The sequence below is a fragment of the Schistocerca nitens genome, chromosome 8, assembly GCF_023898315.1.
Source record: "Schistocerca nitens isolate TAMUIC-IGC-003100 chromosome 8, iqSchNite1.1, whole genome shotgun sequence".
Taxonomy (NCBI): Eukaryota; Metazoa; Arthropoda; class Insecta; order Orthoptera; family Acrididae; genus Schistocerca; species Schistocerca nitens.
This window is the reverse complement of record NC_064621.1, coordinates 157,343,599-157,631,956: the sequence shown is the minus strand read 5'-3', so window position 1 is coordinate 157,631,956 and position 288,358 is coordinate 157,343,599. Positions and strand designations below refer to the sequence as shown.

Below are 288,358 nucleotides of genomic sequence, written 5' to 3'. Positions count from 1 at the left end.
CCTTTTTCAGTCAAATAAAGTTTGTTTATTGTTTAAACTTTTTTTGGATGTAAATCATTTTAAAAGTTAAATGAAAGGTTTATGATAAAATATCCGGAGAGGGCTACTCCTGCAAAAAGGGTTGTGCAGATACTGATCACTAAATTTAAAGCAACGGGTTCAGTCACTACGCCAAACTTAACAGCTTCAAGAAAGTTTTTTCACCGGAAAATACTGATCGTTTCCGTGAGATTACGGTAAGGAGCCTAAGGAAATCAACTAGACGTCCATCTTCCCAACTAAACATCAAACGAACGTCATGCCAAAACATGTTGAAGTTCTTACATATGCGAGCATACAAAGTAAGACTGATGCACGCACTGAAAAAAAATGGCTCTGAGCACTATGGGACTCAACATCTTAGGTCATAAGTCCCCTAGAACTTAGAACTACTTAAACCTAACTAACCTAAGGACATCACACACACCCATGCCCGAGGCAGGATTCGAACCTGCGACCGTAGCAGTCCCGCGGTTCCGGACTGCAGCGCCAGAACCGCTAGACCACCGCGGCCGGCTGCACGCACTGAAACCTGCAATATCAACGTTATTGCGAAAGGTTACTCACGCATGTCGTTAATGACTACCTGGATCCAAATCTTTACTCCAACTCAGGCAAAGCATGGTTTCACCTTAGCAGGTACATGAACTCCCAAAATACACGATATTGGTCAAAAAACAATTCCATCCCACTTTGGGGTTGCCTCTGCATGATCTGAAAGTAGGCTTTTGGTGTGCAGTTTCAGGGCAATGGATTGTAGACCCCATTTTTTTTAACACCACCGTGAACTCTCAAATGTACGTAACGCACCTGTTGCAACCATTCACAGCACAGCTAACGGAGGAAGAACGAGAACATGCTTTTTTCCATCAAGGTGGTGTCACGGCGCATACTTCATGGATTTAAATGTCATACGTCCATAAAGCTTTCGGTTTCCGCTGGTTTATGGCCTCTCAGATCGCCCGATCTGTCTATCTGTGATTTTTATTTGTGGGGTAATTTAATGGGGAAAGCCTACAGCAACAACTCACATACAATTGATTAATAGAAAACAGACATTCACAACGCGACTGCGGAAATCACACCAAATGTACTGGGAAAAGTTTCCAGGAACATGTTGAGACATGTTGAGTTGTATATCGAAGTTTATGGCGAACATTTTCAGCCTCTCCTGTTAACTATTAACCTACTGAATGTTTAGTACATTGCTTTTCATAATAATAATTTACTACTCTGTACTCTGTATTGTCTATAAGACATGGGGCCTCCTTTTACTTTGACCATCCGGTAGATCCTTATCGTGTGATGTCCCTGTGACACCACCAGGTGACTGACATATTAACAGTGGGCAATGGTCATCATGCTTTGGCTCGTCAATATATGTATATGGGATTTTCGGAGGCGATGCAACCCCGACACCACAAAGGCCGCCTGTTTGACATCACCTCGCAACCGGCCGCTGTGGCGGAGCGGTTCTAGGCGCTCCAGTCTGGAACCGCCTGACCGCTACGGTCGCAGGTTCGAATCCTCCCTCGGGCATGGATGTGTGTGATGTCCTTAGGTTAGTTGGGTTTAAATGGTTCTAATTTCTAGGGGACTGATGACCACAGACGTTAAGTCCCATAGTACTCAGAGCCATTTGATCACCTCGCATTATACTCAAGCGGAGGAAGCCCGAGGCTCTGGCTGAAACGGCGCGACAGCTCCACTTCCGTAAATGCCGCTGCGTGTCCAGCGTTAGTCACTAGTTTACGTCGTGTAGCTGTCGAAAGACGACCTACTCTGCCAAATACGAGGGTCACTCCAAAAGAAATGCACACTATTTTTGTAAAAATACAGTTTTCACTCTGCATGTGTGCAAATTTTACAGTGTGTAGATACATCCTTCCTGCTTGTTTTCAAACTTAGTTCAACCTGTTCCCGTGAGTGGCGCCGTCACAGCATGTCTTCAAGATGGCTGCTACACTTGACGTTCGTCAGAAGCAACGTGCTGTCATAGAATTCCTGTGCTGTGAAAACGACACAATGGGAAACATCAACAAGAGGTTGAAAATGGTGTATGGAGATGCTGCTGTCGATCGCTGTACAGTTAGTCGGTGGGCAAGCAGGTTACGTGATGAAAGCGGGAAAGGCAATATTGAGGATTGTCCTCGCAGCGGCAGGCCTCGTACTGCACATACTCCAGATAATGTGCAGAGAGTTAACGAATTGGTGACTGCTGACAGACGCATCACAGTGAACGAATTGTCACACTACGTTGGCACAGGGGAAGGAAGTGTTTGCAGTATACCGAAAGTGTTGGCGTTAAAAAATGTTTGTGCCAGGTGGATTCCCAGGATGTTAACAGTGGCTCACAAAGAAACAAGAAAAACGGTATGCAGCGAACTTTTGGAACAGTGCGCGAATGGTGGAGATGAATTTCTTGGAAGAACTGTGACAGGTGATGAAACATTGCTCCATCATTTTTCACCAGAGACGAAGAGGCAATCAATGGAGTGGCACCATGCAAATTCATCCAAGAAAAGAAACTTCAAAACCACACCTTCTGCTGGAAAAATTATGGCTACGGTGTTTTTCGATTGCGAAGGACTCTTGGCTGTGGAAATCATGCGAAGTGGAACCACCATAAATTCTGATGCATACGTGACGACACTGAAGAAACTTCAAGCTCGACTGAGTCGTGTTCGATCACATCGCCAAAGCAGAATGTTTTGTTGTTGCGCGACAATGCACGGCCACATGTCAGTCAAAAAATTATGGAAGCGGTCACATAACTCGGATGGACAACACTGAAACACCTGCCTTACAGTCCCGACCTGGCTCCATGTGACTATCATCTCTTTGGGAAACTGAAAGACTCTCTTCTTGGCACAAGGTTTGAAGATGATGACTCCCTTGTGCACGCTGCCAAACAGTGGCTCCAACAGGTTGGTGTAGAATTTTACCGTGCGGGTATACAGGCGCTGGTACCAAGATGGCGTAAGGCAGTTGAGAGGGATGGAAATTATGTGGAGAAATGAAAATATTGTTCCTAAAGGATGTATCTACACACTGTAAAACTTTCAAACATGTAGAATAGAAAATGGATTTTAAAAAAATAGTATGCATTTCTTTTGGAGTGACCCTCGTACTTAGCGATTGTCCTCCAAGCTATCGTTTAGCTATCCTTTTCGCTTCCACAATATCTACGACTTCTCTTCGGAACAGGTTTTGACCTAAAATGCTCCTAACGTCACTCCTGCGCCACCGGCTGGAACCATGACTGCAAAGCCAGCCCTCCGTGTAGCAGCAGCAGCAGCAGTAGCAGCGCAGGCACTGTGCAGAAAGTTGCGCCTGCTATCAGCGCGAACGGTAACGGCGTGGCACCGTGTGGAGCGGCCTGGCTGTTAAGCTGTCAGCCGCGCGCGATATCGCGGCAGCCGCGACGGCATCTGCATAATGGCCGCCACACTCCCCGCCGAATCACGGCTACCAGGCTGCGAAACTTCCACCAGCGCATCAAAGCACTCGCTTCTCTTCTCTCACGCGGCGCATCTGCGAGAGTTGTTCAAAAAGTCAGCAAACAATTGCACAGCAATCACAGGAAGCGATGTCATTCGTTAACCACCTGGGAGTACATGTGTGCGGAACTACTTAAAGTGGAACGACTACATAAAACCAATAGTATGAAAGGCAAATTCGTAAGAAAAGCCCTCAGGACGCTTAGTCCATCAACGAAGGGACGCAGTCTACAAAACTATCCTTCGAGCAATACGTAAGCATTACTTGTCAACCAAGGACCCTAGTGGTTGTTGTTGTCTTTAGTCCTGAGACTGGTTTGATGCAGCTCTCCATGCTACTCAATCCTGTGCAAGCTTCTTCATCTCCCAGTACTTACTGCAGCCTACATCCTTCTGAATCTGCTTAGTGTACTCATCTCTTGGTCTCCCTCTACGATTTTTACCCTCCACGCTGTCTTCCAATGCTAAATTTGTGATCCCTTGATGCCTCAGAACATGCCCTACCAACCGGTACCTCCTTCTTGTCAAGTTGTGCCACGAACTTCTCTTCTCCCCAATTCTATTCAATACCTCCTCATTAGTTACGTGATCTACCCATCCAATCTTCAGCATTCTTCTGTAGCACAACATTTCGAAAGCTTCTATTATCTTCTTGTCCAAACTATTTATCGTCCGTGTTTCACTTCCATACATGGCTACACTCCATACATATACTTTCAGAAACGACTTCCTCACACTTAAATCTATACTCGATGTTAACAAATTTCTCTTCTTCAGAAACGCTTTCCTTGCCATTGCCAGTCTACATTTTATATCCTCTCTACTTCGACCATCATCAGTTATTTTGCTCCCCAAATAGCAAAACTCCTGTACTAATTTAAGTGTCTCATTTTCTAATCTAATTCCCTCAGCATCACCCGACTTAATTCGACTACATTCCATTATCCTCGTTTTGCTTTTGTTGATGTTCATCTTATATCCTCCTTTCAAGACACTGTCTATTCCGTTCAACTGCTCTTCCAAGTCCTTTGCTGTCTCTGACAGAATTACAATGTCATCGGCGAACCTCAAAGTTTTTATTTCTTCTCCATGGATTTTAATACCTACTCCGAACTTTTCTTTTGTTTCCTTTATTGCTTGCTCAATATACAGATTGAATAACATCGGGGACAGGCTACAACCCTGTCTCACTCCCTTCCCAACCGCTGCTTCCCTTTCATGCCCCTCGACTCTTATAACTGCCATCTGGTTTCTGTACAAATTGTAAATAGCCTTTCGCTCCCTGTATTTAACCCCTGCCACCTTTAGAAATTGAAAGAGAGTATTCCAGTCAACATTGTCAAAAGTTTCCTCTAAGTCTACAAATGCTAGAAACATAGGTTTGCCTTTCCTTAATCTTTCTTCTAAGATAAGTCACAGGGTCAGTATTACCTCACGTGTTCCAACATTTCTGCGGAATCCAAACTGATCTTCCCCGAGGTCAGCTTCTACCAGTTTTTCCATTCATCTGTAAAGGACCCTTACTACATAAAAATGATGGGGCAAAATAGAGAAGGCCCAAAGAACAGCACGTTCATCAGTTTATTAGATAGACCAGGGTAGAAATTTTTGTAGCCAAATATTTTTATTGGGATAAAATGTTCCTAAGAGTTTATGCTTATCCATTACTGATATTTTAGAACCGTGACTGTATACCGAATGTAAATAAGTTATACAAAACTGCAACCACTCACTTTTTTGAATAATTATGTTTTATTACATGAACCGGTTTTCGAACCTTTTCAGGTGCATCTTCAGATGGTTTCAGGAAGTTACATCATTATTGCTAGCATAATGCTGGCTGCTGGCTTACGACAGTATAGGCGGTTTTTTTTCGGTTAGTGTCCATCTGTCTGCCTCCATTTTGATGTCCAGTTGTTGTATCACTACACACACTTCCACACAAACTACGAGGGCAGTTCAATAAGTAATGCAACACATTTTTTTTCTGAAACAGGGGTTGTTTTATTCAGCATTGAAATACACCAGGTTATTCCCCAATCTTTTAGCTACACAACACTATTTTTCAACATAATCTCCATTCAATGCTACGGCCTTACGCCACCTTTAAATGAGGGCCTGTATGCCTGCACGGTACCATTCCACTGGTCGATGTCGGAGCCAACGTCGTACTGCATCAATAACTTCTTCATCATCCGCGTAGTGCCTCCCACGGATTGCGTCCTTCATTGGGCCAAACATATGGAAATCCGACGGTGCGAGATCGGGGCTGTAGGGTGCATGAGGAAGAACAGTCCACTGAAGTTTTGTGAGCTCCTCTCGGGTGCGAAGACTTGTGTGAGGTCTTGCGTTGTCATGAAGAAGGAGAAGTTCGTTCAGATTTTTGTGCCTACGAACACGCTGGAGTCGTTTCTTCAATTTCTGAAGAGTAGCACAATACACTTCAGAGTTGATCGTTTGACCACGGGGAAGGACATCGAACAGAATAACCTCTTCAGCGTCCCAGAAGACTGTAACCGTGACTTTACCGGCTGAGGGTATGGCTTTAAACTTTTTCTTGGTAGGGGAGTGGGTGTGGCGCCACTCCATTGATTGCCGTTTTGTTTCAGGTTAGAAGTGATGAACCCATGTTTCATCGCCTGTAACAATCTTTGACAAGAAATTGTCACCCTCAGCCACATGACGAGCAAGCAATTCCGCACAGATGGTTCTCCTTTGCTCTTTATGGTGTTCGGTTAGACGACGAGGGACCCAGCGGGAACAAACCTTTGAATATCCCAACTGGTGAACAATTGTGACAGCACTACCAACAGAGATGTCAAGTTGAGCACTGAGTTGTTTGATGGTGATCCGTCGATCATCTCGAACGAGTGTGTTCGCACGCTCCGCCATTGCAGGAGTCACAGCTGTGCACGGCCGGCCCGCACGCGGGAGATCAGACAGTCTTGCTTGACCTTGCGGCGATGATGACACACGCTTTGCCCAACGACTCACCGTGCTTTTGTCCACTGCCAGATCACCGTAGACATTCTGCAAGCGCCTATGAATATCTGAGATGCCCCGGTTTTCCGCCAAAAGAAACTCGATCACTGCCCGTTGTTTGCAACGCACATCCGTTACAGACGCCATTTTAACAGCTCCGTACAGCGCTGCCACCTGTCGGAAGTCAATGAAACTATACGAGTCGAAGCGGGAATGTTTGAAAATATTCCACAAGAAATTTCCGGTTTTTTCAACCAAAATTGGCCGAGAAAAAAAAATGTGTTGCATTACTTATTGAACTGCCCTCATATATACTAATTGCACTCTGACAGCGAGACTTTTCCAGCATCCAGCATGCCCTTTACAACTGTTGCTTGTTTATTTTTAACATTCATTCATATAAAGTGTGCCATAAATGTTAAAATCGCGATTCACTGCATGGGGATCTGGCACATCCGAGAGCTCGAATGCAACCGATGTAATACTGTGATAGTTACCGATGGAATTCAGGTTGTGCTGGTTTCGGATAATATCACAGCGGGCGTTAGTATCAACTGAGAAGAATGAGGATGGAGATATAAATGAAGGAATGATCAAAAGTCGAACAGGCGATGAAGAAAATGAAAAATGGGAAGTCCCTAGGGGCAGACCAAATCCCAGTAGAAGCATGGAAAAGTCTGGGAGAACAGGGAACCGATATTCTCTGGAATCTAATGCAGAAGATCTGGAAAGGAGAAAGAATGCCGCATGCATGGAGAAGCAGTATACTGGTTCCCATATATAGGGGGAAAGGTGATATCCAAAACTGTGACAATTATAGAGAGACAAAACTGATGTCCCACACAATGAAGATCTGGGAAAGGATAACTGAGAAAAGGTTGCGTCTGGAAACTGAAGTGTGTGAAGAATAGTTTGGATTTATGCCGGGAAGAGGAACAACCGACGCAATATTTGCACTAAGGCAGCTGATGGAGAGGCACAGAGAAGTACAAGCCGAACTGCATATGGCCTTTATCGAGCTTGAGAAGGCATGTGATAGAGTGCAGAGGCAAGAGATATGGAGATATCGCAGAAGTAAATGCCTGCCAGAAAAATATATCAGGGTGGTCGAAGACTTGTATGAAAGTGCAATGACAAAGTCAGGAGCAGTGCAGGTGCAACGAAGGCATTTCCAGTGAAAGTAGGACAACATCAGGGATCTGCTCTCAGCCCATATGTCTTTGACCTTGTCATGAATGTACTAGTCAACGATGTGTAAAAAGAGGCACCTTGGAGCATGATGTTTGCCGATGATGTTGTAATCTGTGAACCCGCACAGGAGGCACTTCAAGACAAGGTTGAACAGAGGAGAGTAACTCTAGAGGAAAGGGGAATGAGAATCAGCAGCGTGAAAACAGAGTATATGTGTACAAAGGATGCCAAAGATCTGTATATTAACCTGCAAGGAGAACAACTGATGGTTAAGAAATTTAAATACCTAGGCTCTTAAAGGCAAAGTGATGAAGGACTGGAGGCCGAAATAAATGGTTCAAATGGCTCTGAGCACTATGCGACTTAACTTCTGAGGTCATCAGTCGCCTAGAACTTAGAAGTAATTAAACCTAACTAACCTAAGGACATCACACACATCCATGCCTGAGGCAGGATTCGAACCTACGACCGTAGAGGTCGCTCGGCTCCAGACTGTAGCGCCTAGAACCGCACGGCCACTCCGGCCGGCGGAGGCCGAAATACAACACAGGATAAATAGTGGATGGATGAACTGGAGGAAACTAAGCGGAGTACTGCGTGATAAAAAGGTTAGCTGCAGAATGAAAGGAAAGTTTTACAAGTCTGTGGTGAGGCCTGCGATGCTGCATAGCGCAGAAACTTGGCCAATTACAAAAGGCCAAGAGAAAACCCAAGAGAAAAAGATGGAAGTCTCAGAAATGAGAATGTTAAGGTGGATGAGTGAGGTGACACGGAAGGACAGGCTAAGGAAGTAGATCAGGGGAACAGTGAAAGTGGTGCCCATAGGGAAGAAGACCCAAGAAAGTAGGCTAAGATGGTATGGACATGTGCAAAGAAGATGGGAGTACTACGTCGGTAGAAGTGTTGAAGACCTAGAAATCGAAGGATCAAGGAGAAGAGGAAGACCGAAACTGAGATGGAAAGACAAGGTAGCATGGGACCTATGGGAGAAAGGATGGTTCAGAGAAGAAACACTGGATAGGCATTTGTGGAATAGAAGGATCCACCAAAGCAACGCCGACCCAACATGACGTGGGAAAATGCTAAGATGATGATGATGATGATGATGATGATGATAGTATCAACTGAAATACTGTTCTCAACAAGATTTCTCTTTGTGTCATGATTCGTCTATGGTAAACAGTCTGTAAACACATGTTTGTCTCGCGTCTGCTCAACTTGTCATGTCGCTTGACCTCTTTTTTTGTACAAAGTTAAACGTGGAAGCTTGAAAATGACAAAGGTATTTATAAGGATAGAAAAGGTTCGAAAAGTAATCCCAGTCGTGCAAAAAACCTTTCGATCGGTAAGTAAAAGCCAGTTAATCGTCAAAATGAGAGGGTTTCGACATTGGCGGGGAAAAAAGCCAACTGTGCTGTGCTAGGATTGCCGATTAAATGTGTGTTGAATATCAGCATTAAAAAAAAAAAAAACAAGCTGAAACTTTTAAAAAAATCAAGTTGGCAGGAGCTATAATTCATGAAATTGCTCAAATGGCCCTGAGCACTATGGGACTTAACATCTGAGGTCATCAGTCCCCTAGAACGTAGAACTACTTAAACCTAACTAACCTAAGGACATCACACACATCCATGCCCGAGGCAGGATTCGAACCTGCGACCGTAGCAGCCGCGCGATTCCGGACTGCAGCGCCTAGAACCGCGTGGCCAACGCGGTCGGCGCCATGAAATATACATGCAATTACATTCTATCTTTTTTTAGCGTCTGAGTTGGCGTCTTTTCTACCGTAGTACGTAGGATTTTTGCGAATTTTAATTTCGATTTTTGGTACACGTATTTCTAACCAGTTTTTTGTCGAAACAATTGATTTTTTTTTCAAAGTGCCGCCTTTTTTTAAATGCCCCTATATACTATATTAGACAATATCGTCACTTTGAAACCACTTTTCGAAATTTTGTTCTAGATTGAAAACTGTGGAGTTCAGAGCTCCCACCAACCGTTCTCTATGTCAAGTAGTGTACTCTGGGTGCAAGTTCTTTACTTAAAATATACGTAACACAATCTTAAGGGTGTACAATAAAAGCCTAATATCACTTTTGTAAATTTGTGTATTATTTTATTGAAAAAATCATTAATATCGGTTTCAAAATCGAGCGTCAGCTTGGTCTACCCTTTTAAACGCGTAAAGCTATAAGAGGGCATGGTGTTTCACGGAGTGGTATAATGTCAAAATTACTATAGCGTTACGTTCCTGGAACAGTCAACAAACATACACTATCTCATCGAAAGTACAACGGATGTCACTATCGCATTTTGTAGACGTCTCCCAAATACGAACAACATATGTACTAGGTTCTTTTTGCTAGCAAACGTTTAGTCAAACTACACTCCTGTTCCGATAGTCGACAAGCGTGTACTTTGTTTACTAGACGACTTTGCGAAACTCTGCCGACGAGTTTCCATAAATGTAGAAATACATCAACCGCAGCTCTGCTGCCTACAAAATAAGTTCGTTGCTTTTACTTTCATTTCGTACGAATCCGTAACAATACAAACACGACGAAAAATATTACAGTACTTAACGCTGTCACCCGCATGACAGACGAATACATGACACTGCACAGACGGGTCACAGTATTGCAACGGCAAGCCATCTCCACCAAGCCTTACACAAGGACTGCAGTGCAGTATTCCCGCACTGCTCCATGCGCCCACTGAATTGTTTTTTTTTACTAATGCCGTAGTTTTATGAAATATAGTGTCTTTATTTCTAATTGGAGTTTACCTGATAAGCACACCAGACGGAATATTTGCCACCCCCTTAGGAGAAACCAGTTGTCACTTTCTAGTGGGTGTGGGTCTCATACAGGGCTGTCATGTGGCTCTCGGCCACTGGCGTAAATCATGGCTGTGAAGTGATGGTTGTATGGAATTAGTGAAGATGGGCCAACGACACAGAATTGCAGAAAGCAGCTGTCGTGTTTGGAAGTGTCCATGACCACATCGTGAATGAGTTTTCCCGACAGTGGGTAGTTTGTTAGTTAGCTACATGTTCCTTAGATAATTTGAACGATTCTTTTATCGAAATGATGTGAAACAAGTCAGTAAACAGGATTTTTATACATAATTAGTGTTAACCTTAAAGAACACGCTGTTATTTTTAGTCCTACTCACGCAATTACACTTTTTTTATACTAGTACCAGTTTTAAGTAGAAATTTGTCAATGGAATAGGAGTTTTCCACGAGAAATGATTTTAAATTAGATTTAAAACTCGCTTCGCTCCCTGTCAGTGTGTTTATGTTACTGGACAAACGATCAAAAATGTTTGTTGCTGCGTGCTGAACTTCTTTCTAAGCGTTTGACGAACTTCTTTCTAAGCTAATGACAGCTTTAAAAATGGGTAATAAAGATCATTTTCCCTCTAGAGTTGTACATAAGGACATCAACGTTCTTCTCAAATTGTTGAATATTTATGACAAACTTCACTAGCGAATATATGTATTTTGACGCCGTAGTTAAAATTCCTAGCTCCTTGAAGAGGTACCTACATGATGTTAGTGGGTGAAACTGAAGGCACTGAAATAGAAGAGGCGAGATCAGTGGAACGTGATGCCCATCTGCACCAATTCTCTTCGTACTCTACAGAGCCTCCAATAAATTTATTCACAAAACAAAACCATACAGTCTACACAAGAATACCTTCTCTTTCTGCACCGAAAGGAGGTGACTTAGGCTATATACGCGGATACAGGGACGTGAAGTGAAACGATCAAGATGGCCTGGCAGCTACGGAATGCAATAGGAGCAGCAAGGTTTCCCGATTTCCCCTTTTCTTTCTGGCTGTAAATTCACTGTCAAGCCAGAAAATCGTATATAAATTGGAGGAACTTTAGCTCGAAATAAAGAAGCATAAACTGCGGACCGTGGTTCCAACTATCTGTTAGTGGCATTCCACTTGTCAGTTCCACTGTCGGAATGAAGTCTCAGTCACCTGTCCCCGCATAGAGCACGTATTTTTAAAAAGTGTATTTTATATTCTGATGAGAAAGTGGCAGTAAATTAGTTATGAACTGTCCCTGACGACGTGTCGAGTGTGATAGGTGTTTTAAAATTTTGTGAATTGCTCAGATTCCACCCTAAACTCTTGGGCTGAAGGTTTTAGTGTGTTGGAGAGTGGCTAGCTCTTCCATTTTTAGTCCACGTACGAGGGCTGGAACTTAAATAGTGGCAACTATTTATTCACAGGCGATACAAAAGAGTTACATGTTTACACCTGTTACTGTCCTTCAAAGTGGTCACCAGCGATGTGTAAGGCGTAGTATACCGTTAGCATATCCTGTTCTGTTGATGTTGCGAATGGAGCGGTCTACTGCCTGTCGAATCTCTGGAACAGTTCTGAAGCGAATGCCACGAAGTGGTTCCTTTATCAAACCAAAGTCACAAGGACTTAAGTCCGGGGAGTAGGGTGGATGGTACAAAACTTCCCAGTCCCATCGACCGAACAGAGCAGCCACAGCTTGCGCTGTATGTGCCCGCGCATTGTCGTGCAAAATGATGAGTGGGTTGCGCAGAAAGTGTCGCCGCTTCTTTCGCAAAACTGGCCGCAGGTGATGCTCCAAAAACGAACATTAATACTTTGCATTGACGGTCTACCGTGGAGAAACGTAACGTGTTAGGATAACGCCATCACAGTGGTACACGAGAACCACAATAACTTTCACTATACTGGGGCTCTGACGCACTTTCGACATCCGCGGCAACCCAGAAAAGGACGCTATTCGTTGGATTGGCGTTTCAGTTTTGGCTCGTGCGATGTGGCCCATGTCACATCCAGTGTTACGAGTCTCCTTCGCGCTCATAGTGCTCCAGGTTCCTGTGAGCAGCGTCGTAACGCATCCATTTCTGCATTTCCGTCAAGTTATGCGGAACCCATCGTGATGCAATTTTTCGCATGCCCAGGCGTTCCTTCAGGATGCGAAGTACAGCCGTATTCGCTAATTCGGTTTCGTGGGCGAGCTCACGAATCGTATGGCATCGATCACTGTCCACTAACGCGGCAACAGCATGCACTTCTTCTTCAGAGGCGCTAGGACGACCTGCCCGACGCATGTCTGCCACAGTTTGCCGACCTTCGTTGAAGGATTTTACCCAACGTGCCACTGTTCCGTACAGCAATGCCGATTCCTCACAGGCCTCTTGAAGACCTTGATGACACTGTCGTGCTGTACGACCTCTGGCGCATTCAATCTTGATCCAGCTGCGTTGTTCCTGTTTTGAAAACATAGTGACACCGTTACGTTTGACCGCTCGCTCACAAGTGACTGTGTTTCCCTCGATTGTGCGCACGCCGGTGACGTGGGACGGGCGAGTCCATTTCCTCGGAGGTAGGGTAGGTATGTCAACAATACGTGCTATCAGCGACAATAGTATATTCCATTGCATAGTGTCTCCACAGCAGTGTTGCCACTATTTAAGTTCGAACCTACGTATCATGGTCACAATTTTGTGTGTGTGTGTGTGTGTGAGAGAGAGAGAGAGAGAGAGAGAGAGAGAGAGAGGGAGAGAGAGAGAGAGACAATGGTTCAAATGGCTCTGAGCACTATGGGAGACTCAACATCTGAGGTCATCAGTCCCCTAGAACTACTTAAACCTAACTAACCTAAGGACATCACACACATCCATGCCCGAGGCAGGATTCGAACCTGCGACCGGAGTGGTCGCGCGGTTCCAGACTGAAGCGCCTAGAACCGCTCGGCTACACCGGCCGGCAAAGAGAGAGAGAGAGAGAGAGAGAGAGAGAGGTTTATGGTTTTCTTTTAATCAACGACATTCGTCTCGTTTACGTTTTCCTCTATACCCCGCAAGCCACGTTATGGCGTGTGGTGGACGGTACTTTGTGTACCAGTGTCATTTCGTCCGCTTCCTGCTACAGTTGCGAATGGTGCGCGGTAACAGATTGTTGGTAAGCATCTGAGTGAGCCCCAGTCTCCATGGTCATCTCGCGAGATACAAAGAAGGATGCAATATATTGGTTGACAGTTCTAGAAACATAAGCTGTCGGAATTTTAACAGTATACTATAGCGTGATGCGCAGCGTCTCTCTTGTAGCATATGCCAATCTGCCACTGGAGTTGGCTGGGCACTCCAGGATGCTTTCGCGCTTACTTAAAGAACCTGTGACCGAACGAGCGGCTCTTCTTTGGATCTTTATATTCCTTCTACCAATCCTATCTCGTAAAGATCCCACAGTGCTCCTTTATTGCAATTAATTTCACGTGGTCGCTCCAGTTGAAATCACTCCGTACCCATGCATAACAGGTTTTAATTTAGCACAGGTACTACAGAGCAGGATGTTGTACGCCCAAAGATATAGACTGCCCGGGAAAAAGAAAGTGAAGCACCCAGAAGACATGGGCAGGTGCCAATGTGACTTTGTACACGCACACTCTATTGATTGCTATGGAAATGATTACAAAGTTTCAATTCTCTGTGGCAAGTAGGACTGCCACCAGAGAGCATTAGTATTATTCGTGTGTAATGTTATCAGGTCTGGTATGGTATATAAGGTATGTTGATTTATCGCTGTGAAGAACACGGACCTGCCGCATACTCCTGTGAGATTGGCGTTATCAGCAAGTGACAGGTTTGGAAGGGGTCCTCATTGTTGGTCTCTATTTGTCCAGCTGGTCAGACAGTGCAAAATCCATTTTTGTGGGGCAACTGGATGCAGCAGTGGCCCAAACTTCGACAGGATAGGAGCATGAGGGTAAGTAGACTCGTCATCAAGTATCTCGTGGACCACAAGGGAGACGGACATGGTAATCCCCTTCACACCTGCACTTGCCACCCGAGAACAAGTTCTGGTCTATCTGCACCACCGTGTCTGATTCACAGCATTGGTCAGAGACTAGCAGCAGCTGAAACAGAAATTACCGTGCCATGAATAAGCTGACGTTAACACCACGACAAAAACGACCGCGTTTGGAAGGTGCCGTGATCAGGAATCAAAAACTGCTTATTGATGGCATCGTATTGTGTCCAGCGATGGATCACGTTTTTGCACTCCCCGGTCGACCATTGTGGCGAGTACGGCGGAGAGCTGGGGGAAAGTTCCCGTCTTCCAATGCTTTGGAGAGGCATAACGGTGTTACTCCTCGCAGATCGTGGTGTGAGGATCTTTCGATTATGACTTCATGTCACGGCTGGTAGTGACTGAGATAACTCCCACGGCGCAAAGCTACGCCATGTACATCCTGCATCCTCACGTATTATCTATCATACGACAGTATCGTGCTGCCGGTTTTCGGCAGAGCAATGCTCGTCCACACGTGGCACACAATCCACGAAGCTGCGTGATGCTGAGGTACTACCGTGGTGAGCAGATTTGTCCCTCACACATAATGCGTGCAACCTGCTCAGACGTCGAACCGAAGGAGGTGGTGCAGCGGTAAGCACATTGCACTCGCAATCGGGAGGTCTACTGTTCAGATCCACGTCCAGCCATCCAGTTGAGGATTTCCGTAATTTCCCTAAATCGCTCCATGCAAATGCCGAAAAGGTTCGTTTGAAAACAGCACGGCCAAGTTTGTGCTCCGTCTCTAATGACCTCTCCGCCGACATGCCACTGAACTCGAACCTCCCGTCCCTTTTTCTTTTTTCGGACATCACTTCCGTCCCTGCGTCAATATCCAGAGCATCCATGATCATTTACAACAGTTACGGGACAGCTTGCCTCGGGAGACGTTACGACGGCTTTATGGTACCCTTCACACAACGGAATCAGTGAATGTGTCCAGGACAGAAGGGATGCAACTGATGAGTGGGCTCATTCTGACAAGTTCCTTGCAAATTTGAATCGATATCGAAATCACTAGCAAACACTCTAAGATAAAGAAAACTACACACCACCAAGGAATTATCCGGATGAGATGGAAGTGGTAGATGTGATGTACGTGTACAAACAAACAAATTATTACAATCGCAGAAAAATTGGATGATTTATTCAATAGAAAGAGATTCACAAATTGAGTCAGTCAGTAACATGTTGGTCCTCGTCTGACCCTTACCCAAGCAATTATTCAACTTGGAACTGATTGACAGCGTTTCTGGATATCTTCCTGTGGGATATCGTACCAAATTCTGTCAAACTGGTGCGTTGGATGGTCAAATCCCCCAAGCTGGTTGGAAGGCCCTGCCGATAATTCAGGGCTGATCCAGCGATCTTGCGGGCTAGGGTAGGGTTTGGTAAGCACGAAGACAACCTGTAGGAACTTTCGCCGTATGTGGGAGGGCATTATATTGCTGAAATGTAAGCTTGCTATGAAGGGCAACAAAATGGGTCGCAGAATATCGTCGACGTACCGCTGTGTTGAAAGGGTGGCCCAGATGACAATTAAAAGGATACTGCTATGAAAAGAAACGGCACCCAGTACCATCAGTTTCGGTGGTCGCACCGTATGGTGGGCGACAGTGAAGGTGGTATACCACTGTTGTCTGGACGTCTTAAGACACGCCTCCGACCAGAAATCTCATTGACTGGAGAAGAATTGTCTTCAGTGATGATACCGCTTTGAACTCAGACCCGATGACCAGAGAAGAAGTGTGTGAAGACGCTCCAGAAAGACGTGGGACACCAACCAGACTGTCGCCCAGCATACGGCTCGGCAGCCAAGAGTTACGATCTGCGGTGTCATTTATTTTCATAGCAGTGCGATTGGTTGTCATCAGCAGCACCCTTACCGCACGGCAGTACGTCAACGACATTCTACGCCCCGTTTTGTTGCGCTGCATAGCAAGCCATCATGGGCTTACATTTCAGCAAGACAATGCTCACCCGAATACGGCGAGAGTTTCTACTGCTTGTCTTCGTGGTTACCAAATCCTACTTTTGCCAGCAACGTCGCCGGATCTCTCCGCAATCGAGAACGTTTGGAGCATTATTGGCAGGACCCTCAAACCACTACGGGATTTTCACGATCCGATGTGCCAATTGGACAGAATTTGGCACGATCTGCCTCAGGAGGACATCCAAATCTCAATCAATCGACGCCAATAATTGCTTACATAAACGCCATAGGTGGACCAACGAGTAACTACACTACTGGCCATTAAAATTGCTACACCACGAAGATGACGTGCTACAGACGCGAAATTTAATCGACAGGAATTAGATGCAGTGATATGCAAATGATTAGCTTCTCAGAGCATTCGCACAAGGTTGGCGCCGCTGGCGACACCTACAACTTGCTGACATGAGGAAAGTTTCCAACCGATTTCTCATACACAAACACCAATTGACCAGCGTTGCCTGGTGAAACGTTGTTGTGATGCCTCGTGTAAGGAGGAGAAATGCGTACCATCACGTTTCCGACTTTGATAAAAGTCGGATTGTAGGCTATCGCGATTGCGGTTTATCGTATTGCGACATTGCTGCTCAAGTTGGTCGAGATCCAATAACTGTTAGCAGAATATGAAATCGGTGGGTTCAGGAGGGTAATACGGAACGCCGAGCTGGATCCCAACGGCCTCGTATCACTAGCAGTCAAGATGGCAGGCATCTTATCCGCATGGCTGTAACGGACCGTGCAGCCACGTCTAGATCCCTGAGTCAACAGATGGGGACAACAACCATCTCCACGAACAGTTCGACGACGTTTGCAGCAGCATGGACTATCAGCTCGGAGACCATGGCTGCAGTTACCCTTGACGCTGCATCACAGACAGGAGCGCCTGCGATGGTGTAGTCAAAGACGAACCTGGGTGCACGAATGGCAAAACGTCATTTTTTCGCATGAATCCAGGTTCTGTTTACATCATCGTGATGGTCGCGTCCGTGTTTGGCGACATCGCGGTGAGCGCACATTGGAAGCGTGTATTCGTCATCGCCATACTGGCCTATCACCCGGCGTGATGGTATGGGGTGCCATTGGTTACACGTCTCGGTCACTTCTTGTACGCATTGACGGCACTTTGAACAGTGGACGTTACATTCAAGATGTGTTACGACTCGTGGTTCTACCCTTCATTCGATCCCTGCGAAACCCTACATTTCAGCAGCATAGTGCACGACCGCATGTTGCAGGTCCTGTACGAGCCTTTCGGGATACAGAAAATGTTCGAATGCTGCCCTGGCCAGCACATTCTCCAGATCTCTCCCCTAAGTGAAAACCCCTGGTCAGTGGTGGCCGAGCAACTGACACGTCACAATACGCCAGTCACTACTCTCGATGAACTGTGGTATCGTGTTGAAGCTGCATGGGCAGCTGTACCTGTACTCGCCATCCAAGCTCTGTTTGACTCAATGCCTCAGGCGTATCACGGCCGTTAGTACGGCCAGAGGTGGTTGGTGTGGGTACTGATTTCTCTGGATCTATGTACCCAAATTGCGTGAAAATGTAATCACATGTCAGTTCTAGTACAATATATTTGTCCAATAAATACCCGTTTATCATCTGCATTTCTTCTTGGTGTAGCAATTTCAATGGCCAGTAGTGTAAAATACTCAAATTGCGAAGGTCTTTCTCTTGAATAAATCACAATTTTTCTGAAGCTGAAATCATTTGTTTGTCTGTACATGTACATCATATCTTCCGATTTCCGTCACATTCTGATAATTGCTTGATGGTGAGGTTTTTTTTTTTTTATTTTTATTTTTCTTTCAGCGTAACATCACATATACCAACACTTTAAATTTAATTTCTTTTGCTCCTGTTCTTCCGCGTGCTTCAGTTTCTTTGTCAGGCAATGTGTCATCAAAACACGAGCCGAAGGAAGCGTTTCCATGAGAAATATGTATAGGTGAAAGCAGAGGTAAGAAAGGGAAGTGAGACGGCAGCAGAGGCCCTCTTTGCCTTTCGCTTCCTGCTCCTTTGGTCACTGATTAGGAATGCAGGTGCTTCTTTCGCGGCAGAAAGGAGGTACGGCGCCGCGGGGCTGCGTATAATTAGCATAGGCAAGCAGGTGCTCCCGAGAGTAGGATAGGGTAGGGTAGAGTAGAGCGGAGCAGGCGATGCGCCGATCGGTAGCGGGGCGAGGTGGCAACGTGCCCGCCATGCCGATGGCCGAGCCGTCTGCCGGCGTGCGCCGGGAATTTTTAAGAGGCGCCCGGCTAATCTCCATCCGTGATTGGAGCGTCCGTCCGACTGTAATCACAGTAATTTGAGAGCAGCGGGCTGGGCGAAGACAGGGGAGGCCGCCCCGGTCCGCATTAATAGTGGCCAGAGGTCAGATCGATACCTTCACTTACCTGAGGGTGGCGGTGCTGGAAGGAGGGGGGAGGGCGCACGGTGCAGTCGAGGCGTGGGGCGAAAACCGTGCCATTCAAAAGCGATCACATCGCTTCTGCGAGCTAGAAAAGGAAAGTTCCTGGAGTCCATGTGGCACAATTGGTAGCCGCACGAATCACTACGGGAAGTCTGTTTACGCTCTAGAGCTGTGAAGAGTACGAAATTTTCTCTTATAGACTGGATGCATACAGCTGTCAACACACGAGACGAGTTAGCTACCGTTGACGTGGCGCCCTACGAGTTTTGTGACTTCATTTCCCGCCATTTCGTCACGTGAAATACAAAATAAGTTCTGCGGCAATGGGCCACGTAAAGTAGAACCAATAGGAAGCAAGAACGCTCGCTACGTCACAAGCAGAAGGCACGTTCCATGCTGTATTTGTCGTGTTCAGCAGAAGCCCATGTTCAGTGGGTTTTATGTTATAAAATCACAATGAAATGAACACCCTTAGCTGCTCACAGGCGTTGACATACGTCAACGGGGACAGATGAAAATGTGTGCCCCGACCGAGACTCGAACTCGGGATCTCGTGCTTACATGGCAGACGCTCTATCCATCTTTTTTTTTTTTTCGTGGCTGATCGTTGTATTGGTCGTTGCGGACATCACATGACATCGGTTTAAGTTCGTTGTCGATCCTTTCATTCAGTTTTTTATTGCAGAGGCCAAGCAGCTCTCTGACCGAACACGCTGAGCTACCGTTCCGGCTAACCCATCTGAGAAACCGAGGACACACAGGATAGCGCGACTGCAGGGATTTATCTGTGGCACGCCTCCCGCGAAACCCACATTCTCAACGTATTGTCCCGCACTACATTCGTAGTGCCCCTGCCCATTATACTCATTAATCGCGGCGCGTTGCCGATTCCCGTAAGAGTTCGGACACTGTTTGTGCGTTCGCACAGAAGAAGAAGATGGTCAAGTGGCCGGTGAACCTTAACTATATATTTACTAAGATGGTATCTGTTCCTTCGGACATGTCCGAAAGAACAGATACCATCTTCGTATATATTTATAAGTTACACAATATGAATATGTACTGAGCACCAGCACATCGAATCCTTCGAGAATGAATCTTCATTGATACGATCTTTTGTAAGAAAATGACGGGAGACATCGTACTGGTGGTTAAAATTGTTTCAGTATTTGTTATTTTTCGCGTTATAACTCACGTGTTACGACAGTAAGACGTTTTAAGGCAAGAACCATTTGAAGAGTCGTCAAAACGTGTCATTTTTGTTAAGATTTGTTACAATTAAATGTCAATTAATAACATTTCGGCGATTAAAGCCTTTAGAAGACTGTAACATAAAATTAAAAGTCGCTAGTCGCAGCATTTCAGCATAGCGTAGTTTCTTTAGGCGCCATGTTGTTAAATCGAGGGGACTGGTAGAGGATTTGCTTCCTGCTTTGCACAATTTTTTTTTCTTTCACCACTGCATTTTCTAATAGGTTGTGCGACTTTCTTATGAAACTGATAGAAATAATTTCTGTAATACGTCAATATAATTTCACTCTATAACCAGAGTGATTTTGTTCGATTTGGTGAATTTTTACAAGCAGATGTCCTTACTGAGTGGACACGTTCAAAAAAAGAAAGGTTCAAATGGCTCTGAGCACTATGGGACTTAACTTCTGAGGTCATCAGTCTCCTAGAACTTAGAACTACTTAAACCTAAGTAACCTAAGGACATCACACACATCCATGCCCGAGGCAGGATTCGAACCTGCGACCGTAGCGGTCGCGCGGTTCCAGACTGTAGCGCCTAGAACCGCTCGGCCACACCGGCCGGCGAGTGGACATGTTATCTTTCATTTTTGTCTTATCACACGTTCACAGATATTGAAGTATATATATATATATATATATATATATATATATATATATATATATATATATAGAGAGAGAGAGAGAGAGAGAGAGAGAGAGAACACAGTATGTGGGCAAGTGAAGCAATGTGCATTTTAAGAGAGCTAACGTGGGAACTTCACGTGTGTCCATTTTCGTGAGCAAACTCTATGTTTGCGAGCCAAATAAAGCCAACAAATGCCGCTAGAGAGCGCTGAGAGCGCAAAATCACGTTAACCAGCTTGTCCCATTTGCCGACGACGCCTTATCTTGTGCGCTGGATAGCCCGTCTGCATGCACGTCAACGTTGGTCGCCTAGTCCCGTGTGCCGACAACATACGACGGCGACATCGCAACTATTATAGCGCTGGAGTGATAGACTGGAAAGCAATCACTATGAACGTAGGCTGAAGAAAGCAGGAAGTGCGGTTGCTGTACAATAATATAGTGATTACGCTGAACCAACTGAAATACTGTACAGGGTCTAAACGATAACCGCTTACAATGTTCCACCGTGGTGTAGGGGCAGGCGTTTGATAAAGGACACTTGCTGTTCACAGGCGTTGTAATGTGCAGCGCTATCTTTGATGTTTTAACATATCGATATTGTACTTCTTACTTAACGCTGGCTTCTGGTACTTTCTGATTTTTAATTTTCAGTATCAAGCTAATATTATTCATATATGAATAAACATATTTTCCAAATAATGTCGATCTCCATTTCGTAACTTGGATTTAATAACATTTTTTAAAAACTTATAAATAATAACATGCTCTCACCCTCTTACGTCACCGACTTTGTCGTGCACTTGCAAACTGTAAAATTGAAGTTTGTGTGTTACTTCACAATTTTGTGAATTTTGACGCGTAAAATAAAAAATTACATCGTTTCGTTTCCCCGGCCTTCTTATTACCAGACTTTTGTGCTTCTAAGGGGTAATTTAGATCGAATTGTAAAGGTACTTAATTTCCGCATATATTCAAAAGTCTTCCTCTCATTACCCTCACAGGAAAGGTTAACATAGTAATACATGTGGCGTGCATGCGCTGCAACTTAGGTGGTCTCTGTAGACCAGCTTGAAGTTGATTTCCCGTTTGATAGACCACAACATGGGCCTCCGCAGAAATTTATTCAAGAGGAGGCAAGATTCTAAAATTGCATGATTCAGGGAGATCGAGCACCTCTTGTGCTCTAAGAACTGAATTTGACAGTAAGTACCCAATTTGTTATTGCGTCTCAAACATTCGACAGTTATAAACTCAGGAACTCCTGTAAGGATTATGCCAATAATCTAATAAATAGACTGACGCACAAATAAGGTTTATCGTAATAATCAGTGTGTAGTATACGTTTTGTTATCTGTTTCAAGTTTAAGTGGCGTTTGGAGTGTTTTGTTCCAAGTTTAAGTGGCGATTGGAGTGACATCTCTTGGCAATAGTGGGAGCTACGAATTTGTCAGCTAAGGAGGAGGCGGTATGTGGCGGAAAATACAGTAAACAGCCGCCGCAACTCCAGAGATCAGCGTAGCTTGACGCAATCTTTACCAGTCTGTCACCTGTCGCTAATTTCTGTCTTTATGTGAACGCCAATCTCAGGAACTACTGTACAGATTTTGATACAGTTTTCACTAATAGACTGACTCACGAGGTTTCAACTAAAACCGCCAAGAACGTGCAATACCTCCTCTGCGAATTTCTATATTATGCAGTAAGCTAATGTATTTAACGATTTCGTCTGCTATATCTACAGAAGTTATTTTTCTGTGGCTAATATTTTCCATTTAGAATACTTTATTCTTCTTTTCTTTTAGTTTTCAACCCTGAGGTTGGTTTGCAGCAGAGCACCATTCCTCCCTTCTGTCTGCCTTCCGCTTCATCATTCACGATCTGTTGCATGCATGATATCCTTGGTCGCCCCCGCTGATTCCTTCCCTCAGTACCTCCTTCTGCTATTGTTTCAATGATGTTGTTATATCTTAGGATGTGACCTAAAAGTTTGTCTCTTCTTGTTTGGATGTGCCTCCACTCTGTGGAGAAATACTTTATACCAAATGCATATTTAACAGTTCTGCGACCTCATGGTAACATAATATTGAAGTACTTGTTGTCAACACCTAACTAACGTCTTCATTTAGGTTTTAATAAACCGAGTAAGAACTGCATAAGCTTCACACCATAGAATAACAGAAGCTATAATTATATCACAACCTGTCAAAGAAATGTTACACCACCACATTGTTTTTCGGAATTATTTATCAACTAAAAATTAGTATAAATCTCGTCTGAACTGTTTATCGTCCAGGTTTTAGTTCTGTACAAGGCTATACGCCACATAAATACCTTTACAAAAGGTTTTCTAACAAATAAGTTTATATTCCATGTTGACCTATTTCTCTTTTCCAGAGAAGAATTTCTTGCTGTTCTCAATCTGCATTTTACATCCTCTCTACTTCATGCACCGACAGTTATTTTTCTGCCCAAATAACTAAACTCGACTACCACTTTTAGTGTCTTATCCTAATGTAATTCTCTCGACATCGCCTGATTTAATTCGACCACGTTCCATTACCATTGTTTTACTTTTGTTGACGTTTATCTAATTTCATTCATCCATTTCGCTCAACTCTTCTTCCAAGTCCTTTGTCGTCTCTGAAAGAGTTATAATGTCATCTGCCAATGACAAAGTGCCAGTTTTTCTTCCTGAACATTAATTACCTTCCCACAGTCAGCCTTGATTTCCTTCTTACTTACCTTCCCACAGTCAGCCTTGATTTCCTTCACAGCTTGCTCGACGCACAGACTGAATAACTGGGGGATGGGCTACAACCCTGCTCACTCCCTTCTCAACTGTGGGTTCCCTTTCATGTCTTACTCTTATAACTGCGGTTTGGTTTCCGTACAATTGGGCCGGCCGAAGTGGCCGTGCGGTTAAAGGCGCTGCAGTCTGGAACCGCAAGACCGCTGCGGTCGCAGGTTCGAATCCTGCCTCGGGCATGGATGTTTGTGATGTCCTTAGGTTAGTTAGGTTTAACTAGTTCTAAGTTCTAGGGGACTAATGACCTCAGCAGTTGAGTCCCATAGTGCTCAGAGCCATTTGAACCATTTTTCCGTACAATTTATAGATAACATTGCGCTTCCTGTATTTTATTGCTGCTACCTTCGCAGTTTCAAGGAGTGCATTCCAGGCAATACTGTCAAATATTTCTCGATATCTACAATTGTTATAACTGTAGGATTACCTTCCTTCAACCTATCTTCTAAGATGGGGCGAGCTTCATAATTGCCTAGCGCGTTCCTTATTCTTGTGGAACCCAAACCGCTCTTCCCCGAGCTCGTCTGATCTTTAACAGTCGTGCGCACTTTCTTGATGTTTCCATTTGTGCTACAGAAAGGTGGGTGATGCCCTTCAAGTTAGTCATCTTGAAGAGGTCTAAAACATGTGTGAATGCATTCTGAAATTCATTAAGTATTGAAAATAAAGGAGCAGACACCTGAAAAACCTTCAACAAGTTTTGGTGTAGGGCTAACAGCGTTGGCGATTAAGCAGCCGAAACAAAACCTCCATGACGGCTCGGTATTCTAGCGTACCTGTTTAAAGAAATATGTATTATAGTTACTTTAAATACCCAAAAAAAACTACTACACTCATGATGTTCACAGTTTTTTATCGTCTACTGCAACATGTACAAGGATTGCCTACTAAGATCATGGAAACAAGCGCTAGATGGCGCATTTTCGGGTGAGGCATTAGTATTGCTTTAAAATGGCATTCGTTATTGATGACTTTTTTACGCTTTTCGTAAAGACTAAACAACAATGCCTCGAATCGCTTTCGTAAGACTGTTTACAATTGATTTGGAGAATTTAGTAGTAGTCGTGCTTCCGTCAACGACGAATTTCGTGAAGGACGACTGTTGTTCCAGACATGATGAAGAGAATCGCCATATTACTTACCGTGACATGCAGGCATCGACAGGTATATTGAAGAAGGCAGGATATTCAATTTTGCATGAACATTTAGCTTTGGAAATGATCTGTTCCCTTCTGAGTACACATATACTGACGAAGAAAGTGAGGCGCCCACAAACGGAGGAGGAAACGAAATGAAACCTCACGGGTTGAAAGCACATTATTTCAGTGATTACGAAATCGGGTAAAATTTACTAAGATTTGGCAGAATAAGCCCACTTATCAGTATGACGTATTTCTCATTTCTATTATCTCCTCTGCCTTCTGCTTCCACTGCTTCTATCTCCATCCCTCTCTCTCTCCTGTTTTACTGTCGTCTCTGACGATCAATATCTCCTCTCTCTTTGCTTCCCACTGCTATTGTCTTCGTCCGTCTCTCTCTCTCTTTCACTGCCACTTTCTCTCTGCCACGATCACCGTTTCTTCTCAGTTCCACCGTCACTATTTCCTTGTTAATCTCTTCAGCACAAAAAAGCTCGAACATGATGGCGTCCCAAGGGCGGAATGAGGGTTGAGGCAGCTGTTTCCCCACTATCTATCAGGGTCTTTTAAAGAGGGACATTGTCGTCTGATGGAAGCATTTTTCCGCTGGTTCCCTTCTTTTATTTGCTATAGCAGGATGTGCTGCTTATACAAAGTGAATCCTATAGGTCAGTAAAGTTTTGACAGTTTACTTATATGCATCGACACATTTAAATAGTCTGACACATATAAACAATAAATAAGTACACATACTATAAAAAGCACTCCGTCTTCAGGCCACAAGTGGCCCGTTATCGGGACCATCCGGCCGCCGTGTCATCCTCAGCTGAGGATGCGGATAGGAGGGCGTGGTCAGCACACCGCTCTCCCAGTTGTTATGATGATTTTCTTTGACCGGAGCCACTACTATTCGACACATACTATAAAGATTAACACAAAATCGTTTGTTTCACATTCTTTCTAGGTGCTTCGCTCATCGATCGCATTCATCGAAAACGCCTAGCTTATGGCTTACATTTAAAAGAGTAAAAAAGTTGTTAGAAATATTTTAATGAATTTGCAATCTTTCCAGTTTTACATAATTTCTGGTAGTCATTTTGCATTATGTCCACGCATGTTAAAACTCTTTTCAGTCGACTTTTTGTTACTGCAGTACCACCTTAAACGCGTGAAATGGCAATTATATGGGAACAGTGCGTAATAAAGTTTTATTGGTGAAAAATGCTGTTAAAATCGTAGTTTGGTGGCTTCAGAATGCTGGCGATGATTGTAGAACTCTTGCCATGTGTTCACTCCGTCAGTTAAACTATATTTACGTCTCGTACTGGACTTACATCCATGTTTTGCGTGCCTAAGAACGGTAACTTTGAACATCTGAAACTCAGATAATGATATGGGGAAAAATTCGAAGTTCCTGGGAATAGCTTCTTAAGAACATATGGTAATGATTTGGAAGACCTGCCATTATTAGAAATTATAGAAGTGGCCATCGCCACAATTGGTACTTTTCGTGCCCAAAAATCATGGTTTATTGGCGGTTCTCTTAGGAACCGCCCAAGATAAATTCTGCTTTTACAAACGGCCTAAAGTTCGCCCTAGACCACAAGTAATGCCAAAGAACTAACCGATTTGCTCAATTTGACTGAGCTGGAGGAACTGTGCAATGTTTAAATTTTGACCCTGTACTGCAAGATAGCTTCAACATGCCCATTCTTACGGCAGGTCTACAAATGGTCAGTAGGCCAAGGACTTTCCATACACTTGACCCCTTATCTCCGTGATCAATAGAACCTGGAATTATGACCTCCTGAAAAGTCGCATTTTCGTGCGGTGCTGTTTACAACAATATTGGAGTCAAGCACTGCCACGCACGGATCAATAACAACAACATTAAGTATCAGATAGGACAGAAAATACGTATGCCCTTACGAGTGTAAAGTTGATAACATTAAATTTATAATGGTTACGTAACAAAATAATAATATAGCTTTACGAAATAAATCATATTATTACTTTGATGTAGTTTGTTCAGTACATTTTGGATGTTTTTGATTCTATTAGATTAGAAATGTATGCAAAACTTTAGATTATAAAATATTGAAACATTATCTGTTCATAGGTAGAGGTCACATCTAGTGTACAAATTTGACCGATAAAGCTAATTTCATCCTTGACTAAGAACACAATAAGGAATTTAAATAATCAGTCATTATATGACAGTAAAAAAGCAAAGTGGAACAGTAGAACAGTAAGACGCGCATGGTTCTCTCTGCGTGAACCAAAATATTTCAGTATTTTAAAATATTAACTTCCGAATACATTCGAAATCTAATAGAATCAATAACGAATAATATAGGTTGAACACACAATACCAAAGTAACATGGTAATTCGTGACATTCAGCTGTGACCATTATCCATTTATACATTTGTGTTCGAAAGGTATACATAATTTCTGGCCTATTACAAGCTTATTGCGTAGTTCTTTTGTGTATTGCTGTGATCACTTGAAAATGGTTTAACGCCGAAATTAGTCAATAAATGACTCAGTCATTTTAGCGAATATGATATCTTTCATACAATTCTATACGACTTTGTCCCTAACAAAGAAATGATTTGCAATTGTTAACATATTTTCTCGGAGACCAGCCTTTTGTGCCGAAATCACGTGTTACTCGCATGAAGAAACAGAGTACCGATACCGAAAGGTAAGCATGTAAAGGGAAAAATCTTTGTCAAAGTGATCAAGTGCAGGAACGTATTTCACTGCCCGGCCTGCCCAACAGCTGAAGCGTATCTCTGAAAGAAATCGCTGACAAAGAACTCTGCCGGTTGCTCTGCAACAGCGTTCAATAGCAGCCACGTTTGATTGATGGAAGAGAGAGAGGAGAGGGAGAATATAAGAATAGTGCGCTTTCTGGCCAGTCTGGCAAGAGGTCATACACGTGGCCAATAATCCAATTCCTGCTAACAAGACTATATGTCACACCAATGAGATGGTGGAAAGAACTAAAATGCGTTTTATTTTAATTCTCTATGTACTTAACATACTATGTTCTTTTATAATATGAGAATCTTCGCTACGATACTATATATTCTTCATACCAATGATACATAATTTCGCTTATGTATTTCCCATTACAATTTCCAATTAAATCTTTCACTCTGCTTCTGTATCACCTTCCATATGTAATACACTACTAGCCATTAAAATTGCTACACCACGAAGATGACGTGCTACAGACGCGAAATTTAACCGACAGGAAGAAGATGCTGTGATATGCAAATGATTAGCTTTTCAGAGCATTCACACAAGGTTGACGCCGGTAGCGACACCTACAACGTGCCGACATGAGGAAAGTTTCCAACCGATTTCTCATACACAAACAGCAGTTGACCGGCGTTGCCTGGTGAAACGTTGTTGTGATGCCTCGTGTAAGGAGGAGAAACGCGTACCATCACCTTTCCGACTTTGATAAAGGTCGGATTGTAGCCTATCGCGATTGCGGTTTATCGTATTGCGACATTGCTGCTCGCGTTGGTCGAGATCCAATGACTGTTAGCAGAATATGGAATCGGTGGGTTCAGGACGGTAATTCGGAACGCCGTGCTGGATGCGAACGGCCTCGTATCACCAGCAGTCGAGAAGACAGGCATCTTATCCGCATGGCTGTAACGGATCGTGCAGCCACGTATCGATCCCTGAGTCAACAGATGGGGACGTATGCAAGACAACAACCATCTGCACGAACAGTTCGACGGCGTTTGCAGCAGCATGGACTATCAGCTCGGAGAACGTGGCTGCAGTTACCCTTAACGCTGCATCACAGACAGGAGCGCCTGCGATGGTGTACTCAACGTAGAACCTGGGTGCACGAATGGCTACACGTCATTTTTTCAGATGAATCCAGGTTCTGTTTACAGCATCGTGATGGTCGCATCCGTGTTTGGCAACATCGCGGTGAACGCACATTGGAAGCGTGTATTCGTCATCGCCACACTGGCGTATCACCTGGCGTGATGGTATGGGGTGCCATTGGTTACACGTCTCGGTCTCCTCTTGTTCGCAATGATGGCACTTTCAACAGTGGACGTTACAGTTCAGATGTGTTTCGACCTGTGGCTCTACTCTTCATTCGATCCCTGTGAAACCCCAAATTTCAGCAGGATAATGCACGACCGCATGTTGCAGGTCCTGTACGGGCCTTTCTGGATACAGACAATGTTCGACTGCTGCCCTGGCCAGCACATTCTCCAGGTCTCTCACCAATTGAAAACGTCTGGTCAATGGTGGCCGGGCAACTGGCTCGTCACAATACGTCAGTCACTACTCTTGATGAACTGTGGTATCTCTTTGAAGTTGTATGGGCAGTTGTACCTGTACACGCCAACCAAGCTCTGTTTGACTCAATGCCCAGACGTATCAAGACCGTTATTACGGCCAGAGGTGGTTGTTGTGGGTACTGATTTCTCATGATTTATGCACCCAAATTGCGTGAAAACGTAATCACATGTCTGTTGTGGTATAATATATTTGTCCAATGAATACCCGTTTATCATCTGCATTTCTTCTTGGTGTAGCAATTTTAATGGCCAGTAGTGTACCTCTTCAAGTTATTCATCAGTGCTATTGCCTCGCATTAATTTTATTTTATCTTATAAATGTGAAGAACATTTTGGCAATGGTCTTTACAAGGCAAGCAAGGAAGGTAAACGTGAAAATTCAGGATGAGTGGACACATTCATAGATTGTAAAATAATCAGAAGTGTGAGACGTCATCCTAAATAATAATACGGGTAGCTGCAGCAAAAGAAACATATTACAGATGGAAACGTATTTTCTGTGGAGCATTACATAAACGATAAAGGAAAAGAATGGCGAAGTGTGTTGTAGAGTGTGTTGGCCTGTAGTGTGTCGAAACATAGACAGCGTTGCAGAGAGATGCTCAGATGAAGATGCTGTTTGGTTCGTCCTAATTTCTACACATTCCCTTTTTTTTCACAGTCCAATCTAGACAATGTCACGAATGATGATGATGATGAAATGATGAGGACAACACAAACACAGAGTCCCGGGCGGAGAAAATCCCCAACCCGGAAATGCTTAGAGGTTTCTGAGGTGTGGATTGGGAGAATAAGAAAATGTGAACAGGCAGATCAAATAACAAATAAAGATTGTTTTAAACTGGGTGAACGAGAAAGGAAAAATATTGGGAACAATTAAGGAGAGACGAAAGTTGCTACAACTCTGGATGAGAAAAGAGAACATAAGAAAGGCTACACTAGAAGGAATATAATGAGGAAGAGGACCAGAGGAAGAATAAGATATATAGTTAATTGGTGACATCAAGGTAAATGTAGCATACGAGGTTCGTAAAGGATGGCGGCGAAACAGACAGGAACGGAGAATTCTGAACTTGCAGCGATGAACCTTCCAAATGGGCAGGGCACATCATCACATTATCAACAGCACCATCGTCATTAGAAAACATGCTAATTGCCATAACTGTTTTATTAGACTAACCAAGACTTCTATACTAAGACGTTTTACCAGACTTACCAAGACCTCTATACTCACTTGTAAAGGAACAATGACTGCTCGCGTCTGTGACATTCCGTAAGTCACACGTGGTCTCTGGGTGGTAGTAAAGAACAGTCACTTCAACGCAAATATCTAAAGCCAAGATGCAAAGGCAGCCAGATAATCTCAAGGTCTCCTGGCTAAAACGAATTTGTCACAAGAAATGGATTCACACGGTTTTTCTCAGTACACAAACTTTGGACCTGTTATGTCAAATAGACATTAATCGAAACGCCAAGTCGTAGAGTAGATGTTACCAAAACACAACATCGATGTTGTTGCTGTTCAGGAAACATACAGAAAACGAAGATCAAATGAATCCGAGAGAAAAAATTCCTGGCTTTGCCTTACTAGGAGCAACAAAGCATAGTGTTTATGGAGTGCAAACATACGTATGATCTTTAATCAAGAATGCACATCTATGCTCTCAATGGCGTCCACGAAGTTACAATAAATATTGAGGAACTAACAGTAATGAATACACAAATCTTCAACTATCTCTTGGCCTCAAAAGGCCATCTCCGCATCACAACACCCCGGCATATACCTCGGAGATTTTAACAGTCACCATACTCAATGAAAGTATAAGGAAAATGATGAAAGTAGTGAAGCCGTTGAAAATTCGACAGAAGCCAATAGCTTATATTTGGTGTTTGATGCAAAGGATAAAGGAACATTTGTAGCAGCAGCTTGGAGACATGAGTATAATATCGATATGTGCTTTGTAATAACTAATGAGAACTTCATCTCTGAAGTTCACGGTTGGTATTACAAGACTTCCCACACAGCCATCACCCTCAAATCTTGATTGAAGTAGGGACAAGTATCCAACTCGTATCGTCCTTTCCACGACCTAGATGCAACATTCGAAAATCAAAGTGAGATGTATTTGCTAAAAATCTGGACAAATGTTCGGTCGGATTCCCCCCAAAAGCAAAAGCCTACGAGAGGGTTGTTGCAGCTACGATAAGTGCAGAAAGAAGGCAACATCTAGGGGCTATCCAAAGCAAAATATTTAGTGCTGGAATTAAACTAATGAGAAACAATATGATGATTTTTTTAAAAAGCGATGACCCGGAAACAGGGAATAACCTAATTCATAACCTCGATACAGACAGAAGTACTAGGTGGATAGAAACTGTTGAATCATTCTGTTTTCAAACTTTAAATAGAGAAGCTTGGTCATTGCTAACGAAGTTGGGTCGAAACAAAATTAAAGTAAGGGGCAACACTCATGCATCAGCTGACAGGATTGCGTCACATTTACTGTCCGCTTCAAGAGCACCAATAGATAAAACTCATACAAGATAAGTCAGACGCCAACTTATATTGCTCAAAAAGAACACTAATGAACAATCTGAATTCTGACGAACTTGCTCTGTACCTGGAATTTTTGCTGCTCTTAAAACTCTGTAAAGCCTGTAAAGGACTGGGGAATGAAGGAATCCGTCTAGAATTTCTTCTGCATAGTGGAAACTATGCAAAAATATGGCTGCGGATTTATTCTCTGCCATTATGATATTTGGCTCAATCTCACAAAAAATGAAGCAATCGAAAATCTTAGTCCAGTGATCTTCCAGAACCTTCCTATTGAGTAATTGGATTCCGACCAAGACGGAGCTGCGCTGATCAATTTCTTATGTTTAACAGCATTTATTGAAGCAGGCTGCCAAATGAAGCAGAAATACCAGTTGCTTTCGTTGAGCTAACTGAAGCTGACACGGTTTGAAGGCATGGAACACTTTATAAATTATTACAATTTGCCCCAAGCAGACGGGCAACAATACTAACTATTATATTCCTCCAACACAGTCTAGAAAGTTTGAGTACGACTGGGCAACAACCACCAAACACAAAACCTTTACAACTGAAGAAATCATTACTTCTGATCTAGATATCTTAAGCCATATCTTGGGATCACCTCGGAGAGAACACGTCCTTTTAAGGAAAACTTGACGCGAACATCTGCTAAGCTCAAAAGCAGAAACGACGTCCTCCATAAACTTCGTGGTACTCGCAGATCGTCAGCAGACACATTTCGAGTATCAGCTCTCGGATTGCTATGCTCAACAGCAGAGTATGTCTAGACAACAGTCCACATCTAAAAAACATAGACGTACAATTTAACGAAGCCGTGTGCATGATTAATGGGTCAATACGATATATTCCCACATACTTGTTGTCTATCTTGAGCCACATTCCAACTCCTGATATCAGACGGAAGAGCGCGCTACAGCATGAAAACCAGAAGATCGCTAATAACACTGATCTTCCAATGCCGAACGATGTATTCCCTGTGGAGTGAAAAAGACTAACATCAAGACATACCATTCTTATCACATCCACGACTCTCCCGAATTGAATTCAATACCATCGATGAATGGAAACGCTGCTGGAAACCAAATTGTCGTCCACAATACCTGCACAATACCTGAAACTGCCCTACATCCAAAAGAAACCCCCTGGATTTGACCAGCCACAGGCAATTCGGTCTACCACGAACTGCATCCGTACTGACCATGGACGATGTGCAGACACTCTCCACAAATGGGGCAAATCTTCATCACCACCACGCGAATGTGGTGCAGAGCGACAGACAGTTGCCCATGTATCAACATGTCCCACACGTGCCTACATGCATCCCTTTCGAAGATTTCCTGACAGCAAAGAGCGGCATGATACAATACATAAAATACGTTGACATATGTCTCGTGCCGTAGTTGGCACGCCAGTTGAGGTTGGCATTACTTCCTCCCGCGAGTCACAGTACATCGCTTGTGCGCGAGATGTCCATCCAGCGAGTGAGAAGCAGGAGGTGAGGAGTGACAGTTACCGATCGCAGTCGGCGGACATCTGGCTATTGCATCAGATCGCGCCCGATCTGACGCGTGGCTTTGGAGCCCTGGCTGGCTTATTGTATGCTAAGGCGACTACGATATCATCAGGTTTCCTGGCGGAAGATGGTTCTATGGATACACTATGGAAATGGCTGTTCTCTGGTGGTGCCCTGTAGTAATATTATTTTACAGCTTGTGGAACAAGCGTAAAGTAGAAGCTGTTTTGATGATTGTGCTCAGAGGTGTTGCAAAATTGTGTTTCTCGGAAGCGTCAAACTCCAGTAAAGCTGATGCTTTGGGCTCTCCATGATGTGTTTCAGTTCACATATTTTTCTGTGGTTTGGAATGTATCAAAAGGTCATGCTGGAACCGATGTAATGTGATGTGGTGACATTTAGCTAAACAGGCCATTTTATCAGCGACGACATTCGAAAAGACAATTACTAAAGATACTGTCTTGATGTCCTCAGCTCGTGGTCTCGCAGTAGCGTTCTCCCTTCCCGAGCACGGGGTTCAGGGTTCGATTCCCAGCGGGGCCAGAGATTTTCGCCTGGCCCGAGATGACTGGGTGTTGTTGTGTTGTCTTCATCATCATCATTCATCCCCATTACGGTCGAGGAAGGTAACGGCAAACCACCTCCATTAGGACCTTGCCTAGTACGGCGGTGCGGGTCTCCCACATCGTTCCCCTACGCTCTGCCAAGACGCACTGTCTTCATAAACTTCGTCTAATCCTGCTTGAACTTCTGCATTGCTACAGTTGTTGGCTATTTTAACGATGTTCATATAAATATATATTTGGACATCGATCAGCTCTAAGAACTGAAACTAGTGAGCTATCAAAAACTTTACTCTTAGGCAACATCTAATTGCATTATTCGATTGCTACGCTACCCACTGTTTTCTATCCCTGAAGTGCTAAAGTAAACTACGGCTGAGGATTAGAAAAAAAATATTTTGCTTCACTTACGCGATCATTTTCATTTGAAATGTATGTGCTTCCGTGGAGAACGGAGTAGCTTGTGATTGTGAGTTGTGTCATTGAGTACACAGCGATTTCATGAAAGTGACGCCATAATACATATGGGGCCATAGAGAATAGTTACGCCTCTCTTTTATGGCTTTCAAACTGTGAACGTTGACCATATATTCCGAGTCCACACCCAGTTATGATTAAATAATAAGTGCAACAGTATTTCTTTTACTGGTCAAATTTGAAATTTTCATATTTATTTGTTTACAATAAATATGTTGTGTTTAAACTGGCACTTAAGCTCAATCAATCGCTCCACCCCTTCCTAAGTTCCTGTATCTTGCTACAGTGTATAGTTGTTTTAATTTGTGTTATTTTATGCCAGAGAGTAGTGTTCAAGTGTTGACATGTAGTTGTTTTGTTATCTTCGTGTATGTATTGCCACAAGGTGAATAAATAAGTAACTGTGTCGTACTAAGTGTTACAGCATTATACACTGTCTGAGGAAAAAAGTGAAGCACGCAGAAAACATGGTCGCATGTCAAACTAATTTCGTACTCGTACACGCTACCGACTGATGTGTAAATGACTGGAGTTGCATTTCTCTGACAATGAGGCAGGTGCAACGATCACCAGAGTAGATTAGAGATTAGGTACGACAGCCACCAGAGCACTTCAGTGTTATTAGTGTTTATTGTTGTCACCTGGCTCGATAGAATATTGAGGGGTGTGAAAAGCGTCACACGTCGAGTGATCACAGTGAAGGAGTCTGTTATGCCGTGTACTCGTGTGACACAGCATTATCAGCAGCTGACCGAGTTTGAAACGGGCCTCGCTGTGGGTCTCCATTTGGCCAGCTGGTCAAATCATGCAATATTCAGATATGTGGGGCATTCGGATGTGACAGTGGCCAGATGCTGGAATGTATGGGAACGTGAGGGCAGACATACTCGCCATTAAGCTTCCGGTCGACGATGCCTGGGAGGATCGCCGTACTGTGCACAACGGACGTCGCAACCCCTTCACATATACGAGAGTAGGTAATCGACACCCTGCAACAGTGTGTGCCCTCCCAAGCCACTAATCTGAGACTAGCAGCACCTGGAATAGGGAATTACCACCGTATATGTAGGATGCCGTTAACGCCACAATACAAACGTCTGCGTTTCAAGTGCTGCCGTGACCAGGAAGCATAGACAGCGCATTGTGTTCAGCAATGAATTGCGCTTCTGCACTACCATGGATGATCACCCTCAGCGGCCGGTCGGTGTGGCCGTGCGGTTCTAGGCGCTTCAGTCTGGAACCACGTGACCGCTACGGTCACAGGTTCGAATCCTGCCTCGGGCATGGATGTGTGTGATGTCCTTAGGAAAGGTTTAAGTAGTTCTAAGTTCTAGGGGACTGATGACCACAGATGTTAAGTCCCATAGTGCTCAGAGCCATTTGAACCATCACCCTCAGTGAGTATGGCATATTCCTGTGGAGGGTTCCTATTCTTTCAACGTCTCGAAGAGGCCCAGTCGTCTTACCCTTGGCATTGCGGCCTGGGGAGCAAACGGATATGACTTCAAGTCACTCCTGGTAGTGGTTTGGGACTCCGACAGAACAGAGGTACGTTACGGACATCCTACGTTCTCACTTGTTACTTCTCATGCGAAAGCATCGTGTGCCATTTTTCAGTAGGACATTGATCTTCCACGTATGGAACGTGTCTTTACGAACTGCCTGCACACAGTGATGTACTACTGTGGCCAGCAAGGTATCCAGATCTGCCCCCGATACAACCCTGGGGCCAGCTTGGACGTCAATTCCGTCTCAATGCCTGTATCAGGGATCAGGGTCCAGGTACAATAGTTGTGGGTGAGCTCGCCTCAGGAGAGGATACAACGCGTCATGACAGCCATCCCAACCGAAGAGGTACATGCATCCAGGTAGACGGAGGCAACGTCATACTGGTAAGGTAGGTAATACTGTCAAGTTCTTCGTCAAATTTACGATTTTGTAACATCGTATATTGACCCAGTATGTGAAGATCCATTTCGTTTCCTCCTCCACATCTGGGTGATGAACTTTTTTTGTCAGGCATTGTAACTGACCCGCCAGGATAGCGCTGCTTCCTGGACTCTGGTAGGCGCGCCGGCCCCGCATCGACTCCGCCCGGCGGATTAACGACGACGGCCGGTGTGCCGGCCAGCCTGGATGTGGTTTTTAGGCGGTTTTCCACATCCTACAAGGTGAATACCGGGCTGGTCAACACGCCCCGCCTCAGTTACACGACTCGCAGACATTTGAAACACATTCACACTATTTCACGATTTACACTAGACGCAGACAGCTGGGGTACACTACTTCCGTCCCGGGGGTATGGGGTGGCGGCAGGAAGCGCATCTGGCCACCCCTTAACATTAACCATGCCAATTCCGTCCTTGACCCTGCACACAATGCAGGATGAAGGCAGTAGCGAAAGAAGAAGAGGAAGAAGATTGTAACTGACATCATTGTCATGTTGAACAAAATATTGTATCCACTTTCGAAAATGGTTCAAATGGCTCTGAGCACTATGGGACTCAACATCTTAGGTCATAAGTCCCCTAGAACTTAGAACTACTTAAACCTAACTAACCTAAGGACATCACACACACCCATGCCGAGGCAGGATCCGAACCTGCGACCGTAGCAGTCCCGCGGTTCCGGACTGCAGCGCCAGAACCGCTAGACCACCGCGACCGGCTATCCACTTTCGACGTAACTATGTTCTACCGAGAGAGATAGAGCAGTGGTTATAGCTCTGGATTCACATTTGGCAAGTGTGGGGTTCAAACACCTGTCCGGCTTCTCAGACTCAGGTTTCCTATAGTTTGCCTACATCATTTCAGGCGAACCTCGGGACGATTCCTTTGAAAAAGTCAGGGCCGAACTTTGCCTTGCTCTCAGTTTCCGACGATCTCACCATCGACGGGACATTCGAATCTAATCTTCTTTTCGTTTACGGATTTGATCAACATGCTGTGTTCCCTAAGACAGAAAGCACAAAAACGTTGTTATCTAATAGAAAAATTATTCCTACACAATCACATTCAGATTAGTTGACGACAGACGTAAGGTGTTTCTTACTTGCTGAAAATGCCTGACAGCCTTTATTGTTCAGCACAATCCTTTTAGAAGTTTTCTCGGGGTCGTAATTGAGTATTCTTCTGAAACCGTAGCTCAGACTGCAAATGCGAGGGTTGGACTTTAATAGTGGCAACTATTTATTTACAGCTCATACAAAACAGATACTCGTTTCAAAGTTTTACTGACCTTCAAAGTAGTTACCAGCATTACATATAACCGGTTGCCAGCGATGTGGAAGTCGTAGGATACTCTTAGCAGTGCCAGTTGTGTTGACAGTTCGAGCGGCGCGGTCTACTGCCCGACGAATTTGTAGCAGTTCTGAAGCGAATGCCGTGAAGTGTTTCCTTCAGTTTAGAAATCGATTTGAACCCACAAGAGCTTAAGTCAGGGGAGTGAGGTAGGTGGTATAGCACTTACCAGCCCCATGAGTCAAACAAATCAGTAACAGCTTGCACTGTACGTGCTTGAGCACTGTCCTGCAAAATGATGGTCAGGTCCTGCAGAAAGTGCCATCACTCCTGTCTCTGATGACACTTTCTGCAGGACCTGACATCTGGAGGTTTGGGAATAAGCGACTGTCGGCGTTCCCGCACCCTCACATGTCGGCAGCGCGGACCGTCTGCTCTCGGAGAAAGTACACAATGTGCGAGGAACCGAGTTTACAAAACTACTGAGAATCGTCTACTCCTCCTCATTTCGTGGCAGTGCAGTGCTTGGTAGTGTCACTTCGTGGTAGCACGGTGCAGGCTTTATTTCGTGACCAGGAGTCGGCGCGGTGGTGTCTGCTACTTTGCGCACCATGTGCTTGTTTCCACCACCATGAGTCCGCACCGTCACGCTCAATTTTTATCAAGTCATCCGCGGAGAGCAAAGCCGACAGTGTTTGAAACGCAGATTTTCGGTTTGCACCGCGAGAGATCAGCCCCAAGGTGTTATCACTGTTAATTCGGTATTGTTCTTCGTGCCGCCCCTGTCCGTGTGCCCGCAACATGTTTCCACCCATTGCACTTTACCGAAGCTTGTGAATACTGGAGTCCTTCCTCGTCAAGCTGCATCAGACTCTCTCCAGGGACTGGAACAGTTATGGTTATCATTTTTCGTATTTTATGTCTTTCCATATACTTGTGGCTTGACTCACAGCAAACTTGTGCATCTCCTGTGTAGTCCGAAATTGTGGACTGGCTAGTTACATAGTATTTGTTTCTAGACTGTCCGCCTACGTAGAGTAGCAGTAGCGTTTCCACTTATCACGCAGGTGGCCCGGGTTCGATTCCCGGCATGGAACTGGGTGTTGTGTGTCCATCATCATTTTCATCATCATTGACCCGCAATTCACCGAAGTGGCGTAGACTGAGAAGATCCGGCGGCCGAACTCCCCGCATGGGGCCTCCCGGCCAACAATGCCATACACTCATTTCATTTCATTGTTTCAGACATCTCATTTCAGTGAGTTTACAAGAATGTATCTGCTTTTCTTTTAGTTGTCTGTAGTCTGCGCATGTACGCTTCATTAACCAATTAATTTCAATCAGCAATCGAAATCCCTGCAGCAGAGGCGAAGAATGCGACGCCATCACGGTCCAGAGAGCAGCGTATCATTAGGTGAGGTTTTGTAATCCCTTGGTAGGTCGGTGACAGGCAGAACTCATTTAGAATGAGATTTTCACTCTGCAGCGGAATGTGCGCTGATATGAAACTTCCTGGCAGATTAAAACTGTATGCCGAACCGAGACTCGAACTCGGGACCTGCTGTGAGGACAGGGCGTGAGTCGTGCTTGGGTAGCTCAGATAGTAGAGCACTTGCCCGCGAAAGGCAAAGGTCCCGAGTTCGAGTCTCGTTCCGGCATACAGTTTTAATCTGCCAGGAAGTTTCTGAACTCATTTACTTTTTTCATTTCGATCCCTTCGAAGTCAAAAGAAACGAGCAAATTACAACGGGGGCACTTGGTGACTTGTGGTGACTTGCAACAAATGAAACAAAAATTTCAAGCCTTTACGAAACTTTTTCTCGTTGACACACCTCACAAAATAATGAAAGGAAAAAAGTTTATAGCTTACGACATTTTTTTTTTGTTTTCATGCAGTAAATCCTCAGCATCAGGCATGACGTTTCATGTTATTACTTATTTACTACTAACACTGTTCTCAACGTATTTTGCGGATTATATCCACGTGAACGTACCTGCAATATTATATTAATGTACGACATGCAGTTCAGGAATAAACAATGTGACGCATGAAAAACTACCTTCACTTAAAATGGAACGCAATCAACCCAGAGTATAATCAGACAGTGTTTAATAGTGAGAGCACTTAACGACTTCTAACAAACCTTCCAACAAACTTCAAACATAATTTCAAACCTTTCCTAAGCTTTTCCTCAATTACAGTTTTGGTTTTGGCTTTTTCACTACTCTATGGGTGAATAATCCAAAACTAATAAAGGATTGCGTCTTCAACCATGAAGGTCTTACACGCTTAACATCAAATATTTAAAACTGTACCTCATTTGTTATGTGCGACCAACAACGACATCCGTACCACCTCCAAAGGATGCAATCACTAATGCCACTCGATTTCACACCAAGCGTTGGTTTCTGTAGGCAGCTTCTGCGCCGCTACATCAACGAGCCCCTATTATTTCCATTGCGCAATCTCTTCACAAACGAATGTAAATTTACTAGGGATTGTATTCTCCACTCTCGAAACAGCGAGTTTGGGCAGCTGAAAACACACATGCCAAGCATGTCCAGATTTGGTATCAATGTGTGGGCAGGTATTCTGGATGGTCATGAGATTGGATCGTACATGCTTCCACCCAAGCTGACGGGTCCCACCTACTTGACCTACCTACAGCAAGTATTGGGCATGTTTTTGGATGCTGTGCTACTGAACGTCCGTCAGGACAAGAGGTTTCAGCATGACGCCGCATCGGCCCACTTTTCACGCCACGTTCGGGAACATCTGAACCAACGATTCGAACAGAGATGGACGGGCAGTGATGATCCAATTGCATGGCCTCCTCACTGGGTTTGATTCCATTGGATTTTTTCCTTTGGGCTCGAATGAAGAGTTTGGTTTATGAGACTCCTGTCGAGACAGAGAAAGATCTGGTGGTATGAGTTGTGGTCGCTGCAGGACAAATTGCAGAGATACCTGGTGTGATAGAGCGTGTGTGCTACATCATTCGTAGGTACATTGTGTGGACCGAACTTGGTGGTCGTCACATCGGACCTCGCCTGTAGTGGATCATAATGCTAAATCTCCTTTGAAAAGGACAAAAACTGTTTAGCTGTAAACATCAGTATTTGTGAAAACTGGTTAGGTTTACTTTTTGTTTCTTTCGTTATTAATTAGCGGAAGTGTAAAACAAGTGATGTACTGGGTCATGCCTAATAAATTATTTGTAGAAGTGGTCGCTTACCGCCGGCCGCGGTGGCCGTGCGGTTCTGGCGCTGCAGTCCGGAACCGCGAGGCTGCTACGGTCGCAGGTTCGAATCCTGCCTCGGGCATGGGTGTGTGTGATGTCCTTAGGTTAGTTAGGTTTAAGTAGTTCTAAGTTCTAGGGGACTTATGACCTAAGATGTTGAGTCCCATAGTGCTCAGAGCCATTTGAACCATTTATTTTTGGTCGCTTACCAACACGTTTTCAAATGGTTGTAGCACGGAAACGGTGAGTTTTCGGACATGGGTTCCAATTAAAAATATTGTCTAGTCAGTACCCTCTACAAGTCTTAGAAGTTTCCAAGGGGAGTTTTAGAGCACCCCGTATACATTGTAAATAGCAACAATCCTATCACGCTACCTTGGGGTACTCTTGAAATTACATTTGCACCTGTCGAAATTGTTCCGTAAAGATCAACTTACGGTGAGATCTGTCTGCAAGAGTCTTGAATCCAGTCACAAATATGATTTTGCTTTTCTTGAAAAATGTACGAAAGAAGAGAAAGCGTGACAGATAGATTGTGTGTGTGTGTGTGTGTGTGTGTGTGTGTGTGTGTGTGTGTGTGTGCGTGTGTGTGTGTGTGTGTGGTGAGAGAGGGAGGGAGAGGGGGAGAGAGAGAGAGAGAGAGACTGTATCGGCAACGGCTGCGCAGATACTCGGAGCGTGGAAGCCTTTGTAGCCCTCCTTCCACCAGGAACACAAAACGCCTGGGATTCGCGTGTACACTGCGTGAGACAGGGAATTACGCGCCAGAACAATGGCTCGTCAGACGTGGGGCTGTGCGAGCTTAGACGTCCCAGGCAGGAGGGAGCAGCATAACTGGCAAGGCAGATCCTGAGTGGATTCTGTCTAGAGATGTTCCAGTATCAGACGTAATACGATATTTAGCAAAGATGCTCGTACTACAGTTGTATCTATTCCTCGGAAATACAGTATCGTAAGGTTTGAATGCATACGTGTCTTTTTGTGTCTCTTCAACGAAATGAACTTATCAATGATAATAGCGTAGTTATGCTGTTTTTTCATTAACCATCTTCAACATCTACAATTATATTCTGTAATACACCTTCCGTTGTGTGGCGGAGGAGACTTCGCGTACCACGGCCGGTTTATTCTTTACGAGGGGTTTATATACTACACTTTCTGAGGTTTATTCCAGTTAATCTCACTCTGGGATTTTACATGGTCGTAACATTTTAAACATGTCCATATGCAAAATCCCAGATATTTAATGGTAGTGACTGCTTTTAGAGATTGTTCGGCAGTGGCGTTATCAGACACTAAAGGATTTCTCTGCTATTTATGGGCAATACGTTACATTCAGGTACATCGGCGGTCAATTGTCAATCGCTACACCAAGCGTCAATCCCCTGCAAGTGATCCTTCATGTCGTTACGATTTTGTGCACCAGCATCATCCGCGAACACCTTCATGGAGCTTTCTACGTAATCCATTAGGTAGTTCAAATGTGTGTGAATTTCTAAGGGAGCAAACTGCTCAGGTCATCGGACCCTCCACTAACACATTACTTAAACTAACCTATGCTAAGAACAACACACACACCCATGCCCGAGGGAGGACTCGAACCTCAGACGGGAGGGGCCACGCAGTCAGCGACATGGCGCCTCAAACCACGCGGAGATTAGGTCGTTTATACAGAGTGTTTCATAGTTCCTATTACTGGTATCTGCGTGTTATGAAGAGGACTTGGTAGATAAAGTTATGGTAGGAACCCATGTTCAGAAATGTACATTCTGGATACAAAGTAAGTTTGAAGTTTTGATGAAAAAATGGTTCAAATGGCTCTGAGCACTATGGGACTTAACTTCTGAGGTCATCAGTCCCCTAGAACTTAGAACTACTTAAACCTAACTGACTAAGGACATCACACACATCCATGCCCGAGGCAGGATTCGAACCTGCGACCGTAGCGGTCGCGCTGTTCCAGACTGAAGCGCCTAGAACCACTCGGCCACTCTGCCCGGCGAAGTTTTGGTCACCTTAGTAAGCCCCGCAAAAGGCGCCGTCATCAATCCCTGATGTTATTTTGACATCACACACCATTTTCGTCTGACTACGACGAATGCGAGAAACTGGTACGTTCGCAGCTAACAAGAGCCAATCCGACATTTCGAAACCTACCCTGAAATTTTTCACACAGAAATAATACACCGAATGAAATGCACTGTCAGAATTTTAGCTGCTAAGGCGTGCAGCAAGTTTTTCTAAAAAAATGTTACAGTTACCCATTTTTGCCGCACGAAGGACAGCTTATAACAGCGGTTTGTACAGCCCTCCTGCCTGGTGCAAGAATCGGCGATCACCAGCGTAGCGCCAAGTTCAAAGTGCACACACGTGAATTTTAAGCACTTAAACCATACCTAAAGTGCCTCAAATCATTAATATTCGAATAACTTGCAGTTCATCTCAACAAAACTGTTGCAGATGTGACAGTTAAGTGACTAGCAGAGGAAAGAAAAGGCAGCGTATCATGTTTCATTACAAACGACTTCCATCAATCGGGACTTTAATTTGTTGACACAAAATATTTCTTAACAGTTCCCCTAACAAAGTTATCACGATAATTTTTCAATACTGTATACAGGGTGTACATAAAGTCCGGGAACACTTTCAATTATTTATTGCACAAGAACTAAACGTTGTACAGATGTCATACATATTGCATTTTGAAGAGAAATTCTGAAAGTTTTTTTTTCTTATATACAAACATTAGATATGTGAACCATGAGTGACCCGACAGACGCACAATAATCGAATTCTTGCCGTACCCCTCCCAGCATGGCATCGTCGATTGTGGCAGTCGCTTCCCGTATTCTCCCTCGGTTTAATAGACAGCTCCTGTCGCAAAACTTCCCACACTATCATTGGAGCTATTTCGAGTTCACGGGATGCACGACGCAACGATTTCTTTGGACTCCTTATGAATGTCTCTCGTACGCGCTCCACATTCACTTAACTCACACTGGGACGTCCGCGTCTCTTTGCCAGGCACAAGCAACCCGTCGTAACGAATTTGTTGTGTCAGTGGTAAATGGCCTTCCTTGTTGGTGGCTTCTTACCGTACTTGGTTCTAAACATCCGTTGAACAGCTGCAGCACACTTGTTTTTGTCGAACTCAGACAGAAAAGCTCGCTCCGCACCTGAACTCGCCATGTTTACGACTAGCGCTATCGGCAAATTACCAAACTACGCTGTGGCGGTATACATGAAAGAAAACTTTCAGGGTTTCTCGTCAAAATGACGTATGTATGATATCTGTATAATGTTTGGTTCTTGTGCAGCAAATAATTGAAAGTGTTCCCGGAAATTATGTACACCCTGTATTTTGCTAACAACGAAACAGTTCCTTGTACATTCCCTGTAGTCGTCACAAAAATACGAAGTGTCTACTGGACGCGAAAACAAACATTTTACTTACACCAGTGACACTTGATAAAAGAAAAATTAAATCATTCTGGCACTTAAAAGTAACTGCTAGTATTATTTAGACATAACTGGAATGGGGTATGAAGTGGTCGTGGCTATTGCTCTGCGTATTGTGCTGCGTACCACGCGTACAAATTCGTAAAATGTGGTTTGTGCAAACTGACAAAGCAGAACTGACTGAAGTTTAACAACAATGCTTCGCTGATAACCCTGAAATGACATTTTTCTGAAAAATGCTTTAGACTGTTGAGTAATTTTTTTTATCGTGATGCTGAATCACACTATAAGTTTCGGGTGGAATCCGAATTATAACAACAGCCTTTTTTCGTCGTCCTCCTAAAGAGAGTGGTGTGGTCATGTCAGGCCAAAAGTCCAATTATTTTCCGCAAATGGTAAAGAGACGTTTCGGATGTAACATTGCAAACTAGTCTCCCATTTTTCCAGATTCTGCTACGTCAATTACAAATTTTTTTTTTGAATTTTTGGTTTAATTCGCTTTGGCGTTCCAGAAGACAGATTTAACGTTGCGGAAACTAATCCACTGACATTTAGTACTGGTGTTGTTATTCGACGACAGCTCAAGCGACTATGTCTTTATTTCACCCGAAATGATAAAGTGAGATTTGCGCGATACCTGACTGACTGGCCTTGGACGCAACATTTTAGTGCATAATAAAAAGCTGCATCTTCACATCAGCTACGAATTTCTCTATGTATATTACCTGTTAATGACACATTCTCCACATGTTTATACGAGGTAACCTTCGTAATTTGCGACTTCCTTTTCCGTATAATTTCATGAATCTGTTAAACCAGGTCGAAAAAGCCTGGATATTAATAATGTTAGACTCAACTGCAATTCAGAAAGACCAGTCTCCTAGAACTCTCTCGGTAACGGGGCGTTGACTCTCACAAGAAGTTCTAAATTTTTCGAATATTTTTTTCTTTCAAGCTTTCACGAGTTTCACTTTCGCGCATATTTCGTACTTCGTGTAAATCTTCTCTCCATTTGTACAATTAATGTTCAGATTTTATGAAACGAAACAGCCTTAGACGCTTCTTATGTGTGTTTTCTCCCTTTCATTCAGCTACAGGTTTGTAGCCTTTTCTTTCTCGCTGCGAGTTATTACTGTATATATTTTCTTTGGGCTTGTAAGGTACTCTGGTTTTTATGTACTTTAATTAGCACAACAATCATCGTCTGAACCACAATTCATTGAATCTACCGAGTTATTGCTCGTTTCCACTAACGTTTCCAAAATGTCGACATCATTCGAAAGTATATCCAAGAAATTAATTAATAAATAACACTTCAGGAGAAGTAGGTAAATTCGATAGCACACTACGTTCTTCATACACTGAACAGCCAAACAAACTGATACACCTGCCTAAGATCGTGTGAGCACCTGCGAGCCACGCAGAAGTGCCGCAACACGACGTGCTATGGTCTAGACTAATGTCTGAAGTAGTGCTGGAGGGAATTGACACTATGAATACTGCCGGGCTGTCCAGAAATTCATAAGAGTACGAGGGGTGGAGATCTCTTCTGAACAGCACGTCGCAAGGCATCCCAGATATGCTCAATAATGTTCATGTCTGGAGAGTCTGGACACCAGCGGAAGTAAACACAGGAGAGTGTTCCTGGAGCTACTATGTATCAATTCGGGACTTGTGGGGTGTCGCATTGTCCTGCTGGAATTACCCAAGGCCAAGTCCATCGGAATGCACAATGAATATGAATGGATGCAGGTGATCAGATAGGATGCTTACGTACGTATCACCTGTCAGAGTCGTATCTACACGTAGCAGGGGTCCCACGTCACTCCAGCTGCACACGTCCCACACCGTTACAGATCCTCCACCAGCTTGAACAGTCCCCTGCTGACATGCAGGGACCATGGATTCAGAAAGCTGTCTCCATACCCCTACACGTCCATCCGCTCGATACAATTTGAAACAAGACTCGACTGACCAGGAAACATGTTTCCAGTCATCAGTACTCCAATGTCGGTGTCGACGAGCCCAGGCGAGGCGTAAAGCTTTGTGTCGTGCAGTCATCAAGGGTACACGAGTGGGCCTTCGGCTCCGAAAGCCCATATCGATGATGTTTTGTAAAATGGTTTGCACGCTGACACTTGTTAATGGTCCAACACTGAAATCTGCAGCTATTTGCGAAGGGTTGCACTTCTGTCACGTTGAACGATTCTCTTCAGTCTTCGTTGGTCCCGTTCTCTCAGGTTCTTTTCCCGGCCGCAGCAATGTCGGAGATTTGATGTTTTACCGGCTTCGTGATATTCACGGTACACTCGTGAAATGGTCGTACGGGAAAATCCTCACTTCATCACTACCTCGGAGATGCTGTGCCCCATGGCTCGTGCGCAGACTATAACACCACATTCAAACTCACTTAAATCTTGATAACCTGCCATTGTAGCAGCAGTAACTGCGCCAGACACTTGTTGTCTTATATAGGCGTTGCCGACCGCAGTGCCTTACTCTGCCTGTTTACATGTCTCTGTATTTCAATACGCATGCCTATACCAGTTCCTTTGGCGGTGCAGTGTATATTATCTTTGCAAGGTTGGAAAAATTAATTGTATTCCACATTACTGTGAAATTTTGGAACCAGCACAAAGACAGATGCTATTAGCAAGCATATATTCAATGAACAATATAGAATAAAATGAAATAAAAAAAATGGTCAGCGCGACTGATTGTCAATCCTAAGGACCCGGGTTCGATCCCCGTCTGGGTCGGAGATTTTCTCCACTCAAGGACTGGGTGTTGTGTTGTCCTAATCATCATCATTTCATCCCCATCGACGCGCAAGTCACCGAAGTGGCGTCAAATCGAAAGACTTGCACCCAGCGAACGGTCTACCCGACGGGAGGCCCTAGTCATACGACATTTATTTTATTTTCTGTGGTAAATTTCAAGTTTAGTTATATTCACCTGAGTCAACCAATATATTGCTTCCTCCAACACATATCCCATGGAAAGACCGCGCAGGTAGCGCCTAGAAGCGCTCGGCCACGCCGGCCGGCACAGTTGTTGGACAAATTATCACGTGCACGTCAAGGCCACCATAAACGACCGACAATTTGTCAAACTTTACTAGTTTTGTCAAATATTTGACAGTGAGCATCCGTGTTTGACGTGTACGTGTATTGTGAGTTTCCACAACTATGGAAACTAAGCTCAAGGATAAAAGCAAGGTAGCAGTGGCAATTGCCAAAATGGTAGAAGTGTTGTCTCTTTCCCAGCCATATATTACGCACGAAAACGTTAAGAAAAAAAAAACAATATTCTACGTACAATATACAAGCTGAAGTGCATTAAAATAAAAAAATCGAATCTCAGCGATTTTTCCACGGATGATGTGTATGTTCCCAGGTTGTGGTATTTGAGGTGAATTGTAATTAGAGGACCCTAACAAGTTCTTAAAAGCTTGACTGTGAATTCGGATAAAGTTCATGTAATCTTCAGATTTTGAGTATAATATTTACTTTAGCAGTTGTCCATGGGTAAATTTCTCTCTCAATTTCAGCCATTCCTTGGACCAGCGTCTTGTTTTCTTTTTTTTCTTTACACAACGTGCCCAAACCAACTCAAGAAATACTTTGTGTGGATTGGTAGCCATTCCCAATAATGTCAAACCAATTGACTTGAGCCATCTGTGATCGGTGAAAGTTCGGCTAACTGCGTCCCGTTCCGGAATGTTTACGATCGTTGCCATCCTTAGCAACGAAACAGTCTATGCCATAGCAACAAGTAGCCATTGTTAATATAATGTTGATTCGTGTGCGTCGTTTTGCGTAGTAATTGTTGTTATTATTTCCAAAAATTAATGAAGAACCTGTACCTTGTCCTTCTAGTGAGTCGCCATCGCAGCAGTTTGTTTCCGAAGCCGTATCTCAGAGCGATATGTAACAAAATGACTCAGGAAATTTCTTTCCATTAACGAACAGTTCGGCTCCCTCTAGTCCCTCAGGGTTCCCAGAATTTATTGCATTCCCATGAGATTTTCTTAAGTTTACCCGTAAATGCAACTTCCTTGATATAAAAACAATTCCAGATATTCCTCTGATTTTATACCTTATTTGTAAAACTTCCGATCTGAGGGCAAAACCTGTTGCTGTGTTACGATGTATAGTACAGAAGATAGTCTAAGTATCACGATGCTATGTGATGTGGTGAGCGGCAGCTTCCTCTAACTGTAGAAACATGTGTATACGTTAAAGCGAAGAACAATCCTGTAATGTTCGAATACACTATTAGTGTTGCGCTGCTTGATAGAGCCACATCGATTAAACATGTAGTAACGTTGAAAATGGAAGGAGCACATCAGATCGGTAGCAGGGAAGGCGAATGGTCGACTGAGGTTTATTTGTAGATTTTTAGGAAAGTTATAGTCCATCTGAAAAGAGGATCGCTTACGGAAAAATATTGGAACCCATTCTTGAGAACTGTTCGAATGATTTGGATGCCCATAAGGTCGGATTAAAGGAAGACGTCGAAAATATTTAGTGGCGTGCTGCTAGATTTGTAACCAGTAGGTACGCTCAACACGGGAGTATTACGAGAATGCTTCGTGAACTCAAATGGGAATCCCCCGAGGGAAGACGACGTTCTTTTCGAGAAAAATTACTGAGAACATTTTGAGAAACGGCGTTTGCAGCTGACTGCAGAACGATTCTGCTGCCGCCAACACGCATTTCACGAGAGGATCGCGAAAACATGACAAGAGAAAATTAGGGCCCGTACCGTGGCATTCAGAGTGTCGTTTTTCCCTTGCTCCGCTTGCGAGTGGAACAGGAAATGGAATTAGTGGCGGTATCCTGTACATTCCGCCATGGATAGTGTTGTGGTTTGTGGATTATTTATGTAGATTTGTAGATGCAAAAACTGGGCGGCATCAAATGTATCATACTTGTCGTAACAATGTTTTAAACTCTACCAGTAGTGTTAAGTGATGGAAGTAACAACTTCGAAACCGTATGTAGGGATTAACTGCACACAGCGTGCTATTGCAGTATGGCAGCAACAGGCGTTCGCTACACTGTTGGACTTGCACGGAGTAAGGATAAAACTCCTAAGCCACAGACGGTGCAATACGTCGTTTGCAATTTCTAGAAATTCGAGATATTCTTAAACGACAAACTGTATGCTTTTGATACTTACTGCTCTAACTTCTTTGATTTTCTCCTCGTTGTCATGTCGCGAGTTGAATACAGAATGAAGTAATGCACCGCCCAACTTTTCTTGTAACTAACTCTCGCAATTTTAACAATAAACTCCTCCGCAACGCACGACGGCTCTCTTGCAGTGACTGCCACTGGAGTTTGTTGAACATCTCTGTAATTCTCTCAGACTTGATAAACGATCCCGTCACGAAAAGCGCCTGTCATCGTTGGGTCTTCTCTCTCTCATTTATTATTCCTATCTGGCAGGGAAATTTATAATGCAGCAGGAATAAAATAGAGGAAGCAACGTGCATAGAAACAAGGCTGCAGGTACAAAAGTCGAAGGACATAAAAATAGTGGTACTAGTTGAGAATGGAGTAAGACAGGATTGCAGTCTATCCCTGATGTTATTCAATCTGTACATCGTGCAATAACTTAAGGAAACCAAAGAGAAAATTGGAAGAGGAACTAAAATTCAGGGAGATGACATAAAAACTTGGAGATTTGCCGGTGACTAGGTCTGTTTCTGAAGGATGAAAAAAGACTTGGAACACCAGTTGAATGAAATACACTCCTGGAAATGGAAAAAAGAACACATTGACACCGGTGTGTCAGACCCACCATACTTGCTCCGGACACTGCGAGAGGGCTGTACAAGCAATGATCACACGCACGGCACAGCGGACACACCAGGAACCGCGGTGTTGGCCGTCGAATGGCGCTAGCTGCGCAGCATTTGTGCACCGCCGCCGTCAGTGTCAGCCAGTTTGCCGTGGCATACGGAGCTCCATCGCAGTCTTTAACACTGGTAGCATGCCGCGACAGCGTGGACGTGAACCGTATGTGCAGTTGACGGACTTTGAGCGAGGGCGTATAGTGGGCATGCGGGAGGCCTGGTGGACGTACCGCCGAATTGCTCAACACGTGGGGCGTGAGGTCTCCACAGTACATCGATGTTGTCGCCAGTGGTCGGCGGAAGGTGCACATGCCCGTCGACCTGGGACCGGACCGCAGCGACGCACGGATGCACGCCAAGACCGTAGGATCCTACGCAGTGCCGTAGGGGACCGCACCGCCACTTCCCAGCAAATTAGGGACACTGTTGCTCCTGGGGTATCGGCGAGGACCATTCGCAACCGTCTCCATGAAGCTGGGCTACGGTCCCGCACACCGTTAAGCCGTCTTCCGCTCACGCCCCAACATCGTGCAGCCCGCCTCCAGTGGTGTCGCGACAGGCGTGAATGGAGGGACGAATGGAGACGTGTCGTCTTCAGCGATGAGAGTCGCTTCTGCCTTGGTGCCAATGATGGTCGTATGCGTGTTTGGCGCCGTGCAGGTGAGCGCCACAATCAGGACTGCATACGACCGAGGCACACAGGGCCAACACCCGGCATCATGGTGTGGGGAGCGATCTCCTACACTGGCCGTACACCACTGGTGATCGTCGAGGGGACACTGAATAGTGCACGGTACATCCAAACCGTCATCGAACCCATCGTTCTACCATTCCTAGACCGGCAAGGGAACTTGCTGCTCCATCAGGACAATGCACGTCCGCATGTATCCCTTGCCACCCAACGTGCTCTAGAAGGTGTAAGTCAACTACCCTGGCCAGCAAGATCTCCGGATCTGTCCCCCATTGAGCATGTTTGGGACTGGATGAAGCGTCGTCTCACGCGGTCTGCACGTCCAGCACGAACGCTGGTCCAACTGAGGCGCCAGGTGGAAATGGCATGGCAAGCCGTTCCACAGGACTACATCCAGCATCTCTACTATCGTCTCCATGGGAGAATAGCAGCCTGCATTGCTGCGAAAGGTGGATATACACTGTACTAGTGCCGATATTGTGCATGCTCTGTTGCCTGTGTCTATGTGCCTGTGGTTCTGTCAGTGTGATCATGTGATGTATCTGACCCCAGGAATGTGTCAATAAAGTTTCCCCTTCCTGGGACAATGAATTCACGGTGTTCTTATTTCAATTTCCAGGAGTGTACACTCCTGGAAATGGAAAAAAGAACACATTGACACCGGTGTGTCAGACCCACCATACTTGCTCCGGACACTGCGGGAGGGCTGTGCAAGCAATGATCACACACACGGCACAGCGGACACACCAGGAACCGCGGTGTTGGCCGTCGAATGGCGCTAGCTGCGCAGCATTTGTGCACCGCCGCCGTCAGTGTCAGCCAGTTTGCCGTGGCATACGGAGCTCCATCGCAGTCTTTAACACTGGTAGCATGCCGCGACAGCGTGGACGTGAACCGTATGTGCAGTTGACGGACTTTGAGCGAGGGCGTATAGTGGGCATGCGGGAGGCCGGGTGGACGTACCGCCGAATTGCTCAACACGTGGGGCGTGAGGTCTCCACAGTACATCGATGTTGTCGCCAGTGGTCGGCGGAAGGTGCACGTGCCCGTCGACCTGGGACCGGACCGCAGCGACGCACGGATGCACGCCAAGACCGTAGGATCCTACGCAGTGCCGTAGGGGACCGCACCGCCACTTCCCAGCAAATTAGGGACACTGTTGCTCCTGGGGTATCGGCGAGGACCATTCGCAACCGTCTCCATGAAGCTGGGCTACGGTCCCGCACACCGTTAGGCCGTCTTCCGCTCACGCCCCAACATCGTGCAGCCCGCCTCCAGTGGTGTCGCGACAGGCGTGAATGGAGGGACGAATGGAGACGTGTCGTCTTCAGCGATGAGAGTCGCTTCTGCCTTGGTGCCAATGATGGTCGTATGCGTGTTTGGCGCCGTGCAGGTGAGCGCCACAATCAGGACTGCATACGACCGAGGCACACAGGGCCAACACCCGGCATCATGGTGTGGGGAGCGATCTCCTACACTGGCCGTACACCACTGGTGATCGTCGAGGGGACACTGAATAGTCCACGGTACATCCAAACCGTCATCGAACCCATCGTTCTACCATTCCTAGACCGGCAAGGGAACTTGCTGTTCCAACAGGACAATGCACGTCCGCATGTATCCCGTGCCACCCAACGTGCTCTAGAAGGTGTAAGTCAACTACCCTGGCCAGCAAGATCTCCGGATCTGTCCCCCATTGAGCATGTTTGGGACTGGATGAAGCGTCGTCTCACGCGGTCTGCACGTCCAGCACGAACGCTGGTCCAACTGAGGCGCCAGGTGGAAATGGCATGGCAAGCCGTTCCACAGGACTACATCCAGCATCTCTACGATCGTCTCCATGGGAGAATAGCAGCCTGCATTGCTGCGAAAGGTGGATATACACTGTACTAGTGCCGACATTGTGCATGCTCTGTTGCCTGTGTCTATGTGCCTGTGGTTCTGTCTGTGTGATCATGTGATGTATCTGACCCCAGGAATGTGTCAATAAAGTTTCCCCTTCCTGGGACAATGAATTCACGGTGTTCTTATTTCAATTTCCAGGAGTGTAGATAGCATCTTGAAATGAGGTCGTAATATGTACAGTCGTGGACAAAACGAGCGAGACCCCTCGCCTTTTCGTTATGCTGATCCGCACGGCTTTAATGTCTGCTACACAGCATAACAGGCAAGGCGACGAAGTGCTACCAACATACTATGCGCAGGCGTGAAATTGACAAACTATCTGAACTTTTTTAGACTGTATTCCATTATTTGTAAGACTATATTAATGCTGATTAGTGTGTTAAATACAACACGTAAACATAGGACAGAACTGAAAGAAGAAACGCTAATTTGTATGAAACGGACGAATAAAAATGAATTTCAGCTTATCCAGATAACAGACAAAGAACCCCAGACCGTTACGAATTAGCAAAATATTATCCGCATTCGCCCGCGAAACGGTCTGTGTCAACGTTCAGACCAGTCATACTGGATTACCATTGCTGACCTACCATGAAAGTGTGCAAATTTAGCAATGCGTGAAGATTCATAACGAAATTCACTTAAACATCATTCAGTGCCACACTTAAGTCAATTCCATTATTGACAGAAGCGGAAAAAGGAGGCAGTATCATGTATGAAATTCTACAAGAGTGTCATATTGACATGCACAGGGCGCCAGTACAGAATAAAGGTAGCGATAAATCGTATTGGGTGCGCGAGAATTTCTTAAAATTGCTTTACTGATATTCTACCTGCCTCCATAGAGATTAGAACCGAAAACAAACCAGACCTTCCTTTCACTATGCTAGCAGACAACCTAGGCAAACAGCCCTCTATTATTACCCCAGACATGAACAAGCAGGCAATTTCGAAATGAAAATCTGCAGTTTCTGTTGCATAGAGGTTTCTGGACTCAAAAACATGAATTTTCTTCCTTTATGTCACCGCTTATGTGACAATCATTCGGGATGTTTATCGAAATAACAAATTACTGTTATTAGAGAGTAAATTTTGTAGGATAATTCTGCACCACCCCAGGAAATAAACGGCTACATAGCTGCCAAACGTATTCTGCATTGTTTCGAATTCTCCACTAGACTCGCCACAGCCAGAAAACGTTCATTAGCAGAAGTGTTTCTTAAGCTAGCTAGCAATGAGAATGTTCGTACTTCTAAAACGCGGTGGCATTAATACTGGGATGTGAATTACCACGTGTATAGGCAAATACATTCTATTTGCATTCCTGTAAACGTGATTTGGATCGAAAACGTACCTACGACTAATATGCTTATGTATCGACAGCAACTAGAACATTTCGAATAAAGAGTAGCGGGTGTTATTTATGCGGCCCTCATCTTCAGTGTTTTCGTTGTTAGGATTTCGTCACCTAAACCGGTAAAAACGGAACCCTACTAGTCTCACTTTCTTGACCGTCTATCAGTCTACCCAACCCTTAAAACCCGTTTACCTCCAGAACGGGTGGACATAATAAGCGGAAATGTATCGCACTTCTTGCTGTAACCGGTCCCATGCTGGTGTAAAAAAGTGAGCTTCTATATCAACGCAATCAAAAGATACGACGGTTTATGTAAAGAAAATTTACGCGAAAGGTCAAAAAATGGCTTCAAGAACTATGCGACCTAACTGCTTAGGTCATCAGCCCCTAGACCTAGAACTACTTAAACCTAGCTAGCCTAAGGGCATCACAGACATCTATGCCCGAGGTAGAATTCCAACCTGCGACTGAAGCAGCCGTGCGGTTCGTCACTGAAGCGCCTGGAACCGCTCGGCCACCGCAACGCGGCGAAACCCTACTCACCTCATGTATAATGATAATATATACTGTCTAGTGAGGATAAACTGTATTCGCCAGCAACTCAGATCGTTTGCTCACGGAACTTTTACGAAGCTACATTCAAACTTTGTCGAAGTCGTCTGCAATATCCATTACAAACACCCTAGGAACTTCGTATGCGATATCCACTTCTGAAGACGCTGGCAGATACTGCAGTACTATAACAAGTAGGTGGGAATTTATTGTTATTGGTCCACGCATGACACTTTATTTCAATATCAATTTAACGCGCCTAGGTGTTTGTATATGCCTGAAACTATTGAACAAAACGTAAATAAACAACAAACGAGCCGGCCGCGGTGGTCTCGCGGTTCTAGGCGCGCAGTCCGGAACCGTGCGACTGCTACGGTCGCTGGTTCGAATCCTGCCTGGGGCATGGATGTGTGTGATGTCCTTAGGTTAGTTAGGTTTAAGTAGTTCTAAGTTCTAGGGGACTTATGACCACAGCAGTTGAGTCCCATAGTGCTCAGAGGCATTTGAACCATTTTGAAACAGCAAACAACTTCGATGTTTAAATCAAATGAAAGTCACATGTCGTAATTAAAACATAATTTCGTCGTTACATCTACATGACTACATCAACAGGATTTCTTGGCAATCCGGACTTACGTGCCTGGCAGAAGGTTAGGGTTATTTCTCTACCGTCCCACTCATTAACAGTGTGCGGGAAAAAGGACCACTTAAATCTTTTCTTGCGAGCCTTGAATTACATTATTACTATGGTTTCTTCCTGTGTTCCCGAGGAAATACCCCGATCTTGCTGAAACTTCGCTCAGTGAAAGCGGGAACAAAATAAGCGAACACGTGTCTCGGCTTATCTGCTTACACTCTACCGCTTCTGAGAAAACGACGGTCAAAGTTTTCAATGCGCTGTTACTATAGTGTAGACACCTCTTAGCGGGTAAGCATTCAACTGGAGCGGTGGCTCTGCGGCTACCATAGCGATTTCTGAACTTTGCGCTGCGAGTTCGAAACCCGGTTTTTCCTTTTTTTTCCCCTCACTCTCTGAATTATCTACGAATGTTTATTCCAATTTATGTTGAAACACTGTTGTCGTTATTCGTCAGTTAATTTACTGTGTAAAGAAATAAGTTAAAAAGGGAACACACAGTGCGTAGTGGGGCGATCACTCTGTTGTAGAAATAATTCAGAAGCCAAGATCGCTTAAATATTGTTTACTGGATAACCGGTTTCAACACACTAAAGGTGCCATCATCGGATCTGAATGTAGATTAACATTTATAAAATATTTGGTTATAACGATACATGAGGCAGCCCAGATGATGTTAGATCAGCTTGTCTCATTCGTTTATTACTTTTTAATTCATTAATTACACATAAAGTTAATTGGCGAATAATGACAACATTATTTCAACATAACTTAGAAAAAAACATTCGTAGATAATTCTGATAGAGAGGCAAGAAAATAAAATAATTAAAAAACCCAATATGGTATCGAACACGGGAATCAGTGTTAAGAAGGAACGACGGTAGCCACCGCTTCAATTGCGTTCTCGGCTGCAGAAGGTATCTACACTAGAGCAACAGCGCGTTGATAACTTTGACCGTCGTTTTCTCGGAAACGGTCGAGTGTCTGCAGATAAGCCGAAACACATGTTCGCTTATTTTGTCCTCTCCTTCACTGAGCAAAGTTTCGGGACAATCAGCCTATGACATTTGGCGAGTTCCCCTCGCTCGTCGAGTCGCTTCTTACGCCCGGCGAGAATTATGTATGCCTCCGAGTAAACTGCGCCACCTGGAAACACGGCGAGCGGGGATAAACACGTTTTCCTTCTTATAAGGCAACCTTCTACAGATAATATTCACGAAGTGTTCTTCAGGTTGCCTCAGATATTTCAGAAATGTTTCTTGCCTCAGGCCTGCCGCATATGCAAAACGTAAACATTTCATTTCATGTAATATTTATCAGGATAAGACATGACAAGAGTGGACCAGTCACTTCTGAGAAAAATTAGAGATTCTAAGTTGCTCCACTATGTAATGACACGGGCACGGGCTTGCGATCTGTCTTTTATGCCATCGATTTCCGTGTTACACATACTTGGCCACTGCGTTGCGGCTGCCATCTTGGAGGAGGCAGTCTGTTTCCTGCCAGCGCTGTTTCCGCAGCCAATATTAACCGCGACGAATCATTCAGTCAACGCTAAATGGCCCATCTGGCTGAGGCAGACAAGGGCGCTATAATAGAACTCCATGCAGAGGGATCTTCAAATGCCGACATAGCGAGAACTATGGGTCTTCACAAGTCGACGGTAGCCAGGTGGATCAGACGAAAGGAAGAGAGTGGTAACTTGAATGGGAGGCCTCATGGCCGTCGCCGCAAAACAACGCAAGCTCAGGATCAGCAGATACGCCGTTTCAGTGAGAACCACCCATTTGTCAACGCACGACAAATCAGCAAATTCATGAAGCTTGGAATGAGTTACTTGAATCTCCTAGTTCTGTGGCTCGAGTTGTGGGCTCAATGCCCAACAGACTTCCAGCTGTTGTGGAAGCCAAAGGAGGCTATACGCGATTTTTTTTTACAGACTTATGTTTTATATAATTTCAAGGAAACGCAATAAGTGGAATGGGGACAAACAAATTAATTCACAGCAAGATATGTAATATTTAATTTGATAAGAGAAGAAATACTCACCTTATATATTCATTCAGTCTCTATAAAATACGTGACACACGTGTGTATGCAAGAAGGGTACAAAACAGTTCAGCACAAAATAAAAATGTTGAGGAGAAGCTCCACGATGAAGACGTAATTGCAGAACAAAGGTTGGGCTAGAAGGAGAGGTAAGGAGGCCCGAAAAAGCAGAACAAAATCAAATACCCAATAGACTTTGAGTAGTTGTCGCAGCAAAGGGCGGTTGGTATATGCGATTCGGAGCAACTGTACAAGAATAGTTTTATTTACTGATTTTTGAGGCTTTATTTTGTGACGGCTAAACAGTGCTGCATCATGAGACCCGCTATTTTTCCACATGTGGCTAAACATCAGAGCTGAAAAAATTTTGAGAGGTACCGAAGTTCTCTGGAAGAGTAAAGTGTTTTAGACAAGAAGATGATTTTTAGTTCATTTCATTTTAACCATTCACCTATGCTTCGACATTCTAATCTTTGATTTCATTTTATGATTACGTATCTTTCCTTCAGTGAAAGTCAACGGTAGTAAGTTTCAAGATATGAAGAATAACTGGAAGTTTTTAATTTGTGGAATAGCGTATTTAACAGTTCATATTTTCAACAAATCTGTAGTTATAGGACATATTAAGAAGCAAGTAAAAATGGCACTGTGGAAAGATCAGGTTGGCCTCTAAAGGGTAACGACGGTAAAATAGCAAATACTAAACAATGGGTAACAACTATTGTTGATGGTGAGTAGCCGTAATCGATATGTCACTTTTCCGTAATTGTATTTCTGAAGTTTATCGTCAATCCTAGGACTGACATCGATACTCTGTTTTACGTAAAGAATACAACCTTCAAAATTTATTTAGCAGCGCAGAATATTAAATCACAGTTTATAGATCAGGAACCTAATCCAACTGCCTTTAATTTTATTCTCACGGATGACTTTGGGACAGTAAATAACAAGAGAAATAACAAAACTCTCAGAATCAATATATAGAATTCAAGTGTCCAGTGGATTCAAAAGTTTGCTATAATAGCGATTAATTGCTTTTACAGACTCCTTCATGCCTACATTTTCTATCAGACAATGTTTGAAACTAGGACTAAGAAGGTAAACAATTTTTCCACAAATTGTCAAATTGGAAGTCGGAGAGACAGTTACACAAATTACGATGAAAACAAACGTTTTTCAAGTAAACTGATCACAGGAGGAATCCAACGCATTTATTGTGAGTTACATGCACAGTATGTAAACTGGCAACGCCACCAACACACAATACCACTAACAAGGGAACATCCCCATCGCACCGCCCTCAGATTTAGTTATAAGTTGATACAGGGGATAGGCCTTGAAAAACTGAACACAGATCAATCGAGAAAACAGGAAGAAGTTGTGTGGAAGTATGAAAAAAATAAGCAAAATATACAAACTGAGTAGTCCATGCGCAAGATAGGCAACATCAAGGATAGGGTGAGCTCAGGAGCGCCGTGATCCCGTGGTTAGCGCACGCAGCTGCGGAACGAGAGGTCCTTCCGTCAAATTTTCCCAGGAGTGAAAAGTTTAATTTTTATTTTCAGACAATTATTATCTGTCCGTCCGTCCGTCCGATGCGAGGTAACCGCGCCGTAGTATGATGACGCTACACCTAAAAAACATCGAAAGACATGACGTCAGTCGACTATAGCGCACGGAAGAGAGAGTATTCCTGCTAATGAGGCTCCCTGGCTGGCAGTTAACTGTTCGCTACTTTGGACGAGAGTGCATTAAATACGTGCGATGCATTGCGTGGGCAATATGAATCCAGCAAATATAGCTCGTGACTCCAATAACAATGTCAATGAATATTTTCCGAACTGTAAGGCATCGGAAAGTTCCTTAAGGGATCGAACGATTGTCGAACATTTGTATGATTATTTCCTACATTTGTTGAATAACAGTACGTGTGGTGATGATTGTCTGAAAATAAAAAAAATCAAACAACTAACCCGAGGGAAGACTTAAACCAACGACCTCTCGTTCTGCAGCTCCTCACGCTAACCACGCGACCACTGCGCTCCCGTGCTCAAGCTATCCTTGATGTTGCTTATCATGCACACGGACTACTCAGTTTGTTTGGTTTGAATATTTTTTTCATAGGTCCACACAACTTCTTCCTGTTTTTCGAATGATCTGTGTTCAGTTTTCAAGGCCTATCCACTGTGTCAACTTATAACTAAATCTGAGGAGGGTGCGATGGGAAGGTTCCCTTGTTAGCTATGAAACAACTGTAGCAAAACGGAGCATCCTCGTTATCCATGTGATGGATAAGACGACTAATTCGCAACATAAATGTCAATGTAAGCATCAGTTTCTGTTGGAACGTGCTTCCCGGACCAAATAACATACATTTCCTACGTCTTCAATGCGAATCATGTAGCAAATGTAATTTAAAGGACATAAAAATATCGAGTGAATTTACTAAAATAATTATGAACCACTTGAATTTGCATTCAACAGGCAATGTTCAGAAGTCTGGTGTAGGAGTACTGCATGCTCTAATTCGAAACAACAAAAATCAACAGAGTAACTATTATTGAACGTCATCAGGTCACTCATCGAGCATTCCTATGCAGTACTGTTACTGGTGACGTGTTATGATGCCTTTATCGTTAACTTCCTAAGAAGAAATGAAAGGCTGAGCCCCACCAAAAGACGTAAACTCGAGGAGAGAGTTGCGTGAACATATTATTTTACATCTGATAAATCCAAAAGTGTGTTTTGGGCTACGAATTCTGCCCCCAGGGTGTGTGCAACACAGCTGGAATTTGTTGCCAACAACTGAGTCACCTTTCGGTCACAGTGTAAGAAAATCGAGCAACAAAACTACATCACCTGTGCTACTGCATGATAACGCACTATGTTGATTTGAGAAACAAAACTATCCAGGAGATTGATAGGAAAGTCGTCTCTCAGGCACATTTGTATTGATAGGGAAGTCCTCTCTCAAGCACTTGTCCCTCTCGTCATATATTTGTAAAATTTTACCTTTCCCACTCTAGATCGATCAACCGTCAAGGCAATTCATTTCTAGACGAAAATACTTTTAAAACTACTCTGGTTTATTGACATCGTTAGAACAAGTAGGTTTCTACAGGCGTAGAATTTGTAAACAACTTTACCATTGTCATATCGTTTTAGATATCGTGAAAGAAAATTCTGCTGCTAATTAATTTCTCTTTGATAATTACTGTTGCGTTTAGTAAACTAATGGAAAATGCAATTAAAATATTCACTGTACTAATACAAACTAAAGTCAGCTTAATACAGAAACATCACGACGGCAGTCTATCTTAATAAAGCATTAAGTTTCTGTGAGACAATTGGGCTTATTTTAACACGAATTAGTAGGATATTACAGACTTTACACTTAGAAAAGATCTGTATTTATTTCATTTCCTGTACCATTCGTAAGTGTTATGAAAATGGGGCTTTTCATAGATAAAATTATGTAATCACAACAACAAAAAAATGTCGGCAGAAAACAAAAGTGGCATTATGAATCTGGCAGTACCGTAAGGTTTTCACTCTGACACTAAGAGTTACTGAAAGTAGCAAGAAGAATTTTGCTCGAGCGTTGTCTTACGATTCCCTTATTAAGTTTTTATCTGCCTGCTTGTAGCTGTGCTACAAAAGAATTAAAAATCTGGCTTTCAGCAAGTCTCGAAAGGCGAACAAAAGCAGCTTGCACCTGGTTACTAAGCATGTTACCTGGGGACTGGTTTTTTCTTAAAGCGGGAAGACATCCTTTTGTGGTTCAATTGGCAAATGTCAGTCAGACGTGTGACGTTAGTCTAAGCGTTTCGGTGTGTTGAATTTGTACCAATGATTTTTCTACACGTTTTTTCTGTCCCAAATAGAGTTGAAGTCTCCCATTAGTATTTTCACGTCATCTTGGTGAATTTTGCTCATGGTATTTTCGAGTGTGTTCCAGAATTTTTCAACATTGTCGGTGTTTTTCATATTTTCGATGTTGGTGGGTTCAAATGGTTCAAATGGCTCTGAGCACTATGGGACTTAACTGCTGTGGTCATCAGTCCCCTAGAACTTAGAACTAGTTAAACCTAACTAACCTAAGGACATCGCACACATCCATGCCCGAGGCAGGATGCGAACCTGCGACCGTAGCGGTCGCGCGGTTCCAGACTGTAGCGCCTAGAACCTCTCGAACACTCCGGCCGTCGATGTTGGTGGGGACACGTGCATTGATGAGTGTATATGTTTTACTGGGGCTCTGAATGACCATAGTCATAAGTCGCTTGTTGACGGGCCAGCCGCGGTGGCCGAGCGGTTCTTGGCTCTTCAGTCTGGAACCGCGCGACTGCTACGGTCGCAGGTTCGAATCCAGCCTTGGGCATGAATTTGTGTGATGTCCTTAGATTAGCTAGGTATAAGTAGTTCTAAGTTCTAGGAGACTGATGACCTCCACTGTTAAGTTCCATAGTGCTCAGAGCCATTGGAACCTTTTGATTGTCGATCGGTGTGATTTCTTTGACAGAGTTGATAGATCGGTGTTCGAGAAATGCAATGCCGAAGATTGGTACGCCTTTCGTTACCTTTTGTTGTATTCTGCTCTTGAAGATGCAATGGTTTCCCTAATGCACGGTTTCATTGTCAGTTAGTCGTGGTTCTTGAAGTGCAAGGATGAGAATTTTTTGTCGGTCCATTTCTTTTGTGAGATTATTTAGTTTTCGTGTTTGGATCAAGGTATCGATGTTTACTTTTAAATGCATGTTTTTTGCTTGTAGGGAAATTTACCAGAGATCTTCGATATTCTCTGTCGTGCTAACCTGGACTCCCCAGAATCCGAAAATCCAACTGCCGCCTGTCGACAGCCGGGTTGTGTACCACCTGGGATAAAGTTGACTTTGCTTGCATAGTTTACGTTTGCTTGTGTTTCATTGGTTGTGCTTGGGTGATACCAGGACCGGACAGGACCAGAGGGTGTTGAAGCCTTTGAAAGCAAATATTTTCAGCCAAGCTCATTGAGCTAACACGGTGACCAGAGTAACGGTGATTTTCACTCAGACGTGTCTGGATTTTGCGTTCAACGGATTGAGTAGCCGTTCAGGATTGTGTTAGTATTTGGTTCACCCCTAGTATTTGATTTCCTCGGTACCACCCATATGGGGGAGGGTTTCCACTATCCGCCACACGCGATTATTATTATTATTATTATTATTATTATTATTGTCATTATGTCTCAGCAAATCCCATATGGTGTATCTTCCCACCACTGAAATAGATGTGTATTGTTCGATTCAGTATTTCCATCACATAAATGTGGTTTATAATTACGTTACATTGCTACTAGTAGACATATTTCTCACTTTTTCTTAGACAGTTGCTACCTGTTACTCCATCATAGGAATTTATGTGCGAAGCATTGTTGAAATACAGACGTTCAAATTATCCGATTTCTGTAATTTCATTTCGATACCAGATCGTTCTAATCGGATTCAGCCAGGTAGTCTTAATGTGGATATCCGACCACGACTGTCATCATATGATAGACTGTGTAAACCACATTCTTTATCGGACTGTTGAATATAGATCACTTATCTATGACAGGACCTGAATTCTTAAACACTGTGGAAAATAATAATCCGATGTGCTTATTACAAATACGTTATTCCAATATAAATATGTGAACTAACGAGATAACAGTTTATTTACAGGAGCAGAACTAATGTTCAAATGTTCAAATGTGTGTGAAATCGTATGGGACTTAACTGCTAAGGTCATCAGTACCTAAGCTTACACACTACTTAACCTAAATCATCCTAAGGACAAACACACACACCCATGCCCCAGGGAGGACTCGAACCTCCGCCGGGATCAGCCACGCAGCTCATGACTGCAGCGCCCCTGACCGCTCGGCTAATCCCGCGCGGCTACTAAAAGTATACTCGTCCACAAAACCCATGTTTGACCGATTATCAGATAATTGTCCACATGGGTTTTGTGGACGAGTATACTTTTAGTAGCCGCGCGGGATTAGCCGAGCGGTCAGGGGCGCTGCAGTCATGAGCTGCGTGGCTGATCCCGGCGGAGGTTCGAGTCCTCCCTGGGGCATGGGTGTGTGTGTTTGTCCTTAGGATGATTTAGGTTAAGTAGTGTGTAAGCTTAGGTACTGATGACCTTAGCAGTTAAGTCCCATACGATTTCACACACATTTGAACATTTGAACATTAGTTCTGCTCCTGTAAATAAACTGTTATCTCGTTAGTTCACATATTTATATTGGAATAACGTATTTGTAATAAGCACATCGGATTATTATTTTCCACAGTGTTTAAGAATTCAGGTCCTGTCATAGATAAGTGATCTATATTCAACAGTCCGATAAAGAATGTGGTTTACACAGTCTATCATATGATGACAGTCGTGGTCGGATATCCACATTAAGACTACCTGGCTGAATCCGATTAGAACGATCTGGTATCGAAATGAAATTACAGAAATCGGATAATTTGAACGTCTGTATTTCAACAATGCTTCGCACATAAATTCCTATGATGGAGTAACAGGTAGCAACTGTCTAAGAAAAAGTGAGAAATATGTCTACTAGTAGCAATGTAACGTAATTATAAACCACATTTATGTGATGGAAATACTGAATCGAACAATACACATCTATTTCAGTGGTGGGAAGATACACCATATGGGATTTGCTGAGACATAATGACAATAATAATAATAATAATAATAATAATAATAATCGCGTGTGGCGGATAGTGGAAACCCTCCCCCATATGGGTGGTACCGAGGAAATCAAATACTAGGGGTGAACCAAATACTAACACAATCCTGAACGGCTACTCAATCCGTTGAACGCAAAATCCAGACACGTCTGAGTGAAAATCACCGTTACTCTGGTCACCGTGTTAGCTCAATGAGCTTGGCTGAAAATATTTGCTTTCAAAGGCTTCAACACCCTCTGGTCCTGTCCGGTCCTGGTATCACCCAAGCACAACCAATGAAACACAAGCAAACGTAAACTATGCAAGCAAAGTCAACTTTATCCCAGGTGGTACACAACCCGGCTGTCGACAGGCGGCAGTTGGATTTTCGGATTCTGGGGAGTCCAGGTTAGCACGACAGAGAATATCGAAGATCTCTGGTAAATTTCCCTACAAGCAAAAAACATGCATTTAAAAGTAAACATCGATACCTTGATCCAAACACGAAAACTAAATAATCTCACAAAAGAAATGGACCGACAAAAAATTCTCATCCTTGCACTTCAAGAACCACGACTAACTGACAATGAAACCGTGCATTAGGGAAACCATTGCATCTTCAAGAGCAGAATACAACAAAAGGTAACGAAAGGCGTACCAATCTTCGGCATTGCATTTCTCGAACACCGATCTATCAACTCTGTCAAAGAAATCACACCGATCGACAATCAAAAGGTTCCAATGGCTCTGAGCACTATGGAACTTAACAGTGGAGGTCATCAGTCTCCTAGAACTTAGAACTACTTATACCTAGCTAATCTAAGGACATCACACAAATTCATGCCCAAGGCTGGATTCGAACCTGCGACCGTAGCAGTCGCGCGGTTCCAGACTGAAGAGCCAAGAACCGCTCGGCCACCGCGGCTGGCCCGTCAACAAGCGACTTATGACTATGGTCATTCAGAGCCCCAGTAAAACATATACACTCATCAATGCACGTGTCCCCACCAACATCGACGGCCGGAGTGTTCGAGAGGTTCTAGGCGCTACAGTCTGGAACCGCGCGACCGCTACGGTCGCAGGTTCGCATCCTGCCTCGGGCATGGATGTGTGCGATGTCCTTAGGTTAGTTAGGTTTAACTAGTTCTAAGTTCTAGGGGACTGATGACCACAGCAGTTAAGTCCCATAGTGCTCAGAGCCATTTGAACCATTTGAACCCACCAACATCGAAAATATGAAAAACACCGACAATGTTGAAAAATTCTGGAACACACTCGAAAATACCATGAGCAAAATTCACCAAGATGACGTGAAAATACTAATGGGAGACTTCAACTCTATTTGGGACAGAAAAAACGTGTAGAAAAATCATTGGTACAAATTCAACACACCGAAACGCTTAGACTAACGTCACACGTCTGACTGACATTTGCCAATTGAACCACAAAAGGATGTCTTCCCGCTTTAAGAAAAAACCAGTCCCCAGGTAACATGCTTAGTAACCAGGTGCAAGCTGCTTTTGTTCGCCTTTCGAGACTTGCTGAAAGCCAGATTTTTAATTCTTTTGTAGCACAGCTACAAGCAGGCAGATAAAAACTTAATAAGGGAATCGTAAGACAACGCTCGAGCAAAATTCTTCTTGCTACTTTCAGTAACTCTTAGTGTCAGAGTGAAAACCTTACGGTACTGCCAGATTCATAATGCCACTTTTGTTTTCTGCCGACATTTTTTTGTTGTTGTGATTACATAATTTTATCTATGAAAAGCCCCATTTTCATAACACTTACGAATGGTACAGGAAATGAAATAAATACAGATCTTTTCTAAGTGTAAAGTCTGTAATATCCTACTAATTCGTGTTAAAATAAGCCCAATTGTCTCACAGAAACTTAATGCTTTATTAAGATAGACTGCCGTCGTGATGTTTCTGTATTAAGCTGACTTTAGTTTGTATTAGTACAGTGAATATTTTAATTGCATTTTCCATTAGTTTACTAAACGCAACAGTAATTATCAAAGAGAAATTAATTAGCAGCAGAATTTTCTTTCACGATATCTAAAACGATATGACAATGGTAAAGTTGTTTACAAATTCTACGCCTGTAGAAACCTACTTGTTCTAACGATGTCAATAAACCAGAGTAGTTTTAAAAGTATTTTCGTCTAGAAATGAATTGCCTTGACGGTTGATCGATCTAGAGTGGGAAAGGTAAAATTTTACAAATATATGACGAGAGGGACAAGTGCTTGAGAGAGGACTTCCCTATCAATACAAATGTGCCTGAGAGACGACTTTCCTATCAATCTCCTGGATAGTTTTGTTTCTCAAATCAACATAGTGCGTTATCATGCAGTAGCACAGGTGATGTAGTTTTGTTGCTCGATTTTCTTACACTGTGACCGAAAGGTGACTCAGTTGTTGGCAACAAATTCCAGCTGTGTTGCACACACCCTGGGGGCAGAATTCGTAGCCCAAAACACACTTTTGGATTTATCAGATGTAAAATAATATGTTCACGCAACTCTCTCCTCGAGTTTACGTCTTTTGGTGGGGCTCAGCCTTTCATTTCTTCTTAGGAAGTTAACGATAAAGGCATCATAACACGTCACCAGTAACAGTACTGCATAGGAATGCTCGATGAGTGACCTGATGACGTTCAATAATAGTTACTCTGTTGATTTTTGTTGTTTCGAATTAGAGCATGCAGTACTCCTACACCAGACTTCTGAACATTGCCTGTTGAATGCAAATTCAAGTGGTTCATAATTATTTTAGTAAATTCACTCGATATTTTTATGTCCTTTAAATTACATTTGCTACATGATTCGCATTGAAGACGTAGGAAATGTATGTTATTTGGTCCGGGAAGCACGTTCCAACAGAAACTGATGCTTACATTGACATTTATGTTGCGAATTAGTCGTCTTATCCATCACATGGATAACGAGGATGCTCCGTTTTGCTACAGTTGTTTCATAGCTAACAAGGGAACCTTCCCATCGCACCCTCCTCAGATTTAGTTATAAGTTGACACAGTGGATAGGCCTTGAAAACTGAACACAGATCATTCGAAAAACAGGAAGAAGTTGTGTGGACCTATGAAAAAAATATTCAAACCAAACAAACTGAGTAGTCCGTGTGCATGATAAGCAACATCAAGGATAGCTTGAGCACGGGAGCGCAGTGGTCGCGTGGTTAGCGTGAGGAGCTGCAGAACGAGAGGTCGTTGGTTTAAGTCTTCCCTCGGGTTAGTTGTTTGATTTTTTTTATTTTCAGACAATCATCACCACACGTACTGTTATTCAACAAATGTAGGAAATAATCATACAAATGTTCGACAATCGTTCGATCCCTTAAGGAACTTTCCGATGCCTTACAGTTCGGAAAATATTCATTGACATTGTTATTGGAGTCACGAGCTATATTTGCTGGATTCATATTGCCCACGCAATGCATCGCACGTATTTAATGCACTCTCGTCCAAAGTAGCGAACAGTTAACTGCCAGCCAGGGAGCCTCATTAGCAGGAATACTCTCTCTTCCGTGCGCTATAGTCGACTGACGTCATGTCTTTCGATGTTTTTTAGGTGTAGCGTCATCATACTACGGCGCGGTTACCTCGCATCGGACGGACGGACGGACAGATAATAATTGTCTGAAAATAAAAATTAAACTTTTCACTCCTGGGAAAATTTGACGGAAGGACCTCTCGTTCCGCAGCTGCGTGCGCTAACCACGGGATCACGGCGCTCCTGAGCTCACCCTATCCTTGATGTTGCCTATCTTGCGCATGGACTACTCAGTTTGTATATTTTGCTTATTTTTTTCATACTTCCACACAACTTCTTCCTGTTTTCTCGATTGATCTGTGTTCAGTTTTTCAAGGCCTATCCCCTGTATCAACTTATAACTAAATCTGAGGGCGGTGCGATGGGGATGTTCCCTTGTTAGTGGTATTGTGTGTTGGTGGCGTTGCCAGTTTACATACTGTGCATGTAACTCACAATAAATGCGTTGGATGCCTCCTGTGATCAGTTTACTTGAAAAACGTTTGTTTTCATCGTAATTTATGTAACTGGCTCTCCGACTTCCAATTTGACAATTTGTGGAAAAATTGTTTACCTCGTTAGTCCTAGTTTCAAACATTGTCTGTCTGACGGAAAACGTAGGCATGAAGGGGTCTGTAAAAAGCAATTAATCGCTATTATAGCAAACTTTTGAATTCACATGATACTTGAATTCTCTATATTGATTCTGAGAGTTTTCTTATTTCTCTTGTTATTTACTGTCTCAATGTCATCCGTGAAAATAAAATTAAAGGCAGTTGGATTAGGTTCCTGATCTATAAACTGTGATTTAATATTCTGCGCTGCTAAATAAATTTTGAAGGTTGTATTCTTTACGTAAAACAGAGTATCGGTGTCAGTCCTAGGATTGACGATAAACTTCAGAAATACAATTACGGAAAAGTGACATATCGATTATGGCTCCTCACCATCAACAATAGTTGTTACCCATAGTTTCATATTTGCTATTTTATCGTCGTTACCCTTTAGAGACCAACCTGATCATTCCACAATGCCATTTTTGACTCGCTTCTTAATATGTCCTATAACTACAGATTTGTCGAAAATATTAACTGTTAAATACGCTTTCCACAAATTAGAAACTTCCAGTTATTCTTCATATCTTGAAACTTACTACCGTTGACTTTCACTAGAGAAAAGATACATAATAATAAAATAAAATGAAAGATTAGAATGTCAAATCATAGTGTGAATGGTTAAAATGAAATGAACTAAAAATCATCTCCTTGTCTAAAAGACGTTATTCTTCCAGAGAACTTCGGCACCTCAAATTTTTTTACACCTCTGATGTTCAGCCACATGTGGACAAATAGCGGGTCCCATGATGCAGCACTGTTTAGCCGTCACAAAATGAAGCCTCAAAAATCAGTCCACATTCCATTTACTGCGTTTCCTTGAAATTATATAAAATATACGTCTGTAAGTAAAAAAAAAAAAAAAAGACGAAGAAGAAAGAAACAAAGCTTGAAACAGCTGATTGGTGAAGCCTCCTTTGGCTTCCACAACAGCTCGAAGTCTGTTGGGCATTGAGCCCACAACTCGAGCCACATAACTAGGAGATTCAAGTAACTCATTCCAAGCGTCATGAATCACATCAGAAAGCTGTCGGCGAGTCGACGGTGACTGCCCTTTTCTCGTATTACTCTGACCATTTCTGCCCAGATATTCTCAATGGGATTCGTGTCAGCTCCTTTAGGTGGCCATTCCGTTACAGTAATATTACTATGGTCGTCGACCCGCCTCTTAACCACACGTGCCATATGAATAGACGAGCGATCTTGTTGGAACATGATCTGATCATCGCCAAATCTTGCTGCCACAGCAGGCAACATCACGTTCTCCAGAATTGATATGTAATTGCGCGCATCGAATCTTCCTTCCACTTCCCACAGGAGCCCACACCCTTCGGCCGATATCCACGCCCATACCGTTACCGACTACAAATGGCTCTGAGCACTGTGGGACTTAACATCTGTGGTCATCAGTCCCCTAGAACGTAGAACTACTTAAACCTAACTAACCTAAGGACATCACACACATCCATGCGCGAGGCAGGATTCGAACCTGCGACCGTAGCGGTCACGCGGTTCCAGACTGAAGCGCCTCGAACCGCACGGCCACACCGGCCGGCACCGACAACCTGCCACTCCTTCGGCAACTGTAAATATATTTTCGATTATACCTAGCACATTTAGGCCGGTAAACTAGTACTTTTCCGGATGATGCCGTAGAGAAAACTTTTTGGTGCGTGAAAATCACTCGCCTCCAAAACTGGAGAGGTTTGTCGCCATTTTCAGTAGCAAAAGCAAGGCAAGCTTCTCTTTGGGAAACAGTCAATGTCTCTTTCACAGCAGCGCTTCTTGCTCTCAGTCCACCTTCCCTTACACGAGGAGTGACGGTCTTACTGCTAACATTGAGACCCAAAGTTTGCTGAATTTGTCGTGCGTTGACAAATGGGTGGTTCTCACTGAAACGGCGTATCTGCTGATCCTGAGCTGCTGTTGTTTTGCGGCGACGGCCATGAGGCCTCCCATTCAAGTTACCACTCTCTTCCTTTCGTCTGATCCACCTGGCTACCGTCGACTTGTGAAGACCCATAGTTCTTGCTATGTCGGCATTTGAAGATCCCTCTGCATGGAGTTCTATTATAGCGCCCTTGTCTGCCTCAGCCAGATGGGCCATTTAGCGTTGACTGAATGATTCGTCGCGGTTAATATTGGCTGCGGAAACAGCGCTGGCAGGAAACAGACTGCCTCCTCCACGATGGCAGCCACAACGCAGTGGCCAAGTATGTGTAACACGGAAATCGATGGCATAAAAGAGAGATCGCAAGCCCATACCCGTGTCATTACATAGTGGAGCAACTTAAAATCTCTAATTTTTCTCAGAAGGGACTGGTCCACTCTTGTCATGTCTTATCCTGATAAATATTACATGAAATGAAATGTTTACGTTTTGCATATGCGGCAGGCCTGAGGCAAGAAACATTTCTGAAATATCTGAGGCAACCTGAAGAACACTTCATGAATTTTATCTGTAGAGGGTTGCCTTATAAGAAGGAAAACGTGTTTATCCCCGCTCGCCGTGTTTCCAGGTGGCGCAGTTTACTCGGAGGCATACATAATTCTCGCCGGGCGTAAGAAGCGACTCGACGAGCGAGGGGAACTCGCCAAGTGTCATAGGCTGATTGTCCCGAAACTTTGCTCACAAGGGGAGGCCGCCAAATGTGAAATTCAGATTCGATTCATACTGCGCATAATAAAAGCTCATGGCCAGAGGTGTAATGTGGCAAAGCACCAAGATGCACTTCTCAGCTGTTGTCGAGAAAATCGACAGTTAGAAGAAACCGTTGCGGTGAAATACTCTCTACGATTAATAATTTTCTACAGCGTCGTGGCGCAGCGGTAAGCGCTCGGGTTCGTAATCCGAAGGTCGCCGGATCGAATCTCACGCCATGCAACATTTTTTTATTATTATTATTTTTTTGTAATTCAAATATATATATAAACTATTAATGAATTGCTTATGCATGTTGGTGAAGGCGGATCGCTCTCCAATTGTACCGCCTCCATTTTACCGTTTGTTTAACAGGGTGTACCAAAGCTCTCACGTCCGCACTGATTTTCGACGGTGTTATAAGTTGTGCTAGGGACCGCATCTACCTTCTTTCGAAGTTAGCAGGCAACTACGCTGTTATGCGGCGGCTCGTTTCGGCCCATTCAACATCTGTCCTTCAAGTGTAACGAGCGATTAACGGAGTTTATATTTCATACCTGCCACAGCAAATTTGTGTTCGTGGGGTTTCTATTCTAATTCGAACGTTTGACTTACGCTATACGTATTCGTTTCGGAATATCGTTTCTACGTCTTCCGCTAACTATACGTGGTTAACATTATGAAGACAATTAATAACATTTGTGAAATACAAATTTGTTTGCGGAAAACATAATGATGTTCGAAGTCGCCAGTTTTTCCACGACAAACGACTTTCAACAACTTATTATATGCATAATTGTTGCAACCTGTTGCCGGGAATTATATATATATATATATATATATATATATATATATATATATATATATATATATATGTGTGTGTGTGTGTGTGTGTGTGTGTGTGTGTGTGTGTGTGTGTGTGTTTATACACACATTTGAATTACAAAAAACAAATACTAAAAAAAAAAGTTGCATGGAGCGAGATTCGATCCGCCGACCTTCGGATTACGAACTCGAGCGCTTACCGCTGCGCCACGACGCTGTAGAAAATTATGAATCGTAGAGAGTATTTCACCGCAGCGGTTTCTTCTAACTGTCGATTTTCTCGACAACGGCTGAGAAGTGCATCTTGGTGCTTTGCCACATTACACCTCTGGCCATGAGCTTTTATTATGCGCAGTATGAATCGAATCTGAATTTCACAATTGGCGGCCTCCCCTTGTCAGTGAAGGAGAGGACAAAATAAGCGAACTTGTGTTTCGGCTTATCTGCAGACACTCGACCGTTTCCGAGAAAACGACGGCCAAAGTTATCAACGCGCTGTTGCTCTAGTGTAGATACCTTCTGCAGCCGAGAACGCAATTGAAGCGGTGGCTCAGTGGCTACCGTCGTTCCTTCTTAGCATTGATTCCCGTGTTCGAGACCATATTGGGTTTTTTAATTATTTTATTTTCCTGCCTCTCTATCAGAATTATCTTCGAATGTTTTTTTTCTAATTTATGTTGAAATAATGTTGTCATTACTCGACAATTAACTTTATGTGTAATTAATGAATTAAAAAAATAATAAACGAATGAGACAAGCTGATATAAAATCATCTCGTCTGCCTCATGTATCGTTATATCCAAATGGTTTATCAATGTTAATCTACATTTAGATCCGATAATGGCACCTTTAGTGTGTTGAAACCGGTTATCCAGTAGACAGTATTTAAGCGATCTTGGCTTCTGAATTATTTCTACAACAGAGTGATCGCCCCACTACGCACTGTGTGTTCCCTTTTTAACTTATTTCTTTACACAGTAAATTAACTGACGAATAACGACAACAGTGTTTCATCATAAATTGGAATAAACATTCGTAGATAATTCAGAGAGTGAGAGGGGGAAAAAAGGAAAAACCGGGTTTCGAACTCGCAGCGCAAAGTTCCGAAGTCGCTATGGTAGCCGCAGAGCCACCGCTTCAGTTGAATCCTTAACCGCTAAGCGGTATCTACACTATAGCAACAACGCATTGAACACTTTGACCGTCGTTTTCTCAGAAGCGGTAGAGTTTAAGCTTATTTTGTCCCCTCTTTCAATGAGCGTAGTTAAAAGCAAGATCGGGGTCTGACACTTGGCGTGCCCCCTCGTAAATTGCGTGCGTTGGGATTCAGTAGACAGAATGCGTCCACTTTCCTCGACTACTCATTGACATGTTTGGAAACTTTCTTTGTTGTAGTTGCACTTTGCATTATGAGGGCTGGTTTTCCTGATGAGGATCTACTTATGGACTTTGCTCCTAATTTACGTTACTGTGTAGTAGACCTACTGCAACTACTTAAACCGGAAACGTTTGTTTGTTTGGATACTCCGCTTCTTAGTTGCTACATTTCGCTAAAATATTTTCCTTTTTTTCAAAACGGCAAGTTAAGATGACCACTGCAACATGGTAAGATCAGTAACAATTTAATACTTTGAAACAGCTATGTGTGGTGTACGAGGAGTCTACTGTTGTTGACTGAGGAATACATTAAACACGAAAGCTGCGTCCAATAACAATAATTAACTTTCGGTTACATGACAAAACACAAGTCGAAGCACTGTCAGTTCATCTCAGTACCCAGTAAAACTTAAACTGGAAAGATCGAAAACATACTTTTGTGGGGAAGGCAAACGAATGACTGCGTTTTATTGGCCGCACACTAAGAATACGCAACAGGCCAACTGAAAACACTGCCTACACTACGTTTGTCCGTCCACTGCTATAATATCCTTGACAGACGTGATTGACTGTGCACGCAAAAACGTCCAAGGAACGGTAGCACGCTTTGTAATGTCACGAAATAGGGGAGAGAGGATCCCAGATTTGATAATCGAGTAGGGGTAACATTCATGAAAACATATGCGTTTTTCGTTGCCACGAGATCTTTTCACGAAATTTCAATCACCACCATATGTTCTGAATGCCAAAACATTATTTCCTAGGGTACTTACACAAGAAGAAACCATAGTAATAATGTAATTCAAGGCTCGCAAGAAAAGATTTAAGTAGTCCCTTTTCCCGCACACTGTTAATGAGTGGGACGGTAGAGAAATAATCCGAACCTTCTGCCAGGCACGTAAGTCCGGATTGCAAAGAAATCCTGTTGATGTAGTCATGTAGATGTAACAACGAAATTATGTTGTAATTACGACATGTGACTTTCACTTGATCTGAACATCGAAGTTGTTTACTGTTTATTTACTTTTTGTTCATTAATTTCAGCCATATACGAACACCTAGGCGCGTTAAAGTGATGTTGAAATAAAGTGTCATGCATGGACCAATAACAATAAGTTCCCACCTACTTGTTATAGTACTGCATTATCTGCCAGCGTATTCAGAAGTGGATATCGCATACGAAGTTCCTAGGGTGTTTGTAATGGATATTGCAGACGACTTCGACAAAGTTTGAATGTAGCTTCGTAAAAGTTCCGTGATCAAACGATCTGAGTTGCTGGAGAATACAGTTTATCCTCACTAGACAGTATATATTATCATTATACATGAGGTGAGTAGGGTTTCGCCGCGTTGCGGTGGCCGAGCGGTTCCAGGCGCTTCAGTGACGAACCGCACGGCTGCTTCAGTCGCAGGTTGGAATTCTACCTCGGGCATAGATGTCTGTGATGCCCTTAGGCTAGCTAGGTTTAAGTAGTTCTAGGTCTAGGGGCTGATGACCTAAGCAGTTAGGTCGCATAGTTCTTGAAGCCATTTTTTGACCTTTCGCGTAAATTTTCTTTACATAAACCGTCGTATCTTTTGATTGCGTTGACATAGAAGCTCACTTTTTTACACCAGCAAGGGACCGGTTACAGCAAGAAGTGCGATACATTTCCGCTTATTATGTCCACCCGTTCTGGAGGTAAACGGGTTTTAAGGGTTGGGTAGACCGATAGACGGTCAAGAAAGTGAGACTAGTAGGGTTCCGTTTTTACCGGTTTAGGTGACGAAATCCTAACAACGAAAACACTGAAGATGAGGGCCGCATAAATAACACCCGCTACTCTTTATTCGAAATGTTCTAGTTGCTGTCGATACATAAGCATATTAGTCGTAGCTACGTTTTCGATCCAAATCACGTTTACAGGAATGCAAATAGAATGTATTTGCCTATACACGTGGTAAATCACATCCCAGTATTAATGCCACCGCGTTTTAGAAGTACGAACATTCTCATTGCTAGCTAGCTTAAGAAACACTTCTGCTAATGAACGTTTTCTGGCTGTGGCGAGTCTAGTGGAGAATTCGAAACAATGCAGAATACGTTTGGCAGCTATGTAGCCGTTTATTTCCTGGGGTGGTGCAGAATTATCCTACAAAATTTACTCTCTAATAACAGTAATTTGTTATTTCGATAATCATCCCGAATGATTGTCGCATAAATGGTGACATAAAGGAAGAAAATTCATGTTTTTGAGTCCAGAAAGCTCTATGCAACAGAAACTGCAGAGTTTTATTGCGAAATTGCCGGCTTGTTCATGTCTGGGGTAATAATAGAGGGCTGTTTGCCTAGGTTGTCTGCTAGCATAGTGAAAGGAAGGTCTGGTTTGTTTTCGGTTCTAATCTCTATGGAGGCAGGTAGAATATCAGTAAAGCAATTTTAAGAAATTCTCGCGCACCCAATACGATTTATCGCTACCTTTATTCTGTACTGGCGCCCTGTGCATGTCAATATGACACTCTTGTAGAATTTCATACATGATACTGCCTCCTTTTTCCGCTTCTGTCAATAATGGAATTGACTTAAGTGTGGCACTGAATGATGTTTAAGTGAATTTCGTTATGAATCTTCACGCATTGCTAAATTTGCACACTTTCATGGTAGGTCAGCAATGGTAATCCAGTATGACTGGTCTGAACGTTGACACAGACCGTTTCGCGGGCGAATGCGGATAATATTTTGCTAATTCGTAACGGTCTGGGGTTCTTTGTCTGTTATCTGGATAAGCTGAAATTCATTTTTATTCGTCCGTTTCATACAAATTAGCGTTTCTTCTTTCAGTTCTGTCCTATGTTTACGTGTTGTATTTAACACACTAATCAGCATTAATATAGTCTTAGAAATTATGGAATACAGTCTAAAAAAGTTCAGATAGTTTGTCAATTTCACGCCTACGCATAGTATGTTGGTAGCACTTCGTTGCCTTGCCTGTTATGCTGTGTAGCAGACTTTAAAGCCGTGCGGATCAGCATAACGAAAAGGCGAGGGGTCTCGCTCGTTTTGTCCACGACTGTACATCGACGATGGTAAAACAAATTAATGGAATGCAGTCTAATTAAATTAGGCAATGATGAGGGAATTAGGCAAAGAAAGTGGTAGACTAATCTTTCTATTTGGGCAGCGGAATATTTGGTGATGGCATAATTAGAGACGATATAAAATTCAGACTGGCTATGACAAGAGAGGTGTTTCTGAAAGAAGAGACATGTTAACGGGAACATAAATTCAACTGTTAGTAAGATTTTTCTGGAGTAACTTGTCTGAAGTGTAGCGTTGTGCGGAAGTGAAACGTGCACCACAAGCAGTTTCAGACAGAAGAGAATAAAAGATTATGAAATATGGTGTCAGAAAAACTATCAAGAGTAGCTTGGAAAAATTAATACGGAGGTAGAGAACCGATTGCAGTTGTGCCACGTAGTTGATGAGGCCTGCGCAGGACAGTTGCATCAAACCAGTCTTCCCTCGGCTGAGACCGCAACAGTAAATGGTTCGGGTCCCACACTGAAGAGTAACACCCAAGAATCGGTCAAACGTGTCATTTTGTTAAGTCTCTTCTTTCGTGGATCAATTACACTTCCTTAAGATTTTTCCAATAAATCTCAGTTTGGCATATGTGTTTCACAGACCTGGTTCAAACCATCATTTCACTAGCACTATCATCATCTTCCTCGTCATCATCATCATCACCACCACCATCCTCCACGTTTGGAACATATTGGACCACATGATGTACTTTGCTTTGCGCCCGTATTATTTTTATTTTCTCAGAATGGGCTCTTTTCAGCTCGGCAGACCAAGTTGTCCTGGTTTTCTTGGGTCTTGTCGCTAGGCCAAATGTCCAGTCGCAAATTTTCTGCCTAAATATTTTCCTGTTTTGTATATCAAGTTGTGTTATTCCTGCTTCTTCTTTTTCTGCACCAATCTATTTTATCGTTTCAATTTTTGTTTTCCTGCGAATTCCGTAGGATTTCACAACCTGTCCAGCTAATCTGGTAAGTTCCATTCTTTCAATACTTCTATAGGATTTTAGCCTGTGGTTTTTTTTTTCGTATCCGAACACATGATGGTATATTTCTTAATTCTTTATTTGCTTTTAATCTGTACGGTCCTCCTTTTCAGTATAATTTGAACCTAAAATCTTCCTGATTACTTTACGTTCTCTCTATCGGATTTCTCCAACGTCTCTCTTTCTGTTTAAAATGGCGTTCTCAGCTCCATAATGAGATTTTGGTTTGATGACTATGTTGTAGTGTCTCAGTTCGGAGTATTTTGAGGCGCATTTTTGCTACAGATGTCTCCTGTAAGATTGAAGGCGGTTTCCATTTAGTGACAACTAATATCGTAATCAGTTTTTTCTAACCTAGCTTCGTAAACGGTTTCGCCTGAATGTTTAAAATGAGAAAAATATCTCGACTTCTCGACATTTAGTTTTTAGATTTTTAGGTGCTCTATTGTTGCTGAAGGCGCATTTTGTTTTTTCAAACGATGTATGAAGCCCAACTTTTTATAATACTTATTTAAAAACTTCCATTTGTTTTTGTGCCGTTTGAGTGTCCTAACACAGCGCTGCCAAACCGTCTGCAAAATCAAAGCCAGTCTATCCTAATATTTATTCTTCCTAATTTGACTGGTTCGTCAATTTTAAGCTCTGATTTTAGTTTCCGCCACTCCTGGAATAATTTCTGTAAGACAGGGTTGAAAAGCAATGGAAATCACCAATCACCTTGTCTTATTCAGGTTTTAATAACAAAATGTTCCGAAATTTCTCTCCTAATTTATTATATTATAATCGTAATTTTCTTTTAAATGAACGGTATTATAACCGGCTTTGTGTGTGTAAAACGCTTGTTGGAAGTTTCCTAAACGAATGCGATCCGGTTTCCCAGAATCTAATCCATTCATTCGTTTTTTCTGTTGCGGATTTTGCGTGTTGGATCCATTCCATATCGATTCCAGCTACCTAATAATTTACTACAATTTTGCGAATCGTTTACGATTAGCAAAAAAATGGTTCAAATGGCTCTGAGCACTATGGGACTCAACTGCTGTGGTCATAAGTCCCCTAGAACTTAGAACTACTTAAACCTAACTAACCTAAGGACAGCACACAACACCCAGCCATCACGAGGCAGAGAAAATCCCTGACCCCGCCGGGAATCGAACCCGGGAACCCGGGCGTGGGAAGCGAGAACGCTACCGCACGACCACGAGATGCGGGCTACGATTAGCAGATGTAAGCACATGTACACTACTAGCCATTAAAATTCCTACACCAAGAAGAAATGCAGATGATAAACGGGTATTCATTGGACAAATATATTATACTAGAACTGACATGTGATTACATTTTCACGCAATTTGGGAGCATAGATCCTAAGAAATCAGTATCCAGAAAAACCACCTCTGGCCGTAATAACGGCCTTGATATGCCTCGGCATTGAGTCAAACAGAGCTTGGATGGCGTGTACAGGTACAGCTGCACATGCAGCTTCAGCACGATACCACAGTTCATCAAGAGTAGTGACTGGCGTATTGTGACGAGCCAGTTGCTCGGCCACCATTGACCAGACGTTTTCAATTGGTGACAGATCTGGAGAATGTGCTGGCCAGGGCAGCGGTCGAACATTTTCTGTATCCAGAAAGGCCCGTACAGGACCTGCAACATGCGGTCGTGCATTGTCCTGTTGAAACGTAGGGTTTCGTAGGGATCGAAAAAAGGGTAGAGGCACGGGTCGTAACACATCTGAAATGTAACGTTCACTGTTCAAAGTGCCGTCAATGCGAAGAAGAGGTGACCGAGACGTGTAATCAATGGCACCCCATACCATCACGCAGGGTGATACGCCAGTATGGCGATGACGAATACACGCTTCCAATGTGCGTTCACCGCGATGTCGCCAAACACGGATGCGACCATCATTATGCTACAAACAGAACCTGGATCCATCCGAAAAAATGACGTTTTGCCATTGGTGCACATAGGTTCGTCGTTGAGTATACCATCGCAGGCGCTCCTGTCTGTAATGCAGCGTCAAGGGTAACAGCAGGCGTGGTCTCCGAGCTGATAGTCTATGCTGCTGCAAACGTCGTCGAACTGTTCGTGCAGATGGTTGTCGTCTTGCAAACGTCCCCATCTACTGACTCAGGGATCGAGACGTGGCTGCACGATCCGTTACAGCCATGCGGATAAGATACCTGTCATCTCGACTGCTAGTGATAAGAGGCCGTTGGGATCCAGCACAGCGTTCCGTATTACCCTCCTGAACCCACCGATTCCATATTCTGCTAACAATCATTGGATCTCGACCAACGCGAGCAGCAATGTCGCGATACGATAAATCGTAATCGCGATAGGCTACAATCTGACCTTTATCAAAGTCGGAAACGTGATGGTACGCATTTCTCCTCCTCACACGAGGCATCACAACAACGTTTCACCAGGCAACGCCGGTCAACTGCTGTTTGTGTCTGAGAAATCGGTTGGAAACTTTCCTCATGTCAGCACGTTGTAGGTGTCGCCACAGGCGCCAACCTTGTGTGAATGCTCTGAAAAGCCAATCATTTGCATGTCACAGCTTCTTCTTCTTCTTGTCGGTAAAATTTCGCGTCTGTAGCACATCATCTTCGTGGTGTAGCAATTTTAATGGCCAGTAGTGTATATCCACAGCTACGTTAGATGTGTGGCGGTGAGTTATCCGTGTACGACCGTCACTTCTGCACTTTCCAGTCGCGAACTGTGCACGGGAAGAACGTCTACGGTCCAGCCTCTGTATGGACTTCAATCCCTCTAATTGTACCTTCATGGTCTAATGAGAGACGTATGTAACAGGAAGCAATATTCTTGGGGGCTGACAGTCGGCTGTGTCTGGGTGGAGTCCCGTTGTTTAATAACAGCCGGAGGAGCAGCAAGGCGCGGCAGAGGCAATGCGGCTGCTGGGACAGAGACCGGCGCAGGGAATCGATACCAGGCCCCAGCCCTGTGCGGCGGAAGCGAAGCCACAAGGCGGCGCCGGATCTGCATCTGGGTCGACACTGGTTCCCCGCTGACTGCTGCTCCGCTTTGCACAGTACCCACGAGTCTGTGAGTTCAGTTTCCTTTAGTACTGTACGGCTGAATTCTGAATGCGACCTGAAGCCGATGTCTCGCCTATCCCCAAAATCCACAGGTATTTGCCCTTATGTGCTCGTGGATGCCCTTATTTTTTCTGCCAAGACATAAGCTGTCCTCACTCCTCCTGTTCGGGTGTAGGCTGTGAGACAGCTACCGAGACAGTGACGATTTGAGACCTGGTATCCATCCGAAGCAGCCCGTTCAACTTCTTGTTTATACACTTTACGGCAGTTTTAATCCAGAGCTGGTCATGGTGCCACAGAAGTCCCACAAAATCCATTATTATGTGCTTAGGAGCTGCATCTATGTTATCCCGCTGGAAAAATCCTGGCGAAAACCGAAAAGCACCTCCTACAAATACTTGATCTTCTTCTTGATCTTCTTTGCTAGTAGCCTTACACATTTGTCCTAAGTTTTCTGGACCTGGCTAATACAAACACTTGATTCCAGAATAAAGGTGACGTGGTACTCTGAACCTTATTTTTCCTGTAACTGCTGCCCCACGCCTCACATGGCTGATACCCAGCAGCAAAACTCTTATTTTCCTATTCTATTCTTCGCCCGACTTATTTATATATTCACCACGTGTTTACCTGCATTCGACTATTATATGGCAGTAAACCATTGACAGGGAAAAAGAAAGAGGAAAAGCAGTTCCATAGTTTTGAAATGTAGGCCTAGTTGTGGAGGAAAATGCTTAAAGTGAAATGGACTGAGAGACTGGCGGATGAAGAACTGCTCCTGGCAACAGGGGAGTAAACAAAACTATTACAAATGATATTAATGAGGGAAAGGATCTACGAGGGTAATCCCAAAAGTAAGGTCTCCTATTTTTTTTTATTACATGGACCTGTTTACTTCTACAATGGTTTACATCAGTTTACAGCTTGAATATTTAGCTATTTTTCGACATAATCACCATTTCTGTCGATGCATTTTTGTAGGCGCTGTGGCATTTTTTATATGCCCATATCATACCAGCTTGCCGCCATTCTGTTCAGAAAGTTATGAACCTCTTCTTTCACCTCGTCGTCGGAGCTGAATCGCTTTCCGGCCAAATGTTCTTTTAACTTAGGGAACTGGCGACAGTCATTAGTCGCCAAGTCAGGACTACGACGTGTGGCTAGAAAAAAACCGGACTAGTACTGCTGAAACAATAAAACGAATGCAATAAGGCTGAAAGTCGCGTGGCCTGTCACGTGACTCTCGCTCCGCCTACTGCTCGAGTTTCATCTGCCTCCTGCACTCAGTCTGCCCGTGGCGTCTGTTTTAAGTAGTTGACGTTTTGTCTGTGCGTCGGAAAATGTTGAGTGTACAGAAAGAACAGCGTGTTAACATCAAATTTTGTTTCAAACTAGGAAAATCTGCAAGTGAAACGTTTGTAATGTTACAACAAGTGTACGGCGATGATTGTTTATCGCCAACACAAGTGTTTGAGTGGTTTAAACGATTTAAAGATGGCCGCGAAGACACCAGTGATGACACTCGCACCGGCAGACCATTGTCAGCAAAAACTGATGCAAACATTGAAAAAATCAGTAAACTTGTTCGACAAGATCGCCGTTTAACAATCAGAGCAGTGTCTGAGTTAACAGGAGTTGACAAGGAAAGTGTTAGGCAGATTCTTCATGAAAGTTTCAACATGAACAAAGTGTGTTCAAAAATGGTTCCAAAGTGTCTCACAATTGAACAGAAGGAACGCCGAAGAATGATTTGTTCTGACATCCTGGAAAACATTGAAAGTGATCCCACCTTCTTACAAAATGTTATTACTTGCGATGAATCGTGGTTTTTTACTTACGATCCCGAAACTAAACGCCAATCGATGCATTGGAAAACTCCTGGTTCTCCACGACAAAAAAAAGCACGAATGTCAAAATCGAAATTCAAGGCAATGATGATTGTTTTTTTTTTTTGACATCAAAGGGATTGTGCACATTGATTGGGTACCAGAGGGACAAACAGTGAATCAGCATTACTACATTAGCGTCCTGGCTACCCTACGTGAGCGAGTACGGAGAAAACGGAACGATTTGTGGAGAAAAAAGTCATGGATCCTTCACCAAGACAATGCCCCAGCTCACAGTGCGTTGTCAGTGAAGACGTTTTTGGCAAAACACAACATTCCCATCTTAGATCATCCACCCTACTCACCTGATTTGGCCCCCTGTGACTTTTTTCTTTTCCCTAAAGTCAAGTCAGCTTTGAAAGGAACTAGATTTGAGACTGTTGAAGCAGTAAAAGAAAAAGCGACGGAAGTAATGTTGGACTTACCGAAAATGATCTGCAGCATTGCTATGAACAGTGGAAAATTCGTATGGAGCGGTGTAGAGGCCGAGGAGGAGAGTACATTGAAGGAGATAAAATGAAATTGTAAATAATTGTAAATAAATGTTTTTTCCAGCATCAGTCCGGTTTTTTTCTAGCCGCACCTCGTATAGGGTGGGTGGGTGATTATGTTTCACTGAACCTGTTGCAAGAGACCAACGGTTTGTCGAGCGATGTGTGGGCGAGCGTTGTCATGGAGAATGTGTACGCCCTTGCTCAACATTCCTCTTCTCAGGTTCTGAATTGCCCGTTTGAGTTTTTTCAGAGTCTCACAGTACCTGTCAGAGTTAATTGTGGTCCCAGTGGGCATAAAGTCGACCAACAATACCCCTTTCCGATCCCAAAAAACGGTTGTCATGACTTTACCAGCAGACTGTGTTTGTTTGAATGTCCGCGGCTTTGGCGAAGAAGTATGCCGGCACTGGCGTGACTGTCGCTTGGTCTCAGGTGTAAAGTGGTATGCTCAGGTTTCGTCACCCGTGACAATTGAGTCCAGAAAGTTGTCCTGTTCGGGTGCAAGGTGGTGAAGAAATGCGCGGGAAACATCAACTCGTTGACGCACGTGATCCTCAGTCAGCATGCGTGGCACCCATCTTGCGCACACCTTCCGGTAGTTCAATGTTTCCGTTAAAATTCTGTTAGCGGTGCTTCGGGAAACCTCAGTAACCAACGTGCAGAGATCATCCAGGGTGATCCGCAGATCTTCACGCACGCTTTGCTCAGCCTTCAACATTGTCTCCTCAGAAATTGACGTTCTCCCGCTCCTTTGTTCGTCGTGAATTTCGGTCCTACCAGCTGCAAACTCTCTACATCACTTACGAACATGCCAGACTCACTATACACTTCTGTCAATTGGCGATGGATTTCAATCGGCGCAGTGCCCTTTGCGTTCAAAAACCGAAAAACTGCGCGCAATTCGCACTTGGCGGTAACATCCAACGGGAGCTCCATTCTCAACGGCTGCCAAGTCAAGACTGAGGACCTCAGCGCGGCGTGCGCATGTTTACACACAGCGCGTCAAGCACTCTTGATAACAGTGTGACCAACTGCCACTCAAACAGAGTTCTGTACTTATAAAAAAACAGGAGACCTTACTTTTGGGATTACCCTCGTACGTTGGGATATGCATTGCAAAGAAACTGCCTGCGATGGAGTGTCACCGAAGGAAAGATTGCACGGAACTCAGGGACTATGAGGAGGAGGCCTGAACCAACGGACGGCATCGAAACAGGACAAAACCAGCAGGAGATTAAGATAGACGCACAGAACAGAAGATACTGGAGAGTGTCCAGTCGCCAGTTCTTGTAAGGTAGATACACCGAGTACAACACAGTACAGTATAGTTGTAGTGATCAGCTAAACTATTTCCCTCCACAAAGTGATAGTCCACCTTGAATGTAACTGCCATGGTCACATCATTTGACAGATAATTTGTTCCTTCATGGATCCGACATAAAGGTCTTTGGTGCAAGGTTCAAATGGCTCTGAGCACTATGCGACTTAACTTCTGAGGTCATCAGTCGCCTAGAACTTAGAACTAATTAAACCTAACTAACCTAAGGACATCACACACATCCATGCCCGAGGCAGGATTCGAACCTGCGACCGTAGCGGCCGCTCGGCTCCAGACTGTAGCGCCTACAACCGCACGGCCACTCCGGCCGGCTTTGGTGCAAGGCCATGACAGGACTATTGGCCTGGCTGCATGTAGAGTACAGCATTTCTTCGCCCCGGTCGCCTTTATCCTCGGGAAAGATCTCCGTCACTCATCTGACAGCATGCCGAGTGCACGTGAGACTAGAACGAGAGAAAATACCCGTCCCTATACGGGTCTGAATCCGGGATCTCCAAGACTGGAGTCTAATCAGCCTTGAATTTACCAGGACGAGTTGAGGAAACACACACGCTATCAGATCAAAAGTGCCCAGACACCAATTAGTGGACATTAATATGTGGTGTGTCCACCCTTTGTCTTTATGACGGTTTGAACTCTGCTGAAGACACTATCAACGAGGCGTCTGAATGTTTTTGGAGCAACGGCAGCCCATTCTTCGTCAAGAGCCGGAATCAGAGAATGCAACCAGTCATATTCGACAATGGGGTCTGGATCGATATCCGTGTTCTAACTAACCCCAAATGTTTTCTACTGGATTCAGGTTGGAACTCTGGCCAGGCCAGTCTATTTCAGTAATTTTATTGTCCACAAACTATTGCATCACAGATTCTGCTTTATGACAGGGTGCATTGTCACGCTGATACAAACGAGCAATATCTACGAACTGTTCCTCTACAGCATACAGTAAACAATGCTGTTAAATGTATTCATGTCCTTCCGCATTTAGCGTTTTCTTCAGCGCAGTGAGGGGCCATGCCCTAATCACGAAAAACACCGCCTTACCTTAACACCACTTCCTCCACTGCTGGTACTACACGTGATGGCAGGTAACGTGTTCCAGGCATTTGGCAAACCCAAACCCTTCCACCGGATTTCCACGGGGTACAGCGTGACACAATCCACCAAATCGTTTTCGGTCCTCCACTATCCAGTGGCCTCGCTCTTCACACCACCTCAAGCGTCGCCTAGCACTGAACTGACTACAGAAGTGTGTGCCTTACGAGAAGCTCCTCCACCATGTGCCCCAATCTTTTTTAACTCCCCATGCAGAGTCACTGTGCGAGCTGGACTGCTGGTAGCACTCTGGAACTCGTGTATGATTCCTTGCACTGATTTCATGTGATTTTTTACATACACCCTCAGCAATGCTGGACGGCCACTGGCCGTCAGTACATGAGGTCTGTCTGGTCTCGGTTTAGCTGTGGCTGAATCTGTTTCCACTTGACAATCACATCAACAATCGACTTGGGCAGCTACAGAAGTTTTGAAATGTCACTGATAGATTTGCTACTCAGCTGACATCCAATAACTGTCACTGAGCGCTCCTGACCGACCCACACTGCTGTTCCTGCTTCTATACTGACCTGACAACACAATGCTCCGCGCCTCCTTCTCACGATGTCTAGTGGCCAGTCCCGCTTTACATAAGAGGTGTCCGGGTACTGTTGATCGGCGGCGGGTGTGGCCGAGCAGTTCTAGGCGCTTCAGTCTGGAACCGCGCGACCGCTACGGTCGCAGGTTCGAATCCTGTCTTGAGCATGGATGTGTGTGACGTCCTTAGGTTAGTTAGGCTTAAGTAGTTCTAAGTTCTAGGGGATTGATGACCTCAGATGTTAACTCCCATAGTGCTCAGAGCCATTTGAGCCATTTTTGTACTGCTGATCAGGCAAGTTACCTGCTCGGTTTTCCTATTAAACTGCTAAAAAAATTTAAAAATGGAATAAAAATTCTACCGCCTGCATATCTATGAGTGCGTGCGAGATCATACTGAAATACAACGGGGAATGAAAGAATAAACCTTATGAAACTAAAAAACATATACTATGAAATAAAAAGAAAACAAAAAAACCAACATAAAGCCCGTTTGCTCCAAAGTACAAATCTTCACCTATTTGTGATATTAAAATCTGCCCCTGAGTACCATTCAGTCAGGTAAGTTGCGAAAACTGGGCCATGATATTGCAATGTGAAAGCGTCGTTAATAACGTTTACTTGCCCAGAACAATTAAAAATTCATATTAATATTTAAGATATGTTTTATTTACAGCACAATAAACAATCTTCAAATATAGAATAACTTAATTGAATCTCTTACAGAGTTGTAAGTGAAGGGGTAAAAGAAAAGCTTGATGGCCTACAAATTGTGGTATCTAATCCATTAAGGTCTTGGTACGTTACACACCATTCTAGTACGAACTGAAGAAGTGGGCCTTCTGGCAAATAAATGAATCTATCAGTTTTACAAGTATTGGTTTGGACAGCGCCATAATCGAGGTATCGCGGTTGTAAGAGAACTATATAACGATTAGGGATGAAAATAATTCAAATTTTGCTGTAACACAGCTTTTATTAGTAAACAGTAGGTAAAATTAGAAGACAAACAACAGCGTTAATAAGTGTTTGACAGGTCATTCAAAGCATTAGAGAGGCTACTGATATCTTAGAGCCGCGCGGGATTAGCCGAGCGGTCTTAAGCGCTGCAGTCATGGACTGTGCGGCTGGTCCCGGCGGAGGTTCGAGTCCTCCCTCGGGCATGGGTTTGTGTGTTTGTCCTTACGATAATTTAGGTTAAGTAGTGTGTAAGCTTAGGAACTGATGACCTTAGCAGTTAAGTCCCATAAGATTTCACGTAAATTTGAACATTTGATATCTTAGAGTCTAATGTGGTTTTATAGCTTTCTTATTCCACCTTTCTTAATTTTGAGAATTAAGTAAAAGTAAAGCTATCATCAGTCCAAAGACGGGTTTGAGCATCACAGTCTTTTACTAGGCATAGTCCTGTTGGAGGTGGTGTGCTGTTGCCTTCTTCCAATCTTCCAACTAACTTACGCAACGAATTATAGGGGAACACACAGTTTAACGTTGATTCCAAACCACAGTGCAACTTAGCACTTTTCACATCAGCAAACATTTCCAGAAGTGACTGCTAAAAACCCTAGAACTGATATGCGACTGTGATTTACCATAAAAGTTTACAACATGATATTCGCCTATTATGTGTCGAGTATCATATTCACCTATTTCCTCATCAGAGTGTCTCATTAAATCGTAATTGCCATCAATTTCACATAATGATTTAACACTTTCTTCACTTGTGCCATCAGTATTATTACGTTTCATCCTTTTAATTTTGACCCTGGTATCCGAGAAGCGTCCAGGTACCCCATGCACTTGGTCCATTTACCACATTTTTAAAGATTTATGGGATAACTGGACCATTGTAATATCTCATACACAGCCCCCTACGCGGCAGGAATGGATTGGTTATTATTATTATTATTATTATTATTATTATTATTATCGTTGAAAGTTAGTATCACTTAAGGTGTCATTTGCGTAATTTTTAATCCCGAGGAAGTGTTTTGCTGTCTTTCTCTGATGAAACAAATGAGATACACTGATTGCCATGCTGATTGCGCACTTCTTTATTTGCTTTTACGTGATGTAGACATGTCTTGTAATAATGCAAAATATTTGGTAATTAAAGAAAAATAATAATAAAGAACGTGTGAGTTCAAAAGTGTCATCTCACCTAAATTATTCATCGTTAATCATCTATTTGAGTTGAAGGCTCCAACCGCCTGCTATCGGCGATTTACATATTTTTGGTGGGAAGGTGTGGTCCTACAAGTAAAGTATGTTATACTACCCCTCGGAGTTAATACCTACAGAAGAAAACATGCTGGCAGTGGCGTTTCCAGGTTCTATTATGGTTTTATTTATGCTACAGTAATTGCAGTATTCACAATACTTACTGTGGACTCGTCGACATTTCGTAAGACCAAGATGGCACCACTTTGCGGCCGAAAATTTGTTCAATAGTATTGGGGAAAAAATGCTTCATGTAAGACACAACAATTACACACATGAGACTGATTATTAAAGGGAAATGACATTGTTCTTCGGTATTGGCAAGTGCTTGATGCCACAATACTTTGTATTATGCGAACACTCAGTCGTAGCAGTTTTGTGTGAGCTTAGGAAGGGGGGGGGGGGGAGGTGTTTTGATCTAGGGTTGCTTACAACTGTTGAGGTATGGCCTGAACTACCACGTATTATCTTGTTTTGAAATGAGTGAAGGGACTAATCACGGTCCAGAACACGGACGTATGCCGCCGGCCCTATTAGACGGAGGTAGGGCTTCTTCCCAAGGCTCCGCTCTTGAACGTTCTCGTTGGTTTGCGCTCCGACCCACTACCACGACATATTATCCCCATAGTCTATGTTTTATGAAGCAGAACAACTTGGCCCATTTTCTCCCTGGGCCCAGATACCCCAACTGATCATCCCGTGTAGCTCCACCACGTACACTTTAACATGCGTGGATCCTCTTACGCACTCTCTCCAAAAGGTAGACGAGGCTTTGCTCAATTATGAGCAACAGCACTCTACATCATGTAGAAACAGATCCGAATGTGGTATGACTGATCTGTAACGAAAGAATTTTCTAGTGACAATGTTCCCTCACCGCTTCAATCACGGAAGATTTAAAAAAACACCTCTATCGACGTCAATAAACAGTATCAGCCTTGTACTACTGCTGCTCGGGGACAATATTAACCATTAGAATTATATTAATACCTTCAGCTGCTAACGGGCGTTGATATATATCAACGGGGAGAGGTGAAAATGTGTGCCCCGACCAGGACTCGAACCGGGAACTCCTACTTACATGGCAGACGCTCTATCCATCTGACACACCGAGGGCACAGAGAGAGGATATCGCGACTGTAGGGACTAACTTGCGCGCACCTCCTGCGAGGACCACATTCTCACCTTGTATGTTCGCACACTACATTCGTAGTGTCTCACCCCAACACACTCATTACTCGTGGAAGACATTCTTACCAAGTCCCGTAAGAGTTCGGGGAATATGTGTGCATCCGCACAGGAGGAGCAGGTCATGGCCGGTATTGCCATAACTATATACTTATATGGATATGGTGTCTGTTCTTTCTGACATGTCCGAAAGAACACACACCATATCCATGTAAGTATAATATTACCCATATCACGATCTGTTGTCTTCGATCACAAGGAAGAACTCGCCTGACCCGCCAAATCACTAACGCACGCTTGTGTGGCGGCGCTCGACTCGCGAAATATGACGGTTCCAGTCAAGGCAATGAGAGGAGAGACGGTGGCGCGTAAGTTCCTGACCACCAGTCTTTGTGCCGATGTCCTGGATTAAGTTCCAAACTTCTTCGCAGTGTCTCGTGAAGTGAGGGCAGACGAAATGTTGATGGTTAGCCTTCTCTCGGATGGGAATGTTAAACTCCAACACTACACTGTACAGGGACTTGTCACAGTCATCCACACGACAGATATACACACTAGACAGTTCACAACAGACCGGAAGAAAGCAACGGCAAACCACATCCATTAGGACCTTGTCTAGAACGGCGATGTAGGATTCCTGCATGTGCTCCCCTACGCTCATTCCATGTGTACGAGACTACCTAAACTATAGCATCTAGTAAAATAGGGATAACAGTTACCCACTAGGCTTGTAGAGTTAGAAATAGTGAAGATGGCAGTAATTCGTTTCCTGCCTGAGTGACGTCACTCAAATGTTATAAATTTTTATGTTAATGTACTTATTTTGGCTTTATTTCAAAATATTCACACAACTTCGTTGTTCTCTATTTCATATATAGTTCAGGAGATCGTGACAACGTAGCATCGTATTTCTCTGTTGCACGGAGATTCACAGCTGAGATCCACACTGTCAAAAGCCTCGTTGTGCTTTATTGCGGTAATAGAATAAAAGCATGAAAATACATTGTAACTGACATATGTAATTAACATAGTAAAAATGGGCAATCTCCATTAAGAGCTAGTTGACGGTGCGGTGGTTCGTTCACAGTGATAACGTTAGTACTGTATACAGCCAGATAGGAATTTATCAATGTTGCAAACACTGGATTAACTACGATGCGAGAAGAATCATTAAAGAACATAAAGAAATTCAGTGTTTTTTTGAGGAACTCTAATTTGTGGAAGAAAATATTGAGCAAAACTACTCTGCAAAATACAACGTGTTACTACAAGACTACGGAGAGTGAATACGAGGCTATGGTCGGCGCAAGTACTGGTCGGAGCTGTTCCAAGCGGTTGGTAAACACTGCCGGTCTAGGCATGCTTATAAAGCCAAGTCGGCGGAGTGCTACATCAGTAATATGAGTTCCGATTGGTGGAACACTGTCACATGTAGTCTAGCGAAGTAGTTCCGTGTTTATTTGGAAAGTCTGTTATTGTTTCTGTCTCTGACGATGTTTCTCTCTGCGCTCCTGAAAAGGGGTTGGCAAACCCATCTTGCGAGTCGGTTCTGTGGGCCCTTTAACAATAATTGGCCGCTACGACAGTAAGGGCATGCGGAAGAGAAATAATCACTGAATGAAACATATTTTAATTTCGACATGAGGGGTAACATTTGTTATGTGCGCTCCATGTTTACGTTCCAGGTTACAAGCATTGCTCAATGTGACGTCCATCTGCATCCACGAGAATCTGGAACCGCACTAAAGATACTATTTTACAACTGCTCGCAGAACTTTTCGAACGGTGCACCATGGAATGCTCAACTTTTGAGACACAGCTTGTGCACTGATGAAGACGTACACTGTTTCCAGCATTCTCAGCCATTGCAACGACAACTTCTTCAACATTCTGTGGCGGAAATGGCCATCGGACTCTCCCAAAAGGAATTTCCATATCGCCAGTTTATTCCAACTTCTGAATCATGCTCTTCATCCCTGGTGCGGAAAGAGGACCTCTTCATAGTCCAGTAATGGGTCGATACTCGTGAAGAGCAGCAGCAGTATTGCTGCTTTTGTTTTGTTAAAACAGCTTCACGAGTAAAGCCCTGGTCACCTTGTCCAGACCCATGTTGACTGCCTGCAACTGTAATGCACACTGATGCCTGTGTTTTTACACTACGTCACCGTAGCACGACCGACGCGTAACAGCAAATCATGACACTAACACTACTGGTAACGAAAATTCTGCAGCGCAAAGTCTGAACATCATTCCTATTAAGTTGGGTACCCATACGGTAAATAACTCTCCACCTACGCTATCTGAGGTAGCGCAAAGGTTAATCATAACCACCGTGTGCGTTTCCTGAAGTGGGGAAGCAGCCTTTTCAGTAGTTGCAAGAGCTGTAGTCTGGATGATTTGTCTGGGCTTATAACATGATAATGGCAAAAGCTGACAGCAAGGGGAAACTATATTTTCCGACAACATGCTGCTCTATGTATGGTTTAACGGTGGTGGCATCCTCTTGAGTAAAACAGTCCCCCGTATTAATCTCCAGACGTCGGCTACCCAGGAATATGTTGTCATCACGAAAAGGGGTGTAATACGATTTACATCAACAGCAGCTAAACAAGTGTAACGGAATTCAGTTAAAGTGAATGTGGCGATTGTGACAGAATTAGCTAGGAAATGGGACACTAAAAGTAGTAGATCTAATTCCCTCGACATCACCTATGTTTTAATTTTATTTATCTCATCTTACTACCTCTTTTCAGCATAATATCCATTCTGCAAGTCCTTCTCCGACTCTGACAAAATTTCAACGTCAAATCCCAAAGTTTATTTCTTCTCCTTGATCTGTACCTTCTTTTCCCAACTTCTCCTCAAACTCCTTTACAACTTGATCAAAGTACAAACAGAATAACACGGAGGGCACGCTGCAATCGTGTCTCACTCCTCTATTAATTACTCTTTCGCTTTCGTGTTCTTATTGCTGTAATCTGGTTTCTATAAAAGTTACAAATGACCCGACGGTCCCTGCATTTTATCCCTCACAACCAGAATGAATGTTCACTCTGCAATGGTGTGTGCATTGGTTTGAAACTTCCCGCACATTAAAAATATGTGCCGCACCGGGGCTAGAACCTGGGACCTTTTCCTTTAGCGGCAATGTCAAATGCTTTTTTTTTCCCTAAAACTATACGTGCTATAAACTTGGGTCTGCCTTTTTTCAACACATTTTCTTAAATAAATCGTAACGTATACAGAGGTGGAGAGAAGTATTCAAATATCAACTGCATACTTCTAAAAAGAGAACATTTAACTACTAAAACATACACAATAAAATAAATAAATCTCTTCTAGGTTTTTAACTCACCTTTATTTCATATTTACTGTCACATGTATTTGCTTAAATTAAACATAAATACATTTTCGTACTGAAAACTGAAAAATGTTTTCCCAAATGTTGGACATAAATATGCAAATAAACAAAATATACCACTCTAGTTCTAGGTTATTATGCCTTTCCTATGAACAACTGCTGCCAAACGCGGTGGTATTGAATGTAAGTGCTTTCTGGATGCAACTGAACCAACCTCATTCCAGTCCTCCAGGATAATGCATTTCAGTTCTGTTTTAGTTGTGATGTGGTGCTTCCTCATCCTATCTTTCAATTCTTGAAATATGTTCTCGATTAAGTTCAAGTCAGGTGATCTAGGTGGTGTTTTGAGTATATGTGGGGTCATGTAGATGATACATAACCTAACAACTTCAGAGCTACCGGTATGGTTCAAATGGTTCAAATGGCTCTGAGCACTATGGGACTTAACATCTGTGGTCATCAGTCCCCTAGAACTTAGAACTACTTAAACCTAACTAACCTAAGGACATCACACACATCCATGCCCGAGGCAGGATTCGAACCTGCGACCGTAGCAGTCGCGCGGTCTACCGGTATGCTTAGGATCGTTGTCTTGTTAGAAACAAAAACTTATTTCCAGGTTTTAGTGTCTGAGCGCTTCTGTGCAGAGGGTCTTGCGATATATTCTTATAAACGTGCGTGTTCACGTTGCCATTAATAAAAGCTAGAAACCCACGCGTCTTCACGCCATACATCTCAACACCATTACTCTGCGGCCTCAATGTTTGATCACAGCTTTTAAGATTACGCTCAGTATTTTTCGATCTCAACACCTTTTTCACCCATCACTTCGGTATGCATTGAACTTGTTTTCATCTGACGTATGATCCCAGAACTCATTTTCCTTCGTTGCATACTCACTGGCAAACAAATACACTGAGATGCCAAAAGCCACGGGATGTGATGCAGCAACACGATGTGGCACGGATTCAACAAGTTGTTGAAAGTCTCCTGTAAAAATATTAAAAATATTGAGCCATGCTGCCTCTCAAGCCGTCCATAATTGAGATGTCTCGCCGGTGCAGGATTTTCTGCACGGACTGAATTCTAGATGATGTCCTATAAATGTTCGATGGGGTAACGTCGGGCGATCTGGATGGCTAAATCATTCCCTCGAATTGCTCATAATGTTCTTAGTCGCGAACAATTGTTATTCAGTCAAATGCCACATCGCCATACATAAAAATTCCACCTTTGTTGGGGAACATGAAGCCAGGAACGGCTGCAAATGGTCTCCAAGTAGCCTAACATAAACAGTGGTCAATGGTCGGTTAAGTTGGACCGGAGGATCCATTCCATTCCATGTAAACGCAGCCCACACCACACATTTCACAGTGACTTGTTGACAACTTCGGTCCATGGCTTCCTTGGTACTGCACCACACTGGAACCTTACCATCAGCTCTTACCAACTGAAATCGGGACTCATCTGACCTTGTCATGGTTTCCCAGTGAACTAGGGTACAACCGATACGGTTACGAGCTCAGGAGCGCCTCTACAGGCGAAGTCGTCTTGTTAAGCAAAGGCACTCGCTTCTTTCGTCTGTCTGCTGTCACAGCCCATTATCGGCAAATTTCGAAGCACCCTCCTAACGGATGCGTTCGTCGTACGTCCCACATTGGTTTCTGCAGTTATTTCACGAAGTGTTGCTTGTCTGTTAACACTGACATCTCTACTGCTCTCAGTCATTAAGCGAAGGCCGTCGGCCACTGCGTTGCCCGCGGTAAGAGGTAATGCCTGAAATTTGGTATTCTCAGCAGAATACTGAATTGCTTAACGATTTCCGAAATGGAATATCCCATGCATCTAACTCTAACTACCTTTCCGCTTTCAAAGTCTTATTAATTCCACTCGTGCGTCCATAATCACGTCGGAAACCTCTTCACATTGGTCATCTCAGTACAAACGACGGCTCCGCGAACGTACTGCCCTTTGATGTCTTGAGTACGCGATACTAGCGACGTGTGTATATGTGCGTACCACTATGTCACGACTTTTGTCACCTCAGTGTACTAAACACTTGTTCCTGTTTATTTTGCTTACATGCGGTTTTCTTCTTGCTGTTCTGGAGACGTACTCAGTAAGAACCCTATGAACTCTTCTTTCATGAACCACCTTCCAAATACGTTCTTCCAGATGTACTCGTGATGACTGGGTGTTGTGTGCTGTCCTTAGGTTAGATAGGTTTAAGTAGTTCTAAGTTCTAGGGGACTGATGACCATAGATGTTAAGTCCCATAGTGCTCAGAGCCATTTGAACCAGATGTACTCTAATTTCGGTTGCTGTTATTTCGGGATTTTCCTTCACCATTTTCAGCAATTGTCTTTTATCTCTAGAAGTAAGTTTTAGCGGAGCATCTTCCTAGGCTGATTCAGTCCTCGACTTATAGCGTTGGATGATACAAAACCAGTGGTCGGATTTCTGTGTACAGCTTCTCAAATTTCTTTATATGTCTTATTTTGTGCACACATACGTAAGATGACTGTTCTCTCCCCTGCGGTCGTCTCTTTTCCTTTCCGTCCCATCTGGAGTGTGGCCACTTGTGGATGTACTTACTTGCGTACTGTGTGACAGCATGCACGAATGAGCAGTTCTGAAGGTACAAACGCCAACATTTCCAATGTTTAGTGCGTTTGCCGCTGTATCATAGAACGCATTTGAGTAGTTGTGCCATACGGTAACGTAACGTAATTATGGGAAAACACATGTTGAATAATACACACATATTCTTATAATTCGTATATTGTGAATGCGTTTGAAACACATGGAAACGCATCAAGAGGAATCATCAAATAATAAATAATTGTCCCTTCTGTGTCGATTAATTCAACATTTTAACCCCTCTTAGCCGTACATTCGAATACTTCTGTCCGCTTCTGTGTACTGCCTACATCTCTCTGCAACCATAACTGGTCTGCCTGAGGTCGGCTGCTAACAGTCGTTCCATCATTCCGTAGGTAATTCATTTCAGTACGTTGCAACAATAACTTATTAAATAGATTCAATAACATTCACACCTGCCTTCTTTGCTATTGTAATTATTACGTTCTTTCTGAAGCCTGAGGCTAACTCCTGTGTCACATTCATCCTGAATGCCAGGTTGGACACTTCTGTTGTGGTTGGTTCTCCTCAGGATATAAATAATCCTGAAGGAATGTCTTCTATCCTAAATACATATTTTTATATTCATCTTGAACACTAAAGTTTTGAATGAGGTATTTTAAATGTCGTTTTACTTATTTGCTCGATATTGTGTTTTCTTTTTGCTGAAGCAACACCTGATGACAATCTGTAACGATACTTGTAACTGATTGAAAATAATTGCGATTTGGACATTTTACATGAATATTTTACATATAAATATTCTGTTAATTCTACTGAATAACCATTTCTCTCAAAGTACCAGTGTGTTAATTTATACATTGCACGATATTTTGACTTTCCTGTTGGCCTACATTAGGTGCAATAAGCACGCACACCTACAATCGCAAGTTCGAAAATCAGTTTCACAATAGCTCAGATTTCTCTCGGAAGAAGCTTCTACTCATTTATGTTGTGTATGTAGTTTCTCAGTTCCCGCTAATTTCCAAATTATTGTCCAGGTCCTGAAGCTGACGAACAAAATCTGCGAAAAACGTCAAAACAGAAGTGATTGGTCTTTGGTCTGTCAGTGAAATTGAACTACTTTTTAAGCTTATTTCTTCGAAAAGGAAAAAAAAAACCAAAGTGATGGAAGTTTTATTATACTCATCCTAGTGGCACAAAACAATATGCTAAAACAATACGTATTTCTGTAAATTATTTTCATACTCACGTGCTATACTATTCATCCCTAAAGGAATGTTGGAGCCTCTATCTCGTTTTCCAGGAGTTCCTACCTTCAGACATGCCAGAGGCTTGTTTGTTTGTCTTTGAGTCGTTTCTTATCGTCCTCCATATAACCCGGCAACGTCCCCCTTCTTCGCAGTTCGCTGCGTGGGGACTCCGTTCTCAAATGCGGCCTTACTATCGCTGTCGACTCCCTCCTATCAGCATTCGTTCCGTGTACGCAGACCTTTCTAATGAAATTTCTCTAAGAACTTGTGAAGCGCATTACAACACCCTCATAAAAACTATTCCATTTCAAATCGGGCCAAAAACGAGAAAATGTAACGTCATTTTTTTATGATTAATAATTTTCACACGTGCAGGCTACTGCAAAAAATGAACTTTCATAAAGTTATCTCTGACATGTTTATAAGTTTTCGAGTTAAAATTCGGTGCAGTTTGCGTTGTTTTCCCAGCGCGACATTTTGTCTCCCCTGACGCTCAACAAACATATCGGATTTCGGTGAACTGTGAGTCATTTTGGAGTTGAATGTCTGTTGTTGATGGATGCTTTTATTCTATGTTCCTTGGATGTTGTATATAATAATAACAAGACAATAATTATTATAATTTTCAAAACACTTTTATTCACTATTAAGCATAAACACGATTTTCATTAAGATTATAAACTTAGACCTACATACGCTTGAACCTCCTTTTACTGTACACTGGTTTCTGTTTTACGTTTTATGGAGCCATTGTCCTTGAAAAATAATTACATAAAAAATATTTAAATTCACGCTATACTTAGGTTGAGATGGGCTGCAATGGAACATAAACAGCAGTCGATCGAGAACGGCCTTATCACGATTCATGGGGTGCTGCCGCTGTTACTGTGTACATTTTTATGTTTCCTACAGCTCTCCACTGCACATACCATTAAAAGTTTACTAATATTTTTTTTAAATCAATTGCTGAGCAACATGGCATAATTTTTATTCGATTTAAAATAGCCATTTTCTGCAAAAATATAATAAGTAAAGAAAATTAAGATTAAATTTAAATTCTAAAAATATCGCATTAATACCATCTCAAACTATACAATATTACCTTTCTTTTTAATTTTATTTGAGAATTTACTTTGAATAGTTTCTGAGCCACGTGTCTCAGAATCGCGTGATTTTACTAAATTACGGCAACTTTGACCCTTAAAAGACTTGTCCGTCGCAGCTGCGAGTTCGCAGAGGATATTAACTTAATGTCACCTTAAGACGACAGAAAACTGAACCCTCACAAAAAATCCAAGGTTTCATGCTGTTCGAAATGCAATGGAACCGGGGCATACCCGACAAGTGTCATGTTGTGGGCAATACATTCACCACGTGCATATTTTGCGTTCTCCACCATAGTAACCACACCTGATGTGGCGTATACATTCCCCGTAGTCTCTCTACGAATTCTCGTATCAGCGCAACGCGTTATACATTGAAGAGCCAAAGAAACCAATACACCTGCCTTACATCACGTAGGGCTCCCGCAAGCACACAGAAGTTCCGCGACACGATGTGACATGAACTCGACTAACGTCTGAAGTAGTGCTTGGAGGGAACTGACACCATGAACCCCGCAGGGCTGTCCATAAATCCGTAAGAGAGTGAGGGAGTGGAGACCTCTTCTGAACAGCACGTTGCAAGGCATCCCAGATATGCTCAATAATATTCATGTCTGGGGGCTTTGGTGGCCAGAGGAAGTGTTTAAACTCAGAAGAGTGTTCCTGGAGACACTTCGTAGTAATTCTGGACGTGCGGTGTGACGCATTGTCCTGCTGGAACTGCCCAAGTCCGTTGGGATGCACAATGAACATGAATGGATGCAGGCAATCAGACGGTATGCTTACGTTCGTGTCACCTGCCAGAGTCGTTCAAAATGGCTCTGAGCACTATGGGACTTAACATCCGAGGTCATCAGTCCCCTATACTTAGAACTACTTAAACCTAACTAACCTAAGGACATCACACACATCCATGCCCGAGGCAGGATTCGAACCTGCGACCGTAGCAGTCGCGTAGTTCCGGACTGAAGCGCCCAGAACCGCTCGGCCACAACGGCCGGCCCCTCAGAGTCGTATCTAGATGTATCAGGGGTCTCATATCACTCCAACTGCACACGCCCCACACCATTACAGAGCCTCCACCAGCTTGAACAGTCCCTTGCTGATATACATGGTCCATGGACCCATGAGCTGCCTCCATACCCACACGCGTTCATCAGCTCGACGCAATTTGAAACAAGACTCGTCCGATCAGTCCAATATCGGTGTTGACGGGCCCAGGCGAGGCGTAAAACTTTGTGTTGTACAGTCATCAAGGGTACACGAATGGGCCTTCGGTCCCGAAAGCCCATATCGATGATGTTTCGTTGACTGGTTCGCACGCTGACACTTGTTGATGCCCAGTATTGAAATCTGCAGCAATTTGCGGAAGGCTTGCATTTCTGTCACGTTGAACGATTCTCCTCAGTCGTCTTTGGTCCTGTTCTTGCAGGATCTTTTTCTGGCCGCAGCGATGTCGGAAATTTGGTGTTTTACCGGATTCCTGATATTGAAGGTACACTGAAATGGGCGGACGGGAAAATGCCCACTTCATCGCTACCTCGGAGATGCTGTGTCCCATTGCTCGTGCGCGAACTAACACCACGTTCATACTCAAATCCTGGAAACCTGCCATTGTAGCAGCAGTAACCGATCTAACAACTGCGCCAGACACGTGTAGTCTTATTTAGGTGTTGCCAACCTCAGCGCTGCATTCTGCCTGTTTGAATATGCATGCCTGTATCAGTTTCTTTGGCGCTTTAGTGTAAAAAGCAAACTACCGTCAGAACAAGTTTTCAGACAGCGCTCCGCGAATATTCTTTAGTCGTTACAGTCATTCCTACAAGAATCGTGAGTATAAAAAATAACAGTTCGGGCAGCGGCATGTAACGAGTCGTTCTCCTTGAATAGAATGGGAAAAAACTCTCGGTGCAATAAAATATGATCATTTTCATTAACCTTACAGGTTTCAGTGGTGGAAATTAGTATAAAGGCATGTGGTTATCTGTGGACAAACATATTTATTTACGCATTTTGTATTGCACGCATTTTTCCCATGCAGCTGACAACAAAGCAAAACAAGATACATTCTCGTTTTCACTACTAGAATTAGGTCGAGTACCTAAAAATTGAAAAAAAGGCGGGGAAGGGAGAGAAGTTGGTGCAACGGTAGGTTCCCTAGACAACGTGTACAGTGGTGGATATCAACAGATCGCTACAGTCACAGTGTGGAGGTATGTATGCTAAGATTGTATTATTGTGGTAACACCGTGTGACCAGCTTCTATCGGACTTAGAGCACGCAAGTATTACTGCGTACAAAGAAAAGGGCCTGTCTAGCAGCCAAATTGCTACGAAATTAGGGCGTTCCAGTTGTGTTACTGATAATTTTGTCAGATTGGATGCATAGTATGGCAAAAATGGCAAAATGACGGCAAAAGTTAACGGCATTTGTTCCTATCAAATCGTGGCTGCTTCGCAGTTATCATTCACTTCAACACGCGTTAAACATATTCTGGCTCAAGACGCGAATCTGGTATTCAAGACACGGCTCCATCCGAAAATTTGGCGTTTAAGAAACGGCTCCATAAGTCACCTTTAAACAATGCGCATAAGGAGGCTCGACTGACGTCGTGGACCCTACAATGGAATAACGTTATTTTCAGTGATGAGAAGATTAATTTGGGTGGGCTATATGGTTTTCAGTATTACTGGCACCATCTCCGCACAGAACACGTTCGTATGAGTATTCGTAGAAACTTTGGCAGTGGCAGCATTATGATATGAGCAGCATTCTGTGCTAAACGTACCTCCAACATACCATGACTGCACCCCAAAATGAAGTCCGATGATTATACAGGAACGATGGAAACTAAATCGGTTCTTATGTATTGAGGAATTTCACGATGATAATTTACTATTCTAACACGATAAAGCCAGGATTCATAGGTCTGCCAAGACAAAATCGTGCTTTCAGGATAAAGGAATACCACTTCTGAACTGGCCATCAATAAGTCCGGATTTTAACCCCACGGAGAATCTATAAGCGATCCACGGAGAATCTATAGGCGATCCTATAACGACCTGTTTATTGTAATGGACGACAGTGCGAGACTGTGACCGAGCTGAAAACGGCAATTCGAGTGAAATAAAGCTCGCTCTCGAAAGAAGAGATCACTGTCCTTAAAAAAAAGCCTAAGAGGATTTTCGCAGTTATTAAGAACAGTAGATGGGCGACAAAATACTAGGTCACAGTTGTGATCTATTTCGCGTATACGTTAGGTTAGTATGACAATAATTCCTAAGTGCCTTTATATCAATTTCCACCCCCTAAGGTTGTCTTATTTCTTTAAATTTTTGAAGTACCAATGCTAACGAGTATGTATTTTGTTTTGTTTAGTTGTAAACTGTAAGGAGAAAATGCGTACAATACCAAATATGTGAATAAACATGTTTTTTCCACACGTAACCATGTGCCTTTATACTAATTTCCAACACTGTATTTCTGGGTGTTAAGTTCCGTTGCAGCTGTCCACTTTCTGCAGAAGTAAATTTGATCAAGTTCTTGTTCTAAATAATACATGCACGTGCTTGCAGCAGTTGACTGCAGAAGTTACTTGCTAGTGGACGCACTCCTTTTGAGAAAACTCAGCGCTTATTTTTTGTTGAACATTCGCTGTTGTGTCCTATTTAAAAAAAACATGCTTTGAACCAATTGCAGATCTATGAGGGTACTCAGTACGATCGTGTCTTGGTTGCTGGTCGGTGTTGTGATATAGTGTTGAACGCCTTTCGGAAATCCAGAAAGCTAGAAGAAATAATCTACCTTTCCACCACTATCTACCATTTGCAAGATACCGTGTGTGAATAAAGCGAAAGGTGTTTCGCACGAGCGTTTTTTTTTCTGACCCGTATAGATTTTTTTGAAAGAACTATTTCTCCCCTCCAGGAACGTCATAATGTTACAGTTCACAGTATGTTCTAAAATCAGCTAGCAACATTGATGCGTAATTCTATGCACCCAATCGTTTACCCATTTTGTAAACAGGAATAGGCTGTGCTATTTTTGCAGTCACGAAGAACTATTTGCTGCGCCACAGATTTCTCGACTAATATGAATTAGGAAATGACGTACTTCAGCAGCGTATTCTGTGTAAAATCTAATATTCCGCCAGGAGATCGTGCTTTATTTGCTACAATTACTCTTAATTGTTCTTCAGTATCTCCCTTTTGTGCATGCGGTGGTCAAATACATGGCAGATAGCTTGCTCAAGTGTGAATACATCTTTTAAATGCAGAATATAATATTTCTGCTTTCTATTCGCCCACTTCAGTTTCAACATCAGACTGATCCTTTACATTAGACCAAAACATTCTATGATTTTTTTAATAGATCTTTCGCCAATATACGACTGTCTCCCTAGAAGTGATGACGTTCGCAGTCCACTGTTTCAGCAGGTCGATAATAGATTTTCAGTTAAGACTTACATTCAGTTATTACTTCTTAAGTACTGTTTTCTGAGTTGTCCTTCAGTTCAGGAAATTGCTTTTTAAATGTTCGTTACTGTATGTGTCGTATGAAACACGGTGCAGCAGAACAAAGTACGATTCATCGTGGAGTGGGGACATGAACTGGAGTGCGCTGGTTAATTGAGCTTAATGTACGCTACTGCTGTTTCGCAAAGGCTGGAACATACGTCCGTGGTACGAACACTTGTGAACACCAGCCCGCCGCAATTCCCTAATACAGGTCGTGTCGTCTTATTTGTAGCAGTCAGAATAGTGCGGAACACCGAATAAAAAAGGCTAAATATCGCCGAAAACTTACTGCTGTTGTTAAAGGATTAGTTAAAGACGAAAAATGAGTTTCACAGCTACTTTCTGAAAACCACCCCCTCCCCCTTTTCAAAAACACATTTCTTCTGTTTTTGAAAAAATGGGGACACGCCAAGTTAAATGAGAGCACGGATTACGTATAAAGTTGTTAATGTCAGGAATCGAGATAGCTGTATGCTCCCTGTGTGAGGGTACAATGGGAATTAAATTTACATTGTAGTAAGTGACTATTTCCACGCCAAAATTCGACATATTAGTATGCACAGTATGTAATTTTTTTCATAGGCAGAGAGATATGGGAAACTGAAACATTCGTGTCCCCAAAGACAGGGAAACATAGAGTCCGCGCATTAAATGCCGCCATGGTTACATAATCTGCAAAAATTTTAAATCACTGAATTAATCGCAACTAACTCTTATATGTCTTTTGCTGCAATACATGGAAATGTGGAATGGTACAGACCGAAGTAAAAATTCATCTGGAAAACAAGGTTGCAATTAGTTTCTTTGTTGTATGTTCTGGCAAAATTTAAGACAGTCATTTATTCAACAAGTTTGATGCTCGCTCTTTGAAGATTTATTTTACATATTTCCTATGCCAGACTACAAAAATAACGATAGTTAACTCTGTGCAAATTTATACAATTGGTATTAAATATAAATCAGTTTCCAACTATAGCACTATCTTTGAGGCAACGTTGTGCAAATTCTGAACATTCGCTTGGACTTTTTTCTCTGGTAACATTCCATCTAATAACTCACTGTAATCTACGAAACGAACTATTATTCTGCTACAACTGTATTTCAATTACTATTGACGGACGTTGTCTTATAGTATAATTTACTGTAACTCATTACTTAGGAGGAAACTACCAATGTTCCTGACCCATTCTAGTTGCCACCTGGATGTGTGCTTTGTCTTCTTCTTCCTTGCAGTTGTATACAAAATAGATTGTGTAATGTATATGTGTATAATACTATTGCAAAAAAAGTCGGGGAAAACTCTGCCTATGTTTTGAAAAATCGGAGGAAGTGCAGTGTCAAGCGACCTTAGGTCACGTAATCTGCCTATTCACTTCGCCAACAACATATAACAAAGCACCACAATATCAAAAACCATGAGAAGTGGTACATTGTGTAGCAGAATAGCTACCAAAATAAATGTCGAATAGTATTATGTAGGCCTGAGTTAAAAAATAAAAAAAAGAACCCACTGAAGATAGCATAAAATATGCTGAAACATGTCTGGATGAAACAAAACAGCAGAAAGGTGTCTTGCATAAGGCAGAGTTCCTCTTCCCATGAACCCATTTTCTTCTGGGAAACTCCTTGTCCACGGACGAATATTCAGTCAAATAAATGTAGCTTGTGTAACAAGCAGAAAAATACATTTACGAGGACATGCTGAAAAGTAATGCTTCCGATTTTTTTTTTTCTGAGTGAAACCTCTTAAATTTTTTTAAATAAACCAAACTTTATTAGTAGCTACACGCCCATTCTTCATGTCTATATATTTATTTCCACGCGTGGTCACCCCGCCAACGAACACATTTCTCCCAACCACAGATTACTTTGTTGATTCTGTCACGGTAGAATGCTTGACATTGTTGACGCAGTGACAATCTCACCTCTGCTTCCATCGTTTCATCACCATCAGGCGAAGTTCTCGGACGTGTTCTATTAAGTGTTGGTAACACATGAAAATCGGATGGGTCCTAGTGGCAACTGCTTGGTCTGTGATCGATGATAGTGAACCAAAGGTGTCGGATTGTTGCAGGTGTCGCAGCGCTCGTGTGTCGTCTGGAATTGTCAGGCTGAAGGAGCCGGTGCTCCATGTGGGAGAGAACTCTTCGGATTCGACACTCGATTACAGCACGCTGCTTCTCACATGCCAACATTGTTACATTACACACCGCCATATTACACGACCAAATTCGGAGACCTCTAGCGACAGAGAGCTGCAAATATGCAGAAATGAAGAATAAAGATGTATGAGATTAGTAACATTTCTTTTATTTAAAAAACATAAAAAATTCGTAGGCATTACGTATCAGCACGCCATCATACTTTGTTGTTAAATTTATGTTTCACTTGATAACATGGATATCCATGTTACAAAGTAATACACTCCTGGAAATGGAAAAAAGAACACATTGCCACCGGTGTGTCAGACCCACCATACTTGCTCCTGACACTGCGAGAGGGCTGTACAAGCAATGATCACACGCACGGCACAGCGGACACACCAGGAACCGCGGTGTTGGCCGTCGAATTGCGCTAGCTGCGCAGCATTTGTGCACCGCCGCCGTCAGTGTCAGCCAGTTTGCCGTGGCATACGGAGCTCCATCGCAGTCTTTAACACTGGTAGCATGCCGCGACAGCGTGGACGTGAACCGTATGTGCAGTTGACGGACTTTGAGCGAGGGCGTATAGTGGGCATGCGGGAGGCCGGGTGGACGTACCGCCGAATTGCTCAACACGTGGGGCGTGAGGTCTCCACAGTACATCGATGTTGTCGCCAGTGGTCGGCGGAAGGTGCACGTGCCCGTCGACCTGGGACCGGACCGCAGCGACGCACGGATGCACGCCAAGACCGTAGGATCCTACGCAGTGCCGTAGGGGACCGCACCGCCACTTCCCAGCAAATTAGGGACACTGTTGCTCCTGGGTTATCGGCGAGGACCATTCGCAACCGTCTCCATGAAGCTGGGCTACGGTCCCGCACACCGTTAGGCCGTCTTCCGCTCACGCCCCAACATCGTGCAGCCCGCCTCCAGTGGTGTCGCGACAGGCGTGAATGGAGGGACGAATGGAGACGTGTCGTCTTCAGCGATGAGAGTCGCTTCTGCCTTGGTGCCAATGATGGTCGTATGCGTGTTTGGCGCCGTGCAGGTGAGCGCCACAATCAGGACTGCATATGACCGAGGCACACAGGGCCAACACCCGGCATCATGGTGTGGGGAGCGATCTCCTACACTGGCCGTACACCACTCGTGATCATCGAGGGGACACTGAATAGTGCACGGTACATCCAAACCGTCATCGAACCCATCGGTCTACCATTCCTAGACCGGCAAGGGAACTTGCTGTTCCAACAGGACAATGCACGTCCGCATGTATCCCGTGCCACCCAACGTGCTCTAGAAGGTGTAAGTCAACTACCCTGGCCAGCAACATCTCCGGATCTGTCCCCCATTGAGCATGTCTGGGAGTGGATGAAGAGTCGTCTCACGCGGTCTGCACGTCCAGCACGAACGCTGGTCCAACTGAGGCGCCAGGTGGAAATGGCATGGCAAGCCGTTCCACAGGACTACATCCAGCATCTCTACGATCGTCTCCATGGGAGAATAGCAGCCTGCATTGCTGCGAAAGGTGGATATACACTGTACTAGTGCCGACATTGTGCATGCTCTGTTGCCTGTGTCTATGTGCCTGTGGTTCTGTCAGTGTGATCATGTGATGTATCTGACCCCAGGAATGTGTCAATAAAGTTTCCCCTTCCTGGGACAATGAATTCACGGTGTTCTTATTTTAATTTCCAGGAGTGTATTTTCATTTTAATAAATATCAGCTACAGTTTTATTTATTGCAGTGTAAATGGCCATCGTGCAACCATGTACACGTAGCTCACAAACTGACACAGTTCATATGATTTAAATAGAAATTGTGCCAATGATCAATGAAACATGTACATAACTCACTAACTATATAGCCGGCCGAAGTGGCCGTGCGGTTAAAGGCGCTGCAGTCTGGAACCGCAAGACCGCTACGGTCGCAGGTTCGAATCCTGCCTCTGGCATGGATATTTGTGATGTCCTTAGGTTAGTTAGGTTTAACTAGTTCTAAGTTCTAGGGGACTAACGACCTCAGCAGTTGAGTCCCATAGTGCTCAGAGCCATTTGAACCACTAACTACATAAGACTGTGAACATGCAAGCATCTGTCATAAGCAGGTGAGAAAAACCAGCAACAATCCATCTCTTCAAGTATTTGTTTTTATGGATAGTATTCTACTAGAACCATCTTGATACAGCTTATAAGGTCCAAGAATAATAATTTGGCTTGCCTTGTATGTGAAGGGAAATGTTATGCCATATACACATCCTTTGTTGAAAGAATGGAGACATTTTCCATCCCAGATTGTTATAAAACACTATAAAGACTGATCAGATCATTAGCAAGTTCATGCAATTTCTAACAAAATGATACCAAAGATATTATATGCATAATGTTTATTCTGCACTTCAATCTGTTATTACTGGGTTTCTATCTTGTTTAAAAAAATCTGCTGTGGAGACTAAATCTCGAGTTGCTAATATATATATGACAGCAAAAGGATCTTTGTACTGAATCATCCCTTCCATATATACCCTGCAGCCTCAGAAATGACTTACTCTGACAACATCTGGCAATAATTCCAGAGTTCTGATGTTCAAAAGACATGGGGTAAATATGTAACAAAATTCCTCAATCTGAAATTTCATTGGTTTCCTACTGAATAAGACATTTCGGAAATACGGAAGCGTCCGATCCCGCCCGTCTGCTTTGACCCATGACGTCACAAATATGGCGGAAACAAAAACAAACACACACACTTTCCACAAGAAGCCTAATGACACTAACGGAACAAGCGCGGGAAATGGGGTGTTTTGGGTGGGGGGGGGGGGGGCAAACTAAATATAAACAAATTTAGACGCCTTGCGTAGCTACAACGTGTAAGTGAAGACAGCCATGCATGAAACCCACCCACTTCCCCTGGGGTCGTAACCCCTGCAACCCATAGAAGATAAAGATGCTTCAGTAGCTGATTAGTGTTTTGTGTCTTTTTTTAAAAAAAAATCTCACGGGATAGAACGAACAGATCAGAAAGATAAACATAATAAACTAAATAGAAATTGGAGGAAACAGATAATTAAAATAAATAATAAGTGTTTTTAAATTTAAAAAAAAAATCTCACGAGATAGAACGAACAGATCAGAAAAGTAAATAAAATAAGATAAAACAGAACTGGAGACAGCCACACTCAAACCAAACTCCGCGCCGTCATGACGTCACACACGACAACACCCTTACGTCACGGGTCTAAGCCGACGCGTGGGATCGGACGCTTCTGTCGACCCGACATTTCCTAGTAGGTCGAAGGTGAGTGTCCACTTTACTCTCCCTAAAGAAGCTGTGTGACACTGTGCTCTTATGTTAGTAAAATAAACTTCATTGTTAATAGTGAGGTGAATGCCATAAGCCATATGGAAATATTGCAACAACAGAAAAATCCCAAGGAAAGCTCAAATGCCAGCACAACTATACATGACAAATAGACATTTATTGAAAGCTATCCTACTTTGCAGAATGATTAGTTATGTTCTAATGCTATAGTATTGCCACATAATCTATCAGCTGCACCTTGGTTCAGCCTAAGGCCATAGTGGCAGACTGCGAAGGGGGTCAGAATGTGGTTTTGTTTGCTATGGCTAGCAAAAATTAAATAATTGATTTAGCATGTGCACCACGCTATTCAGAAACTGTAGGCAACCCGAAGATTTGCTGTGGCACATTGGCAGCAGCAAACGATCTGCATGTAATTCCATCAGCTTCAATTGGACGAACTAAGTTCCAAAGTGTTAACTATCCCCCAAGCAGTTCTATTCATACTATAGTAGGAAACTCGCAGAACTAAATTACATCCTAATGAGGATGACTTGAGCCCGGAAAACAGGCCAGAGGCGTCTTCAGATGAACAGTTTTTTAAATATATTTTTCAATTCACCTTTGTGAGTTACATTTCACTTAACACAATTAAGTAAACCTTTACCATTAAAGCACAAAAAGTATTGTCTACTACTGCACATTTTGAAGAAGTACATCCCTATAACTCAATTTCCTTGACTTTAGTACTGTTGTCATGTATATTTCCGAGTACTATCTAACTTTTTAACAGTACTTGACTATTCACTATCACTTCTCCTTATTCTATTTATTGAACAGATGCTGTTGGTCCTTTTGTGCAAATTCATGCTGTCAACCGCAAATCTCAAAAGTGAACATATTTTCCGTAATTTCAGAGTATAAATCCTTAACAGAGATCAACATCAACTTTGTGACCTAATACCACACCTGTCCAGTAGCTTGATTTTCAACAAAAATATTCTTTGTATGTGAAATGAGATTCCCCAAAATATAATAAAGCACGGAGAGTTCTGGTTGAGAGTAAAATTATTTAGTAATAAAGAGGCGACTCACCGAAAGGCAGAAGTGCTGCATCATTGATAGATACACAAAAAAAGGCGCAGAACTTTAACTATTGAAATGAAATTTAATTCTCAAGCTGTAGGAGAAACACACACACACACACACACACGCGCGCGCGCGCGCGCGCGCGCGCGCGTGCCAGGAGACAGGCATGTGTGAGTGTGTCCGTGTATCTCTAGAGTTTGAGAAAGGAATTTCATTTAGAAAGCTAGCAAAGCGAAGCTCTGTACCTTTTGTTTGTATATCCGTCGACAAAACAGCACTTCTGGCTTTTGGTGAGTCATCTCTTTATTCCTTAATAATTCTCCAAAATATAATCTCATATACTGTCAAGCAATGAAAATATGAGCATAGAGATAACTTCATTTAGCTTCTCCAAGTCATAGCGAAAAAGTGCTTTTTCTGAGAGCTTCTCATTTATCCTTGGTCCCAAAACCCTGGCATCTGAAAGAGAGAGGATATTTATTTCAACTACGTCTATCAACCGCTTATCCGGACCTATATACCTCTTCCAGATCTGTATGATGGAATGACCACTAAATGAAGAGCAAAACCAGAAAATCTGTTAAATTCAGTCATTCATTCTCAAGTATTTCACAAAAGAAATACTGCAAACAAGACAGCCCTTTAAACTTCACAGATAAAAATACATGGAATATCTACTAAACAGCTTGAATGCGTGATAAAATACACAATATTGACCCAGTAACTAATATTTCCAGCAATGTTCCACATCTTGCAGAACTAAACAATATCAACAAAATGCCAATATACTGAACCAAAATTTGTCTTGTTTCTAGTTCACCTTGGAAATGAACCTAAAGAATTCTTGGGATTTCATTCTCGTTCTCAGACTATGAAACTTCGATAACTGTTTGAAAAAACACAAATGATGCATTGAACATCAACTATAGGTGTTGCCACAGCCAACTTTCACATTAAATGACCATTTCATACTGTGCAGTTTTAATTGCTAAAGGCACAATGAGCCATAAAAAATAATCACTGGTAAAAAAGAAATACTGTTGCTCAACTAATAGTATACCCAGATTATTTTTTGAACTCCTGAGAAAAAAATGTGATCCAGTTGCAGCATGAATACAAAAACATCAAAATAGGGTAATTAGTGCGTTTCCTGTAACCATAAGTAGATGGAGCAATTAACTCCTTTATGGTTTTTCTTAACGAAAAGAAGAGTGAAAAATTATAAACTAGTTCTGTCACGTACAGATGTCGTAAGAGAATGTTCAGACCACTGACAATCTTCACTACAACACTGTACGATTACAGAATAAATAAATTACTTATGGTGGATTACGTGATGTACGTAAGCGCAAGCCGAAGACTTGTATTTTAATGATTTTAATACAGCCCCTATTCCACTTAGCCTATAATACGAACGACAACCGTTTCTAATATCTGATGAAGACGTATTTTCAGTACGATTTCACCTTCACACATTTGCACGGTTCCATGACATGGTCAGAAAAAATACCAAAAGAGAAGAAGCTGTTTATGGAATCACTGTTAGAAATTTACTTCATTTTTCGCCCGTCTAAAACCACAACTGCAGCGCTAATATCGAAGTAAACATTTACATGGGCAGGAGCAGTGGCAGCAGCTTACGGTCTGACATAAAGAGTTTTTACCAAACAAAATGCCCGGCAGTCATGCATAATTTCTTTCATAAATTTCGTTTAGAAGCTCTTTTGGCACATGGTTCACATCTCGTATGTGGACGCCCCTAAAACCGGTATAGTCAGTAAAAAAGGGCATATGATTTGAAAGACACTCACCTAGTACTGAGCAGAGAGGGCGATTTTGTTGAAAACGACACAAGCCAAGCCTGTCTAATTTTTTAGAATTAATTTCTTTCAAACGAAACAAAAGCGCGTTTTGTTTACAAGAACTGTCAACAACAGCGTGAGCAAAGATATAAGCTGCCGACAACATATGATTACACCAGCGATTATGCCACAAGTAAGACTGTGCTAAAATTTAACTCCGTGGCTTGTCCACTAAAGAAAGTCGATTCACTGGTTAAATTAATTATTTGAATTAAATTAACGCATTTATGAATCTTTAACTATCTGCCAGTGCAAATAAAATCGAATACTTCATCCTTAATCGTTGTTTCGCTTGCTTTTGAACGCTCTTATTCAAAACGTTTGAACGTCTGCTGCCTGTGGCATACCTTATTATGATTTATTGTTGATTACTTGTATTTAAACCAAATATCTAATAACATTGCACGAAATTAAATAGATGCATAGCGAATATCGTATGTATTGCCTGAATAATCATTTATCAAGATAGTGGGCTTAGAATGATGTGTGCAAATAATGTGCAGGTTCTACTCACAAAACCTTATTACAAAAACATAGTTTGCGTTAACGGCATCCTCTGCGCGAAGTGCGTGTAGTACATGGTACTTGTATAGTGCATATGAGCAAAAAAATCAGTACTCTTATAACTGGCGTTCTGCTGAAATCGGACATCGGTCACGTGACGAGAATCGCCCGCTACGTGACACGATATTTGTCTCAACCGCCGAATTTAATGTATTGTCTGGAATACGAACGCTGCTTGCGACTTGCAAAAATTAATTGCTGGTCTTTTCACTCGCGGCGCTTTAAGCCTTACTGCTAGGTTCCTGCCCAATCACCAGGTCCTTTTCTACCAATAGGCAAGACTTGGCGGCCGCCCAAGGGGCCAAAATTTTTAGAGGTGGCACAGAGCTGAGCAATTTAATTTCAAATCAGACCGCAACTGAAGCCTGTTTTGGTTGTACAAGTACATTCAGTTGAGTTCTAGTTTAAAATGTTCAGCACATTCCTCCTATTTCAATTCTTTTGTGAAATTTCAAATATTGAGAGCAAGAAATAAGAAACTGGGAACATTTGTTGTCCTGAATCAAATTTAAATGGATTGAGGACAAAGCATGAAAATTCAGGGCTATCCCCAGAAAATAAGAACGTCTAGTCACTTAAGTTTAATGATTAAAAGTATTGTTATGACGTTGGTAGAGGTGGAGGGGATGTGGGGTATCTAGAGACCGGCGGTGGTAACATAGTGGGGGCGTAATTTTTGTGTCCACCTAGCAATGGCCCAGCTAACCATACCTCTGGAGATCACTTCGTATTCTAAAAAAACAGCGATATATCAGTTTAATCATCATTATCAATCAAACTGAAATAAACTCACTCTTGAGAGAGAGAGGTCTTCTATGTAAATTCTCTTTGCTGATGATACAAGTATAGTAATCACACCTGACAAACAAGAATTAACTGATGAAATTGTCAATACTGTCTTTCAGAAAATTACTAAGTGGTTCCTTGTAAACGGACTCTCACTGAATTTTGATAAGACACAGTACATACAGTTCCGTACAGTGAATGGTATGACGCCATTAATAAATATAGACCTTAATCAGAAGCATATAGACAAGGTAGAATATTGCAAATTTTTAGGTGTGTCCATTGATGAGAGATTAAATTGGAAGAAACACATTGATGATCTGCTGAAACGTTTGAGTTCAGCTACTTATGCAATAAGGGTCATTGCAAATTTTGGTGATAAACATCTTAGTAAATTAGCTTACTACGCCTATTTTCACTCATTGCTTTCATATGGCATCATATTTTGGGGTAATTCATCACTGAGGAATAAAGTATTTATTGCACAAAAGCGTGTAATCAGAATAATAGCTGGAGTCCACCAAAGATCATCCTGCAGACATTTATTTAAGGATCTAGGGATATTCACAGTAGCTTCTCAGTATATATACTCTCTTATGAAATTTGTTATTAACAACCAAACCCAATTCAAAAGTAATAGCAGTGTGCATAACTACAATACTAGGAGAAAGGATGATCTTCACTATTCAAGATTAAATCTAACTTTGGCACAGAAAGGGGTGAATTATACTGGCACTAAAGTCTTTGGTCACTTACCAAATAGTATCAAAAGTCTGACGGATAACCAACAAGTATTTAAGAAGAAATTAAAAGAATTTCTGAATGACAACTCCTTCTACTCCATAGAGGAATTTTTAGATATAAATTAAGAAAAAAAAAAACAAAAAATATTAAAAAAAATAAAAAAAATTAAAAAAATAAAAATAAAGAAAAACAAAAAACACAATAAAATAAAGTTGTTATATTAACTTAAGTATATTGTTAAATTAACCTAATTATGTCATGTATTGGAAAATTCGACTCGTTCCACATCATTACGAAATATCGTATTCATGATCCATGGAACTAGTATTAATCTAATCTAATCTAATCTAATCTAAATAATATCAGCTATTTCAGAATGTACTTCTATTACTTACATTAATGAGAGAGTCACAGGATATTTTACAAAGGTGAACATGAAAAAAAAAAAACTGAATACAGCAGGATGCGAACCCATTTCTTTTGACTCCATAACTCCACATCTCTAACCACCATATCACAGTGAACACATACAAATATCAACAACAGTTCCATACTAGGATTTTCTGAAGGCCTTTAACTCCACTATGTCATTACCCAAAATATAATTATAACAAATCATGCTTGTGACAAATGTTAATGGATCGTCTTCTTGAAACAGCATACTTTTCATACCACAGTGAACACTTACAAATATCAACAACAGTTCCATCTTAGGGTTTCCTGAAGGCTTTTACCTCCACTATGTCATTAACCAAAATTTAATTTTAAGAAATCATGCTTGTGGTAAATCTTAATGCACCGTCTTCTTGAAACAGCATACTTTATAACACACGTTATAATAAGACTACAACAAAATATGAGAAAATCCAAAGTTCTTCATTAGTCGACTGCTCCGATTTTGGCCAAATGCCATTGTAGGGTAGTCATTTTAGTTAATAGTGTGGTGTAGTACATAAGCATTATTCAAGGAGTGATATCTGACAATTCCTGATGGTGCGAAAACCTGTTCTAGCCCGCACTGTAACACATGTTAAAGACAGTCACAGTACATACAATGTTGGTAAATTATCCTTACAGATGAAGTTAAATTGTAGGCATAACCACGTTTCACAATGCAAAAACACTAGAATTGACATATTTTGAATGAGGCGTATTTGTTTGAATGGATTTGTCACATCTACGTTGCGAGCCAGATTGTTTGCCCAAGACTCAGTATCACAGCTGGTTATTATAACTGGGTATTCTATCGACCACCACACTCACCTCCTGATGCAATCAAAAATTTTAGAGTAAACTTCATTTCATCCAGTATGTAAGTACCCCAACCTTTCTGTAATCATCCAACAATCAATTGGGATAATTACAGGTTTGTTAGTGATGGGCTTGACAAGACATACTGTGAAACATTATCAGTGCCTTCTCTGAAAACTATCTAGGACACATAGTTTAAAAACGAACTCATTATTGAAACATATTAGACTTTTTTTTTACTCAGATACATGGATATGGATATTGTACAATTCTAATGCAGACAGACTTATAAGCTATAATCCTTGTGAAGATATTCATTTATGGAGTAGTAGGAGTTGGCGAACAGGAAGTTCTATTGAATATATGAGTACCCATGTATCTGACTCCTTTTTGTACTAATGTTAAGCTTTTATAGTCCATATACAGACTGTTTTTGGTCCCAGTATTATAATCATGTTTTGCACTATTTTGTGTAAGAAGAGACATGTTGGAAATGACAAAGGACATCAATGCGTATATGTACTGCGAAGTAGTAGTTAGAATACCAAGCTTTGAAAGAAGTCTCTGCATGATGATCTAGGACTGACACCAGATACAATTCTAATGACTCGTTTCTGAATTTTGAAAATGTTCTCTTTGTGAGAGGAGTTTCCCCAAAAGAGGATTACATAACTCATTAGTGAATGGAAGTAGGCCAAATAAACTAACTTCATTTTTAAATCACCTATTTCTGCTATCGCGCGTAATGCAAATGGAGCTGAACTAAGGTGTTCCATTATGTCTAGAGTGTGAATTTTCCAATTTAGGTTGTGGTCAATTTGTAGCCCTAAAAATTTGACGTGCTGTCTGCAGCTTTAATTTCATTGTTTGAATACATTATACTTATAGGGTCAGGTATTCTTTGTGAGGTACTAAACTGTATATACTGGGTCTTGTCAAAATTCAGTTACAGTCCATTTGCTGTGAACCACCCATTGATACTTCCAAATATTTCATTAGCTGATTGCTCAATGAGATCACAGGTACTATTTTTGATACCAATACTTGTATCATCTGCAAATAAGACAAAATTTGCATTTTGTGACACTGCATATGGAAGGTCATTAATATGTAATAGGAACAACAAGGGACCTAAAATAGAGCCCTGGGACACCCCTTGTCTGATGGTTTCATATTTTGAATGACTATTGTTATGTGTTAAGCCTGATACAGACACACACTGTTCTCTATTAAAAAGATAGCATGAGAACCTCGAGCCTGCTACTCCTGTTATCCCATAATATTGTAACTTTGGTATCAGGATATCATGCTTAACACAATCAAAAACTTTAGCCAGATCACAGAATATTCAAAGTGGTAATAACTTTTGATTTATTGATTTTAATATATCATCTGTAAAAGTGAATACTGTTTGATCAGTTGACAAATCTTTCCGAATTCCAAACTGATTGTGGATCAGAATATTTTTCTGTATTAAGTGTTTATAAAGTATATTGTACAAAACCCTTTCAAACACTTTTGAAAATATTTCTAATAATGAAATGGGATGGAAGTTTTCCACTGATGATTTGTCTCCTTTTTTGCGTAATGGTTTGACAATAGCATATTTAAGCCCATCTGCAAAAGTACCACTGTGAAGGGATTCATTGCATAGGTAACTCAGTATGTCACAAAGTTCTGAGGAGCAACATTTAATTATTGTAGTGCAGATTTCATCATAACCACTGGAACATTTGTTTTTAAGAGAGCTAATAATATTAGAAATCTCTTTCGGTGAGGTAGGATATAGTTGAATTTTGTCAAACTTTTGCAGAACTGCATTTTTTTAAATATTTTAAGCTGTCTTCTGAGAAACTATGCAAACCTAAGTTGTCTGCTACTAAAAGCAAAAAGTTGTTGAGAGAGTCTGCAATTTTGGAGGTATCTCTAATCAACTCATTATTACATTTAACATAATTTCCTCATTTGCCTGATTAGTTTTTCCTCTTTCACTGTTTACTGTGTTCCATATAGTTTTTATCTTGTTATTAGAGGCATTTATTTTTTCTTCAAAATAAATACATTTTGAGGTTCTGATTACGCTGTTTAGAATTTTACAATCAAATTTGTAATGTGATTTAGCTCTGTAGTCATCGTTTTCTCTTGACATTAATTACAATCTTCTTTTAGTTTTGTACTTTTATTCCATTTGCAATCCAAGGTTTTGAAACATTTAATCTATTTGCTTTGGTTACATTTTAGGGCAGCAGTTTTTAATGTGGCTTATGGCCATATTAAAGAAACATTTATATTTTTAATTTATCCTGGGTAAATTGTATACATCTTTCCAGTCTGTATTTCTCAAACAGTTTTTTATACCTTCAATTCCTGTTTAATTTATTATTCATATACCGGTAGTTTCCCACTTCCTGCTATTAGCTGAATCAGACCCCACTATATTAAATGTAAGCAACTGTGCATCATGATCTGAAAGGCCATTATATATTGGATTTATACTATGATTTGCTAGTGTGGTAGTATCTATGAAAATGTTATCAGTAGCAGTGCTGCTGGTACTCATAACCCTCGTTGGAAACTGTACTAAGGGAATGAGATTATAAGAAGTGGTAAGAGACTCTAGTATGGATCTTGAGTGACTATGCTTCAGAAAATTTAAATTAAAATCTCCAATTAGTATGAGTTCATTATTTTTAGAAGTTAAGAAATTTAATACTGCATCAAGGTGTTTAGTGAATATCTGAAATTACCAGTTGGAGCCCTGTATATTGTGACTACAATTAGTTTTCTTTTGTGTGTTTCTACTTGTGTGGCAGATGCTTCAAAATGCTGATCACTACAGTATTTAAGAATGTCAATTTTTTATAATTATGACCCTTTCTATTGTAAGTGGCAACCCCTCCTTTCTTCATCTCTTTTCTACAATACTTTGAAGCTAAGGTATACCCTTCCATATTAAGCATTTCAATTTCACTACCTAAATTATGTTCAGAAATACAAATAATATCAACAGGATTTTTGCCAGCCGGGGTGGCCGAGTGGTTCTAGGCACTACAGTCTGGAATCACGTGACCGCTACGGTCGCAGGTTCGAATCCTGCCTCGGGCATGGATGTGTGTGATGTCCTTAGGTTAGTTAGGTTTAAGTAGTTCTAGGTGACTGATGATCTCAGAAGTTAAGTCCCATAGTGATCAGAGCCATTTGAACCATCAACAGGATTTGTAGACTGTAGCTCATTTAAACAGATCTGAGATTCATTAATTTTGTTTTTTAAACCTCTAATATTTTGATGTAGTAAATTTACTGTTACTTTTTTATCTTCACAAGTATTGTGCTTAACATTTTCAGATACACCTTGTTTCAATATTGAATGTGTAGATAATGAGCTTAACATAAAAAAAACTGCTTCTATGAGTTGCAGTGTCCCCCCCATAAAGAATTTGCTATCAACCTAGCCAGTATATCCTTCCCTATTCTACTGAGATGCAGACCAAGAAAAGTAAAGCCCCTCCTACTAATAGTCTCAACAGGAACCAAACCAATCCCTGACCCAGCACCGGCCCAAAGCAGTCGATACAACTCCATATTGACCCTCTTCACAGAGCTGTTCAACTTGGGTCGATCATATCGCTTGTAAACAGGCATAAACTCAACACTAGTATGGTTTGTTGCTGATGCTATTTTTACTAGGTCACTCTCAGTGCTGTAGCCCTGGTCCCTATCGATACTGTTCCCTGCTCTGCCCACTATTACAATGTGATCCTCCTTGGTGAGATCTTCACGCAAAGATCCTATGCCCTCCATCACTTGGCTGAGAGATGCACTAGGCCTGAAAAAGTTTGTGACCTGGTAGCTGTCACCTAATTCTCCCTGCAGAAATTGGCCCACACGTCTTCCATGACTGCTACCTAAACAGCAGAATTTTCTTCCTTACTTCCTACTTTTTCTGATGTAAAAGGCAGCCAAACTGTGCGTCAGCTACACCTACATCTACACGAGGCTCTTCATTACTTAACTGTGGCAGCAGGGCAAATCTATTTTTTATGCCAACAATGGAACTGTCAGATACTGTCCTCTTACTGTGGCCCCTGTTCCCTACTACCACTTCCCACTTCTCTTCGCCCTTCCCCTCCCCCCCTAATCTAATTAGTTCCTCCTTAGCTTTATCTAATTTAGTCTGAAGGGCTCTAATCTTCCCCTCCTGCTCTGCTATTTACACATCCCGTGAACACACACTACAGTACCTAGGAAGAGTCTCGTTTTGTTACCCAATTTCCATGCCACTACATTCCCCCAAGTGAAACAATCTGTCACAACAGCTGCATAGCACCCCAAAACTAACTTTCCTACAGCAGCTAAAACACTTTACACTCATTATTGTTTATAATAGTGGCCTGCTTTTTAAGCTTTCACTAAATATAGATAATTTCCTATTTACTATGCTCTATAGTGCTCGAATATAAATATAATATTAATCTACTTACTTAATTACACTTTGAATCACTTAACTTTCACGAACAAAGTTTACGCCTAAAAACGGCTGCTAAGCAGTAACGGTTTTACACTATTTTCTTTAAAAATGCGGCACAGAAATTAAAATCTTCACTTCCCCAAACAGATATCACACTAGTGAACACAATTAAACCTAATAAAATCCAGACACTGCACTTAATACTTACTAAAACTTCAAAAATAAGTGAACACAAAATATTAACACTTTGAGAATGTCCACATCGAAACTGGTATCAGTGACCACCTGACAGTTGCAGCAACAGTGATTACCAGGCTACCATGGTACAAAAGACAAATAAAATAAGTAAAAAGAGTTACATGCTTAGTAAACTAACCAAGAAGCAGTAGTGTCATTTCTCAATGAGGACAGTCGGATGTAGAGGAACTATGGCTCAAGTATAAAAGAATAAATGACCACATGCTGGATACTTACATACCCAGTAGAACAGTTCATACTGGTCAGGACGTATCATGGTATACACTCACTCTAAAGACACTACTAAATAAAAGAGACTAGTGCATAATAAGTGTAAAACAAAGTGCAGGTTTGTAGATACAGAGATGCTGAATCAAATGTATTTGGCTGTTAAGAGAGTAATGCGTGAACCCTTCGGTGACTATCATTGCAGAATACTGTAATAAGATATTTCACAAAACCCAAAGAAATTCTGGTCTTATGTAAAGGCTTTGAGTGCCACGAAAGTTACCATTTCTAGTCATTCACAGATGAGGCAGGAACCAAAACTGACTGTGGCAAATAGAAAGCACTCTGTTTTCCAATGTTCCTTTAAAAAGGAAAACCCAGGAGTAATGCCACTGTTTAATTTTTGTGCCACTGAAAAGATGAGTTAAGTAGATATTAGTGCCAGTGGCACTGAGAAATAACTAAAATCACTAAAATTGAACAAAGCTCTAGGGTTCAGTGGGGTCCCAATTTGAATCTACAATGAATTTGCAGCTGAGTTTGCTCCTCTTTTATCTATAATCTACTGTAGATTGCTTGAACAGAAAACCATGCCCAGTAATTAGATGAAAATACAAGCCAGATCCATCTACAAGGAGGGTAGTAGATGTGATCCACAAAACTAATGTCCAATATGCTTGACAGTCATATGTTATAAAATCTGAGAATATATTCTGAACTCAAACGTAATGAAGTATCTCAAACAGAATGACCTTCTCCGTGCCAATCAGCATTGTTTCTGAAAACATCAATCATGTCAAATCCAACTCACACTTTTCTCATGTGACATTATAAAAATCATGAATCAACACAGTCAGCTAGATGCAATATTTTCAATTTGCAAAGAGCATTTGAGTCAGTATCATATCTACGGTTATTATCACAAGTACAGCTGCATGGGGTATCAAGCAAACTTTGTGACTGAACTGAAGATTTTTTGCGAGAGAGAATGAAGCAAGTTATCTCAGATCGAGAGTCACTGACAGGTGTAGATATAACTTCAGTTGTGCCCAAGCGAAGTTTGTTGGGACTCTTGCTGTTTGGGTTGTATATTAATGACCTTGGAACAATATTAATAGTAACTTCAGACTTTTTGCAGATGATGCAGTTATCTATAATGAAATACTCTCTGAAGGAACATGCATAAATATTTAATCAGGTCGTGATAAAATTTCAAAGAAGTGCTAAGATTGTCAACTTGCTTTAAATGTACATAAAGGTAAAATTGTGTGGTTCACAAAACAAAACAAAAAATATAGTATCCTATGACTATAACAATAATGCTTCATAGTTGGATTTGGTCAATTCATACAAATATCTGGGTATAAGAATTTGTAACAATGTAAAATGGAACAATCACACAGACTCAGTCATAGGTAAAGTAGTTGGCAGGCTGCAGTTCGTAGGTAGAACACTGGTGAAGCACTATCTCTCTACAAAGGAGCCAGCATACAAAAAAGAAAAAAAAAACTCATGCAACCCATACTAGAACATTGCTCATGCATGGGAGACCCATATCAAATAGGACTGACTGTGGATAATGAACAGATATGTAGAAGGGCAGCACGACTGGTTAGAGGTTCATCTGGTTCATGGGAGAGTGTCATGAAGATGCTGAAAGAACTGAGCTGATAGACAATTGAAGGTAGAAGCAAACTATTCCATAGAAACCTACTTAGACAGTTTGTAGAACCAACTTTAAGTTACATATAACGACTCTCTAGATATTGCTCCCTTAGGAATCATGAGGACAACATTGGATTAATTAAAGCATGCAAAGCAATTAAACAGAGATATTTCCTATGCTCCATAGGTGAATTGAACATGAAAAGGCCTTAGTAACTGGTTCAGTAGGACATATCCCATGCCATGGACTTCACAGTAGTTTGCAGAGTAGATGTATACAGAGCAACTCATTATCAGAATTAGTTTACAAGAATGTTTTAGACGTGACAAAATGAAAAATAAATAGACATATTAAAAATTCATGGTCAATTCCTTTGTAAATGTGAATTCCTAAAATATGCTTCAACATCATTAGCCCAATTGGTAAAATCAAATAAACTGGTGGACCCAGTACGCAGCTCGTGAACATAGGCAGCTATTAATTTCTGTGGTTTATATTCATCCAGAAGAGACACACCAGATACAGACTCTTCTGCATATGAAAGTTTCTCAGTCAAAATCACTGAAGTTTTCTGTTGAACAACAATGGAAATTCCTAGGTGGAGTAATATATAAAATAAGAGAAAAGTTATCACTTGCCTATTGCAGACCGAAGCATGGAGCACAGAAATACGTAACAGGAAACAGTATTCACACTACCTTTAAAGATTTTTTTTTTTTTTTTTAGCAAAAGTACAGACATTCACACACACAACCACACAGACACCCAATACGCACTGCCATGACCACTGCAAGACTGATGATTGATAATTGATTACTGAAAGCAGTTGCCTGAATTGATGGAAGTAGGAGAGCAGGGGGGGGGGGGGGGGGGAGGTCATGGAATAAAGCAAAGATTGAGTAGCAGGAAAGAGGCAGGCCTTTGGACAGTTTACTCCATGGCCATACAACAAGACAAAAGGATTGCAAAAAAATAGAACAAAAAGGGATTTAAGGGGAGGGGAGGGGGAGAGGAAGAGGAAAATCAGTGGAAGATGGAGATGAAAAGGAAGAAAGGAAGGGGAGAATGAAAGCAAAGAGCTGGAAAAGGAGGGATTGACAGGGAGGGAGAGAGAAGGGTGGGGAGGGAAGGTGGGGAAGAAGGAGAGAAAGAGGGAGGGAGAGAGAGAGAGAGAGAGAGAGAGAGAGGCAGTGGGAATAGGTTAGTGGAGGTTTAGGCCAGGGGTGTTATGAGAATGCAGGGTATGGTGGAGGGAGAATTCCCACCTGCATTGTTCAGAGAAACTGCTGATAGGGAGTATCCAAGTGGGCAATGTAGTGAAGCAGCTGTTGAAGTCAGTAGTGTTGTGGTGTGCGGCATGTTTGGCAACAGGATGGTCAAGTTTACAGTTTGCCACAGTTTGGTGGTGGCCATTCATTTGAGTGGCAGCTGGTTATTTGTCATGCACAGAGAATGGTAGATAGTAATTGCAGTGTAGCTGATATATAACATGACTACTTTCACTTGTGGCCCTGACCTTTATTGGCCAGGAAATGTCTGTGAATCGACTGCAATAGGAGATGGTGGATGGAGGATATATCTTGAACCTGGGTGAACCACAGGAAAATGACCCATTGGCTTCAGGATTGGGAGTAGCATTGGAATGGAGATGTACAAGAACATTCTGTACACTGGATAGGTGGCAGAACAGTACTTTGGGTGATTTGTGTAGGATATCACTCATCTCAGGACATGTTTGAGCTTGATCAGAGAAGTGCTGGTCAGTAGCTGGTTTAACAGGTTGATTGATGTTAGAAGTGGAGATAGCATGGGAGATTTGTTAATGGATAAGCTGAATAGGATATTATCTGTCAGTATAGGCTTACGGAAGGTTATCAGTTTATTTTGACAACTCATGCTTTCCACTGCAGACAACAGGTGGTTAGGCTGTTAGGAAGAGACTTTTTGACAGGGAATGGGTGACAGCTGTCAAAGTAGGGGTACTGCTGATGGTTGTTGCACTTGATATTGACAGACACATTTATGGTACCATTTGAGATGTGGAGATGACATTGACTAAAGTGGTTTGATGAGTTGAGAAGGAGCAAGAGAAGTGGATTTGGAAGTAAGTGTTCAGGTTATGGAAGATACAGCAAAGCTTGTCCTTGCTGTGCGTCCAGGTCATGAAAATGTCATCAATGAATGTGAACCAGACAAGAGACTGACTGAATAGGAAGTATTCCCCCCGGTGGCCTATCAATAAGTTGGTACCACGTGAGTATCCATGGCAGTGCTACAGATTGTTTTTAAAGATTTGGCCTTCAAAAATGAAATAATTGTGGGTCAGTATATCACAGACTATGAGCATTAGGAAAGATTTAGTGGGTTTGATATTAGAAGGCCATTGCAAAAGGTAATGTTTCATGACTACAAGGCAATAGGCATGGGTAATATTGGTGTGTAAGGATATCGCATCCACAGTGACCAACAAAGAGGCTGGTAGTAACAGGACAGGAACTGTGGAGAGGTGATGAAGGACACTCTGTTGACTTGTTAGAGCTCCTCTTGAGCTAAATTTCCAATCAGTAAAAGAGTCTAGGTGTATTTCAAAAAATATTGAAATGTTCAGTAATAATACTGCTTCATAAAATCACAGATAAACAGGTGATCTCTAATTATAGACATGTCTCCCCACTTTATGCATTCTCAAAATTTTTGAGAAGGTAATTACAACAGAATGCAAAAGCACTTTTCTAAAAATTTCTCAGTTTAGTTACTGTACAGCATTTCGTACAGAGAAATCAGTATACGAGGACAGTTCAATAAGCAATGCAACACATTTTTTTTCTGAAACAGGGGTTGTTTTATTCAGCATTGAAATACACCAGGTTATTCCCCAATCTTTTAGCTACACAACACTATTTTTCAACGTAATCTCCATTCAATGCTACGGCCTTACGCCACCTTGAAATGAGGGCCTGTATGCCTGCACGGTACCATTCCACTGGTCGATGTCGGAGCCAACGTCGTACTGCATCAATAACTTCTTCATCATCCGCGTAGTGCCTCCCACGGATTGCGTCCTTCATTGGGCCAAACATATGGAAATCCGACGGTGCGAGATCGGGGCTGTAGGGTGCATGAGGAAGAACAGTCCACTGAAGTTTTGTCAGCTCCTCTCGGGTGCGAAGACTTGTGTGAGGTCTTGCGTTGTCATGAAGAAGGAGAAGTTCGTTCAGATTTTTGTGCCTATGAACACGCTGAAGTCGTTTCTTCAATTTCTGAAGAGTAGCACAATACACTTCAGAGTTGATCGTTTGACCATGGGGAAGGACATCGAACAGAATAACCCCTTCAGCGTCCCAGAAGACTGTAACCATGACTTTACCGGCTGAGGGTATGGCTTTAAACTTTTTCTTGGTAGGGGAGTGGGTGTGGCGCCACTCCATTGATTGCCGTTTTGTATCAGGTTCGAAGTGATGAACCCATGTTTCATCGCCTGTAACAATCTTTGACAAGAAATTGTCACCCTCAGCCACATGATGAGCAAGAAATTCCGCACAGATGGTTCTCCTTTGCTCTTTATGGTGTTCGGTTAGACAACGAGGGACCCAGCGGGAACAAACCTTTGAATATCCCAACTGGTGAACAATTGTGACAGCACTACCAACAGAGATGTCAAGTTGAGCACTGAGTTGTTTGATGGTGATCCGTCGATCATCTCGAACGAGTGTGTTCGCACGCTCCGCCATTGCAGGAGTCACAGCTGTGCACGGCCGGCCCGCACGCGGGAGATCAGACAGTCTTGCTTGACCTTGCGGCGATGATGACACACGCTTTGCCCAACGACTCACTGTGCTTTTGTCCACTGCCAGATCACCATAGACATTCTGCAAGCGCCTATGAATATCTGAGATGCCCTGGTTTTCCGCCAAAAGAAACTCGATCACTGCCCGTTGTTTGCAACGCACATCCGTTACAGACGCAATTTTAACAGCTCCGTACAGCACTGCCACCTGTCGGAAGTCAATGAAACTATACGAGATGAAGCGGGAATGTTTGAAAATATTCCACAAGAAATTTCCGGTTTTTTCAACCAAAATTGGCCGAGAAAAAAAATGTGTTGCATTACTTATTGAACTGCCCTCGTACATTCTCACAAATTTAGTTCTGGTCGAATTGAACAAGAAAAATACTGTGACCTTTTCACAGCCTTTGATTCTGTAGTTTCAATGGAACTCTGATTTACATTGTGAGTATTTAACACACAAAAATAATTTACATGGAGCCTTTGCTTCCTTGCCTAGGGTTCAGAAAGGAATTATGTACTTCTTGTCTTTTGTTAATGTCTATCTCGACTCGTCTCACATCTCCAGAAGTTCTTGTTATAGGTGGCATTTATTCATTCATTTAGTCATCATGGTCTGCAGATCTCATCAAGAAGAACCAGCTTCAGCAATGTGGAAGAGTCAAGGTATTCATCAACACGAGACAACCACATCAAAGAAATTTGGCTCTGTATACCATTAACAATAAATTATCACTATACTACTTAACACTATTCACACTTACCCCATCTATAGTTAATCAAGTAAATTAGAAAGAAATCTGCTGCTGCCTCCTCAGTTTTACTATGTAGCTGCTGTGTCTCTATTAGTAGCAACTTAACATTTCCTTGGTGAAAATAGTATTTTTCATAGAAAATATTTTTTTACGTCTGTACATACTGAATCTTATTTACAGTACATTATTATGTCACACAGCTTTATCGAAAACACAGGTACTAGCAATTTAGCAAACAGAACTTTTTAATCCCTGTATCTACACATTCAAAGAATTTCTGGAAAGAGAGGTTAATGAAGTACGATATGTTTTTAATTTTCTTTTCAAATGGTAGAGATTCTCAGGTTCTTGTTTTATGTTAGATGGGCCCTTGTAGAACATCTTACCATCACAGTTCATACATTCTGAATGTGGGGTAAGGAGGCAAAGTCTATAGGAAAATCATTTTTATATCTTGTATTGTGACTGTATATCACAGTTCAGTTGAAACTGATCTATATTATCAGCAACAAAAACCATTAAGACTTAAATGTATTGGAAAGTGAGTGTAAGATTTCCAAGATTTTTAAAAGGGCTTTTCCACAGTGTATGATTACCTACTTTAAAGAATATTCTTGCGACTTACTTCTGCTGAACAAACACTTTATTTATTTTAGTACACTGCCCAGGAAGATAATTTCAGAGTGCAACAGGGGAATAAACACATTGAAAATGAACCAAAACTCTTGTCTTTAGGTCAACACAATTGGAGATGCTTTTAAGGACATAATATGCTGAACTAAACTTCTTGATTAGTTTGTTCCTATTTTTAGTCCATTGTAAGTTGTTATCTATCAGGAACCACAAGGAGTTTTATAATCTGTGCCTCATGCAATGTATGACCATTAATGTCCACTTTGGGTGCTAATAGGTAATAATAATTAGCGTATGGCATTGGTGGCCAGGAGACCCCTCGTAGGGCGGTTCAGCCGCCACTCCACAAGTTCTTTAACACCACTACGGCGACTTGAGGCAGAGAAAATCCCTCACCCCGCTGGGAATTGAACCCAGGACCCCATGCGCGGGAAGCAAGAACGCTACCGCAAGACCATGAGCTGCGGACTGCTAATAGGTAATTATTGTTTATTTGAAACTGCATAATATGAGCCTTTGTGAGATTAAGACTTACTGTTTGCTGTGAACCACTCTTAAGCCTGTCTAGCTATCATTTGAACTGTGTCTGCTAGGTTTGAGTTTGGAACCTTGATGAGAATGCTTGTGTCATCAGTAAATATTTCAGTTTTTGAACTGCTCTATGAAGTCACAGGTCATTCATGTGTTTAGAAACACATGTGGACCAGTACAAATCCCTATGATACTCCATATGTTATGTTCCCCCATTCTAAAGTTATTTTCTTGCCTGTGAGATAGTCTAAGATCCTCTGCATTCTGTTATGGAGATAAGATTCAGTTCATGCATGAAGGATGACATTAATGCAATAAGATTTTAGTTTACTAAGTAGAATTTTGTGATCCATACAATAAAATGCTTTGCCATGGTCACAGAATCTACCAACATGATAATTTTTCTTGTTTAGCTCCAGAGCATTTTAATAGTGAGCTCTTGTATTGCTTTCTGTGTGAAGACTCCTTTCCGAAAGACCAACTGAGAGCCAGGTCACAGGTTCTGTCCAGTTAAATGCGTTAACATTCTATCTACACCACTTCCTCAAATAATTCAAATAATTCTGAATAATCAGAGGTGATTATGTCCAGTTTTGTCTCTACAATGTATTGAAATCTGTCGGGAAATATTCCTAAAGTCATTTATTGATTACAAAGACAACGTAAGGGTAATCCTATCAACTAAGTGCAATATTTTAACATTCTGCTAGAAACACCATTGTAGCTAGCAGAATTACTTCTTTTTAGTGATACAATGAATTCTGGATCCCCTTGGATGGGGTATTTTTGAAACTAATATCTGTTGATATACCACATCTGCATTTGGTTGTTTGCAACCACTCTGAGGAGGAAATCATTTAATCTGGTGCTCAATGATTTGAAAGTATTATAATTTCTGGGTGTTCAGTTTTGCTGGTTATACTAGTTTGAATTGTTTGTTTCTTATTTCATAATGCCCCAAATCATTTGTACCTTATTCTTGGAGTATGAGACAAAGCAAGCTGGAATCTCCCATCTGCTCTAGTTTCATTCCTAATAATAATAATTTTTTTTCCCTTCTTTTCTGTCTCAGTGTTACTGGGTTCTGACTTCCATAACATACAAATGTGATGATGGTGTGAATCTACCCATTTCTTATTTAGATTGAATTCTATCCTATTTCATTATTACAGTTATAGTAGTGTTAAATAGTCCAATGTCACCCGAAATAGTCAGTCTGCAACCAGCTAGTAACCACATAATGTCTATGTGGAAGAGACCTGTTTAGGTGACTAAACAAGTAATGGCTATGTCGAGTCTGCTTCCAGTGTTCACTCACACAACATCCAATTATTAGCATTTACAAGAATTCAGTAATATTGGTGCCTAATAACTTACAAGTATTTTCAGGTTTGAGGATATTTTGAGTGAATAGTGTTGTGGCTGGTAGCAGGGTCATACTTTCATTGTCATAGGAATGAGCAATTGTTGAGCATGTTGACTTTCATTAAGGACTGAACTAAGTGAACTGTTGTAGTAAGTTTTGTCTGATGGATTACTACAAGACAGCATGTATACTGCATCATATAACGTAAGTATGGACTGTGTTCTGTGCTACAATTAATCATTTTGTTTATTGACTTGTTAGAGCTGCTGCTGATTCTTAGACAGTGTTTCTAAAAACTGTGCTTAAACAACTTTACAGTTTATCTGATGAATCTTGCCATTGGACTCTTGTTCATTTGTGAGCACAAACCTGATTTATGTGCTCTTTATCTTATAAAGTTAAGGAACTGGTCATCGTCCCAGCAGTAGAACCTTGAAGATAATAAATGTGTGAAAAAGTAAAACCAAAATTGTGGTGTAGTGTATATTTTTGAGCAAACATCTTCTGATAATCGTTAATATTTTCAGCTTCGCAACTACAGACTGATGTACTGCTGAAGATGCGACATAGAAGAGACTATGAAAATCAAGTTGGTCGACTTTCAATTGCTTTCCAGGGTTTGGAGCACTTTGTAGTACAGGCATTGTGTTATAGAACTCATGCAGCGAAAGACAGTGACACGTGGCAAAATTAATGAACTGATTGACAGTGAAGTTAACACAGCAGCAGTGAAGAGTAAAATCATTTCAAGTACAAAATGCATGCATAGCTTGTGAACAAGACAGTGCAGTTAATACTGATACCAGAAAGAAAATTAATTACAATACTGTACAGCCATTATTGAAGAATAATAACACTGTTATATTTTGAGGACTTCAGCCAAACGGAGAGATCAGTGTCATTTGGGACAGCAGTCAATGAGAAACAAGCCAGGTGAGGGTTCAGGATGTTAACAATGCAACAAGTGGATGTGGGGACTATGAGCCGAAGCAGTAAGCAGATGGTAGTTGCAAGCAGAAGCACTGGAATAATTTAACTGTAATTTGTTATTGCTGTTGAGTGCAATTAACTGTTTGCCAAAATGAGTTACAAGTAAGGAGAAAACTGTGTTTAGTGTTGAGGGACAGAAGGTAAAATTCAAAAGTGAACCTTGTGATAACAGTATGTTTGAAGATCAGGAGCTAGAACTAGAGTTTGGTGAATAAAAAGATGTAATAATTGAAATGAACTTGATGATGATAATGGGGTAAAATTAGAAAAATATACCTTTTAAGATGATCTTGGAAATAAGAAAACCACTTCAGCTGTATGAAAATCCTTTTTATTAGCTACAATGAAAAGGCTTTTCAAACTGCTGAAGCAGTTTTCTAATTTCCGAGATACAGCTGTGGTTGCCCTGACTATGTGGTCTTTTGCTTTTATGATGAAGCTATTAGTAGTCAGATAATGGAATAAATGTTGAGGACTTCACCCACTGATTACAGTAGGAGGAAAAGAATAGTTCTAGGATACTGAGAGAAGTTAGGTTAAATGTGGGTTCTATGAGGGAAAAGCAGAAGATACAAAGAAAAAATGACATGGAGGACTTTCAGCTAGTAATGATAAAAGTTCATGGAAAAGTTGAATTCAGTAAAAGTGACATTAGTAAGTAGAGTTAAAAATGGATGAATGTAACAAAAAGATAGACTCTCTACAAAATTGTTCAGAAAATAAATTAGATGAAATGTGAAAGAGTTTGGAATCAACATTATATGCATGGATTCAGAATTTGCAGGATAGTGCACACAAGCTTGAGAAACTATGTAATGAAGAAATGGAAGTTGAAGTTGTTGATTTTTGTCAGACTGAGTTGACAGAAGAAATACAAAATTGTTCTTTTAATGACAGTAATGAAATTATTTTTGACCCAGGGAATGTACATACTGTTGATGTACAGAATCTAGGGGTTGATCAGGAAGTTGTTAATGTAAATACTGATGCACTGGATGGCGTTGAAACAGTGTGTATGAGTGTTAGTTGGAGAGGAACACCAAAGTTTTGTGAATAACAGTAATGTAAATGATCTGCCGATATCTGAACATAATAAAACTGAGGTTGATAGAGAATGCTTACTGGTACTAAATCAAAGTTTTGACAATGTTAGTGAAATTGTTGACAACAAATGCAAAGCTTTTGTAATCAATAATAAAGCAAATGAAAAGCAACTAGTGAAAGTTGATGTAAGTGATGTTGTGATGAAGTGTTGTACCACTGAAAAGGAAAAGTTGGCAAAGTAAAGAAGTCTGTCATTGAGTTGTCAGTAGCAACTGTGTCCAAGTTATTAGATGACAATGAGAAAACAATGTGATGGATGTAGAAAGATTTTTGGGGTGGACAGTAAAGAAAACAATTTTCAAAAAAATGATTTTCAATGTAAATATGAAAAAAGGAAATCACACTGTATATGTAATTTTCAATGCCTGTGTCTTTAATGGCTGTCAAATGTTCAAAAATTTTGTTGCGCTTTGCAGTGGAATGGCAAACATTTTGAAAAATAAATGTGGAATTTCACCTAGTATTACAAACTAGATGGAAGGGCAGTGGGACAATGTAATTGTGAACCTATCAACAGCTAGGGGGTTCACTGCTCTTTAATGAATACATTACATGGCAAGTAATATTTCTCCAGCTGACTAATTCTAGTCTTTCTTTCATAGATCACTCATCTCCTCTAATTACCCTATCAATGGATTATGAGGAATTGTAGTTCATCCATATTGCACAGTTTCACATACATAAAAGTTTACTGTTTCAATGATTGTTTTTTTGTGTGACAGTAAATGGAAGTAGTGTATTGGAAGCATATGGTAATTGAATATTGCGTCAGTTAAACTTTATGAAAAAAAATATCTATGCTATATTTGAATGTAGTAACGTTGAAAAAATTGTGTAATTAATTCTAAATTTTTCCCAGCTTAATAATATATAAACTTGGTAATGCAATCAGCCATTAAGATAGTAGCAGTAGGAATAATCTGCTATCAAATTCCTCAGTTAAAAATGGAAATAAAATTATTTTGTCATCGTAATGTGCCAATGGTCACAGGAGCATGTCAACATCTTGTCCACCAGACTGAATAAATAATTTTAGGATAAAGCAAATAATGTTGCCTACAGTAATAATTAAGGAAGAGAAGTGCTTGTCACAAGGAAGCCCTTCAAGCAGGTTAAGGAAAGAATAAGTGTTTTTGAAGTGAAGTAATATCATATAATACAAAAGAACAAGCTTTTATCTGGTGAGTAACAGAGAATAAAGTTTTATTAAATTATAATGGTCTGGTGCCATAAACTGTTATTTTTTAGTGTCATTTTTGTCGAAGAGAACAGAGGAGAGATTTTCATGATTAAGTGATTATATGATGATGTATCAGGTGGTTGTAATTAAACTAACGGTGTTCTAAATGCTGCAGTGCAGGCTATATACATCGCAGGCTAGTGGAACATTGTAGGCATGTTCATTAATCAGTGTGCTCACAGAGTGTGCTGAAAAAAACAATAGTTCAACTTACTGACACCAGGTGAAAATATAGCACAATAAGCAGTCAGAATGTTTGCTGTTTTGACAACAGTGTGATGTTGCTACCTCGAATAACAGAACAAATCAGCATGGAACTGTGTAAATGAGAGAATCAGCAGAAATCCAAAGCCTAGTGTCAACAACATCCAACTAACGACTGATAATGTAAATATTTCAGATCCATATATGATCAGCAATGTTTTTAATACCCAGTTTATAAATTCAGGTAACATGTGTGTGACCTCTGACACTGATGACTACAGAACTCCTTACCAGGTACAAAAATCAGTGTTTATGTATGAAACAGATACAACTGAAGTAGAGGGAATATTAAATAAAATGCAAAACAAATTCTCTACGGGATGGAATGAAATCTCCATTATATTAAAACAATGCAAACAGTCACTCATTACTGTTCTGGTCCACCTCTTCAATGAAAGTTTGAATAAAGGTGTGTTTCCATCTGAATTAAAATATACCATAGTCAAGCCAGTGCACAAAAAAGGTAGTACCGACAAAGTCGAAAACTGCCAACCCATTAGCTTAATTCCAATCCTAAGCAAAGTATCAGAAAAGATTATATCACTTCAGTTAGAAAACTTTCTTGTCAAATAAAAAGTGCTACATGAAACCCAACATGGTTTTAGGAAAGGCTATTCAACACCATCCGCCATATGTGATGTAGTACATACAATACTTTTGAAATTAGATGAAAAAGAAAGGGTGGCATGTTTGTTCCTAGATTTATCGTGTGCATTTGACACAGTATCCCATGAGCTGCTACTTGAGAAACTGGAAACTTATGGTATTAGAGGAATAGCCAAAAGTCTCATCCAGTCATACTTACAAGACAGATATCAGGTCACACAAGTCACACACAAAGTGGGCAATGTTATTAAGAAGTACACCTCCAGTCCAGCTATAGTAAAGTATGGTGTGCCCCAAGGGTCAGTTTTGGGTCCTTTATTGTTCATAATATATGTTAATGATCTGCCCACAGAACACAACAGCAAGACACTTAACTATGTGGATGACACAACTGTTGTTAACTGGGGAACCAACAAGAATGATTTGGCCCAAAATTGTTCTGATGTCGTATTTGGATTGAAGAACTACTTCCAAAACAATCACTTAAGCTTAAACATCAATAAAATAAATCTAATGGAATTTCAAATACACCACAAACAAGATGAAATGCAATGGAGTGTTGTGTCTGATGATGGTTCAGAAATAAAATTGAAAGATAAAACTTCCTTCCTTGGCATAATGTTGGATCAGCATCTCTCCTGGGAGCATCATATCAATTTCTTATGCCAAAAACTTAGCAAATCAGTTTATGCAATGTGAACAATGTCACAATTTCTTAAATATGAGCAAATGAGTATAATCTACTATGCTTTAGTGTATCCATACCTCACATATGGAACTGAAGTATGGGGATGTGCTGCTGCCAAACATATAAATAGGGTATTCATCCTTCAAAAAAAGGCCGTTAGGATCGTGTGTAAGCTTAAATATAATGAGTCTTGCAAAGCAATTTTTAAAATTAAGAAACTACTAACACTCCCATCACTATATATTTTTAAAACTGTTCAGGTGATGCTAAAATACAAGCAGTACAATCATCTAAATAGAGAAGTGCACATATGCAATACTAGGAGGGACAACGATTATCACCTGGAAATAAATAATACAAAAAGTGCAGACAAGAGCCCCTGTTACATGGGAATCAAATTTAATAACAAACTTCCAAAAAAATTAAAAAGCTTAAGTGGAAGCTGCCTTGAAATTGCCTTGAAGGAGTTCCTCAGCAATAAGTGTTTTTATAGGGTTAAGGAATTCCTCTCAGAGGAGTAGAATATGTTCATTTGTATAAATAGTATTTAAAAAAATAAAAAAAAAATTTAAAAAAATGCGTCATAATTATTTATCTGTTAGGCCTATTTTATATAATTGTTTCCCACTATCTTATAAGGGGAAATGATCAATATGTAAACTATCCAAAACAAATACTTGTATTTGTCCATGGAGAATAAATTAATAAATTTATCGCTTTGCAACACTTGTTGACTGCTTTTGTGAAGTGACTGTTGGTGTAAAGGGTTTAAAAAAAGTTGAAGTTGTCAATACAAAACGCAATGACTGTTGAGAAGAAAGATCACGCACAGCTGGTAAAGTTGTTTTATAAGAATGGCACAAATAGTGGTGCTTGATTGCGGGACTATCATAAACAGAATATAGTAAACAGTTGTGAAAACACACTTTACCTCTTAACAACAAATAATCCTGAGCTAATAACAAATATCAAATTGGATACATGGATTAGTGAACACAGGGTTGTCGTAGCAAATCTGAATACTGTAACTCCCAAATCCTTCAAAAATAAATGAAAACTGTACCTATTCAAAACAGAAGATAAAAATTCACTTGACACCTTCCTGAGAGACAATGTTTACTCCTTAGAAATTAACAGTGTACCAGTAAGTGTAGATCAGATGTGGCTTGAACTCAAAGAAATATTGTCAACAGCAATTGAGAGTTTTATACCAAATAAATTGACAAACTATGGAGTTGATCCCCCTTGGTTCACAAGCATGATAGCAAAATACAGGGTGTATCAAAAATAATCGTCCGATTTAAAATAAATCATAACTATAATGTTATTTGAGATATGTGCATGAACAATGTACTCTTGGAAATAGCAAACTCACAAGTTTTACATGGATCCCACTAGGTAGCAGCCGTGTGCGCTCAGTTCAGTTCTAGCAAAAATGGTGTCTGGACAACAGAAAGCATTTTGTGTTCCATGTTTTGTGCAGTGCTGGTCAGTAATAACTGTTCAACATGACTTTCATACTAGGTATGGTGTGGATCTTCCTACAGCACATAGCACCAGATGCTGGCATGAACAATTCTGAGATACAGGTTATTTGTGTAAAGGCAATTTGCCAGGCTGTCCCAGCTACTGCAAGCTGTTCGTGAAGATGGAGGATGACAGTTTTCTTCCACACTTAGTTGTTTTAGTGATGAGAAAACATTCCATTTAAGTGGAAAGATGAACTATCATAATGTGAGAGTCTCCATAATTTAATGTGTTTTATGCAGTTTCACAAGAAAAGGTGTATAGTTCGTGTTTTTTGCCAGAAACAGTTACAGGAAGCACCCATCTCAATATGTTTGAGAACTTTTTTTTCTCACAGTTGGAGACTGATTCAAATGACTTCATTTACCAATAGGATGGGGCACCACCACACTGGCATCTGGAAGTGCAGAAATTTTTAAATCAAAGGATTGCTGAATGAGGGATTGGTTACATTGGACCAAATGATTCAGCCTCCAAGGTCACCGGACCTGACTGTATTTGATTATTTCTTGTGGGGGTTTATAAAAGACTCTGTTTATGTGCTTCCTTTACCAAGAACAATGAATGAACTGAGACACTGCATAACAGCAGTTGTGGAAGCTGTAATTCAAGACATGATCGCTGCACTCTGGGAATAATTTGAATAATGCACTGACATATTTCAGGCATCTCAAGGGAGGGATATTGAAAACCTATGAAAAGGTATGAAAAATACTTTTTGAGTTTCCCGTTCATCAAAAAACAAAATTCATTGTCTATGTTCATTAGTTTCAGAAATATAGATGTGCCAAATTAGATGATTCTTTTTGTTGCACCCTGTATTATTGTATATAAATATTCCAGAATTCAAATCAAGAATGGCTGCCAACATAAGTACCAGTAACTTAGAAGCAGATAATCCAAAGCTTAGTGAAGCCACTTAAATTGCTTAATAAATGGAAGTCTTCCAGTCCAGGCTGTATACCAATTAGGTTCCTTTCAGAGTATGCTGATGCAATACAGGTAGCTCCATACTTAAAAATAATACACAACTCCTCACTTGACGAGAGATCCATACCCAAAGACTGGAATTTTGCACAGGTGATGCCAATATTCAAGAAAGGCAGTAGGAGTAATCCACTAAATTACTGGCCCATATCATTAACATTGACTTGCAGCAGGTTGCATGCTTATAAAATATTGTCTCAGTTATGAGAATGGATTCATGATTTCAAGTAAGAGAGGTCATTGAGTAAAACAGAAGTGATTTCTGGTCTTTGCCAAGGTAGTGTTACAAGCCCTCTGCTGTTCCTTATCTATATAAATGATTAAGGAGACAATCTGAGGAGCCATCTTAGATTGTTTGCAGATGATGCTGACGTTTATTGTCTAGTAAAGTCATCAGAAGATCAAAGCAAATTTCACAAAATGATTTAGAAAAGCTATCCTTATGGCGCAAAAATTGGCAGCTGAACCTAAATAATGAAAAGTGTGAGGTCATTCACAAGAGTACTAAAAAGAATCCATTAAACTTTGGTTACACAATAAATTAGTCAAATCTAAAGGCTGTAAATTCAACAAGTACCTAGGAATTACAATTACAAACAACTTAAATTGGAAAGAACACATAGAAAATGTTGTAGGTAAGATGAACCAAAGATTGCATTTTATTGGCAGAACACTTAGAAACTGTAACACATCTACTAAAAAGACTGCCTACACTATGCTTGTCATACTCTTTTGGAGTACTGCTACATGGTCTGGGATCCCTACCAGATAGGATTAACTGAGTACATCAAGGAAGTTCAAAGAAGAGCAGCATGTTTTGTATTATTGAAAAATAGGGGAGAGTGTGTCACTGACATGATACAGGAATTGGGGTGGACACCATTAAAACGCATTTTTCGTTGCCATGGAATCTTCTCATGATTTTTCAATCACCATCTTTCTCCTCTGAGTGCAAAAATATTTTGTTGATGCCGACCTACACAGAAAAAACCAATAGCAATAAAAGAAAGGAAATCAGAGCTCACACAGAAAGATATAGGTGTTCATTTTTTCTCCATGTTGTTCAAGATTGGAATTATAGAGAATTATTGTGAAGCTGGTTCAATGAATCCTTGCCAGGCACTTAAATGTGATTTCCAGAGTATCCATGCAGAGAAAGGTGTAGGTGTAGAAACAACTGCAAAGAGGTCCCATGTCACTAAATAGGTTAAAGAACATGATTAAGAAATTTGAAGAAACCGGTGAATTAGGTAGTGCAGCAGGGAGAGAGAGGCAGCCCATTCCCTAGGCAAATGTTGATGAAGTTGCTGTAGCTCAGCCGACTGTGCAGCATATGCCTCAAAGTCTGCAGCCAGTGCTCAAGCTGTGTCATGAGAATTGTCTCTCCCCAGTCAACAGTTCAAAAGATTTTGCTGCACATTTTATGCTGCTATTGCTACAAGATTCAGATTGTACACCAAATGAAGCTCCAAACAGGCTACAATACTGTGACTTGGCCCTTCATTTTTTGGTGCACATGGAAATGCATGACATGTGGCCAGGGAACTAACGCCCTCCGTCACCCTTGCTCATCCAATCTCAGATGCTGAACTCGTCATCACCATGGATGCCAGTGACTCCACAGTAGGCGCAGTTCTACAACAACAACAACATGGTCATGCCACTTCAGTTCTTTTTGAAGGAACTTTCATGCCCAACAAAAATACTCATCCCTCGACTGAGAACAGTTTATGAGGTGATGAAACACTTCTGCCATTATGTTGAGGGCCGACATGTCCACATCCTGACTGACTATAAACCAGTACAGATGCCATACGCATCCCCCCTAACAACCCTCTCCCCGTTGCTATCAGCATTTTTATTTCATCACTCAGTTATCTACTGACGTCCGCCATATCAAAGGTGCCGACAACATCTTTGCAGATTTCCTTTCCTGCATTAGCACCATCTCAATGGTCATCGACCTTTCTGACCTAGCATCCCGACAGAACCAGGACAAGGATACACAGCAATTTCTCAACAGCACCCCCACTTCATTGACTTTCACCAAAGCCAAATTCGCAGGCATCCGAGAGGAAGTCTGGTTTGACTCCTCCACTGGCACCCTCCAACCCCTCATCCCCACCCACCTCCGCTGTTCAGTGTTTGGCACACTACATTCTCTAGCATGCCCCAGAATTAAGTCATCAACATACCTGTGTCCATACGATCCATGTGGCAAGACATGAAGCGTAATTGTCAGACCTGGGCCTGGAACTGCATCACCTGCCAGGGCAACAAAGTCACCAGGTACACTGTTCCACCTCTCAGCAAATTCGACATTCCATCTGGCCCATTCGCCCTGGACCTCATCAGCCTCCATCCCCCCCTCAGAGGGCATCCATTATGTTATTTCTTGCATCAATCATTTATCTCGGTGGGTAGAGACCGTACCTCTCATCAACATAAACACCAAAACTGTAGCTAAGGCTTTTGTTTCTTCCTGGATTTTCCACCTTGGTTGCCCCACTGCCATCCCCACCAACCAGGGCCAGCAGTTTAAATCAGCACTCTTTGCCCAGCTCAGCCAGTTGTGTGGTATCAACAAATGTCACACGACTACCTACCACCCCCAAGCAAAGGGACTGGTAGAACAGTGGCATCACACTTTTAAGACAGCACTCCAGTGTCACCACAGTCTTTGGACCAAGGTCCTTCCGTGTATACTCCTCAGCCTATGGTCATCGTAAAAACCAGATATCGAGTGCACCACGAGTGAATTCATCTATGGTGAAAACCCTGTCCTCCCTGGGGAGCTGTTACAACCTACATCCCTCGACAATCCCACCTCCCTACCCGACTTCGTAACCAGATCCGAATGCATTTTGTAAACATTTTTCTGGCCCTCCCATCTTGTCATACTCCCCCCTGCTCCTACATGCCCTCTGATCTCCTTTCATGCAAGTTTGTTTTTCCCGATGACATCATCCGGGCCTCACTTGCTTCACCATATTCAAGCCCATACAAGGTCATAAACTGCACTGCTAACAGGATGGACATCTGGGTTAAAGGTTTGCCACTCACTCTTTCTCTCCACCGAGTGAAACCGGCACATCTTGACCCAGTGTCTTTCATGCCCAACGATGTTATGCAGCCTCCCAGCACTGAGGACTTGCACCCAAGCTATGACATCTCAGAGCTGCTGCCGTAGCCCTCACCCGAACATGCGTCTGCATCACTATCAATGCCATTCCTCAGGTTCTAGCCCTCTCTCTCTACCTCCTCTCCCCTATGCCACCTAGTGGTTCTGCAGACTGACATCCTACCCGAAGGTGTGAAGGACGTCACCATCCTCATTGACAACAACCACAGCTTCATCCTGCTGTAAGACAACTCACCCCACCCGACTGGGGACCCAGTTCATCAGTCGAACACTGGCTCTTGCCTGCTCCCGCGCAGAGTTGACCACATGCTCCTCTGAGCTACGGTAACCCCCTAGGGATGGTTACAGTTCGAACCCTGCCAGCTGATCATGTGGGGGACACAGTCACTCCCCACACAGCTCCATCCTCATGCGCAGACCAACACCTCATCCACGCACACCATGTACAGGAGTTTCACATTGGTCTCCCAGCGTGGCCCCTGGTGCACCAACCTCCAGAGATGGACATACCCATGACATCATTGCCATCTCCCTCTCTGCTTTCACCACTGGACATGCCCTCCTTTCACTGCACTCAAACCATGCTCCACACTGTGGGTGAGTGGGGAGGGGGGGGGGCTGTGTGGCATTGACAAGTATGAATGATATATCTCCACCATCACAAGTGCTTTGACTCTGTAACCTAATTGCCCACACCATCTTGCTTGTTCAGTTGGCTGTACGACTTGTTGTAATGTGGAGACCTGTAATGAAACACACTGAGTCTTACAGAAATGAGTGTGTTTCCTTGGGCTGCAGCCCAACCCAAAATCCCACAAACTAAACACCTGGACGTTTGGAGATTGTGAACAGATGTTCTTTTGAAAGTACTTGTACTGCATGCAAAGTGTACTGTGAGTGCAAAAAAAAAAAAAAAAAAAAAAAAAAAAAAAAAAAAAAAAAAACGCTATAATTACTTTAGTAAAAGTACTTGTTGCAGCCAACAAACAAAAAATAAACTATATAAAGTGTAAAACTGTAACCATTAAGCATTTGCAAAAATTCTTCTTATCCAAGAAATTTGTTGGCTATGCACAGTGTGTAATTTCTAAAGTTTTAGGTGCCAGAATGCACCTTTTCAACCATTTTTCCTTTCTGCTTCTAAGTGTAATTTGCCTCTGATTTTCTGTATGGAATGTTGTTCTTAATTAGATTTAATTTCATTCTGTTTCATTATTACAGTTGTAGTCTCATATTATCTGACTACAAAAATGTAAACAGTTTTTTTTTTTTTAAACCATGTTTACTATAAACTATTCCTAATTAAAACTTCTGGTACAGTCTGAAATGGTGAAAACATCTTGTGCTAATAACAATATTATGAAAAGGATATAGTGGAGATGTTGAGTTGCAGACAGGCACAACAGAAAGACCTGACAAGTAAGCTTTCAGCCAAAACAGCTTCTTTCGAATTATAGAAAAAATACACACACACACACACACACACACACACACACACACACACACACTCACGACTACTGTCTCTGGCTACTGAGGTCAGACTCAATAGTAGATAAATTGATTTGATAGTGATGACACCATTCATTGCAAAGACTAGCCTCCAACTTTCCAATAACATAGTAAAATACCAGGGAACTACTTACCTTATGAAATAATTAACACTGAATATAAGAACGTAGGCTTCTGTGGCCGGTGTCATAGTGATTAAAATTCTTCTGGGTATTATGCCGCGTCATTGCTAAAAACCAACAACAATAATAAACTAAAATTGACGTTTCAGCCAAATTGCATTGGCCTTCCTCAGGGCACAATTAACACTGAAGTTCAGAAGGAGCCACATTTTCCATTACAGATTCTGTATTTGTGCTTTTTAGATTCAAACCTTTTACAGTATATTTTTGTTAACCTAATTTTTGTGCAATTCATTAATTGATTATGCTATTAATTAAGAAATTTGCATGACTTATCATTATTTTCAATATGAAAGCTTTGCTCGTATAAACAGGTTATTCCTAATGCAGATGGATAAAATGGCTTCGTAAACTTTTCTGAATGTATAGATCATAAATATTCTGTAATCAAAGTTATTGTCAACAATTATAGTCCATCCTGGGTGGCAAAATCTAACCTAGCAGTTTTTCAAATAATCATGTAGTTTGTAAAGTAACAATTTGTTCATACTCCAGCCTTTTAATAGTCAGATGTCATCCAAAATATTAAGTTTGCTACTGGGAGGTAACTACATAACATCGTGAAAGAGATTGTTGGCACAACCTCTTTGCCCAGCACTTTTCCCTACCTGTGGCATGCAGACATCTCTCGTCAGAAGACGATTTACTAATACCACAAGGCCATTGCAAGTTATGGACACCATACTATATACAAACAGTCTGTCGACACACTGTTTCTTATTATTGGAGCCATTACAGGGCAGTGCATGTATCAGGAAATCAGTGGTATTGCTATTGAGAAAAGGACTGTCCACATGTCACAAGGTCACAGGTATTCTTGTGCCTTCTGGATACTTAAGGTCAAGCACAGCCTCCAGCAGTATTATTCAACTGCTTGCTCAGATCCAGGCGAGGAGCCAGCTACACTCATAGGTCATCAATCTGAACTCACCGAGGCCAGCCAGGATGCTCTGCTGTACACTGCCCTGTCTCTGCACTGTGTCACAGTATTCCACATGATGTGGTCCCCTGGCTGCTGCACATACAGCTACTCAGAATGAAGCTTCAAACTCTGTTTTTATTACTTTCAAACAATCACTAATGATCTATCAGTTGTTGTTAGGACTTAACTTAAATATGAATGTGGACTTTTCTGCAATTTTATCCGATCATACAAAGGTACAGATGTGTGACTTGCAATTTGTAAGTGATATGAATGAATTTTTGTGCTGAAGGGTCTGTAGCTATGTTATCTCATTTATTTAACAGCAAGCTTTGCAACAAAAATACGATATTTATGTGTAGTCTATTGGTTATGGAGTACCTCAAGGTTCTGCATTACTACATCTGCTGTTCTTGATTTTTATAAATGATTTATAATAACTCTTGTCAGCAGTAGAGGCACTGAAAGTACTCTCTGTGATTTCCCTCTATCGTAACTCCCCTCTCTACCTACTTCTCCACTTCATCGTGTGCAACACATCTCTCACTTCCCTGCGCCAAGGAGGAACTGAATGTGCCTTATTCCTATCCTGTATTCTTCCTTCCAACACGTGCCAGTAATTATTCCCCTCTCACCCCCCCCCCCTTCCACTCTGTGTGTGTGTGTGTGTGTGTGTGTGTGTGTGTGTGTGTGTGTGTGTGTGTGTGTGTGTGAGGGGGTTGTTTTTATTTTTTATTTATTTTCCTTCTTTCCCACAGGCTCTCTCCAAATGCTCAGCAATGATTTTAGCCTTATTTGTGTGGCTGTCAACTGATCAACACATCAACTATACAGCATGTGGCTTCCATTACTGTTTTGATTATCTGTATCCAGTTTAGATATGTAGTGTGTTAAAAAACAGTATTATTGTGGGCTAAGTAAGTTGTTGATTGTTTTACTCGGTACAGGCATAAAGTCCTCAGAGTGTCATATAGACCTCTTACTGTTGTTGTTTCAAAATGTAACTTAAGGACACTAGAAAAGGCTCCATAAATGTCAATGGATTTCCAAGTGCTTCAGAACTTTTTCTTGACCTGTAATGGTGCAAACCTTTGTAAGAGGGCATAATGTAGTAAAATGACACTTGCCACAATCTGCTGGTACAGCATTATGATATCGCACCCAATGGGCGCCACCACTGTCTGCTAGTCTGTGCCCAGCTAGTTATCAAAATGAACAACACTTTGGAATGTGATGTACATGACATTTGTAGCAGCAGTACCACAACAAACCCCTTTTGGCATGTAAGTACTGGCTGTCTAGTCACGCAGGTCATAAAATCAGTCAGTTATTGGGTCATCATCTGTTTAATTGTTAATTTCCACCATGAGGTCACTACCACTCTACCATCATTCCGACGGAGTCTATCTGCGGGGGATCTAGCTCAGCCAGAGCAGTTTCCTGCATTGAATAATACTGCTGGAGGCTGTTCTTGACCTTAAGTATCCAGAAGGCACAAGAATACCTGTGACATGTGGGCAGTCCTTTTCTCAATAGCAATACCACTGATTTCCTGATGAAGTGAAAGCAGCAGTAAAGATAAAGAAGGGCACAGCTGCAGAGTATGGGATTCCGGCAAGAACACTGTCGACAATCAAGAATTAAGACTGCATGATTACCAAGGATGAATGGGCAGATCGGAAATGACAACAAAAGGCTAAGTTTCCAGATTTAGAATAGTGTTTAGTGTTGTGGTTCTGACAACAGAGGAACAATAATATGAACATTGGTGGACTTATTTTTAAATAAAAAGCAGATTATTTTGCAGCAGCATTGAGATATGTTTTGTGAGTAACAGATATTTATAAAATTTCAAGAAAAGACACAGTATTGTTTTCCAAAAGGTGATTGGGCAAAGAATCAGTGTACATAACAAAATTTATTATGAGTGTAAGTCATAATTGCAGAGAATCTTTCAAGGTTAGAAACATGTTTACATTTTTTATGCAGACGAACTAGGACTTTTCCACAAATGTCTTCCAGACAAACCTTTGACTTTCTGAGGATAAAAATGTCACACGGGCAAGCTAAGCAAAGATCATGTTACTGTTCTGTCAGCAGCAAATATGACTGGCACAGAACCATGATGTTTTTCTGGGTGTAAGTCATTCGCTGTGGGGTACACTGCGAACAAGAAAGCATGAATGACTACAGAAATGTTTTCCAGCTGGGTAAAATGACTTTTGAAAATCGAAAAGTTGTGTTATTTGTGGACAACTGCAGTTCACATAATGCTATTCCCCTGTTAAAATCCAAGACAGTACAATTTTTACAACCTAACAATACAACAAAATAGGTCAAGGGATAATCAAAAATGTCAAAGAAAATTATAGCTATGAAGTGGTCTGTATGACAGCCCACAATATTGACAATGACAATTGTACAACTATCAACATTATAGATGCTATCAGAATGCTGGATAAAGCATGGAGAAACAAGAAGGAGAGAAGAATTTCCAAATGTGGATTTTCGATGACAGATGAAAATGAGCAGCTGGTGGGTTCAATACTTAAACATGTAAAATCTTAGTTTGATTCTGACACTGGGAATTTGGTTAGACATTTTATTTTATACAGTGCTTGCAGGAGACACCTCATCAGTATCCTTGGGTCCAACTGGATGAAAGTGGTGAACATCGCTCATGATTGTTTTGAAGATTTCATGGATGTGGCAATGATGTCACAATAGCAGGATCACTAACAGACGCTGAGACTGTTGACTCCTTGAAGACAGCGAACGAGAAAGAAGGCAGCCACAACGATGAAGACAAATGGGAAGAGGAGGAGGGGGAGGTGAGTGATGCCTTGCAGGCCAAAGCGGCTCTCGACACAATTGTAGTGTACATGGAGAAGTGTGAGGAAGTAAAGGATAGTGTGTTCTCAGACACTGTAATCATAGACAATAAAATAGATTCATGGGTGATCAAAAGTTTAAAGCATGCCAAAATTATGGATAACTTTTAAAGCCAATGATTTCTGGAAATTTTTATGAATGTACTGCAAAATCTTTACTGTATTTAATGTTTTTATGATGAAAGTATGTTATTTTAAACTTATAAATTGTCATCAATTTCAGAAGAAATACAACAACATGCATAATAATCTAATTTGCTTTCTTTATTATATTACCAAAACGAAACGTGGCCTTATATCACACAAATGTGAAAAAAGTCACAGTACAATCATAAAAAAAATGAAGGTTGTACTCTTTCTCCCCCCTCCGCAAACTCCACCCCTCCACACATGGAGACAACATATTATCGAACCCTCGATATATTGAATAAATTTTGCCTTCTCTACAAATTCGACATATCGAGGTTTGACAGTATAAGTGATATGTTACTAGTTACTGGAATTATTGGGTTTTCACAGACACATGGAGTTATGAGGTTTTTATTGCCTACCATCAATATCTAATAGTCATTTTAAGAAAAACTCATCTATTAATTTCTAATTACATATTACACACAAAAATGTAGTTTTCGTTGCCAATATTATTTCTTAATATGTCGATTGCTGCTTACTTAGTGATGAGGCTCTTCTGTGGCTGCCAGTGGCAACAGGGCATCAGGCGTGTAGTTCTGCTCTGATCCCAGCAGCCAGAGGCAGTCATTGTGTTAATTACTGATCTTTTATTAAATGAGTCTTTAAATTAAAAAATTAAAATTTAAATTTTATTTCATCTTTATGTATTTCATACTTCCAGGAAATTTTCGTATGAAGGTGTTGTTTAAAAATTTACATCACTGGATATCGAACCAAAGCCCCACCCCACATGGGAGTCAACCATCCTACCACGTAACCATGATGCCTGTCGAAAAATCAACCTTATTTTAGAATATTAAAGCCACTCAGAAAACATTAAGGTTGATTTTCTTGAGGATTTTTGAGAGTTGCATTGAACTGCTCTGGGGGACTGATATCTGAGTTCTGAACTTCATGTACCACAAATATATGAAAGTACAAAAACATGATTGTCCTGCAAGCCATGTTTCCTCAATATTCTTTCACAGGAGAACTTCCATGAAGCTTGGGATGTAGGAGTGGCAGAAGTAAAGCCATGAGGACGGGTTGTGAGCTGTGCTTGGGTAGCTCAGGTGGTAGAGCACTTGCCCGCAAAAGGAAAAGGAAAAGGTTCTGGGTTTAAGTCTCAGTTTGACACAGTTTTAATCTGCCAGAAGGTTGGATTAGGTTACACTACATGTACTTTTCATTCCAATAGATCCATAGTGAGGTGATCATCCTGTATGTTGAACATGTCAGTAAAACATCAATATACAATAAATATTTACAAAGAAAAAAATGTGCTAATGTACCTTCCACAGGTCCCAGGTAAAATGAACCACATGGCTGTGGAATCAGTAAACATATCTTAATATATATTTTAATGAAAAGTCAAATAACTTGTCACAAAATATGTAAATGTTCAATGCACTGATTCTTTTTAAGCTGTCATAACCATGCATCGATCAATAGAAAAATAATTTTACAACAATTATTTACAATGATTGCATTACTGCACTGAATTTGTAAATAAGTCAGATTGTACTAATACCCACCTTATTTGATATTATTAGTAACATATACACATCAGTTAGTTCTACTAAGAAATTGATCAACTGAGCAGAAAGAGTTGGCCACCAATAAATCCTTTAGGCTCTTCTTAAACTGAACTTTATTAGTAGTTAAACACTTTATGGCTGGTGACAAGTTATTTAAAATGTGTGCTCCTGAATAATGGAGATCTTCTGGCCCAAAGTTAGTGGCTTTAAACCTTTGTGAAGATTATTCTTAGTTCTAGTATTGATTCCATGAACTGAGCTGTTGGTTTGAAAGGGCTACATTTTTAATGATAAATTTCATTAAGAAATAAATGTGTGAAGAGGCAATATTTAGTATTCTTAGTTCGTTAAACAGGCCTCTACAGGATGTTCTTGAGTTCAGATTACAAATAATTGTTATTATATGATTTTGGACCTGGAGAACTTTAGCTTGGCTTTCCATTACACAAAAAAAGAATCCTGTATAACTTTATGGTATGAAAGTAAGCATAATATGCCAGATTTTTTTAATTTTTATGTGATCTATGCCTGTCAGCATTTGCACAGCAAATAGAGATTTGCTTAGGTGCTTCAGTGGTTCTGTCGTATACTCCTCTGAGTTGAATTTATTATCCCAAGAATATAACACTGTCAACTTCTTCTATCTATTTGTCCTTATATTTTAGGTATATACTTTTTCAATTCAATTCAATTCAATTTTTATTATCACATAACATGCCTTATACAATCAAAGATTGTGACATAGGTGACTTGTCAGTTTTACACTATATACAACAATACTAAAAATAGACAATAAACTAATAATATATATGGTGTAACATCTTCAAAGAGGTATTTTAATTACAATTATAATGCATTGTCACCATTCATGAAATCTTCTACACTATAGTAACATTTATCTTTCAGATATTTTCCCAGGTCTCTTTTGGTACCTTTTACATTTGGGTCATCCATATCTTTCCATATTTTATTTACAAATTTCATGCCCATATGGTATGGGTTTTTTTCATATGATTTTAAACGGTGAGTAGGTAACATGTAGCTCGTTTTATGTCTAGTATCATATTGATGCAAGAAGAGGTTGCCCTCAAAAAGTTGTGGGTTTCTTTTTGTGAAAGTGAGAGTTTCATAGATGTATATGCTAGGAATGCTCATTAGATCCAGTTTTACAAATAAAGGTTTGCAATGTTGCTTTGGTTTTGCTCCCACCATTGCTCGGATGATTCTTTTTTGTAGTCTAAAAGCTCTAAGTAAATTTGTTTTTTTTCAGACCCCCAGAAAATTATACTATACCTAATGACTGAAACAAAATATGCATTATATACAGTTTTTCTTACAGCTAAATCAGTAATACTATACAAGATATTCATAATATATACAAGGCTATTCAGTCGACCCAGTATGTTGTCCACATGGTGACTCCATAACAGGTTTTTATTGACTAACACGCCAAGGAATTTGACACAGTCTGCAGTCTCTAATTTTTTGTCCATATACCTTATTTCACTTATAGACTGTGCACATTGTTTTGTGGTAAAATGAACAATTTCTGTTTTTGTAAAATTTAATGTCAAGTTATTGTTTTTGACCCATGCCTCCACTTCCCCAAGTGTTTGTTCAATATGACGAATTACAGCTGTTGAGTCATCCGCATAGAGGATAGTATCAGACTGGACCTGACATGGCATATCATTAATATAATATAGAAAAAGCAGTGGCCCTAATATTGAACCTTGTGGAACACCTAATTGTTTTTCCAGCCAGAGAGAAATTTCTTGCCGTTGATGTTAATAAGTACTCTTTGTTTTCTGTTTGCCAAGTATGATGACATCCAGCTAAGAGATTTGCCTTGAAAACCATAGCGTGCCAATTTTTGGAGCAGCAGGTCATGATTTACTGTGTCGAAGGCTTTGGACAGGTCACAAAAGGTGCCTGACACACATTCTATCATCAAGACATCTGCTGACTTTTGTGACTAATTCATTTATTGCATGGATTGTGCTGCGGCCTTTTCTGAAACCATATTGATTGCCTAAGATAATTCTGTTAGATGAATTGTGATTTTCAATCTGATCACATGCAGCTCTTTCAAATATTTTTGAGAAAATTGGTAACAGTGAGATTGGCCTATAGCTGCCCAATTCATCTTGTTTGCCTTTTTTATGTGTGGGCCGAACTTCTGCATATTTTAATCGATCTGGGAAACATCCCTCATCAAATGATTGGTTGATTATGAAAGAGAGTGGATATGCAATACTGTGACGGACTATTTTTATTATTTCAGTGGGGACCTCATCCCACCCCACAGATTTTGAATTTTTTAGGGACATTATGATTTTGATGACATCTGAGATGGAAACATGAGAAAACTTAAAACATGTGCAATTGCTATCTGTCATATTGGGCTTTGTATTTGGTGGTGAACAGTTACCAAATTTGTTACAGTTTATGAAAAAGTCATTGAATGATTCACAAATGGCACTGGGTTCTGTAACAGCTCTACCATTTATCACTATTTTAGAAGGGCATTTTCTCTCTGCCTCACTGCCAACTTCGCTTCTTATAACAGACCAAACAGCTTTTGATTTGTTTTTTGCATTTGAAATGAAGTCGTTATTTGCAGTACGTTTTGCTAGTTTAACTATTTTGTCAAATGTTTTTTTGTATGCGCTTACATACTTAAGAAGTTGAGGGCTTCGATTTACTTTTGCCTCCATATGCAGTTTCCTCCTAGTAGCACTAGACTAATTGCTTTTGTTACCCAGGATCTACTTTTTTGGGACCTGGTCCTCACTGTTACAAAAGGGAAGCATTCATTGAATATACCCAAGAATTCAGTTAAAAAGTTATTGTAATTGTCACTTGTGGAAGTGTGTTTGCTGACTGTCCACTTGGTTTGGCTTAGTTTTTTGTAAAATACTTCCACATTTTCTTGACTGAAATTCCTACATCTTTTTGTTGTGCAGACTGAATTTTGCTTCGGTAGTGATACAAATAGTGCTTTATGGTCTGATACTCCTAAAACTAGAAGAAACTTTTCTTTTACATAATAATTATAACTACTTACAATATTGTCAATACATGTTGCAGAGCTTGCTGTAATTCTTGTATACTGATCAAAACTGAGATTTAGCCCATTTGTGGCTACCGGGTTCTTTAAGTGTGAAGAAAATTTGTCATCAGTCCTTACATCTATGTTGAAGTCAGCACATATAACCACTTTCTTGTACAGTTTCTCACATTTTAATTTATGTAGCAATGTATCAAACTTATCTAAAAATACAGAGCTTATATGGTACCCAGGGGTGTGATATATGCTGATAATTAGTGTGTTATAATCTTTAAGTTCTATACAACAACTTTCAAATGTACCTTCTTCATTCAGATGGCTAAAATTCTGTCTGATATCATAGTCTACCATGGAATGAACTAGTATGCAAGAGCCTCCATACCCATTGGTCCTACAAAAGCTGGTAGCCAGTTTATAACCTGTAAGTTTATTTAGGAGACTGATATTTTCAGATTTTAGCCAATGTTCATTAAGGCATATTACTTTCACAGATTGTTTCACACTTTCTAGCAAAATTTCTATATCATAAAGCTTCCTGATCATCATAATGAAATTACTACTGCATGTATTATTAGGTAGAGGGTCTTTAAAACTAATTTGACTATAAAGTAACGGAACGTCCACCTGAGTGTTGACTGCTTGTTCTGGATTCGTTGTATTGGGCCAAGTTCGGAAAGAACTGGCCCCCTTCATCAGTTTCCCTATGTGTGAGCATCTGGATGATGAGTAGGTTCAGTTTTCTTGATGATAATTTCAGTCTTTGCTGTATGTTCTGAAGCTGGTTCTGACACCGTCTCATCTTCTGGACGTGATGTTCCTGTTTGAGCTGGTGCTGTGGCTGCGATTTTAAAATTGTTTTCCTGTTTATCCATTTCCTTGGTGGGAAAACTCATACATGTCCTAAACGGCATGTAAGTTTCAAGGTTTAGTGACAAAGAATTGGCTAGGAACCATTTATTAATCTCCATGAATATTTCAGTAACTGATCTTTCTAGGACAAACAAGCTTGCAATTACGTGATGTAGAGTGAGTAATTTTGAGATTCTAATGTTTTATTGAGAATTAGTTAACCTGATTCAATTATCTGAGTATACAAGAGATGAGAGCTTAAAAGAATTTGTCATCACAGTCATTCCATTCAGTTGTAGATACAATTAATAACAACTGGCTTTAATTTCAAGCGCTACCTTGACAGTCCTATAGCTGTTCTCTTCAAGAGTTGATGACTCAATATACAAAACACCAGCATTATTGTTTTCTCATGGTACAGTTTTAGTTGTCTGTCAGTGTTCAAACCATGCTCTATCAAACATTGTGTTCAGGAAAAACACAAGTGTAAAATGCAGGGTGCATTGTTTTCACTTGAAAAGAAATTAGAAGCAACAAAACTTATTGATAATGGTAAGAAACTATTGAGTTGGTAGTGAGTTTGCTGAAGCTATTCAAACTACTGGTTATGGAAAAAAAGATAAATTTGTGGAACAGTACACGTCCATTTTCCATGATAAAAATTAATAGACAGCCGACTTGCCTGAAAACAGATGAAGCCATTCACACTTGGTTTGGAAAGCAGTGTAATAGAAGTATGTGCACTTCAGATCCCATAATTATGAATAATGTGTAAGTGGCATCTGTAAAGTTTAGTTCTTTGCAAAAATTATTGGCATGGTGAAGGGTGATGGGATATGGCAGTTAGAATTTGAGCAAAAACTTATCAGCAGACAACATAGCAGCTGTTCTGTTTAGTCAAAAATGCCACGATCTGGTAAAGAAAAAGGGTTATACACTTTATCAGCCAGACAGTGCAGAAAAAACAGGCTTAAATTTTAACACATTCCAGTCGTTGGCTGTAGAAATTAAGGACATGTTGTAATTTCCCTAACAGTCAGCACTCGAAGAATCTCTGAGTGCACCTTTCCTGATTGCTATTTTATGATGTACTATTTCTGAGCGGTGATGGCTTGAAGTCAGTTTTTGGGTCTTTTAGTACTTTTAGAGAGCAGGCAAATGGATGATCCTGCTTCCAAAAAGTGCTACGTGACTTGAAAAAATATATTACACACAAGGTCAGTTCCTGCACATTTGTTGCAGTGTGCTTCTGAAGTTGTCTTGACTGCAAAAGTTTGTCATAAAATGGGGGAAAGTTTAACTAATAAAAAAATTCTGAGGCTGCATGAAAAAATCTGTTTCCAAAATTGATGATAATTGTTTTGAAATCAATGACAGTATTTCTAAAACAGACCGTAATGTATTTTCCTCCTCCATCTAGTAAGTAGGAGCCACACAAGTGGAAAAAGTACTGCAGCAGTCACTGTGGCCCAACTGGAATGTGTTAAAATGTCACTAGCAACATATTACTGTCATGAAATGTCATGAGTATAGCAGGTGTTAAAAGAGTAAAGAGTGATTGACAGTAAAGGCATGCATTAATGCTTTGTGCACTCACTGTTTACCACTTATGATAAGACATCTGTCAAGTCAAGTACTTTGGAAAAAATTTCTCTTTAAACTTTCCCTGGGTACTATAAAAATTATTGAAGTGTGAGGAAAAAGTTACTAAAGTGTGAGGATGTCAGCAGATCTCTTTCATAATAGGTTTTACAACATACTTGTCCTTAAAGCCTAAAAATATCTTATGTCTAAGGGGTCTCCATAGATAGGTCTTCTATTGTTGGACAATGTTTCACACAGCAGAAACTTGGTTAAAAAGTGAGGTGATAATTGAAAAGTATATCCCATGGATCAATGAGTAACTGAAACCATTAAATGACATTACTCAAAGCTGCTAGTGAATCATAGTGATGACATACCTTCACAAGAACAAATGTAGGTCATCAACACCAAGCATACCTTACTCTGGGCAGCTGAAGCTTTGGGTATAGTTCAAGAGAATCCTTAAGATGATGTCAAAACTGAGGACCTGACAGAAGTGGATAACTCACTTTCAGGTTCAGTAAATGATATTTCTAAACTTGAAGAGTGAAGATATTAACCCTTTCACTGATACAGATATACTCCCTGCCTTGTATGCTGAGGCATCTTTCGTTATGGTTGCACTGCTCACCAAATGCTGATGCATGTGCTGAGAGACACTGTTTTGGCCAATATGAAATACTTATCATCCAATTTTTTGAAAAACATTACATGAAAAATTCGATTTTTGCACATCTTACAGTCTTACATCTTCCCTTAATAAAGAACTGAATTTATTTTTGTTATCCATGATACTTAATGCACTGCATAAAATTAAGCAAAACATAGTGTGAAATTTTAAAGATTTTGGAAAGGTTAAAACACATTGGGTAAACTTTGCATATGGTTGAACTAAGCTCATAAATTGCATGGAATGGAAAGTAGATAAGACACCAAAATTTCATTTAAAATTGAGAGGAGAACAATATCATACTTCATTTTTGAGCTATGGGTTTTTATATCTGAAGGATGGTCGCACTGACAAGCCCATTCACGTACTTGTGCATTGTGAATCATGTGGCAATAATAATTGTCATATCTCAAATGACTCAAAATGAGGTCCTTTGCAAATAATAAATAATAATATTTATTCAGCATCGAATAATCATATACAATTGCTAGAAATAATACAGTTTCAGGACATCATACAGATTATTCTTCTGAATATGTCAGCTTATAAATTACAAACTACAGATTTGTTTGTATTAATAAATTTTACATTTTGATGCATTTTACGTTTGGTAGTGTACAATCACAATATTACAAACATTGTTGTTATCAACGTTATATTAGTTGTAGGTTACTTAAAACTATGAGCTTGACATACTTACGAAGCACTTTTGGTATAGATATAGTACTCGTCTAGGGAATAAAAGGGGTATTCAATTAGAATTCTTTTTAGTTGATCTTTTAATTTGTTAGTAGAAAGGGCTGTGAGACTTTTTGATAGGTCATTGGCTAGCTTCAGCCCAGCATGAAATGCATTTTTTCATATAAAGCTGTTCTGTGGCTATTTACATGGTCTTTTGTATCGTACTGGTACAGGTCACAGTTGAAATTTGGATTTATTGCTTTCACAATCAATATAACTTTCCATATGTATACACCTATAATGGTAAGCACACCAAATTTTGGGAACAGATTCTGATATGATTCTCTAGGTTTGGCACCACAAATAATTCTGATAACTTTTTTCTGTAGTATTAATAATGTGCTTAGGTGGGCTTGAGTTGTTGCACCCCACATTTCTACAGCATAGTTTAAATTTGATGAGAATAGGGCATGATAAGCAGTTTTTAGTACACCCATATCCTTACAATATTTGCTAATCCTATTTATAGCAAATACATTCTTCGACAGCTCACAGGCTAAGGAATCAATATGCAAGGCCCATTTGAGGTTGTCCTGGATTATAATTCCAAAGAACTTTGTCCATTTTTCCTTTTTTATAATGTCATTGCCTATGGATAATTTCATGCCAAATTCTATTTGTTTCCTTGTGTTAAATTCCATCATTGCAGTCTTTGAAGCACTTACATTTAGATGGTTTTCATTAAAATACTTGACTATTTCATTAGTTGCACTGTTGCACAGCACCTCCAGATTGTCATAGTCTTCGTGTTTACACACAATTGATGTATCATCTGCATACAACATTTTTTTTTTTTTTTTTTCAGTTAGGAGAACAATACTGTACATCATTAACATAAATCAAGAAAAGAAGGGGGTCCCAAGACAGAACCTTGAGGCACTCCATATCTCATATCAGTAATTTAGATTTGAAAGACCCATTGTTTGTTTTAAGCAAGACAAATCGTTTTCTATTGCTCATATACGATTTTATTAGCTCATGGCCAGAACCCCTAATACCCAGGCTCCACAGCATATCAAGTAATATGGTGATGTTGACACAGTCAAAAGATTTTTCTAGGTCAAGGAACACTCCAGTTACATACTCCTTGTTCTCTATGGCAGTCATTATTTTGCCTATTAATTGTGCTGCGACTACTGAAGTTGATTTGTTTTTCATATAGCCTTTCTGAATTTCAAATATTAAATTGTGTTGACTCAGGAACGTCATCAGTCTGGTATAAATAACTTTGTCAACTACCTTAGAAAATGCAGGTAAGATTGAGATGGGGCAGTAGTTTTAAATTTTAGATTTATCACCTTCCTTGTAAATCAGGGTTACTTGTGCTATCTTTAGACTATCTGGGAAACAACTTGACGCAATTACATCATTTACTACTGTGGCCATGGCATCAGATATGTTGTCTAGGCATCTTTTCAGTGTACTGATAGACAATTCCTATCCCCCATGAACCATGGACCTTACCGTTGGTGGGGAGGCTTGCTTGCCTCAGCGATACAGATGGCCGTACCGTAGGTGCAACCACAACGGAGGGGTATCTGTTGAGAGGACAGACAAACGTGTTGTTCCTGAAGAGGGGCAGCAACCTTTTCAGTAGTTGCAGGGGCAACAGTCTGGATGATAGACTGATCTGGCCTTTTAACACTAACCAAAACGGCCTGGCTGTGCTGGTACTGCGAACGGTTGAAAGCAAGGGGAAACTACAGCCGTAATTTTTCCCGAGGGCATGCAGCTTTACTGTATGCTTAAATGATGATGGCGTCCTCATGGGTAAAATATTCTGGAGGTAAAATAGTCCACCATTTGGATCTCCGGGTGGGGACTACTCAGGAGGATGTCGTTATCGGGAGAAAGAAAACTGGCATTCTACGGATCGGAGCGTGGAATGTCAGATCCCTTAATCGGGCAGGTAGGTTAGAAAATTTAAAAAGGGAAATGGATAGGTTGAAGTTAGATATAGTGGGAATTAGTGAAGTTCGGTTGCAGGAGGAACAAGACTTTTTGTCAGGTGAATACAGGGTTATAAATACAAAATCAAATAGGGGTAATGCAGGAGTACGTTTAATAATGAATAAAAAAATAGGAGTGCGGGTAAGCTACTACAAACAGCATAGTGAACACATTATTGTGGCCAAGATAGACACGAAGCCCACCTCTACTACAGTAGTACAAGTTTATATGCCAACTAGCTCTGCATATGATGAAGAAATTGATGAAATGTATGATGAGATAACTGAAATTATTCAGGTAGTGAAGGTAGACGAAAATCTAATAGTCATGGGTGACTGGAATTCAAGAGTAGGGAAAGGGAGAGAAGGAAACATAGTAGGTGAATATGGATTGGGGGTAATAAATGAAAAAGGAAGCCATTTGGTAGAATTTTGCACAGAGCATAAATTAATCGTAGCTAGCACTTGGTTCAAGAATCATGAAAGAAGGTTGTATACTTAGAAGAACCCGAAGAACCCTGGAGATACTGACAGATTTCAGATAGATTATATAATGGTAAGACAGAGATTTAGGAACCAGGTTTTAAACTAAGACATTTCCAGGGGCAGATGTGGACTCTGACCACAATCTATTGGTTATGAACTGTAGATTAAAACTGAAGAAACTGCAAAAAGGTGGGAATTTAAGGAGATGGGAGCTGGATAAACTGAAAGAACCAGAGGTTGTACAGAGTTTCAGGGAGAGCATAAGGGAACAATTGACAGCAGTGCGGGAAACAAATACAGTACAAGAAGAATGGGTAGCTCTGAGGGATGAAGTAGTGAAGGCAGCAGAGGATCAAGTAGGTAAAAAGACGAGGGCTAGTAGAAATCCTTGGGTAACAGAAGAAATATTGAATTTAATTGATGAAAGGAGAAAATATAAAAATGCAGTAAATGAAGCAGGCAAAAAGGAATACAAACGTCTCAGAAAGGGGATCGACAGGAAGTGCAAAACTGCTAAGCAGGGACGGCTAGAGGACAAATGTAAGGATGTAGAGGCTTATCTCACTAGGGGTAACATAGATACTGCCTACAGGAAAATTAAAGAGACCTTTGGAGAAAAGAGAACCACTTGTATGAATATCAAGAGGTCAGATGGAAACCCAGTTCTAAGCAAAGAAGTGAAAGCAGACAGGTGGAGGGGGTATATAGAGGTCTATACAAGGGCGATGTACTTGAGGACAATATTGCGGAAATGGAAGATGATTTAGATGAAGAAAAAATGGGAGGTAACATACTGCGTGAAGAGTTTGACAGAGCACTGAAAGACCTGAGTCGAAACAAGGCCCCGGGAGTAGACAACATTCCATTAGAACTACTGGTAGCCTTGTGAGAGCCAGCCATGACAAAACTCTACCATCTGGTGAGCAAGATGTATGAGACAGGCAAAATACCATCAGACTTCAAGAAGAATATAATAATTCCAATCCCAAAGTAAGCAGGTATTGACAGATGTGAAAATTACCGAACTATCAGTTTAATAAGTCACAGCTGCAAAATACTAACGCGAATTCTTTACAGACGAATGGAAAAACTGGTAGAAGCCGACCTCAGAGAAGATCAGTTTGGATTCCGTAGCAATGTTGGAACACGTGAGGCAATACTGACCTTACGCCTTATCTTAGAAGAAAGATTAAGGAAAGGCAAACCTACATTTCTAGCATTTGTAGACTAGAGAAAGCTTTTGACAAAGTTGGCTGGAATACTCTCATTCAAATTCTAAAGGTGGCAGGGGTAAAATACAGGGATCGAAAGGCTATTTACAATTTGTACAGAAACCAGATGGCAGTTATGAGTCGATGGGCATGAAAGGGAAGCAGTGGTTGGGAAGGGAGGGAGACAGGGTTGTAGCCTCTCCCTGATGTTATTCAATCTGTATATTGAGCAAGCAGTAAAGGAAACAAAAGAAAAATTCGGAGTAGGTATTAAAATCCATGGAGAAGAAATAAAAACTTTGAGGTTCACCGATGACATTGTAATTGTGTCAGAGACAGCAAAGGACTTGGAAGAGCAGTTGAACAGAATGTACAGTGTCTTGAAAGGAGGATATATGATGAATATCAACAAAAGCAAAACAAGGATAATGGAATGTAGTCTAATTAAATCTGGTGATGCTGCAGGAATTACATTGGGAAATGAGTCGCTTAAAATAGTAAAGGAGTTTTGCTATTTGGGGAGCAAAATAACTGATGATGGTCGAAGTAGAGAGAATATAAAATGTAGACTGGGAATGGCAAGGAAAGCATTTCTGAAGAAGAGAAATTTGTTAACATCGAGTATAGATTTAAGTGTCAGGAAGTCATTTCTGAAAGTGTTTGTATGGAGTGTAGCCATGTATGGAAGTGAAACATGGACGAAAAATAGTTTGGACAAGAAGAGAATAGAATCTTTCGAAATGTGGTGCTACAGAAGAATGCTGAATATTAGATGGGTAGACCACGTAACTAATGAGGAGGTATTGAATAGAATTGGGGAGAACAGGAGTTTGCGGCACAACTTGACGAGAAGAAGGGACCGGTTAGTAGAACATGTTCTGAGGCATCAAGGGATCACAAATTTAGCATTGGAGGGCAGCGTGGAGGGTAAAAATCGTAGAGGGCGACCAAGAGATGAATACACTAAGCAGATTCAGAAGGATGTAGGTTGCAGTAAGAACTGGGAGATGAAGAAGCTTGTACAGGATAGAGTAGCATGGAGAGCTGCATCAAACCAGTCTCAGGACTGAAGACCACAACAACAACAACAACAACAACGATAGACAATCATAGCCTGCTGATTATGTATTTCTAATGACCTTACTATGTTTTCGAATTCCTTGTTATTGGTTGGGGCCAAGTATATGCTTTGTTTGATTGGAATGCCCTTATATCTACACTGAAGATTCTTAAAATGGCCATTGACTGAATTTCCAACAGAAGAAAAGTATTCATTAAAAACATTTGCAATCTGACATTGTCATTTCATGATATGCCCTTTATGGTTTATAGTAAAAATCACTCTATCTGTCCTTACAATCCCTAAAGCTATTTATTACTTTCCAAACAGCTAAACCAGTGTTAGTAGAGTTTATTAACATTGTGGCTACATATTTACTTTTAGTTTCTAGCAGCAGATCTTTATAGTAATCACGATAGTTCTTAAATTCTACCTTTAGTCTATTATTATTGTTATTATCTACCTTTGCATATTGAAAAAGTCTAAGTTTCTCTTTTGCTGTTTTCGCTTCATGATTTTTCCAGTTTTTTTTTTTGTATCTTTTTGCAGTCATTTACTGTGAAGGTCATTTTTGGGCATGAGGCATTGAAGCAATAATAAAAATCTGATGCAAATTCATTTAAAGTAATGCTGTTTTTTTCACCCCATTGTAATCTTTTCAGCAAACTGTTGAGATTTTTAACATTTTCATCATTGGTAATTCTTTTTGTCACATATTGTTTCTCTTTTCTATTGATATGAAGATTTTCAGCTTCTATCAACACCTGTATTGCGTGGTGGTCAGAGGTGGCAAGCTTCAGAACTGATGCACTGCATGTAAAGTGGGACATGTTAGTTATAATGTTGTCAATGCATGATTTTACACTATTGACCTCTCTAGTGGGCTCGTTTATCAGAAATGTTAATTTAAATTGAGCTAGTAGCATTAGTTTTTTAGACAAAGTTATTGGAGAGCAAGTCAATGTTTGTATCTCCAGTTATTATTATGTTAACCCAGCCATTTTTATTGCAGTGTTTACTGTCAATGTCAATAAGCAGGTCATTAAGAACATCAAAGAAAATATCTAGGCTACCAGATGGAGGTCTGTATAGGCCTATAATAATTAAGTTCTCTTTCCCCCACTTGTAAATAATTGCTGCTAGTTCTATTACATCATCAATGGTGAAAGCACTTACATCTATTACAGTATAATTACTACTGCTGGCTGCAAAGATAGCTACCCCACTACCACATTTCTCTTTTCTACTGATGACAGAGCAAAATATCATGGAGAGTAGCTTACATACTGGTACACAGATGAGCTCATCTGTGTACCAGTGTTCACTTATAACTAAAACATCAGGGTTATCAATTGCTGCAGTGGTATCCAACTCATTGTGCTTATTGCTAAGGCTTTGAAAGTTCTGCTGAACTAATTTGAATGTGAGTTTGAATTGTTGAACACTTGATGGACGTGTCACCCTACAAGACTGATTGTTTTTAAGACTACAAGGGTTCTGCTGCATGATACTAGGGCTGAGTTTCTCCTGAGCACAATAAGGCACACAATAAGGCACATATATTGTATGGTAAATACCCAAAACTTTTTTATTCACTTGTCTGCAGCAATGAGGTCAGCAACTCAAGATGCATGCAGACCTCCAGAACACAGTAGGCAAACCGAAGCAGCTCACTTATATATGTCCTCAGCATCTGGCGAACAGTGTAGCAGGGCATGTACGGAGGCCTATGGCAGCAAAAGCATTAATAGGGTCCATTTTTTGTTGCCACAGCTATACCATTAATATGTAACTCTCTCTTTCTTGCTCCAAATATCTTTTCTTATTGCTAGTTTCATCTGTTATTTACGAGTATGAAATGTGCACTTCATCTTAAGATAACATAACAAAGGGGAGAAGAATGTGAGACAGTTGCCATCCATAAGTACAAACAGACAAGACACTGTATGTATTGCAACAACCAAGAATTTTTATTTTTTTACAAAAATAACAAGCTGAATACAACATATTCTCATGTAATACAAATCACTTGTCTCAAACTTATAAGTATTTTCCAGTTAGTTTAAGAGGAACTTTTCAAGAACTCCCTCATAACATGATTGAGTTGTGTTGGTACTGACTGCTGGACAAAGTGGTTTCCTCCACTGACAATTTGAGTCTTCAGATTTGGAATCCATGACTTTGCAGTTTTGAGTAATGATTCTCCTTCCAAGTACCTGTCATTTTCTGCAAATAGAAATAGTCCAACAGGAAGATCAAATCTTGGTTCCGCACGTTTTGGTTGCGGTTCACTGGTAACTCTATTCCACATTGATGCTCTGTAATAGTTTATCGGAGCTGTGAAACCACCTGTAATGATAATAACAATCAGAAAATTAATAATAATTGTGAAGCTTTTAGTAATGTTAATACAACAAGATCGGGGAGTTCTTGAGTTCTAATATCGAATATAAAAGTGTGCCAACAACATTTAACTAACAAAAAGTTACAAAAGGTTTCATGCTTATCAAATATTAAAGTTTGCAATAAAAATAAAGAAGTTTCTCAGTCATAACAGGAGTTATGGTTTGGTTCACAAGCCTGCACACAATTACACATCACATGTTTGATTTTTAGAAACACATTCATTAATCTCTTCCTCTGGAGTTCATACTTTGCGTAACATTAGGCTCCCTTACCTTTGTACACTTAAATACACCCTTTATCTCATTCTGTTCTGACTTAATTGCACCAATTTGCTGTTTCCTTTCAAGGACCTCCATTTCGAAGTACTTCTTAGTATAATTTTGGAAAAATATTTCTTACAGACAATACCATTTATTACGTGACAAATACCTAAAAGAACTAATCATGAAAAATTAATCTGTCATAGTAATATTGTATTCATGCCAGGTAATTCACTTGTTTTCATGAAAAAATTATATTTGGGAAGCTATCATATTCTGCAATTAATAGACAGTCAAGGTAAACTGACCTGTTGCTACCAATAATAGAGATTAATGGTCATACATTAAATGAAATAGAATGCAACGCTGTATGTAAATTCCTTGTTGTCCAGTCAGTTAATTTGGAAGATTTTGTTCTTAAAGTATCACTCATTGTAACATTAAGTAAAGAGTGATAGTAAATTATAAATATTTATACTCCCTGTTGTGCTATGGAATCATCTCCTGGAACAATCCTAGTATTTAGGTATTTATTCAGCAAATATAAGAAATGTGTGCATTGAGTTAAATGTACACAGGGTACAGAGGCCCCTTAAACATCTCAAATTCTTGAGCTTGCTTAGCAACACCGTTACTCCCTAATGGGCTAATAACGAACATAATTTTGATTTAAACTGAATGGTTCAAATGGCTCTGAGCACTATGCTACTTAACTTCTGAGGTCATCAGTCGCCTAGAACTTAGAACTAATTAAACCTAACTAACCTAAGGACACCACACACATTCATGCCCGAGGCAGGATTCGAACCTGCGACCGTAGCGGTCGCCTGGCTTCAGACTGTAGCTCCTAGAACCGCACGGCCACTCCGGCCAGCATTTAAACTGATTTGTACAATATGAATATAAGACACAAAAATAAATATACCAGAAAAAATTTGCCCCCCACCTGCCACCAAGGCATATCACACTAATACCATGTAAAATTGGCTCTTTCCTTGATAATGACCTTTAGTCAGTAACGAAGAGAGTACTTAAGTTTCAAACAATGGAAAATCCAGTATGGATTAATGACCATTTGACCACAGTCTCTGGCTGTAGAGGCCACGATCTGGCAAGCAACCAGAGACTAATTTTTGTGTGTGTGTGTGTGTGTGTGTGTGTGTGTGTGTGTGTGTGATTAAGATCACTTGGTTTAGTGGCACAATCGAGGCATGAGAGTGTGCCTGAGTGTTTATCAAACCAGTAATTTATGCATGCAGCGTTATGGTGTCATCTTGGAAGATGGAGAGTCCATAGTGTACTCATCATGAAGATGCAAAACGAAGTGTAGTACTTGGTCACCGAGAATGGTGAAATAAATATGTTACCTCATGATCATGATATCCTGAATGAGTGGACTTCAGTCATGATACAAAACAGCCAAATATAACAGAGCCATATTTGACCTGAGCTTCTGATTAAATTATCACTCTGGCAGAGTCACGTGAAATCCTGCATCTGAACAGGTGATAGGTGATGAGTGATGGCTACAATAGATGAAACAATATGGTGGTTAAATAATTAAGAGTAGTATACTCTTTGAAGAATTGTGTAGCCTGTTTTGCATGTGATGCTTATAGTCTGTGCAGAATGCCATCGCCGGCAGATGTGCAGACAGCAGGAGACGTTTGGGAGACTGGTAGTGGTGGGGGTTATGGACAAGCACTTTACGGGAAATGCCAAGCACTGGAGGGGAAGTGCTGCTCTAAGCTGAACCTTACCGTCACATTTTTTTTGTAGATGTTAAGTGGACCCCCTCCATACCCACACTTGCAAGGTGGCCATTCAAAAAGACCTACTCTCACCTCTGCATTGGTTAGTATCTAAAAAGAACTCTGCCAAAAATGCAGTAATTTATTTTTTCCTGGTTTGTTAAACTATTTGTAACTTTCAGAGAAGTGTCAGGGGTGGCGAATTTTGAATAAATCCTGTGTTAAAATTGGATCATTTATGATGCCTATTTTGCCAAAACACAGCAGAGTTTACGCAGTCTCACCTCACTAACAGGTTGTGCAGGTACAATTGTGGTTTATTAAGTGATGAACTGAGGAAGAGTAAGGACAGTAGTTTGTCAAAAAGCACATCCTCAGTACAAAAAAAAAATGTGAAATGTCTTCACTTATGTTGTCCGAAGCCCATAGCATTTCTTGTTTCACAAGCTGTCAACGGGCCTTAAAACCCACATTTTCTCATCAAAAAAGTCTGTAGTTAGAGAAATAAAACAGCTGAGAATGAAGTTTTACATAATAATGATACGGCAAAATATGCTCCTCTTTGAATGTTATCATTTGCTAAAATCTCATTTCGATATCTGAACCATTTATGAAATATGAGGAATGTTGTGGATATTTTGCTTTGGCTTTATCGCTGGTGCATCGAGGTCACATATGTGTGTGCTATGTCACATCAGTTTTTCTCAAGACTGGTGACAGATGGACCTTCACCCAAATCTAAAGAAAAATGTTAGCTAAATTTCATATTCAAAAACATACAGTGAAACTCCTACTTTATGTTTTTGTGTGGTCCAAACTAAAATGCAAAATTGAGGAAAATGTTAAAAGCTCCCCAAACTATGTGAAAAAACTCATGTAATTGGCATATATGATTAAAAATTACAATCCTCTTCAATACTTTGCGTAAAATCTGTCTAATTGAAGAAAATTAAATGTACAATACAATGTTTATACATTTATTTATTTATTTATTTATTTATTTATCTATCACAAGGAAATATATATGCAGTTTACAGTTATATTTATACATAACAAAGGGAATGTGCAAGCATTATGGTCACTAATTATATCATAAACAGATATCCACAGAGTCTATCCAAGCCAGTGCTATTGGCAAGGCATTGATTATGACTATTGGAACATTACTCTACAATGTGTTCTGTTCTGCTGCTCCACAGTTGCACAATCGGGAGTCCAAGTATCCCAATTTGTATGTGAAGGACTTAGTTCTTCAATGTCCACATCAGATTCTGTCAAGTACACACCAGGTTCTTCTAGGTAGTTGGAAGCCTGGTATGCATGTTGGCTGTTTGAGGCCATGGCTAAGTATGCTGGTGTTGTTTCTCTATGTCTCCTTCCACACATCTTCAATCTTGAATGGTTCGGGTTCTTGAGCTGTCCAGAATGGTTTTCTTGATTTGAGATGCGTTCAGGGTGGATTGAGTAGTATTTCCGGGGCGGGTAGCCTTTGGGAGAGCTTTATGTTATTAATCTTATCCCATTCGCAGGCCACTGCTTCTTGGTCGACGCTACTGAGAGCAGCAGCCAAGATAGTGGTTTTGATCTCAGAGTGCCCATTATAATTTTCATGCTGTCATTCAGCTGAATGTCAACCTTACTGGCATGCACACTCCTGTACCAGAAAGGTGCACAATAGTCAGCCACAGGATATACAAGAGTTAAGGCCGCTGTAGGGAGAGTTTCAGCTTGTACACCCCAGGAAGTTTCAATTGGTTTTCGGATAATGTTGTTCCTGGTCTAACTTTTCTGCTAGTGATGTGAGGTGAGTCCTGTATGTAAGTGATCGGCCAGTGTGATTCCAAGATGCTTAGAATGAGGGTTATTTTTAACTGATTTGTCACAGAAGGTGACATTTAGTGGCTGGTTTGCTAATAGGTTGTTAAGGTGGAAAGCTGTCACTTCATTTTTTGTAGGGTTAGAACACAGTCTCCAATTTCTGTAGTAGTCACCACATACTCTAAGGTGTTGTGTGAGCACATTTTCTCCCTCCTCTAGGTGCTTGCTTTGATATGCAGATCTTCCTAGATACAGTTTCTGGCATGTTACTTATGTACAGGTTGAACAATAGTGGGGCCAGGACAGATCCTTGTGGTAGGCCAATTATGCAATAATTTTTGGTAATGAATTTAATCAGTTCTTTAAAAAAAATAACACATAGACGTGTAACAGCAAGTAAAAACTCATCAAAAAATTGAAATTGGTATCCAGGTACAAGGTAATCAAGCTGTTTTCTGATTTGCTATGACTAAAAATTATATGTTCAAAACATGCATTTTTGAGAGATCATCCTTTGTACTCACAAAAAAATTATAACTGATAAACATGGTGAATTAAACCATAAACATCACAGCAGCTATGTGGTTAAACCATAAACATAAATGTGGACGTCTGCTTAATGAGATACTTTGTCAACATTGCTGTTATTGTTTAATGCTCTTCTTATGAGCCACACTCCATATGCTCACTGCTGTTGATGTGTTATTCTAGGCTTGATGAGAGAAACAGATGTGGAAAGATTAGTTTACTTCGCAATTAATGTTACAGGCTTATTAGAAATTGGCTCAGTGAATTTCTGTACACTGTGTAAAATGTAAATTTGAAAGATAGCTCAGGTGCTACAGTTTCACTTCATGCCCTCTGTCACAACTGGAATCTTTACGACCTATGGTGTGTGGCATGTGTGGTGCAAAGTATATATGCAAGTAGTGTATGTAGCTGTTGCAACTGTATCATGTCAGATTTCAACACTAAAGCCTTTAAAATGTGCTATCACAAAACCCTTGTTCTATTTCTGTGTGAAATTTCTGTCATAGCACATCAACTGCATGAAAAGTATATTTTCATCACTTCACAAAATGCTTTTACCACTCCCTGCATACCCATCGCTGAAGGGCCACTGCCCCTGTCCACACATCCAGTAGGTAAGTTCATTTCACATGTGTTAATGTGGTGTGGTGGCTGCACTGGCTATTGGGTGACTTAACAAGTCACCATTCAATAAGAGTTCAGTAGCCGGAAATGGGTGATGTTTCCTTGATTATGACCAATCAGATTCTTTGAGACTTAGTGTCTGAATTTAAAAGGTTGATGATTGATATTGTTGTTGAATACAGTACACTGGAAATAAATGGAAAAAGATGATACGGTTATAAGTGGCGCAAGAAAAGGTGGTGGTGAGCCACTTCATCATGTACTGGCTTGGTCCAGAATACTTCATGTCGACTGTCTTTCTTTTCCATTACCGGTGCATCCTAGCAGTAGATGTATCATAATTTCCTGGTGAAGCTAAATGTTGCAAGTTGTATTGGCAACATAGATCATGGATTACATAAGTATTTCCTCTATCACATATCCCCTCCCCACAAAAGCCTAAAATATTCACTTAATTCTGCCACAACCCATGGTGTGAACCATTTTTTGAGTGATTATAACTTGTTCAGTCACATCAAATGTCAATAGGAAAAAACAGAACAAAGTCAAATGAGATGTGAAATAAGAAATTAGAATAGAGGTAAACCTTCCTAGGAAGAAATCTAAAATTGGGGAATTTTTAGCATTGATCTTATGGGTTTTTCACAGGGGCTATGAATTTATTGTGTAGAATAGTGAAAAATGTAAAACTAGAGAATGTATCTGTAAAATTGAGGTTCCACTTTATTACGTAATATGCACAAAAAGTTTTCCACATTTTGTGCAGTGTCTTACTTCCACACAAATATCACAATAACTATGACCATTAACAAAACGCTGGGCACATCATCATATAAAACTATAAGTAAAGCAAAATGAATTTTTTTTGCTGAACTGTTTCTGTAAAATCATTTGTGAAAGACTGCACGCCATGTGCCTCAATTCTGTCATCGCTGACCAGCTGAAAGGTGAAACACACTTGTTGGCCTTCCCTTCCGAACAATTGAATGAACTTGCCCAGCGCTTGGACAAAAACTGGTCACTGTGCATCAGCCACTGTATCCTGCATGGACTCTACATGGGTGGAAACTGAATTTCTTCAAGGTGGGGCAGCAATCGCAGTATTACCGTGAGTTGATATCTGCGTGAGGTTTGTGTAACTTCCATAAGTCGATGTCCTGGTTTGCAGTAGAGTGGTATGCCATCAAGTGAGAAGCTTGTTGTGACAATGCAGTATGACACCATGGCAGAACAGAAGCGACAGAGCTGTCACAAATATCAATCATTTGTACAATCTGAAATTGTACATACAAGCAATGATCCGTATTACTAAACGTTGTAATATAGTAACTGACTGTATCTTGAAATGCAGTATAAGCAGTCATTAAAAGAAGAGGTATTTCCTACTTCTTTCTAGGATGCTGAAAATTGGTGTGAATTTTATTTGATTCTAGCACCAACACAATTTCAGCAGTAACTAAGTCCATCAAGCTGCTCCAGTGTGGTCCAAGAAGAAAGTTTAATTCCAGGTACAGCACTTCGGAACTTCAAGATAACAAAAAATATGAACACAACATATATTTAAAGGGGAACACTGAATTCTACAGCCCTCATGACAGGACCCTGAATAATTCTGTGCTGGAAATAAACAAAAATCCAGATTAAATGGAATATAAAGATAAGTGGACTTTTAATTGAAGAATTACTGCCAATTATTGCTGTTGTCACTACCAACAAAATGACAGCACAAAATTATCATGAAACAAATGAATATTTACATCTGAGGAGATAAGGAAATTTGAGAAGGAGTAAGTTTTGTCTCTGAATAATAACAAAATTAAAAAGAATTTGGAAGATTGGTAGCTGAGACTACAAAGGTCTACGTCCATATCATCAGGTTCAAAATACACCACAGCAATGGGAGTAGCAACATCAGTTGCAGACCTGCCAGCAGCAACCCAGTTCACTAAGTATGGCAACCTAGTTACTCATCATCATAGTGATGCTGCAAGCCATGCAAGCAACACTGGTGAACTGTGTTGAAACCAAGTTGATTTTATTTTATTTTTATTTTTTTGGTTGTGGTCTGTGTTGTGGGGTGATTTAAGTGTACTTGCATTTGAAAGATTTTTTTAGAGGATTTACCGATCCACTGTGGTAGTTGTTACTAGGAGAAGAGTAGTTTTAAATGATGTATTGTTTAACTGTATGCCAGTGCTGATGGGAAGCATGGTGGGACATTTAAAATATTTATTTAAAAGTCATAGTGAACAATTAAGGGCAGACTTAAAGACAGATTTAAGGATTCACAGAGATGAGCTAAAGCTGAAATTAAGAGCTGTATTAAATGCAATTACAAAGACTCAGGTGTTCAGGTTGGATGAGCCATTACTGAAACAGATGTGAAGCTATATTAATTCCAGGTACATTGACTCACATCAATGGAAAGAAAAAAATAATTAATAAAATTTACAAATTACAATCAGCAGTTTCAAGTTTAGCAGGGAAGTTACATAATTAAATTGTTAACCAGTGTGACATTGTTAGGTTAATGAACAATGTAGAGAGGAGAATAAAGATTTGAAAGAGATGTTGCTGAACTGGAGTATGCTGAGGTACATAAACAAATCTCAGACACTATAATAAGATTAAATGTACAACAGCTGAATAAAGATTCTGATGTGACTACAGTTTCAGTTTCCAGTCTCGTAACTGTGGAGCAGCACATTGGGGGTTTAAAGGGAAAAAAAGAAGTACCAGAGAAGACTGAATCATCTGTCAGCACAACTTATTCATTAGCTGAGACAGATAGAATGGAGGTGGAGTCACAAAAGATTCAGGATGAATTTGCTAAAAAGAAGGACAAGGTTAATAAAAAGAGACTAAATCATAATTATGGATTTCCACTTGCACAGTATGGAACTGAACATAGAAAGTTTAATGAATCTATCCACACAGTTTCTTAAATTTAAACCAGAAGAGAGGGTTAATCCTAATTACTTTTTAAGTGTATTTTCTAAATCCTTGCATTATTTAAAAGGGGAACACAGCTCATTTGGAAAAATTCTCTTCCTGGAGTGACTTTCAAGATAAATTTAAAAAGAAGTATTGGTCATCAAGAAGTCAGGAAAAGCTACTGCTTGAGTAACTAGACCTTAGGCATTACAGTAATAGTTGGGGTTAGCTATAAGAAGTATAATGAATGATACCTAAGATTTAAATACTTGGATGATGATATGAAGGGGAGTCATTTACTAAAAGTATTAGTTAGTTTAAATATGTGATAACATTTGCAGATTTTAAAAAGGTGTACCCTTTTATTGATAGAAATACACTAATCTAAATTTGAAAAAAGTTTAGACTAGATCACATAATTAAAGCAACTTTAACCAACACAATATCAAAACTACAAATTAAGTGAGAATTGTTGGAAACTTTTGAAATAAAATCAGGAGTAAAACATGGAGATAGCCTTTCACCCCTACTTCTTAATAGTGCATTAAAGAAAATAGTTAGAGAATGAAGGACAGCCATAAATATTAAGGGTATACAACTAGGAAGAAGGCCAAAAAAGATCTCTGCAGACTGTCTAGCACTTGCAGATGACATATCACTTTTTAAAACTCACCAAAAGTGCACAAGAACATATCACGGAACTACATCACACACAAAAATTGGAACAAAAATATCATCTGAAAAAACACAGTTCACCGCAAATATCAGAAGTGTACTCAAAGCTTAAGGCAAATAACAATACAATAGCTGTAGTTGACTGTTATGGATATCAAACAACATAAAGGAAGAGACAGCAACAGAGATTAGAATACATAAAATCTAGAGGATCACAAAACTTAAACATTATGAAACAGTGGTCAGACCAGAAATACTGCATGTAACAGAACCTCTTAATCTGGCTATGAAGGGAGCGCTCAAAAAATTAGAAAAAAATTGAAAGTGAATTCTAAGAATGATACTAGGACCCAAAAGCAGCAGAGAGTCAGAATACAGATTAAGATCTAATACAGAAACGTAACTGAAAATTGAAAAGCTAACGGATATAATGAGAGAAAGGAGATTAAAATTCTGTGGGCACATAGGTAGGATGAATAATGACAGAATAACTAACCAAGTCTTTCATGTACTAAGCAATCACAACTTCAAATTCACATTGCAAAGAAAAGGGGAAGAGATATCAAAGGTATAGGAGTTGACCTTGGCACAGTAAGAAACATATCACTTTTTATAGCAAAGGCAGGTTTTCATGACAGAAAAAAAAAATAAAAATAAAAAAAGGAAGAAGAAGAAGAGAGAGAGAGAGATATATAATTCTAGGATGTCTTAAATGAGTTGTAAGCAGTTTCCTTTGTAGATGGATTTCATTTCTCCAGCATTCTACCAATAACCTGTGACGGGTGTATCTAATGATTTCATTTCACAACCCTATGTAGTGTACATCCACATATTTGTATGAGCTGACCTATTCCACCTGTGACACATTGACGTTATAGTCAAAGGATACTACATTTTTCACTTTGTGTCATGCACAATTTTATATTTCTGAACATTTAAAGCAAGTTGCCAGTCTTTCCATCACTTTGAAATCTTATCAAGATCTGACTGAATTATGCAGCTTGTTTCAGAAAGTACTTCCTTATAGCTAACTGCATAACCTGCAAAAAGTTTGTGAGCACAATTGATATTGTTTGCAAGGTTATTGATATACAACATTAACAGCATAGGTCCCAACACACTTCCTTGGGGCACACTCAAAGTTACTTTTGCATCTATCATGACTCTCCATCTGGGATAACTAGCTGCATCCTCCCTACCAAAGAATCCTCAGTCCAGTCACAAAAATTGCTTGATCCCATAGAATCATACTTTGATAATAAGTGGGAATTGAGAAATACTGCATCTATCTGACTGCCTTGATCCATGGTAATTTTGCAAATCACTTCTACTGTCCTTATTGTAGATGGGTGTGACCTGTGCTTCCTTCCAATTACTGGGCATGGTTTTTTGTTCGAGGTATCGACAATAGATTATAGCTAAAAGAAGGCAAACTCAGCTGCAAATTCAGTATAGAATCTGCTAGGGATTACATTGGGCCCTGGAGCTTTGTTCAGTTTTAATGACTTCACCTTGTTCTCAGCAACAGTGATAAAAATATCTATTACACTCACTTATGATTTTTTTTGAGACTTTCTGCTTTTACTTTGCTACCCTTGTTGTCATTTTCTGGCACATCTGTGAATGACTGAACACTAACTCTGGTGCCTTTAACACCCTTCACATACAATCAGAATTTCTTTGTATTTTATGAAATATCATTTGAAAATATTCTGCAACAGTAGCTACTGAAGACTTCGTACATTGCTCTCATGACAGCCAAAAGTGTTTCATCCATTATGTCTCTATCTGTAGTCCTATGCATTGTTTTTCACCTTTTATGCAATAGTATCTGTTTCTTTGGAAGTTACTTTACAGTGGCTGTACACTCTCCCATCATGAACCATGCAACAAGGTAAATATCTGTCCAGGTCGTGGTCAACTGTTCTTTTAAACCCAAGCCATAGTTCTGCTACATGCTACTGTCCTGTGCTAAAAGTATATATTTCCTCATTGAGATATGACACTTACTTCTTTTTTATCTGGTTTACTGACCATACACATCTCTCTACTTCTGTTGCCCTTTGTACTTTGGCAATCTTGTTGCCACAACCGTTGCATGGTCACTAATACCAGTTTTGATGTGAACATCCTAAAAATGGTCGTGTCTATTTGTTGCCATTAGATCTAATATATTTCCATCATGATTGGGGTCCCGAACTATATGTTCTAAACAGTTTTCAGGGAAGGTATTTAGTAATGTTTCACAGCATGTCTTGTCACACTCACCACTAACAAAACTAATTTTCTGAGTTGATTGATGAATGATTACAGTGTCCAATGTTGATTACAGTATGACTGGGGAACTTATGCACTAGAAAATTAAGGTTTTCTCTAAAGCTGTCAGTTACATCAGGAGGTGAATCTTGTGGCCAACAGGATCCAAATACAATTTTTTTCCCACCCATGATACTGAGACTTGTCAGACAATCTTGCATGCAGCTTCAATTTCTACTTTGGTGAAGTTCAGTATCTTATCACCAAGCCTTAACATTCTTAACCGAGAATAGGCTGTAATGTAGTCTATTAGTAACATGTTGCTGCTGTTGTTGCTGTTTAAGTTGAGAATTAATTTCATTAAAGCTTCACTTAATGTAGTACCTGACACACTTTCTTGATTACCATTAAATACAAATAAAAAATAGAACAAGAGGTCTTTGAGTAATCTTTGTAGATAAGTTTGTGTATATGAATTATACTAATAATGAAGTACAATTATTAACTAAAGCAGAAACAGAAGGGTGTAAGTCTGATGAACAATTAGGTGACACTGTCACATCCTGGGACCAAGGAACATTGTCAAAAAAGCTGCCAGTATGTGAAGACTTTTTTCCTGGAGGGTAAATGAGAATTCAAACAATTGGAAATTGTGTATTTCTCGTATAGAACTAGAAGATCTAATCTGGTTTCTACACAGAGTACAGGGATTATGATATATGAAAGAGTATTAAACATGTTATTAAATTTTACAATGAGTATTTTTGGAACTTAGATATGGAAGTAACGAGGATCTTATGAACATGTGACTTACGAAAAATGTGATGGAATGTAAGAGTGCTGTAACTTATAAAATACATCTCGTAAATCCAATGGATTTAAATGATCTAAAGGTAAAAGTGGAGTATCTTCTATATTTGTTGCAGATGGATACTGGTCAAAACACGTTAAGTTTATATCTTACAAAATTAGTGAACATGGCCACTATAATTAACTGTTTAAGAGAATATATTGCAGATGTGGGAAAACTAGGAGCCGCTTACTGATAATGGTCCACAGTTTATAAGTGTTAAATAATTACTAGGATGGGAAGGTGAACAACACCTTCCTATTTCCAAATAGCATCCTCAATCCAACCCATCTGGAATAAAGAAAAGAAAGAGACTGGAAAACACTGTTGTACACATGAGTCATGTGAACATATCACTTGGTTCAGATGACACTGGAATTACAAATTTTATTAAATAAACTACTATATTTATCTACCAGACATTCTCTAATGGTAGCATCAAGCAGAAGATCTATCAGAGAATGGTTGTTAAGGTTGTTTAAGTGGCCTGATGGAGTAATTCGACATAGTGATAATGTTCAGTAATAGTAAGAAAAGAAGGAATTAAAAAGATGGAACAATGAATAAAGAAGCACAAGACAAATGCAATAAGGCCAGGATCTGAGGTGGGCAACATGGTACTGATTAAAGCCTATTACACTAGCTCAAATCTAAAGAGATGAGTAAATCTTTTCATAGATATGAGGGTCCTTGCAAGGTGATAGACATATCACATCCAAAAGCAGTGTTCTAATAGATCCCTCAGACAACAGAGAAACAGGATTATACAACATAGATTTGATTAAGATTTATTACACAGAAACAAGTCCTCAGATGATTCACAATCTTTGTGAATGATAATTATATTCCTTCATATTTCGATTTCTGTATAACAATCATTCTTCTTTTACTATTCTATCTGCCTCCTATTCTATTTCCTTCTACTGTTCTACCTATTTATTATGCTGGAACAATGAAATACTAGCAGAAGCTTCAGTTACAACTGAGAGATTGATTTTTTCCAGCAGGCAGTACTCAAGGATTTTCAACAAAAAATAACCAAGAGACAACAGCAGAAATTTGTATTTTGCTTGCACACAGTTAGTAATAGTACACCTTCACAAAACTAATTAAGCAACAATGGTTCAAAGGTAGTAGGTAATGTGAACATTGAGAATTTAAAACCAAATATTGTGTTTTTAGTTCTTTACATTATCCAGTCACCCTTGTGTTATCTGTGATGAATTCAAGTTGCATAGAAAGAAATGTACTGAGAAAAGTTTCAGTATTGATTCAGTGATGTATATGCACAGGAAAAGTTATTAGAATATATGAATATATCATGTGCCATAATATGATTATTATAGTGATTAAATGTCCAGGTAAACAGTAAAAAGAAGTTAGCACACTATTAAAACAACAAAGATCTCTTTGGTGAACACATGATCAACATTGGTCCCAAGTAGCAGGGTGTTGACGACCACTTTTTGGAGACTGTGGAGGCACAGCTGGTGGTGTCTACCGTGTAGGGTCAGTGACCGATAAATACTACCCTCTGACCCATTAGTGATGCACCTGCCAAAGAGGATATTCAGGGAGGGATTGGCAAGGGTGTCTGCCTTTGGGGCTGTCATTTTCCTTCTTAGGTCTCAACATTCCTGATCTTTTATTTTTTTCCTTATTTCCTTCTTTCAGGAATCAGTTTGATCCTCCATCTTTCCATATTCAATAGTCCTCATTCCTAGCAACCCATCTCTTTTCCTTGTGTTTGTTTCCAATTAAAATATGTTATTCCTTTGGAGAAAATTTTCAGGATTACAATTTCACAAACACAAAGATGTTTAAAAAGAACACATAATTGAAACACTACAATTAATACAAATTATTAAGAAGAACTAGTTAATTTTATCCATACCTATGAAGATATCTCTAAACAATCTGCCACACACTTGAAAGACAATTAAAATGTTGACTATACATCAGAAGAACAACTGTATAATTTGAATATATTTATACTACAGATTGCTGTGCACATGTTACCAACACTGTTGAGGTGGGGAAGATGGGAAGAGTGAAAAGTATTGAATTTAAATTACGTTTGATGACATGCTAACATCAAGCTTAGAGCCCAAAGGTATCAGGAACATCCATAGCAAGGAGAATTGGCATCAGTAATGAATAACTTAGTACAGATTCCCAATAAATAACAATGTTCATACAGGCAAATAAAAATAGGGTACTGATAAACAGATTACTAGTTACAACTGGGTATGGAGGAGAATTTAGGAAACAGAAAGAAAGAAACCCAGACAATTGGGTATGGATTCATAATAAGATAGGAAGAAGTTCATCTCAAAATACATGAGGAGAGAGGTGTTTATGCATAACCAAGATTCTGTACCCTTATATGTGAGGTATGGGGTAGGTGTATGAAGGAAGGCTGATCTACACTTGAGCTGAGGAAATGGAGAAATATACGGGGTGTTTGTTTCAAGTTAGAACACATAAATATCTTGAAAAACACACATCAGATGAAAAAAATGTTCCAGATGAAAAATTAATATTTTCAAAAGGGATATCTGTCTGTACTAAAACAGGCTAACGCCTAAACACCCACCCTCTACACACGACAGAAGCTTTTTATTTTCAAATGGGAACCACTCTCCTTTTCATTGCAGATTCAGAGTCTAAGCTAAAAAATACCTAAGGTTTATCTGTCACATTTTTTTCCCATTTGTAGTAGATTTGGATGTAATCAATGCAAGAGTTATGGTGGTTGGATGAAAGAACACAATGAAATCAGTCACCCTGATATTGATATTCAATGGGACTCACTGAAATCAAGCATTCTCATGTTCTAAGGGCTTGCCAGAATCAACCCCAAAAGGAACAGAAAACTTTATTGCCTTAAATGTAGCTTATATGGCAGACCTAAATGACTGAACGTAAAAGTTGTATTGTGCAATCAAATTTGCAAAACTAAATTAAGTCTTTATCAGTTGTTCAGACCATAAGTTTACATCTTTATTGAAAATGAAACAGTGAGTTCTTTCTTAATTGCAAGAACTGGAAAACTTGAATTTTGTCAAATACAGTGCAATCTATATTGAATTGAGAAAAAAAATGTTGTTGATAAATCCTAAGTAATTTTTGGCATAGAATCCAAATCTGCAATATAAATGAGAGGTTCTCATTTGAAAATAAAAACCTGATTCCACCATTGGAAGGGGGGAAGGGGGGGGGGGGGTTAAGGGGTGGCCAGTTTTCACACTGAAAGATGCCCCCACTTGAAAATATCAACTTTCCATCTGAAACAGTTTCTCAGTACAGTGTGTATTTACTGAGATATTTAGTTTTTCCAAGTTAAAACCAACACCCTTTATATAGGGGCCATTTCTGTGTTAAAGGTAATACAATGTGTAAGAATTCATTTTGAGGAGAGAAGTGTTTTATGGTTATAGTTTCTACAAATGTAGAATACTAACAATTTTGTGGCCAGCTCCAAATTAAAGGCACCTACCTGAATTGTTGTGGTCAAATAGATATACTGGATTATTAAATGATTAATAAGGAGACAAGTGTCTGACTTTTCTATACTGACCAAGAATGAAAGTAATAGGGATTAACGGATCATAGTATACCACACTAAAAAGCTGCTAGGTTCACAAAACATAATTCCATCTGCTGGTTTGCCGTAACCTAAAAGAATAGGCTAGTACAAAACAGTACAAGTTGATTATATTTAGAATTAAGAAAGTAATTTAACAAAAATGGTACTGTATTGAAGACAGGAAAAACGATATGGATAGAAATGCTATATGTTTACTATATAATAATGATTGTACCCCCCCATGAACCATGGACCTTGCCGTCGGTGGGGAGGCTTGCGTGCCTCAGCGATACAGATGGCCGTACCGTAGGTGCAACCACAACGGAGGGGTATCTGTTGAGAGGCCAGACAAACATGTGGTTCCTGAAGAGGGGCAGCAGCCTTTTCAGTAGTTGCAGGGGCAACAGTCTGGATGATTGACTGATCTGGCCTTGTAACATTAACCAAAACGGCCTTGCTGTGCTGGTACTGCGAACGGCTGAAAGCAAGGGGAAACTACAGCCGTAATTTTTCCCGAGGGCATGCAGCTTTACTGTATGGTTAAATGATGATTGCGTCCTCTTGGGTAAAATATTCCGGAGGTAAAATAGTCCCCCATTCGGATCTCCGGGCGGGGACTACTCAAGGGGACGTCATTATCAGGAGAAAGAAAACTGGCGTTCTACGGATCGGAGCGTGGAATGTCAGATCCCTTAATCGGGCAGGTAGGTTAGAAAATTTAAAAAGGGAAATGGATAGGTTAAAGTTAGATATAGTGGGGATTAGTGAAGTTCGGTGGCAGGAGGAACAAGACTTTTGGTCAGGTGATTACAGGGTTATAAATACAAAATCAAATAGGGGTAATGCAGGAGAAGGTTTAATAATGAATAAAAAAATAGGAGTGCGGGTTAGCTACTACAAACAGCATAGTGAATGCATTGTGGCCAAGATAGACACAAAGCCCATGCCTACTACAGTAGTACAAGTTTATATGCCAACTAGCTCTGCAGATGATGGAGAAATTGAAGAAATGTATGTGAGATAAAAGAAATTATTCAGGTAGTGAAGGGAGACGAAAATTTAATAGTCATGGGTGACTGGAATTCGTCAGTAGGAAAAGGGAGAGAAGGAAACATAGTAGGTGAATATGGATTGGGGGGAAGAAATGAAAGAGGAAGCCGCCTTGCAGAATTTTGCACAGAGCATAACTTAATCATAGCTAACACTTGGTTCAAGTATCATAAAAGAAGGTTATATACCTGGAAGAATCCTGGAGATACTAAAAGGTATCAGATAGATTATATAATGGTAAGACAGAGATTTAGGAACCAGGTTTTAAATTGTAAGACATTTCCAGGGGCAGATGTGGATTCTGACCACAATCTGTTGGTTATGAACTGCAGATTGAAACTGAAGAAACTGCAAACGAGTGGTAATTTAAGGAGATGGGACCTGGATAAACTGAAAGAACCAGAGGTTGTAGAGAGTTTCAGGGAGAGCATAAGGGAACAATTGACAAGAATGGGGGAAAGAAATACAGTAGAAGAAGAATGGGTAGCTCTGAGGGATGAAGTAGTGAAGGCAGCAGACGATCAAGTAGGTAAAAAGGTGAGGGCTAATAGAAATCCTTGGGTAACAGAAGAAATATTGAATTTAATTGATGAAAGGAGAAAATATAAAAATGCAGTGAGATCGACAGGAAGTGCAAAATGGCTAAGCAGGGATGGCTACAGGACAAATGTAAGGATATAAAGGCTTGTCTCACTAGGGGTAAGATAGATACTGCCTACAGGAAAATTAAAGAGACCTTTGGAGAGAAGAGAACCACTTGTATGAATATCAAGAGCTCAGATGGAAACCCAGTTCTAAGCAAAGAAGGGAAGGCAGAAAGGTGGAAGGAGTATATAGAAGGTTTATACAAGGGCGATGTACTTGAGGACAATATTATGGAAATGGAAGAGGATGTAGACGAAGATGAAATAGGAGATAAGATACTGCGTGAAGAGTTTGACAGAGCACTGAAAGACCTGAGTCGAAACAAGGCCCCGGGAGTAGACAACATTCCATTAGAACTACTGATGGCCTTGGGAGAGCCAGTCATGACAAAACTCTACCATCTGGTGAGCAAGATGTATGAGACAGGCGAAATACCCTCAGACTTCAAGAAGAATATAATAATTTCAATCCCAAAGAAAGCAGATGTTGACAGATATGAAAATTACCGAACTATCAGTTTAATAAGTCACAGCTGCAAAAATACTAACGCGAATTCTTTATGGACTAATGGAAAAACTGGTAGAAGCGAACCTCGGGGAAGGTCAGTTTGGATTCCGTAGAAATGTTGGAACACATGATGCAATACTAACCTTGCGACTTATCTTAGAAGAAAGCTTAAGAAAAGGCAAACCTACGTTTCTAGCATTTGTAGACTTAGAGAAAGCTTTTGACAATGTTAACTGGAATACTCTCTTTCAAATTCTGAAGGTGGCAGGGGTAAAATACAGGGAGTGAAAGGCTATTTACAATTTTTACAGAAACCAGATGGCAGTTATAAGAGTCGAGGGGCATGAAAGGGAAGCAGTGGTTGGGAAAGGAGTGAGACAGGGTTGTAGCCTCTCCCCAATGTTATTCAATCTGTATATTGAGCAAGCAGTAAAGGAAACTAAAGAAAAATTCAGAGTTGGTATTAAAATTCATGGAGAAGAAGTAAAAACTTTGAGGTTCGCCGATGACATTGTAATTCTGTCAGAGACAGCAAAGGACTTGGAAGAGCAGTTGAACGGAATGGACAGTGTCTTGAAAGGAGCATATAAGATGAACATCAACAAAAGCAAAACGAGGATAATGGAATGTAGTCAAATTAAATCGGGTGATGCTGAGGGAATTAGATTAGGAAATGAGACACTTAAAGTAGTAAAGGAGTTTTGCTATTTAGGGAGCAAAATAACTGATGATGGTCGAAGTAGAGAGGATATAAAATGTAGACTGGCAATGGCAAGGAAATCGTTTCTGAAGAAGAGAAATTTGTTAACATCGAGTATAGATTTAAGCGTCAGGAAGTCGTTTCTGAAAGTATTTGTATGGAGTGTAGCCATGTATGGAAGTGAAACATGGATGATAACCAGTTTGGACAAGAAGAGAATAGAAGCTTTCGAAATGTGGTGCTACAGAAGAATGCTGAAGATAAGGTGGGTAGATCACGTAACTAATGAGGAGGTATTGAATAGGATTGGGGAGAAGAGAAGTTTGTGGCATAACTTGACTAGAAGAAGGGATCGGTTGGTAGGACATGTTTTGAGGCATCAAGGGATCACAAATTTAGCATTGGAGGGCATCGTGGAGGGTAAAAATCGTAGAGGGAGACCAAGAGATGAATACACTAAGCAGATTCAGAAGGATGTAGGTTGCAGTAGGTACTGGGAGATGAAGAAGATTGCACAGGATAGAGTAGCATGGAGAGCTGCATCAAACCAGTCTCAGGACTGAAGACCACAACAACAACAACAACAACAACAACAACAACAACGATTGTACCCAATGAACAACCCACTGAATGAACAATAGTTGGTATGGGATTGTACAAAGTAATTTTGTACTATTTTAATTTGTTTACCTATTACAAGTAGTCAAGCTCATTTATCTTGACTTAAGGAATTTAAGACTAAGCAGGAGGTGGAACTGGCTAACCGATACTCTCTTTGTTATTTTTGTTGTTGTTGTTGTTGTTGTTGTTGTTGTGGTGGTGGTGGTGGTCTTAAGTCCAAACACTGATTTGATGCAGCTCTCCATGCCACTCTATCCTGTGCGAGCCTCTTAAGCTCCAAATAACTACTGCAGTCTACATCCTCTCAGAATGTGTCCTATCAATCAATCCTTCTTTTGATCAAGTTGTGCCATAAATTTCTTGTCTCTCCAGTTCTATTCTTTATCTCCTCATTAGTTATGTGATCAACCCATCTACCTTAAACACTCTTCTGTAGCACTACATTTTGAAAGTTTCTAATCTCTTAGTTCTCTGAACTGTTTATCGTCCACATTTCGCTTTCATAAATGGCTACACTTCAGGCACATACCTTCAGAAGAGACTTCCCAACACTTAAATTTACATTCAGTGTAAACAAATGTCTCTTCTTCAAAAATGATTTCCTTGCCATTGCCAGACTACATTTTATATCCTCTCTACTTCGGCCATCAACAGTTACTTTGCTGTCCAAATAGCAAAACTCATCTACTACTTTAAGTGCCTGTTTCTTAATATAATGCCCTTAGCATCACCTGACTTTATTCAGCTAGATTTCTTTACACTTGTTTTGCTTTTGTTGATGTTCATCTTATATCTTCCTTTCAAGATACTGTCCATTCCAGTCAACTGATCTTCGAAGTCCTTTGCTATATCTGACAGATTTACAACGTTATCAGCAAACCTCCAAGTTTTTATTTCTTCTCCCTGAACTTTAATTCGTACTTCAAATTTTTCTTTGGTTTCATTTACTGCTTGTTCATTGTACGTACAGACTGAAAATATCAGGGATAGGCTACAACCCCATCTCACTCCCTTCTCATCCACTGCTTTCTTTTCATGCCCCTCGACTCTTATTACTGCAATCTGGTTTCTGTATAAGTTGTAAATAGCCTTTTGCTTCCTGTATTTTACCCATGCTACCTTCAGAATTTCAAAGAGAGTATTATAGTCAGCATTGTTGAAAGCTTTCTCTAAGTTTACATATGCTTTTAATGTAGGTTTTTCTTTCCTTAACCTATCTTCTAAGATAAGTCATAGCGTGAGTATTGCCTCACATTTTCCTACATTTCTTCAGAATCCAGAACTGATTTTCCCCAGGGTTGGCTGCTACCAGCTTTTCCATCCATCTATAAAGAATTTTTGTTAGTATTTTGCAACCATGACTTATTAAACTGATAGTTCAGTAATTTTCACAGCTGTCATCAACTGCTTTCTTTGGAATTGGAATTACTGCATTCTTCTTGAAGTGTGTGGGTATTTTGCCTGTCTCATACATCTTGCACACCAAACTGAAGAGTTTTGTCATAGCTGGCTTTTCCAATGCTATCAGTAGTTCTGATGAAATATTATCTACCCTCGGGGTCTTGTTTAAACTTAGAACTTTCAGAGCTCTACTAAGTTCATCTCTCAGTATCATACTGCCAATCTCATCTTCATCTATGTCTACTTCCCTTTCTATAATATTGCCTTTAATTTCATATCCTTTGTTAGACCCTCTACATACTCCTTCCACCTTTAAACTTTCCCTTTTTTGCTTAAGATTGGTTTTCCATCTGAGCTTCTGATATTCATACAGCTGCTCTCCTATCTCCAAAGGCCTCTTTAATTTTCCTGTAGGTGGTATTTGTCTTTTCCATAGTGAAATATTCTTCTAAACCCTTACATTTGTCCTCCAGCCATTCCAGCTGAACTATTTTGCACTTGTTGTCAATCTCATTTTTTTTAAATGTTTGTATTCCATTTTGCCTACTTCATTTGCTGCAGTTTTGTATTTTCTCCTTTCAGCAATTAAATTCAACATCTCATGTTATCCAAGGCCTTGCCTTCTGCAAGGCCTTGTCTTTTTACCTGTTTGATCCTCTGCTGCAATCACTATTTCACCTCTCAACGTTACTCATTCATCTTCTGCTGTATTCCTTTCCTCTGTTCTAGTAATCTTTTGCCTAATGCTATCTCTGAAACTCTCAACAACCACTGTTTCTTTTAAGTTATCCAGGTCCATCTCCTTAATTTCCTAGCTTTTTGCAATTTCTTCAGTTTTAATCTACAGTTCATAACCAATAAAATGTGATCAGAGTCTACATCTGCCCTGGAACTGTCTTAAAATTGAAAATCTGGTTCCCACATCTCTTTCTAACCATTATACAATCAATCTGAAACCTTCTGGGATCTCCAGGTCTCTTCCACATGCACAACCTTCTTTTATGATTCTTAAACCAAGGGTTAGCAATGATTAAATTATGCTCTGTGCTACCAGATGGCTTCCTCCTTCATTCCTTCCCCCCACTTCATATTCACCTATTTTTCCTTCATTTTTTTCTACTATTAAATTCCAGTCCCCCATCACAATAAAATTTTCACCTCCTTTAACTACCTCAATAATTTCTTTTATATCATCAAACATTTCTTCAATCTCTTCACCATCTGCAGAGCTAGTTGGCATATAAACTTGTACTATTGTGGTAGACAGGGGCCTCGTGTCTATATTGGCTATGATAGTTGTGCTAACACATATGAATAGTTGAAGTAACAAACAGATTTTTTTTTGTTAAAATATTCTATGGTTTCGCCACACTTAATGAATTTAAGAGTGGTTTACATGAGTAGCAATATTCAAGTGGCTTCTGGATGAAGTACTCTAATGTTGGGGTCACAAAAGAAAATAAGATTTTTCAATTCCATTTAAAATCAATAATAAACAGTATGGAAGATATAGTAATAGAAAGGAAAAGAGTTAACTACAGGTATTGCTGAATAATTATTTACACTTATGTAATGGTGGTAACATCATTCCTCTGAGCAGGCGGATATGTGGTGTAATATATCACTTCAGCAGAGCAATGTGTAACTCATCTAGCCACTGAATGATGGTCACAATGTTGAAAACATATAGTAGTTACATAATTAAGAAAAGAAAGCTCTTTGTGTGATTTTTATTTCATCTGTTTAAACAATGGAAACTCCATGTAGGAATATCAACAATGTAGGAGAAAATGCCATCCAGGCCTGAGCTGCTGGAACTGGTGCTCGATTGTGCATATCTGTGCCTGTTTGCAACTTAATGTTTCTTCTTTATGGTAAATAGCAGTCTATCTTTCCCTACATTGTTGTTTTTCCATCTGTTTTGCACATATTGCTTAAACAGATGGATGCCATGTATCTTCAAAAAATGTTTTTTGTATTTGTATTTCTTTATTGGTCCTGTAAATCGTGTTTAGGTACATATTTTGCACAAAATTAATTTATGTGGGATCTCACATTGTACATATGAGCAATGTTCCCTGTAACTAAATATTGTCGTACAATATAAGATTCTTTCTTGGTATGCAATATAAATAGTTATTAAAAGAAAAAGTCTATCTTACTCCTTCATATAAAGTTGAAAATTGGTGAGGTTATTCAAAACCAGGACCAGCAGAACTGCAGTGGTAACCAAATCCCTCAAGCTGCTATGGTACAGTCCAAGAAGAAAGTTTAATTACAAGTGCAGCACTTCAGAACTTCATGATGAAGACAAATTTGAATCTGAACACACATATGCCGGGTGATCAAAAAGTCAGTATAAATTTGAAAACTTAATAAACCACGGAATAACGTAGATAGAGAGGTAAAAATTGACACACATGCTTGGAATGACATGGGGTTTTATTAGAACAAAAAAAACCAAAGCATTGCTAGACGTGTGAAACATCTCTTGCGCGCGGCGTTTGGTGATGATCATGTGCTCAGCCGCCACTTTCGTCATGCTTGGCCTCCCAGGTCCCCAGACCTCAGTCCGTGCGATTATTGGATTTGGGGTTACCTGAAGTCGCAAGTGTATCGTGATCGACAGACATCTCTAGGGATGCTGAAAGACAACATCCTATGCCAATGCCTCACCATGACTCCGCACATGCTTTACAGTGCTGTTCACAACATTATTCCTCAACTACAGCTATTGTTGAGGAATGATGAAGGGCATATTGAGCATTTCCTGTAAAGATCATCATCTTTGCTTTGCCTTACTTTGTTATGCTAATTATTGCTATTCTGACCAGATGAAGCACCATCTGTCGGACATTTTTTTGAACGTTTGTATTTTTTTGGTTCTAATAAAACCCCATGTCATTCCAAGCATGTGTGTCAATTTGTACCTCTATCTACTTTACTCTGTGATTTATTCAGTTTTCAAATTTATACCGACTTTTTGATTACTCGGTATTTAATTGGGAAGACTGCAAGCTATATATCTGTGGTCTCTCTTGACCACTGCCAGCTAATGTCTTCAATTCATTTGTGTCTTGCAAGTTACATACTCAACACATGCAGATTAAACAGCTTGCTAGGATGTCGCACACTCAAAGGTTTTCATCACTGAAAATTGTGACTATTTGGACCACACTACACACTTCCAGTCAGCTACTGTGCAGTTTCTGTATTTGATACACTGAATACATGCAGCTTTATGTGCCTGTCTCAGGATCAATGATACTTTATAAGTTACCACACTCCAAATGTCTACTGCATGGAGTTCCCTTCGCAATGTTTGATCAAAAACTTGTTGAGGTGAGTCTTCATTCACTGACAGCAGCAGTTCCTGTTGGATTTGAAACCAATTGTCACTGACAAGTTGTGACACTCATGTCTGGTCCCTGTCAGTTGGTATCATTTGAGACCATTATTCTTAAGCCACCATACATGACTGAATAGTACACCATTCCTCATATACAAATTGGGCAGTCCACACTGATATTCTAACAAATTGAGCAACTTCATTCACGGTGTCATCATGGGCATGTCTAACATGATACCTCATTTTTGCCTTTCTTTCGTGTCTCCACTCTGACCCACCTTACTGTGATGATTGCATACAACTGACTAGCACATACACATCATTTCACATCTACTACTTAGATCAATGGTGAAGGGTCATATGACTGCCTAGTAACAGTTCTAAACCATTCACAGCACTTGAAAGTGACAAGCGTGCTCTATTAATGGGTTGACTAATATCTTGTTTGGTTGGTTTATTTCATCGACCCGCTTATTTGGTGTTAAGCAGTTTTGTAATAGTTGTTAATGTTACCATTTTTTTTTAAATAAATATATTTCAGAAGTGGCTTTCTATTGACCCAGCAACCTATCTAACAGTTCTTCCCAAATGACACATATCTCTTGCAAAGATTTGTGTAACAGTGATTTGTGTGTACATCATTAGGTACCATACACAATTACACAAATTTTTGTTCTGAAAAACATTTTTTCCATTACATTGTAAAGAAACAGACAGAGATTCACCTATTGTAGTACATGATACATTTGATTACTAAACATCATGATACACTGTAATTTTATTTTGTGATAATATACTTGTGGTCATGTTTCAATTTTTAAATTTCACTAATTACTGTTTGATGACATTTCAGACAATGTAGAAAATACTTTAATACATTTTTTTCAAGCCTTATAGAATGATGTTAACACTTGTTGATGAAGTAAATGTGTTACTTACTGGTTTTGAATACAATGTGGGACACAGTATTTTGCACAGAATAATTAAGATTGATGAATGGAATTACCTGTATTATAGACAAGTGAAATAGCAATTTAATTCAAATGAAAATATACTTATTGCCATGTTAACTATTAATACTCACATAATATTTAACTTTCAAAGCTTCTACATTTTATGAAACTAATACTGAAAAATGTTTTTCCTGCTGAATGTAATATCAAACTTAGATAATTTTGTACAAGTATTTCCAATTATAACAATACTGTAAGTAGCAACCATTGTTGAGATATTATAGGGGACAGTGGTTGTGACTGAACAGAATCACTGAGTCAGTAGGAAGTGAGTGAAACGGTAGAGAGTGAGTCATTCAGTGGGACTGCTGTTGTGTTCAGTTTGCTTTCTGTGAATAAATGATAAAGAAATTGAGTTGTCTGAAGACTTTTCATTAATTTAAATCTTTGCAATCAAATAAGAGTAGGAAAAAACCTAAGAATCATCTCAGTTCTTCTGCAACAAATGTAAATAATATTTAAATATGAACAATATACTTTGACACTTCTGATTCAACTAGAAAAGAAACCAAGTATTTGGGTAACTTTTCCTGCTTCAAAACTCAGTTCATAATTTTGCACGAATGTGGATACTACAAATAATACTTTTAAATCGAAATTCTGACTTAATACTCATCAATATTGTGAGTAGGAGTGTTACAACCTGTTACTCATTCTTACATGCATGACAACCTTAAATATATAGATACATGGAAGGGATCTATATTACTAAGCAACTATCCCACAACTCGGAACCAGTTGCAGGTTGCCTACCTAGCAGTTACCAGATAACAAAAATTTAATTTCAGTATTCTGCATGGTTGACTGAATTTAAAATGCTGTTGTAATATACTCATGAAGATGTACAATCCTAATGTTAAAAGTTCAACACAATAAGACATGTATTACAGTCAGAAACTGAACATGTGTGACTTCAGGCAGCACGACTGACTGAGCACACATACATCAACTTCATTCATCCAGTAATTGAGAGTGAGAGCACTTAGCAACTTCAAACAGTCTTTACACATAATTTCAAACCTTTATAAAAAAAATTTCTTGTTAACACCCCAACAAATTGATGAAAGGAAGGAAGTTTATCACCCACTACATTTTTGCTGTACATGCAATCAAACTTCAGCATCAGGAATGACATTTTAATTTATTACTTCTTTATTACTAACTCTATTCACAACACAGTTTGCCAACAGTATAAACATATACCACTGAATGTGCCTGCAAATCTTCAAGAGAAAAGATGTCATAAACATAGAGATGCATGGAAAACTATCTTTTGCTTAAAATGGAGGACAAAGTACCAACACTATATCCATCCAGTGCTTCATACTTTGAGGACTTAACAACTCCCAATAAGCTTTAAGCACAATTTCAAACCTTTTCTAAACTTTTTCTTGCTTTCACACCTATCATCAAATATTTAACTAACTCATTTTTAAAGTAATCATATGTTTGGAGCTGTTTTATATGTGGTTATCTGGTGGAATACTAAGTCCTAATAAATAATGGTTGCATAATTTTCTATAATTCCACAATCTGTTTCTGTCCAGTAAGTTTTTATACCGGCAGGCAAATTTCCCAAGAATGTGATGTACTACATTAATAGAGAATTGTGTGAGCCAAATATAATTTGTGGGGCTTAATGTCTTGGTACAAGTCTTTCAATTGGATACCACTTTGATGACTTGCATGCTCCTAACCTACTCCAGTTATCCAACCAGGGAAAAGCAGACCTACAGTTTAACAAGTAATGTGAGTCATGTTCCATTTCTGTTGACTCCCACATTGTTGAGAGGTGAAAGACAGATTAAAATACAGACTGAACAGGATATGGTCCCATGACCTGTCTGTTTCCAAGCATGCACTTAACCACTAGACTGCCAGGCTCGACAGCGAAATATAATGAATGGATGAATGAATGTAAAAGAACATTAATCTCTGCATTTAGGCAGGTCAAGAGTGGTATGTGTTAACTTTACTTTGCTTAACGGTTCTATGATGCATTTATTAATTACTGACATGTAGCCACATGTCATTTTCTCTTGGGAATTTCAATAACTGGTAGTGTACATTTGTCAGATTATAAATAATTATAATTATATAATTATAAAATAATTTATATTAAGTCACATCATGTTCACAAAACATTTGAATTATGGTATCACATTTTCTAAGATTTAGCCATATAATATCTTCATTTTGAACAAAACAACTGTTTTTAGCTCCAGATTACAAACTACACCAAAAGAGAATCAGTTTGCTGATTTTTCATCACTAACATATTTATCATTATGTCCATAATTTTTATTTTACGATCACTTAAATTCCACAGACTCCAAATTCATTACTAATGTGAATACTCTGCATTAATTGCCAGACTTTTCACCTGGGAGTCAATTGTCCATAAATAATAAATACATTTATCAACTGCCATTTATCAGTGTTTTTGTAATCTTTTACATTACTTCTTTGTTACATTTGTTTTTTCTAGGAAAGCATACAGAGTATGATATAGGGATGAACTAAACTATACATTATCTATCAGTAATAGCTTATAATGTTCCAGTTCCAACTAACCAATAGTTCTAGATGTCTCGCTAGATGGACTACTACTGAAATTAAAAATGCATGCCCCCAAATAAGAAACTGACAATTCTTGTGGGAGATATGTTAACTGTTACTTCAAGGACAGTGCTAGACAAAAAAAAAAGTACGTGATTTACCACAAAAAATGAGCTTCCCCAAGGATCAGTCCTAGAACTCTTGCTCTTCAACCTGTACACCAGTGACATTCCAAACACTGCTAGCAAAATGTCTTGCTATGCAGATGACCTAGCCGTAGGCATGCAAAACAGCACACTAGAGGAAGGAGAAACTATATTGTCTAGATACTTAGAAACCCATTAGCTGAATCTATACTCCAGTGTGGCATCACAGTACTCATACAAGGAAACTAGACATCCATCTGAATGAATCTATGAAAATTATGCTTGCACTAAAACCCCCACCAATCCCTTGACTGCACACTGCCAGAAGCATTCCATCATCTGAATTGCGATGCCTGAAAGCAACCAATTGAAACTTGAGGAAGCTGCATCACCTCAACTACCGCCAAGACCTTCCAATTCTTACAGTCTTAAATGACCCTCGTCCAGATCACTTGATATCACGCTTTGTACTGTGGCATAATGGAAGACACAACAAGAAGTTTGACAGTAAAAAGACTGGTGTAAGGCAACTTGAATGCTGCAACAATAAAATATCAAGTGTTCAAGAAACATCTGCCAGCCTACCAGGATTTGACCTGAAGATAAGTGAGTAGATGAGACTGAACAAGATAAAGAGCCTGGTGCAATGCTATAATGCACAAGTGGGGACTCCTAAACTCTACAGCCTGCAATTGTGGGGTCCAACAACAAATCATTCAGCATATTGTCAAACACTGTCCTCTGAGAAAGTATCAGGAGCATTCAGTGACTGCTCCCTCTGTTATCAACTATCATCATTCACTAAATGCTGAACTCTGATTAAATGTATCTATTTTAATTAAGCCCCAATCTTATAGCTAAATGTTCTCCTTGTTACTAGTATTAAATTATTAATTTTCAGAATTTAAATATATTAGTTTTGTGTCTAAATTCTTAACTGTATGACTACAAATGATATGTATTTCTTCATATAAAATAAATATAAAATAAATAGTTCCAGAAATCTATTAATTATTTACTAGGTCCGCTAGAGGCTGTGAATTACACTGAAACCAGCAAAATAGTTTGAACTACTGTAGAAATGTTTTCTTAAGTATTTTATATGGTTCATTCTCAATTTTCATTTATTTAAGCTTCAGAACAGAGTATTCATATACCTTATGTCAGAGCTCGAGTGTCTTTGTCTATTATCACTACAGTTTTTAGTCCCTCAGTTTCTTTTTTTCTTTTGGGACATTCAAGCATATAACAAGCACAGTTCCACTTTGTTGGGCTATACTGAATGAGCATTTTGGACTTAATCCCAGGCTTTTCTGAGCTGTTTTTCCACAAACTACTTGTAGTAAGCACCTGATGTTTTTATTTTTTCTGTCAACAATTTCACTTTTTCAGTGCATCACCTGAGTTCATTTACTACTGCATTTTTCATGTTTGCCACATCATCAATGATTACAGCCAAAATCTTATCTCAAAGACTGAACTACCAGTAATAATCTCTCTCTCTCTCTCTCTCTCTCTCTCTTTCATACCACATGAACATTTGTGTGAGAATCCTACATTTATGAACACTGTAGCAATACTCACTGGAGTTGAAAATCATATGTTATTAAATGTGTTGTCACAGCTACATAGCTTTCATCATCTTTAAACATTCATGTAGTATCAGTTTTCAAGCAGTTTCTTTCAGTTGTAATAAGGGGTTCTTGTGCAGCATCTATGCAATTTGTGTGTTCTGCTGCCGGAAGCATACTTCCACAAAATTGCCTTTCATCTTGGCAAACAATGTACTGGATTCAAACCTTTGACAATAGCAATAAAACCTTTGTCTTCAACAACTGAGAAAGACTGAAAATCTTCAATGGATAACTTGAAAGGAGATTAGCTAGTTTCTTTCTCCGTGTTTTGCACCTAACACCCCCCCCCCCCTCCCCTCTCTCTCTGCTGCCCCCCCACCCCCACCCCCCACCCCAGAAATGAAGTCACTAGAGTGTTTGCCAGACTTTCATATTACCTTTATAATTTGAATTTTAGAGGAATATGCCATAGGTTCATGTGACATAATCAACAATGTGTCTAGATTAACTTTATGGCTGTTGATTATCTTGTCCATTGACATCATCAATATTGTCGTAAACAGCACTTCATTCAGTTGATGATGAATCCAGCACACTTTGCCGCTGAAATGATAACCTTATTGTTGGATGTTTCATTCTGTAAGTTTTCTCAGGTTACTCACAGTTGTTTTCAAACATAATGTTTGACTACAAATACCACACTGTGCTATTATTTTACTGGAAGGTCTCAGAGAAAAATTTCTTCATAAATAACCAGGTTTTTATATTTTATTCATTGTTGACAACTGCAAGCAACTGAATATGAAATTTCTATACTTCAGTTTCCTACAGTATGTCATGCCTGCATAATATAACAGCAAAGGAAGGTCATGAATGCACAATACACTTGTAGCTGTAAATGAGTCATGGATTTCAGGTTGGAAGTGCAGTGGAATGACTCTTAATTCTACAGTTGGGTCTCCCCCATTAAATGTTATACTGAAGGAATGAAAATGTTCCACTCAGGAGTTTATACCATGCCCCTGTATACTTATTAATGAAATCATGACTGCATCCTGGAATGACTAATGAAATGTTCAAACAGAACAAATATGTTACAGGTGCGGAAATAATATCTCGACCATATGTCGATATCTGTGCATAATCAGTTGTGAGTTAGTACCATATAACCTATTATAGCAACAAGGTATCAGTGGTACTGATTTGTTTAAAATTACTGAAATTTTACCAGCAACAAGACAACTAGTTTTATCATTACCATCCAAAACAAAGTAAATGGTAGAAACTCACTTCTGTTGGTGAATCTTAACTTATTAAGAATTTAACTGGGTCCAGCAAAGAATGTATTATTTGCTTGACATATACAATTCAGTAACACTGTTATTTTAATACTTACGTTAAATATTATCCAAACCTTCTACGACTATAAAAAATTATGACAAAAGAAAGTTACTAAAAGTATGCAAAAAATGTTGAGCAACAGACAGAACACACAGGCATGTCGGGAATTATAGCTCAATATTTTAAACATAGCTGCACAACAGCAACGGTTCCACGTAATAAAATTATAAACAGCCGACCAGTTGCAATGGATAAAGAATTCTTTACCTAGGTTGTGAGCTCTGCAAGTTCCATGTACTAGTTTACATTTACGTGACAAACCCTAATTCTAGGGCTATATTTCATTTTTGACAAATAGATCTATGCCGACATTTGTAAAAACGGCGATGGTACATTAGTTCTTACTAATGTAAAATTGCCATCTTCTGAAGAAGACAAATTTATATTTGTCAAAACCTAGGTAAAGAATTCTTTAATTATAGCTCACTTTCTTAATTTGTGCGGATCTTCTAACCACATGTACATGAGACAAACCCAAACAAACACTTACCTTTATTTTGGAAAGTAAACTTATAAGCTTCAATATCTTCTTCAGTTATACCACCAGTCTCAACTGAACCATCATCTATAAATATTTTGGTGAAATTTTCCAGATCAAAAGATGAAGCAAACATCTCTGGAAGGTAAGGCATTTGGAAGAAAAATATGTACCTGTAAAAGAAAAGAAAAAATATATTTCAGAAAGAGCTACTTTCCAAAATTTCCAATGACACCTTGAATTTTAAGAAGATGATAAAAGAAGAAGATGCACATACCATGATTTAAAAAACTGTTTAAGTGAACTGAAGAACCCTTTTGGAAATCCAGTATCCATGATTATATATTTTTCAACCTTTTCTGGGTGTTTTAGCAAAAAGTACCATGCTACCATGCCACCCCAATCATGGGCAACAAGAGTAATCTTTTGTTTCCCTAGAAATAAAAAAAAAGAGAACATAATATGGTGAAATTAAAAATACAGGAACAGTGACATAAATAATAACGATACTAACAAGTGAGAGAGTCAAATCTTCAAAACATAGAAACATTGCACTATAACATATCATAATCACAGGTATTTATAGAAAGAGCTAAAGAAATACAAAAACAACAGTTGCTTAGAGACTGACTGTCTTATTCTTTGCACAACAAAATCATATTCTCCCTGAAAGAAGCTGCACAAATATTCAGTCAGTTCTTGATAACATTACAAAGTGGTACCAAGAAGATGGTATCAGTGTTTCATCTCAACAACAAGATTGTCAACAAAGAGTTCATTGTCCACCTTGAAGGAAGATTTCTCAGACATTACAGAAACCCAAAATGAGAACAGCTGCCGAAGTCAAAACACAAAACAGCATCCTCCAGAAACTCTGTGGCACATTGTGGGGATCAACTGCATCAACACTGCGTACTTCAGTTCTGGAATTGGCTTACCTTGTTGTGGAACACTGTTCACCAGCCTGTATGAACAGTGCCCACAGAAAGCTTGTTGATACACAGCTCATCCATACCACACATCTTAAAACTGGTATCATCAGACCTACAAATACTTTTTGTTGCTCATACTCAACCACATATCACCTCCACCTCTGCAGTGGGAAAGTGCAATTGTACAGGAGTACAATAAACTACAGAAAAATCCTAATCCTCCTCTTCATGCAGACATCCCAAGCATCAGCAAATGTAGGTTTTGCCCTCATAATCCATCCTTGGAAACAGAAAGAATGTTAGTTGAAAATGGCTTTAATACCAGTGTCACCTGGTTTGCATTGCCACTCCAGATGTGGTCGGTTCTTAACTGAATAAGAACCAAAACTGGAAGGTGTGCTGACTCTTTGCACCAGTGGAAGAAAATAACTTCACCATGTTGCGAATGTGGCTCTCAAAGCTGACTGTTCACCGGATAATTCAAGAATATCCTCAGAAAGCTTTCCCTAGCAATCCATCAGAGTTCCTGGTGATGAGAGAGTGATAACTACACTATACTCATGGCTTCAATATTAGTTGGTAATTTGAGCTAATTGTAATATTATTTTTTGTGATACAACAATATGCTAAATAAATAACATAAATAAAAGGTGCAAAGATTGGCAACTTGTTTAAATATTCAGAAATGTAAAATTATGCATTACACAAAATGAAAAACATAATATCTTATGCCCCCCATGAACCACGGACCTTGCCGTTGGTGGGGAGGCTTGCGTGCCTCAGCGATACAGATGGCCATACTGTAGGTGCAACCACAACGGAGGGGTATCTGTTGAGAGGCCAGACAAACGTGTGGTTCCTGAAGAGGGGCAGCAGCCTTTTCAGTAGTTGCAGGGGCAACAGTCTGGATGATTGACTGATCTGGCCTTGTAACATTAACCAAAACGGCCTTGCTGTGCTGGTACTGCGAACGGCTGAAAGCAAGGGGAAACTACAGCCGTAATTTTTCCCGAGGGCATGCAGCTTTACTGTATGGTTAAATGATGATGGCGTCTTCTTGGGTAAAATATTCCGGAGGTAAAATAGTCCCCCATTCAGATCTCCGGGCGGGGACTACTTAAGAGGACGGTGTTATCAGGAAAAATAAAACTGGCATTCTACGGGTCGGAGTGTGGAATGTCAGATCCCTTAATTGAGCAGGTAGGTTAAAAAATTTAAAAAGGGAAATGGATAGGTTAAAGTTAGATATAGTGGGAATTAGTGAAGTTCGGTGGCTGGAGGAACAAGACTTTTGGTCACGTGAATACAGGGTTATAAATACAATATCAAATAGAGGAAATGCAGGAGTAGGTTTAATAATGAATAAAAAAATAGGCATGCGGGTAAGTTACTACAAACAGCATAGTGAACGCATTATTGTGGCCAAGATAGACACGAAGCCCATGCCTACTACAGTAGTACAAGTTTATATGCCAACTAGCTCTGCAGATGATGAAGAAATTGATGAAATGTATGATGAGATAAAAGAAATTATTCAGATAGTGAAGGGAGACGAAAATTTAATAGTCATGGGTGACTGGAATTCGAGTGTAGGAAAAGGGAGAGAAGGAAACATAGTAGGTGAATATGGATTGGGGCTAAGAAATGAAAGAGGAAGCCGTCTGGTAGAATTTTGCACAGAGCATAACTTAATCATAACTAACACTTGGTTCAAGAATCATAAAAGAAGGTTGTATACATGGAAGAATCACGGAGGTACTAAAAGGTACCAGATAGATTATATAATGGTAAGACAGAGATTTAGGAACCAGGTTTTAAATTGTAAGACATTTCCAGGGGCAGATGTGGACTCTGACCACAATCTATTGGTTATGAACTACAGATTAAAATTGAAGAAACTGCAAACAGGTGGGAATTTAAGGAGATGGGACATGGATAAACTGAAAGGACCAGAGGTTGTACAAAGTTTCAGGGAGAGCATAAGGGAACAATTGACAGCAGTGGGGGAAAGAAGTACAGTAGAAGAAGAATGGGTAGCTCTGAGGGATGAAGTAGTGAAGGCAGCAGATGATCAAGTAGGTAAAAAGACGAGGGCTAGTAGAAATCCTTGGGTAACAGAAGAAATATTGAATTTAATTGATGAAAGGAGAAAATATAAAAATGCAGTAAATGAAGCAGGCAAAAAGGAATACAAACGTCTCAAAAATGAGATCGACAGGAAGTGCAAAATGGCTAAGCAGGGATGGATAGAGGACAAATGTAAGGATGTAGAGGCATATATCACTAGGGGTAAGATAGATACTGCCTACAGCAAAATTAAAGAGACCTTTGGAGAAAAGAGAATCACTTGTATGAATATCACGAGGTCAGATGGAAATCCAGTTCTAAGCAAAGAAGGGAAAGCAGAAAGGTGGAAGGAGTATATAGAGGGTCTATACAAGGGCGATGTACTTGAGGACAATATTATGGAAATGGAAGAGGATGTAGATGAAGATGAAATGGGAGATACGATACTGCGTGAAGAGTTTGACAGAGCACTGATAGACCTGTGTCGAAACAGGGCCCCGGGAGTAGACAACATTCCATTAGAACTACTGACAGCCTTGGGAGAGCCAGCCCTGACAAAACTCTACCATCTGGTTAGCAAGATGTATGAGACAGGCGAAATACCCTCAGACTTCAAGAAGAATATAATAATTCCAATCCCAAAGAAAGCAGGTGTTGACAGATGTGAAAATTACCCAACTATCAGTTTAATAAGTCACAGCTGCAAAATACTAACATGAATTATTTACAGACGAATGGAAAAACTGTTAGAAGCCGACATCGGGGAAGATCAGTTTGGATTCCGTAGAAATATTGGAACACGTGAGGCAATACTGACCTTACGACTTATCTTAGAAGAAAGATTAAGGAAAGGCAAACCTACGTTTCCAGCATTTGTAGACTTAGAGAAAGCTTTTGACAATGTTGACTGGAATACTCTCTTCCAAATTCCAAAGGTGGCAGGGGTAAAATACAGGGAGCGAAAGGCTATTTACAATTTTTACAGAAACCAGATGGCAGTTATAAGAGTCGAGGGACATGAAAGGGAAGCAGTGGTTGGGAAGGGAGTGAGACAGGATTGTAGCCTCTCCTCGATGTTATTCAAACTGTATATTGAGCAAGCAGTAAAGGAAACAAAAAAATTCGGAGTAGGTATTAAAATCCATGGAGAAGAAATAAAAACTTTGAAGTTAGCCGATGACATTGTAATTCTGTCAGACACAGCAAAGGACTTGGAAGAGCAGTTGAACGGAATGGATAGTGTCTTGAAAGTGGGATATAAGATGAACATCAACAAAAGCAAAACGAGGATAATGGAATGTAGTCATATTAAGTCAGGTGATGCTGACGGAATTAGATTAGCAAATGAGACACTTAAAGTAGTAAAGGAGTTTCACTATTTGGCGAGCAAAATAACTGATGCTGGTCGAAGTAGAGAGGATATAACATGTAGACTGGCAATGGCAAGGAAATCTTTTCTGAAGAAGAGAAATTTGTTAACATCGAGTATAGATTTAAATGTCAGGAAGTCGTTTCTGAAAATATTTGTTTGGAGTGTAGCCATTTATGGAAGTGAAACATGGACGATAAATAGTTTGGACAGGAAGAGATTAGAATCTTTCGAAATGTGGTGCTACAGAAGAATGCTGAAGATTAGATGGGTAGATCACATAACTAATGAGGAGGTATTGAATAGAATTGGGGAGAAGAGGAGTTTGTGGCACAACTTGACGAGAAGAAGGGACCGGTTGGTAGGACATGTTCTGAGGCATCAAGGGATCACCAATTTAGTATTGGAGGGCAGCATGGAGGGTAAAAATCGTAGAGGGAGACCAAGAGATGAATACACTAAGCAGATTCAGAAGGATGTAGGTTGCAGTAGCTACTGGGAGATGAAGAAACTTGCACAGGATATGGTAGCTTGGAGAACTGCATCAAACCAGTCTCAGGACTGAAGACAACAACAACAACAACAACAACAACAACAACAACATCTTATGCCTATAACATCAATGAGTTACAGCAGGTATCGATCAGCTCATACAAATACCTTGGTGTAAAGATCAGTAGGGAAATGAAATGGAATGATCACTTTGGAGAAAAATGAAATAGAATGATCACACAGACTGAGTCATAGAAAAAGAAGGTGGTAGACCTTGGTTTACTGGCAGAATATTAGAAAATTGCAATCAGTCTACAAAGGATATAGATTACAAATCACTCATGCAATCCATATATAATTGCTCAGCTGTGTGTGACTTACATCACATACAACTAACAGGGGATATTGAACGTATATAAAGGTAAGCATAGATGGTATCATGATGTCTTCAATTATACCTCCTGAGCTAATCAGTTTTAAGTGAAAACAACTGCCACCCAATGTTCTGGGTCAGATAAGTTATATACATAATAATAATAATAATAATAATAATAATAATAATGTGAAATCCTTTACCAATTTGAGAAGTTGATAAATATGTGTACACTTATGGTGCAATCACGATTCTATTAGTTACGATAACGAGATAATGATGGTTGGCTGTAGCTTGTTAAATGGTGGAATTAAAATGTTACATTCAGAGGCAAATGATCAGATGAACTTCACTTTCACACAGGAAACTGTCCTGTAGAAAATGTGATGACAATATACAAGTGCAAAGGCAGAGTTGGGCAAATGGGTAAAAGAATAGCAGCCTATATTCTCTCTAAAATTTGCTACGAGTTCATCACCAACAGATCAGTCGTAGAATGCACAGATTAATCAACCTCTCATGACTTATTCCTTTTCACAGCTGACAAACATTGCAGCCCAACTGCAGTGAAGATCTTGCTCAAGCTATAAAGAAAGAAATATGTCATCCAGTAGGATTCTGACACATTTAGACAATACCAAGTTTGACAAAACAATAAAAGTCTTATCAATTATCTCTACTGCTCACTTAGTCTACACAATTTGGGGAAAAAGGTGTGAAATAACCACATGGTAGTTGAAGTAACATCACCACAAAACATACCCAAGTAACTTCAAACCATTTCTTCCTTTTCTCAGGTTTTCTCAGCTAGGAACCTGCACCCACACCATTAATTTATACCCTTCCCCTGACACATACACCATTTCTCTGCTATGGCTCTTGAAATTACTAGGCATACACATATCATTTCAAATTTTGTCAGCCCCAATTTAAATTAGGTTGAAATAGAATTCCTGTAGCTGTTTCAGGGACAAATCTGGAATCATTCTTGAAACACATATACCTTATTGCTGTAAGTAAAAATTTCTTTCTCCCTTGTTGACTTCCCACAATACTCAAAGCAGCTGTGCCTCCACAGTGTTACAAAGTTTCCTAATTTTTAATGAGTTCTTTCTGAAAATAGTGACTTTGAAATTACTTTTTTCTATTGCCTTTTCCCTTAAGTCTTCTAGTTTTGTTTCCATTTTGCCTCTTTTAGTAGTCTACTTTTGATCTTCTTTGCTTTTATAACTGACTGGGTGTACTGATTTTTTTCATCAATCTTCTGAAATATTCATATACTGTGCCTTGATTCATTCACTTCCATCTTCATTATTGTCATCAGGTCTAGTACAGTACATATTTCACTTTATCAATGAGATTACACTCCATTCTTGCTTATTTATTTATTTAGTAACTGTATTTTTTATTGCACAGGTGTAACACCATGAAGCCCTCCCAATTATTCAAAATTTACTTGTCATCAATAACATTACTTGCCTCAGAATGGGGAAACTATTCAAAAAACATACCCTCATTTTTTAAAAATTAAAGCTGCAGGGTGAACAACTTAACTACTTACCTTGTAATTTGGTCCTTGCTAATTGTAAAATATTTGAAAGTGAAAAAAATGATGACAAGCACAAGAAAAGCAATTATACTGAGTGATGTGTGTCAAATTTTAAAGAATAGTACGCCAGGAACATACCAAAATATTCTACAAGCTGTTTGACATCATCTACAAGTAAATCCATTGAATAACTGCTTACAGACTCAGGTTTTTCTGAGTCCCCATATCCTCGCATATCGTATGCAACAACCCTGTAATAGAATACATAGTAAATTTTTTAAGCTGAACTTTAATAGCTTGTTTGTTCTATTACTTCTGTATATAGATCTAATTCATATGGCTTCTATGAGTGATAATATACTAATGTTTTTAAGTTCATACCAGTAATCCTTTGAAAATTCCTTTATTTGATGCCGCCAAGAATACCAAAATTCAGGGAAACCATGGATGAAGAGCATAAGAGGTTTCGAGTGATCGCCTTTCTCGACATAATGCAGTTGGATTCCCTGAAAATATTCCATTTTACAACTTGAGAAATTTCTCCAGCACTGAGAGCCACAAAGTATTGCAATAAAAACATTAAAAAAAGAAACATATTTTACGTTATTTTTAATTGGTGTACAATGACTAATTTTTGAGCTGTACAAAGCTAAAATCAGTATACATGCTTTTGTTGTCCATGTTTTCACTACTGCATAAATTGCGTTTTATGTGCATGAGAAGACAACAATTTTGGAACTAATTGTCATTGTATGGAAACAGTAATACTGATGATTCCACATTTTGACATGTACCTTTTTCACTGTTACATCACTGCAGTAGATCTGTAACTGCAGTTGACATGTTCTATTTTCACAATGAGACGCAAAAGAATGGCGAGTCTGTCAATATGAAGAATATTTATGAAATCATGTAGAAAGTAATCTTTGTTAGAAGTTATGGATTGCAGTGAGAAAAGTGAGCATGTTGGTGAAATTTGCACACTCTGTAACATTTTGAATAAATTATGAAGACCATTGACGGCAATGCAGAATCGGTTCAAAAAACAAGAAAGTTGACAATGAAGTAGATGGCAGAGGTCTTGCAGATATTAGATACTGAAGTAACAATTTTTGAACACAATGATCCTGACAGGCAGAGAAGCTAAGCTTGACACGCTCTGAAATGCTGCAAAAACTTGCACAGAAATTAAAGAAAAACTAATAGCTTATTTAAAGTTTCTACAGAAAAGAACATCAGAGCTGGTAAACATACAAAATAAAAAGGAATGTTACAAAACAAATAGTACACAAAGCACACCAAGAGTCATGGGTCTCATTCGTAAGCATCTTACAACACAATATACATGGTAGGCAGCAATGTGTGTACAAAGTCATGAAAGCCCTCAACAAGGACGAAAAAGTGATTGCCTCACTGAACGTTATGCCCCATACACAACAGATAAATCACTATACAGGCTTGTGGCATATACAGAAGGCCAAAGATGACGATTGAGAAAACATGTACAATGAAGCAGTAGATCCAATTCCTACAGATGATCTGTAAGTACAAGAGGCTTTGAAAGGCATGAAGAATAGAAAAGCTACTGGAATAGATGGAATAAATGCAGAACTAATTAAATATGCAGGGTTACCACTTGATAAAAGATTTTTACAATTAATAAATGAACTGCAAGATCCCAGCCCAGACCCTTGGTATACAGCAGAAGTAAACTCTTTTCCAAAAACGGAAATATCACGATTGTAAAAATTATCGTGCCATGCATCTTCTGAATATTGGATGCAAACTATACTCACAGATAATCAATTACTGCATGAAGAATATCACAGAAGCTGTTATTTCTGAAGAGCAAAACGGATTTAGATCAGATCATTCATGCACAGACAATGTGGTTGGAATTAAAAACATTATAGACAGTCACAGAATTTAATATAGAAACCCATATGCCCTTTATTGACCTTGAGAAGGCTTTTGACCATGTGAGCCATGATAGCCTGTAGAAGATTATGTTTGAATGATAGCCTGTAGAAGATTATGTCTGAATGTGGATGTCCTTATTATGGAACAGAGGTAGTGCAAAGTCTTTACAAAACTACATGCATTGTTGCAGAGACATGTAGGAATCAATTAGAAGAATACACTGACTTCATTCTTTGCAAATGGAAATGTGAGGTATGTAAAGGAGTTGAGGTAACAAATGAGGAATACCTGAAGTACTTTTGTTTGCTGATGACATTATTATTCAAAAGAATGAATATGACCTCCGAAGATTGGCATATTAGCTGAATGAAATCTGCAAATTTCTAGTAACAAAACAAAAATAATGGAAATCTGAGGAAAATTTCCAGTAAGGTCACAAAATGTTTTCTATAATTCACTTTTAGAACAATTATCTCAAATCTGTTATTTAGGCCGTGCTCTAAGTTCTGATTTTGACTCTGATGTTCAAAATAAAATACACAAATTCCAAGCCATCTGTGGTACCGTTAGCAGAACATTGGCCATAAAGTACAAAAACATACTATCATGAAATTCTATAAAGTAGTGGTGGTTCCTGTGTTATCCATAGAGATCAGGTTCCCAAAAAGAAAAAGGACTGCACAAGAAGAGAGATGATTAGAAATGAAGACATTAGAAAAGAATTAAGTATTTTCAGCATGAATGAAAAAATTCAAAACTATCATGAAGATTGGAAATAATACCTCATGAGAACACCAAGGTCTCAGAATTCTGCAGAAGACACTGAACTACAAGCTGAATTGGAAAAGAAATATTGGAAGACCTTGAAAAAGAGGAAGATGGAGGCGTAATTTGTCCCCTCTATGTGACAATAGTCATGACTAGTGGATGTAATTTTTATTCTACATGTTTTAATTATAATTAAAAGGAAAACTTTGATAGGGAGTTAATAAATTGTGATGGTAGTGGTAGTATGCCCAGCTGCCTGAACAGATGCCAACAGCCGGCCGCGGTGGCCGTGCGGTTCTGGCGCTGCAGTCCAGAACTGCGAGGCTGCTACGGTCGCAGGTTCGAATCCTGCCTCGGGCATGGGTGTGTGTGATGTCCTTAGGTTAGTTAGGTTTAAGTAGTTCTAAGTTCTAGGGGACTTATGACCTAAGATGTTGAGTCCCATAGTGCTCAGTGCCATTTGAAGCCAACAGTGAGATGTTAACAGATGTATTATGATGTTAATGAACTGCCTGATACTGACATATTATGAAATGTGCAATACCTGAGCATGCAAGATCTCAAACATTGTTTTTTCTTAAATAACTAAGTAATATAGTATTCAGGATTAATGATTTCTAGATAGTTGATCAATGTGGATATAAAATGGTACATAACTTTAATTTGAAATTTGAAAACACAGTTTTTTGTATTGTATGTGAACAGTTAGATTAGATTAGTACTTGTTCCGTAGATCATGAATACAGTACTTCGTAATGATGTGGAACTGGGAAATTACCGACTTACTATATCCAAAAATTCATCTAATGAGTAGAAGGAGTTGGCATTAAGAAATTCTTTTAATTTCCTTTTAAATCCTATATGGCTATCTGTCAGACTTTTGATGCTATTAGGTAAGTGACCATAGACTTTTGTGGCAGCATAATTTACCCCCTTCTCAGCCAAAGTTAGATTTAACTTTGAGTAGTGAAGATCATCCTTTCTCCTAGTGTTGTAGCCATGTACACTGCTATTACTTTTGAATTCGTTCGGATTGTTAATAACAAATTTCATAAGTGAATATATATATATATTGCGAGGCTACAGTGAAGATTTCTAGCTCTTTAAATAAGTGTCTGCAGGATGATCTTGGATGAGCTCCAGCAATTATTCTGATTACATGCTTTTGTGCGATGAACACTCTTTTACTCAATGATGAGTTACTCCAGAATATGATGCCATATGAAAGCAGAGAATGAAAATAGGCGTGGTAAGCTAATTTACTCAGATGTAAATCGCCAAAATTTGCAATGACCCTAATAACATAAGTAACTGAACTCAAACGTTTCAGCAGATCCTCAGTGTGTTTTTTCCAGTTCAACTTCTCATCAATGCATACACCTGGAAATTTTGAATATTCTACCTTAGCTACCGATTTCTGATCGAAGTCTATATTTATTAATTGGGTCATTCCATTTACTGTGTGGAACTGTATATACTGCATTTTGTCAAACTTTAATGAGAGCCCATTTGCAGAGAACCACTTAATGATTTTCTGAAAAACATCGTTTACAATTTCACCAGTTAATTCTTGTCTGTCGGGTGTGATAGCTATACTTGTATCATCGGCAAAAAGTACCAGCTTTGCATCTTCGTGAATATAGAATGGCAAGTTATTAATATATATTAAGAACAGCAGAGGACCCAAGACCGAACTTTGTGGCACCCCATTCTTGATTGTTCCCCAGTTTGAGAAATCACCAGTTTTTTGCATATTGTGTGAACTGTTTATTTCAACTTTCTGTACTCTTCCTGTTAGGTATGATGAAAACCATTTGAGCACTGTCCCATTCATACCACAGTACTTGAGCTTATCTAGAAGTATTCCATGATTTACACAATCAAAAGCCTTTGATAGCTCACAAAAAATCCAGACGGGTGACTTCCGGTTACTCAGAGCATGTAATATTTCATTAGTGAAAGTATATATAGCATTTTCCGTTGAGAAACCCTTCTGGACACCAAACTGACATTTTGTTAAAACTTTATTTTTACAAAGGTGTTAAGCTACTCTACAATACATTACTTTTTCAAGAATTTTGGATAAGGCAGTCAGAAGAGAGATTGGGCGGTAGTTGTTGACAACAGTCATATCCCCTTTTTTATGCAGTGGTTTAACAATGGGATACTTCATTCTATCTGGGAAAATGCCCTGCTTCAGAGAGCTATTACATGTGTGGCTAAGAATCCCACTTATTTCTTGGGAACAAGCTTTTATTATCCTGCTGGAAATGCCATCAATTCCATGTGAGCTTTTATTCTTGAGAAAGAGTATTATCTTCCTAATTTCAGAAGGAGAGGTGGGTGGAATTTCAATTGTATCAAATGGTGTGGGTAAGGCCTGTTCCATTAACTGCCTTCCTTCTTCTAATGAACATTTCGATCCTATTTTCTCTACAACATTTAAAAAATGATTATTCAAAATGTTTTCGACTTCCGGCTTGTTTTTTATCAAGTTTCCATTCGCTTTGATGGTGATACTGTCATCCTGTACTCTTGGTTGTCCTGACTACCTTGTAATAATATTCCAAATTGTTTTGATTTTGTTATCAGAGGTATTAATCTCAGACATGATGCACATGTTTCTGGACTTTTTAATAACCTTTCTTAATGTAGCACAGTAGTTTTTATAATATTTGGCTGTTTCTGGGTCATTACTCTTTCTTGTTGTTAGATACAGTTCCCTTTTGTGGTTACAAGATATTTTTATTCCTTTAGTAAGCCAAGGTTTTTTGCATGGCTTCTTATAATTAGATTTAACTACTTTCTTGGGGAAACAGTTTTCAAATTCTCTTACAAGTGTATCGTGAAATAAGTTATATTTTAAATTAGCATCGGGTTCCTTGTACACCTCTTCCCAGTCTAACTGCTGAAGATTTTCTCTGAAATTTCATTTTTTTGTTGAGTCATTAATTGAACACACAACTTTGGAGGGTGGTTTTGAATTACTGAATGGAGCTATGTCATATACTGTAACTAGCTGAGCATCATGATCAGAAAGCCCATTCTCAACAGGACAAGAATTTATGTTTTTAAACCTATCTTGGTCTATAAAAGTGTTAGCTATCAATGTGCTGCTGTCCTTTACTACCCAAGTAGGAAAATTAATGACAGATGTCAAATTGAAAGAACCAAGCAAGACTTCCAGGTCATTCTTCCTATTACATTCTTTCAGTGAATTAACATTGAAGTCCCCACAAATAATAATTTGCTTTCCCCTATCTGACAGATAGCACAACAAGGCATCCAAGTTTTCCAGGAATAAATGAAAGTTTCCTGAAGGGGACCTATATACTGTTACAATTATAAAAGAGCCCTCCTTCAGTTTAAGTTGACAGGCACATGCTACTATATGTTGCTCTAGACAAAACTTTTTTGTATCTAAGCTTTCTACACAGTGATAACTTTTGACATATATGGCAAGTCCTCCTCCCACCTTATTCTCTCTACTCATATGTGCAGCTAGTTTATAACCACTGATATTTACCTTTTCCATATCAGACACAATGTGATGCTCAGACATGCATAGTATATCTATTACATTATCAGATTCAATGTCATCTAAACAAATCAGGAGCTCATCTACTTTATTCTGCAATCCCGGAATATTTTGGTGAAAAATGGTAACATTATTTTTTACTTTACTTTTGTGAGAATCTACTTTTTTCTTTAATCCACCAATATTTTGGTTAAATATGGTAACATTATTATTTACTTTCCTGTTGTGAGAATTTTGTGAGTTTTGGACCTCTTTAGTACCTGCCTGCCTGAACTTCTCATTGGACACTGATATTAGTCTAAAAAAGAGTTACATCCATGAGTACTAGTATCCCCCCCTTATGGATTTCGCTAACAACCCTGCCAGTTTACCCTTCCCTTTCCTATTGAGATGTAGGCCATGCCTTGTGAAATCCCCCCTATCAATAGCCTCGACAGGAACCAATCCAATGTCTGACAGAGTGGCCGCCCTACGCAACTGATCCAACTCCATATTTACCCTCCTGACAGAGCGGTTCAACTGGGGCTGATCATGCCGCACGAAAGCAGGCACCAGCCCAACATTGGTATGGGTCGTTGCCGAGGCTATTTTCACCAGGTCACATTCAATGCTGTAGCCCTGATCCCTTTCAATACTGTTTCCCACTCCACCCACTATCATCACATGGTCCTGCTTTGTGAATCCCTTGCACAAGGAACCTATATCCTCTACCCACTGGCTAAGACTTGCACTTGGCTTGAAAAAGTTTGTGACCTGGTACCTGTCACCTAATTTTTCCTGCAAAATCTGGCCCACACCTCTTCCATGGCTGCTACCTAGCAACAGAACTTTCCTCTTACTTTCTACTTTTTTTGAAACAGGTGGTTTCCTAGTGAGATTCTGTTGCATCTTAACACATCTACTTCTACTGGAGCCTCTTCCTTACTTAACTGTGGTAGCAAGGCAAATCTATTGGTTGTGCCAATTGGGAAACTGTCAGACACTGTTCTCTTTCTGTGGCCCCTGTTCCCAGCTACCACTTCCCACTGCTGTTTGCCCTCCTCCCCCCTTAACCTCTTCAGTTCCTGACTTGCTCTGTCCAAATCAGCCTGAAGGGCTCTAATTTTCTCCTCCTGTTCATCTATAATCCTATCTCTTGAGCAAACCCTGCAAGAGAATGGAAGAGTCTCGTTTGCTTCCCCAATTCCCACACTGCTACAATTTCCCCAATGAAACCACCTGTCACAAAAGCTGCACAAAACCCCTGAACTAACTTCCCTACTGCAGCTCACACACTTAGTATCCATGGTACTTTGGAAATTAGTTAAGAGATTTACTAAGCGGTAACGATAATATATTAAATACAGATGCAAAAGGACACTAAATATGTTTTGGAAACTAATATGTAAGTAAACTATTACCAAATGCACTTAAATTTGTGGTATAACACTAATTATGCACGATCAAAAATTAGGCCTAAACAGCCGAATGTAACCAAAACGAACTTTTTGCGATAAGTGGAAGAATATGTAAATAAAAGAAAAACCTTTAATGGCAAGCTTGAAGAGCACACTAATGAATGTATTTAATTAGTTAATCTATACCAAATGCACTTAAGATTGCGGTATAACGCTAAGTATACACACACGGAAAGTAAGGCAAAGTCGCGAAATATAAACAAAACGAACTTTTCGCGATTACTAGAACAATACACAAATAAAAGAAAAACCTTTAATAGTGAGCTTGAAAGGCACCCTAATGAACGTATTTAATCAGTTAAACTACAGCAAATGCACTTCCAATTGCGGTATATGATGATACTTGGATAATGTATGGTTCATTGTTTCGTCTCATGATATTTTCTATGCCTTATGCAAAATGTGATGTTTAGCAAAGCTAAGACATACCCAGATAAAATTTATTAAATAAATTATGTATAAATGAAGGCAAGTGTTAAGAGCGCAATGCCAGTAGCGAAATGTGTAAAAGAATACCAGAGTGTGATAAATAAGGAAAAAAAGACTTCTGACAAGAATGTAAATTTTTCATTAATGGTTGTAACATTGATTATTAACAGATAAATTGATTTTTAAAGTGAAAAACTTTGTAAAATAATTATGATGTACTGGAGTTAATTATGAGTGATTTTACACTAAAGAAATGTACACTGTTGAATGTAATAAAGCTATAAATGTACATATGGCAGAGGCTGTGAAGGAATGTTTTTATGGAGACTGATTTGATGAGTAAACTACACTTTTTGTCCTTCATATTTATGGAACAATGGAAAATTACCAGTTATATTAATTTTATGTATTGTAAAACCTGGACTAGTTCATATTACATAAAAGATGTGTATCTAGATCGAACTGTAACTTGGCAATTTAACAACTACCACTTTCACTAGCATGTGGTGCTGTGATATTGATCACAGTCTATAAAAATGCACTAGTTAGTTGTACTACAGTTATTTGGTTACCATTTTGGTGAAGTTGTACATGGGCATGCAGGAGACTTTTTTGGTTTGGACACTTAATGAGAATAGAACAAGCAATAATATCTGAACATAAAGTTAAATATAGAGAAGCCATAGGAGTACAACCAAAAGAGATTTTGACCATGGAAGACAACAAAATGGATTATTATGGAGGCTGAGATGTGGGACACAGCCAAGATTGGTTCGAGAACATTTTTCCACGCAAACGACTTATCATTTGGCATGCCACCTACCCATTTTTATCTCATACACACTCACTCCTGACAATTTTGGCCACTAATTGTGACACACACTGTACACAAACTTTGCACTTTAGTGCCCCTCTCAGCTTGGCACACCAAGTGGCAGCTTGTGTCACTTGTGCTTTAAAACAGAACTGGAAATGGCGGGAGCTATAGGATTCCCGTCAATATTCTATTCTAGTCCCTGTCCTCCACTTGTCACTGCTTACCTTTTCCTGCTCGCCTTCCAGCCTCATACACATTTTCAACTATCTCAGTGCATGTGTGTGGGCGTGCACACGTGAGCGCGTGCATGACTGCTCTCTGATGCGAAAGCTCATTGAGAAGCGATCTCTGGGATAATGGGATAGGTAGTGGGGGTACAGAAGAGGTGTGGGTGGAGAAGGGGGGGGAGAGCATGGTAGGGGGGGGGGGGGGAAGATGCTGTAGTGTTGCCTGTGAAAGTGTGCAGGGCTGTGGTGGGATAGGATGGTGGGTGTTCTTGGGTGGAGAGGGGAGGGGGGATGAGAATGCAGTGGGATTAGGAAAAGGGGATATAGCATATAGTGGCACATGGAGAACAGGGACTAGAATAGGCTGTGGCCAAGGGGGGGGGGGGGAGCAACAGGAATTAAGGATATGGTGCACAATTCAGAAAAACGTGTTGGTGCGAAGAAGCCAGATGCCACTGGCTGTGAAACAGACAGCAGCATAGCACATTCCCCCAGCCAATTAAGAGAAATTCACTGTCTCTGTTAATGAAATTATTTGCTAGTCGAGTCCCTACCTTAACCTTAACATATGGTCCCAGTGCCAAGACACATCAGCAACTACTGTACCTGTGTATTCTCGTATATTTCATCTCGTGGCATTCAGTTAAACCGTACTTGATCCCAAAGATATCTCCAGTTATAGGAGTCTTGTACAGTCATGGTACCAGGGAAGGTTTCTGGGTACAATTACAGTTTTCTTTTCTCCTCCCAACTTCCCCAAATACAATTTCCTGTCACTCCCATCTTCAACGTACTACAGTTGCCTATGATTTAATAATAATAATAATAATAATAATAATAATAATAATAATAAGGCCCGGGAAAAGAATAGGCCTCCGGTATGTTCTGCCAGTCGTAAAAGGCGACGAAAAGAACAAACCACTAATAGGGCTAACCCCCCTTTTAGTGTGATTAGTTGGTTCAGGACAGAACTAAAGAAGCCTCGGACAAGCGCCGTCATGGTCGGGGACGACGCTTGAACCCTATGCCCGCCCACAATGGTAACGACACCGCTAGCCAACTGGAAAATGATTTAAATCCAAATAGAGGTGTTTTGCAGGATATGCTTCCTGCAACCACCCTAGAAGGAAAACAAAGACAGAGGATGAGATGGTCAGATGAAGTTAATCGACACCTCATGTTCTGTTATTACCAAGCAACAAACCTAGGAACCAACACAACTGGATACAGATCACAAGTATACACAATATTTATTACCAGATACCCAGAATTAAAATTTTTAACAGAACAACGACTAGCTGATCAGATCCGTGTAATAATCAAAAATAACAGGATACCCCAGTCAGAATTAGAAAACATCAAACAAGAAGTACAACAAATACTGGAACAAAATAATGTGCAATCAGAAGAAGAAGAAAATACAGTAATGGACTCAAACATCCCAGAGCAAACAAACAAAGAACAACACGCACCAATTAAACAATCAGAGGAAAACGAAATCTTAAGACAGCCACCAGAACAAGCACAAATAGAACACAAAGTGACACAGATGCTAGATATAGAAGAAAAATTTCAGCTAACATATATAGAATACAAAGACACAAATACAGACATAAGACCATTCTTGCATAGACCACCAAATAACCCACAAGTCGAAACAACAATAAAAACTATCAACACAATCATACACAACAAAATAAATGAAAACACAACTATGGAAGAGTTACAACTACTGGTTTATATAGGAGCACTCACTACACTAAATATACACACTAGACAGAGATCAGAACCAACCAACACACAGAAGAAACCCACAAAACCAGCATGGCAACACAGGCTACAGATCAGAATAGAAAAACTGAGAAAAGACATCGGACAGCTAACACAATTTATAAGAAATGAAATCTCGGAAAAAAAAAACGAAAAAGGTTAGGTAAAATCTCACAACAAGAAGCGACAGAGCAATTAGACGAAAAGAAGCAGAAATTACAAGCATTAGCCAAACGACTCAGAAGATACAAAAAAAGTGAAAATAGAAGGAAACAAAACCAAACATTCAACACAAACCAAAAGAAATTTTACCAGACAATAGATAACACACACATTAAAATAAACAATCCACCAAACATAACAGACATGGAACACTTCTGGAGCAACATATGGTCAAACCCGGTACAACATAACAGGCATGCACGGTGGATACAAGCAGAAACAGACACATACAAGATGATACCACAAATGCCTGAAGTGATAATTTTGCAACATGAAGTCATCCAAGCAATTAATTCTACTCACAATTGGAAAGCCCCTGGAAATGATAAAATAGCAAATTTCTGGTTAAAGAAGTTCACCTCAACACATTCACATCTAACCAAATTATTTAACAGTTACATTGCAGACCCATAGACATTCCCTGATACACTTACACATGGAATAACTTATCTGAAACCTAAAGATCAAGCAGACACATCAAACCCAGCTAAATATCGCCCCATAACATGCCTACCAACAATATACAAAATATTAACTTCAATCATCAAACAGAAATTAATGACACATACAACACAGAACAAAATTATAAATGAAGAACAAAAAGGCTGTTGCAAAGGAGCACGAGGATGTAAAGAGCAACTGATAATAGATGCAGAGGTGACATATCAAGCTAAAACTAAACAAAGGTCGCTACACTACGCATACATTGATTACCAAAAAGCTTTTGATAGTGTACCCCACTCATGGTTACTACAGATATTGGAAATATACAAAATAGATCCTAAATTGATACAGTTCCTAAACATAGTAATGAAAAATTGGAAAACCACACTTAATATCCAAACAAATTCAAATAATATCACATCACAGCCAATACAGATTAAGCGTGGAATATACCAAGGAGACTCATTAAGTCCTTTCTGGTTCTGCCTTGCTCTGAACCCACTATCCAACATGCTAAATAATACAAATTATGGATACAATATTACTGGAACATACCCACACAAAATCACACATTTGCTATACATGGATGATCTAAAACTACTGGCAGCAACAAATCAACAACTCAACCAATTACTAAAGATAACAGAAGTATTCAGCAATGATATAAGTATGGCCTTTGGAACAGACAAATGTAAGAAAAATAGCATAGTCAAGGGAAAACACACTAAACAAGAAGATTACATATTGGATAACCACAGCGACTGCATAGAAGCGATGGAAAAAACGGATGCCTATAAATATCTAGGATACAGACAAAAAATAGGAATAGATAATACAAATATTAAAGAAGAACTAAAAGAAAAATATAGACAAAGACTAACAAAACTACTGAAAACAGAATTGACAGCAAGAAACAAGACAAAAGCTATAAATACATATGCCATACCAATATTGACCTACTCATTTGGAGTAGTGAAATGGAGTAACACAGACCTAGAATCACTCAATACACTTACACGATCACAATGCCACAAATATAGAATACATCACATACATTCAGCAATAGAAAGATTCACATTAAGCAGAAAGGAAGGAGGAAGGGGATTTATCGATATAAAAAACCTACATTATGGACAGGTAGACAATTTAAGAAAATTCTTTATAGAACGAGCAGAAACTAGCAAAATACACAAAGCAATCACTCATATAAATACATCGGCTACACCACTACAATTTCATAACCACCTCTACAACCCTTTAGACCACATAACATCAACAGATACGAAGCAAGTAAATTGGAAAAAGAAAACACTTCATGGCAAGCACCCGTATCATCTAACACAGCCACACATCGATCAAGACGCATCCAACACATGGCTAAGAAAAGGCAATATATACAGTGAGACAGAAGGATTCATGATTGCAATACAGGATCAAACAATAAACACCAGGTATTACAGCAAGCATATTATTAAAGATCCCAATACCACAACAGATAAATGCAGACTTTGTAAACAACAAATAGAAACAGTAGATCACATCACAAGCGGATGTACAATACTAGCAAATACAGAATACCCCAGAAGACATGACAATGTCGCAAAAATAATACATCAACAGCTTGCCTTACAACATAAACTTTTAAAACAACAAGTTCCTACATACAAGTATGCACCACAAAATGTACTGGAGAATGATGAATACAAATTATACTGGAACAGAACCATTATAACAGATAAAACAACGCCACATAACAAACCTGACATCATACTCACCAATAAAAAGAAGAAATTAACACAACTAATCGAAATATCCATACCCAATACAACAAATATACAAAAGAAAACAGGAGAAAAAAATTGAAAAATACATCCAACTGGCTGAGGAAGTCAAAGACATGTGGCATCAGGATAAAGTTGACATTATACCAATTATACTATCAACTACAGGAGTCATACCACACAATATCCACCAGTACATCAATGCAATACAGCTACATCCAAACATATATATACAACTACAGAAATCCGTAATTATTGATACATGTTCAATTACCCGAAAGTTCCTAAATGCAATGTAACACATACCGTACAGTTAATAGGAAGTGACGCTTGATCAAGGTCCGCGTCACTTTCCATTCTCAACCAGACTTAACGTCTGAGAAAGTAAAGAAATAATAATAATAATAACAAAATATATGACACATTTTAAAATTTTAATAATATTTTGCTTTGCATTAATGCTTATCACATCACTCATTCATAAGTTACAAGACTAACAACTTACGAGATATAAAATCTAAGTGTGTTCTCACAATTATCAGTTTCATGTGGCACAAAGATTGAACACAGGTCTGGTGTCTAAATATTGGCTAAACCAGCATATGAAGGGAATGTTGGTTGTTTCAGTTGTTTCCAGCTTTGAACAAGGAAATCAGTGTTTCTGCTACTTTTATTCTCCTGGATGCAGGGCCTACCCCTTTCTGCCTCACCTTACTAAACTCCCGACAGTTTCCTGGTTCTTCCCATGGACACAAGAACCACATCTGATTTGTTGCTGGCAACAGGTATTGCCAACTTGTAAATAGATGCCTTTACCTGGCTGGAATATTCTCTGCATCCCATCAATCCACAAAACCATCTCTGATGGCTAGCTGTTAGACAAGTAACTGACAACTGTCCTATGTTGAACATAGCTTGAAATGTTTTTAGAATTCCTTGTCTTGTGTGTTGACAATGTTTTTCACACCTGTTCTGGACTGTGTGACTTTTCAGACCAATTAATGCTTTGCCACAGAAAAACAGAATTTGGTACACATCAGGCGTCCTTAGTCAAAAATCATCTTTAACAGAGTCAGGGAGTGCTCTAGTCTTAGTTGATGGATATCAGATTGAATAATGCCTTTATGTGAAACCTTTTAAAAATCACCCATTGTTTGGTGACAAGTTTCCAACACACAACAAAACACATCAACCGGCTTGTATCCATTTTCTTGTGCATCCAGTGATGATCAAACTCCAAAATATAGCAAACATGCTTATCAGAGTAAAAATTCACCTTGAATGGAGACTTCAGATGTTCAGTTTCTTCTGACAAGGTATTAACATTGGAGATTGAGTACGCTCTTCATGCCAAAGTCTTTAGGTGTTACTGGAGCAGGTAACAGCTCACTGGATGTCAATACAGGTCCGAGTGATTAGATTTGCAAAAAATGTTGTATATTAGAATTCCACTATTACTTTTATGAAGCAACTCTCTGGTGTAAACCTACAAAAGGGTATAGTGGCACCACTTGGTAAAGTACTTGACAACCTGTCTCCATGGCATGGTGGCTTGTTGTTACAAGCCCATCCTAGTCAGGCTCTTAATCTGGTCTATACACTGCAATGGTGTGTGTCCTGGAGGTCTTTGGCTGTCTACTTTTCCCTGATTTTGATCAACAAGAATCAACAGTCTTGTTTTTTTTTTTTTTTTTTTTTTTTTTTTTTAGGGCGCAAAACTGCTATGGTCATTAGCGCCCGGTCCGTGACTTAGGAAACAATAAAAACCGAAAATGGAAACCAGCAGAAATGGGAACGAAACTCAAAAAATTGGAGAAACTAAAAGCAGAAGGAAGGCTTAAAAATCGACTACAGAAAGGGGTTGGTGGTCCCCAAAAAAAGCTTCAAATGACTGACGTCATTTCACTGGCACTAATAAACTCGAGAACGCGATCGGCCGAGCGCCTGCCACCTGCTAAAATTGACGATATATCAGGCGACAGCTGTAGACGGGTGCGTAACGGAGTAAAATAGGGGCATTCAATTAAAAGGTGTCTTACCGTCCACAGCTGAGAGCAGTGGGGACAGAGTGGGGGAGGATCGCCGCTTAAAAGATGTCGATGGCTAAAAAGACAGTGCCCTATCCGGAGTCTAGTTAAAATTACCTCCTCCCGACGACGCGTTCGGGAGGAAGAGGTCCAAGCACAAGGAAGAGCTTTCACGTCCCGCAATTTATTATGGGGAAGTGTCGACCAATGTGCGTGCCATAAAAGAACAACTCGACGACATAAAACGCTCCGTAGATCGGTGAAGGGAATCGATTGAATAGCTGGCTGAAGAAGAGAGACTGCAACCTTGGCCGCTATATCGGCCGCCTCATTTCCACAGATACCAACGTGTCCCGGGAGCCAGAGGAACGCCACCGAGACGCCCCCAGGTGGAGCAAGCGCAGACAGTCTTGAATCCGGTGGACCAGAGGGTGGACAGGGTAAAGAGCTTGGAGACTGAGGAGAGAGCTGAGAGAATCTGAGCAGATAACGTACTGTATCCGCTGATGGCGGCGGATGTAGTGGACAGCCTGGAGAAGAGCGTAAAGCTCCGCAGTATACACCGAACACTGGTCGGGAACCCGAAATTGATTTGGGGTGTCGCCAACAATATAGGCACTCCCTACACCTAACGATGTTTTCGAGCCATCAGTGTAAATAAATGTGGCTTCCTTCATTTGTGCACATAGAGCAGCAAATGCCCGACGATAAACAAGCCATCCTTGGGAAATTGACAAAGGTCACGGAGCAGGCAGATCCGGGGACGGAGCCAAGGCGGTGCTGTACCCCAAGTTGTCAAGAAGGTTTTAGGAAAGCGAAAGGAAAGAGAATGGAGCAGTTGACGGAAGCGGACTCCCGGTGGTAGTAGGGAGGAGGGGCGGCCTGCATACCCTACATCAAAGGAGGCGTCGAAAAAATGTCATGGGCTGGATTAGCAGGCATGGAAGACAGATGGCTAGCATAACGACTCAGAAGGACTGCTCGCCGATTGGACAGCGGAGGTTCAGCAGTCTCAGCATAAAGGCTTTCCACAGGGCTGGTGTAAAAAGCTCCAGACACTAAACGTAATCCACGGTGGTGGATGGAGTCGAGACGATGAAGAATAGACGGCCGAGCAGAGGAGTAGACTATGTTTCCATAGTCCAATTTCGAGCGCACTAAGGCGCGATAGAGGCGGAGAAGGACCACTCGGTCCGCTCCCCAGGAGGTACCATTCAGGACACGGAGGGTGTTGAGGGATCGCAGACAGCGAGCCGAAAGATAGGAAACGTGGGAGGACCGGCACAGTTTTTTGTCAAACATAAGACTCAAGAATTTAGCGACGTCCGAAAACGGAAGGTTGACAGGTCCTAGATGTAAGGAGGGTGGAAGAAACTCCGTACGACGCCAAAAATTAACACAAACGGTCTTACTGGGAGAAAAGCGGAAGCCTGTTTCGATGCTCCAAGAGTGGAGGCGATCGAGACATCCTTGAAGACGTCGTTCAAGAAGGCTGGTCCGTGGAGAGCTGTAGTAGATCGCAAAATCGTCCACAAAGAGGGAGCCTGAGACATCGGGAAGGAGACAGTCCATAATTGGATTTATGGCAATGGCAAACAGTACAACATTTAGCACGGAGCCCTGGGGTACCCCGTTTTCTTGGGAGAAAGTACGGGAGAGAGTAGTGTTCACCCGCACTCTAATTTTTTTTTTTTTGTGGTTTTCGGGCGCACAACTTCAATGGTCATTAGCGCCCTGACTACTCTAAGAATGCACCGCGAGGCACAAGTTGACAACAACAACTAAAAGGGAAAACACAATAAAAGACAGACTGACAGGCATAGGATTAAAAAACATCATCAAATGTCCTTAGCGAGGTTTGTCAAATTGATAAAACAAAGAACACGAGCAGCTGCTCGTGGGTCATCCGCTAAAATGGCATCTAAAGTAGTAGGCAGGTTAAGATCGAGGCGCAGTGTTTTAAGATCGGGACAGGACATTAAAATGTGACGAACTGTCAGCAAGTGCCCACATGGGCAGAACGGCGCCGGCGCAGCCGTCAGCAGATGGCGATGGCTGAACCGGCAGTGTCCAATTCTTAACCTTGCTAAAACGACCTCCTCCCGCCGAGAAGGGCGTGAGGAGGACGTCCAAGCCACGGGAAGAGGTTTTAAGGCCCGAAGCTTGTTGTCGGTAAGTGCAGCCCAATCGGCATGCCACAGCGACACAACGCGCCGACAAATGACCCTGCTAAAATCGGACGAAGGGACACAACAAGAAGCTGTCCGAGGCTGGAGGACCGCAGCCTTGGCCGCGGCATCTGCAGCTTCGTTCCCAGGGATACCGACATGGCCAGGAACCCACATAAAGCTAACCGGCGTACCGACGTCCACCAGCTGCTGAAGAGAGCGTTGGATCCGGTGTACGAAAGGGTGAACCGGGTACGGAGCACTGAGGCTCTGGATGGCGCTCAGGGAATCTGAGCAGATGACATAAGCAGAATGTCGGTGGCGGCAGATGTACAGAACAGCCTGGTAGAGGGCAAAGAGCTCAGCTGTGAAGACCGAACAATGGCCATGGAGCCGGTATTGGAAACTTTGTGCCCCGACAATAAAGGAACACCCGACCCCGTCATTTGTCTTAGAGCCATCTGTATAAATGAAAGTCATGTTGTTGAACTTCGAACGAAGTTCCAAAAAACGGGAGTGGTAGACCGAACCGGGGGTGACCTCTTTTGGGAGCGAGCTGAGGTCGAGGTGAACGCGGACCTGAGCCTGGAGCCAAGGTGGCGTGCGGCTCTCGCCCACTCGAAAGGTTGCAGGGAGTAAAAAATGAAGGTGTTGAAGGAGGCGACGAAAGCGAACTCCAGGGGGTAGCAAGGCAGAGACATACAACCCGTATTGAAGGTCAAGAGAGTCGTCAAAAAAGGAACGATAAGAAGGATGGTCGGGCATTGACAGTAGCCGACAGGCATACCGACAAAGCAGTATATCGCGCCGGTAGGTGAGTGGCAATTCGCCAGCGTCAGCATGAAGACTCTCTACGGGACTGGTATAAAATGCTCCGATCGCAAGTCGTAAACCCCGATGTTGTATGGAGTTGAGGCGGCGTAAGATGGATGGCCGTGCAGAGGAGTATACGAAGCTCCCATAATCCAGCTTGGAGCGGACGATCGACCGATATAGACGAAGTAGGACGGTTCGATCCGCTCCCCACGACATACCACTGAGAACACGGAGGACATTTAAAGAACGGGTACAACGGGCGGCCAAATATGACACATGTGGAGACCAGCTAAGTTTCCTGTCAAAGGTAAGGCCTAAAAATTTGATTGTCTCCACGAGTGGGAGAGCAACGGGACCGAGTCGTAAGGACGGTGGGAGAAACTCTTTGTAGCGCCAGAAGTTAATACAGACCGTCTTCTCGGCAGAAAAACGGAAGCCATTGGCGACACTCCAGGAGTAAAGACGGTCAAGAGAACGCTGAAGACAGCGCTCCAAGACACGTGGACACTGCGCGCTGCAATAGATGGTAAAATCGTCCACGAAAAGGGAGCCTGATACATCAGCTGGGAGGCAATCCATTATTGGATTGATCGCGATGGCGAAGAGAGCGACGCTCAAAACTGAGCCCTGTGGCACCCCATTCTCCTGGCGAAAGGTGTCGGACAGGACAGAACCCACACGTACCCGAAACTGTCGATCCATTAAAAAGGAACGAATAAAAAGAGGGAGGCGACCGCGAAAGCCCCACGTATGCATGGTGCGGAGAATGCCCGCCCTCCAACAGGTGTCGTAAGCCTTCTCCAAATCAAAGAACACAGCCGCGGTCGGGCGCTTCCGCAAGAAGTTATTCATGATGAAGGTCGACAAGGTAACCAGATGGTCGACAGCAGAGCGGCGCCTTCGAAATCCACATTGTACATTGGTAAGTAGGCGGCGAGACTCGAGCAGCCAAACCAATCGAGAGTTAACCATTCGCTCCATCACTTTACAGACACAGCTGGTAAGCGAGATAGGTCGATAACTGGAAGGCAAGTGCTTGTCCTTCCCCGGCTTAGGAATCGGGACAACAATAGACTCGCGCCAGCATGCGGGAACATGTCCCTCAATCCAGATGCGATTGTATGTACGAAGAAGAAAACCTTTACCCGCAGGAGAAAGGTTCTTCAGCATCTGAATATGAATAGAATCAGGCCCTGGAGCGGAGGACCGTGATCGGCCAAGTGCGGTTTCGAGTTCCCGCATGGTGAATGGGGCATTATAACTTTCACAATTCGAGGAGCGGAAGTCACGTGGCCTAGCCTCCTCGGCCTGTTTGCGGGGGAGGAAGGCAGGGTGGTAATGAGCGGAGCTCGAAACCTCGGCGAAAAAGCGGCCGAAGGCATTGGAGACAGCCTCAGGGGCCACAAGGACTTCATTCGCGACCTTCAAGCCAGAAATTGGGGAGTGGACCTTAGTGCCAGATAGCCGGCGCAGGCTACCCCAGACAACAGAAGAAGGAGTAGAACTGTTGAAGGTGCTGGTGAAAGCAGCCCAGCTGGCTTTCTTGCTTTCTTTAATAATACGACGACACTGAGCACGTAATCGTTTATAATTAATACAATTCGCCACTGTAGGGTGGCGTTGAAAGGTGCGTAAAGCACGTCGACGAGCACGTATAGCGTCCCTACATGCTGCGGTCCACCAGGGGACCGGTACGCGACGTGGAGAGGAGGTAGGGTGAGGGATGGAATATTCAGCAGCAGCGAGAATGACTTCCGTGAGGTGTGCGACCTGACGATCGCAGCTTGTGAAGGTTTGATCCTGAAAGGTCGCCCTGGAAGAGAAGAGCCCCCAGTCTGCCTTGGAGATGGTCCAACGAGAGGAGCACGGAGAGGGAGTATGCTGCAGGAGATGGATAATACACGGGAAGTGGTCGCTCGAATATGTATCAGCAAGGGCATACCACTCAAACCGGCGTGCAAGTTGGGGAGTACATATAGAGAGGTCTAAATGGGAATAGGTATGAGATGTGTCCGAAAGAAAAGTAGGGGCGCCAGTATTGAGGCAGACAAGATTGAGCTGGTTGAAAAGGTCTGCTAACAAGGAGCCCCTCGGGCAGGATGCTGGAGAGCCCCAAAGAGGATGGTGGGCATTGAAGTCTCCAGTTAACAAAAATGGTGCAGGTAGCTGAGCAACAAGTTGCGTCATGTCTGCCCTGGTAACGGCAGATGACGATGCAGCGTAAACGGTACAAAAGGAAAACGTAAAAGTGGGGAGAGTAATGCGGATGGCAACTGCCTGCAGGCCGGTGTGCAACGTGATGGGATCGTAGTAAATATCATCCCGGACCAGCAACATAACCCCTCCATGAGCTGGGATACCTACCACAGGGGGTAGGTCAAAACGCACAGAGGTGTAGTGTGCCAAGGCAATTTGATCGCATGGGCGTAGCTTCGTTTCCTGGAGGGCTACGACGAGCGGACGATGCGAGCGGAGCAGCAACTTCAAGTCCTCTCGGTTGGAGCGAACGCTGCGAATATTCCAGTTAATAAGTGCCATCGGAAGAAAAGGAAGATGAGAGAAGGGGTCACCTCGAAGGCCGCTGAGGGCCTGGCTTCGAGCGAGCACTGCCGCCGCTATCAGTAGGCGGACAGTCATCGTCCATTGGTTCTATAGGTTCATCGGCCATCTTGGGAAGATGGCCGGGAGGGGGAGCTTCCTCCGCCGGTGAACGGCCAGATGTTCGGCTACCAGCGGTGCGGCCAGGCGAAAGGGATGACGGCCTGGGGCGGCAACCGCTGGGTGGCGCAGGAGAAGAAATGCGCCGTGGCGGAGAAGGAGAACTGTGCTTCCTATTAGCCTTCTTGGATGGTCGTTTGGTGGAAGTACCGGACGAAGGCTGGGAGGTCGAGGTACGTAGGAAGTCTGCACGGGACGGTTCCTTCTTGAAGGCCCGTGCATTTGACTTCTGGGTCTTCGTCTTAGCAGAAGCTGATGAAGGGGCTGGTGTCTGTGGGGTGATGGGACGAAGAGGAGACGTCGACCGCGCGATCTTAGCACTGGCCGAACGGACGACCGTGGTGCTGAAGGTCAGATCGCATGTCTGGGTTGCTACCTCCCGGGTAGTCCGAGGAGAGGCGAGGACAGTGCTGTATTTCCCCGCTGGGAGCAGCGTGGGCTTCCTACTAGCCAATAGCTTGCGAGCAGCCGAGGTGGACACTTTCTCTTTGACTCGAATTTCCTGGATACAGCGTTCTTCCTTATAGACAGGACAGTCGCGGGAGGATGCTGCATGGTCACCCTGACAGTTCACACAACGAGGAGACGGAGGTGGACAGTCACCCTCATGGGCATCCCTGCCACAAGTGACACATTTAGCCGCATTGGAACAAGACTGTCGAGTGTGATTGAAACGCTGACACTGGTAGCAGCGCGTAGGTGTCGGGACATAGGGGCGAACAGAAATAACCTCGTAGCCCGCCTTGATGCGCGATGGCAGCTTAACACTATCGAAGGTTAAGAAAAGTGTCCGGGTCGGTACAAGGTCATTGTTGACCTTTTTCATGACCCGATGGACAGCCGTCACGCCCTGCTCAGCGAGGAAAGATTGAAGCTCCTCGTCAGTCAATCCGTCGAGAGAGCTACTATAGACTACACCACGAGACGAATTCAAAGTGCGGTGGGCCTCCACCCGGACAGGGAACGTGTACAAGAGTGTGGCCCGAAGCAGTTTTTGTGCCTGAAAGGCACTCTCAGTTTCTAGTAATAAGGTACCGTTACGCAACCTGGTACAAGATTTGACAGATCCGGCTATGGCATCTACGCCCTTCTGGATAACGAAAGGGTTGACAGAGGAAAAATCCTTTCCGTCCTCAGATCGAGAAACTACGAGGAACTGTGGGGCAGGCGGTAGTATTTTTGTCACTGTTGGCTGGTCACGTTTCCGTTTGTGGGTCGAAGTCGAAAGCGATGGAGTAGAATCCATTGCGGAGGAATCCCCCATGATTGCCAGCGTCTCCGATGGCGCGCTCCTTCCTTGTGGGGACCCTCTCAGAGGGCACTCCCGCCTTAGGTGAATGTTTACACCTCAGGTCACACCTCCCGAGAAACAGACGGAGGGACCAATCGGCATGGTCAGAAGGTATCAGCTCAGGCAATCACCCCTCCCCGGGCCTGGCCTTTACCAGGGGGTACGCGCGTGCCTTACATGTCTACCCAGGGCGGGGACTTACGCGTTACCCCGTCACCGGCTACGCGTGCGAACGCGTGGGTCGGCCTTCAGACACGCACAGGGAGGAAGGAAGAAGAGGAAAAAGAAGAGAGAGGGAGAAAGAGGACAGACTGTCTCAAACGCCGAGGCGGAGACCAGAGAAGGCAAGGAGAAGAAGGCAATGAGAAAGCAAGGAGAAGGAGGCAAGGAGAAGAAGGCAATGAGAAGGCAAGGAGAAAAAGGCAATGAGAAGGCAAGGAGGAGTCAAGGGAAAGAGTAAGGAAGACAGTGAAGTGGAGAAGAGCAAAGAAAGGAACCAACAAAAGGAAGGAAGAAACGAGAAGTGAAAAACCAAAAAGACCACGATTATAGGTCGTGAAACCGTCCGTCTCCGGACGCAGGCGCTAACTACCCCCGTGAGGGGGATGGACTCCTTTTAGTCGCCTCTTACGACAGGCAGGAATACCTCGGGCCTATTCTAATCCCCGGACCCGCAGGGGGGACTCTAAATGTGCGCTCTGCCATAAATTCGCGAAGAAATAGTGGCAGCCGACCTCGAAAGCCCCAAGAGAACAGTGTGCGGAAGATGCCTGTCATACAACAGGTATCGTATGCTCTCTCCAGATCAAAAAATATTGCTACTGTTTGGCGTTTCCGGAGAAAATTGTTCATGATATAAGTGGAGAGAGCAACAAGATGGTCAACTGCAGAACGATGCTTTCGGAATCCGCATTGGGCAGGTGTTAAAAGACTGCGGGACTCCAGCCATCAATCTAAACGGCAATTCACCATACGCTCGAAAACCTTACATACACTACTCGTGAGAGAAATGAGGCAATAGCTAGAGGGGAGATGTTTGTCCTTTCCAGGTTTCGGAACGGGAACGACGATAGCTTCCCGCCATCGTCTGGGAAAAGTACTGTAGGTCCAAATTCGATTATAAATGCGAAGGAGGTAACACAGACTATGGATTGATAAATGCAGCAACATTTGGATGTGGATACCATCCAGTCCTGGGGCGGAGGAGCGAGAAGAAGAGAGTGCATGTTGGAGTTCCCGCATGGAGAAAACAGTATTATAGCTTTCGCGATTTTGAGAGAAGAAAGCAAGAGGTTGCACTTCCGCTGCACGTTTCTTCGGGAGAAACGCTGGCGGGTAATTTGAAGAGCTCGAAATCTCAGCAAAGTGTTTACCCAAGGAGTTAGAAATTGCGACGGGGTTCACTAACGTATCACGCACGACAGTGAGCCCAGAGACCGGGGAGAAACTAGGCGCGCCAGATAACCGTCGAATTCGACTCCAAACTTCCGAGGAGGGAGTGAAGTTGTTAAATGAGCTAGTAAAGAATTTCCAGCCCGCCTTCTTGCTATCGCGGATGACGCGACGGCATCGCGCACGGAACTGCTTATAGCGGATACAGTTGGCCAAAGTAGGATGGTGGCGGAAAATGCGAAGAGCACGTCGCCGCTCACGTATTGCATCACGGTATGCCTCGTTCCACCAAGGAACTGGGGGGCGCCGGGGCAATTCGGAGATGCGTGGTATTGAACGTTCCGCAGCTGTAAGAATAACGTCGGTAATATGTCTGACCTCATCGTCGACGCTAGGAAAGTGACGGTCATCGAATGTCGCTAGAGACGAAAAAAGTGTCCAATCGGCTTGGGCAAACTTCCAGCGTCGCGGGCGCATATATGGCAGGTGAGGCTGCAGTCTAAGGACACATGGAAAGTGGTCACTCGAGTGTGTATCATCAAGGGCGAACCATTCGAAGCGCCGAGCTAGCGGAACAGTACCGACCGAAATGTCCAAATGAGAGAAATTTGTCGTGGAGGCAGACAAAAATGTAGGGACTCCAGTGTTGAGGCAAACTAGATCCGCTTGGTGGAAGACGTCTAGCAATAGTGAGCCACGTGGACAAGGATGTTGAGAGCCCCAAAGCGTGTGGTGGGCATTGAAGTCCCCAACCAGCAAATAGGGGGGTGGAAGCTGACCAAGAAGATGAAGGAGATCAGCTCATGCCATTGGTGTGGACAATGGAATGTATACAGTACAAAGAGAAAAGGTATATCCAGAAAGGGAAAGACAGACAGCGACAGCTTGGAAGGAGGTGGTTAAGGGGATTGGGTGATAATGGAGAGTATCATGGAGAAGAATCATGAGTCCACCATGGGCTGGAGTGCCTTCAACAGAGGGGAGATCAAATCGGACGGACTGAAAATGGGGGAGAACAAAGCGGTCATGGGGACGCAGCTTTGTTTCCTGAAGACAGAAGATGACCGGCGAGTAGGATCGTAAGAGGATCGACAATTCATCCCGATTGGCTCGAATGCCACGGATATTCCAGCGGATAATGGACATAGGGTAAACAGAAAATGGAGGAATGTGACCAAGGTTGCCGTCAACTCAACGACTGCTCAGAGCTTGCGATCGACAGCATGGAATGGCATTCAGTCGAAGGCAGAAGATCCTGATCCATAGGTTGTTCAGGAGCAGCTCCTGCCACCAGCGATCGGCCGGTTGATCGGCCGCCAGCAGTGCGCCTCGGCGACAAAGAAGACGGCCGAGGGCGATTTCCGCCAGGTGGTGCTGTAGATGGGACACGCCTTGGCGGAGAAGGAGATGAACTGGGCTTCTTATTAGCCTTCTTGGAAATATGATGTTTAGATGGGGGAACCGATGGTTGTGAAGTTGGGGTACGTAAAAAATCTTCACGAGTATGCTCTTTTTTCGAAGTCTTGGTGTCTGACTTTTGGGCTCGAGATTTAGCAGAACCCGATGAAGGCTGAGCCATAGAGTGGGCAGGCGAAAGTGGTGAGGTTGAACGGGCGATCTTTGCGCTGGCCGATCTGACGACCGTGGCACTAAAGATGGGGTCGCAAATCTGCGTGGCCACCTCCTTTGTTGACCGAGGAGAAGCAAGGACAGTGCTGTATTTTACTGTCTGAGGCACGGCGGGCTGTCGACTGGCGAATAGTTTTCGAGCAGCAAAGGTCGACACCTTTTCCTTCACTCTGATTTCCTGGATGAGCTTTTCGTCTTTAAAAATGGGGCAATCTCGAGAGGAAGCAGCGTGGTCACCCATACAGTTGATGCAGCGAGGGGATGGAGGTGGACAAGCACCCTCATGGGCATCCTTGCCACACGTAACACATTTGCCCGGATTGGAACAGGACTTGCTGGTGTGATTGAACTGCTGACACCGATAGCAACGCGTAGGGTTTGGGACGTAAGGGCGAACGGAAGTTCTCATAGCATGCTTTGATTTTCGATGGGAGTTGAACTTTGTCAAATGTCAAGAAGACAGCGCGGGTTGGAATGATGTTTGTGTCAATCCTTTTCATAACTCTATGTACAGCCGTTACGCCCTGGTCAGACAGGTAGTGCTGAATTTCTTCGTCAGACAATCCATCGAGGGAGCGTGTATAAACGACTCCATGCGAGGAATTTAAAGTGCGGTGCGCTTCAACCCGGACAGGGAAGGTGTGGAGCAGTGAAGTACGCAGCAATTTTTGTGCCTGGAGGGCACTGACTGTTTCTAACAACAGGGTGCCATTCCGTAATCTGGAACAAGACTTTACAGGACCTGCAATTGCGTCGACACCTTTCTGAATAATGAAAGAGTTGACCGTGGAGAAGTCGTGACCTTCGTCAGACCGAGAAACAACAAGGAACTATGGTTCAAATGGCTCTGAGCACTATGGGACTCAACTGCTGAGGTCATTAGTCCCCTAGAACTTAGAACTAGTTAAACCTAACTAACCTAAGGACATCACACACATCCATGCCCGAGGCAGGATTCGAACCTGCGACCGTAGCGGTCTCGCGGTTCCAGACTGCAGCGCCAGAACCGCGCGGCCACTTCGGCCGGCCAAGGAACTGTGGCAACGATGGAAGAACTGTCTGTGGCTGAGACTCAGTGAACTTACGCTTGTGAGCGGACATAGTGGAAGGTGAGGAAACCATTGCGGAAGAATCCCCCATGATTACCGGCGTCTCCGATGGCGCGCTCCTCCCTTGTGGGGGCCCTCTCTGAGGGCACTCCCGCCTTAGGTGATTGTTCACACCTGTCACACCTCCCGACAAACGGACGGAGGGACCAATCGGCACTTTTGGAAGGTATCAGCTCGGGTAATCACCCCTCCCTGGGCCTGGCCGTTACCAGGGGGTACATACGTGTCCTACCTGTCTACCCAGGGTGGGGAATTACGCGTTACCCCGTCACCGGCTACGCATAGAAATGCGTGGGTCGGCCTTCAGACACGCACAGGGAGGAAAAAAGAGAAAGGGAAAGGAAAGAAGAGGGGTCTCAAACGCCGCAGCGGAGAAAAGGGCAAAGAGAAGAGGTAAGGAAAAGAGAAGGACAGAAGAAGGACGAAGACTTGCAAGTGGAGAAAGCAAAGAATTTGTTACTGTTTCAAGCGTCCGTCTCCAGACGTAGGCACAAACCATACTCCCAGAGGGGGAGAAAGGGAAGGAAAGAGCCCGAGGTGAGAGGGGGGGGAGCGAAGATGGGGGATGGGGAAGGATGCGGAAAGGGAAGGTATGCAGCCCGGAAATGAAGGAAGGCCACATTAGCTCGGGGTCCCGTGCTCGCTACGCACGTAGCCATAAAAGAGTTGTGGACCCATGGGGGGCAGTCTTGTTCTGATGCCCAGCTGCCTCGGGATCAGTTTATTAGTTCAATGTGTTGTCAATGGTATTCAAAGTAATCTTCTACAGCACCATGTTTCTAGAGCATCAATTCTGTGACAATTCGCCATCATCATCACCCAAGTTTCTGCTGGATGGGTCACAACAGGGAAGTTTAGAATTTGGACAAGGGTGAGTTTTGTCTCAGTATTGAGTACATATGTGAGCAAGTTTTGCTATAGAATTTCTCACAACTGAAATGCATCTACAGATTTCAGGTTTGTAATTTCCAGTATCAGTGAAAAAAGATCCTAAACACTAAGTGACTGACAATCGTGTAACAAGAAATTCCTGTGATGTCAGGTCTGTTAACATTCGGGCAATTTACAATCATCACTTTGGTTCTCGATTTTAAAAGCATACTCTCTGCCTTGTTCAGACAACCTCACTTAATGGTTTCCAGTTAAAGTTAATCTGTTGCTTTTATTATCACAGTGTCATCTGCATAGCTGAGATTGGTAATTTTTCTGCCAGCTACAATGATGCCGCCATCCAAGTCTTCTAGAACCTCCTTCATAATGTGCTTACTATATGCACTGAAAAATAGTGGAGAGAGAATGCAATCTTGTCTCACACTGGATTAAGCGCAAAAGATGTGTGAGAACGTGTTATTGACACTTTACTGTTGCTGTGCTCAGAAAGTACAGTTGCCGTATCAGGTATACCAGGTGTCTCAGTGTATCCACCTCGATGAGAATACGTCCATAGCTTTGATCGTTTCATCTAGTTAAAAGCTTTCTTGTAATCCACTAAGCACATGAACATTTTGATAATATATTCCCTGGTGTTCTATGAGCTGCTGGATGTTTAGCCCTTTCAGACCCCATACGCACAATTCTGTGGGTGCGGTTTATTTGTGTTGCAGCATCATATTATTCCGCATGCAGTTGAGTCCCAAGTGACACGAGTGTGCAGGAATCGCTGTTTCGTATACAACTCGATTTATATCGATATCTCGTTACAGACGCGAGATATTGTGTCTTAATCTTTGGTAATTTTCAAGATGGCATGTCGGAAGCATGTCTGTCGAGGTAAATGTTTATTGTGCTTTATTTATTGCGTTGTGACATTTGGAAAACTGTGTTTGAGATTCAGAAAGGTGTACAGAAGTAAATAAAAATATGTCCGCCACAATTATTTGAATACTTTCATAGCTACAATGACTAACATCCACACGCACAATTGTGTGTGTTGGGACTATTTTACCGGCATATGGTAGTTTTCGGTCGATGTTTGTGGTTACGATTCGGAACAGATTACGGAATAGATAAGTCATTTTGCTATTGTATTTATGCATTATTTTTACAGTTCGTTTGTTTGTTTCGTTTTAGGGATTACTGACGAGGAAATTCTAGCCATATTAGATGACTCTGAAGTGGAAGTCTTCAGTAGTGATGAATTGTTAGATGCAACTTGGGCTCTTCCAACAATCAAACCTAGACTTGGAGAAAGCTCTGAATCTTCTGACGAGGAGGAAAATTGTAACAATGCTTCTGCAACAATACTACCAGGCTCCAGAAGTTCAGTACCATTTTCCCAGTCAACACAGTACAAACAATTCTAAAAAAACAGTGGCAACACATCGTCGTTTGTCCACTTGGAGAAAAATACCATTCACCTCCAAAATTTTTGCGCACTCAGAGTGAGGTAGGACAGGAAATTAAAACTCCAATGAGCTATTTCAGCGAGTACTACCCAGAAGATTTTTTTCAATTAGCATCTGACTGCACTAACAGTTACTACTTTTGGAAGAAAGGAAAGTTGCTTCATACAAATCCTCAAGATATAAAAAAGCTGTATGGCATGCATGTAGTTATGGGATGCATTACATATCCTCGTACACGTATGTACTGGCAGAAGTCATTGCGTATGCCAACTATTGCAGATTGTATGCCTAGAGACAGGTTCTTCACTCTCAGAACAGCACTGCATGTTATGGACACTAACAACATTCCATGTGAATCAGAAACTAACAGATTGTGGAAAGTACAACCTGCAATTAATGTTGTACACAGTGTTTGTTTGAGACTTCCACGACCCTCTGAAAATGACTATTCCATTGATGAGCAAATGGTACCATTTACTGGTTGGCTGGTTGGTTTGGGGAAAGAGACCAGACAGCGAGGTCATCGGTCTCATCGGATTAGGGAAGGATGGGGAAGGAAGTCGGCCGTGCCCTTTCAAAGGAACCATCCCGGCATTTGCCTGGAGCGATTTAGGGAAATCACGGAAAACCTAAATCAGGATGGCCGGACGTGGGATTGAACCGTCATCCTCCCGAATGCGAGTCCAGTGTCTAACCACTGCGCCACCTCACTTGGTTACCATTTACTGGACGCTGCACATTGTCTCAGTATGTTCCAAACAAACCGCGCCCTTTGGGAATTAAAAAACTTTGTTTCGGCAACAAGGAAAGGTTTTGTACTTGATTTTGAATTTTATGAAGGTAAATCAACTCCTCTGCCAGATGTTGGCCTTGGTCTTGGGCCATCTGTAGTACTTCGCCTTGCTCAAACATTACCTCAAGGTGCAAGACTATATTTTGACAGATATTTTACAGCTTTGCCATTATTGCAACAGTTACTTAACCTAGGGCTGGAAGGAACAGGAACCATAATGAAAAACAGGGTTAAACCAATTCACCTGACAGAAGAAAAAAGACTGAAGAGAGGAGATATGGAATAATTCTGCAGGGACGATGATAAAAATAGTCTTTGTCCAGTGGAAAGATTCAAAAGCTGTGACCCTTGCCTCTACTTGTACAGGATGTGAACCTGTAAGCAATGTTGAGAGATGGAGTAAACCAGAAAAGAAGTACATCTTATTGCCATGTCCTGCAGTTGTAGTGAAGTACAACTTGTGTATGGGAGGAGCGGACCTCTGCGATCAAATGATGGAGACCTACAGGACTTTCTTGAAGACAAAAAAATGGACTTTAAAAGTTTTGATTCATTTACTTGATTTGTCTTGCATCAATTTCTGGTTACAATACAAAGCTGAATGCGAAGCCAATAAAGTACAAAAGAAAAACACTTTAGATGATCTTGGATTCTGACAAGTGATTGGGGAAGCGCTAATATCTTCTTCTTCTTCAGGACAGGAACATGAAAGTGAATCCGATGAAGAGCCACCAAATAAAATGTGCAAACCAGCAAACACACCATGTGATGAGAAGCGGCTACACAGATATCATCATTGGCCAACTGTTGATGATTTGCCTTCAGCTCGTTGCTACAGGCAAAAAAATTGCAAGAGGAGGACGAGAAAAAGATGTCTGAAGTGTAATATTTATTTGTGTTTGTCAAAAGACAGTAACTGCAAGAAATGACAAATATGTAAGATAATCCCAACCCACACAATCGTGTGGGTTCAAAATTTGTATCAAAATTAAAAAATAAAATTTTCTAAGCAATTGGTCCACGATTCTATATTTTTTTTAGTTACAAAAATGCATTTATTTCAAAATTTTCATTTCAAGTCTGGGTGGGGGTCTGAAAGGGTTAGGATCTGCTCATGGGCTCCCTTGCCTGGCATAAACCCAGTCTCTTCATCTAACAATGAATAATCCAGGATGGAATGTAACAATACCAGAGAAAGAAAGTTGCTATTCATCATATAGCGGAGAAGCTGAGTTGCGATAGGCACACAAAAAAAAAAAAAAAAGATTCACAGTGTGGTTTCAGCTCTCTGAGACTGCAGACGTGTGTGTATGTGTGTGTGTACTGCTGACAAAGGCCTTAATGGCTGAAAGCTATAATTGTGTGAATCTTGTTGTTGTGCCTATCGCGACTCAGCATCTCCGCTATATGGTGGGTAGCAACTTTCTTTCTCTGGTATTGTTACAGTCTCTTCATCTGATATTTGTGCATGTAACAAGGTCTTCAGCCTCTCATTCAATACAATGAGCAGGATTTTACTGCTGTGGGAGACAAAGGTCATTGTTTGATAGTTTGCACAATCAGGTCTTGAACAGCAGTATGAAAATGGTGTGGCACCACTGGTCAGGCCAATGTCCAGACATCCAGATCTTCTGATATAGCCTAAGCAGGATATTCACACTCAGGCTACCCATGTCTTTTAGGACTTCAGCAGTAATTCTTGTTTGCCTGTTACCCTCTGATTCTGCAACCTTTTAAGTGCATGTTCCACTTCTTCTCTAATGATCACTGCTTCAGTGTGCTATATTATGATATCTTGACAGTAATTGTGAGTCCTCAGTGAACAGCTTGATGCAGTATTCTCTCCATACTTTGGCAGTGCCTTCTGCATCTGTGATGATATTCCCCTGGTCATATTTAACAATCTTTTTCGTGGGTGAAAACTCCGATCCCAAATATTAAACATTTGTCGTATAGTTCTGAACTGTGGTTCACTGTCTCATTTGCCTCTAGCTCTGTGCATATTTTCTTAATATGGTTATTCTTGTGTTTCCTGCAAGTGTGTTTAAATTCATTTTTCACTTTTTTCATAAGTGGTTCTTGTTGTTCAGGATCTGTGACCGTCTGTTGGATATTAAGTTATCTTTCAATCAAAGTCAAAGTTTCGTTACACATACAGTAATATCGCTTCACTGTGGTGTTCATCTTTGGGATATTGCTTACTGCGTCTGTGATCCATTTTCCTATCCTCAACCAAGCTATGTCACAGTTTCCCTCTGGGTAAGGTGGTCCAGTGCTTCAAAGTATTTCTTGTTCAAAGGCTGTCAGCCTTTTTCACTTTATTTTACCCACGGGTTTACTCACCCTAATTTTAATGTAGGCCCACAGTAGACAGTGATCAGATTCACATTTCGGACTAGGTTTTGTTTTACCACTGCACAAGGATGTAGTCAATGTGGCTCTTGCAATGTCTCTCTGGGAAATCCATATAAAGAGATGATGTTTGTGATGTTTGTACATGGTATTCATAATGGAAAAGTTGTTGTCAGTTGCATACTGTAGCAACTGTTTACCTTTCCCATTGCATATTACATGGCCATATTGTTCCACAGTCTCCAACAAGTCATTCTTTGACGTGGTTCTAACATACACACTGAAATCTCCCAATATGCCATAATTTCTCTTGGTTTTAGGGCTGTAATGGTATCCTCTATGTTTGCACAGAAGTCTTCAATTTCTTGGTCATCTTCAACAATGGGTGGTAGATATATCTGGATATGATGTAATTTATATTGTTTGGTCTTTAGTGTGAATGTCGATATTGTCTCCTTGATAGATCTGTATACCTCAAAATATTGGGCCATATGCCTGCTTATACATGGTGCATCTTTATGCCCCAACATATTGGCCGTACACTAGTTGACAAGAAACGTGACACCATTCCTTCCCTGGCAATGCACATTACATGGTTATCAGTTTCAAAATGTCCACAGCCTTTCCAGAAAGTTTCTAATAAGCTGTATATGTCAATTTGATGTTTCTTTAATTCTCGTTCCACAATGTGAAGTTTCCCAGTCTGAAGTAAATCTCTCACATTCCATGTACGTATCCTTTTATCTTTATGTAGTTGGTCTGGCTTTGGCTGATCAGTAGCAGATTAACTATGCAAAGCCTGAGTATCCACCTTTGCACACCTGGCTGCACATTTCACATCTAATGGCCCGGTTCGAAATAAAGCTATGAAAGCTTGCCAACATTTCCAACTTTGAACTTTATGCTGGGATGAGATGATTCGGGAGTTTCTTCAGAAAGTGATTAAGAGCAACCACACCAAGTGGCCAGCCACTAGAGTGTCGTTCAAATATCTCCCAAATGGGTTAGCTTCAAAGCTGACGTCCTCAGAAACCTGTCATCAAATCTCTCACAATAAGTTGTAGACTGTTGTTGTTGTTGTTGTTGTCGTCGTCGTCTTCAGTCCAAAGACTGGTCTGATGCTGCTCTCCACATTACTCTAACTTGTGCAAGCCTCTTCATCTCTGTGCAACTGCTGTGACCTACATCCATCTGCTCCTCATTTTACAATTCCACCCATCTCCCATACTTTTCTCCAATACCAAATGAATGATTTCTTGATGTCTCAGAACATGTCCTATCAAATGATTCCTTCTTTTAGTCATGCTGTGCCACAGGGTTCTTTCTTCCCCAATTCCACTCAGTATTTCCTCGTTAGTTCTGCATTCCACACATCTCATTTTCAATATTTTTCAGTAGCACCACATTTCAAAAGCTTTTATTCTCTTCTTGTCTGAACTGCTTATCGTCCATGTTTTATTTCTGCACAAGGTCATGTGTCACACTCTAGACAAGAACCTTCAGAAAATATTTCCAAACATTCCTAATATTTAACATTAATAGATCTCTCTTCTTCGGAAAAGCTTTTTTTTGGCCGTTGTCAGTCTACATTTTGTATCCTCTCTATTTCAGCTATCATCACTTATTTTACTGCTTAAATAGTAAAACTCATCTGCTCCTTTTAGTGTCTCATTTCCTAACATAACTGCCTCAGAATCGCCTGATTTAATTGTTTTGTTTTTTTTTTAGATTTAATTTTTTTTTTTATTTTCACCTTATATCCTCCTCTCAAGACACTGTCCAGTCCATTCAGCTGCTCTTCCAAGTCTTTGCTATCTCTGACAGAATTACAATGTCCTCGGCAAATCTTAAAGTTTTCATTTCTTCTTCCTGATCTGTAATTTCTTCTCCAAATTTTTCTTTGGATTCATTTATTGCTTGCTTAGTGTACAGGTTGAATACACTGTGGATAGGCTACGACCCTATCTCACTCTTCTTGAATGTGGCCGATAAATGACAAATCATAGCCACTCCATCAGTCTGCACATAAACTGGTCTCTGAATAAAATATGCGTTGAAACCAGCACTTCGCAGGAGAGCTGCTTCGTTTCCAGATCCAACTCTTCACTGATTAAGTTCAAGGACTCTTCAGATCAATGTAAGGGCTCATGAATTCCACAGAGTTAGAAACAGACTCTACCAAGGAAAAGAAATGATTACAATATCGGAAAATTGGATGATTTATTCAAGAGAAACAGCTTCATAAATCGAGCAAGTCAGTAATGTGTTGGTCCACCTCAAGCCCTTAAGCAAGCAATTATTTGGCTTGGAATTGACTGACAGAGTTGTTGGATGTCCCCCTGAGGGATATCGTGCCAAATTCTATCCAACTGGCGGGTTACATCGTCAAAATCCCGAGATAATAAAAGGGCCCTACCCATAATACTCCAAAAGTTCTCAATTGGGTAGAGATCCGATGATCTTACTGGCTACGGTCGTGTCTGACAAGCATGAAAACAAGGAGTTGAAACTCTCGCCGTGTGCGGGCGGGCATAATCTTACTGAAGTGTAGGACAGTACGGTCTGCCATGAAGTGCAACAAAATGGGACGTAGGATTTCGTCGAAGTACAGTTGTGCTGTGAGGGTGCTGTGAATGGAAACCAAAGCGGTCCTGCTACGAAAAGAAATGGTGCCCTAGACCATCACTCCTGGTTGTCGGACCATATGGCCGTCGACAGTCAGCGTTGTATCCCACCGCCGTTCGGCGCCTCTCCAGACACGTCTTCGACCTGAACTCACTGACTAGTGTTCAGTTGTCTTAAGTGACGAGTCCCGCTTCAAACTGTGCCCGATGACCAGGGAAGACCTGTGTTGAGATGCCCTGGACAGCGGTGGGATACCAGCCTGACTGTAGCCCACCATACGGCCTGACAACCAGGTGTGATGGTCTGAGGTGCCATTCCACTTCATAGTAGAATCCCTTTGGTTGTCATCCGCAGCAACCTTACAGCACAGCATTACGCCGACGATATTCGACGCCCTGTCTTATTGCCCTTCATGGCAAGCTATCCTGCTTATCTTCATGCTTGCCAAACCACACTATGGTCAGCAAGGTCGCCGTATCTCTCCCCAACTGAGAACGTTTGAAGCGTTATGGGGTCCTCCTATCATCTCGGAATTTTGACAATCGAATGTGCCAATTGGGCAGAATTTGGCACGATACCACTCAGGAGGACATTCAACAACTCTTATCATTCAATTCCAAGCCGAATAACTGCTTCCAAAACTCTTTCTCTTGAATAAATCATCCAATTTTTTCTGAAGTTGTAATAATTTGTTTGTCTGTACATGCATATTACTTCAGAGACAAGGGTATCGTCATGATCGCCCCGGGGTAGTCTGATAGGGCCGCTATTATTCTCTATATACAGGATGGTCCATTGACAGTGACCGGGCCAAATATCTCACGAAATAAGCATCAAACAAAAAGCTACAAAGAACGAAACTCGTCTAGCTTGAAGGGGGAAACCAGATGGCGCTATGGTACGCCGGCTAGATGGCGCTGCCATAGGTCAAACGGATATCAACAGCGTTTTCTAAAATAGGAACCCCCATTTGTATTACATATTAGTCTAGTACGTAAAGAAATACGAATGTTTTAGTTGGACCGCTTTTTTCGCTTTGTGATAGTTGGCGCTGTAATAGTCACAAACACATGGTTCACAATTTTAGACAAACCGATGGTAACCGGTAGGTTTTTTTTAATTAAAATACAGAACGTAGGTACGTTCTAACATTTTATTTCGGTTGTTCCAATGTGATACATGTACCTTTGTGAACTTATCATTTCTGAGAACGCATGCTGTTACAGCGTGATTACCTGTAAATTCATTAATGCAATAAATGCTAAAAATGATGTCTGTCAATCTCAGTGCATTTGGCAATACGTGAAACGACATTTCTCTCAATAGCGAGTAGTTCGCCTTCCGTAATGTTCGCACATGAATTGACAATGCGCTGACGCATGTTGCCTGGCGTTGTAGGTGGATCACGAAAGCAAATATCCTTCAACTTTCCCCACAGAAAGAAATCCGGGGACGTCAGATACGGTGAACGTGCGGGCCATGGTATGGTGCTTCGACGATCAATCCACCTGTCAAGAAATATGCTATTCAATACCGCTTCAACCGCACGCGAGCTATGTGCCGGACATCCATCATGTTGGAAGTAAATCGCCATTCTGTGATGCAGTAAAACATCTTGCAGTAACATCGGTTGAACATTACGTAGGAAATCAGCATACATTGCACCATTTAGATTGCCATCGATAAAATGGGGGCCAATTATCCTTCCCCCCATAATGCCGCACCATACATTAACCCGCCAAGGTCGCTGATGTTCCACTTGTCGCAGCCATCGTGGATTTTCCGTTGCCCAATAGTGCATATTATGCCGGTTTACGTTATGGCTGTTGGTGAATGATGCTTCGTCGCTAAATAGAACGCGTGCAAAAAATCTGTCATCGTCCCGTAATTTCTCTTGTGCCCAGTGGCAGAACTGTACACGACGTTCAAAGTCGTCGCCATGCAATTTCTGGTGCATAGAAATTGGTACGGCTCCAATCGATGTTAATGTAGCATTCTCAACACCGACGTTTTTGAGATTCCCGATTCTCGCGAAATTTGTCTGCTACTGATGTGCGGATTAGCCGCGACAGCAGCTAAAACACCTACTTGGGCATCATCATTTGTTGCAGGTCGTGGTTGACGTTTCACATGTGGCTGAACACTTCCTGTTTCCTTACATAACGTTAACTATCCGGCGAACGGTCCGGACACTTAGATGATGTCCAGGATACCGAGCAGCATACACAGCACACGCCCGTTAGGCATTTTGATCAACACGATATCGACCTTTTCCGCAATTGGTAAACGGTCCATTTTAACACGAATAACGTATCACGAAGCAAATACCGTCCGCACTGGCGGAATGTGACGTGATACCCCGTTTGTGTCTATTACAGTGCCATCTATCACAAAGCGAAAAAAGTGGTCCAACTACTTTACGTACTACACGAATATGTAATAAAAAATGGGAGTTCCTATTTAAAAAACGCGCTGATATCCGTTTGACTTATGGCAGCGCCATCTAGCGGGCCAATAATAGAGCCATCTGGTTTCCCCCTTCAAGCTAGACAAGTTTCGTTCTTTGTCGTTTTTCGTTTGATGCTTATTTGGTGAGATATTTGGCCCGGTCACGATCAATGGACCACCCTGTATATGTCAAAGACGTGACGAGCAGGGCGAGTAGCAATTTACAATTGTTTGCTGATGACGCTGTGGTGTATGCGAGCGTTTCATCGTTGATTGACTGTAGGAGGATACGAGATGACTTAAAAATTCTAGTTGGTGTGATGAATGGCAGCTAGCTCTAAATGTAGAAACGTTAATGCGGATGAGTGGAGAAAACAATCCTTTAACGTTCGAACATAGCGATAATTGTGCGCTGCTTGGCACAGTCAAATCGATTAAATATATTGGCGTAACGTTGCAAAGCGATTGAAACGGTATGAGCACGTCAGGTTGGCCGTAGAGAAGGCGAATGCTCAACTTTATTTTATTGGGAAAGTATAGCTCACTATAAAGGAGATGGGGTATAGAACGCTAGTGCGACCAATTCTTGGTTACCGTTCGAGTGTTTTGACCCCACCAGATTGGATTAAAGGAAGGCATGGCAGCAATTCAGAGGGTGCTGCTCGATTTGTTACTGGTGGGTTGGACCAGCATGCAAGTATTATGGACTCGTTTCCTGAACTCAGATGGGAGTCCCTGGAAGGAAAAGTCACTCTTTTCGCGTAGCAATATTTGGTAAATTTAGATAATAGGCATTTGAGGCCGAGCGCAGAACGATTCAACTGCCGTTAACTTACATTTCACTTAAGGACCGTGAAAATAAGGTGACAGAAATTAGGGCTCGTACGGAGGTTTATAGATAGTCGTTTTTTCCTTGCTCTATTTGCGAGTGGAACACGAAAGGAAATGATTAGTAGTGATACTTGGTAATGCTTGTGGAGTATATAACTAAATGTAGACGTGTTACAATGTGGATGCGTGATTGGGACTCGTTTGTCTATGCACAGCCCGGTTGTGTAGCATTGTTTCGTTTTCCTTTGTCCACAGTGATTTATAACTTTACGTTAAAATTTATAATTATTATTCAGGGGGTACTAATCACTCTCACAAATGAAATTGAGCCCGGAGTTGCCATTTATATTAAGAATGAATACAAATATAATGACTGACACCTTACGATTTTGCTGTCAGCTGTATCCTGAAGCTTGTGCTGCAGACACAGAATTCATGGGAAATTAATGGTAATAGAGACGATCTACTTGGGCCCCATCACTGCCTCATACACTTTATAACAAGAGTTATGGAAATCAGCAGTGTTAATATTGCCAAGATCTCTTATTCGGAAGACGACGTTTCGAGTCACCGTTCAGCCATTCAGATCTAGGTTTTCCGTACTTTCCCTGAATCGCTCCAGGCAAATGCCGGGATGACTCTCTTGAAAAGGACACGGCCTACTTTCTTTTTTTTTCGTTATCTAAGCTTTAGCGCCGTTTCTAATGACCTCGCTGTCTTCGAGGCGTTACACTATACTCTTCCTTCCTTCATTTTTATTTATCACATTTCTATAGACACACCGAGATTGCATTGTGCAAATACTTTCCATTAAATTACAATACTAATGAATGAAAAGGAGTGAGGATTAATAAGAAAAAAACCAATTGCATTAGCACACTGGAAAGATGCACCCAATCATCTTGACGTCATTGAAAAATAATTCTATAAAGTAATACACAGTTGCCTAGATATGTGTTTCAAAACAAGTTAAATAATTACGATGTTAGTTTTTTATTAACTTTTTGGAAGTATTCCTGTAGATTCGGAGATCAACTGCCATCGCTGCTAAACACAGCAGTTCATTTTGCATAGCATAACTTTTACACAACTGCGTTTGTAATACTGGTTGAAATTGCTTGGTAAATCGCTCGTGTGTGGCGAGGTCGAAGCGAGGATCGATTGCAGCCGATATCACTGGCAATATCGCCAGCTATCCGTGGCTTGTGTGTGGGGCCCTTAAGCGGCACATGGGATACAGTACTTTAGTTGTCAATCTCATTGTCCGTCTTCTCTGCCAGAATCAGGAAACACCGAGCGCGCGTGTTTCACGGAATAGCAGAATATGCGGGGAAAAAAAAAACCCTCCATGAACGCCGGAACTCTCGGAAGTCTGTAAATGCCGGCCGTGGTGGCCAAGCGGTTTATGGCGCTACAGTCTGGAACCGCGCGACCGCTACGGCCGCAGGTTCGAATCCTGCCTCGGGCATGGATGTGTGTGATGTCCTTAGGTTAGTTAGGTGTAAGTAGTTCTACGTTCTAGGGGACTGATGACCTTAGAAGTTAAGTCCCATAGTGCTCAGAGCCATTTGAACCAAGTCTGTAAATTCTGTTATAAACAGACTCAAAAACAAGCAGTATCGATAACTGATACTATCCACACAGGTACGTATCGACAAGGTATTAAATTCACATTGATTCTCTCTCTCTCTCTCTCTCTCTCTCTCTCTCTCTATCTATTTATCTATCTATGTGGAAGCTCTTACGGCGCGAGCTTCCCAGGTGACATCGTGACAATGTTATACATCCTCCTCAGACCCACCTCGACACTTTTGCAGAAGTCAGAGCTTCTCCTGCTAGCTCGTGCGGAGCACGCGTGACACGAATTTGCCTGCGCGAGAGCGCGTTTTCTCGCAGCATCTGGGACACTTCCCGCTCAAAGGCAGATTCACACTGGGCGTCAGCGGAGAGGAAAGCGACGTCAGCGTCCAATGGTGTTGTATTCACACTAGACGGAACGCCAACGCAGTCTCAGTTTGGACCAGTATTCCAAGGTGAAAGTGAGGTTATAAAATACTACTCGTAATGTACTAAAACGGAATGCAGTATAAGAATTAAAGAATCGGCAATTATTTATTAACCCTCTGTAGCTCGCGCGGATGACGCTAATCATCCACATAACTTTCCCGCTCGGTTTTGTCTGCAGAGCTGGACTGTAGAGTTGTGGCGATTCGTGAATGAGCCGTTCATTTGAACGACTCTAAATAAAGAACCGCAAGAATCGAATCGTGATACGGACGAATCGTCGTTCAAAAGATTCGTAAGAACGATTGCGTGTTTCCGAGTCGTGACGATTCCAAGTTCCAACGATTCATCGATTCTTACAAGGGAACCTCCCCATCGCACCCCCCCCCCCCCACCCCCCCCACCCCCCTCAGATTTAGTTATAAGTTGGCACAGGGATAGGCCTTGAAAAACTGAACACAGATCAATCGAGAAAACAGGAAGAAGTTGTGTGGAACTATGAAAAAAAATAAGCAAAATATACAAACTGAGTAGTCCATGCGCAAGGTAGGCAACATCAAGGTCAGTGTCAGCTTACGAGCGCCGTAGTCCCGTAGTTAGCGTGAGCAGCTGCGGAACGAGAGGTCCTTAGTTCAAATCTTCTCACGAGTGAAAGTTTAATTTTTTATTTTCAGATAATTATCAAAGTTCAGGCACTCACACATAATCAACTTCGCTCTCCAAAATTCCAGGACATGTTCAGATTTGCTTGGACATATGCAGGATTTGACGGTCTACGCACGGAAACATTTGAAAACGTAAAAAAACATGTTTTGACAGAGCACAGGGAAAACTGTGCGACTGTGAAACTGTTGCATTCATTTGTTGCAGTTTATGTGACAAACTCTTATGTTTTCATCACTTTTTTGGGAGTGATTATCACATCCACAAGAAAACCTAAATCGGGCAAGGTAGAAGAATCTTTTTACCCATTCGCTAAGTGTGCAAGTTAGGTGGGTCGACAACATATTCCTGTCATGTGACGCACATGCCGTCACCAGTGTCGTAAAAAATATATCAGACGTGTTTTCCTGTGGAGGAATCGGTTGACCTATGACCTTGCGATCAAATGTTTTCGGTTCCTATTGGAGAGGTACATCCTTTCGTCTACTAATCGCACGGTTTTGCGGTGCGGTCGCAAAACGCTGACACTAAAGTTATTACAGTGAACAGAGACGTCAATGAATGAAAGGACAGATCGTAACTTTGCGAAAATAAAGAAAGTAAAATGATAACTCGAGAGAGGACTCGAACCAAGGACCTCTCGTTCCGCAGTTGCTCACTAACCACGGGACCACGGCGCTTCTCAGCTTAGATTGTCCTTGATGTTGCCTATCTCACACATGAACTACTCAGTTTATATATTTTTTTCATAGTTCCACACAACTTCTTCCTGTTTTCTCTATTCTTCGAAGGCAACTTCCGAATCATGCCAAATGATTACGACCGCAAGATGGCAGTCAAGTTGAGGATGCGTGTGAACAAAGGAAGCTCGGAACGAACAAACGAAGTTCATGGGCCGTAATATTACTCGTGAAAGCAATAGATGCAATCAAATCAAATGTGACCTTTCATCAATTAAGGCATTACACGTATAAATCGAGAATCACACTTGAAACGTCATATGCATGTTTACTCATAAATAAACTATTTCTGGCATATCTTATGACACAGTTCGATTCTAACCCCACTGACAATTTCAGACATGTCCTGCCATCTGTGAATAAGATGTAGAACTTTTTGCATTCCGTAAGAATATTGCCATCGCAGACTAGATATGAATGGATCGTGAACGAATCGTAGGAACCGATTCGCAATGTGAGATTGAATCGTAGGAATCAAATCGGGAAAAAGAATCGTGTTGCCCAACTCTACTGGACTGAGTTCGCGCCATTTTCAGTACCTTTCTGTTAACTCTCCGGCTGTTAGCTCGAATCACTGTTGGCTTTCAGTTACGAAAGATACATTGTTTATGAAACATTATTATAGTCTAGAGGACACATGTCTTCCGCGCGAGCTTTACTGCCACAATCTGAAACGAAGTAAGTCTGTATTACTTTATTGCTTTCCTAAATTCAATCGATCTTTCACGTGCGTAAATTTAGACGTATTGAAACTGATTGCAGTTACCTTCCATGTTACCTAGTATTCTCTTTATTTTTAAATTGTGGAAGAAATGTCAAGGGAAAAAAACCTCACACAGAGTTTAGTAGCGATCCTAATGTATGGTTACAATAGTTCAATGAGCTAGTGATGAAGATGTTCACAGTGATGGCGCTGACTCAGAGACTGAGGATTCTGTTCATGAAGGCTGTCATGATTCAGGAACAGAACAAGAAGTGTCAGAAAATAATGAAGATTAATCACAGGAAGAAGTAACTCAGGAGGATGCATTTTTTTAGGGAAAGATGGAATAACTAAATGGAGGAAAAATAAATATCCTACCAGTGTTAGAACCAGATCTTGTAATTTTACTACGCATTTGCCTGGACCAAAAAATCAAACTCGTGTAAAAAAAGACAGAAATAGAAATTCTGAATTTGTCCTTGGATTAAAACATAATAAGCATTGTCGCAACATGCACAAATATATACATCAATTAATTCTCTAGGGAATGGGACTCTACAGAAACAGATGTGACAGAGATCGGAGCTTTCATTGGTTTGTTATATCTATGTGGATCTTTGAGGTGTTCTGTTGTTGTTGTGGTCTTCAGTCCAGAGACTGGTTTGATGCAACTCTCCATGCTACTCTATCCTGTGCAAGCTTCTTCATCTCCCAGTACCTACTGCAGCCAACATCCTTCTGAATCTGTCAAGTGTATTCATCTCTTGGTCTCCCTCTACGATTTTTACGCTCCACGCTGCCCTCCAATACTAAATTGGTGATCTCTTCATGCCTCAGAATATGTCCTACCAACCGATTCCTTCTTCTAGTCAAGTTGTGCCACAAATTTCTCTTCTCCCCAATTCTCCTCAATACCTCCTCATTAGTTCCAGGAAGAGTATTCGAAATTGTGGGATAACTCAAAGGGAAACTGACTTGAACCATGTTATTCATGCATAATTGAAAACCGATTCTGGTTTCTCTTGAGATGTCTGAGGTTTGATAATATCCGTGATAGAGGTGTTCGCACAAAGATTGACAAGTTGGCAGCTATCAGACAAGTACTTGAACTATTCACGAACAATTGCCAAAAATATTTTTCACCTAGTGAACATCTTACTGTTGACGAACAGCTTTTGGCATTTAGAGGAAACTGACCGTTCAGGTAATATATTCCTAGCAAACCAGCAAAGTATGGGATAAAAGTGTTTGCTTTGGTTGATGTAAAAACAGCTTACACTTTGAATTTAGAACCGTAGGTCAGTAAGCAACAAGAGGGACCATGTACTGCCAGTAATTCAGCTGAAGATTTTGTTTTCGAATGGTTCAAAAGGCTCTGAGCACTATGGGACTTAACATCTATGGTCATCAGTCCCCTAGAACTTAGAACTACTTAAACCAAACTAATCTAAGGACATCACACATCACCTAGTCATCTCGAATGGTCAAACTGTTTCAAACGTTAGAATATATTATACTGCGTGCAAATATTAAATGTGTTATATTTAGATTTAATAAAAAATCATAAAACCAGTCATAAAGACCGTTCCAAGTACACAAACAGACCGCTTGCTTTGTGGATGACACGTCATCCGCGCGAGTAACGTAGGTTTAACAGCCAAAACAGAATTCATAACGCAAGTTGTAGACAAAGTCGTAGGGCAAACTACTGAGAAGTGAAACAACAGGAAAGGCGTCGTCTGAACTTTTCAAAACATCGATTTTTTTTCCATTGTGCCTTATCCGTGTTTTCTTCTTTCTTTCTAACAAGGGAATTACCAGAGCTCTAACAGCTACAACGGAGTTGAAATGATTTTAAAATATGGAGATGTGTTTGTTCTATCACTCATCGACGTATTTTATCTGTAAAACTCAGCATTTTTATTAAATCAATGTTTGAAGTTCGACGAATATAAAAACTACAAAAGCCAAAGCCAATGAAGAAACAATACCATTTAGCAGACTATTATAGCCAGCACAGTCACAAGCCGTAAATTAGGTATTATCTGGCAAAATATGAACATCTGCTTGAAACAATATATATTAACACATGTAGTACATACAGAGTCATATTTCCCAAAATAGAAGTTTCTGCGTAATAGTGTGCTCTCCCTCTTTCCGATTAAGCGATTAAGCACAGCAGAATAGAACAGCTCGTGATAAAAATGTGTATAATGCCATCATTGTAGCGTTTGATAATGCACTGTTGCACTGCAGAAAACGACAAAGTATGTCTCTTGTTTTCCCTTGTTAAGTATGCATACTGTACCACGTATTTTAACCACTTCACGGGAACTCTACATCTGCGTTTCAGCGGCGAATAAGGGAAGAACTTCTATTTTGAGAAAAGTGAACCTGCATGTACGAGGTGTGTTCAAAGCGTATGGTGACTTTATATTTTTGTGTAAAAATATTTATTTATTGATCAATATTCATGTTGTACCCTTCAAAGTACCACCTCAGATACAATACACTTGTGCCGACGCTTCTTCCAATCCTCCAAACACTTTTCATAAGTACTTTTTGGTATACCTTGAGTACTTCCAGCGATGCAGTTTTTTTTCCTCAGTCGTTGAAAATCTTCATTTCATAAGTTTCTCCAATTTTGGGAATAGGAAAAAGTCGCAGTGGGCCAAACACGGTGAATATGGTGGCTGAGACATGACAGTCGAGTTTTTTTGGCCAAAAAATCTGTCACAAGCAACGATGAATGAGCACTTGAATTATCGTGATGAAAATGCCATGTATTGTTTTTCTACATTTCTGGGCGTTTTTTTTTTTTAGTATTGCTTCCCGCAAACGGCGCATAACGTCAAGGTAATACTCCTTATTGACCATACGATCTTTAAACAAAAATTCATGATGCACTAAGCCACGGTATTTGAAAAAAACAGTGAGAAAAACTTTGACATTTGATTGAAATTGGCTTGATTTTCCAGTCTTGGCTCTCTGGGATGCTTCCATTGGGACGATTGGGCTTTGGTTTCGGCGTCATAACCGTAAACTCGTGTTTCGTCACCAGTTATGACCCTTTTGACCATATCAGGATCATCACTGACGTCATTCAAGAGCTCCTGAGCGATGCTCATGCGACTATGGTTCTGATCAAAATCGAGAAGTTTTGGAACAAACTTCGCTGACAAACGTCTCATGCCCAAAACATCCGAAAAAAATTGCATGACACGAGTTGAATGATATGCCAACAGCCTCAGCAACTTCACTTACAGTAACTCGACGATTTTCCAAAACAGTTTTCTTCACAGCTTCGACTTTATCATCTGCTGTTGATGTGCTGGGGCGTCCAGAGCGAAGTTCGTCACTGGCATCTCGGCCATCTTGGAAGACCTTGTACTACTTGTAAACATTACTTTTTACTTAGAGCAGACTCACAGTTTGCCAATGTCAACATTTCAAACGTTTTAGAACACTTGATTCCATTTCTCACACAAAATATGATGCAAATTCTTTGCTCAATTTTTTGATTGTGTGAATCATGAAATTCTTCTAGATAAGCTTAAGTATTGTGGTACGAGTGGGACAGTGCACAAATGGTTTAATTCATACTTAACTGGAAGAATGCAGAAGGTTGAAATTAACGTACAGATAGTCTACAAAAACCAGCAGAGTCCTCTAACTGGGGAGGTATCAAGAATGGTGACCCACAGGGTTCCGTCTTGGGTCCCTTATTGTTCTTAATATATATTAACAACTTGCCACCCTATATTCATGAAGATGCAAAGTTAGTTCTTCTTGCTGATGATACAAGTATAGTAATCACACCCAAGAAGCAGGAATCAGCTGAGGAAATTGCAAATAATGTCTTTCAAAAAATTATTAAGTGGTTCTCTGCAAATGGACTAAATGGCTCTGAGCACTGTGGGACTTAACATCTGAGGTCATCAGTCCCCTAGAACTTAGAACTACTTAAACCTAACTAACCTAAGGACATCACACACATCCATGCCCGAGGCAGGATTCGAACCTGCGAGCATAGCAGCAGCGCGGTTCCGGACTGAAGCGTCTAGAACCGCTCGGCCACTCCGGCTGGCTGCAAATGAACTCTCACTAAATTTTGATAAAACACAGTTTACACAATTCTGTACAGTAAATGGCATAACACCATTGATAAATATAGACTATGAACGGAAGTCTGTTGCTAAGGTAGAATACTCAAAATTGCTGGGTGTGTGCATTGATGAGAAATTGAATTGGAAGAAACACATCGATGATCTGCTGAAACGGTTAGGTTGAGCTACTTATGCTATTAGGGTTATTGCAAATTTTGGTGATAAAAATATCATTAAATTTGCCTACTACGCCTATTTTCATTCACTGCTTTCATATGGCATCATATTTTGGGGCAATTCGTCGTTAACAGGGAAAGTATTCATTGCACCAAGGCGTGTAATCAGAATAATAGCTGGAGCCCACCTACGATCACCTTGCAGACATTTATTTAAGGAACCCGGGATATTCACAGTACCTTCGCAATACATATATTCACGTATGACATTTGTCATTAATAACCCATCCCAACTGAAAAATAATAGCGAAGTGCATAGCTACAACACTAGAAGAAAGGATGATATTCACTATTCTGGATTAAAGCTCACTTTGGCACAGAAAGGGGTGAATTATGCTGCCACAAAAATCTTTGGTCATCTTCCAAATAGTATTAAAAGTCTGACAGATAGCGAACCAACATTTAAAAGCAAATTAAAAGTATTTCTGAATGACAACTCCTTTTCCTCAATAGATGAATTCTTAGATATGAGGTAGTAACTGTAAAAAAAAATTATTTTGTGTAAAGAAAACTTATGTTATACTGACACGTTCCACATCATTACGAAATGTCGTGTTCATGATCTATGGAACAAGGATTAATGTATGTATGTACAATAATCGAAAATCGCCGAGCACACTAAAACACGTCTAACCTTCTTGTCTGTCAAAAACAAACGAAGTATGCTGTACACTTGAAACTGTGAACATATGTTCAGGACATATGTACCAACATAACAAAAAAAGATCGGTAATCGATTGTACGTTGCCTGTGCAATTTGAAAAGTCATCTTACTTTGTGAACAGCGCTCGTATTCCATATGTTCATGTACGTTGTTTCCGGCTAATGCTTAGCTTTTTGGCAAATGATATTTATCGCCCCTGTGAATCTGGTGATCATATACTATAACTGTCTTTTAGACAGTAATGTTTCTTCTGCGACTTACGCTTCTCTAATCTTTGGTTAAGTTAACCATCAAACATCGATCGTATACAGATGCGTTTTGCAGATGAATGATCTTGATAGTTGGTAGAACGATATATCTATGTAATTTAAAATAAGTTTTACGCAGTTCCAAACGTCCGAGTTTGGGTACTTTCCTTGTAAGTACTAAATAACGTCAAAAACAATTTATTTTGCTGCTTCAATAGACGTTCTCTGAGTTAAAAAATGTTATTTAATGAAAATTGTTTCCATCAGTTTCAAACGGTAGGCTTTTTCTTTGTTCAGTTACTTTAGAACCTAAATTAAGCACTCACGGGACCTTTGCAATGTGTTACGAAAACAAAGCAAAGACTACGAAGACACAAAATCCTCTAGGAGAGCGGCGAGAATGGACAAACTTTCTATGTTAGAAATCGTTGGCACCGTTCCCCCACCAACGTCAAAACTTTCTTCTCGCGTAACCTTGACTTTGACGTCTCGTCCTGGTGACGGTCTGTGTGAAAGCAGGCATTTGAAACGCAATGTTTTGACGTTCCGTTCCGTCAAGTGTTAATCGACCTTAAGCTGTCAGAGCCGCCGTGGGTCCACTTCAGAGAACACGCGCCGCACGTACTGATAGCTGAAATTGTTATTCTTTCTGTTTGCAGCTACGATACCTTTATCGTTTAAAAATGCAGTGGCAGTTTGGAACGCTGACACTGACGAAGAAACTACAACTTACGTACAACCAGCTTCGTCTTGCAAGAGGTCAGAAATACTAAAAAAAAAAATCTCCATATCTTATAAAAATGTATGTATCTAGGGCAAGGAGGGGGAATGGCACGTACTTAACTTTGAACCTCAGTTAAAAGCTATCCGTTTGCCACGGAATGATATAACATCAAGGTTAGGTTTAAGTATTAAAGCACCAAATCATACAGCAGTGAAAACCAGTACAAAGGCAGGGATTCTACAAAGGTAATTTACAATCTCAGAAGCAAATTGTATCGAATTTATTAGGAAAGTATTAGATACAGGCAAGACATGAAGAGTCATGACGAATTTACATAGCTTGTTTCATAACACGTGTAAATCAGGCGTTCGCATTTCCTGGACGGAGACTGGTATAAAGGCACTCAGTGTCCTTTTGTATTATTACATTGTTAGGTGTGAAAATTAGCGAACTCACATAAGTCACGTTTGCAAAATACTAACACGAATTCTTTACAGAAGAATTGAAAAACTGCTATAATCAGACCTTGGGGAAGAGCAGTTTGGATTCCGCAACAATGAAGAAACACGCGAGGCAGTACTGGCCCAACGACTTCTCATAGTAGATTGATTAAGGAAAGTCAGACCTACGTTTATGGCATTTGCATACTTAGAGTCAGCTTTAGACACTGTTGACTAGAATAATCTCTTTCAAATTTTAAACGTTGTAGGGTTAAAATACAGGGAGCGAAAGGCTATTTACAATTTGTACAGATGGCAGTTATAAGAGTCGAGAGGCATGAAAGGAAAGCAGTGGTTGAGAAGGGTGTGACAAAGGGTTTTAGCCTATCCCTGATGTTATTGTCTGTATACTGAGCAAGCAGTGAAGGAAACCAAAGAAAAATTTGGAGTAGGAATTAAAGTCCAGAGAGAAGAAATAAATGTTTGAGGTTTGCCGATTACATTGTTAATTCTGTCAGACAGCGAATGACACAGAAGAGCAGTTGAACGAACGGAGAGTATCTGAGAAGAATATAAGATGAACGTCAACAAAAGCAAAACGAGGACAGTGGAATGTAGGCGAATTAAATCAGGCTATGCTGAGGAAATTAGATTAGAGAATGAGACACTTAAAGTGGTAGAAGCAAATAACTGATGATGGTCGAAGTAGAAAGGATATAAAATGTAGAGTGGCTATGGCAAGAAACGCATATCTGAAGAAGAGAAATTCCTTAATATCGAGTGTAGATTTTTAAGTCGTTTCTGTATGTATTTGTATGGAGTGTAGTCGTGTATGGAAGTGAAACATACACGATAAAGAGTTTAGACAAGAAGAGAACAGATGCTTTTGAAATGTGGTGCTACAAAAAGCTGAAGCTTAGGTGGGTAGATCACGTAACTAATGAGGAGGTGCTCAACAGAATTGGGGATAAGAGAAATTTGTGACACAACCTGACTAAGTAGGGCACATTCTGAGACATCAAGGGATCACCAATTTAGTATTGGAGGGAAGCGTGAGGGGTAAAAATCGTAGGGAGAAGACCAAGAGATGAATACAGTAAGCTGATTCAGAAGGATGTAGGTTGCAGTAGTTACCCGTACATGAAGAGGTTTGCACAGGATACAGTAGCACGGAGAGCTGCTCAAACCAGTCTTTGGACTGAAAACCACAACAACGGTACTTTTTCCAACCTCCGTTCCTCCAATTATGTCAAAAATTTTAATCGGTATTGATTTTGTTAGGTTTTGTACTTTTTTCACCCACTCTTCTCATATCGTTTTTTTTTTCCTTTTTTCTCCCTCTCAGCTCACATACGGCCTCAAACTGCCTTCCATTGTAATAAACTCGCCTTGGAAGTACTCCCCCAAAGGTTGCAGGCCAGGATAAGACACTGATATCTTTATAGAATTCACTGTGGAGTTCATTCAAGCAATGAGTGATTTACCTCGCGCAGAGGGCTACCAAAATCATAACTCTTTCACCACCATAAATTCTCCTCGTTCTTACCTGCTGCTCTGTATCAGGTCATGCCAGTAATATGGAAGTCCATCCAACCCATCCAAATTAAATTTCTTATCATTTAAGATCTCTTTATCCCATTCTGAAGTCCATGACAAACGTTTTTCAGCAAACTCCAATATACCCTGTTTATGTTTGAATGTTGGAGCAGGTTTCTGCAGTCGTTTCTTGAATGCCAGATATTTGTCACGTGAAAAAATTTGTCTTACATGTCGGGCAGTTACTGGCAGCTGTAAATCAGCAACAAGTTGAGAAAAATAACGGTTTATGGCCCCTGCATTGCGGAAAAGTAACCGTTTCCATGCGTTAGATAATTTTCTGCTTTGCCCACATTTTACTCTCTGCCCATATCGTGCGCCCAATCTAACGGAGTTATTAATCACTGTAGTTGAACATTTCAACTTCTCGACGATTTGATGAGTAGAGAATCCTATTTCCTTGTACGTACCGGTTTTTGCTTCTTCATCATATGAAAACTGTTTTCCGAGTGGCATTGTTAGAATCGTGGTATACGGTGTATACACAACATACACTGTTACTAATGGTGCCTGTTTCATATCTACAGTAAAGGCGAGCACGCACACACTAAACATCGCACACAGCCGACTGCCTTTATACCGAGCTCCAACCTCTACCACCTAATCGTTGATGACTCGTTATATACTGCACTACTAACATCAAATGTCATACCGTGATTCTTGAGTTTCTCCCGGCGTATTTGATAATCAATATATCCACGGGTGTGCTGCCGGTCTATAGTGTCCAACGGGCACAATATTTCGGCGATCATACATGTCGCCATCATCAGGTGAACTGACGGACTGAGCTCCTGTGAACGTGCCGGCACGGAGATCCGTACGCTATGGCTGCTCAGAGGGAACTGAGTACCCATTTTCGAAAAAATGGGTACTCAGAGTGGCAGAGTCAACGTGCTCTCCGCCCAACCACTGCAGCACAACCTGTTGAGATGGATGAAGTCACGAGGGAGGAGGTAGGCACTGCATTTATTCCATACACAGGCGCACTCTCGGGGAAAATCGCCCGCATTCTGAAGAAACACCGGGTCGGAACTGTGTTTTGTCCTCCAAATAAAATTCGTGCACTGGTGGGGAGCGCCAAAGATGACCTCGGTTTGAGGAAGGCCGGCGTGTACCAGATTCCGTGTCAATGTGGCAAGTCGTATATTGGTCAGACGATGCGTACCGTCGAGGATCGATGCCGTGAACACCAGAGGCACACTCGACTGATGTATCCGAGCAAGTCGGCGGTCGCTGAACATTGTTTGTCGGAAAATCACGCCGTGGAGTATGACTGCACGAGGACTCTGGTACAGACGTCGAGATACTGGGACAGCGTTGTTAGAGAGGCCATCGAAATTCGCACCAATGACGACCTCATAAACCGTGACTGTGGCTATAATCTTAGCAAGGTTTGGGAACCAGCGATCGGGTTAATCAAGAGTAAATCGAGCAAACGTATAGTTGTGACGACCACGGCGGACAGAGCCATCACACCGACGTCATCTCAGACGCCGTCGCAATCTGTTCCACCGCGCGACCGTGGCGCGGGGCGCGGTCGGCGGAGGGAGCGCGCCGCGGGCGGAGGGTATTTAAATCGGCCGCCGCCCCGACCGAACCCAGTTCCCTCTGAGCAGCCATAGCGTACGGATCTCCGTGCCGGCACGTTCACAGGAGCTCAGTCCGTCAGTTCACCTGATGATGGCGACATGTATGATCGCCGAAATATTGTGCCCGTTGGACACTATAGACCGGCAGCACACCCGTGGATATTTTGATTAAATGTGATACCATTTGACTGCATCTGTCGCTGTACTTGATCTCATACTTTGGTTCAAATGGCTCTAAGCACTATGGGACTTAACATCTGTGGTCATCAGTCCCCTAGAACTTAGAACTACTTAAACCTAACTAACCTAAGGACATCACACACATCCATGCCCGAGGCAGGATTCGAACCTGCGACCGTAGCAGTCGCGCGGTTCCGGACTGAGCGCCTTAACCGCGAGACCACCGCGGCCGGCGATCTCATACTATTGCATATACACTGTGCATGCCTTTACTCTGATTTCGACTACTGTATACGTGCCTCTCAGTACAATTACAATGAAATGAACACCCTTAGCTGCTTACAGGCGTTGACATACGTCAACGGGGACAGATGAAAATGTGAGCCCCGACCGGGACTCGAACCCGGGATCTCCTGCTTACATGGCAGACGCTCTATCCATCTGAGCCACCGAGGACACAGAGGATAGCGCGACTGCAGGGATTTATCTGTGGCACGCCACCCGCGAAACCTACATTCTCAACGTATTGTCCCGCAATACATTCGTAGTGCCCCCGCCCATTACACTCTTTACTCGCGGCGCGTTGCCTATTCCCGTAAGAGTTCGGGCAGCATTCGCACAGAAGAAGAAGATGGTCAAGTGGCCGGTGAGCCTTAACTACACTCCTGGAAATTGAAATACGAACACCGTGAATTCATTGTCCCAGGAAGGGGAAACTTTATTGACACATTCCTTGGGTCAGATACATCACATGATCACACTGACAGAACCACAGGCATATAGACACAGGCAACAGAGCATGCACAATGTTGGCACTAGTACAGTGTATATCCACCTTTCGCAGCAATGCAGGCTGCTATTCTCCCATGGAGACGATCGTAGAGATGCTGGATGTAGTCCTGTGGAACGGCTTGCCATGCCATTTCCACCTGGCGCCTCAGTTGGACCAGCGTTCGTGCTGGACGTGCAGACCGCGTGAGACGACGCTTCATCTAGTCCCAAACATGCTCAATGGGGGACATATCCGGTGATCTTGCTGGCCAGGGTAGTTGACTTATACCTTCTAGAGCACGTTGGGTGGCACGGGATACATGCGGACGTGCATTGTCCTGTTGGAACAGCAAGTTCCCTTGCCGGTCTAGGAATGGTAGAACGATGGGTTCGATGACGGTTTGGATGTACCGTGCACTATTCAGTGTCCCCTCGACGATCACCAGTGGTGTACGGCCAGTGTAGGAGATCGCTCCCCACACCATGCTGCCGGGTGTTGGCCCTGTGTGCCTCGGTCGTATGCAGTCCTGATTGTGGCGCTCACCTGCACGGCGCCAAACACGCATACGACCATCATTGGCACCAAGGCAGAAGCGACTCTCATCGCTGAAGACGACACGTCTCCATTCGTCCCTCCATTCACGCCTGTCGCGACACCACTGGAGGCGGGCTGCACGATGTTGGGGCGTGAGCGGAAGACGGCCTAACGGTGTGCGGGACCGTAGCCCAGCTTCATGGAGACGGTTGCGAATGGTCCTCGCCGATACCCCAGGAGCAACAGTGTCCCTAATTTGCTGGGAAGTGGCGGTGCGGTCCCCTACGGCACTGCGTAGGATCCTACGGTCTTGGCGTGCATCCGTGCGTCGCTGCGGTCCGGTCCCAGGTCGACGGGCACGTGCACCTTCCGCCGACCACTGGCGACAACATCGATGTACTGTGGAGACCTCACGCCCCACGTGTTGAGCAATTCGGCGGTACGTCCACCCGGCCTCCCGCATGCCCACTATACGCCCTCGTTCAAAGTCCGTCAACTGCACATACGGTTCACGTCCACGCTGTCGCGGCATGCTACCAGTGTTAAAGACTGCGATGGAGCTCCGTATGCCACGGCAAACTGGCTGACACTGACGGCGGCGGTGCACAAATGCTACGCAGCTAGCGCCATTCGACGGCCAACACCGCGGTTCCTGGTGTGTCCGCTGTGCCGTGCGTGTGATCATTGCTTGTACAGCCCTCTCGCAGTGTCCGGAGCAAGTATGGTGGGTCTGACACACCGGTGTCAATGTGTTCTTTTTTCCATTTCCAGGAGTGTATATAAATTGTCTCACCCCATACGGGGGAAGAATGGTACACAACGCCTCTTTCTAAAATTTTTGTGTGTAGCGCTGTAATTGTACTGAGATATACTAAGATACCATCTTAACTATATATATATATATATATATATATATATATATATATATATATATATAGTTAAGATGGTATCTGTTCTTCCGGACATGTCCGAAAGAACAGATACCATCTTAGTATATCTCAGTACAATTACAGCGCTACACACAAAAATTTTAGAAAGAGGCGTTGTGTACCATTCTTCCCCCGTATGGGGTGAGACAATTAATTATTTTCAGTTAATTATTTTATGACCCACATATCACACACTGAAATCATACTTAAAGGCAATGCTGAAACGACAAAATCCCTATCTACAGAGGGGTCCAAAAAATGTATCCACTGTTTAAAAGTCCATAACTGGCAAACTAATTGACGGAGTTTTCTCATCTTTGGTAGTGTAATAGTTTGTAGTTCCGACAATCGCCACACAAGGGTTGTATTGCGTTGTTTTGTTTTGGCAAATGACAGTCGCCAGATAGTGTTTTGTTCTTAGTTGCACCTAGTTACTCGAGTAAACATGGCTGGCGCAAGGCTTACATTCGATGAAAGGAAGTCAGTTTTGAAGTGGTATTGTAAGTACGAAAACCTTAATGAGGTTCAACGGCAATGGCGAAATGAGTATGAAACAGAGCCACCGACACGTTTAACGATTCGTCGCAATCGAGACAAATTTGAAGCCGAAGGCTGTGTTAAAGATGTACACAAACAACGATCTGGACGACCTGTAACAGTAACAAGTCCAGCTAACTCCCGTCGTGTGTTACGACAATTCACTCGCTCACCACAGCAGTCTGTGAGACAGTGAGCCCGCGAAAGTGGAGTGAGTCGCTCAAGTGTTCGGCGAATTTTGAAGACAGCAAAGTGGAAGTGCCACATCCCACGATTGCTACACACAATGAACGAGGACGACCCAGATCGTAGAATGGAGTACTGCGAGTGGTTTACTAACATGGTGCGCAACCTTTTTGATATAAAAGAGTAGTTTAATTTCGAGATATGCACTGCAACAAGAACTTAACTTTATATGTGACACAAAAAACTTCTTATACTCCAGGGAACTGATGGTTATACATTGACTTCCAGAAGTGTACGATAATTGTTTAACTATGTACTTCAGATTCCGGAAGTGATCTCTCTTACACCCCCCCCTCCCCGCCCACTTTTCCCCTTGCGCTATTAAGAACTAAGAAGATGGTCACAATGTTCCAGCTCATCAGTGTATGTTAAGGCACGCAGGAAAAATTTTTGTGACGAAAGAGGGGAAGGCAGAGATTCGAATATATCCAACAAATAATTGACGACATTGAATGTGTATGCTATGAAACGAGGGCGCAGAAGAGGGACTCGTGGCGGGTAGCTTCACCAGATGGCAGATAAAAAAACACATTTGGACTGTTTTACCTCATTGGTGCTTCAAGTCTCCATGGCAGTACGTTCAAGAACAATTTATCATTCCATTCGAGACGGTGTAGAAAGAACTTAATCTGTGCTTTGCTAAGACTATTCACATTCACGTACAGGGAACTGTTACGCGTACGAAAGCAAGTCACCTTCCAACAGCAAAAGGTGACGGCAGTATAGTGTCCGCCGTGTAGTGGCAACGACATTTCGTCTACAGTTACATAGGCATAACGACGCCACAAATACTTTGGGTTGCATGTCAGCTGTTACAAACACGGCTGCTTGTAAGTCTGTGACCCTTACACGGTTGGATAAACAAAAGATCAAACGAAGAGTTGGCGCGTTTTGCCACGCGTGCCTTTAATAAGCGCTTGTGCGTCAAAGCGATTAAAAAATGGCTCTAAGCACTATGGGTCTTAACATCTAAGGTCATCAGTCCCCTAGACTTAGAACTACTTAAACCTAAGGACATCACACCGATCCATGCCCGAGGCAGAATTCGAACCTGCGACCGTAGCAGCAGCGCGGTTCCGAACTGAAGCGCCTACAACCGCTCGGCCACAGCGGCCGGCAAAGCGATTAAAAAAATCGAGTCAAATTTACAGAGAATTTGTCAGTATGACCCCAATTATCAGTATGATTTTGCACTCGCCTTGGGTTGGATGCATGCCCCGATTGGAAAGGTGTTATAAAAGCCGTTATATCCTCTCCTGAGGCAAGCTGGTCCTTGGTATCATGGATACTACAATGGGACGGAGTCGATGTCCGAGCTGCTTCCAAACATGTTCTATCAGGGACAGATCCGGGGATTTCATTGGCCACAGGAGTACCTCAACACGACGCAGACGGTTCACAGAGACATGTGCCAAGTGTGAAGGAACACTGTCCTGTTAAAAATAGCACCACGACACAGTCGCACGAGATGTAAAACAGGAGGACAAAGGTGTGCGTGACGTTTTGCCGTCAGAGTTCTCCCAGTTCCTACTAGCCATGATCTGAACTCATGCCCAATGGCTGCCCACACCATGACTCCGGGAGTAACATCACTGTGCATCTCCAGATTATCGGAAGAATGGGACGTCTCTGCAGATCGCTGCCATATTCGTCGACGACGGTCATCCAGCATAGTTCGGAACCACTATGCAGTCCTGAAAACAATGCGACATCTTTCATCAACAGTCCATGCTTCCCAGTCATGGCACCATTCTACACGCAATCAATGGTGTTGTGATGTTCACAGAAGTCTGCTCACTGGATGGTAGTTCCCTATTCCGGCTGTTGCTAATCACCTACCAAAGGGGTAGGACGCCACTGAATGTCGCAAGGAATCCATTACTTGTTCTCCGATTCCAGCCACTTTTGTGAAAGGGTTACAATGTGCTTGGTGTACAATACGGCGATCCTCCCTTGTGGAGGTGAGACAAGATCGACCTGAACCTTGACGATGAGTACGCCTGCCCTCATCTACATCTACATCCATACTCCGCAAGCCACCTGACGGTGTGTGGCGGAGGGTACCTTGAGTACCTTTATCGGTTCTCCCTTCTATTCCAGTCTCGTATTGTTCATGGAAAGGAAGATTGTCGGTATGCCTCTGTGTGGGTCTAATCTCTCTGATTTTATCTTCATGGTCTCTTCGCGAGATATACGTAGGAGGGATCAATATGCTGCCTGACTGCTCAGTGAAGGTATGTTCTCGAAACTTCAACAGAAGCCCGTACCGACCTACTGAGCGTCTCTCCTGCAGCGTCTTCCACTGGAGTTTATCATTTCCGTAACGCTTTCGCGATTACTAAATAATCCTGTAACGAAGCGCGCTGCTCTCCGTTGGATCTTCTCTATCTCTTCTATCAGCCCTATCTGGTACGGATCCCACACTGGTGAACAGTATTCAAGCAGTGGGCGAACAAATGTACTGTAACCTACTTCCTTTGTTTTCGGATTGCATTTCCTTAGGATTATTCCAATGAATCTCAGTCTGGCATCTGCTTTACCGACGATCAACTTTATATATTCATTCCATTTTAAATCACTCCTAATGTCTACTCCCAGATAATTTATGGAATTAACTGCTTCCAGTTGCTGACCTGCTGTATTATAGCTAAATGATAAGGGTTCTTTCTTTCTATGTATTCGCAGCACATTACACTTGTCTATATTGAGATTCAATTGCCATTCCCTGCACCATGTGCCAATTCGTTGCAGATCCTCCTGCATTTCAGTACAATTTTCCATTGTTACAACCTCTCAATATACTACAGAATCATCTGCAAAAAACCTCAGTGAACTTCCGATGTTATCCCATGCATCCCAACATTGGGCACTGTTACATACGAGTGCCCCACATATCTGGATATTGCATGATTCGACTGGCCAGCCAAACCGAGACCCGCAAAGAGATCCCTTTCGAATTCTGTCCGTTGCTGACAACGCTGTCTCAGACGCGTATGCCATATCTTTTTGTCATTCACAATGGTCACTCAACATCTGACACTCTTCACTCCCATTGCATACCCTACTAGGATTGGTAGCAACACTAAAAATGAACAACGCTAATGCAGTCTGGTAGCATTATACCTGTCGGAGAGAATTGTAGCTCTAATCATTTACATGTCTGCTAATGATGCAAACGTGTATGAAGTTACATTTTCTTCTGTCCATGTCTTCTGGGTGCTACACTTGTTTTTTCATGCAGTAGGTACCTTGCGAAATGACTGTAACGTGATCAGAGAAATTAGAGCTCATCCAGAAAGTTTTTGACAGTCGTTGCTCCAACATTTACATTCACACTCTCCAAACAATTGTGAAGTACGTGGTAGAAAGAGCTTCACGCTCTACATACCGTAGATTTACCTATTTCACTCAGCTGTAGAATTTTGGAACATGTTTTATGCTTGTGTGTTATGACATATCTGGAGATTGAAAATCTCCTCTGTAGGATACAACGATCATGTGAAAGCCAGCCTACTCCGTTCATTCACGAGGCCCAAAAGGCTGTAGATACCTGTGGGAAGGTGTATCCCATGTTACTTATTTCCATAAGGTACTCGATACGGTTTCACACTGTCACCTAATAAACAATGTACGAGTGTACAGGGCATCAGACCAACAGTGTGATTGAGTTGAAGAGTTTTTAGCAAACAGACCACAGAGTGTCATTATCCATGGAGAAAGTCTTCAGAGTTAAAGATGACTCCAGGACTTGCCCCGAAAGAGTCTCATACGAGCTGTGTGAGAAAAGTAATGAGACTGACAACACTGCGATCGATCTGGCAACGCTGTGCTGTTTTACTTGTTTAGACCGGCGTGTTCATCCACTCCAGATGCTCAGACCCAGGCTGAGCTCCGTACAGCCATAACGCGATTTTTGAGAGCACCATCAGTGAAGTTGTGTTTTTGTTGTGTGTTACGAAATTGAAACAGCGGAATTTAGAACAACGTTATGCCGTCAGGTTTCGTGTCAAACTTGTGGAATCCGCAAGTGTGACCATTGAAAAGCTGAAAAAACCATACGAGGAATATTTCTTATCAAGAGCACAAGCTTTTTGCTGGCACAAATCATTTGCGGAAGGCCCAAAAAACAATAAGGATGATGGATGACTTGTTAAACACTTTCACTCTAAATTAAATTTTGACCAGAGTAGTTTTGCACATGCGGAAGGTTTGCGCCGAAATGGTGCCGAAAAACCGCGCAACAGAGCAGAGGGACAATTTAAGAAACGTGCGCATTGGTCTTCTTGAGGGGACTGCCAATAAACACGTGTGATCACAGGTGATGAATGCTGGATTTTTTAGTACGATTCTGAGACAAACAGACAAAGGAAGGTGTGGCACAATGAGACATCTCAACCGAAAAAAGCTCACATGAGCAAATCAGAGCGAACAACTCCAGCAGTAGACACTACAAGATAGACGTTCTGGGTCATGGTGTGGTTTGCTGTTAAAGTTCCGAGAGAGTGCGTTTCTAGGTAGATAACACATACACTGATCAGCTAGAACATTAAGACAACCGACCTACTACCGATATAAAACCGTCCAGGCGATAGCAGCGTCACCTAGCGAGGAATGACTGCCAGACACACACACACACACACACACACACACGCACGCACGCTGCGCATCTGGTATCAGTGAGCGTGCTGTCCGTGTGTAGAATGGGGAAGGCACGCGGTCTGAGTTTGAGCGAGGGCAGATTGTGATGGCCTGGACGCTCGGCACGAGCATTTCGGAAACTGCACAACTTGTCAGGTGTGTGAGAAGGGCTGTGGTGAGTGTCTCGTGGCGAAACCAAGGTGAAACTACGTCCAGACGTCGCGGGGTTGGGCGGCCATCCCTCATTACAGAGATCGGACATGGATGGGAGACTGTTAAAACAGAACAGGCGGCAAACTGTGGAGAAACTAACATCAGACTTGAATGTTGGGTAGAGTACAAGTGTCTCTCAACACAAAGTGCACTGAACACTCCTAACTGTGGGCATCCGCAGCCGTAGACCCATGCGTGTATCATTGTTGACACCACAACACTGGCAGCTACGACAGAAATGGGCACTGGACGTTGACAGAGCGTCGAATGGTCCGATGAATCCAGGTACCTTTCTCATCATATCAATGGGAGAGAGCTTCCTGGGGAACAGCCCCTTGACGGCGGGACGGAGACAAGCTGGCAGCGGCTCCATTATGCTCTGGGGAACATTCATTTGGGTATCCATGGATCCACTGGAGCTCGTGCAAGGCGCCATGACGTCGAAGGCGTATCGTACATCGGTTGCAGCCCACGTACACCCTTTCATGTCGATCATGTTTCTCGACGGCTGTGGCATTTTTCAACAGGATACCGCGCCTTGTCACAAGGCCAGGGTGTGATGGAGTAGCTCGGAATACACAGTGGCGAGTTCCAGTTGATGTACTGGTCCCAAGTCGCCAGATTTGAAACCGAATGAACATACACTCCTGGAAATGGAAAAAAGAACACATTGACACCGGTGTGTCAGACCCACCATACTTGCTCCGGACACTGCGAGAGGGCTGTACAAGCAATGATCACACGCACGGCACAGCGGACACACCAGGAACCGCGGTGTTGGCCGTCCAATGGCGCTAGCTGCGCAGCATTTGTGCACCGCCGCCGTCAGTGTCAGCCAGTTTGCCGTGGCATACGGAGCTCCATCGCAGTCTTTAACACTGGTAGCATGCCGCGACAGCGTGGACGTGAACCGTATGTGCAGTTGACGGACTTTGAGCGAGGGCGTATAGTGGGCATGCGGGAGGCCGGGTGGACGTACCGCCGAATTGCTCAACACGTGGGGCGTGAGGTCTCCACAGTACATCGATGTTGTCGCCAGTGGTCGGCGGAAGGTGCACGTGCCCGTCGACCTGGGACCGGACCGCAGCGACGCACGGATGCACGCCAAGACCGTAGGATCCTACGCAGTGCCGTAGGGGACCGCACCGCCACTTCCCAGCAAATTAGGGACACTGTTGCTCCTGAGGTATCGGCGAGGACCATTCGCAACCGTCTCCATGAAGCTGGGCTACGGTCCCGCACACCGTTAGGCCGTCTTCCGCTCACGCCCCAACATCGTGCAGCCCGCCTCCAGTGGTGTCGCGACAGGCGTGAATGGAGGGACGAATGGAGACGTGTCGTCTTCAGCGATGAGAGTCGCTTCTGCCTTGGTGCCAATGATGGTCGTATGCGTGTTTGGCGCCGTGCAGGTGAGCGCCACAATCAGGACTGCATACGACCGAGGCACACAGGGCCAACACCCGGCATCATGGTGTGGGGAGCGATCTCCTACACTGGCCGTACACCACTGGTGATCGTCGAGGGGACACTGAATAGTGCACGGTACATCCAAACCGTCATCGAACCCATCGTTCTACCATTCCTAGACCGGCAAGGGAACTTGCTGTTCCAACAGGACAACGCACGTCCGCATGTATCCCGTGCCACCCAACGTGCTCTAGAAGGTGTAAGTCAACTACCCTGGCCAGCAAGATCTCCGGATCTGTCCCCCATTGAGCATGTTTGGGACCGGATGAAGCGTCGTCTCACGCGGTCTGCACGTCCAGCACGAACGCTGGTCCAACTGAGGCGCCAGGTGGAAATGGCATGGCAAGCCGTTCCACAGGACTACATCCAGCATCTCTACGATCGTCTCCATGGGAGAATAGCAGCCTGCATTGCTGCGAAAGGTGGATATACACTGTACTAGTGCCGACATTGTGCATGCTCTGTTGCCTGTGTCTATGTGCCTGTGGTTCTGTCAGTGTGATCATGTGATGTATCTGACCCCAGGAATGTGTCAATAAAGTTTCCCCTTCCTGGGACAATGAATTCACGGTGTTCTTATTTCAATTTCCAGGAGTGTATATGCGGTGTGACTGAACGTGGCGACAGAGCTCATCGTCCCCTCCCTGGAATTTATGGGAATGAGGTGACTTCTTTATACAGATGTGGTGCCAACGCCCTCCAGCTGCTAAGGCCTCACTGCTTCCACGCTACGACGCGTCGCCACTTTTATCCGTGCCAAATGTGGACATAACGGCTATTAGGTAGGTGGTCATATAATGTTCTGGCTAATCAGCGTATATTGCATCCTCCTATGTGTACCTCGCGAAATGACCAAGAAGATAAAAGCAGAGATACTAGAGTCCACACGAAGGCTTAGCGGCTACCGTTTCTACCCGCGAACCATTCGCGACTGGGACAGGAAGGGGGGAAGTGACAATGGTACACAAACTACCCTCCGCCACACACCGCAAAGTGGCTTGCTGAGCATATACGTATATATGTAGAGCACGAGAACAATTATTGCTTAAACGCCTCTGTGCCCGTTGCAATTAGTCTAAATTAGTCTTTGCGATCCCTGCGGGAGTGGTATTTAGGGATTGTAGTACATTCCTAGATTCATCACTTCAAGCTGATTCATGAAACTTCGTAAGTAAGCTTTTTCACGAACAGTACACGGAAAGGGGTAAATGTTCCACCACATACCATCAGGTGGCTTGCTGAATATACAGGGTCAGTAACGTTTAAAATCATCCGAAGCGACGTGAATGTCGCTGCGACAAGTACAAAAAGGGGATGGCAAATGTTGAACATGTGACGTTACCAGATGACGTACCTCGTCGCACGTGCAGCAGCTGAATCTATTGGTCTGTCGCACCCGATCATCCCAAGTCAAGTTAAATATCCACGTCGGTGTGGCTCTGGGCCCATATGTGCGACTTCTGCGCGTGCGACCCAGGGTTCGAGTCTTGTGCCCGGAAGGCAGTATTTTTCTCATTGAATTAGACAACTCTTGTCTTAATTTAAGGTAAGATTTATTATTTTATTTAGTGGTCGCGTGGGTCTCGTCTGGTTCATCGCAAAATACAGTACCGGACAACACAAACCTACCGTATTACATTACAAGTAATCGAGTATAAGCTCCAGAATTGCGTTATTAGAAGTAGATGACCTACGTTTTCTTTACTAAATAACGTCTGTAAACAATGAAAGAAGGGACGAAAGCAAAGGAACGCAAAATAAGAACAGCCTGCACTATGTTACATGAGGACAATAACAGCAGATTCCATTTACGAAACGTTTTCGAAATTTGCAACGCATGCTCGAATGCAAGTATGGCATCGCTCTATCATCCCTTAATTCCCGAACCCAGTCCACCCCCTCAGCTAAATGGTCAGCGCATTGGATTGCCACGCACGGGGGCCCGGGTTCGATTCCCGGCTGGGGAAGAAGATTTTCTCCCCTCAGGGACTGGGTGTTCTGCTGTCATCATCATTTCATCCCCATTGTCGACGCCGGGTCGCGCAATGTGGCGTCGCACACAATAAGACCTGCACGTGGCAGCCGCACGTTCCGACTGGGAATTCCCGGCCACTGACGCCATACGCTCATTTCCATTTCCCAAGTCCAGCCGCTCCACGGGAGGCGAGGTACGTCGTGAGGTGACATCACAAGTTCAACATTTCTCATCTATTTTAGGGGTATCTTCCGGCATTTGCGACCACATTTGTCTTATATCAAATTATTTGTCTCAGCGTCACCTACGTCGATTCGGGGGATTTTAAATGCTAATAAGAGTAACCCTGTATATGAGATACAGGCAAAGAGAGGTTATCGGATAGAAAATATATAGAAGCAGTTTTTCTTCTTCCTTGTAGTTAAAGTATGGTCTTATGACATGGCAGAATATCTGTAACTACTGTGTCTTTGGACAAGAATGCGCCAGAGACTTTAACATTACAAAACGTTTTGTAGGGAGCACGCAGGCCTGCGTGTTATAGCCAACAATTAATATCATCTGTGTCCTACGATCCGATGAGAGCGGCTTTAGTTTCGCCGAAACCGGTAATCATGGAATAAAAAGAATTCCTGCGATCTTGGCTACCAGTTTATTGTGTTATTACAAAATGTGCTGCCGGGTGCTGTCGTAGCACGGAGAGCAGTGTAGAACACAAAGTACAAGCATCACGGAGCCTCGCGTTCCCTGTGGGCAGTGCGCCAGTGAGATGTTTGCCGAGCACTTAGGGGAATGATGGAGATTTTTTGCGTCTTAGCTGCAGACAGCTGCACGCAGCAGAAAAAAAAGCGACTGTCTCATCTCCTGAGAGCCTCATAACGTGACAAAGAAACGATAATAACTGGTGCAATGGGACATACCCTCTGCCTTGCACTTCACGGTGGTCTGCAGAATAAGGATGTACTCGTAATATAGATATAATGTATATATAGATAAATGCTGGCAGATGAAATAATGGGTCACGGATTTATACACGTAACAAATGTTTTTCAGTTTCCCTCTTTCTCACATCAAACCGATCTTCCTCTAGCTTTCCCTACGGCACGCTTGTTCATTCAATTCCTTACCGCTTCGTAAACTGACCCCTATCAAATTAAATGTTGTCACGGTCGGGACAAGTTTACGACTAAGGCTATAATTTGACACTGACCGTTTTTTCCACCATTTTACCGATATTGTGGTGCATTTATTAAAATTTAGGTACAGATGCCTTTCAGTATACCAACTGACAATAATGTCGAAACCTATCCGCATTTCCCTACAATCATCCAGGCATCTTTCTACCTGTAGACAACAGAGCCATCGGCGAACAATCTGAGTGATGCTGTCCCTGTTGAATCGTTTACGCGTATTCAAAATATTAGCGCCTCCCTTGCTCTTACTTCAGATACATTTAAGCATGCTTCCGTTTCTGTTGAACGTTCATTGTCCAGTTAAAAATACTGTGTCTTATGAGTCAGAAATTATTTGATCCATTCAGTAATCTGAGAAGATATTTCGTACCATCGCATCGGTCGACAGTGGAGCACATTTTTAACGTCTTGGTATCAGCACAGGGACCTATTTGCTTTGAACGGATTAGCTTTCTTTGTTGAACGGATCGTAGTAGACTGACGAAAGGACGTTAATTACATGTTACAGATTTTGGTGGACGTCTTAGCCTTCCATGAGCAAAGGGTAAATACAAATGAGTAACGCAGATGATTTATTTGACAGGTGTGGTGTCGTCGACTATCGACAACTTCACCTCAGCAGTCGACCACCGCAGAGGTGCTGCATACCAACGCAGCGTCACTGGCGGCGGTTCGAGCTACGCCCCCACAGTTACTAGGCGCCACTGCTGCGAAGTCTGCTATTAAATATGGCCGCAGGAGAGAAGCGGAGAGGTTCTGCTTCTATTTGCTGCACTCGTCGAGTCCTCGTTCGGCCGGGATCACGTCCGTCTAATGCAGTGGTTTCCAACTTGGGGTAATTACCCCCCCCCCCCCCCCCACCCGAGGAGTACAATGTAATTTTCTAAGGGGTAAAAACAAGAGAGTCCAGTTGCGTTTCGGTAGCGAAATTAACTTACTTTTAATATACAGGGTGTCCATAAAGTCCCTTCACAATTTCAAAATTTTATTACAACGACACTTGTTGAAATATTCTGACAAAATTTCTTTTATTGTAATCACTGTTTATTAAAGTTTTTGTATATGCTATAGTTTTATGTTTTAGATAGTCTGTTGATGGAAGGAACGAACCTTTATAAATAGCAAGTCCTCAAGAGAAGGCACAACGTGTGTCCTGCTTTACTGAGTCAAAATCGGATTTTCAGACTTAATGAAACTTCAGAACGAAGTATGGAAGAGATCCAACATCGCGCTCTTCAATCCGTGCATGCCACAAAAAATTTATGGAGACAGGGACAGTGTTGGATAAAGGGAGGAGCGGGCGACCAAGAACATCCGAGGAAAACATGGATCGCGTTTTAAACGTCTTCACTCGTTCACCTACGAAGTCCATCCGCACTGCTGCCAGACAGTTGCAACTACCACGTTCAGTTGTGCATAAGCTCCTCCACAAGACGTTACGGTTATACGCCACAAGACGTTACGGTTATACGCTTACAAAGTGCAACTGTTACAGATACTTGAACCAAATGACAAACCAAAAGGGGCAGAGTTTGCACTCAACATGCTGGAATGCCTTTCGGAAGATGAAGCATTCCTCAAGCGAGTTCGTTTCAGTGACGAGGCAACTTTTCATGTTTCTGGGACATTAAACACTGTGAGAATCTAGGGATATGAACACCCCCATGTGACCAGGGAGCTTCGCTGGGATAGTCCAAAAGTGAATGTGTGGTGTGAAATCATGTGCAACAGAATAATTGGTCCATTTTTCTTCAACGGGTCAACAATTACTGCAGGCTTTTAGTGGTGGTAGTGGTAGTTAGTGTTTAACGTCCCGTCGACAACGAGGTCATTAGAGACGGAGCGCAAGCTCGGGTTAGGGAAGGATTGGGAAGGAAATCGGCCGTGCCCTTTCAAAGGAACCATCCAGGCATTTGCCTGAAACGATTTAGGGAAATCACGGAAAACCTAAATCAGGATGGCCGGAGACGGGATTGAACCGTCGTCCTCCCGAATGCGAGTCCAGTGTGCTAACCACTGCGCCACCTCGCTCGGTGCAGGCGTTTACCTCGACCTTCTGACGGAATATGTAGCACCACAATTGATTGACTTACAACCAAGAATCATTTTCCAGCTAGATGGTGCACCACCACATTGGGGACTGCGTGTTCGTCGGTTCCTCAATGAAACATTTCCAGGCAGATGGATTTGGAGGGATGGGCCAATTCCTTGGCCACCGCGTTCGCCAGATATCATTCCCATGGACTTTTTTTATGGGGGTATGTAAAAGATATCGTGTATCAAACACGGATATGGGACATTGCTGACTTGAAGCAAAGGATTCGTAATGCCATTGCCACTATTTATGACGCTATGCTACAGCGAACATCGCAAGAAATCGAGTACCGTCTTGATGTGCTTCGTGCAACTAAAGGCGCCCTTACACGGGTCTATTAAACACTGTCAAAAAACTTTTATAAACACTGATCACAATGACAGAAACGTTAAAATATTTCAACAACTCCCGTCGTAATAAAATTTTGCAGTTGTAAAGGGACTTTAAGGATACCTTGTATCATTATTATTATCACTATTTGTGTCTGTAATACTCATTTCAAAAGTTACCAAAAACTATTTTTTTTCAAATACTAGCATCAATGCACGACACAATTTGGAGAACGTAACAACTTGTGAACCAAATGCATGAAGAACATCTTCCTCACATAGTCCATCCACACGTACTTTGCACCATACATTTTTGATAGTAAAATTGAGACGTATACATCACATACGCTTTAAGATATCATGAAAATACTTTCTCTCAGTTGGAGGTTGTTCCCGAAAAGAGCAAAAATTGCTTCATTATTCACTTCGCAACATTAAATGGGCAAATTAATAGCACAACGTAAGTTAACTATCTAACGGCTGCTATACTGCTGTAGGGCTTACAATGTAATTATTATTTCTTTCCTTTCTCAGACCTTAGGTCTGGTTCGAAATGAAAGTGACGCGGACCTTGACCAAGCGTGACTTCCTTTTAACTGTACGGTATATGTTACATTGCGTTTAGGAATTTTCGGGTAATTGAACATCTATCAATAATTACGGATTTCTGTAGTTGCATATATATGTTTGGATGTAGCTGTATTGCGTTGATGTACTGGTGGATATTGTGTGGTATGACTCCTGTAGTTGATAGTATAATTGGTATGATGTCAACTTTATCCTGATGCCACATGTCTTTGACTTCCTCAGCCAGTTGGATGTATTTTTCAATTTTTTCTCCTGTTTTCTTTTGTATATTTGTTGTATTGGGTATGGATATTTCTTCTTTTTATTGGTGAGTATGATGTCAGGTTTGTTATGTGGCGTTATTTTATCTGTTATAATGGTTCTGTTCCAGTATAATTTGTATTCATCATTCTCCCGTATATTTTGTGGTGCATACTTGTATGTAGGAACTTGTTGTTTTAAAAGTTTATGTTGTAAGGCAAGCTGTTGATGTATTATTTTTGCGACATTGTCATGTCTTCTGGGGTATTCTGTATTTGCTAGTATTGTCCATCCGCTTGTGATGTGATCTACTGTTTCTATTTGTTGTTTACAAAGTCTGCATTTATCTGTTGTGATATTGGGATCTTTAATAATATGCTTGCTGTAATACCTGGTGTTTATTGTTTGATCCTGTATTGCAATCATGAATCCTTCTGTCTCACTGTATATATTGCCTTTTCTTAGCAATGTGTTGGATGCGTCTTGATCGATGTGTGGCTGTGTTAGATGATACGGGTGCTTGCCATGAAGTGTTTTCTTTTTCCAATTTACTTTCTTCGTATCTGTTGATGTTATGTGATCTAAAGGGTTGTGGAAGTGGTTATGAAATTGCAGTGGTGTAGCCGATGTATTTATATGGGTGATTGCCTTGTGTATTTTGCTAGTTTCTGCTCGTTCTAGAAAGAATTTTCTTAAATTGTCTACCTGTCCATAATGTAGGTTTTTTATGTTTTCTGCTTAATGTGAATCTTTCTGTTGCTGAATGTATGTGATGTATTCTATATTTGTGGCATTGTGATCGTGTAAGTGTATTGAGTGCCTCTAGGTCTGTGTTACTCCATTTCCCTACTCCAAATGAGTAGGTCAATATTGGTATGGCATAAGTATTTATAGCTTTTGTCTTGTTTCTTGCTGTCAATTCTGTTTTCAGTATTTTTGTTAGTCTTTGTCTATATTTTTCTTTTAGTTCTTCTTTAATATTTGTATTATCTATTCCTATTTTTTGTCTGTATCCTAGATATTTATAGGCATCCGTTTTTTCCATCGCTTCTATGCAGTCGCTGTGGTTATCCAATATGTAATCTTCTTGTTTAGTGTGTTTTCCCTTGACTATGCTATTTTTCTTACATTTGTCTGTTCCAAAAGCCATACTTATATCATTGCTGAATACTTCTGTTATCTTTAGTAATTGGTTGAGTTGTTGATTTGTTGCTGCCAGTAGTTTTAGATCATCCATATATAGCAAATGTGTGATTTTGTGTGGGTATGTTCCAGTAATATTGTATCCATAATTTGTATTATTTAGCATGTTGGATAGTGGGTTCAGAGCACGGCAGAACCAGAAAGGACTTAATGAGTCTCCTTGGTATATTCCACGCTTAATCTGTATTGGCTGTGATGTGATATTATTTGAATTTGTTTGGATATTAAGTGTGGTTTTCCAATTTTTCGTTACTATGTTTAGTAACTATCAATTTAGGATCTACTTTGTATATTTCCAATATTTGTAGTAACCATGAGTGGGGTACACTATCAAAAGCTTTTTGGTAATCAATGTATGCGTAGTGTAGCGACCTTTGTTTAGTTTTAGCTTGATATATCACCTCTGCATCTATTATCAGTTGTTCTTTACATCCTTGTGCTCCTTTGCAACAGACTTTTTGTTCTTAATTTATAATTTTGTTCTGTGTTGTATGTTTCATTAATTTCTGTGTAATGACTGAAGTTAATATTTTGTATATTGTTGGTAGGTATGTTATGGGGTGATTTTGCTGAGTTTGCTGTGTCTGCTTGATCTTTAGGTTTCAGATAAGTTATTCCTTGTGTCAGTGTATCAGGGACTGTGTATGGGTCTGCAATGTAACTGTTAAATAATTTAGTTAGATGTGAATGTGTTGAGGTGATCTTCTTTAGCCAGAAATTTGTTATTTTATCTTTTCCAGGGGCTTTCCAATTATGCATAGAATTAATTGCTCGGGTGACTTCATGTTGCAAAATTATCACTTCAGGCATTTGTGGTATCATCTTGTATGTGCGTGTTTCTGCTTGTATCCACTGTGCATGTCTTATGTTTGGTGGATTGTCTATTTTAATGTGTGTGTTATGTATTGTCTGGTAAAATTTCTTTTGGTATGTGCTGACTGGTTTTGTTTCCTTCTATTTTCACTTTTTTATATCTTCTAAGTCGTTTGGCCACTGCTTGTAATTTGTTTCTTTTCACCTAATTGCTCTATCGCTTCTTGTTGTAAGATTTTACCTAACATTTTTCGTTTTTTGTCTGATATTTTATTCCTTATCAATTGTGTTAGCTGTCCGATGTCTTTTCTCAGTTTTTCTATTCTGATCTGTAGCCTGTGTTGCCATGCTGGTTTTGTGGGTTTCTTCTGTGTGTTAGTTGGTTCTGATCTCTGCCTAGTGTGTATATTTAGTGTAGTGAGTGCTCCTATATAAACCAGTAGTTGTAACTCTTCCGTAGTTGTATTTTCATTTATTTTGTTGTGTATGATTGTGTTGATAGTTGTTATTGTTTTTTCACTTGTGAGTTATTTGGTGGTCTATGCAAGAATCGTCTAATGTCTGTATTTGCGTCTTTGTATTCTATATATGTCAGCGGAAATGTTTCTTCTATATCTAACATGTGTGTCACTTCGTGTTCTATTTGTGCTTGTTCTGGTGGCTGTCTTAAGATTTCGTTTTCCTCAGATTGTTCAACTGATGCGTGGTGTTCTTTGTTTGTTTGTTCTGGAATGTTTGAGTCCATTACTGTATTTTCTTCTTCTTCTGATTGCACATTATTTTGTTCCAGTATTTGTTGTACTTGTTGTTTGATGTTTTCTAATTCTGACTGGGGTATCCAGTTATTTCTGATTATTACACGGATCTGATCAGCTAGTCGTTGTTATGTTAAAAATTTTAATTCTGGGTATCTGGTAATAAATGTTGTGTATACTTGTGATCTGTATCCAGTTGTTTTGGTTCCTAAGTTTGTTCCCTGGTAATAACAGAACATGAGGTGTCAGTTAACTTCATCTGACCATCTCAATCTCTGTTTTTGTTTTCCTTCTAGAGTGGTTGTAGGAAGCATATCCTGCAAAACACTTCTATTAGGATTTAAATCATTTTCCGTGTGGTTAGCAGTGTCGTTACCATTGTGGACGGGCATAGGGTTCAAGCGCCGTCCCCGACCATGACAGTGCTTGTCCGAGGCTTCATTAGTTCTGTCCTGAACCAATTGATCACACTAAAAGGGGGTTAGCCCTATTAGTGGTTTGTTCTTTTCGTCGCCTTTTACGACTGGCAGATCATACCAGAGGCCTATTCTTTTCCCGGGCCTCCACGGGGTTTATTATTATTATTATTATTATTATTATTATTATTATTATTATGAGTGGCTGAAGGGAGACACAAATGATTGTCAGTCTGAATTCCTCCAATTTCTGTTAGTTCGTATGTAAAGGGTACAACAATCAAGTGATTTACAAACAATGGACCAAAGTATAGTACATACATCTCAATTTGGTTGATTTTAAATGGGGGTGCAGGGTGTGGGTGAAGCAAGCGTCGTTCGTGAGAAGAGTGCTGCAGAGGAAGCATGTTTTGTAAAAGGTGCCAACCCATAATGCGGACAGTTAGCTTTCTTTCCTGAGAAAGAGTCAAAGACTCAAAGGTAGCACTTGCGATACAATGATAATTGTTTCATCAGTTACAAAAGGAAGTTGTCAGAAATAAGCAGTACCAATTGTTTCGTTGACTCATTACCTGCAAAAACTAAATATCATTTATCTTACGTCATTTTAAAAAACAGGAGTGTTCAAAGGAAATTTGTTTTCATTCAAAAGTTTAGTTGGGCGCTTATGTTGTTAATGGTGGGGGGAAGGTGGGGAAGTTTAGGAACCACTGATCTAGTGAATACAGAGCTGCTGTCCAGCTCACAAGTGTAAAGTAACAGTGGCGGGTAGAACATTCAAAGTTCAAGTACTACAGATCAATGTCACTCTGACCAATGTTGGCGGCTGCTTCTTCGTGTATTAGCAGCAACGTACGAGTTATCTAATCCCACGCTTATCATCTTCTATCACAGAAGATTGCAGAGCTATAAAAGATAAGTGTTCTTTCAATGCTAAATAAAGTGTTGTGCTTATTTACTACGTGTGTAAAGTAATTGACTGTTCTCGGCGGCCCTAGCCCAGATTTCAAACGCAAATATGACAGAGGAATGTAATTGGTTCCTGAAGAATGGTCTCAATCGGATATCTTCCAAATTTTCTGTGTTTTTCTTTATACGAAATCGACTAACATACCCAAAGAATACAATAAACCTGTAACCCTTTAGACCGATCCAGCATCCTGGACCAAACAAGTTAATCATCTTGTTACATAAACAGGAAGTACTGGAAATAGATTGGCGTGGGCAGCCCAACTGGACATCCTTAGTACTTTATACTATGGACTGATACGGTCTATAATATGTTTTACCAAAATATCGGGCGACTAGGCAGCGCTTAGGCGTCATCCGACAGTCACCAGCTAATACCCTTCCATACAAACCAAGGAAATGACTCCAGACAAAACCACTCGCTAAAAAGTTCCTGCATCTAACCGTAATAGGAATAACTCATATTACCAGGGTCAAAGCTCGGCGTTTGGCAGAAAGAGGATATCCAGAGGAAAGCAAACTAACAGGGCTTCCTTTGATATGGAAGGACATAATGTTACCTGTGTTTAGGAGAGATTACGAAACGCCTGTCTGTCAACCTGATATCTTTATCTACCAGTTAGTATGCGTCAACAGACAAGCTTTAATACTGGTGTAACGAATTACTTCAGAAGCGGACGTTCAGATTTCTTAATCCAAAAAACTTGATGAGTTGGTTATGTATATTGCTGCCCTGCGTCGGATTAAGTAATGTTTATATTCCAAACTTTTATCTACATCTAAATCTACATGACCTTTTTGCAAGTCACACTTAAGTGTTTGGCAGAGGATTCTTCGAACCACCTTCACACTGCACTGAGGTTACAAAAGTCATGAGATACCTCGTAATATAGCGTCGGATCTCCTCTTGCCCGGAAACTAGATGTGATATGGACCCAACAGGTCGTTGGAAGTCCTCCACGAAAATACTGAGCCATGCTGCCTCTATAGCCGTCCATAGTTGCGAAAGTGTTGCCGCTGCAGGAGATTGTGCAGGAACTGACTTCTCGATTATGTCCCATTTTAAATGTTCACTAGGATTCATGTCGGGCTATCAGGCTGGCCAAATCATTCACTCGTGTTGTCCACAATGTTGTTCAAACAAGTCACGAACAACTGTGACGCAGTGGCATGTTTGGGAACATGAAGTCCAAGAATGGCTACAAATGGTCTCCAAGTTGCCGAACATAACCATTTCCAGTCAATGATCGGTTCAGTTGGACCAGAGGGCCCGGTCCATTCCATGTACACAAAGCCCACACCCAGTTTGCAGAGTGCTTTCTTGACAACTTAGGTCCATGGCTTTGTGGAGTCGGTGTTACACTCAACCCTACCATCAGCTCTTACCAAGTGAAATAGGAACACATCTGGCAAGGGAACCTCCCCATCGCACCCCCCTCAGATTTAGTTATAAGTTGGCACAGTGGATAGGCCTTGAAAAACTGTACACAGATCAATTGAGAAAACAGGAAGAAGTTGTGTGAAACTGTGAAAAAATAAGCAAAATATACAAACTGAGTAGCTCATGGGAAGATAGGCAACATCAAGGAGACTGGGAACGCAGGAGCGCCGTGGTCTCGTGGTAACGTGAGCAGCTGCGGAACGAAAGGTCCTTGGTTCAAATCTTCCATCGAGTGATAAGTTTAATTTTTTTTATTTTCAGTTTATGTGACAAACTCTTATGTTTTCATCCTCTTTTTTGGGAGTGATCATCACATCCACAAGAAAACCTAAATCGGGCAAGGTAGAAGAATCTTTTTACCCATTCGCCAAATGTACAAGTTAGGTGGGTCGACAACATATTCCTGTCATGTGACGCACATGCCGTCACCAGTGTCGTATAGAATATATCAGATGTGTTTTCCTGTGGAGGAATCGGTTGACCTATGACCTTGCGATCAAATGTTTTCGGTTCCCATTGGAGAGGCACGTCCTTTCGTCTACTAATCGCACGGTTTTGCGATGCGGTCGCAAAACACAGACACTAAACTTATTACAGTGAACAGAGACGTCAATGAACGAACGGACAGATAATAACTATGCAAAAATAAAGAAAGTAAAATTTTCACTCGAGGGAAGTCTTGAACCAAGGACCTCTCGTTCTACAGCTGCTCACGCTACCGCGGGACCACGGCGCTCCTGAAGTGAAATTGTCCATGATGTTGCATATGTAGCTCATGGACTACTCAGTTTGTATATTTTGCTTATTTTTTCACAGTTCCACACAACTTCTTCCTGTTTTCTCGATTGATCTGTGTTCAGTTTCTCAAGGCCTATCCACTGTGCCAACTTATAACTAAATCTGAGGGGGATGCGATGGGGAGGTTCCCTTGTGAGTAGGCCACGGTTTAACAGCCGTCTAGGGTCCAACCGATATGGTCTCGAGCCCAGGAGAGGCGCTGCAGGCGATGTTGTGATGTTAGCAAAGACACTAGCGTCGGTCGGCTGCTGCCATAGCCCATTAACGCCGAATTTCGCCGTGATGTCCTAATGGACACGTTAGTCGTACGTCCAACACTGGTTTCAGCAGTTATTTCACACACTGTTGCTTGTCTATTAGCACTGACAACTCTACCCAAACGCTGCTGCTGTCGATCGCTAAATGAAGTGGCATCTGCCAACTGCCTTACTGAGAGTCTGATCATTTCATTCCATATCCATACGTATTGTTACACACAGGTATTTGTTTGCGTTGACCAATTCTAGCTAAACTCAATAATATTTTATTCATAGCAGACTGGTTTTCGTTTTTCGTTCTGTGAAGCGCACAATTTTACATTTCTGTACATTTAAAGTAAATTGTTAATCTTTGCACAAATTTGAAATCTTATCAAGATCTGCCGCCCGGGGTGGCCGAGAGGTTCTAGGCGCTACAGTCTGGAACCGCGCGACCGCTACGGTCGCAGGTTCGAATCCTGCCTCGGGCATGGATGTGTGTGATGTCCTTAGGTTAGTTAGGTTTAAGTAGTTCTAAGTTCTAGGGGACTGATGGCCACAGTAGTTAAGTCCCATAGTGTTCAGAGCCATTAGAACCATTTTTTATCAAGATCTGATTGAATATTTGTGCAGCAAATCAACAACTGTACTAGCCAAATATCTGTATTCGTAAAACTGTTTCAGTTGTATGTTCCGTATTCAGATGTTGGTTCCGAAATACTGATTTAGTTTCCGTGTCAACATGATAACTATTTTGTTTTTTAATTTGTGTATTTTTCATTTTTTACTGGAAACAAAACAATCATTTAAAGGTTAAATATTGACTACAATTAGATATTTATACCAAATTAGTAAGAGACGAAATAGACCAGACATGGTACACAAAACACGTCAGAACACTAATTCTTCAGGCTTTCCCGGTGAGGCGTTGTCATGTTGATTAATCGGGTTTCTGTCGGTAATTCGCGTCTTTCCTGCACGATATTTCAACTGCGTGAGTCTCAGTCTTGTTCAGGTGCCGTCCGGTACTGATTCCAGTGTGGAACGAGTCCAGTATTTATGCCTACGCCTTGCACAACGTAGGTATAAATACTGGACTCATTCCACACTGGAATCAATATCGGTCAGCGCCTGAAGAAGACTGCGAGTCACGCAGTTGAAATATCTTGCAGGAAAGACGCGATTACCGGCAAAAACCCGATTAATCAACATGACAACGTCAGAACACTGGTGCAGAAGCAATGAAAAAAGCATGCCGGATTTAAAAGGATACAAAAACCCCCAAGACTGACGACGTTTTACAGAAGTTCGAAATTTAGCACGGACTTCAGTGCGAGATACTTCTAATAGTTACCACAACGAAACTTAGTTCGAAATCTGACAGAAAATCCAATGAGATCCTGGTCGTATGTAATGTGCTGTTTTGCGAAATTTCTTTACCAGAGATTCTTGAGACAGTAAAAACTCCAGAACTCGAATCAAGAACCGCTGCTAACAGGAGCACCTTGTAAATAGATGTCCTTGGTGCTGCGAAGCAAATTAAATCACATAATTAAGGCAAGTCTACCGCACTATATTGTATACCATTTAGGTTCCTTTCAGACTATGCTGATGTAATGCCTCTATATTTAGCAATCATGTACAACCGCTTGCTTGGCGAAAGATCCTTACCCAAACACTAGAAAGTTGTACAGGCTACACCAATACACAAGAGAAGAAATAGAAGTAATCTGTTAAATTGTAAAAAAAATTGGAAATTTGTGGTAAGGTCTTATGGGACCAAACCGCAAAGGTCATCGGTCCCTAAGCCTAGACACTACTTAATCAAACTTAAAGTAACTTGCGCTATGGACAACACACACACCCATGCCCGAGGCAGGACTCGAACCTCAGCCGGGGGTAGCCGCACGTATGGTGACATGACGCCCTTAAACCGCGCGGCTACCCCGAGCGGCCTGCTAAACTGTAGCCCCATATCACTGACGTCGATTTGCAGTAGAATTCATGAACATATACTGTGTTCAAACATTATGAATTATCTCTAAGAAAGCGAGGTATTGACACATGGTCAGCAAGGATTCGGAAAATATGCTTGTGAAATATACTGGCTCTTCATTCACGCGAGATAATGGGTGCTATTGACACGGGATTGCAAATTGATTCCGATTCCTAGATTTGCAGAAGGCTTTTAACACCTTCCTCATAAGCAGCTACTAACCAAATGGCGTGCTTGTGGAGTATCATCTCTTAGATTGTCTGCAGATGATGCTGCCGTTTACCTTCTAGTAAAGTCATCAGAAGATCAAAACTCAGCACTTATTGCGGAATGATTTATACAAGATATCTGTATGGAGGGAAATGTGGCAACTGATACTAAAGAATGGAAAGTGTGAGGTTCATCCACATGAGTACTAAAAGGAATTTAACAAATTTCCGTTACACGATAATTCGCACAAATGTAAAGACTTAATATAACTAAATGCCAAGGGATAACAATTAGGAACAACTTAAATTGGAAGGATCACACAGACTGCGCCTTATTGGCGAAATACTTTGACAATATAACAGATCTACTAAAGAGACTGCCTACACTAAGCTTATCTGGTCTCTTCTGGAGTACTCTGCGTGCATTGAGATCCGCATCATGTAGGACTGGCAGTGAAGATCGAAAAAGTTAAAAAAAGGCAGCTTGTTTTATATTATCGCGAAATAGGGGAGAGAGTGTCGTGGGTATGACACGCGAGTTGGGGTGACAGTCACTGAAACAAAGCCGTTTTTCGTTGGGCAAGATCTTTTCCCGAGATTCCAGTTACGACTTTCTTCCTCCAAATTCTAAAATACGTTGTTGACGTCCACCTACATAAGGGAAAATGATCATTGTGACAAAATAAGAGAAATAAGAGCTGAAACGGAAAGGTTTCAGTGTTCGTTTTTCCCGCGTGCTGTTCGAGGGTGGAACGGTAGAGAAGGACAGTCCACGAGACTCAAAGGCCATAGACACGGGTTCCCAGGTAGATGCCGTATTTCTTGACTTCCGCAAGGCGTTCGATACAGTTTCCCACAGTCGTTTAATGAACAAAGTAAGAGCATATGGACTATCAGACCAATTGTGTGATTGGATTGAAGAGTTCCTAGATAACAGAACGCAGCATGTCATTCTCAACGGAGAGAAGTCTTCCCAAATAAGAGTGATTTCAGGTGTGCCGCAGGGGAATGTTGTAGGACCATTGCTATTCACAATATACATAAATGACCTTGTGGATAACATCAGAAGTTCACTGAGGCTTTTTGCAGATGATGCTGTAGTAAATAGAGAGGTTGTAACAATGGAAAATTGTACTGAAATGCAGGACGATCCGCAACGAATTGACGCATGGTGCAGGGAATGGCAATTGAATCTCAATGTAGACAAGTGTAATGTGCTGCGAATACATAGAAAGAAAGATCCTTTATCATTAGGCTATAATATAGCAGGTCAGCAACTGGAAGCAATTAATTCCATAAATTATCTGGTAGTAGGCATTAGGAGTGGTTTAAAGGGGAAATTAATAGTGATTTAAAATGGAATGATCATATAAAGTTGATCGTCGGTAAAGCAGATGCCAGACTGAGATTCATTGGAATAATCCTAAGGAAATGCAATCCGAAAACAAAGGAAGTAGGTTACAGTACACTTGTTCGCCCACTGCTTGAATACTGTTCAGCAGTGTGGGATCCGTACCAGATAGGGTTGATAGAAGAGATAGAGAAGATCCAACGGAGAGCAGCGCGCTTCGTTACAGGATCATTTAGTAATCGCGAAAGCGTTACGGAGATGATAGATAAACTCCAGTGGAAGACTTTGCAGGAGAGACGCCCAATAGCTCGGTACGGGCTTTTGTTGAAGTTTCACGGAGGAGTCAAGCAGTATATTGCTCCCTCCTACGTATATCTCGCGATAAAATCAGAGAGATTAGAGCCCACACAAAGGTATACCGACAATCTTTCTTTCCACGAACAATGCGAGAGTGGAATAGAAGGAGAACCGATAGAGTTACTCAAAGTACCCTCCGCCACACACCGTCAGGTGGCTTGCGGAGTATGGATGTAGATGTACACAGTGAGGTGCTAAAAATCATGGTATAACGATATGCATATATTCAATAGTATCGCGTACATCAGGTATAAAAGGGCAGTGCATTGGCGGAGCAGGCTTTTGTACTCAAGTGGCTCATGTGAAAAGGTTTCCGACGTGATTATGGCCGCATGACGGGAATCTGGACGCGTAATGGTATTTGGAACTAGACCCGTGGGGTATTACATTTCGGAAATCGTTGGGAAATTCAATATTCCGAGAGCCACAATGTCAAGAGTGTGCCGAGAATACCGCATTTCAGACATTACCTCTCACCACCGCTTTCTTGGTAGATTACGGGGGAAAATGTACGCAGTCTAGAGAGGACACAGCTTACGTATCACATGAGCACCCAATCTGACAATATTGGTCGAGCATGTTAGATCCATACCAAATAGTCCTATTTGGATAAACTGAACGTATTCAAAGGAGGGCAGCTCAAATGGTCACAGGTTTGAGTTCCGGAAGAGCGTCACGGAAATGTTTAAAAACTTAAACTGGCAGACGTTTGAAGACAGACGTAAATCATTCCGCGAAAGCCTACATATGAAATTGGAAGAACCAATATTAAGTATAGAATGTACAAATATTCTTCAGGCCTGTATGCATAGCTTCTGTAGGAATCGTAAAGACAACATGGGGACTAATATTATAGAACGCACGAAATCATTTCAGTAGTCATTCTTCCGATGCTCCATTCGCAATTGGAACTAGAGGAAATCCAAACATATGATAAAAACGCTAAATACCCTCTGCCACGATCTACACAGCGATCTTGCAGAGTTCAGACGTATAATGCAGCTTTCATGCAAGAGTAATTGTCACGTGCAATTTTTTGCCGGGGGATAGTTGCCACACCAAGATGGACTACGATATAGTCTGGCGGCTTTCAATTCTACACCACTCACAGAGGGGCTGTCGCCGCCAATAAGTTTGCTCACTACGTTTCATGCAGCGTAAGTTGCGAAATACAACCGAATTCCGTTGTCCCGTTTAGATGTAAGGCTAGAATTGTGTTTGCTAGCTAGATCAAAATTGGGATCACTGAGTGTCAGCCGTTTCACACAAATGTACACCAGATCTTTCGATTTCGTCGACACGAAGAGGCGAGGTCATCAGTCTTTCTCTCGTCCTCTCTCTCTCTCTCTCTCTCTCTCTCTCTCTCTCTCTGGGGTGCCTACAGCTTGCGTCGCATCCCACATACGCTGATCCAGCCAGAACGTTAGACCACTTACCTAATAGTTTGTATGTCCACCACTGGCACAGATAATAACGGCGAAGCGTCGTGGCATGGAAGCAATGAGGTTTGGAAGGTCGCTAGAGGGAGTTGGCAGCACATTTGCACACATATGTCAGCTAATTCCCGTAAATTCCGAGGAGGAGGGCTATGAGCTCTGACGCCACGTTTAATAACATCCCAGAAGTGTCCAATCGGTTTAAGACTTGGTGAGTCTACGCAGAAATGAGAACATGGATTTTCTTGAATTATACCGCCAACTACCGAGAATCAAACCAGGGGGATGGGGTGGCGGGCTAATTTTAGCACAAGCAGATGTCCCCCTCGAAAATAATCAACATTGGATTCAACACATTTTTTTCGTGTGAAGCTCATATTTCGAGCTATTCTGGTTTGTCAACTTAAAATTTACACCCTGTATTTTAGAACCAGTTCAAAGCCAGAAATTCCTCGGGCTCAGGTTGCATCATTTCTCCGAAATTCGACCATTTTGTAATCGTGTGTTGAATAGCTGGAAGGAAATATTGAAACGTCTGAATGGGGAATACGTAGTGGTCGAAACATTTTCCCCCGATCCTCTTCAGTACACAATGTAGATGGTTAAACTCTCCTACTCTGCTCCTTTTGGTTAGTATGGAAATGTCTCAGTACTCTTCGCTTTCGCTGATTTCTTCGTCTCACGTTGTATGCATTTCCTAGGAAGTACACTTAACTATCCATGGACTAGCGAAGCAGTTTACATGCCTGGCGGCCGATTGTGTATCCGATGTTACTCGGCTGTAGTGAACGACATTCAGCGTTCAATGGAGTCATTGAATACGGCCGGCCAAAACTGTCCCAGTAGACTACAGCAAATACTGCGCAGCAGTCACTAAAGCCGCACACGAAGCCAATTTGCAGACACAACGTAAGCTAACACTACGTCACTACGTCAGTCCGAAAACCGGTTTGATGCGGCTTTCCACGCTCGTCTATCTTGTGCAAGCCTCTTCATCTCAGCCTATTTCAACGTACACCAATCAGCCTGCTTACTGCAGTCATGCTTTCCCTCTACAATAAAAAATTGTTCAAATTGCTCTAAGCACCATGGGACTTAACATCTGAGGTCATCAGTCCTCTACACTTAGAACTATTTAAACCTAGCTAACCTAAGGACATCACACACATCCATGCCTGAGGCAGAATTCGAACCTGCGACCGTAGCAGCAGGGCGGTTCCGGACTGAAGCGCCTAGAACAGCTCGGCCACAGCGGCCAGCACCCTCTACAATCCCCCCCCCCCTTTTCCACCAAACACACACACACACACACACACACACACACACACACACACACACACACACACACACACAGCAGTTCCCTCATTAATTTTGCACTATTCCCATCTAAACTGAAGCATGCTTCAGTAGCACCACATTTCAAAAACTTTTATTCTCCCCCTATCTGAACTGTCAGCCGACCATGTTTCACGTCTGTACACGGCTAGTCATATTCCTCCAGAAAGTACTTCCTAGCAATTAAATTTACATTCGATCTTAACGAATATCTCCTTTTCAGAAATGCTTTTCTTGCTATTGCCAGTCTGCATTTTATACCTTCTCAACTTGTCCGCTGTCAGTTATTTTGCTGCCCAAATAGTAAAACTCATCTACCCCTCTCAGTGTCTCAAACTTCTTTTCAAGACACTATCCATTCTGTTCAACTGATCTCCCAAACATTTGCCATCACTGACGGAATTACAATCTCATCGGTAAACCTCAATGTTTTATTTCTTCTACCTGAACTTAATTCCTTTTCGAAACTTCTCCTTGCTTTCCTTTCCTTGCTCGATGCACAGATTGAATAACATCGAGGACCGGCAAAACCTCTGTCTCCCTCCCTTCTGAACTATTGTTTTCCTTTCATGACCTTCGGCTGTTGTAACTGCAGTCTCATTTCTATAAAAGTTCTGGACAACTTTTCCGCACCTGCATTTTACCTCTGCTACCTTCAGAATTTGAAGGAGTATATTCCAGTTAACTTTGCCACAACTTTTCTCCGAATCTACACGTAAGCTACCTAAGGTATGTCGTAGGGTGTTACTTCACGTTTTCTTACATTTCTATTTCTCTTGAACCCAAACTAATCTTGCCCGAGGTCGGGTTCTACCAATCTTTACATTCTGCAGTAAATAATTCGTGGTACATTTTGTAACTATGACTTATCAAACTGAGGTTTTCACTATCAGCACCTGCCTTCTTTGAGAGATTAAATACAAACCCCTGCGCTTCCACTTTTCGTAGGCAACTTTTTTACCTCGCATTCGGCATAGGTTCGAAGACTTCTGATCTTTTTTTATTTTTATTTTTTATTGCATCGTCAGGAGTGAACCTGAGCTCATCTGCAACAGCTTGCCAACTGCTTTTTTTATTTTTTCATATTGCGATCTTTGTATACACATAGTTTTCGACACCCCATAGCTCTGGTCATAGATGCATCGCATTTATACAATTCGCAGTTTTTTCGTTTGTCTACTTCTCCATTGCTGTGCACAACAAACTCATGATAGCAAACAACTACAAAACATTCGGCGGTACGTACGTATCGAAACTCTGGAACAAAAGCGAACCTATATTCTTTTCGCTCAAACATGCGACTGCAGTGCTGTTGGTGTGAGAAGGAAGCAAAGGTGAGAGAAAGGGGGAACAATTTTCAACCAATGACAGAGATAGATATTGCCCTGCAATACGAAATATTCTCTACCCTTGATGGACAACACCGGCAACCACTCGGCAATGCGTGGGCAACTATCTGCAACTGCTTGCACACTAGCAACGTTGTTCAGCCACACCGCATATTTGTCGTCTACTGTAGCTACATTTCTCCAATGCTGACAGCAATGCTATTGCGGCCAAATATTTCCGTAAAATACGGGCCATCTTTTTAACTTCTACAATGTTGCCGTACTCTGTCTAAGGCTTGAGCAATGTCCAGATATATGTCAACCGTAGATTTTACATCATGACAGCCACCTGTAGCCGGCCGCGGTGGTCTCGCGGTTCTAGGCGCGCAGTCCGGAACCGTGCGACTGCTACGGTCGCAGGTTCGAATCCTGCCTCGGGCATGGATGTGTGTGATGTCCTTAGGTTAGTTAGGTTTAAGTAGTTCTAAGTTCTAGGGGAGTGATGACCACAGCAGTTGAGTCCCATAGTGCTCAGAACCATTTGAACAGCCACCTGTCCAGTATGAAAAAAATAAAATAGCTAACAGCAACTGACAAGCTCGGCATGTACTGGCAGCAAGGTACAGAAAACTGTTTCCACTAGCTTGCGGAGGCTACTTAAGGAAGTTGGCTAAACTTAACGTAAGTCACATTTACGTAAGTCGACTTGTCGGGAGAGTGTTTCTATGTCAAAGAACTTCGGGAATCAACTTCTGCAAGCGAGGTTGCGGACGTCTAGTTGACAGTGGACATTCGCCTTTACGCTTTGATGCGACAGCTGATGATTGTGGAGTGTTCTCAGCCAGTAGTTTTTGAATATCTTGAGAAATTATTTGTTTGATGCAGATTTGTATACCTAGAGTTACTCTTCTGTTCTTCATGGATGGTTCAAAGAGTGACATATCTTCGAGAATTAGTTAATTTGAAGTCTTGCAATTAGGAATAGTGTTGATATAAAGCACCATACGTTCATCTACGATGATCCATTAATGCGGACCGAGCGAGGTGGCGCAGTGGTTAGCACACTGGATTGGCATTCGGTAAGACGACTGTTCAAACCCGCGTCCGGCCACCCTGGTTTAGGTTTCGTGTGATTTGCCTAAACTGCTTCAGGCAAATTCCGGAATGGTTCCTTTACAAGGACACGGCCGGCTTTCTTCCTTAATCCGATGGGACCGATGACATCGCTGTTTGCCCCCCACCTCCAAATCAATCAACCAACCAACCATTAATGCGAAACACGAAATACGCACTACATGTGTGTGGAACTGTCTCAAATAGTAACAAGCTAGTAGAGCCACAAACCACTGTCTCGGGTCAAAAGGTCTCCCACATACGTCTGCTCTATTGCATCTTAAATCACAACAATATGTAAACGTTAAGTTTCCGGCGGAGTGATACACTACGCAAACTGAAATGCTTCGATATGACGCTTCGTATCAATAAACCGCTAGATCGTGACACTGTCCTGAGTAAACATTGTATCGCTGTGTCATGTAGATTACATTGAGCAGACACGCTGAGAGAGCTTCGCCGTGCCACCTTTTCAGCACGTAGCAGCTGACCCTGAGGTTCTTTCTAATTCATACATAGCTGCTTATGATAGAAGACAGACAGGTCACAGCTGTGTTATGCTCTTGTAGGGTCAGTGACGCCCAAAAAGACAACACCTGCAGAAAATCACGTGCATTTACTACTTTGCAATTAGTCTGTTACTCAGAAAGCGTGGATGATGCTACTACATAAAAAAACTTCTCTCTCACAAGATGGCATGAAACATCCGGTCAACTGCAAAACTACTTGTACCGTCGAAAGTAACTTGAATTTCTCTCCTCTTAGTAAGATTGCGGTTTAATGTCCCGTCGGCGACGAAGTGAGTGTGTGTGTGTGTGTGTGTGTGTGTGTGTGTGTGTGTGAAATCTTATGGGACTGAACTGCTAAGGTCATCAGTCCCTAAGCCTACACACTACTTAACCTAAATTATCCTAAGGACAAACACACACAACCATGCCCGAGGGAGGACTCGAACCTCAGCCGGGACCAGCCGCACAGTCCATGACTGCAGCGCCTGAGGCCGCTCGGCTAATCCCGCGCGGCGACGAAGTCATTAGAGGCAAGACATTAGCCTGTGCTCTCTGGAATTTCTACGTTTCATACGTTCACGTTTGGAAACGTCGTGAGTTGGTGGTACTCTTTTCTTATTTTGGCAAAAAAAAAAAATTGAGAAATGATTGATAAAGGCGAAAAGCACAATGCAAAGTGATTCACCACCAAATTTTGGCGTTACAGTGTCGTAAATTTAAATAGTGATTCGTAAAAACTGGGATGCAGTAGATTAGACTGGGAGTTCTTGGTTTGACGCGAGATAGTGAATTGTGGCACCATTATCTCGTTACTGTTTGAGCCAGTTCCACATATGTTAGTGCGTATTTCGTGTTTCGCATGAATGGATCATCAGAGATGAACGAAGTGGTGCTTTGTACAACACTAATCCTAATGGTAAGAATTCAAAATGACTAATACTGGAAGATTTTCATTCTTTGAAGCATTCATGCAAGACCAAAAGAGTAACTCTTGGTATGCAAATCTCCATCAAACAAATAATTTCTCAAGGTATTCAAAACTTAGTTGTTGAGAACCCTCCAACATTATCAGTCGTCACACCAAAGCGTAAAGGCGTGTATCCACAGTGAACTAGACGTCCGCAACTACTACTTAAGTTCTTTGACGCGGAGACGCCCCGCCCATTAAGTTTCGTCAACTTCCTGACGTAGTTCCCGCAAGTTAGTGGAAACAGGTTTTTGCTCCTTGTGCAAGTACTCGCCGAGCTAGTAAGCTGCTGTTAGTTTTTCTCAAACTGCAATCACAGTTGGCTGTACTGATGTTAAATCTACGGTATACGTACACCTGGACATTGCTCAAGCCTTCGACAGAGCAGCATAACAATAGTTTATTGTAAAAGCTACAAAAAATAAAAATAAAATGCCCACGGTATACAGTCAGATTAACTGGTTCGTATCTTAAAGGTCGTACTTTTAGTATCTATCTTTGGTACTTCTAACGTTTACCCCACAAGCGTCGAGGTATCACAAAGTTCCCTTTTAGGATCTACTCTGTTCAAGAAATATTTATCTGACATACCAGACTTTCAACCAGTAATTATAGCTTCCTTCGCTAATGATACAGCGATACATTACACCGATGACAACATAACGAACATTCATGACTAATTCCAACGGGCTTTACTACCGCTTGAAAAAAAATTATGTACACAATGGCGCGTCAAAATAAACGTGGGAAACGTCTAGCTACCTATTATGCAGGAAAAGACAATTTATTACCCTCACTGCTATTATTAGCCAAATGTCTGTGTTCACTTGGACAAAAACTTCAAGAAACACAACAGGCGTAGCGAATAAGCAAACAGTCTGTTAACTGCCCAATACTCCTTAACAAGTAAAGTCGTCTCTAAATAGGAAAAGCAGTTTCATACTTTACAAGTCGGTAATACAACCAGTAGTGTGTTATGCCTGCCCCTTTTGGGGCCGTGCTAGGACTGCACATTTCAACAAACTTCAGTTTATCCAAAATGCGACATTGCGAATGATATTAAATGCTCCATGGTTCGTCAGAAACTCAACAATTCACAATGACTTAAACATTAAAACTGTTTCAGAAGCGATCCGCTCCATACCTGTAATCTTATACACCAAACTTCCTTACGTAACGAACACAATAATTTGTCAATTATCCACGTATAATATCCATGACAAGCATAAAAATAGACGTCCAAAGTTGGTACTGTTACCTTGTCAATAATACAAACAGAGGCTGACATAAAAAGTACAATACCATAAACATTGCAATATATATGCATGTACGCTGCAGGTCAAACATCACTGTAAATAATGTGCTGTTCTTTTTTATAATAATGATGTATACTTTGTTCCCCAGTACTTATGTATAAGGATCCTTGTAAACCTAGAATTGTTTAATTATGAACTAGTCATCGTAATACAAAAATCTGAATCCATGCAGAAGTATTACATGCTCGATACCGGTACGAAAATGTTAGTGTCGAAAAGAAGAATGGCACAAAGACAGATAGGTCGAAATAACCATTGGAAGTTTGGAACCCCAAAGCATGTAACTGGATATTGTCAACCAAGAAAGCGCGATTGAATTTACCAATTACTTTGTTTCACCAGAACGGAAAGTACACTTCATTAAATTTCTGTTGAATTTTCAATGTTACTCTAAAAATATTATATCTTTAATAAAATAAATACTATTTGCAAATGTCGAAGAGTAATCAAATGGTGATCTCTTGATTATATAGCGTGCCACATATTTGCATACTGTTTTGGCATATTTGATTGTATAACAGAAAAAAGATGCTCGAAACTTGTACATGACATTATCAGAAAGTTTTTAAGCTAGGTAACGTCCTCTGATTTTAATTTATTGAATAGTATCTCTTGATAAGTATGTGCACCTCTGTTTCAATTTTTTTCAATCTAACATTTCTTTTTTATTAACTTTTGTTATTTGTTTCAATATTTCTTCAATAATAATAGTAAAATAACAGTAGCGGCTGCTCTGGCACTGTAAACTTCTCATGATGCAACTTTAGCGGAAACAGTTCTGCATGCACTTGCATCGAGTTTTTGAAATTAACTTGCCCAAGTGAATTGCAGAAGTAAACTTGCGCAAATTTTTGTTCTAACGCAAACACTTCAGCAGGGTCTTGCCTGTTACTTGCTAGTGGCTGCACACCTTGAAGGTGGTTTGGAGCGATGTCGATGATTTAGTACTGGTAAAAGGCAGTCATGTGAGCCTTTACCACTGACATGTCACGGCAGGGACATAGTTGTATAGAAACAGAGCAGTAAAACAGGTCGAAGACGAGACGTGACGGAACGGCAGAAAGTAGCTATCGTGCTTAGACGTGTCCTGATTACACAGCAAATGAAGCTGCTCAAATTGTCAGTGTACCAACGCAGTCTGTTCAACGTGTCTACAATGGTGTATAGCTCGCAGCTATGTAATATGCCGTAAGAAGTGAGGACATATAGAGATCCTAACCCGCTGGTACAGGAGACGAATGTCACGCATTGTTAATAGCAATCGATTTCAAACCTGTGAGGAATTGCTGCTGTCAGTGAATATAGGTCCGTGTCTGTCAGTTTCCGAGCAAACACTGCGGAAGGAATTGCATGCAATGTAAATTTGTAGTCGTGTACCTCCCAAAAGACTAACGCTTTCGTATGAACCGACGTTTACATTCTTCCTATTTACCAGTCTCATCTCCGACGACAATGCGCTTCCAAGGTGAAGGCCATCGGCTATGTTCAGCGCTAAATGATACGAGGTACGAAGGAATTCACAAACAAAATATAGGCGATGGCAAAACCTCTCACTGAATGTCAGTGTTGCCAAATCAGCTCTTTTAAGAGCTAACTCTGGCTTCTTTTTAATACCATTTATTGGGCAAATCCGTGATTTAGCTGGGGTTCCGAAGTATGGCTTTTCTCACAATCATTTGGTTTCTTTTCTAGATTCCTTTCTAGACTATAGGAAAGCATTAAATCTATGTTTATTATAGAAAGATTATTTCCATTGAACTAAGACGTAAAGACACGCTTAAACATTCCATGAAAATGTATTACTGGGCTCAATTAAAAAGCATAACAAAGCAAACAAACGCTGTGTTGGTGCGTCCAGTCTCGTCAGCATTGTATTGTATTGCATTGAACTGGGAACCTAGAAACGACGGAGAGGCTTCGTCCCCGCCGTAGCCCACAGTGGTACCCAACCCCACAACAGGCTACAGCGGTCCACTCACCCCGCCCGCCCCACACCGAAACCAGCATACTCATACAAGGTTGAGAGCGTTGCTGGAACGCTCTGTTGCAGCATAGCTTACAGCAGAAAAGTATCACAGCTTCATAATAATGAAGGAAGCTATTCGAAGCAAAACATGACTCAAAAATCACGCGTTTCACTGTTGCAATAAACAGTGTGCGAACGACTGAACTGAGGAGAGGAACAGCGAACTTCTACTCAGTGTAGTAGTATAAAAAGTATAAGAAATAATGTGAAATTAGAGTGCATATATTGTGAAGTTCGTCCTGTAAGTATACAGCAGAAACATTATTTCTATATTTACTATGAGAAAATGAAAATTGTGCCAAAGAAATTGACATGAAGGTCTTTATTTAAACACATTTTTGCCTCAAAATATCGAGGTTTTATATATTGGCTAATATTTTATATGTATGTCATAGAAATGAAATCTCAGTTTATTATGTCTGCGTTGGAAGTACAAGTGCGTTCAGAAATCATTTCTCTAACAAGATGCGAAGGACACACCTCTAAATTTGTATTCTTTTGCACTTTATGAATATCTATACATTTTCTCTTTAGCTGCTGAAGACATTAAAATGAAACGTCGCACACGATGCAAAATCCTGTGGAACAGTTATTTCTTGAAGTTGTTTAAAACTTAATTACATATCTGATACGAGTAAAAATGAGAAAATTATATTTCAAGGACTTGATTCCAAAGAAAAAAATCCATGAAAATAATATCAGCAGTGATACAATTGTTCTTCATCAGAAAGTTTGGAAGGTAGGAGACGAGATACTGGCAGAAGTACAGCTGTGAGTACCGGGCGTGAGTCGTGCTTCGGTAGCTCAGATGGTAGAGCACTTGCCCGTGAAAGGCAAAAGTCCCGAGTTCGAGTCTTGGTCGGGCACACAGTTTTAATCTGCCAGGAAGTTTCGTATCAGCGCACACTCCGCTGCAGAGTGAAAATCTCATTCTGGTTCTTCATAAAGTTGGACTAACTAAAAATATCTACCTACTGCATTTTCGTGTACACCCCTTCCCCTCTTAAATACCTTACACAGTATAATCATCGCCAAAATAAAACTGCTCAGTTATACAACTTGTTTTATTTCAGCTTTTTTCTGACTTTTTTGTAGACATGTTTTGCTTATTTCGGTTTGGGGAGTTGGCAACACTGCTGAGAGCTTCGGCAAGAGTGCGAGACTGCAGTGCAAGCTGCCAGTAAACATCGTTGAAGGTAGTGTGCCGCTTTTGGAATAACCCTTATGTTTGAGCTGCTGTGAAAATTAAGTGTACTTAGTGACATACATTAGTGTACAATCGAAATGTTTCTCAACGGTTCAGAATTTCTTACTATGCCGACAAAAATTGGACTATGGATACAGCGAAAAAAAAAGAACGAAAAAAAAAACCGATGTGATGTGTTAAAACCGCTATTAGTATATGTATGCTGAAACTTGTAACGTGAGCTGCACGTAAAAAACATATTTTAATTAAAAATAGCGATACCATAATCAAAAACACCAAATACGAAATAAGAAAAGAATCTTGAGAAACATACAGTTCTTGTCAGCTAAAAAGGGACATCATGAAAATCGGAAGCATTATGCAAAACTATCTAATAAAAATTTAAGTACAGATTGCTCATATTACTTAGAAATTCAGCGGTACAACAAGGTTCTCATTGAGGATGCATGGTCCGTTATTGAAGACAGTTTTCTCTAGGTTCGTTTTTTCACCGCACTGACGTCTCCAGCATTGATACAAAGTTTGTAGTGCAAACATCATTGTTACCTAGCTTGGCCGCTCCGGGCAGTTGTTTAGGAACGCAACAAATCTGTTTATGCTTTTTACTAAGGAAAGAGGTTCTTTTGTATACTCAGGGACAGTTCTCTAAGAGTACGCAGTTAAAAATCTATATGATATGAGAAACGTTTATGAAAAGTAAGCTTGGCGTAGTGATGAGTACCTAGCGCGGGGTCTTTAATAAAGCTGTTTATTGTTTTTACTACGGAAAGTTTTTTTTTATACTTAGGAACAGTTCTCTAAGAGTAAACGGGCAAAAGTTTGCATGATATGTGAAACAAGAGCTTTACAAACCTTGAGCTTGGCGTAGTGGTGAGTACCTAGCGCGGGGTCTTGCAAACATTCCGGAGCTTTGTCACGCTTCTTCCGGTACCAGAAGGGCTTGCTCGGGTTGAACAGCGACTTCACAACGAGAAATGTGAAAACGAGACAACTGTAGAAGGCGGAGAGCCCGTACATCACCAGGACGGAGAAGAGCCCCATGTTCCTACTTGCTCTTCGCTTCTTTCACTTCTGTCTGTCTAATCGAGAGGCCGGAGTTGTATCCGCGGCGACGGTGCTGACATCTAGCGGCAAGCAGAGATTACCGCTCGCCAAACGGGCACAGGTAGCGTGTACAAAGGTCGAAAAACAAGGTTAGGAAGTACTGTATGTGTACGGGACGCACCGGTTCGGGAGAAACATTGTCTGTGTGTGTGTGTGTGTGTGTGTGTGCGCGCGTGAGACATATATTTAGGATGAAATTACGACGCAAGCTCATTGCTATCTCTACGCAGCACGGTCATTCAAAAAATTTTAATACAACAGTCAGAGGCTTCAGTAGTTTATAAATAAGTCACAATGGCAGCAACAACGAAAAAAACGAATCTTTACTAACGTGCAGCGGTCTTATTAGACAGCCCGCAGAGCTACTACAATAGAACGTTATCGTCAATTAAATTAACTCCAACAGCTCGTAATGAAACATGTAACGAGTCAACGATACATGTAACGAGTCAACGACCACTGCATTCAGCCACAGATTCTAATTATGGTAGATGCTATCAGAAGGTTTAATGTCGATTACACGTGAGCTAATGGAACTGGAAGGATCGTCAGAACATTCAACAATGCGTAACAAATGCGGTATTCACACAGACCGTCAGCGCAACGTAACGGGATGGGACGGTGGACACTTACAACGTTTCTCCGGCAGAAAGTTTTGACGTCGACGTGGGTAGGGAAACGGTGATGTCGGCTGCTAAAATCCGAAGTTAACCTATTCTGACCGGACTCACACTTATAGTACAGATTTAGCGCTTTGTCTTCTTGGTTTTTATTTTATTGTATGTTTTTTGACACACTGGAAATATCCCATGGCGACTTGGATATTTTTTCTACGAGTATTCTTCCACAAAAGAGACGAGAGAGCTGAAAGACAAAAACCATCTAAGCTTTACAGTACCTAGGCAAATAAAAATGTTATTGTTGTGGTCTTCAGCACAGAAACTGGTTAGACGCAGCCCTCCATGCTATCTATCCTGCGCAACTTCTTCATCTCTAAGTAACTACTGCAACTTACATCCTTCTGAATCTGCTTAGTGTATTCATCTCTTGGTCTTCCTCTACGATTTTTACACTCCACGCGGCCCTGCAGTACTAAATTGGTGATCCCATGATGCCTCAGAACATGTCCTACCAACCAATCCCTTCTCCTAGTCAAGTTGTGCCACAAATTCCTCTTCTCCCCAATTCTATTCAATACCTCCTCATCAGTTACGTGATCTACCCATCTAATCTTCAGCGTTCTTCTGTAACACCGCATTTCGAAAGCTTCTATTCTGTTCTTGTCTAAACTAATTATCGTCCATGTTTCACTTTCATATATGGCTACACTCCATACAAATACTTTCAGAAAAGATCTCCTGACACTTGAATCTATACTCAATTTCTCTTCTTCAGAAACGCTTTCCCTGCCATTGCCAGTCTACGTTTTATATCCTGACTGCTTCGACAATCATCAGTTATTTTCCTCCCCAAATAGCAAAACCCATCTACTATTTTAAGTGTCTCATTTCCTAATCTAATTCCCTCAGC

At 41.3% G+C, this 288,358-nt stretch overlaps 2 protein-coding genes across 2 annotated transcripts in view; both read right to left on the bottom strand.

Moving 5' to 3' along the window:
- LOC126199459 (uncharacterized) overlaps positions 1-110,640 on the bottom strand; it is a 1,573,541-nt gene extending 1,462,901 nt beyond the window's left edge. Inside the window, exons 1-2 of the mRNA XM_049936380.1 lie at positions 110,609-110,640; positions 110,010-110,063 (exon numbers count right to left, since the gene is read on the bottom strand). Of these exons, the coding sequence (XP_049792337.1) occupies positions 110,010-110,063; positions 110,609-110,640 (86 nt within the window). The remainder of the gene's footprint in view (positions 1-110,009; positions 110,064-110,608) is intronic.
- A 47,764-nt stretch (positions 110,641-158,404) lies between these two features.
- LOC126198726 (epoxide hydrolase 4-like) lies at positions 158,405-286,815 on the bottom strand. Its single transcript, XM_049935247.1, has 6 exons — positions 286,577-286,815; positions 196,759-196,883; positions 196,516-196,628; positions 189,873-190,029; positions 189,608-189,768; positions 158,405-158,806 (listed from the first exon to the last, which is right to left on the bottom strand). Exons 1-6 carry the CDS (start codon positions 286,763-286,765, stop codon positions 158,520-158,522), a joined length of 1,032 nt encoding a protein of 343 aa, XP_049791204.1. The 5' UTR covers positions 286,766-286,815; the 3' UTR covers positions 158,405-158,519.
- Between the last annotated feature and the right edge of the window lie 1,543 nt (positions 286,816-288,358).

Coding starts and splice junctions, on each gene's coding strand:
- LOC126198726 (XM_049935247.1), bottom strand. CDS start 286,765: ATGGGGCTCTTCTCCGTCCTGGTGATGTACGGGCTCTCCGCCTTCTAC. Junction 196,629..196,758: donor GAATTTTCAAAGGATTACTG/GTATGAACTTAA, acceptor ATTCTATTACAG/GGTTGTTGCATACGATATGC. Junction 189,769..189,872: donor AAACAGTTTTTTAAATCATG/GTATGTGCATCT, acceptor TTTCTTTTACAG/GTACATATTTTTCTTCCAAA.